This window comes from Bombina bombina, chromosome 2 (genome assembly GCF_027579735.1).
Source record: "Bombina bombina isolate aBomBom1 chromosome 2, aBomBom1.pri, whole genome shotgun sequence".
Taxonomy (NCBI): domain Eukaryota; kingdom Metazoa; phylum Chordata; class Amphibia; order Anura; family Bombinatoridae; genus Bombina; species Bombina bombina.
In genome coordinates, this window is record NC_069500.1 from 286567665 (window position 1) to 286856022 (window position 288358).

The following is a 288358-nucleotide window of genomic DNA, read 5'->3' on the forward strand; positions in this document are numbered from 1 at the left end:
AAGGTTAGTGCAGATCCTGGAAACTGAGAGCATTAAGTCTGCTGTTAGCGCGGCTTGAGGTCCTGCAAAAAGAGTAATGAGTTAGCGTGCTCTCCAGAGTGCATTAAGGTAAGTATTGTAGCTACAGGTGAACTTTTCATCTGTAGTTTTGAAACATTTACATTTGTTTTAACGAAAACAAATGTAAATGTTAAACTAAAACTAGTTTTTATTAGAATAAAGAGGCCACAACTTATCTGATCTTGTAGAACAAGATTTTAACAGTTCTTATACTACAAATTGTGAAAACGATGAGTGATGAAGTTTACACCATTGCAATTATGTAGACACAAAAACTCCTTGCGCAATCTCTATTACTGTAAGTAAAAGGTTCATGATATTGCAAACAACAATTATTATTAAAAAAACAACAACATATTTTTGGGACATCTAATTTCTAAATAAACCCATTGAAGAAGTCAGGGTTGGCAACAAACAAGAACAGCAAATGTTTAAATGTTGGCCCCAATCCAAAGACTCAATTGTCAATTGAAATCCTGTTTATGAAGACAACAGTAATGAAAGTGACAATCAGGAAAATGCGAGTATCAATAAAAAAATACTTTTCAAAACTCTTCACAATTTCAAAATTATTGGGGTCGTAGTTTCCGTTTTCTTACTTTTCCTGCTGTATAGGATATCACATTTTAAACACATATACTTATGTAAATCTGTGCCATGCCCACTACAGGCATACTATACAATAGAGATGAATGGAGCTTTACTTAAACTAGACCAGTGTTTTTCAACCAGTGTGCCGTGGCACACTAGTGTGCCGTGAGAGATCCTCAGGTGTGTCACGGCAGACTGACAACAGTGTGACATATTTTTTAAACTTTGCTTGTTTTTTACTCCCAGTGCAGGGATAGTTTGTAGGAGACATGGCATAACAGCACAATACATACAGTATGTATGTGTTTGTTGTATGTGTATATATATATGCTGTATTAGGCTACAATGTGTGATTTTTTTAAAATTTTGGGATGGTGGTGTGCCACAGGATTTTTTAATGTAAAAAAGTGTGCCACGACAAAAAAAAGGTTAAAAATCACTGAACTAGATCATATATACAAATACACCTCCTAAACATTGTTTGTGGCCATTTCACAGTGTCTTGCACATTTGCAACACTATAAAATGACTCCTAATAATCTTGAAATAAGTGCAAATACTTAAAAAATGTGATTTCAGGACTTTATCAAGTGCATTTAAGTGTTGAATTCGATAAATGTAAAATGGTCTTAAAAACCTCTTGTAAAGTATCAAGAACATGTATTGTGATCATTGAGATAATTGCAGCTCTATGTAAAAATGTAAGCCAAAAACAGGTTATCTGCTCAGAGAAACACCCAAAAGCTCACAATCATGATCGCCTCAAAATAAAAAGTGCCAAAAAACAAAGCCAATAGATTGTGATTGCCCCTATAATAAGGTTTTGTGATTTGGAATATTAAATTCTTACGTCAGAATGAAATTGTTTTTTTTAATGATAGACAATTTTACACACTTTTTCACAGACTAGCCATTGGAGACCGTTTCTTACAGATTTTTAAGTTGAATTTAGGAAATCAAGATGCCCAATATAAATTATGTAACTTAGTGCTTGCAATGTATTGTAGCATCACATTTTTTTACAGGATACTGAAAGATTAGAATTGAGACTATTGCCTTGTCTCAGGCTGTATGATGTATAAAATAAAAATGAAAATAGTTTAATGATGTCTAAAGCAATATCATTTCTCTTATCTCATAGTAATATAGCTAATGCTGAAACAGAATAACAAAAACAAACATACAAAAATCAAATTAGTCCAAATTGTTTTATTTAGAATTGTAATACTTACTAAAAATACAACCTTAAACAACAGAAAATGTATCAAATTTAAAATGAATTATAAAAATCCTGATGCATATATCATAATAAATCAAAGAATGACATTTCACAAAATGCATACAGGATTGAAAACTAAGCTGCATATTGTAGCAACAGGGTCACTACATAGACACTGCCCTGATATTACAATATTGTTTGACCATGATCAATAAAAAACTTTTAAAAACGTACTTAGAAGCTCTTAAATTAGCACTGTTGATGATGTTAGACTGGGACACCCAGTGAAAGGGGTTGGGAAATCAGGAAGAGCAGACACCCCACTTCCTTGCATATGAAAAGACAGATTATACTAACAGGGACAGCAGACGTCTGTAGACTTGGGTCTACATCTGATACTTTGGGGCTTGGTTAGGAGTCTGAAAATCAGCACAATGTTATAAAAATAAGTAAAACTATACAGTGTAACAAAACACCCCCAGCAGGGCTACATAAATTGATCATCTACAAAACATTTATGCAAAGAAAAATCTAGTGCACAATGTCCCTTCAAGAATGCTCACCAGTCCTTCTATTTCCCTTGTGGAATTATTTAAAGCCCCTTTCTACCCTCATAACAGGGTGTCTCGCTAAGAGGCGTATACTGCATTTTCATATGAGAAGGAGATGTATACATTACAAAAGTGCACAATTAAAGTTGTAATCATAAAAATCATACAAAATGAATAATTTATCCATTCACACATAAAGACGCAGGAAAAAATATATAGTTAAAGTGCATCAAAAGTTGTAACAAAATTATTCACCAAAAATCGTATTTTATCAAAAACATAAAAGGATTAGATTACAAGTGGCGTGCTAACTGTAGAATGTGAGCGTTTTTTCTCTGAACTTTGCATGTGGCAGAAATAGCCCACATATTACAATTTGAAAGAAAATACGTTCGCTCGAAGGCAATTATAATTTACACTTGTCAGGCTAGCATGACTGCAGAGCTCGCATAAAGGGTAGGAGAAGAATAAAGTTGCATTAAAGAGACAGTCTGGTCAGAAATAAACTTTCAAGATTTAGATAGGGCATGCAATTTTAAACAACTTTCCAATTTACTTTTATCATCAAATTTGCTTTGCTGTCTTGGTATTCTTTGTTGAAAGCTAAACGTAGGTAGGCTTATATGCTAATTTCTAAGACATGAAGGCTGCCTCTTATCTCAGTGCATTTTGACAAGTTTTCACAGCTAGACATTAGTTCATGTGTTCATGGATAAAATGCAAGTCACTCAACATAACTGAAATAAGTGTCAGTCTGCAGAGGCTTAGATACAAGGTAATAACAGAGGTAAAAAAAAGTATATTTATATAACCATGTTAGTTGTGCAAAACTGTGGAATGGGTAATAAAGGGATTATTTGTCTTTTTGGACAATAAAAATTCTGGAGTAGATTGTCCCTTTAACCACAACATAAATACATGTAAAAGTACAATTACACTTATAAACACTGTCTAATAAAAAAAAAATATATATTTTTTAAAAGTAAGGGCTCAAATATAGATGGTATAAAGTGTTTGGAAAAAAAAGGGATGCAAGGGGCGTTAACACATATATGCATACATAGGGCTCCATGTACTAAGCAGTCAGCGAGCTACCCGCAACAAATCTCGCGTCAAAACTCGCAAACTGATATGTACAAAGCCGTCAATTGTGTTAAAACTCGCATCTTTAAAATTGCGAGCGTACTTATCCGCCAAACCTCGCTACTGCTCCATTTTTCACTGTAATTAGACACATTTGACCACCAACTCGCCAAAAAACGAATGTACTAAAAAATCTATTTGTCCGCTCGCTACAATTTCCGCTCCCACCTCGCTATTTTTGCCTCGCCACCTTTTAGGTGGCGGGCAAGGTACAAAACAATAGGAAAGTCAATCTAGACGCCAGTCTAGACATATATAAAAGGCAGTAATATCAGCATTGTACTTACAGCATAACTGGCGTCTAATTTGTCTCTCATTTCCATGTACATAAATTGCGCCCAATTTGTCGACTGTAATTAAAGAGTAATCTATTTAAATTTGTATTGTTAGTTGTCAATCTTTATAATTATTTTTATATTAATATTTATATATTATCAGATCCAGATGAAGCCATATCCAAATTGTAAATAAATATTACAAAAATAACGCTCTGTTATCACTCTTCAAAAAAATTTGAACAATAATAAAGTTGTTTAGATAAGTTGAACTTTTATAGGAGCAAAATTCTATTCCCGCGACTACTATGATGTTCGTGACACCTTGCATGTCACGTGTTAATAATTGGCCAGACAATTCAACTAAAAGTTAAGTACCATCAGCTTAGTCGCGGCGAGCGAGGCGTCAAATTTATCAACAATCCGCAACTGCTCGCGGCGGGCTAGACTTGTCTATTTATTGGGGGAATATTAGTACATAGCGACAGCGGACACCATTTCGCCCGCGGCGAGTAACGGCGAGTTTATCCGCGTCTACAATGACGGATGAATTGACGGCTTAGTACATGGAGCCCATAGACATGTTTAAATATGTTATGTACATACACTGACAAGGGCACTATAAAGGCAGGTTCCTCTTATTTTTAAGATATATAATATTGATATATTTTTACTCAGTAGTTATTATCTCAATAGAGGAGTGGTGCTAGCATTATATCTGATTTTGCAAGAAAGCTATGGACAAGTTTCCACAAACAGAAAATGCTTGCAAGCACTCTATGCCCAGACTAATGTTGGAGACAAGAAGGTGTATAATAAAATCTAACTTTTAATTAAGCTATTAAAAGATGGGTAAACAAAAAAAAAACTTAAAATCCCTATCATGAGCAAATAGTCGTATCAATATTACTGTATCCCTGGATAGTGGGCTATCTATTGTGATTATTGTCTCAGAAGACACTCTTGTATTATTACCTTCCTTATATTGTTGAACACTATATAGTTTCTATATAGGAAATAGTTATGTTGCTGAGCCAGTACTACCTCTGGAAGTTAGTTGTCTGGTTAGATAATGTAGCTTCTAACTAGAACTTAGGAAGGGACGATATTGCATAAGTATTTATATAGTGTAAATATCTTAATGTTCCTATAACATACAAATCAGTTGATAGTAAGGTATTTGTAATACGGGTATTTTATTTAAAATACCCCCAATTTTCTTAACCTTTTGGTTTATAACAATAGTTATACTGATTGTGTCAAAGATATTGAAAATATTGTTGGGTTGTGGTTATTTGCCACGTGTTACTTATGGTGATGGTGTCACTTATAAAATTAGATATTATATACCAGGTAATGGCACCAAATTTAACTTACAATACGATATCAGTGATTGAGCGTTTGTGTTGTGATTTATATTATGGTTGCAATATCAGGTAATAGCACCAAATTCAACATTTACTCTGATGAACGTAAATTAATGTTTAATTTATTCTCATTACAATATCAGTGATTGAGCGTTTGTGTTGTAATTTATATTATGGTTGCAATATCAGGTAATGTCACTAAATTCAATATTCACTCTGATGTGCGTGATTTAACGTTTTCAGTATATTGTATTCAAATTATGGTTGCAATACCATATAAATATGCTACTATTTCGCCCATTGGCTTATTTTGTATTGTATTGATTGATATCTGGTGAACTGCAAACCCAAACACAAATTATTCAAGGTTTGCGTTTTTTATTTGGTATATTAATAATATCCAGGGTGGTTAAATGTTATATAGTAAGTCTAGGCAACAATTTTGCCATCCACAATTGTGAAAGTTTGTGACCCTTCGTATTATGTATTTTAGGCAGTCGTATTATATATTTGTGTAATTGTATGATAATCCCTTTATTACCCATACCCTAGTTTTGCATAACCCACACAGTTATATAAATACACGTTTTACCTCAGTAATTATCCTGTATCTAAGCCTCTGCAAACTGCCCCCTTATTTCAGTTTTTTTGACAGATATCCATTTTAGCCAATCAAAACTGGCTCACTGGAACTTCACGTGCGTGAGCACAGTGTTATCTGTATGACCCACATGAACTAATACCCACTAGTGGTGAAAAACGGTCAAAATGCCCTGAGAGGAGAGGCGGACTTCAAGGGCTTAGAAATTAGCATATGAACCTCCTAGGTTTAGCTTTCAACTAAGAATACCAAGAGAACAAAGCAAAATTGGTGATAAAAGTAAGTTGGAAAAATGTTTAAAATTACATTCTCTTTCTGAATCATGAAAGTTTATTTTGGACTAGACTGTCCCTTTAAGTATTTGTGTGTTTTACTGTTTATGTACTGTACATATTTAACATTTACAATGTTCTTCACTTACAGGATAATATACATTTTATTGTAAATACATATTTCTATATATATATATCTATTTATACATATAGCTGTATATCCATTTCTATAGATATATAGGTATAAATATGTATTTAACATTAACATTATCAGATATAAATATATATTTAATAATACTAAGTACATTATTTCTATGTGAAGAATGCATATCAGAGTTCACGATTTAGGACATAAGCAGTCGGGTTAGCACACATGAAGAATTACTAACTTCAATACGCGTTATTTAAATATTACATATAAATTATAGATGTTATACTTACTGTAAAAAATATAGATGTATTTTATGAATTATTTAGAATATATTACATATATTTTATGTTTAATGATTTTTAATAATTTTTATCAATATTTAATTTGTACTATTTCAATAACACGCATTGAAGTTAGCAATTCTTAATGTGCGCTAACCGACCGTGTTTGTCCTAAATTGCGAACCGCGATCTGCATTATGCATATTTTACATACATTTTTTTAAATAAAAATGTACTTTTTATTTTATATATATATATATATATATATATATATATATATATATATATATATATATATCTATATATATATATATATATATATATATATATATATATATATATGATAATGTTACACATTGGAATGTGAACTATTAATAACACCTGTCAGGGTTGGCGCTCGAGTATAAGTGTTTTTTCAGTTTGCACTCTCTATTGAATTCTATGGGGAAATGTTAATATGGTTGCGATATTTGGTTTCGCTTGAACTTTCTACATTTAACTTGTAATACGAGCACAACCCAACGTATGCAAAAAGCAAAGTTAACCTGCTAGTGGGAGCGCAAAATAATTTTTCACTCTCAGTCTAGCAGAAAATGTCTATGTAAATTACACAGGAATAAATCGTAATCACTGGATGTGCAAAAACACATAAAAATATTTGTATTTAAAAGTACAAAATACAAAGAATAATTGTTTTTTTTTCATAAACTAGGCTGAACATAGTCTGAACATGGGCATGTATGACATTTTCTCTCAGATCCCAGAGTAATTCCCTAAATTCTGCCATACAGTTCTCACAGTTTTTTCTTGGAAATTAAATGGTGGCGTGGTTGTGACAACATACTCAAAAACACATGTATTTGAAAATATAGGAGACTGTAAGATACTATACGCACAAATTAGGGCAATGTGATTTATTTTGGCGGCTGAATTTAATTTTTAAAGTGCGCCCCCTGCTCGCTGCTAATTTCGTCCTACACAGCTTAGTTTCCCTTTTTCTTTAAGCTCCATTCATTTCAATAGGATTCATCTCAACACTAGCAGGGACTCCCCCTTTCTTAAAATATTTCCTCCAGGGCAGCCCTTGCAAAGGTCTGTGTAAAAAACACGTTTGATCTAGAGAGGTTTAGATAATTGGCCCATTAGTTTGAAATTCAAATGAGTAGTAGATTATTTCTGACAAATTTAAAATGTAGTTCTATTTTTCCTCCCACTGCATCATGTGACAGCCATCAGCCAATCACAATATATAAATATACTCTGTATGTTAGCCCTTTCTCAAGTAGAATAGTGGACTAAAACCCAGTGTGGATAATCAAATCATTCTCAATTTTAAGTTAACATTCACCATACAATAAATCATATTAATGCCCCAGTCCCACTTTAATGAAGCCTAACACTAGCTGACCAAGCTTCCAAAAACCCCAACAATTTCTAACCGCAACTGCAATTAAGTGGACAATAAACACAGGTTGTAAATTGCTTAATAATACAATTTTATATTTACAAATAAGTTTGTAAGGAAAAATGCAGATTTATTTAGACAAATGAGTATATTGTTCATGGTTTGTTTTTTTCTTTTCACTGATTTCCCTGTCCCACAAAACAAAAGGACACTTGCTACCCAATCACAAAGTAATACATATATTCAGGATTTAAGCATGTATTGGTGTGGGGATGAGGCTCTTACAAATTTTTACCTTTACTGCTGCAAATGTTAGAATGACACAATACCCCTCATTTGAAACAGGAAAATCTACACTTTCAAGTGAAGGTTAAATATCTATGCAATTTATAAAAATGGTACTCTGCTGCAGCAGCAAAATTAGAGTTTTAGGGGCGGGGAGATCTCATTAACAGATCTTTTCTTTCCCAGGGCAGTGCCCTAGAGGTAGGGGTGGGCGAATGTGTTTGTATTCAAATTCTAATAATAGAATGAATATTATTGTAGAAATTGGATTTACATATTATTATTATTATCGGTTATTTGTAGAGCGCCAACAGATTCTGCAGCGCTATAAACATAGGCGGAATACAATGAAACATTTATAGGGATCAGATAGGTAAAGGACCCTGCAAGAGTGACACTGTTGTAGTCAGCTCTAAAGTAGGTGATCTACAAACAGCATGGCTTACATGCTAAGGGGGTTCAAGGGGGTTGCAATGGAGGAGAGGAAACTGTATAAAGAAAGGTTAATGTATGTTGCATGCATCCCTGAACAGTAGAGTCTTTAAAGAGGGCTTGAAGCTTTCAAAACTAGGGAAGAGTCTTGTGGAGCAAGGCAGAGAATTCCACAAGATGGGAGCCAGTCTGGAGGAGTCCTGTAACTGGGAGTGTGAGGAGGTAACAAGAGAGGAGGAGAGTAGGAGGTCATGAGCAGAGTGAAGGGGACGGGAGGGAGAGTATCTGGAGACAAGGTCTGAGATATAGGGGGAGAAGTGCAGTTGAGGGCTTGTCAGAGTGAGAATTTTGTGTTTAATCTTGGAGGCAAGAGGGAGCCAGTGAAGGGATTGGCAGAGAGGTGAAGGAAGTGACATGTATGGAAGATGAGCCTGGCAGAGGCATTCATTATGGATTGTAAAGGAGATAGGCAGCAGCTGGGGAAACCAGAGAGGACAGAGTTGCAGTAATCGAGGCGGGGAAGGATTAAAGAGTGGATTAAAATTTTAGTTGTGTCTTGTGTAAGGAAATGTCAAATTTTAGAGATGTTTTTAAGGTGGAAGCAGCAGGATGATCTACATGGCATACAAATGATATTGGAACCCGTGTGACTGACTTTATTAGGGAACCTAATGATGACTTGTAGATCGAGAAGAAAAGGGGACCAAGGACAGAGTCTTTCGGTACCCCAACAGAAAGTAGTGATGGGGCAGAGGAGGCCCCAGAGAAGGCTACACTAAAGGTACGGTTTGACAGGTAGGAAGAGAACCACGAGAGGGCTGTGTCACAAATGCCAAAGGAGTGGAGGGTTTGGAGCAAAAGAGGGTGGTCAACAGTATCAAAGGCTGCGGACAGATCAAGGAGAATAAGCAGAGAGAAGTGGCCTTTTGATTTTGCTGTAAATAGGTTGATGGTAACCTTAACGATTGCTGTCTCTGTGGAGTGATGGGGACGAAATTCAGATTGCAGTGGGTCGAGAAGAGAGTTTAATGTAAGGAAATGGGATAGGCGTGCATATACTAGCTTTTCCAGAAGCTTTGAGGCAAGAGGGAGTAGGGAAAAAATACGGTAGTTGGATTGGGATGTTGGATCAAGAGAAGGTTTTTTGAGGATAGGTGTGACCAGTGCATGTTTCAGAGATGAAGGAAATCTACCGGTGCTGAGGGAGAGATTGAAAATGTGTGTGAGTATAGGGGTAAGAGTAGAAGAGAGGGAGGTGAGCAGCTTTGCGGGGATAGGGTCAAGAGGACAGGTAGTGAGGTGAGAGCTCAGTATAAGTGCCAAAACCTATTCCTCAGTAACAGGGGAGAAAGATCTAAATGTATGGCTATGTGGGTTGTGGTTGATTGCAAGCGTTTGAGGGGGTGAGAGAATGGAAGTATGTTGAGAGCTGATTTTGTTTCTGATGGAGTCGATTTTGTTATTGAAGTGGCTGGCAAAGTCTTGAGCTGACAGAGAAGTTGTATTAGGAAGTGGGAGTGGGCAAAGAGGAATATTGAAAGTGGACAACAGACGTTTTGGGTTTGAAGAATGAGATAAGAGTAGATGAGTAATGTTGCTTATGGAGAATAAGGGCAGAATAGTAGGAATTCAAAATGAACTTGTAATGAAGGAAATCAGCTGAACTCTGAGATATTCTCCAGTGCCGCTTAGCAGTACGGGGACATCTGCGTAGGTACCGTGTCAGAGGAGTATGCCAGGGCTGAGGATGAGTGTGTGATTGCCAAGCAATGGTAAGAGGGGCCAGACTGTCAAACAACGATGTAAGAGTGGTATTATAGTGGCAGATAGATTAGTCAGGGCAGGAGGATGAGGATATGAATGAGAGAAGAGGTTCGAGGGAATTAGCAAGCTATTGCTGATCTAATGACATAATGCTTCTGTGAAGTTTGGTGTGAGGAGTAGAAGAGAGTTGTAGGGAGGGATGAGATGTTGCAAGTGCGGAGATGGTGGTCAGAAAGAGGAAAAGGAGAGTTTGTGAAGATTGAAATAGTGCATTGATAGCTAAAGATCAGGTCAAGGGAGTGACCATCTTTGTGAGTGGGAGAGTCAGTCCATTGTGACAAACCGAAAGAGGAAGTGAGTTGCAGAAGTTGTTTTTCAGAGGAGGCAGTGGGATTGTCAATCGCCAAGAATGAGCGCAGGGGTGTCTGAGGAGAGGAAATATGGTAGCCAGGCAGCCAAGTGATCTAGAAACTGAGTTGAGGAGCCAGGGGGTCAGTATATGACTGCAACACGTATAGAGAGGGGAGAGAATAAGTGAATTATGTGGGTTTCGAATGAGGAAAATGTGAGGGAAGAGATGGGATGTATTTGCTGGAAGGTGCAATGAGAGGAAAGTAAAATACCTACACCACCTCCTTGTCTATTATCAGACCTAGGAGTGTGGCTGAAGTGGAGTCCCCCATGTGACAGAGCAGCAGTGGATGCTGTGTCTAGGGGAGAGAGCCAGGTTTATGTTAGAACCAGAAGGTTGAGGGAGCGGGAGATAAAGAGGTCATGTATAGAAGTGAGCTTGTTGCAAACAGAGCGAGAAATCTAGAGTGCACAAGTGAAAGGGGTAGTGGCTTCAGATGCAAGAGGAATGTGAGTAAGGTTACCAGAGTTTTGTTTTCTGAGTCTATGGAACGGTACACATGGATGTGCATGGCTAGGAAGTTGTTGGGGACCAGGATTAGGGGAGATTTCACCGGCAGCTAATATAACTAAGAGTGAGAGTGACATGATATGAGATACAGATTTGCAGTAATGTGTAAGGTCCCTTTAAGTTAATCTCCACATCTCCTTGTTTTACCCTATAAAACATCACTTCCTCTGTACAGCATTGCTTGATTATTTTGTTCCTAGTCAGTTGGTTATACTTCTCTATGTTCTTGGAACTCCGCAAGCCAAACAGGCAGGTTACACTCTAAACTCGATTGCTCTTCCTGCTGGGACTATACCTACTCTGTGACCGCAGTAATCCAACTTTCAGCAAGCCTCCAACCTCTGATTCTGACTAACAAGCAGCGCTTTGGATTCCCCTGCAGCACCGCCTAAAGACATCCGGTCTCCCTCAGCTGTTGATAGCTCAGTGATCAGTCACTGCAGACACCGGACTCCTTACTTCGAATGTTGCCTCAAGTAAAAGCACGCTAAATCGCAAGTATCATTACAAGCTATCTTGTAACTTATTTGTTAAGTTCCAAATGTATCATTTCCTGTACAGTCTCAATGAGTATTATCTTTAACTATGTATCATACTTATGAACTCTCAATTGAACAAAGTAGATACAACTATTGAGCTCTGTTAATACAAGACAAGGAACTCTTGCTGCTTAAACAAACTAATCCTTCTATTTACAATATAATAGTAACAGTCTATAAAGTTCCCTTACAAGTACCAGTAAAGAGTTAAGCTTGCAGTATTCATCAATACATATGAATTGCTGAAATCTTGTTATTCCAATAACCTGCTGATTAATTCTGAACCAAGCTGTACCTTATACTTCTTGGATCCTATTACCTCAGCTACAAGCATATATTTATTGCATCAGGTATATTAATACCTTACATAATAATCAAGCCAAAACATCACGGATCCTCAAGAGGTAAAAACTCAGTTAGAGACTCTAGATCAAAAGATTGATTATTTGGCCAGAGGCCTAACTGAACTTCAAGCAGAAAATACTGCATTAAAATATGTAATTAAAGACTTTGGCCTTGCTTCCATTGAGTCGTTAAAAATGGAGCCGTAAGCTACCGAAGCGTCCGACAGCTAAAAGTAATTTACGGCTCCATTTTAGTACCAGGTTTCCATTGAAAAGATTAGCGTGTTGCGCGCAGTCGCTCTTTTCGTGTAGCTGTAAGTTAACGTTGTGTTAATGCTTCCATTTGACGTCGGATTTCTTGAAAATCAATTAGTTGCTAAGGTAAGCCGACCTTACGCTATAGAATTTACGTTTAACGTCCGTGCTTCTTACCTGTGATCGCCTCTCAAGAAAAATAAAGATACACTTATCCATATTTTTAATAATCAAATTTTATTTTTTAATATAATTATATTTTCCACTTCATAAATATAAGTAATATGTATTGCTGCCCTAGACATAGGTCTAGTTTGCATTCTGTAGCTATGTTCTTACATATATTGTTATATTTAAATATATACTGATATTTCTATTAGAATATAAGTTTAACTATTCCTATACATGAGACAACAATAAATATTACTTGTAACAATTTATTTCTACATTAAAACACTTGCATTATTTGCAAGTTTTAGAATTTCAATAGAAAATAGGTCTCAAAAAGCACAATTCTCCTCTTTTACACCTAGTAGAGCTGGGTGTAATATTTCTCAATGTATCGACAGCCTCCAACAGTATATTAACGGTTTGCACTTTCATTGTAAACCTGGTATAATTTATCGATTAACGGCTTCTATTACTTTCTATGGGATGCGAAGATCTTTTTGACAGCTGAAGAATGGCTACCGATATTGAGGTATAACGCGCCATTGGAAACAGTCGATAAACGATATTGCTTCCGACAGAATATTTAACGGTTTGCGAGTGCACGCAAACTGAATTATGACTCAATAGAAGCGAGGCCATAGTTACACCCAAAGCAACAGAACCACCAGAACCACATATCAATCCCCCAGCCCCATTCTCTGGTAAAAGAACCAAATTCAGGGACTTTAAGAATGCATGTTATACTCTATGAAACCTAGAATTTACCACTCAGAGAAAATAAAAATTTGTACAACCATTTCATATCTCACAGGTGAACCCAGGGCATGGGCTAACCGGTTCTTTGAATCCAATAGTCCGATTTTGGAATCATTAGATCAATTTTTCATTTCAATGGCATCACTTTATAATAATAGTAATACTCAGATAAATGCAGAGACAAAATTAAGAGCCTTAAAACAAGGGAAGAGTTCATAACAGATTTCCAGATGTGGGCTACTAACACATTATGGAATGGAATAAGTTTAAAAAATCAATTTAGACTCGGACTTAATGAAGCCTTAAAGGATGAACTTTCTAGGCTAGATATGCCCGACACCCTTAATGGGCTAATCAAATTGGCTACAACGCTAGATCGTAGGATGAGAGAACGACGCACAGAAAGATTAGCTTCTGACCCATCCCTGAGATGACCAGTGACCTATAGTTCTGAAAAAACAGGCTTACAACACACACCTATGGAAATAGGTATAATAAAGGGTCCATTGACTGCAGAGGAAAAAAACAGAAGACACATCTCCAACCTCTGCCTATATTGTGCCAATAAGGAACACAAAGTAGCCACATGTCCCATCCTACACAGACAAAAGAAGGGTAAGCCATTAATCATTAACACAACCAAGTCACACATTGAACAAGGTTTACTTACAATTATTTTGTCTTTGCAGTAGGATTATCTGCAAATCAGGACTAATGTCATTATTGAATCAGGGGCTTTTGGCTGTTTCATTGTTAAAATAATACAATTCCTTGTATTTCAAAGCAGAAACCTGTTTTCATAAAAGTAATGGTGATGGTTCACTGATACATAATGGGCCTATAACACAACATACCATTCCTTTACTTACAGCTACATCAGAGGGACATACTGAATACCTAAATTTTGATATAATTCCATCTGCACTTCACACAGTGATTCTAGGTTATCCATGGCTTGTAAAACATAATCCAACAATCGATTGGGTAAAACCCAAGATAGACTTTGAATCTCAATATTGTATTTCCACTTGTTATCCACACGACACCATTGGAGCTTTAGATACTATGATACCAGGAAATTACCAAGATTTAAGCGATGTATTTGACATAAAAGAAGCTGAAACACTCCCACCACATAGGATTTACGACTGTCCTATCGATATAGTACCTGGATCAGAAATTCCTTTTGGAAAAATATATATCCTCTCCCAAAAGGAATTGCAACACCTCAGGGAATATTTAGATGAGAATATAAGGAAAGGCTTTATTGTTGAAACTAGCAGCAATTGAAAACTGGCCAAGACCCACTAGTCTCAAGTCCTTACAAATATTTTTAGGCTTCTCTAATTTCTATCATACATTTATTTGCAACTTCTCCACCATAGTCAAACCCCTTGGCTCCTTACTTCGAATGTTGCCTCAAGTAAAAGCACGCTAAACCACAAGTATCGTTACAAGTCAAGCTGTCTTGTAACTTATTTGTTAAGTTCCAAATTTATCATTTTCTGTACAGTCTCAATAAGTATTATCTTTAACTATGTATTATAGTTATGAACTCTCAATTGAACAAAGTAGATACAACTATTGAGCTCTGTTAATACAAGACAAAGAACACTTGCTGCTTAAACAAACTAATCCTTCTATTTACAATATAATAGTAACAGTCTATAAAGTTCCCTTACAAGTACCAGTAAAGGGTTAAGCTTGCTGTCTTCAGCAATACATATGAATTGCTGAAATCTTGTTATTCCAATAACCTGCTGATTAATTCTGAACCAAGCAGTACCTTACACTTTTTGGATCCAATTACCTCAGCTACAAGCATATATTTATTGCATCAGGTATATTAATACCTTACATAATGAGACTGTTTTTGAGACGAGGTGCAGGGGGGAGAGTGTAGGGGTAGATAAAGTTCATGAGTACAAAGTAAGGTGAGTTTAAGAGAGATGGGCTAATGAAAATTGCAGGTGGTGAGGGGGAAGGAATAATTGAATAAAGTAGTTTGTTATAGAGACAAGAGGTAGCAAAAAGTAATATAAAGATACTGAGCATTTTTTACAAAAGTGGGAACCAATTAAACACATAAGACACATTATTACAGCAGCACTTGCATAAGGAAACAATAAGATACATAAAACACAATATTACAAGAGTACTTGCCTTATGTCTTGCCCCTTGTCCAACCCTTGTTCAATTCTTGTATAATTCTTATATTAGTGCCTCACTTATCAAATGTTCACTTAATTATTGTATAATTCTTAAATTAGTGCCTCAATTATAAAATGTTCACTTTAAAAATTTGAACATATGCTATTGTAACAATGCATACTGCCCAGGCATTGCACCCCCAGTGTAAAGCACAGCCCAAGCTAGTGTTAAATATATAGGCAGAGCAGTCAGCTGGGTCCAATAAATTACTTAATTGCTAAGTCAAAAGACAATTTAAAAGACCAATTGAAAGTTATATTCTGGTCAGGTCAGGGTGAGATAAGTTAAGATAAACAAAACAGTAACATTTTGAGGAGGTGGGAGCTATGGCATATAGCAGCTATAAATTTAATAATAATAGCAGGTATTGATAAGGATTGGACATCACATGGCAATTAACAAAACATTAGAAATAAGACATTGGGATAACATTACAATAAATGCAGAACTAAATTAAAACCTAAAATCATTTGCTCAAAATACATATACACATACCAAAAGAGAGTTACAGGAGAGGAGAGAACACTAAAATGCAGTGAATAGGTTGCAGATCAGCAGGGATACTATTCAAGTACCAAAAGAGAGTTACAGGAGAGGAGAGAGCACTAGAATGCAGTTAATAGGTTGCAGATGAGCAGGGATACTATTTATATACCAAATGAGAGTTACAGGAGAGGAGAGAACACTAGAATGCAGTGAATAGGTTGCAGCTAAGCAGGGATACTATTCACGTACCAAAAGAGAGTTACAGGAGAGGAGAGAGCACTATAATACAGTGAATATTGATAAGAACAAATATTCTTAAAAATTCTATTCAAATTTGAATATTAAATTTGAATTTGAATATTATAGTTATAAAAAAACAGTTGTAGACTAGAAATACTATTTCAAATTTGAATGCTACATTCAAATTCGAATGTGACACTCAAATTCAAATTTGACATTCAAATTCAAATATTACATTTATACAACACAGTTTTATACTAGAAATTATATTTCGAATTTGAATGTGACATTCAAATTCGAATGTCACATTCATATATTACATTTATGAAATACAGTATTAGATTAGAAATACTATTTTGAATTTGAATATTACATTCGAATTTGAATGTAGCATTCAAATTCGAATATTACATTTATTAAACACAGTTGTAGACTAGAAATATTATTTCGAATTCGAATGTTACATTCGAATTCAAATGTCACATTTGAATATTACATTTTGAAATTTAATGTGATATAAATTTATAGCTAAAAATTCTATTATTCAAACGAATATTTTCAAATGTATCAAAATTCGTTTTAAATTAATGTACTCTCCTGGATACAGGTGACTATCATAAAAAATAGTGATCACCTGTCTTGTTAACTATAGAAAGTTATTTTTTAGAGAGGCAAAGGGGCTTATACAGAACCCCCATCTTAACCTCTGATATAATTAGAAAGGAAGGAATCCCCTATTTGTAAGATGAGACTATTTATAATAATATATGTTTTTCATTTTAATAAAACAAATATCCAAATATTGCACCAATTAAAATAAAAGAAAATAAATTATTTTTTAATTAATTTAATTTTTTTAAGGGTTTAATACTTACCTTAAAGGGACAGTCCAAAAAAAACTTTTATGTTTCAAATAGGGCATGTCATTTTAAACAACTTTCCCATTTACTTTTATCACAAATTTTGCTTTGTTTTCTTGGTATTCTTAGTTGAAAGCTAAACCTAGGAGGTTCATATACTAATTTCTTAGACCTTGAAGGTCGCCTCTAATCTAGCTGCATTTGGATAGATTTTCACCACTAGAGGGCATTAGTTAACGTGTTTCATATAAATAACATTAAGCTCATGCACCTAAATTTACCATGGAGACAGCTCTGATTGGCTAAAATGCAAGTCTGTCAAATGAACTGAAATAAGGGGGCAGTCTGCTGAGGCTTAGATACAAGGTAATTACAGAGGTAAAACGTGTATAATTATAACTGTGTTGGTTATGCAAAACTGGGGAATTGGTAATTAAGGGATTATTTATCTTTTAAAACAACAAAAATTCTGTTGTTGACTGTTCCTTTAATGTGCTCCCCATGCTTTGGAGAGCACATTAGGGTAAGTTTTGTAGCAATAAAAAAAGATTGAAACAAAAGCAGATACAAATTAAACTTGCAATGACTCTGAAACTTTATTGTACTTTGCCAACATACAGCTAGATTACGAGTTATGTGTGCTATAGGGAAATTAACAAACACAACAAAAATTGCGTTATTTAACCCTGTATAGCGCAGCCATTACAAATTTTGAAACAGCCGGCTTGTGCATGCGATATGGAGGTGATGAGCACCATACCGCACACAATTGAAGCGCTGTTTTGACGTGCTCGTGCACGCTTTCCCCATAAACATCAATGGGGAGAGCGGGTCAGAAAAAAGTCTAACACCTGTGATCATGGAATGAAAAGCTCTGTAGCGCAGCCCCATTGATGTCTATGGGGAAAATAAAAGTTAAGTTTAAACCTAACACCCTAAGATAAACACCAAGTCTAAACACCTCTAATCTGCTGCCCCCGACATCACCGCCACCTTAATTAACCCCTATTCTGATGCTCCCGATATCACTTCCACCTAAATAAAGTTATTAACCCATAATCTGCCGCTCTCAATATCGCCACCACTATGTTAAAGTTATTAACCCCTATTCCGCTGCACTCCAACATCGTCGCCATTATATTCAATTTATTAACCTCTATTCCGCCACTCCCTGAGATTGCTGCCACTAAATAAAGGTATTAACCCCTAAACCTCTGGCCTTCCACATAACTACCACTACGAAACCTATTAACCCCTAAACCGCTAGCCCCCACATTGCAACAACCTAAATGAAACTATATTAACCCCTAAACCTAACCCTAATGTAACCCTAACCCTAACACCCCTAACTTTAACATAATAAAAAATTGATCTAAACTATTGTTACAATTAATAACTAATACCTATTTAAACTAAATACATACTTACCTGTGTAATAAAACCTAACCCCTGATGATCCACTTACAGTTTTTGAAGTCCCTCTTGAACGATCTTTATCCAGGCTGCGAAAAGTCTTCATCTAGGTGGCCTCTTCTATCTTCACCCAGGCAGCGAAGTCCTCATCCAGGCAGCGAGAAATCTTCATCCAGGCGGCCTCTTTTATCTTCATCCAGGCGGAGTAGTCCTCATCCAGGCGATGAGAAGTCTTCATCCAGGCGGAGTAGTCCTCATCCAGGCGATGAGAAGTCTTCATCCAGGCGGCCTCTTCTATCTGCAGATGGAATAGGTCATCTGGATGAAGACTTCTCGCAGCCTGGATGAGGACTTGGCCGCCTGGATGAAGATAGAAGAGACCATCTGGATGAAGACTTCTCGCCGCCTGGATGAAGATCGTTCAAGCGGGACTTCAAAAACTGTAAGTGGATTGTCGCAGGTTAGTCTTGGGTTTTTTTTTATTTTGGGGGCTTGGTTGGGTGGTGGGTTTTACTGTTGGGGGGTGCTTTGTATATTTTTTACAGGTAAATGTGCTCTTTAACTTAGGGCAATGCCCTACAAAATGCCCTTTTAATGGCTATTGGTGGTATATTGTAGGCTAGGTTTTTTTTTATTTGGGGTGGGTTTTTTTTATTTTTATAGGGCTGTTAGATTAGGTGTAATTCTTTTTTATTTTGGATAATTTCGTTTGTTATTTTTCATAACTTAGTGTTTGTTATTTTTTGTTTTTTGTAATTAGATACTTTGTAATTTTTAGAGTAGAGTAAGGATTTTTTTAATGTGTAGTTTAGTTTAATTTAATTTGTAGTTAGTTTCATTTAATTTAATAATTATATTAGTTTAATTGTTAGTTTAAACGTAGTTCTTTTAATTTGACAGGTAAATTTTAATTTAAGATAGGGAAATTGTAATTTTAATATAAAGTTAAGGGGGCGTTAGGTTTAGGGGTTACTAGTTTAATTTAGTTTATTGCGATGTGGGGGGCTTTTGGTTTAGAGGTTAATAGGTTACTTTAGTATATTTTATTGTGGGAGGCTTGCGGTTTAGGGGTTAATAGGTTTATTATAGTGGTGGCGGTGTAGGGCTTAATAACTTTAGTACAGTGGGGGCAATGTGGGTGGACGGCAGTTTAGGGGTTAATAATATTTAAATAGTGTTTGCGATGCGGGAAAGCGGCGGTTTAGGATTTAATAACTTTTTTATAGTGGTGACGATGTTGGGGAGCGGCGGAATATGCGTTAATAATTATTTTTAGTGGCGGTGATGTTGTAAGCAGCAGATTAGGGGTTAATAAGTTTACAATAGTATTTTCAATGTGGGAGGGCCTCTGTTTAGGGGTTAATAGGTAGTGTATGGTGTTTAGTGTACTTTGTAGCAGTTTAGTTATGAGTTTTATGGTACAGTTTTGTAGCGTAAAACTCATAACTACTGCTTTTAGTTTGCGGAACGGATCTTGTCGGTATAGGTTGCAACGCAAGCTTTTTAGCCTGACCACAAAACTCGTAATGGCAGCAATATGGAAGTCCCATGAAAAAATGTAATTTGTACATGTGTGGGACTGACGTTGCAGTACATGCTAAAAGGCTTGCGGTACAGCTATACCGACAAGACTTGTAATCGCTGCTGTGCTGTTTTAACGCTGAAATGGCCATTTTTTCAGTATTAAAACACAAACACACAACTCATAATCTAGGTGCCTGTAAATAAACATTTCATACATCACATACATCACATGACCTGATGTGTTTCGCATACGCACACAGAACCTGTGATGAAGCACATGTATGCATTCACGAAGGTTATGTGATTCAGGAACTTTTTATTTACTATTTTGGCATAGTCCAATAAAGTTTCACAGTCACTGCAAGTTTGATTTGGATCTGCTTTTGTTTGTTCTTTATGTATATATGTGTGGTTGAGGAGCGCCGCTTTGCAGCCCTGTGCTGCTACCAGCCTTTGTACAGAGACTTGCACTTTGGACACTTGCATCTACACAGTATTGAATACCTAAACTGCATTTGCCAAGAAATGGATCTCCCCTGCATGATGTAGAGACCCTATCCCTGAGTTGGACTGGAGGAGCAACCACCTGTCTCAGTGGAGGAGACCAGCTACACAGAGTGTGGAGGAATCACAATGGATTGATCAGGGGCTATTTACCCGGCTTCACCCATTTGGATAGAGGACATACTTACTTACGCTCCCAAATTTGAGTCTTATAATGTTGTGGAAGTACATTACAATTTGGGATTGTACCTTTCTACAGATGGTGTCTTCTTTATCTGCAAGCTGAGAGTTAATAGCCATATACACATGGAGTTTACAGTGAACTGTTGAACTAGCTCTTAGCTTTTACTGTTTAAGATGAACTGACAATATTTGGGACATCTCAATTTTAAAAAGGCATGCACAAATGTTAAAATAAATGTGAAACAAAGGTAAATAAAAGTTCAATAGTAATGGTAGGATATGTCCATTCCTGAAAGAACTGTTTGTTTCAGGTATACATAGATCCAGAATGGCCATCTGAATCACGCATTGGAGATTTGATACATAATTTATAATATATGGAAACATTTGTTAAGGCCAAAAAAGGAATGAATAGATAAATGATTTATGATATACTGAAACATTTGTCAAGAATAAAACAGAAATGATATTGTATACATCGTGAACAAATCTGAATTCAAACAATGCAGTACAAATACATATTTGTCAATATGTTACGAACAAAATATATCACAAGCTTAAAGGGACATTAAACCCAATTTTTTTCTTTCATGATTGAGATGGAGAATACCATTTTAAACAAATTTCTAATTTACTTCTATTATCTAACTTGCTTAATTATCTTGATATTCTTTCCTGAAAAGCATATCTAGATAGGCTCAGTAGCTTCTGATTGGTGGCTGCACATAGATGCCTCGTGTGATTGGCTCACCTGTGTGTATTGCTATTTCTTTAACTAAGGATATCTAAAGAATAAAGCAAATTAGATAATAGAAGTAAATTGGAATGCTGTTTAAAATTGTAATCTCTGTCTGAATTATGAAAGAAAAATTTTGGGTTTAATATCCCTTTAATTTCTCATAAACAGAATGAAATAAAATTAAATAGCTAAAACATTAATACTGTCTTTACAGCTAAGGGCATGATTTATAAAACCTTTTCCAATATGTGTATGTATAGATACAGATAGCTAATATGCTGTATAACCTAACAGGGAATATTGTGACACATCAATTAGGAAGACTTATAGAAAGTAATGAACCTCAAAGTCCTTTTTTAGACCGTTTGGTATGAAACTATCCATAATCGGGATCCACTTCATCTCCATACCACCCAAAACATTCTGAATATCCCCACCCCTCTAAAATTAGGCTCCACCTTGCAGATACCCAAGAACTGTAATTCAGCAATATTTCTATTGTGTTTGTAATTGAAATGGGTGGAAACCTTTTTTGATGTTGCATATATGTTCATTTAATCTGGTTTTCAATAGTCTTGAGGTACGTCCTATATAAATCAGATCACAAGAGCAGTGTGACATATAAATGACATTCTTGCTGTTGCACGTGATGAATTGATTTATGTCATAACTTTTATTACCATCTTGAGAATGGAAATTATTAGTGATTTTCTGTAATTGTTTCATTTGTTTACATGCGTTGCAATATTGTCATCTTCTACATCCCATTTGGAGATTATTAGAGAACTGATATTTAAGAGTCTCTGGAGAGGTTTCCCCAATGTTTCTGTATAATCTCCCTCAAGTCTTTGCTTTGTGTATTATGTTGGAATAGCAACATATTTGCCAGGTTCTCTCCATATTTACTACTGGAATGTTCTTTATACTTATATTTAAGCAATTCCTTCCTATCGAGTTTCAATATTTCCTCAATTTCTTAATCTAAATTTGATTCAGAATAGTTTTTTTTTAAAAAAAAACTTTTTTTTTAAGAATTTTTTAAAAAATGTGTTCTCTGTTATTAAGTATTGTAGCTACAAGTGAACTTTTCACCTGTAACTTTGAAACATTTACATTCGTTTTACTTAAAATGAATGTAAATGTTTAATGAAAATTCAGTTTTTGTGTAGTTTAAAATGAAACAAAAACCGAATAATGCAGCCACTGAATATTTGGAGAAATTTATTTCCCTAAATATTCAGAATGAAAATTTTGTCTGAAACTAAATTTCCTGGGCTGCACATATCCATTGTAATGTGGTTAAACATTGCAACACATAAGATATAATGTATAACAATAATAAAATCAAGAAATCATTATATGCACTAAAATGGAAACAAAAGAGCTAACACAAACAATCTACTGATTTGTTTATCTGAATACACAAGTACAAGCCTGATAAAAGTAGTAAAGCAACTATAGTACAGTAGTTGATGAATTGGAGATTGAGGCTGCTCCACCAAAATTTAACAAGCACCAACTTAGCATTAATAGAGTCTAACATACAAAAATACAAAAGTAAATTTATAAAAGATTATGGTCCCCTACTGTCCCAGTAGAATTATACTATATAAATCTCTTTTTCTGCTCTATAGTAAAATATGTTTTCTAATTTTAGGGTGTAGGTTACAAGATTTATCCATTCCAACACTTCCTCCCTCTTCCATCTAATTTGAATTTGGCACAATTTAGCATCAATCGAAATATAGTCAATTTATATTTACATGTGAGTGGGGGAAGGTAATTCAGAAAGAAAATTAGGACAAGGGGTTGAAGAAACACACTAATTCCATAATAATTATAATTTGTGACCAATAAGGCTTAATTACTAAACAGTCCTATCACATAGGGCTTAATCCCTTAACGACGGAGGATGTGTCAGACACGTCCTACAAAAAAATACCCTTAAGGACCAAGGACTTGCCTGACATGTCCTCTGGGGTTTCAAGCAGTGGAAGCGATCCTGATTGCTTCCAGCTGCTTTCAAGATATTGCTGTGATGCCTCGATAGTGAGGCATCACTGGAATACCTTTTTTTTGTAAACCAATGCAGAAAGAGCCACTTTGTAGATCATTGATGGGTGGAAGCCATTGCATGGAGGCGGGTGAGCGGCTCATCACTGGGGAACTTCCGGCCAGCAGTGTGAAATCACTTGCCGGTGCTCGCAGGAGCGTACGCAAGGGGCGTGTGTGCGCGTGTGTGCGCACGCGCACACCCTCCTGCGATCTACACATATGTGCACATAGAAAGTGGAGGGAGATGGTGTTGGGAGAGGGTGGTGGGAAATAATGTTAGGAAAGGGATCTCTGAGTTGGAGGGGGGAGTGTATTGGGGGGGAAGCTATACAGAAAAATATAAATATATATAAAAAATGGGCACAATACAAGTGTGGTGCACAGCGACATTAAGCGGCCTTCTAATTACCAAAAACCAATGCCAGAGTCATATATGTCTGCTATTTCTGAACAAAAGGGATCACAGAGAAGCATTTACAACCATTTGTGCCATAATTGCACAAGCTGTTTGTAAATAATTTCAGTGAGAGACCTAAAGTTAGCAGTGAAATGGTGGCATGAAATATACCAAAATGGGCCTAGATCAATACTTTGGGTTGTCTTCTAAAAAAATATATATACATGTAAAGGGTTATTCAGGGATTCCTGACAGATATCAGTGTTCCAATGTAACTAGCGCTAAAGTGCTACTTGTATTTATTGCCCTTTAACTTGTAAAAAAGCAAAATTTAGAAACTATTTGGCATGGGTGTTTTTGGTGGTTGTAGATGCGTAACAGATTTTGGGGGTCAAAGTTAGAAAAAGTGTGTTTTTTTCCATTTTTTCTTCATATTTTATAAAACAAATATAGTAAATTATAAGATATGATGAAAATAATGGTATCTTTAGAAAGACCATTTAATGGTGAGAAAAACACTATATAATATGAGTGGGTACAGTAAATGAGTAAGAAGAAAATTACAGCTAAACACAAACACCACAGAAATGTAAAAATAGCCCTGGTCCCAAACGGTCAACAAATGGAAAAGTGGTCACGAAGGGGATAATGAGCCATCAGCTCAATAGTCCCTCTAAAACAACAACACCTTTGACACCAAAGCGGGAATAGAATGTAGTTTAATTAGGGTCTGGTACTACCTCATAAGCAGCTTAAATGAATCTCTATAGAGTTGAAGATAGAAGATTTCATAGTCAATAGAACATTTTTTCTCAAGTTATCTGGAGAGATGGTTAAATTTACATATTTTTCACAAGTAGGATAACATTTTCTGAGGAGGGCTGCTGGTTAATATTTTATAGGAGAATGACAGGACTTCTCTAGAGTAGATAATTTCGAAAATGTGAAGGTTCTAAACATACTCTGTTGATGTTGATGTGCATAGAGAAAATGTCTCAGCTGAAAATAAGAAAACCATGTACTAAATAGATGGGATAAAATTGACTTGATTTCATTAAATGTTTAAACAGTTACCAATAATGGCAAGCATGGTATGAATATTTGTTGGCTTATCCTCTCTGATAGGAGGTTTAAGACATATTTAATAAATAAAGAATGTATTTCCAAAAATTAATGGAGAAGAATTTGAAATGAGTTTAGGATGACACTTTAGGCATTTATTCTAGATTGTAAAGGTTTCTATTAAATAGAATTAGAACACATAGGGAACGATTTATCATGCTGTGAATGCAGCAGTTTCCACGCGCGCCTTCAGGCTCGCTGGAAACAAAAGTAAAGAAGCAGTGGTCGTAAGACCGCTGCTCCTTAACTCACCTGCCACCTCTGAGGTGGCGGATAGCAATCATCCCGATCGGATATGAATGTGCAGGGGGTGGCATTGCACAAGCATTTCACAGGAAATGCTTGTGCATTGATAAATGCCAACAGCGTATGCTATCTGCATTTATCGATGTCAGGTGGGCATCATCCACTACAGCTGATCATGTCCGCCCGACACTTGATAAATAGGCCCCATTGTCTCTCTCTTCTTTCTTTCTTAGGAAGCCAACAATGCTCCTCTGAGTTACATATGCCCAGCAGAGCTTAATCTCACCCACATCTTACCTGGAAATCTATGATTCCAGTTTATCATCCTAGAAAGGTGGACTGCAAAGTGATATATTGGTGGATGTTGGGGACTCCCAGGCCTGCTTTTCTTTAAATATGTAAAGGGTTGTTTTTCTAATTCTATGTCTTTTCCCCAAAGATGGGCGAGCGATATCGGGTTTTAACGCGGCTGTTTGAGTGCTTTTTGCTTTCAGAGCTCATTTTACAAGTTGAAAGTAAATGCAAAAGCGTGAGCACAACAATTAAAAGTACAGTTACACTCATAATAACAGTGTCTGATAAATAGTATTAAAATAAATATTGCCCAACAAAGTTAAAAGGGCTCAAAGATATGAGATCTTGGGTGATAAAAAAAAAATTAAAATATATATATATATATATATATATATATATATATATATATATGTGTGTGTGTACATATTTGTGTACATATGTTTTATGCATTTATATGTGTATATATGTATTTGCAGGCATATATACACATATAGACACATAAATGCATATGTATTCCTATATAGACATAGATATATAAGTGAATTCTAGCCCTTTGATGAAAACATGTTAAAGCATATTAATGCAGTATTCATTTTTAATATATTTCTTAACTACGTATTTAATGTAAATATTTCACATTCAAATGTTCTGCACATAGCAGAATATGGCTATGTATTTAAATATATATATATACTGTGTGTATATATATATATATATATATATATATATATAACACACAGAGAAAACCCAGCACTCACTTACAAGCTCTCAGCTAAGATTTAAAAGCAAAAATGGAAAGGTTAGTCACCGCATCTGGCCAAATGGGACAAGCTCAGGTACCACGTCAAGGTCCTCTCCAATACCTGAGACCCTAAAACAGCCACACAATGCAAGCTTTCAAATCCAAACAAACTGAAAACAAGGGAAGGGTGCACAGGAATATGTAACCACCCTAGACATATACAAAACACGAAAGGGAACTGCACTCTCATACCGGACCGGGTACACATCCCATGACCCTGCAACATGCTCAGCCCTGGGTGCCACTGGCACTCACAGGAAGCTGTGCTGTCCCCAGAGCCACAAGCAGTTAACCCCAGACAGGTCTGGGTGCAAGATACCTATATATAATCATCTATATATATAGGTATAGATATATATGTTTCCAAAAGAACATCAGATATCTATAGAATTTTGTATTTATGAATAAATAGAACATATTCTGCTGTGTGAATAACATTGGAATGTGAAATAGTAATAATTTCATGTTAGGTTACCGTACTTGAGAAAATGCGATTGGCTTTGCGAGCGAGTAAGGTGTTAGTTTTCTTTTCTACTTTTCTTGCTCCATTAACTTCCATAGGGAAAATCCAACTTCGGCTTTTTGCATGTGTTGGGCTATTGCTTGTGCAAAAACAATTTACTTTTAACCTGAAATATGCGCACAACCCGATGCGTGCAAAAACTTACTTCTAGAGCAGTAAACACATGAACCGGAGCAATAAATAGCGCTCCACTCATATTCTAACCCTATATAGCTTATTTTACATATGGAATGAGGATATCAATCAGCCAGAGGTATTTGGATAGCTTGGTACATAGAATTGTTTTTGGCAGAATTGTTATTTTAATGGCAGATATTCTGCCAAATCATAAAAGGCCCAAATATGTTAACCAGGAGGATACATCAATTTCTGACAGTTTCCACAAGGCAACAAACTTAAAGGGACACTGAACCCAATTTTTTTCTTTCGTGATTCAGATAGAGCATGCAATTTTAAGCAACTTTCTAATTTACTCCTATTATCAAATTTTCTTCTCTTGGTATCTTTATTTGAAAAGCAAGAATGTAAGTTTAGATTCCAGCCCATTTTTGGTGAACAACCTGGGTTATCCTTGCTTATTGGACAGCCCCAATAAACAAGTGCTGTCCATGGTCCTGAACCAAACATTTTCTGGCTCCTTAGCTTAGATGCCTTCTTTTTCAAATAAAGATAGCAAGAAAAATTGATAATAGAAGTAAATTAGAAAGTTGCTTAAAATTGCATGCTCTATCTGAATCATGAAAGAAAATTTTTGGGTTCAGTGTCCCTTTAAGTTCAATGACCTCTATTAGTTGGGGTTGCAAGGTATATAACCATACTTTTGATATTAGAGGAAGTGATTTTAAAAGAATATTGTACACTAGTTTTTTCTTTGAATAAATATTTTGTGGGTGATCCATTTACATAGCCCATCTGGGAGTGTTTAACAGTGTATAGTTTGGCTTATTTTTTAATAACATTATGCTGATTTTCAGACTTCTAACAAGGCCTCAAAGTATCAGATGCAGACTAAATTCTACAGATTCGTGCATGCTGCTGTTTGTGTAATCTGTGATTTCATATGCAGGGGAGGGAGTCTGCTCTTCCTGCATTCCCAGCCCCTTTTACTGGGTGTCCCGGCATAACCACATTGACACTGCTAAACTGGGAGATTCTAAGTTTTTAAAATGTTTTATACTGGATTTTAAGTTCAGTATCTGTGCATATTCGTCTTTATAGTAGTGTCTATTACATGCAGTTATATGAAAAGGTGCGTACACTGTCCCTTTAAAGTGTGAAAAGAGGCATTGATGCAATGGAGGAAAGCATAATTCTCTGACTATATATATATCCCTCATAAGACCTGGAGTCCAGTTCTGGGGACCAATCTCAAAAAAAGACATTGCAGATTTAGAAAAAGTTCAGAGAAGGGCCATACATCTAAGATGGGGAATGGGGAATTAAAAAAAGGCACTTGAGAGGCAATATGATTACTTTAAATATATTCAAGTTGGTGGATCCTCTTTTTTCAAAGAAATTGTTTGTGACAAGAGATCACAATTTAAGGCTGGAGGAAAGTAGCTTTAATCTCCAGCAACGTAAATGTTTTTTTCCCAAAATGGCTTAGATACATTTCTGGCTAGAAACAGAATGCAGGGATATGATTGCTTGTGTTAAATGGGCTCATTTTAAATAGAATACATTTAAGCTCAATTGGAGCTTGTTTATTGTAAATCAAGTAGGATCTATATAGGTTGAGCTTAATGGATTCTTTCTTTTTTTTTTTTTTTTTTTTATTGGGGGAAAAGCTAAACAAAAAATACATTACATTTCGAAAAGAAAAATCCAAATACATCTTCATCTTATATAGTCAATATGAGATAACATCTTAAATAAATGAAATACAAAAAAAAGAGACTTTTCCAGTTTACTTGCTTTTTACACATCTTTCCCAATATTTTGCCAATTAGAATTATTGGAATGTTTTAGCTTCTCCCACCCTTGTATATTTTTCTCTTTTCTTACATTCTTTATTAGGAACCTCTATGCATACAGTGATATACCTCAAATGAGTTATACTGTCCCTTAAACACTTTCTTGGGTTCTCCTGCTCAATATTACTCCTATTTATCTTCCTTTCCCACCAAGGGGCTGAAAGTCGCCCCTCCGTAGTGTACTAGATCGAGCACAGAAAAAAACTCAAGGAAAATCACCAACGTATTAAAAACAGTACCCAAGGGGGGGGGGGGGGGGGGCGCAGGGGGGGGGGGGGGAAGAGAAGAAAGAAAAAGAAAAAGAGAAAAAAATAAATAAATATATATATATATATATATATATATATATATATATACTTCTAATGTTGCAAAATGTTTTTTTTTTTTTTTTATTCAAGCTTTGTTATAAACGTACCCAGTGTGTAGGCAAAGAGCCATTTACAGTTAATTCTAGGAAGAGTATAGAGTCTTGAAATGTGGATAATATGTGATGTTGCACTGTAATAGGTGATATGTTGATATACTTTTTCCATTTTTTAAAAAATGTTACAACCTGATTCTCTGCCTTCTTATCCAATCCTATAGTCTCTATCATAATCTGACCTCTCATATGATTCAGAAATTCATTTAAAGATGGAGCATTTTTATGCTTCCACATTTTACATATTACGTTTCTTGCGATCAGGATTGCCGTATTTATAAATAATCTGTCTCCGATATTATGTGATGGATATAAAAAGAAAACATATTCTGCAACTATTTCTATCATGTCGCTTATATTTCTGTTTATCCAGTATTGGATTCTACTCCAAAATTGTGTGACCTTTGGACAACTCCAAAAATAATGTAATAGATCCGCATTTGGTCTGTGACATTTGGGGCAGATCGCCGGTAGTTGAGACCACTTAGCAATTCTGGCCGGGGTTAGATAGAAATTGTTAATTACCTTATATTGAGACTCCCTTAGATTGATTCTGTCGGTTGCTTCTAGTGTTCTTCTTAAACTATCTGTTACGTCTTCCTCCTGAAGTTGTGGAAAGTACTTTAGAAATTTTTGTTTGATCAGTTTAATATGCCTTTCTCCCTCCTGAACCATGATGTTCTGGTACCAAGTGGATATTGATATATTACCCGCTTTGTATAGTCTGATGCCTGACTCTATATTTGTCTGGGTCCAATTCTCCCCAAACCTTTTTTCATATTCCTTTATAAAATGACGAGTCTGCAAGTATGCATAAAACTGTTTGGATGGTAGATCAAACTCACTTGCCAGATCTACAAATGATCTGATTGACCCTGTTAGTGATTCTTTTAATTGTGATGCGTATATCAGCCCTTTATTTTTCCAAACTTTAAATAACTCATTACTACATCCTGGTAAGAAGGCTGGATTGCCGCGTAACGGAAGATAATTGGAGATCTGGAATTCTATCCCCATTATTTTACAATATTTCTGCCATGCAAGCACAATATTTGCGATAGTAGTTAGTCTACTGACATTGCTTGGTAATTGTCTGTATGGGATATGCATGATAGCCTGTAAATTGAATGGTTTAATTAATTCCGTCTCCTGATCATAATATGTGACGTAATCAATTCTACTGAGCCAATCTATACCAAATTTAAACAATGAAGCTATATTGTAATATTTTATATTAGGACAGGCAAAGCCCCCAAACAGCTTCATCTGCGCCATTTTACTAAAGGCAATGCGTGACGTCCTTTTCCCCCATATAAAGAAAGCACAGGCCTTATTATATCTGTCGATATCATTTTTTTGTAATAATAAAGGTAGATTCTGTAGCAAAAACAAAAATTTTGGGAATATAATGGATTTTATTACATTTACCCGGGCTGAGATAGATAGATAGTATAGGTTCCATTTTGCTAGGTCATGGTGTAGATTCTGAAATAACTCTTTAAAGTTAAGCTGATACCAATGTGCCGGGTTCTTACTAATCTTAATACCTAGATAGTTAATGCTATGTACTTCCTTGAAGTTATCTGAATAACTGTTTTTATCTTTAATGATCCCCAAAATTTCTGATTTGTTAATATTGATTTTGTATCCGGAGAATGAGCTGAATAACCTTATTATTTCCATAAAGCGGGGTATACTCTGTGTCGAGTCTTGTAAGAATATTAGTAAATCGTCGGCATATAATGATATAGATACTTTCTGCTTCCCTATTACAACAGGTGGAAGATACTTTCTAAGATATATCGCTAGTGGTTCTAGTGCTATATCGAATAGTAATGGTGAAAGAGGACAGCCCTGGCGAGTCCCTCTTCCTAGAATAATATATTGTGATAGTTCGCCGTTAATAAGTAATTGAGATCTAGGTTTATTATATACTAACTTAATCAGATCGACCAGGGCACCTGAAAAACCAAACTTCCTCATCGCATTTATTAGATGGTCCCAAATAATTGAGTCAAAAGCTTTTTCAGCATCAACCGTGACTAATGCTATATCTTTCCCCTGGTATTTTTTACCGGGGTCCTGGCCGATCTGATAAAGGTAGTCCACGGTAGTGAGTACTCTGCGCATGTTTCGCACTGAGTTCCTTCCTGGGATGAAACCTGCCTGGTCAGGGTGTATGATATCAATAATTGATTTTTTTTAATCTGTCTGCAATGAGGGACATTAGTATTTTATAATCATGGTTCAGAAGGGAGATCGGACGATATGATGCAATGTTAGTTGGATCCTTTGCTTTTTTGTGGATTAGAGTAACTACTGAGTCAGAAAAATAACTTGAGTTCATATCTTTCTGCAGATAATATTGGTTAAATAGTCTAGATAAAATTGGGGATATCTCTGCTGCCATTATTTTGTAGAATTCTGCAGATAGGCCATCTGGCCCGGGGGCCTTACCAGATTTAGCCTTTTTTATGACAGCTAATACTTTCAATTCAGTTATAGGGGCATTGATTAGCTGTAATGCTTCATGTGAAATCTGCGGGATGTCCAGCCCCGTCCAGAATTGCTCTTTCTGCGTCTCATTTACCTCCTCCTTGGCGTAGAGTCTGCTATAATAGTCGTAAACTGCCTTTCTAATTTCATCTGGATTGGTGGATATTTTATCCTGTAATCTAATAGCAGGGATTTGATTTGATTTCTTCCTGAATTTGACCAACCTGGCCAGATGTTTAGCAGATATGCCCTGAAAACCCTGAAATTTGGCTCTGTTTTTAAGCTCTTCCTGTGCTCCCATCTTTTTCAAGAAGCATTCCCTTTCCACTCTTGCTTCTTTGTATTTATCCCAGGTGTCTTTATTGGGTACTCTAAGATATTTAGCATAACTATTTCTAAGTTGATTAGACAACTGGTTTTCTCTCTCTTTATTTTTCCTATTTCTTTTGATCATGTATGCTTTCACCTCTCCACGAATAACTGCTTTGCCCGCCTCCCATAACATCTCTATTTTATTTTCATACTCCCGATTTTGTGTGTAGTACTCCCTCCATTTTTGCTTTAACCAGTTTTCAAATTGTACATTGTTAATCATATAGGCCTCGCTTCCATTGAGTCGTAATTCAGTTTGCGTGCACTCGCAAACCGATAAATATACTGTCGAAAGCAATAGCGTTTAACGACTGTTTCCAATGGCGCGTTATACCTCAATATCGGCTGCCGGACTTCGGCTGCCGAAAAGATTTTCGCGTCCCATAGAAAGTAATAGAAGCCGTTAATCGATAAATTATACCAGGTTTCCATTGAAAGCGCTAACCGTTAATACACTGTCGGAGGCTGTCGATACATTGAGAAATATTACCCCCAGCTCAACTAGGTGTAAAAGAGGAAAATTGTGCTTTTTGAGAGCTATTTTCTATTGAAATGATAAAACTTGCATATAATGCAAGTGTTTTAATGTAGAAATAAATTGTTATAAGTAATATTTATTGTTGTCTCATGTATAGAAATAGTTGAACTTATATTCTAATAGAAATATCAGTATATATTTAAATACAATAATATATGCAAGAACATATCTACAGAATGCAAACTAGACCTATGCCTAGGGCAGCAATAAATATTACTTATATTTATGAAGTGTTAAATATAATTATATTAGAAAATAGTATTTGATTATTAAAAATATGGATAAGAGTTTTTTTATTTTTCTTGAGAGGCGATCACAGGTAAGAAGCACGGACGTTAAACGTAAATTCTATAGCGTAAGGTCGGGTTACCTTAGCAACTAATTGATTTTCAAGAAATCCGACGTCAGATGGAAGCGTTAACACAACGTTAACTTACAGCTACACGAAAAGAGCGACTGCGCGCAACACGCTAATCTTTTCAATGGAAACCTGGTACTAAAATGCAGCCGTAAATTACTTTTAGCTGTCGGCCGCTTCGGTAGCTTACGGCTCCATTTTTAACGACTCAATGGAAGCGAGGCCATAGTGGGGAAAACGGAAAGTGTTAACTGATTTTTTGGAATGGGCACTCAACATGATCTTTATATCAATAATCGCGTGATCAGAAATAACTATTTCCGAGATCTGTGATTCCAATTTAAGTTTCATGACCTCCTCATCTACTAAAAACATATCTATTCGGGAAAAGTTTTTATGGGCGCCCGATTCGCATGTAAAATCCTGAGTATCAGGGTGCTGAATTCGCCAAACATCCCGAAGTTTTAGTATACCGGTGAAGCTCTGCAAATGCTTTGCTTCCCTGTAGTTAGCCGCTCTCTGGCGTATTTTGTATCGATCTAAGTCTGGGCACAAAGTATTATTAAAGTCTCCTGCTACAATCAGGTTCTGGCCTATATATGGTGATAGTACCTTTTTCAATTTCTCCCAAAATTTGGGATCCCATATATTTGGTGCATATATATTGCATAACGTCCAAGTCTTATCATCTATTTTTAGCTGCAGCAATAGGTATCTCCCTCCTGGGTCTAGTTCCTGTTTAATTATCGTATATGATAGTTCCCGTCCAAGCATTATCGCTACCCCTCTCTTTCTTTTTTCACCTGGTGTCGCAATTATTTCAGCAATCCAGTTTATTTTCAGCTTCCCTATCTCTACTCTTTTGAGGTGTAGTTCTTGCAGGAATATAATATTAGGCTTGTGTTTCCTAATTTCTTTAAGTACGTTTTTACGCTTGATGGGAGACGTTATGCCGCCTACATTCCAGGAAATTAATTTTAATGAGTTATTCATTTAATTTTTTATTCTTTTATTTGTATGCTTTCTGAGAGAGAGAAAGAAGAGAGAGAAAAAAAAAAAGCCCCCCCCCCCTGCCCCCCACCTCGATATCTCCTAACAAAACATCCATTGCATTCACTTTTTCTATATACAGTTGAATAGTCTAAGACCGTTACTTTATACTTCAATGTTATTTTCTCTGCAAAATTCTTTTGCTTCTTCAATTGTGTTTAGTGCAATAATGCCATCCATACCCAGCACTGTAATTTTTGCCGGATATCTCATGGTGGCTTTCAGGCCCGCCCTAATTAGACCTGTACAAAATGGTGCCATCGCCCGCCTCTTTGTTGACGTTTCTATTGAGAAGTCTTGGAATAAAAGGATCTGCTTAGTATCTATAGTGAGAGTCTGGGTCTTTCTATAGTTTTGCATGATTTTAACTTTGTCTTGAAAATTTAGATATTTTATCATAACCATTCTTGGTCGTGTATTACCATCTTTTAGCTGTCTCGTTATACCAACTCTGTGTGCCCTCTCTACCTGGAAACTTCCCTCGCCTACCTGTAGTCCTAGTAGTTTTGGTAATGTGTATGTACTAAATTGTAAAAGATCCTCAAATTCCTTTGACTCTGGGAGGCCAATTACTCGGACATTGCTACGCCTAGATCTGTCCTCCAGGTCCTCAATTTTAGCTTTTAATATTTTAATCTCGTCCGTATGTATATCTAGAACACCCTCCTGTTTAAAATGTCTGTCTTCTATATTCGAGATTCTAGTTTCTACTTCTATGAGTCTATTAGAGAATTGCTTTATCTCATTTGACAGGGCTGAGATTTCTATTTTTTTTTTTTTTTGAAAATAATTTTTATTGTTTTTGAAAGATGAATGAACATGAGAGCATCAAAAGCATGTACACACATATCAATAGTACATATTACAATATTAACAGAAAATTACAATATGTAAAGCAATCACAGATAATAAGGAACGCAAGAGAGAATGCTGAGTGTTAGAGTCAATGCCAGTTGCTTGTGGATCTCCAATCGTACCCTCACCTCTCCAGGTAAGAGCGCTGAAACTCCGTTGTTGCAAAAGGATAAACACATAGCAATCTATCCAGATAAATCAGCATTCTCCAGAGAGTGTAGAGGTTTTATCATAGTTGTGCATACCAATATCATAACTTAACCATAAAACATTACAGATCAGGTATATTAGTCAAAACAAATGCAGGCTGTGCCAAGCTATCTAATAGGCGGGGGAAGGGAAAAAGGGAGAGAAAAAAAAAAAAAAAACACACACACAGACCGGGAAGAGGTATAGGAGTGGAATTTTAGGGAGGGTTCAGTAAGGGGGGGGGGGATGAGGGGGGGTAGAAGTATTCATGTAGCACTAGGACGGTCCAACACCAAAGAACCACAATCACCCCATATTATTTGCAGGAAGAATTACTTTGGGCAATATGCCCAAGTTTTGATCTGGAGGTCCACTGATCCATGGATGTGAGAGACGTAGGACTCCATTCTCTTAACAAAGTCCAAAATGTCGGTCACTTGCTCCCAAGAGGGTGCAGCACGTTGTAGCCACATACGGGCCACAGCCAGTTTAACGGCCAGGAACAGGTAGATACAGAACAGTTTTTGAGGTAAGGTCAACTTACCGGGCAAGATGTGAAACAGACATGAACTTGAGGACAGAGGTATAGGAATACCCCCCGAAGAGCAATACCGGATTGCTCTCTGCCAGAGCGGCTGAATCTGTGGGCAAGACCACCAGATATGTTGAGGGGTTCCCATGTCCTCGCAACCCCTCCAGCATTTAGGCGAGTTGACTGGCGAAATCTTAAACAAGCGAATGGGAGTCATATGCCATTGGAGCATGACCTTGAGAAACAACTCATACAGAGTTGTGCAGTGTATAGCTTGAGATTTCTATTTTTATCATTTCAAACTGTGGCAACATCAAATCTGCCAACTGATTTGTGGTTAACTGTTTTTCCAAATTTGCTTCAGGGCTTCTAATAGATATCTCTTGTATATTTTCTTGTGAGGATTTTTGTTTTCTATCCCTCTTTACAGGCATAGCTGGAGATTTGTTTTTAGGATTTGTAATAAACTTCTCCATTTATCCTGGTGTTCAGGACCAAGTTTTGTTTCCCTTTTCTACTTAAGCTGTACAGAGTTGATAGACCAGTTTAATGGCGTCCCCTCTCTTTTACACCATCTTTAAGCGAGAAAAAAAGTACAAATATAATCTATTTAGTTACCGCCCTATGATGAAATGGGCCTGCACATACACCTCTTAACAGGATACCCTAATATAATGAGGTATATCTAGTACTTTCTAGATTCATCTCACTAGTGGTTTACTTTTAACTATTTTGGGTGTTTGTGTTAATATATATTAGTCGAAGGGGGGCCTGTATAATAAAATTTTAGACACAGGTCAGCAAGTGTACATTAACTGTTAGAGCATTGCAAGCCTTTACATATGTATATACTTCCAAGGAATACCAAATATCTTATTCACTTGGAGATCCAGAGCAAAATTTTACAAAAAACTAAACAATCTATACAGACTTAACAACCCATATACCATCTGCAAAGTTGACACAAATATGTAAAGTCAAAATACATCAGAAGATCTCTACAGAATTTACATCGTTTAGCATCATTTAGCAAGATTTGACTTTATAATCTTAATCTTTTCAATTAAATCATTCAGACCCTGTCTCCCTTTACACTGTGCCAAAAGCTAGAAAATGTATATGTGTGTCTTATCTGTTCAAGGTATTCAGAAGATCTTTTTATAGCTTTTTATAGCTTGGAGCACTGTGCAAGGGCTTAGTATGTCTTACAACTCCTCTTTTGTCAGATAGCATGAACTGTAACAAATAACATGTACTATACAAGTCGGTATCTAATATCTATTGTCACTGAAATACTTGAACCACTACTGATTACTCCTTAACTTCCCCAGAAAGGAGCACAATTAAGTATCTAGGTTCAATCTCCAGACCGAGTAAAGTCTTGCACACATGGGGAGATGCCAAATATACTATGGACTTGACTTATAAAAAATACAGATATGGCTTTGGAGCTCCAACTGCTCTGCAGATTTAGACTGTACTTTTCCTGGTTTCTTTCCCCTTTTTTTTTTTATTCTTTTATTCCTTTTGAGTGTCCTCAGTGTGAACCTGTCCAGGAATTAGCTAATCTTACAGCAAACAGGCAGTCCCCTCTAACGCCACGCCAAGTCTGATTAAACAGTCTCAATATTCTGGGGTAAACAGAGAAAGTCCTGAACAACACATAGATATGACCCCTCTTTACTTGACTTTAGTATGGTTCCACGGATACTCCCCCTGCCACACAAACTGGAGGATTAAAGACCTCTTTCTTCTGCCCGCTATCTATTTACCAAGCCTTATTAGCCAAGGCACAGCTGTACTCACCCCCCTTCTTCTTCACGGCAGGTACGATACAGAGCTCTGGTGGCCTCCTCCTTTCCCAAGGCCTGTCTTGATGCAGCGCCAACGGACTCAGCCTGCGCCTGACGCTGGAGCGCGACGTCAGAGCAAATCGCCGGCTTATTGAAGGGGGGAGCACTGACTCTGACCAGGTATGTAGAATCCCTTCAGCCACTTCCCTCTTAACCGGACTGTGTGGCACTCTGTATCTCCTGTCCTCTTCACCAGCAGGACATCCGTAATCGCTCAGTAGCCTCAATTACCACACTCCTCCTGCGGACGTGTGCTCTCTTCACCTGGGGCGGGTCTTTTCACGTGCAGGTAACTTTATGATTCTCTTCACACATCGTTAGCGGTCCTTGGGTTCAGCTTTTAGGCTGCAGTGTCACTGATGTTTGCATTGGAGGTATGTGTGCACAAACATAGGCTGGTCCCATTCAGCCCCTTCTTATTTTGGGATCTAAGAGTGTCCTTTCTCCACCTTTTTGTTGCCTCTGGCTGGGTAGCGCAAATAGCTTAGCTCCCAGCAAAAAGGCTCTGTGGTTTGGGAGGTATGAGCTGTTTAGAATTCCACCCGCAGGTGAGCTTGAGCGTGCATCACCTCCACCATCACCTCCTACACGCTCCTCCCACAGGAAACACTCTCCTCCTTAATGGATTCTTTCAACCTTATCTACTATGTTAAAAGGAATAGATCTCTTCTAAATTAGGTTTTGTAGTGGATATATAGAGAATATTGGATTAAGTTATACCAAATTACATATTGTTAAACATCAACATTAGACCAGCAACTTGTTCCAGGTGAGGACTAGTGATGTCGCAAACTTAAAATGTTCTGTTCGCGAACGGCGAACGCGAACTTCCGCAAATGTTTGCGAACGGGCGAACCGGGCAAACCGCCATTGACTTCAATAGGCAGGTGAATTTTAAAACCCACGGGGACTCTTTCTGGCCACAATAGTGATGGAAAAGTTGTTTCAAGGGTACTAACACCTGGACTGTGGCATGCCGGAGGGGGATCCATGGCAAAACTCCCACGGAAAATTACATAGTTGATGTAGAGTCTGGTTTTAATCCATAAATGGCATAAATCACCTAACATTCCTAAATTGTTTTTGAATAACGTGCTTTAAAACATCAGGTATGATGTTGTATCGATCACGTAGTGTAAGGGTTCCCCCTTCTTCACAGTGACAGACCAAACTCCCCATTTAACGCACCGCAAACAACCGCAAACAGTCCATTTGCACAACCGCAAACTCCCCATTTGCACATGGTTGGATACCAAGCTAGCCATGTCCCGTTCCTTGTCCTCACTGATGTCATTGAAGGTCTCTTCCTCCACCCAGCCACGTACAACACCAAGGGTCCCCGAAAGGTGACAACAAGCCCCCTGGGATGCCTGCTGTGTTTGGTCTTCCACCTCCTCAAAGCCACCTTTCTCCTCTGACTCCTCTTCTTCAGACTCCTCTCTCTGCGTTGCCTCTCTCTGCATTATTATAAGGTGTGTTTAGTAGTACTATTCTTATCAGTTTAATCCCTATTACGTCCCCTATCAGGGGACGTGTATATGGCATGGATTTTGTGGGTGATCCATTTATATAGCCCATCTGGGACGATCCATTTATATAGCCCGAAAGGTGACAACAAGCCCCCTGGGACGCCTGCTGTGTTTGGTCTTCCACCTCCTCAAAGCCACCTTCCTCCTCTGACTTCTCTTCTTCAGACTCTTCTCTCTGCGTTGCCTTTCTCTGTGTTATTATAAGGTGTGTTAAGTAGTACTATTCTTATCAGTTTAATCCCTGTTACGTCCCCTAACAGGGGACGTGTATATGGCATAGATTTTAGGAACCGGGAGATGGAAAAAGATGCTTGGTCGGTCCTCCTACTTCAAATTTGGGGCACTGTGTGTGCAATCGTGGCCAGACTTTTAGCCGACGGACATTTGGCCGAAACACAAGTGGCTGTCAGATAACAGTCCGGCCACGAGATAGATAGATTTGATAGATAGAAAGATACATAGATTAGATAGAAAGATCAATAGATGCAATAGATACATTTGACAGATACGATAGATAGATAGATAGATTTGATAGATAAATAGATAGATTTGATAGATAGATAGATAGATAATTTCCAAGACAGAGAATTACAAGACGTGCGGTCTGTGACCCATGGTAAGGTTCCCAGAGGAAGTTGCGGTGCCCGAGGCTCTGATTAGAACAGAGCACTCTGGAACGTATCTGCCCTCGGCCAAAATCGGAACATTCTTTAGCTTTCTGTCTGCCTGCGAAATGTCCGTCTGCCAAATGTCCGTCTGCCAAATGTCCTTCTGCATTTTGTCAGAGCACCGCGTGCAATCTACTCTGCCACCAGATATAAGTGGTGTGTTAAGTAGTACTATTCTTATCAGTTTAATCCCTGTTACGTCCCCTATGAGGGGACGTGTATATGGCATGGATTTTAGGAACCGGGAGATGGAAAAAGATGCTTGGTCGGTCCTCCTACTTCAAATTTGGGCCACTGCACATGCAATCTACTGTGCCACCAGATATGAGTGGTGTGTTAAGTAGTACTATTCTTATCAGTTTAATCCCTGTTGACGTCCCCTATCAGGGGACGTGTATATGGCATGGATTTTAGGAACCGGGAGATAGAAAAAGATGCTTGGTCGGTCCTCCTACTTCAAATTTGGGGCACTGCGCGTGCAATCGTGGCCGGACTTTTAGCAGACGGACATTTGGCCGACGGACATTTGGCCAAAACACACTTGGCTGTCAGATAACAGTCTGGCCACGAGATAGATAGATTTGATAGCTAAATAGATACATAGATTAGATAGATAGATCAATAGATGCAATAGATACATTTGATAGATACGATAGATAGATTTGATAGATAAATAGATAGATTTGATAGATAGATAATTTCCCTGACAGAGAATTACAAGACGTGCGGTCTGTGACCCATGGTAAAGTTTTCAGAGGCAGTTGCAGCGCCCAAGGCTCTGATTAGAACAGAGCACTCTGGAACGTATCTGCCCTCGGCTGAAATCGGAACATTCTTTAGCTTTCTGTCTGTCGGCCAAATGTCCATCTGCCAAATGTCTGTCTGCCAAATGTCCTTCTGCATTTTGTCAGAGCACCGTGTGCAATCTACTGTGCCACCAGATATGAGTGATGTGTTAAGTAGTACTATTCTTATCAGTTTAATCCCTGTTACGCTCCCTATCAGGGGACGTGTATATGGCATGGATTTTAGGAACCGGGAGATGGAAAAAGATGCTTGATCGGTCCTCCTACTTCAAATTTAGGGCACTGCACGTGCAATCGTGGCCGGACTTTTAGCCGATGGACATTTGGCCGACGGACATTTGGCCGAAACACAAGTGGCTGTCAGATAACAGTCCGGCCACAAGATAAATAGATTTGATAGATAGATAGAACAATAGATGCAATAGATACATTTGATAGATACAATAGATAGATAGATAGATAGATAGATAGATTTGATAGATAAATAGATAGATTTTATAGATAGATAGATAATTTCACAGACAGAGAATTACAAGACGTGCGGTCTGGGACCCATGGTAAGGTTCCCAGAGGCAGTTGCGGCGCCCGAGGCTCTGATTAGAACAGAGCACTCTGGAACGTATCTGCCCTCGGCCAAAATTGGAACATTCTTTAGCTTTCTGTCTGTCGGCCAAATGTCCGTCTGCTAAATGTCCTTCTGCCAAATGTCCGTCTGCCAAATGTCCTTCTGCATTTTGTCAGAGCACCGTGTGCAATCTACTGTGCCACCAGATATGAGTGGTGTGTTAAGTAGTACTATTCTTATCAGTTTAATCCCTGTTACGTCCCCTATCAGGGGACGTGTATATGGCATGGATTTTAGGAACCGGGAGATGGAAAAAGATGCTTGGTCGGTCCTCCTACTTCAAATTTGGGGCACTGCGCGTGCAATCTACTGTGCCACCAGATATGAGTGGTGTGTTAAGTAGTACTATTCTTATCAGTTTAATCCCTGTTACGTCCCCTATCAGGGGACGTGTATATGTCATGGATTTCAGGAACCGGGAGATGGAAAAAGATGCTTGGTCGGTCCTCCTACTTCAAATTTGGGGCACTGCACATGCAATCGTGGCCGGACTTTTAGCCGATGGACATTTGGCCGACGGACATTTGGCCGAAACACAAGTGGCTGTCAGATAACAGTCTGGCCACGAGATAGATAGATTTGATAGATAGATACATAGATTAGATAGATAGATCAATAGATGCAATAGAAACATTTGATAGATACGATAGATAGATAGATAGATAGATAGATAGATTTGATAGATAAATAGATAGATTTGATAGATAGATAATTTCTCTGACAGAGAATTACAAAACGTGCGGTCTGTGACCCATGGAAAGGTTCCCAGAGGCAGTTGCGGCGCCCGAGGCTCTGATTAGAACAGAGCACTCTGGAACGTTTCTGCCCTCGGCCGAAATCGGAACATTCTTTAGCTTTCTGTCTGTCGGCCAAATGTCCGACTGCCAAATGTCCGTCTGCGTAATGTCCTTCTGCATTTTGTCAGAGCACCGCGTGCAATCTACTGTGCCACCAGATATGAGTGGTGTGTTAAGTAGTACTATTCTTATCAGTTTAATCCCTGTTACGTCCCCTATGAGGGGACATGTATATGGCATGGATTTTAGGAACCGGGAGATGGAAAAAAATGCTTGGTCGGTCCGCCTACTTCAAATTTGGGGCACTGCGCGTGCAATCGTGGCCGGACTTTTAGCCGACGGACATTTGGCTGACGGACATTTGGCCGAAACACAAGTGGCTGTCAGATAACAGTCCGGTCACGAGATAGATAGATTTGATTGATAGATAGATAGATAGATACATAGATTAGATAGATAGATCAATAGATGCAATAGATACATTTGATAGATATGATAGATAGATAGATAGATAGATTTGATAGATAAATAGATAGATTTGATAGATAGATAATTTCCCAGACAGAGAATTACAAGACGTGTGGTCTGAGACCCATGGAAAGGTTCCCAGAGGCAGTTGCGGCGCCCAAGGCTCTGATTAGAACAGAGCACTCTGGAACGTATCTGCCCTCGGCCAAAATCGGAACATTCTTTAGCTTTCTGTCTGTCGGCCAAATGTCCGTCTGCCAAATGTCCATCTGCCAAATGTCCGTCTGCCAAATGTCCTTCTGCATTTTGTCAGAGCACCGCGTGCAATCTACTGTGCCACCAGATATGAGTGGTGTGTTAAGTAGTACTATTCTTATCAGTTTAATCCCTGTTACATCCCCTATCAGGGGACGTGTATATGGCATGGATTTTAGGAACTGGGAGATGGAGAAAGATGCTTGGTCGGTCCTCCTACTTTAAATTTGGGGCACTGCGCGTGAAATCTAATGTGCCACCAGATAGGAGTGGTGTGTTAAGTAGTACTATTCCTATCAGTTTAATCCCTGTTACGTGCCTTTTTTTGTTTGGTTTTTGAAGCCACAGTGCAGCACCAGAAGCTAGAAAAATTTGGTATGTACACATGCCTGAAAAATTAGGTATTGTTGCAGCCGCTGCAGCGGCCAGAAAAAGTGATGTTTGTTTCCCAGGCAGAAAGTGCCCTAAAACATTGCGGCTTGAACCCTAGTTGGTGGCGAATAAGTCACGCAAGTCATCTGGCATTCAAAGCTAAAATACAGCAGCGTGTGGACCATTTTTAGCCCAAGGCAGCTCATCTCATCAGGCCTTTTTTACTCAAATGTATTGCCCAATGTCAGTCCCTTTGGGATCCATCCCTCATTCATCTTAATAAAGGTGAGGTAATCTAGACTTTTTTGACCTAGGCGACTTCTCTTCTCTGTGACAATACCTCCTGCTGCACTAAAGGTCCTTTCTGACAGGACACTTGAAGCGGGGCAGGCCAGAAGTTCTATCGCAAATTGGGATAGCTCAGGCCACAGGTCAAGCCTGCACACCCAGTGGTCAAGGGGTTCATCGCTCCTCAGAGTGTCGAGATCTGCAGTTAAGGCGAGGTAGTCTGCTACGTTCTCTGAGGGTGGACCCGAAGGGCTGTGGCGATGCATAGGACTTAAAAAGCTCCACATGCCCTCCATCAACAACATGTCTGTAAAGCATCCTGTCCTTGCCAGCGTGGTCGTGGGAGTTGGAGGATTACTTTCACCTCTTCCCCTGTTACATTCCCATTGTGTTGTGACATCACCCTTATACGCTGTGTAAAGCATTAATTTAAATTTATTTTGGAACTGCTGCATCCTTTCCGACTTGTGGTAATTCGGTAACATTTCAGGCACTTTATGCTTATACCGGGGGTCTAGTAGCGTGGACACCCAGTACAGGTCGTTCTCCTTCAGCTTTTTTATACGAGGGTCCCTCAACAGGCAAGACAGCATGAAAGACCCCATTTGCACAAGGTTGGATGCCGAGCTACTCATGTCCCGTTCCACGTCCTCAGTGATCTCACTGAAGGTATCTTCTTCCCCCCAGCCACGTACAACACCACGGTTACCAGATAGGTGACAACGAGCACCCTGGGATGCCTGTTGTGGTTGGTCTTCCTCCTCCTCCTCAAAGCCACATTCCTCCTCTGACTCATCTTCCTCACAATCCTCTTCCAGCATTGCCGCTGGTCCAGCAAGCGATGCTGAAAATGCTGTTTCTGGTGGTGATGGTGACCACAACTCTTCCTCTTCACGTTCATCTAAGGCCTGATCCAGCACTCTTTGCAGGGCATGCTCCAGGAAGAAAACAAATGGTATGATGTCGCTGATGGTGCCTTCGGTGCGACTGACTAGGTTTGTCACCTCCTCAAAAGGATGCATGAGCCTACAGGCATTGCGCATGAGCGTCCAGTAATGTGGCAAAAAAATTCCCAGCTCTGCAGAGGCTGTCCTAGCACCCCGGTCATACAAATACTCGTTAAAGGCTTTTTCTTGTTGGAGCAGGCGGTCAAACATTAGGAGTGTTGAATTCCAACGTGTCGGGCTGTCGCAAATCAAGCACCTCACTGGCATGTTGTTTCGCCGCTGGATATCTGAAAAGTGCGCCATGGCCGTGTAGCAACGCCTCAAATGGCCACACACCTTCCTGGCCTGCTTCAGGACGTCCTGTAAGCCTGGGTACTTATGCACAAAGCGTTGTACGATCAGATTACACACATGTGCCATGCACGGCACATGTGTCAACTTGCCCAATTTCAATGCCGCCACCAAATTGCTTCCATTGTCAGAAACCACTTTGCCGATCTCCAGTTGGTGCGGAGTCAGCCACTGATCCACCTGTGCGTTCAGGGCGGACAGGAGTGCTGGTCCAGTGTGACTTTCTGCTTTCAGGCAAGTCAACCCCAAGACGGCGTGACACTGCCGTATCCGGGATGTGGAATAGTACCTGGGGAGCTGGGGGGGTGCCGTTGATGTGGAGCAAGATGCAGCAGCGGAAGAGGACTCAGCCGAGGAGGTTATGGAAGAGGATGGAGTAGGAGGAGTAGAGGAGGTGGCAGCAGGCCTGCCTGCAAGTCGTGGCGGTGTCACCAACTCCTCTGCAGAGCCACGCATTCCATGCTTGGCAGCCGTCAGCAGGTTTACCCAATGCACAGTGTAGGTGATATACCTGCCCTGACCATGCTTTGCAGACCAGCTATCAGTGGTCAGATGGACCCTTGCCCCAACACTGTGTGCCAGACATGCCATTACTTCCTTTCGCACAATCGAGTAGAGGTTGGGGATTGCCTTTTGTGCAAAGAAATTTCGGCCAGGTACCTTCCACTGCGGTGTCCCAATAGCTATACATTTTTTCAATGCCTCTGACTCCACCAGCTTGTGTGGTAAAAGCTGGCAGGCTAAGAGTTCAGACACGCCAGCTGTCAGACACCGGGCAAAGGGGTGACTTTGTGACATTGGCTTCTTACGCTCAAACATGTCCTTGAATGACACCTGACTGTGGGCAGATGAGCAGGAACTGCTCTGGAAGAGAGATGGAGTGGCGGATGGTTGAGAGGGGGCAATGAGGACAGCAGTGGTTGACGTGGCTGAAGATGCTGGACCAGGAGGAGGATGGCGGCTTTGAGTTTGTGTGCTGCTTGTACTCATGTGTTGATCCCATAGGCGTTTGTGATGTGCGATCATGTGCCTTCGCAAAGCAGTTGTACCTAGGTGGGTGTTGGACTTCCCATGACTCAGTTTCTTTTGGCACAGGTTGCAAATGGCATCGCTGTTGTCAGAGGCAGACACACAAAAAAATGCCACACTGCTGAGCTCTGCGCTGATGGCATTCTGGTGGTGACAACAGCATGTGTTGATTGGCGTGCTGTCTGGCTGACCCTGGGTGCCGATGCATGCTGTCTGACTGTGCCACTAGCTCCTTGCGACGACCGCCCCCTGCTTCCAACTCGTCTCCTCCTCTCTGTCTCCCCATCTGAACTTTCCCCCTGTTCTTCTCTTCTAGCGGGCACCCACGTGACATCCACGGACGCATCGTCATCATCAACCGCCTCACTTGTATCTGACAAATCAACAAAGGAAGCAGCAGCGGGTACAACATCATCATCATCACACCTTACGTCCATGTCTGTAATGCTGCCTGACTGAGACATATCACTGTTATCTACATCCTCTGTCAATGATGGTTGCGCATCACTCATTTCTTGCAACTGATGTGTAAATAACTCCTTTGACAAATCAAGTGAAGCGGCTGTGGTGCTAGTGTTGGTGGTGGCAGCAGGCAGGCGAGTGGTAAATTTAGAGGTGCCCGAAGATAAGCAGGAGGAGGATGGTGCGTCAAGGTTCGGAGCGAAAGTTATAGATTGGGTGTCCTGTGTTAAAAAGTCAACTATGTCCTCAGAACTTTTTGAGTTCATAGTACGTGGCCTCTGAACACTGGGCATTATTCTAGGGCCAAAGGGAATCACAACATCACGACCACGATGGCACCTGCGGGGTGGCCTGCCTCTGCCTGTCATTTTTCTTAATGTACACTTACACTACTATTAAACAAGATATGAGTGGTGCCACTGGGCAAGTGGGCACAGTATTCACTGTGAGCCTGACACAAAAAAGCAGACTGATGTTTCACAGTCAAAAAGTTTTTTTTGTTTTAAATGTACACTTACACTACTATTAAACAAGATATGAGTGGTGCCACTGGGCAAGTGGGCAAAATATACGCTGTGAGCCTGACACAAAAAAGCAGACTGATGTTTCACAGTCCAAAAAGTTTTTTTTTTTTTTTTAAATGTACACTTACACTACTATTAAACAAGATATGAGTGGTGCCACTGGTCAAGTGGGCACAGTATACGCTGTGAGCCTGACACAAAAAAGCAGACTGATGTTTCACAGTCCAAAAAGTTTGTATTTTTTTAAATGTACACTTACACTACTATTAAATAAGATATGAGTGGTGACACTGGGTAAGTGGGCACAGTATACGCTGTGAGCCTGACACAAAAAAGCACACTGATGTTTCACAGTCCAAAAAGTTTTTATTTTTTTTAAATTTACACTTACACTACTATTAAACAAGATATGAGTGGTGGCACTGGGCAAGTGGGCACAGTATACGCTGTGAGCCTGACACAAAAAGCAGACTGATGTTTCACAGTCCAAAAAGTTTTTTTTTTTTAAATGTACACTTACACTACTATTAAACAAGATATGAGTGGCGGCACTGGGCAAGTGGGCACAGTATACGCTGTGAGCCTGACACAAAAAAGCAGACTGATGTTTCACAGTCCAAAAAGTTTTTTTTTTTTTAAATGTACACTTACACTACTATTAATTTTAAACAAGATATGAGTGGTGCCACTGGGCAAGTGGGCACAGTATACGCTGTGAGCCTGACACAAAAAAGCAGACTGATTTTCACAGTCCAAAAAGTTTTTATTTTTTTAAATGTACACTTACACTACTATTAAACAAGATATGAGTGGTGCCACTGGGCAAGTGGGCACAGTATACGCTGTGAGCCTGACACAAAAAAGCAGACTGATGTTTCACAGTCCAAAATTATTATTTTTATTAAATGTACACTTACACTACTATTAAACAAGATATGAGTGGTGGCACTGGGCAAGTGGGCACAGTATACGCTGTGAGCCTGGCACACATGTTGGCAGGCAGGCAACTGCAATTAGATTACACAAGCAGACTGATGTTTCACAGTCAAAAAAGTTTTTTTTTTAAATTTACACTACTGTTACACCAGATATGAGTGGTGGCACTGGGCAAGTGGGCACAGTATATGCTGTGAGCCTGGCACACACGCTGGCAGGCAGGCAACTGCAATTAGATTACACTAGCAGACTGATGTTTCACAGTCAAAAAAGTTTTTTTTTTCAAATTTACACTACTGTTACACCAGATATGAGTGGTGGCACCTGGCAAGTGGGCCTGGCACACACGCTGGCAGGCAGGCAAGTGCAATTAGATTACACAAGCAGACTGATGTTTCACAGTCAAAAAAGTTTTGTTTTTTTTAAATTTACACAACTGTTACACCAGATATGAGTGGTGGCACTGGGCAAGTGGGCCTGGCACACATGCTGGCAGGCAGGCAACTGCAATTAGATTACACTAGCAGATTGATGTTTCATAGTCAAAAAAGTTTTTTTTTTTTTAATTTACACTACTGTTACACCAGATATGAGTGGTGGCACTGGGCAAGTGGGTCTGGCACACACACTGGCAGGCAGGCAACTGCAATTAGATTACACTAGCAGACTGATGTTTCACAGTCAAAAAAGTTTTTTTTTTAAATTTACACTACTGTTACACCAGATATGAGTGGTGGCACTGGGCAAGTGGGCCTGGCACACACGCTGGCAGGCAGGCAAATACAATTAGATTACACAAGCAGACTGATGTTTCACAGTCAAAATGTTTTTTTTTTTTAATTTACACTACTGTTACACCAGATATGAGTGGTGGCACTGGGCAAGTGGGCACAGTATACGCTGTGAGCCTTGCACACACGCTGGCAGGCAGGCAACTGCAATTAGATTACACTAGCAGACTGATGTTTCACAGTCAAAAAAGTTTTTTTTTTAAATTTACACTACTGTTACACCAGATATGAGTGGTGGCACTGGGCAAGTGGGCACAGTATACGCTGTGAGCCTTGCACACACGCTGGCAGGCAACTGCAATTAGATTACACTAGCAGACTGATGTTTCACAGTCAAAAAAGTTTTTTTTAAAAATTGACACTACTGTTACACCAGATATGAGTGGTGGCACTGGGCAAGTGGGCCTGGCACACACGCTGGCAGGCAGGCAACTGCAATTAGATTACACTAGAAGACTGATGTTTCAAAGTCAAAAAAGATTTTTTTTTTTTTAATTTACACTACTGTTACACCAGATATGAGTGGTGGCACTGGGCAAGTGGGTCTGGCACACACGCTGGCAGGCAGGCAGGCAACTGCAATTAGAGTACACAAGCAGACTGATGTTTCACAGTCAAAAAAGTTTTTTTTTTAAATTTACACTACTGTTACACCAGATATGAGTGGTGGCACTGGGCAAGTGGGCACAATATACGCTGTGAGCCTTGCACACACGCTGGCAGGCAGGCAAACGCAATTAGATTACACTAGCAGACTGATGTTTCACAGTCAAAAAAGTTTTTTTTTTAAATTTACACTACTGTTACACCAGATATGAGTGGTGGCACTGGGCAAGTGGGCACAATATACGCTGTGAGCCTTGCACACACGCTGGCAGGCAGGCAACCGCAATTAGATTACACTAGCAGACTGATGTTTCACAGTCAAAAAAAGTTTTTTTTTTTTTTAAATTTACACTACTGTTACACCAGATATGAGTGGTGGCACTGGGCAAGTGGGCCTGGCACACACGCTGGCAGGCAGGCAACTGCAATTAGATTACACTAGCAGACTGATGTTTCACAGTCAAAAAAGTTTTTTTTTTAAATTTACACTACTGTTACACCAGATATGAGTGGTGGCACTGGGCAAGTCGGCCTGGTACACACGCTGGCAGGCAGGCAACTGCAATTAGAGTACACAAGCAGACTGATGTTTCACAGTCAAAAAAGTTTTTTTTTTAAATTTACACTACTGTTACACCAGATATGAGTGGTGGCACTGGGCAAGTGGGCACAATATACGCTGTGAGCCTTGCACACACGCTGGCAGGCAGGCAACCGCAATTAGATTACACTAGCAGACTGATGTTTCACAGTCAAAAAAAGTTTTTTTTTTTTTTTTAAATTTACACTACTGTTACACCAGATATGAGTGGTGGCACTGGGCAAGTGGGCCTGGCACACACGCTGGCAGGCAGGCAACTGCAATTAGATTACACTAGCAGATTGATGTTTCAAAGTCAAAAAAGTTTTTTTTTTAAATTTACACTACTGTTACACCAGATATGAGTGGTGGCACTGGGCAAGTGGGCACATTATACGCTGTGAGCCTGGCACATACACTGGCAGGCAGGCAACTGCAATTAGATTACACTAGCAGACTGATGTTTCACAGTCAAAAAAGTTTTTTTTTTTAAATTTACACTACTGTTACACCAGATATGAGTGGTGGCACTGGGCAAGTCGGCCTGGCACACACGCTGGCAGGCAGGCAACTGCAATTAGATTTTTTTGACTGTGAAACATCAGTCTGCTTGTGTAATCCAATTGCAGTTGCCTGCCAAGCTCATTTGCCCATTGCCACCACTCATATCTGGTATAACAGTAGTGTAAATTTAAAAAAAAAAACTTTTTTGACTGTGAAACATCAGTCTGCTATTGTAATCTAATTGCAGTTGCCTGCCTGCCAGTGTGTGTGCCAGGCACACTTGCCTAGTGCCACCACTTATATCTGGTGTAACAGTAGTGTAAATTTAAAAAAAAAAACTTTTTTGACTGTGAAACATCAGTCTGCTAGTGTAATCTAATTGCAGTTGCCTGCCTGCCAGTGTGTGTGCCAGGCTCACAGCATATACTGTGCCCACTTGCCCAGTGCCACCACTCATATCTGGTGTAACAGTAGTGTAAATTTAAAAAAAAAAAACTTTTTTGACTTTGAAACATCAGTCTGCTAGTGTAATCTAATTGCAGTTACCTGCCTGTCAGTCTGCTTGTGTAATCATATCTAATAACACCAGATATGAGTGGTTGCACTGGGCAAGTGGGCCTGGCACACATGCTGGCAGGCAGGCAACTGCAATTAGATTACACTAGCAGACTGATGGTTCACAGTCAAATATTTTTTTTTTTAAATTTACACTACTGTTACACCAGATATGAGTGGTGGCACTGGGCAAGTGGGCCTGGCACAAACGCTGGCAGGCAGGCAACTGCAATTAGATTACACTAGCCGATTGATGTTTCAAAGTCAAAAAAGTTTTTTTTTTAAAATTTACACTACTGTTACACCAGATATGAGTGGTGGCACTGGGCAAGTGGGCACAGTATACGCTGTGAGCCTGGCACATACACTGGCAGGCAGGCAACTGCAATTAGATTACACTAGCAGACTGATGTTTCACAGTCAAAAAAGTTTTTTTTTTTTAAATTTACACTACTGTTACACCAGATATGAGTGGTGGCACTGGGCAAGTCGGCCTGGCACACACGCTGGCAGGCAAGCAGGCAACTGCAATTAGATTTTTTTGACTGTGAAACATCAGTCTGCTTGTGTAATCTAATTGCAGTTGCCTGCCAGCATGTGTGCCAAGCTCATTTGCCCATTGCCACCACTCATATCTGGTATAACAGTAGTGTAAATTTAAAAAAAAAAACTTTTTTGACTGTGAAACATCAGTCTGCTATTGTTATCTAATTGCAGTTGCCTGCCTGCCAGTGTGTGTGCCAGGCACACTTGCCTAGTGCCACCACTCATATCTGGTGTAACAGTAGTGTAAATTTAAAAAAAAAAAACTTTTTTGACTGTGAAACAAAAGTCTGCTAGTGTAATCTAATTGCAGTTGCCTGCCTGCCAGTGTGTGTGCCAGGCTCACAGCGTATACTGTGCCCACTTGCCCAGTGCCACCACTCATATCTGGTGTAACAGTAGTGTAAATTTAAAAAAAAAAAACTTTTTTGACTTTGAAACATCAGTCTGCTAGTGTAATCTAATTGCAGTTGCCTGCCTGTCAGTCTGCTTGTGTAATCATATCTAATAACACCAGATATGAGTGGTTGCACTGGGCAAGTGGGCCTGGCACACACGCTGGCAGGCAGGCCACTACAATTAGATTACACAAGCAGACTGATGTTTCACAGTCAAAATTTTTTTTTTTTTAAATTTACACTACTGTTACACCAGATATGAGTGGTGGCACTGTGCAAGTGGGCACAGTATACGCTGTGAGCCTTGCACACACGCTGGCTGGCAGGCAGGCAACTGCAATTAGATTACACTAGCAGACTGATGGTTCACAGTCATTTTTTTTTTTTTTAAATTTACACTACTGTACACCAGATATGAGTGGTGGCACTGGGCAAGTGGGCCTGGCACAAACGCTGGCAGGCAGGCAACTGCAATTAGATTACGCTAGCAGACTGATGTTTCACAGTCAAAAAAGCTTTTTTTTTTTTTTAAATTTACACTACTGTTACACCAGATATGAGTGGTGGCACTGGGCAAGTGGGCCTGGCACACACGCTGGCAGGCAGGCAGGCAACTGCAATTAGATTACACTAGAAGACTGATGTTTCACAGTCAAAAAAGTTTTTCTTTTTAAATTTACACTACTGTTACACTAGATATGAGTGGTGGCACTGGGCAAGTGGGCCTAGCACACACGCTGGCAGGCAGGCAACTGCATTTAGATTACACAAGCAGACTGATGGTTCACAGTCAAAAAAGTTTTTTTTTTTTTTAAATTTACACTACTGTTACACCAGATATGAGTGGTGGCACTGGGCAAGTGGGCCTGGCACACACGCTGGCAGGCAGGCAACTGCAATTAGATTACACTAGCAGACTGATGTTTCACAGTCAAAAAAGTTTTTTTTTTTAAATTTACACTACTGTTACACCAGATATGAGTGGTGGCACTGGGCAAGTGGTCCTGGCACACATGCTGGCAGGCAGGCAACTGCAATTAGATTACACTAGCAGACTGATGTTTCACAGTCAAAAAAGTTTTTTTTTTTTTAATTTACACTCCTGTTACACCAGATATGAGTGGTGGCACTGGGCAAGTGGGCCTGGCACACACACTGGCAGGCAGGCAACTGCAATTAGATTACACTAGCAGACTGATGTTTCACAGTCAAAAAAGTTTTTTTTTTTTTAAATTTACACCACTGTTACACCAGATATGAGTGGTGGCACTGGGCAAGTGGGCACAGTATACGCTGTGAGACTTGCACACACGCTGGCAGGCAGGCAGGCAACTGCAATTAGATTACACTAGCAGACTGATGTTTCACAGTCAAAAAAGTTTTTTTTTTAAATTTACACTACTGTTACACCAGATATGAGTGGTGGCACTGGGCAAGTGGCTTTGCAGGCAGGCAACTGCAATTAGATTTCACTGGGAAAAAAAACAAAAAACAGACTGATGTTCTAGCCCTAAAAATGGCTTTTTGGGGTGCTGTCAGATGAGTCCTTCAGGACTGTAGTGGACACTGAATACACTAGCCTAGCTATCAATTTCCCTATTAAATCATCAGCAGCTACACTGTCCCTCCTCTCACTAAGAATGCAGATTCTGAATGAATCTAAAATGGCTGCTGTCCAGGAGCTGGGAGGGTCTGGGAGGGAGTGTCTGCTGCTGATTGGCTGGAATGTGTCTGCAGACTGTGAGATACAGGGTCAAAATTTACTCAATGATGACGAATAGGGGGCGGATTGAACAGCGCATATGTTGCCCGCGGTTGCGAACGCGAACAAGCTATGTTCGCCGGGAACTATTCACCGGCGAACAATTCGCGATATCACTAGTGAGGACAGAGGGTAAGCAGAATATAATTAGCAAATTATTTTTGTTTATTAAGTCTTTTTACCTATTCCATTATTATGTAAACCTTACTATTAGCAAGAAAACCATATGAATCATATTTATCAGCTGTGGTTTCATGCTGGCTTCTGGTTTAACATATATTTTGAAAAAAGATAGTTATATAATGGAACTCTGCGCCATTTTTTATTAGTTTGTTATTAACAGACATTACATCTGTGACAACATGGAGGAAACATATTAATTTACTTTCTCTGCGGTAGTAAATTTAGGAATAATTTTTAGCTAACTCCTGAAAACTATTACACAACTCTTTTCATATGTATTTTTTTTCTTTTATTTTGTAGATAAATTGTGAGTTATGCTACTATACTAAACTATAATAATTTTTAGTTTCAAAGAATTGTCCTCTGACAACATTAGACAGTCTGGAGGTGTTTTAAAAGATTTCCTTCCTGTGCCTCTGGCAAGACGTGAACTATTTTTATAGCGACTGTGCCATATTTTAGTGACATTAGTATAACTTATTTTCTTTCACAAATACCAAGGTGCAAACTTTTATAGGATGTATGTTCAAGTATTTAAACAAATTAAGTATTTGTCCTTCTGTGTTAAACTAAGGCCAAGAAAGTAACAGTGTATTTCTCATTACTAGCTACACATTACATTACTGAAACTGTGCAGCTTATTAATCTTCTCAGCAAATCTTTTTACACTGACACAAACATTTTGCTAGAATACTAAATTTCAAGGGATAGAAAATTCAAAATAAACTTGCATGATTCAGATAGAGCCTGTCATTTTAATTTACTGCTATTTTCAAATTTGCTTCATTCTCTTGGTATCCCCTTTTGAAAAAGTATACGCACATATCCTACGCTAGTAGGAGCTAGCTGCTGATTGTTGCTGATTGGGGCCTGCACACATTGTGTTCAGCTAGCTGCCAATAGTGCAATGCTGTTCCTTCAGAAAAGAATAACAAGAGAATGAAGCAAATTTGACAATAGAAGTAAATTGGAAAGTTGTTTAAAATTGTTCTATCCAAACTATCCAAATTATGAATGAAAATATGTGGATTCCTGTCCCTTTAAGTAATATTTTGAACATTTTGCAAGATATATAAATCTAGTTAAATTTTTTGGACTGCTATTTAATTTTATAGCTGATGCTGTGTATATTTTAAGTGATTTTATGTTGATGTATTTTAAATGACCATGCTTATTAATTTAGAACCTATGGGGCCGATTTATGAAAGTGCGAACGGACATGATCCGCTGTAGCATTCAAGTCCACCGCACATCAATAAATGCCGACAGCATACGCAGTCGGCATTTATCATTGCACAAGCATTTCACTAGAAATGCTTGTGCAATGCCGCCCCCTGCAGATTCGCTAGCAGGGGGTGTCAAACAATCCGATCATATGCGATCGGGCTTGATTGTTGTCCGCTGCCTCAGAGCAGGTGGACGAGTAAAGGAGCAGCGGTCTTAAGACTGTTGCTTCCTAACTCCTGTTTCCGGCGAGCCTGAAGGCTCGTGTGGAAACAGGTGTATACAGCACCATTCGGGCCATGATAAATCGGCCCCTATGTGTTTGACCCCTCTAACAAATTAGAGCATGGAATTTTTGCATTATAATGTCCCTTAAAGAGACATATTACTGAAAATGTGTTTTCCCGTAACAGAGCGATATTGATATTGTTGGACAACAGAAGGATTAGAGCTCAAACTGGTTTAAAAAGACCATGTTAAAACTAAATAACCATATTAAATAACAGTGCTAAAAAAGTTAGCATGACTTGATACCTAAAGTAAAGTGTTAGAGCCAGATAAAAATATAACAAAATACAAGTAAAGCATATTAAAAAAAGTATTACACACACACACATACATAAAATATAAGTGTATTATTGAAATAAATGTGTAAAAATGGTTTAAAAGGAATATTGTATATGTTAAGGTGTTAAACTGGGAAGGGCTCAAAGGTTTATATATATATATATATATATATATATATATATGTATGAGTATATTAATATTTATATATACAGTAATACAGATCACTCCCATGGAATGCAAGGGGTGGGTGGAGCTTAGCTATTGGAAAACAATTATAGCAAACAAGATGAAGAAGGGAGCATTAGCTTGGCTCCCCTGTATGCTACAGGTGTATCAACGCAGCAGATCCCTTCTACTTTAGCACACAAGGGGGGCACTAATCCGACCCTTCTTCTCAGAGTCCAGGGCCTAATTCTCCTATTAGCGCAACCCTGCTCTCTGTGAAGAAGGGTTTCCCCCACTAATGTAGATGTACCATTTTGGGGAGCCACACTTATAGCAGCATTAGTGAGGCCCTGAAGTCTCTGAAGAAGAAGGGGATTAGTGCGGGTCCCCAGTGTGCTACAGGTAACTGTATATATTTAATAATTATATTTGTTATTCTTTAAATTAATGTTTTCCTTGTTTTTCTAAAATGGAATGAATATCCGCATTTTTCCTAACAAAATGAATGGACGTCCCTTATAAATATAAGTATATGTGTTTAATAAATTTACCACTAGGTGGCAATATTTACTAAATATGTTGGTATATACTCCATTACAGTAGGGGCAGTATTGAGTCAACATGTTGCCTGTCTCTACTTAACTATTCAAGTCAATATATGGCCACAAAAGCCACAAACCTAAGAAGTGGGTTGAGCTTGTAAGAAGAGCAGATTTATTTGTCTTATCTGTCAAATTATCTACAGAGTCTACCTCATCTTATTTCTTACTTTTAACTCAAAAATAAATACATAGAGAGAACAATGGAAAATGAACAAGTAGTATCTCTTTGTCACATGATTTCATCTAAAACATCTAGGCTTTCTAAAACCAGCACTTAAAGGGACAAGAAAACAAAAAAAAAAATGTATTTCATGATTTAGGTAGAACATACAATTTAATCAGCTTTCCAGTTTAGGTCCATTATCAAATTTTCTTCATTCTCTTGGTATCAATTGTTGAAGGAGCAGCAATGCATTACTGGTTTCTAACTGAACACATGGGTGAGCAAATGACAATCAATCAGGGGCGTATTAAGGCATAGGCCAACAAGGCCGGTGCCTAGAACGACAGATTTTGGGGGGGGGGGGGCGTTATTAGTTATGCTGTGTCTGTGACTGTGTGCATTGTGTGTGTGTGTGTGTATATATATATATATATATATATATATATATATATATACATATATATAATATATATATATATAAATATTATATATATATATATATATATATATATATATATATATATATATACACACACACACACACACTATATATATATATATATATATACATATATATATATATACACACACCCACAGTGTGTATATATATATATATATATATATATATATATACACATACATACATACACACAACATGCAAGTCTTGGGGTGAACATTTTCTAAACAAAAGTCAAATTATACCCTGACCAAATATTATGGTCGAAAAAAAGCCTAAAACCTTGGGGGGGGGGGGGCAGCAGATTTTTCTGTGCCTAGGGCAGCACAAAACCTAAATACGCCACTGCAATCTATATATATATATATATATATATATATATATATATAGCCACCAATCAGCAGCTAGAACATAGGTTCTTTGCTGCTCCTGAGCTTACCTAGATACAAGTTTCAACAAAGGATAACAAGAGAAGAAAGCAAATTAAATAATAGAAGTAAATTGGAAAGTTGTTTAAAATTGTATGGTCTGTCTGAATCACAAATGTCTAATTATGAATTTACTGTAATTTTCAGCATAGGTGGGAATAAAACAACCAAAATTAGCTATTTAAAATGACAAAATAAAGGTAAAGGAAACTGTTTTAAGCAATTTAACACATTCTAGCAGATATAATAGATCATTGTTAAAATAATAAAGGAGAGAAAAAAATAAAACACACTAGAAGGGAGGAACCCCTCAGTGCTGTTATTGTGTATCTGCAACTTTTCTTATTTTTGCACATAACACCTCCCTTACATAGCACATTAAACAGTTCCAGCATGAGGGAGCCAGGAATGTCAGCTAGTCATTAGTTAAGGAGTGAGGGGGAAACACTAGCTCTATAATTAGTGTGTATTATGTACGTATACATATGCATTGAAAACACTGAAAGATTTTTCTTATTTTTAGCAGCTTCAACAGCAAAATAGGTGATGCAAACTGTATCTACAATCTAAAGCTTTATTTAAATAGCCAATATTTGTTTTTGAGTACACTGTCCCTTTAACTAGAAGCTAGCAAGGGCAAAAGTATTGAGATACAAATATAGATAGCAAGTTGTACACAGAAAGATAGGAAGTAGATATGTGCAATTCGTTTCGGATCGATTTGGAAATTCGGCAAATTCTGCAAATTCGGAGATTCGGATCAAACCGAATTTCCGAATTAAACGACTGCCGAATTTACCGAATAAATCCGAATTAGTTCGCATTTATTCAGTAAATTCGGATGGCCATGGATTACACTAGTATTGTACAGTATATTAGGTTATATCACTCTGCTATGGGTTACACCTAATATACAGTACATAATACTAGTCTAATCCCACCTAACACTTACCGAAATTCCAAATTTCCGAACCGAATCAAACCAAATCCAGCCGAATTTCTTCGAATCCGAATGAATCCAAAACGAATCCGGACCGAATAGATTCAAAATTTTCCGAATTTGAATCGATCCGAACCGAAATTCGAAAAATTCCGAATCGATCCGAACCGAACCGAACAGAATTTTTTCGCCATGCACATATCTAATAGGAAGTGGCTCTGATTATTATTATTATCGGTTATTTGTAGAGCGCAAACATATTCTGCAGCGCTAGTTACAAATATATGAAGAGGAGGAATGTACAGGGGTCAAGTGGAGTGAGAGTAGAACATGTAACTAGTGTAAAATGGAAAATAATAACATGTATTAGCTTCCACAGCTTCTTTAATGCAGATTTCTCTTCACATCTGTGACTCTATACTTGTAATTCAAATGAGAGGGTGCAATATCAGGCAAGAGGTAGAACGCATATGGATGGACTGAGTACAATGGACATTGCTTAAACAGAAGCAGACTTTACAGGCCTGGGCAATCTTTGTAGCCTTGAATTAGCTGGATCGGCAACTTGGAAGTGAACTTCACTTTAATGGACAGTCTACACCAGAATTTTTATTGTTTCAAAAGATACATAATCTTTTTATTCCCCATTCCCCAGTTTTAAATAACTAACACAGCTATATTAATATACTTTTTACCTCTGTGATTACCTTGTATCTAAGCCTCTCCAAACTGCCCCCTTATTTCAGTTCTTTTGACAGACTTGCATTTTAGGCAGTCAATGCTGACTCCTAGGTAACTCCACATGCGTGAGCACAATGTTATCTATATGGCACACATTAACTAACGTCCTCTAGTTGTAAAAGAAGAGTGAAAATGCATTCAGATAAGAGGCAGCCTTCAAGGGCTAAGAAATTAGCATAGGAGCCTCCTAGGTTTAACTTTCAACTAAGAATACCAAGAGAAGAAAGCAAAATTGAGGATAAAAGTACAAAAAAAAAAGTTGTTTAAAATTGCATACCCTATCTGAATCATGAAAGTTTATTTTTTGACTAGACTGTCTCTTTAATCTTATAGTCTGGAATAGATAAGATGAGCACTTTGAAGTAAAACATGAAGTTGCAACTTTATAGTTTTAAACAAGCTAAAGGCCTGATGAATAAAAACTCCCCAGCATGAAGAGAAATAATGCAAAATATGTGGGGGCTTTTGAGCATTATATTGCAATTTAGGAGTCTTTCCTTCACATCTAGAACCCTGCATAGCTAGATAAACAGCGCTCAAGGTAACATTTGAACTTCTAAAAAATTTTTTAGGAACCTCATAGTACTGAGCAGAAAGCTTTAGATCATCAGGCACCAAGTGAGCACCTAAAGCGCCTTGTAGTGTATAAGGAACAGCATGTGGTATAAGGCATCCTTGTGTGACACCAGTGCACTTGCATGCAAGGCCTCAATGTTTTTTTCTTAAAAACAGGCAATAAGTATTCCAGTGATGTCAAAGAAAACCATAATATGACAACATGTGTTGTAAATATTTAGATAAGGCACTATGGCTATGTTCAGTTGGATATGTGAATGAGATGTAAATTCTGCAAAAATCTAATCAATTTATACATCATCAGTCAAAGTCAATAGAAAAAAGTTTATATATTTCACCACGTTTTAAACATTTAGACAGAGATAACTGTTGGCTTGAAGCATCTTTAGAAGATATTTTTGAAAACCAGCTTCTCAGCTGGAGAAAAGCTGTAAACAGAATTTAATTTGTCAAGCTGTGCAGAAATCAAATGGTAATCTGTTAACATCATAGTTTGTAACAACTTATTTTTCTCCAAGCCAGATATAGCTATGAGGGCTTTTTTCACTTGTTTTTAAACAGCAATATTTCTAGTTTATTTCAAGAAATTTCTATAATCCCATGAATTATTATTTAGAACTGTCAGACAAAGAAAGGTACATACTATGGGGCCTATTTATGAAAGGCCTGTCGGACATGATTCGGCATTGCGGATCATGTTCAACAGACCTCGCTGAATGTGGAGAGCAATACGCTCTCCGCATTCAGCATTGCATTGGTGCCGCTAGCAGGGGGGTGTCAATCAACCCGATCGTATTTGATCGGGTTGAATTGCAGCGATGTTTGTCCGCCTCCTCAGTGCAGGTGGACAGGTTATGGAGCAGCGGTCTTTAGACCGCTACTTCATAACTGGTGTTTCTGGCGAGCCAAACACGGGGCTTCAAGCTCCATACGGGGCTTAATAGATATGCCCCTATTTCTCTTTCTCATGACTATATGGCAATAATTAATATCTGCAGTAATATGTCTGTGTCAAGCTACTTTAAATATTTCAAAACTTTAAGGCATGTTGTTTATAAGATATCAATAGTTCAATACCCCATGTTTCAGGAAAGAAAAAGAACAATTGTGAAAATGATTTATAATATACTGTAGTACAAACAAATCTATAAAAAAAACAACAAAGATATTGAATGATTCAAGTGGCTTTTTTCCACTAATTTCACAGACCTTCACAAAAGCAAATGTCAAGGTGTAAAAGTTGTGTACCTTATTAATTAAAGGGACATTAAACCCAAATGTTTTATTTCATAGTTCTGATTAAGCATTCAATTTGAAACAACTTTCTACTTTTCTTCAATTTTTAAATTATCTTCCTTCTCTTGTAATCCTTTGTTAAAAGAGCAGTAGCAATGCACTACTGGGACCTAGCTGAACACATTGGGTAAGCCAATAATAAGAGAGATATGTCTAAAGCCACCAATCAGCAGCTCCTAAGCCTACCTAGTGATGCTTTCCATCAAAGGACATCAAGAGTATTAAACAAAATTTATAACATAAGTAATTTAGAATGTTATTTATAATCGCAATCTCTACCTGAATCATGAAAATGTAATTTTGACTTTACTGTCAAAACTGCCTCATATTTTTCCCCACAAGTCTTTTCATTTCAATTCATGTTGTGTATAATTTTATAATATCTTATAATATGTTTAAACTTTTAAACACTTTATTGCATTTACAAATGAACATTTAAATTATTATATTTAATTTGATTAAAAGTTGAATAGTTTAAAGAGACATGAAACCCATTTTTTCTTTCATTATTTAGAAAGAGCATGCAATTTTAAACAACTTTCTAATTTACTTCTATTATCTAATTTGCTTCATTCTCTTGTTATCCTTTCTAGATAGGCTCAGTTACTGCTGATTGGTTGATGCACATAGATGCCTCGTGTGATTGGCTCACCCATATGCATTGCTATTTCTCCAACAAACGGATATCTAAAGAATGAAGTAAATTAGATAATAAAAGTAAATTGGAATGTTGTTTGAAATTGTATTCTCTATCTGAATCATGAAATAATTTTTTGGGGTTTAGTGTCCCATTAAGATGTGATTTGAACTAATCGGAAATTGTGCCATACGATTTATAAGCTCATGCTCCGCATATCACTGTATCCGGAGCAGTCAATATATATTAATACAGATGTTAATTTTTATAAAACAATAAAAAAATCAACATATAGTTTAAAAGCTACCTTTCAAGTAACTGGGTAAAGTCCACAGAGTTCGGTATTGTAGACAGGCATTTTCTGTAAGAGGTAGAAAGCCTGCAGTTGTGTTATACAGTGTTCCCCATGCCACACTGTGCAGATTTAGGCGTCTCTCTTTCTCTCTGAACCCAAACTCCACCCCAATTTGTGATGTATATGGTAGTGTAGGTAAACCTTATGTGAGTTTTTAAACAATATGTTTCCATTTTTGTTGTTTTATAAAAATAAACATTTTGTATTAATGTATATTGGCTGCTTCATATCCTGATACTGTGATAGGCAGCATCTGAGATTATAAATCATACTGCACACTTTTTGATTAGAGCACAGGGTAAATCTTGAATATGTAAGTTATTACGCATGACAAATTATCTGAGTGCTCAAAAGTGTATATATTTGTGTGTGTATGTATATATGTCTATGTATGTTTACATACTTTATGTGCACACAAACATACATACACATTTACACATACGCACATAGAAATACAAATATACACCTATATACACCAAAACGGGTAACTGGGAGCTGGGGTAACTAATGACTTTTCACAAGAATAACCAAGCAAGTTCAGGAGTGTTTCAATTGGACATTGTGTGATGTCATTATAAAACTTGATTACGTGTTGCACTTTGTTGTGCACTCTAACCCGCTTGCCTCTCCTTTAAATGTTAGCAAAGTTTTGCGCTCCTCATTGTAGAAAGAGAGAAAGGTGTAAAGGTTAGAGTGGCCAGCACTAGCTTTGGCTTTATCTCAGTCAAATCCAACAAAAGCATGGTAGGAGCACGGCAGGACTTGGCTTCAGGTATAGTATGTACTTGACTGATGAGCCCAACCTCTGTGTCAGTGTATCCAGGCTCACTTGCATAGTAACCTGGTGTCCACACAGGTAAGTAGTAGGATAGTACTGACAGCACAGTTGCTTCTGGGTATCATGACAGATTAAAACTTATACTGTTCCTGTTAATATGGGAGATGGCGCGTACCAAGAGGAAGTCGGTGGCACCGAATCCTTACCGGGAGGTCGTGCAGGAGGTTCCTGGCATGCGGGGAGTTGCAAGAGAAAGTTCTGGATCAGAATCTGAGAATGTGGTACCACCTACACCTGCGGCTAGGCCCCGGGCTGCTCCCATGCATAGCACTACAGGGAGTGCAGAATTATTAGGCAAATGAGTATTTTGACCACATCATCCTCTTTATGCATGTTGTCTTACTCCAAGCTGTATAGGCTCGAAAGCCTACTACCAATTAAGCATATTAGGTGATGTGCATCTCTGTAATGAGAAGTGGTGTGGTCTAATGACATCAACACCCTATATCAGGTATGCATAATTATTAGGCAACTTCCTTTCCTTTGGCAAAATGGGTCAAAAGAAGGACTTGACAGGCTCAGAAAAGTCAAAAATAGTGAGATATCTTGCAGAGGGATGCAGCACTCTTAAAATTGCAAAGCTTCTGAAGCGTGATCATCTAACAATCAAGCGTTTCATTCAAAATAGTCAACAGGGTCGCAAGAAGCGTGTGGAAAAACCAAGGCGCAAAATAACTGCCCATGAACTGAGAAAAGTCAAGCGTGCAGCTGCCAAGATGCCACTTGCCACCAGTTTGGCCATATTTCAGAGCTGCAACATCACTGGAGTGCCCAAAAGCACAAGGTGTGCAATACTCAGAGACATGGCCAAGGTAAGAAAGGCTGAAAGACGACCACCACTGAACAAGACACACAAGCTGAAACGTCAAGACTGGGCCAAGAAATATCTCAAGACTGATTTTTCTAAGGTTTTATGGACTGATGAAATGAGAGTGAGTCTTGATGGGCCAGATGGATGGGCCCGTGGCTGGATTGGTAAAGGGCAGAGAGCTCCAGTCCGACTCAGACGCCAGCAAGGTGGAGGTGGAGTACTGGTTTGGGCTGGTATCATCAAAGATGAGCTTGTGGGGCCTTTTCGGGTTGAGGATGGAGTCAAGCTCAACTCCCAGTCCTACTGCCAGTTTCTGGAAGACACCTTCTTCAAGCAGTGGTACAGGAAGAAGTCTGCATCCTTCAAGAAAAACATGATTTTCATGCAGGACAATGCTCCATCACACACGTCCAAGTACTCCACAGCGTGGCTGGCAAGAAAGGGTATAAAAGAAGAAAATCTAATGACATGGCCTCCTTGTTCACCTGATCTGAACCCCATTGAGAACCTGTGGTCCATCATCAAATGTGAGATTTACAAGGAGGGAAAACAGTACACCTCTCTGAACAGTGTCTGGGAGGCTGTGGTTGCTGCTGCACGCAATGTTGATGGTGAACAGATCAAAACACTGACAGAATCCATGGATGGCAGGCTTTTGAGTGTCCTTGCAAAGAAAGGTGGCTATATTGGTCACTGATTTGTTTTTGTTTTGTTTTTGAATGTCAGAAATGTATATTTGTGAATGTTGAGATGTTATATTGGTTTCACTGGTAAAAATAAATAATTGAAATGGGTATATATTTGTTTTTTGTTAAGTTGCCTAATAATTATGCACAGTAATAGTCACCTGCACAAACAGATATCCCCCTAAAATAGCTATAACTAAAAACAAACTAAAAACTACTTCCAAAACTATTCAGCTTTGATATTAATGAGTTTTTTGGGTTCATTGAGAACATGGTTGTTGTTCAATAATAAAATTAATCCTCAAAAATACAACTTGCCTAATAATTCTGCACTCCCTGTAGACCCACTATGAGGAGGGGATTGGGCCTAGGTGACCTGGCTGCAGGCCCTGGGTGCCAATCTGCCCACACAGTTCCCTCTCCCCAACCTATTGATGCCCCAGGTTCACTAGGGGTCCCCTACCTTTACCCATTAATGTGCAGGTGGGTGTCTTGTCACCCACAACTATTAGGGCCACATCCCCTGAGGTCTCCCACAAGGCCCCCTATGCCCCCTTTTATCACCCCTTAAGTCTGCTTGGTTCCCCCAGGGATAGGCCGCAAACGAGCACAGCTGCTGTGATTGAGTCATCCATGCAGCAGCTGCATGCTCTGCCCCCTGCAGCACTATCCACGGTTTTGGCCATGGCCCAGGCCTTCATGGGCTCCTTGTCCCATGAGGGCCTGGTCAGTGAGGCCTCTGTGCAGAGCAGGGGATGTGGCGGAAGCATGGCACAGGCTCCGGTACTCCCTGGGCCTGTGCCGGGTCTTGGCCCCACCCCTTCCGGCGCAGCATCGCCCACTTTCTCCCTGTGCGACTCGTTGGGCGAGGAGGAGCTTGGGCGGAGTAGAGTGCATCAGCACCAGAGGTATTATCCTTAATTGTCTTTATACTCCCAACAATATATGTGTATATTATTAAACGTTAGTGTATATATTATTAAGATACCTTGTTTTGTATCTGTATTGAATACTATGTGGCTAATGCTCTATTTAGAGTGGTCCTGAATTTGCGGTAGTTAGATATCCCCGTTGCCTTAAAGTTAGCCGGGTTATTAACCGCTATTATGGAGTGGTTTTGCCAGGTCTGTTAGGTGCCAGACTAACAGTTACCTGTTTGGGATGTTCCGTTGTTATGCGGTTAAATAGATGCCGCTCTAAGTAATTTTTTTTTTCCTATTGGTCAGTGACCAAGCAATCTTTCTATGTTGCAGCTTAGTGTTCCATGTGGTCACTGTAACTTGGTATCGATGATTTTCTTTGCGGTTAAATAAATGCTGCTCTGGGTGATTTTGTTTCCTGTCGGTCAGTGACCGAACTTTCTTTCTATGTTGCGGCTTATTAATCCTTGTGGTCGCTGTAGCTGGGTTCCGATGATTTATTGCGGTTAAATATATACCGCCAATAGAAGTCTTCACACTTGGACTGCTGATTATCGCTCTTTGGTTTGGAGGTTCTTTTCAAGATTAAGATCCAGTGCGGTGGTATGTGCCGTCTGTTGTTCTCCACTCTCTCACCTTTCGGTCAATGACCGATAGTGTCTTGGCTGAATGTGGCCGGTCTTTTGTTTTCCTTAAGACTGGATGTGGTTAAATAAATGCCGCTAAATGTAGATCTTAGCCAGACAGGTGGAGGCAAAATTTCGTTGAACGGTGAAGATAGTGGACTTCCTGTGATGAGTGATCAGAATTGCTCCTCTTGGTTCTTTACACAATCGATATGGTGGTACTCTGGTATCTACGCGTTTCAGCTATACAGCCTGTTTTTAAGATACCTGTGTGATGGATTGGCCTCCTATTTATACCCCATTGGTTATTTTCAACATAGTGCATTGTATTCGCAATTTTGACTTTGCTACTTTTAAAATTGTTCATGCAAATGTCGGATCTCCACTTCAAAAATTGCTAATTTTAACATTGTTATACATTTGGAAATTGAATGTTGTTGAAGTGAGATTGTCAAAAAAGGAATAACATTTTTTGCCGGTGTTGATTCAATTTTAAATGGAACATTATTCCTAAGAGAAGTATTTCTATGGACAAATGGGTCCCCTTTTTCAGAAAGTCATAATTTTGATATATATATATATATTTGGAATATGTTTGTGTGTATCTCAATTGTAAGCTACACTAATTATTGGGTTTAATTTAATTGAATAAGTGAGATCACCTCTCAGTACAAATGCTTACACAATGAACTATTTCTAAGTTAAATAACTTAAACTTGAACTTGAACTTGAAGTGAATTTTGGTTAGAGTTACTTATATGCATGTTTGAAATATGCCAATCAATTTGGTTTTTTATACAGATCGGATCTTTAATTCTAACTATTATTTAAGCTGATATTTAATTAAGCTTCTCTGTGTCAGTATAATGGAAATGTTTGTTCATACGAAGAAAATTATTTCAGTTGATTTATTGTGTGTACTTTTAGAAAGTGTCTATGAGTGAAGTTTAAATTGTTCTCTAAATACCTAGGTTTGTTTGCTGTAATTGAATTGGCTTCTTTACCACTCTATACTAATGTGATCTTAAGATGGCTATCTGGTGTTTGTTATTTTGTTTAAATGAATTTAAAAGTGAACTTTTTATGGGTTTCTCATGAATATTTTAGTTTAGTTAAAGTTTTTCTTCTAAGTAACGGGAATATGTTCATCTGTATGGTTCTAATTATAGGATGGAATTCAAATCTAACTCGCTATTTAGGCCTTTAGGATGTAGAGTGTCCATTTCAAAAATGAATTTTGCTTCTTGATGAAGAAGTTTTTTACCAAAATTTCCACCTCTGCCATCAGACTTTACCTTTCTTATGCCCCAAAATTTCATTTCTTTTGGATTCCCTCTATGTACTAATTTAAAATGGGCATAAAGTCTTGTATTGTCTTTCTCTTTCTCAATGCTGAGGATGTGTTCCCTCATTCTGTCCTTCAACTTTCTACTCGTTTGACCTAAATACTGAAGCTCACATGAGCATTGTATAAGATATATAATGTTATTATATGTGCATCTTATCACATCTTTTATTTTGACTTCTTTTTTTGTCACGGTGGATTTAACTGAGTTAGTTTTAGTACTGTATTTGCATGATTTGCAATCATGACAAGGGAAGTAACCTGATAACTTTTCATTATTAAGATTATGTTGACTTAATTTTGTTCTCTGTTTATACTTGCTTGGAGCTAGAATATTTTTCAGGAATTACACATGGAGAAAAGACACAAGAAAAAACAAAGCACGACCAATCACTCACTAGAAAGAAATGCAGAATATAGAAGCATAGAACATCCAAATAGATTTAGTGCACTAATTCAGGAAGATGACCATAGATCTCCTAGCACATCCAATAAAACACACAACACAAGACTTTCTTTTTTAGAAGAAGGCCCAAATAAAACCCTCGACCCACCGAAAGGAAAAAGACGATTAGATGAAATAGAGGAAGGGGAGCTAGAACCAAAAAAAGCAATGAAAAAATCGAAATAGAACCCAAAGGTATTTTTAATCTTAGTAAACTGACACTAAATGATGAACAAAAATCAGTACTTAACAAAGGTCTATCATTTGCACCATCATGTAAAATCAATAAATTTGAGACACTAATAAATGTTAATCAATTCACACGAAATTAGCTCTCAAAAAAATATTTTCTAAAAAACCCCTTAGAAACCACAACGAATTACACCTCAACCTACATCCACACCAATTTCAAACACAAATCCACCTTCAATCCAACACATGAAAAAGGTAGCGCGATAGAAATATTTGAGCAAAAAGTAAAGGAAGACATAGAGAAATTAGATGAGAAAAAGGACTTAAAATGGAACTTAAGTAAAAAAGAAAATGCAGTCCTAAAAGATCTCAAAGAGAACAAAAGTATCATCATAAAACAAGCAGACAAAGGAGGGGGGGTGGTCATAATGGACACAGTAAATTACCTTAAAGAGGCTAACAGACTACTGGGAGACGAAGCAACATATAAAAAATTAATGAACAACCCCTTAGAACAAATGAAGAAAAATTTGGAAAAATTATTTTTTTCAGCAAAAGAAAAAGGGATAATAAATAACCAAGAATTAAATTTTATACTTATAGAACATCCCAGAACACCAGTTTTTTATTTTTTGCCCAAAATCCACAAGGATATCACAAATTCGCCCGGACGGCCAATCATATCAGGAATAGACTCCCTAACTTCCAATCTATCACAATACACATACTATTTTCTTCAGAAATACGTTATAAATATAACATCACATCTTAAAGACACTAAACATTTTCTTAATCTGATAGAAAACATAGATTGGAAAGACAATTATATTTTAGTAACATGTGATGTGAGCTCGTTATACACGTGCATAGAACAAACCAAAGGATTAGAAGCCACCAATTCATTTTTAAACTAGAGATACAGAAATGCCAAAACCACAACAGGAGTTCATAATTGATTGCATGGAATTCATATTAAGAAACAATTACTTTTCATTCAATGGAAATCACTACTTACAAAAAAGAGGTACAGCCATGGGCAAGAGATTCGCACCCAGTTATGCAAATTTATTTGTAGGATATTTTGAAGAAAAATTCATATCAGAAACCCCATGGGGTGCGAATCTCATGCTCTACAAAAGATTCATAGATGACATTTTTATCATTTGGAGGGGTGATGTAGAACTACTGGAACAATTTATATCAGATTTTAACACTAACGATTTCGGTTTAAAATTTACACATGAATTTAACAAAACAAAGATACATTTTTTAGACATTGAAATAACAATAATAAACAATAGAATCACCACTACAACATTTTTTAAACAAGTAGATGCTAACAGTTATATAGATTACAAAAGCTGCCACCATGATAAATGGAAGAGAAACATACCCAAAGGCCAATTTTCAAGAATACGAAGAAATTGTACAGAACTATCAGACTATGATAAACAAGTTGAGATTTTACAGAATAGATTCATAGAAAAAGGTTACCACCACAAAACGCTAACAGACACAAACAAACTAGTTAGGCAAATAGATAGAAAGGTCCTTTTGAAGGATAAAAATAACAGTATAAACGACCAAGAAAAAGACCCTTATAAAATTCCTTTCATCACCACCTTTTCCAGCCAACATAAACAAATCGAAAATATAATACAAAAAAACACTGGCATATTGCCAGAAGTGACCCCATCATAGGAAAAAGACTTCAACACCATCCAGACATTCTATTCAGGAAAGCCACAAACCTGAAAAATATTCTAGCTCCAAGCGAGTATAAACAGAGAACAAATTTAAGTCAACATAATCTTAATAATGAAAAGTTATCAGGTTACTTCCCTTGTCATGATTGCAAATCATGCAAATACAGTACTAAAACTAACTCAGTTAAATCCACCGTGACAAAAAAAAAGAAGTCAAAATAAAAGATGTGATAAGATGCACAGATAATAACATTATATATCTTATACAATGCTCATGTGAGCTTCAGTATTTAGGTCAAACGAGTAGAAAGTTGAAGGACAGAATGAGGGAACACATCCTCAGCATTGAGAAAGAGAAAGACAATACAAGACTTTATGCCCATTTTAAATTAGTACATAGAGGGAATCCAAAAGAAATGAAATTTTGGGGCATAAGAATGGTAAAGTCTGATGGCAGAGCTGGAAATTTTGGTAAAAAAACTTCTTCATGAAGAAGCAAAATTAATTTTTGAAATGGGCACTCTACATCCTAAATAACTAAATAGCGACTTAGATTTGAATTCCATCCTATAATTAGAACCATACAGATGAACATGTTCCCGTTACTTAGAAGAAAAACTTTAACTAAACTAAAATATTCATGAGAAACCCATAAAAAGTTTACTTTTAAATTCATTTAAACAAAATAACAAACACCAGATAGCCATCTTAAGATCACATTAGTATAGAGTGTAAATAAGCCAATTCAATTACAGCAAACAAACCTAGGTATTTAGAGAACAATTTAAACTTCACTCATAGACACTTTCTAAAAGTACACACAATAAATCAACTGAAATAATTTTATTCGTATGAACAAACATTTCCATTATACTGACACAGAGAAGCTTAATTAAATATCAGCTTAAATAATAGTTAGAATTAAAGATCCAATCTGTATAAAAAACCAAATTGATTGGCATGTTTCAAACATGCATATAAGTAACTCTAACCAAAATTCACTTCAAGTTCAAGTTCAAGTTTAAGTTATTTAACTTAGAAATAGTTCATTGTGTAAGCATTTGCACTGAGTGGTGATCTCACTTATTCAATTAAATTAAACCCAATAATTAGTGTAGCTTACAATTGAGATACACACAAACATATTCCAAATATATATATATATCAAAATTATGACTTTCTGAAAAAGGGGACCCATTTGTCCATAGAAATACTTCTCTTAGGAATAATGTTCCATTTAAAATTGAATCAACACCGGCAAAAAAATTTATTCCTTTTTTGGCAATCTCACTTCCACAACATTCAATTTCCAAATGTATAACAATGTTAAAATTAGCCATTTTTGACGTGGAGATCCGACATTTGCATGAACAATTTTAAAAGTAGCAAAGTCAAAATTGCGAATACAATGCACTATGTTGAAAATATCCAGAACTTTAAGAGTTAACCCCAATGGGGTATAAATAGGAGGCCAATCCATCACACAGGTATCTTGAAAAAGGCTGTATAGCCAAAACGCATAGATTCCAGAGTACCACCAGATCGATTGTGTAAAGAACCAAGAGGAGCGCTTCTGATCACTCATCACAGGAAGTCCACTATCTTCACCGTTCAACGAAATTTTGCCTCCACCTGTCTGGCTAAGATCTACATTTAGCGGCATTTATTTAACCGCATCCAGTCTTAAGGAAAACAAAAAACCGGCCACATTCAGCCAAGACACTATCGGTCACTAGTGATGTCCCGAACTGTTCACCCGCGAACGGTTCACAGCGAACATAGCTTGTTCGCGTTCGCATTTGTGGGCGAACACATGGCGATGTTCGATCCGCCTCTATATGTCATCATTGTGGAAACTTTGACCCTTTATGTCACAGCCGCCTGACACATTAGAGCCAATCAACATCAGACACTCCCTCACAGACACTCCCAGCTACTCGGAATCCGCCATTTTAGACTCATAACGACCTTGCTTTTTTAATGAGAGGACGTGTTGTGTTTTTGCTCCTGACATTAATAGGAAAAACATTGCTAGGCTAGTGTATTTACAGTCCAGAAGGACTCCACTCATCTCTGCTATATTTCGTGCCGTTTTTTTTTTTTTTTCGTTTTTTTTATTAGCATTTGCCTGGCTTTCAGCTGTGTGTTTAAGGCTCACAGCATATGCTGTGACTACTGCCACCACTGATATCTCCCTAACAACATTAGTTTAAATTTAACTAACCCAAAAATATAATTATTTTTCTAGTGTAATTTTTTTTTCATTTTCTATCAGGCCAGAGTCACACAGCATATACTCTGGTTCATTTCTCTGTGCCAGCCAGCAGCCACCAGTGTTAATATCCGTTTATAACATTATTTTAAATTAAAAAAAAAAAAAAAAATATTTTGCTAGTGTAATCTAATTACATTTACTATCATGCCTGTGTCTGTCAGGCTCACTCAGCATTAATATACCTCATTTTTTTTCAGTCTTTTGGTTAATTGGTTTGTGCCAGGCAGCCACCCAGCACTTATATCTATTCTCCTTCACCTTAATTTTAATATAAAAAAAAAAAGTTTAAAATTGTTTGCTAGTGTAATCTAATATAATTTTCTATCTGGCCTGTGTGTTTTGCTGACATAGAGAGCCTACTGTGTTTACTTGCTGCCCTCCCTAGTCTATGAGCCACGACTCATATGTGTTTAACCTTTTTTTAATTTCCCCCCAAAAAAAATAATTTCAATCATTTATCTAGTGTAATCTAATAGTATTTTCTATCAGGCATGTGTGTATCCGACTTACAGAGCCTACTGTTTTTAATAGCTGCCCTTCCAAGGCTATCAGCCACGACTCATATGTATGTGCTTAACCTTTTTCTTAAAATTTCCAAAAAAAAAGTCTTTAAATCATTATGCTAGTGTAATCTAATTGTATTTTCTATCAGGCCTGTGTCTAACTGTCTATCTGACTTACACAGCTTACTGTTGTTATAATTGCTGCCCTACGTAGCAGCCAGCCAGTGCGACCACTCATAGAGTCATATGTGCATTGCACTTCTTAACATAATTTTAATATTAAAATCTAAAACTTTAAAATATTTTGCTAGTGTAATGTAACTTAATTTTCTATCAGTCCTGTGTTTTTGTCACTTACACAGCATACTGTGTTAAATTGCTGCCCTACCTACCATCCACGACTCATATCTGCCAGCCTGTCTGCCAGGCCCAAGTAGCCAATTAGTGGCACCAATCACAATTTTTTTTGGACTGCAAATATTCAGTCTCCTAGTGCCATTGAATTTCATTTACCTCCTGCCTGCCACTGCCAGCCTTTTGTGCCAGGCCGTCTAGCCAACTATTTACACCAATCATAATTGTTGTCACAGACAGTATAGTTATTAATTTAAATAAAAAAATTTTTTAGTGTTGATCTTAATCCTCAGTTTGCTCGTGCCCTAGAATTGCACTTTTCTACAGCCTTCCAAGCCTGTGTGCCAGGCCTACTTAAAAAATATTTACACCAATCATATTTGTATTGACAGTATTCTAATAATTAAAAATTAAAATTTTTGGTAATAGTTGTTGTGATTTGAATCCTCAGTTTGCTGGTGCCATTGAATAGCACTTTCCTCCTGCCTTGCAGCCTGCTGTGAGCCAGGCCCACCTAGCCAATTGTTGTCAACAATCATATTTCTGTTAACAGTATTGCAAAAATTGTCAATCATCACTGTTTAGACTGTCAGTAATCAGTCTCCTAGTGTCCTTGAATTGCATCTACCTCCTGCCTGCCATCCTTTTGTGCCAGGCCATCTTGCCAACTATTTACACCAATCCTAATTTTTTGTCACAGTATAGTTACTAATTAAAATTAAAAAAATCTTGATTGTTGATGATCTTAATCCTCAGTTTGCTCGTGCCCTAGAATTGCACTTTCCTACAGCCTTCCAAGCCTGTGTGCCAGGCCTACTTAAAAAATATTTACACCAATCATATTTGTTGTAACAGTATTCTAATAATTAAAAATTAAAATTTTTGGTAATAGTTGCTGTGATTTGAATCCTCAGTTTGCTGTTGCCATTGAATAGCAGTTTCCTCCTGCCTTGCAGCCTGCTGTGAGCCAGGCCCACCTAGCCAATTGTTGTCAGCAATCATATTTCTTTTCACAGTATTGCAAAAATTGTCAATCATCACTGTTTAGACTGTCAGTAATCAGTCTCCTAGTGTCCTTGAATTACATCTACCTCCTGCCTGCCATCCTTTTGTGCCAGGCCGTTTTTCCAACTATTTACACCAATCCTAATTTTTTGTCACAGTATAGTTACTAATTAAAATTAAAAAATCTTGATTGTTGATGATCTTAATCCTCAGTTTGCTCGTGCCCTAGAATTGCACTTTTTTACAGCCTTCCAAGCCTGTGTGCCAGGCCTACTTAAAAAATATTTACACCAATCATATTTGTTGTGACAGTATTCTAATAATTAAAAATTAAAAATTTTGGTAATAGTTGCTGTGATTTGAATCCTCAGTTTGCTGGTGCCATTGAATAGCACTTTCCTCCTGCCTTACAGCCTGCTGTGAGCCAGGCCCACCTATCCAATTGTTGTCAGCAATCATATTTCTGTTAACAGTATTGCAAAAATTGTCAATCATCACTGTTTAGACTGTCAGTAATCAGTCTCCTAGTGTCCTTGAATTGCATCTACCTCCTGCCTGCTATCCTTTTGTGCCAGGCCGTCTTGCCAACTATTTACACCAATCCTAATTTTTTGTCACAGTATAGTTACTAATTACAATTAAAAAAATCTTGATTGTTGATGATCTTAATCCTCAGTTTGCTCGTGCCCTAGAATTGCACTTTTCTACAGCCTTCCAAGCCTGTGTGCCAGGCCTACTTAAAAAATATTTACACCAATCATATTTGTTGTGACAGTATTCTAATAATTAAAAATTAAAATTTTTGGTAATAGTTGCTGTGATTTGAATCCTCAGTTTGCTGGTGCCATTGAATAGCAGTTTCCTCCTGCCTTGCAGCCTGCTGTGAGCCAGGCCCACCTAGCCAATTGTTGTCAGCAATCATATTTCTGTTAACAGTATTTCAAAAATTGTCAATCATCACTGTTTAGACTGTCAGTAATCAGTCTCCTAGTGTCCTTGAATTGCATCTACCTCCTGCCTGCCATCCTTTTGTGCCAGGCCGTCTTGCCAACTATTTACACCAATCCTAATTTTTTGTCACAGTATAGTTAATAATTAAAATTAAAAAAATCTTGATTGTTGATAATCTTAATCCTCAGTTTGCTCGTGCCCTAGAATTGCACTTTTCTACAGCCTTCCAAGCCTGTGTGCCAGGCCTACTTAAAAAATATTTACACCAATCATATTTGTTGTGACAGTATTCTAATAATTAAAAATTAAAATTTTTGGTAATAGTTGCTGTGATTTGAATCCTCAGTTTGCTGGTGCCATTGAATAGCACTTTACTCCTGCCTTGCAGCCTGCTGTGAGCCAGGCCCACCTAGCCAACTGTTGTCAGAAATCATATTTCTGTTAACAGTATTGCAAAAATTGTCAATCATCACTGTTTAGACTGTCAGTAATCAGTCTCCTAGTGTCCTTGAATTGCATCTACCTCCTGCCTGCCATCCTTTTGTGCCAGGCCGTCTTGCCAACTATTTACACCAATCCTAATTTTTTGTCACAGTATAGTTAATAATTAAAATTAAAAAAATCTTGATTGTTGATAATCTTAATCCTCAGTTTGCTCGTGCACTAGAATTGCACTTTTCTATAGCCTTCCAAGCCTGTGTGCCAGGCCTACTTAAAAAATATTTACACCAATCATATTTGTTGTGACAGTATTCTAATAATTAAAAAATAAAATTTGTGGTAATAGTTGTTGTGATTTGAATCCTCAGTTTGCTGGTGCTAGTGAATAGCACTTTCCTCCTGCCTTGCACTTGCAGCCTGCTGTGAGCCAGGCCCACCTAGCCATTTGTTGCCAGCAATCATATTTCTTTTAACAGTATTGCAAAAATTGTCAATCATCACTGTTTAGACTGTCAGTAATCAGTCTCCTAGTGTCCTTGAATTGCATCTACCTCCTGCCTGCCATCCTTTTGTGCCAGGCCGTCTTGCCAACTATTTACAACAATCCTAATTTTTGGTCACAGAATAGTTACTAATTTCAATTTAAAAATTCTTGATTGTTGATGATCTTAATCCTCAGTTTGCTCGTGCCCTAGAATTGCACTTTTCTACTGCTTCCAAGCCTGTGTGCCAGGCCTACTTGAAAAATATTTACACCAATCATAGTTGTTGTGACAGTATTCTTAATAATTAAAAATTAAAATTGTTGGTAATAGTTGTTGGGAATCCTCAGTTTGCTGGTGCCATTGAATAGCACTTTCCTGCTGCCTTGCAGCCTGTTGTGAGCCAGGCCCACTTAGCCAATTGTTGCCAGCAATCATATTTCTTTTAACAGTATTGCAAAAATTGTCAACCATCACTGTTTAGACTGTCATTAATCAGTCTCCTAGTGTCCTTGAATTGCATCTACCTCCTGCCTGCCATCCTTTTGTGCCAGGCCGTCTTGTCAACTATTTACACCAATCCTAATTTTTTGTCACAGTATAGTTACTAATTAAAATTAAAAAAATCTTGATTGTTGATGATCTTAATCCTCAGTTTGCTCGTGCCCTAGAATTGCACTTTTCTACAGCCTTCCAAGCCTGTGTGCCAGGCCTACTTAAAAAATATTTACACCAATCATATTTGTTGTGACAGTATTCTAATAATTAAAAATTAAAATGTTTGGTAATAGTTGCTGTGATTTGAATCCTCAGTTTGCTGGTGCCATTGAATAGCACTTTCCTCCTGCCTTGCAGCCTGCTGTGAGCCAGGCCCACCTAGCCAATTGTTGTCAGCAATCATATTTCTGTTAACAGTATTTCAAAAATTGTCAATCATCACTGTTTAGACTGTCAGTAATCAGTCTCCTAGTGTCCTTGAATTGCATCTACCTCCTGCCTGCCATCCTTTTGCGCCAGGCCATCTTTCCAACTATTTACACCAATCCTAATTTTTTGTCACAGTATAGTTACTAATTAAAATTAAAAAAATCTTGATTGTTGATGATCTTAATCCTCAGTTTGCTCGTGCCCTAGAATTGCACTTTCCTACAGCCTTCCAAGCCTGTGTGCCAGGCCTACTTAAAAAATATTTACACCAATCATATTTGTTGTGACAGTATTCTAATAATTAAAAATTAAAATTTTTGGTAATAGTTGCTGTGATTTGAATCCTCAGTTTGCTGTTGCCATTGAATAGCAGTTTCCTCCTGCCTTGCAGCCTGCTGTGAGCCAGGCCCACCTAGCCAATTGTTGTCAGCAATCATATTTCTGTTAACAGTATTGCAAAAATTGTCAATCATCACTGTTTAGACTGTCAGTAATCAGTCTCCTAGTGTCCTTGAATTGCATCTACCTCCTGCCTGCCATCCTTTTGTGCCAGGCCATTTTTCCAACTATTTACACCAATCCTAATTTTTTGTCACAGTATAGTTACTAATTAAAATTAAAAAATCTTGATTGTTGATGATCTTAATCCTCAGTTTGCTCGTGCCCTAGAATTGCACTTTTTTACAGCCTTCCAAGCCTGTGTGCAAGGCCTACTTAAAAAATATGTACACCAATCATATTTGTTGTGACAGTATTCTAATAATTAAAAATTAAAATTTTTGGTAATAGTTGCTGTGATTTGAATCCTCAGTTTGCTGGTGCCATTGAATAGCACTTTCCTCCTGCCTTGCAGCCTGCTGTGAGCCAGGCCCACCTAGCCAATTGTTGTCAGCAATCATATTTCTGTTAACAGTATTGCAAAAATTGTCAATCATCACTGTTTAGACTGTCAGTAATCAGTCTCCTAGTGTCCTTGAATTGCATCTACCTCCTGCCTGCAATCCTTTTGTGCCAGGCCATCTTGCCAACTATTTACACCAATCCTAATTTTTTGTCACAGTATAGTTACTAATTACAATTAAAAAAATCTTGATTGTTGATGATCTTAATCCTCAGTTTGCTCGTGCCCTAGAATTGCACTTTTCTACAGCCTTCCAAGCCTGTGTGCCAGGCCTACTTAAAAAATATTTACATCAATCATATTTGTTATGACAGTATTCTAATAATTAAAAATTAAATTTTTTGGTAATAGTTGCTGTGATTTGAATCCTCAGTTTGCTGGTGCCATTGAATAGCACTTTCCTCCTGCCTTGCAGCCTGCTGTGAGCCAGGCCCACCCAGCCAATTGTTGTCAGCAATCATATTTCTGTTAACAGTATTTCAAAAATTGTCAATCATCACTGTTTAGACTGTCAGTAATCAGTCTCCTAGTGTCCTTGAATTGCATCTACCTCCTGCCTGCCATCCTTTTGTGCCAGGCCGTCTTGCCAACTATTTTCACCAATCCTAATTTTTTGTCACAGTATAGTTAATAATTAAAATTAAAAAAATCTTGATTGTTGATGATCTTAATCCTCAGTTTGCTCGTGCCCTAGAATTGCACTTTTCTACAGCCTTCCAAGCCTGTGTGCCAGGCCTACTTAAAAAATATTTACACCAATCATATTTGTTGTGACAGTATTCTAATAATTAAAAATTAAAATTTTTGGTAATAGTTGCTGTGATTTGAATCCTCAGTTTGCTGGTGTCATTGAATAGCACTTTACTCCTGCTTTGCAGCCTGCTGTGAGCCAGGCCCACCTAGCCAATTGTTGTCAAAATCATATTTCTGTTAACAGTATTGCAAAAATTGTCAATCATCACTGTTTAGACTGTCAGTAATCAGTCTCCTAGTGTCCTTGAATTGCATCTACCTCCTGCCTGCCATCCTTTTGTGCCAGGCCGTCTTGCCAACTATTTACACCAATCCTAATTTTTTGTCACAGTATATTTAATAATTAAAATTAAAAAAATCTTGATTGTTGATGATCTTAATCTTCAGTTTGCTCGTGCCCTAGAATTGCACTTTTCTACAGCCTTCCAAGCCTGTGTGCCAGGCCTACTTGAAAAATATTTACACCAATCATATTTGTTGTGACAGTATTATAATAATTAAAAAATAAAATTTTTGGTAATAGTTGCTGTGATTTGAATCCTCAGTTTGCTGGTTCCATTGAATAGCACTTTCCTCCTGCCTTGCAGCCTGCTGTGAGCCAGGCCCACCTAGCCAATTGTTGTCAGCAATCATATTTCTGTTAACAGTATTGCAAAAATTGTCAATCATCACTGTTTAGACTGTCAGTAATCAGTCTCCTAGTGTCCTTGAATTGCATCTACCTCCTGCCTGCCATCCTTTTGTGCCAGGCCGTCTTGCCAACTATTTACACCAATCCTAATTTTTTGTCACAGTATAGTTAATAATTAAAATTAAAAAAATCTTGATTGTTGATGATCTTAATCATCAGTTTGCTCGTGCCCTAGAATTGCACTTTTCTATAGCCTTCCAAGCCTGTGTGCCAGGCCTACTTAAAAAATATTTACACCAATCATATTTGTTGTGACAGTATTCTAATAATTAAAAATTAAAATTTTTGGTAATAGTTGTTGTGATTTGAATCCTCAGTTTGCTGGTGCTATTGAATAGCACTTTCCTCCTGCCTTGCACTTGCAGCCTGCTGTGAGCCAGGCCCACCTAGCCATTTGTTGCCAGCAATCATATTTCTTTTAACAGTATTGCAAAAATTGTCAATCATCACTGTTTAGACTGTCAGTAATCAGTCTCCTAGTGTCCTTGAATTGCATCTACCTCCTGCCTGCCATCCTTTTGTGCCAGGCCGTCTAGCCAACTATTTACAACAATCCTAATTTTTGGTCACAGAATAGTTACTAATTTCAATTTAAACATTCTTGATTGTTGATGATCTTAATCCTCAGTTTGCTCGTGCCCTAGAATTGCACTTTTCTACTGCCTTCCAAGCCTGTGTGCCAGGCCTACTTGAAAAATATTTACACCAATCATAGTTGTTGTGACAGTATTCTTAATAATTAAAAATTAAAATTGTTGGTAATAGTTGTTGGGAATCCTCAGTTTGCTGGTGCCATTGAATAGCACTTTCCTGCTGCCTTGCAGCCTGTTGTGAGCCAGGCCCACCTAGCCAATTGTTGCCAGCAATCATATTTCTTTTAACAGTATTGCAAAAATTGTCAATCATCACTGTTTAGACTGTCAGTAATCAGTCTCCTAGTGTCCTTGAATTGCATCTACCTCCTGCCTGCCAGCCTTTTGTGCCAGGCCGTCTTGCCAACTATTTACACCAATCATAATTGTTGTCACAGTATAGTTACTAATTAAATTAAAAAAAATTTGATTGTTGATCTTAATCCTCAGTTTGCTTGTGCCATTGAATTGCACTTTTCTACTGCCTGCCAGCCTGTGTGCCAGGCCCAACTATCCAATTAGTGCCAGCAATCATATTTCTTTTAACAGTATTGCAAAATTTGTCAATCATCACTGTTTTTACTGTCAATCTGCAGTCTACTAGTGCCCTTGAATTGCATTTTCCTCCTGCCTGCCTGCCTGCCTGCCTGCCTGTGTGCCAGTCCCAACTAGCTAATTAGTGCCACCACTCATATTTATTGTAACAGGATTGGAATTTTTGTTAATCATAACTGTTTTGACTGTGATTCTTCAGTCTCCTAGTGCCATTGAATTGCAGTTTCCTTTCTCCCAGCATGTGTGCCAGACAGGCCCATTTGCCAAATAGTGCCAAACAATCATATTTGTTGCCACAGTACTTGTAAGTTGTAATATTTTAAAAAATTAACAATTTGTGATTTTTAAAACATCTGTCTTTTTTGTTGTTGTCAGTCTCACAGCGTATACTGTGCCCACTTTCAACAGTGCCACCACTCAATTGGTGTAATAGTATTGTTAGTGTCCATTTAAAAAAAAATGACAGGCAGAGGCAGGCCACCCCGCAGGTTCCGTGGTCGTGGTCGTGGTGCTGTGATTCCTTTAGACCCTACAAATATGCACATTGTTCTGACGCCGGGTGCCAGGGGGGACGCAAAAACTTCTGAGGAGGACCTATTTGAATGGCTAACACAGGAAACCCAATCTTCTTCAGCTTCCACTGCTAGTCCTCCTAACCTTGACGGACCATCAAAGTCCAGCTGTGCTTTGGGCAGGTCTCAAGTGACCAGTGCCACTCCCCCACCTGTCACCACCACCAACACTAGCACCACAGCCGCTTCACTTGATCTGTCACAGGAGTTATTGACACATCATTTGGAAGAAATGAGTGATGCGCAACCATCATTGACAGAGTATGTAGATAATAGTGATCAGTCTCAGTCAGGCAGCATTACCGACATGGAGGTACAGTGTGATGATGATGATGTTGTACCCGCTGCTGCTTCCTTTCTTGATGTTTCAGATACAAGTGAAGCGGTTGATGATGATGTGTCGGTGGATGTCACGTGGGTGCCTGCTAGAAGAGAAGAAGAAGAGGGGGAAAGTTCAGATGGGGAGACAGAGAGGAGGAAGAGACGATTTGGAAGCATGGGGAGGTCGTTTTAAGGAGCTAGTGGCACAGTCAGACAGCATGCATCGTCACCAGGGGTCAGCCAGACAGCACGCCGACGCCCATCAACGCATGCTGTTGCCACCACCAGAATGCCGTCATCGCAGAGCTCAGCAGTGTGGCATTTTTTTTTTGTGTGTCTGCCTCTGACAACAGTGATGCCATTTGCAACCTGTGCCAAAAGAAACTGAGTTGTGGGAAGTCCAACAGCCACCTAGGTACAACTGCTTTGCGAAGGCACATGGTCTCCCATCACAAAGGCCGATGGGAAGAACACATGAGTAGAAGCAGCACACAAAGTGAAAGCCGCCCTCCTCCTCCTGCTCCAGCATCTTCAGCCACGTCAACCAGTGCTGTCCTCCTTGCCCCCTCTCAACCATCCTCCACTCAGTCTCTCTTACGTAGCAGTTCCTGGTCATCTGCCCACAGTCAGGTGTCTGTCAAGGACATGTTTGAGCGTAAGAAGCCAATTTCTCAAAGTCACCCCCTTGCCCGGCGTCTGACAGCTGGCTTGTCTGAACTCTTAGCCCACCAGATTTTACCATACAAGCTGGTGGAGTCTGATGCTTTCAAAAAATTTGTATCTATTGGGGCACCGCAGTGGAAGGTACCTGGCAGAAATTTCTTTTCACAAAAGGCAATCCCAAACCTGTACTCTGTTGTGAGAAAGGAAGTTATGGCATGTCTGGCACACAGCGTTGGGGCAAGGGTCCATATGACCCCGGATAGCTGGTCTGCAAAGCATGGTCAGGGCAAGTATATCACCTACACTGCGCATTGGGTAAACCTGCTGACTTCTGACAAGCATGGAATGCGTGGCTCTGCAGAAGAGTTGGTGACACCGCCACGACTTGCAGGCAGGCCTGCTGCTACCTCCTCTACTCCTCCTACTCCATCCTCTTTCATAACCTCTTCCTCGGCTGAATCCTCTTCAAATTCTGCATCTTGCTCCACATCTATGGCACCCCCCCAGCTCCCCAGGTACTATGCTACATCCCGGGTACGGCAGTGTCACGCCGTCTTGGGGTTGACTTGCCTGAAAGCGGAGAGTCACTCCGCACCAGCACTCCTGACCGCCCTGAACGCACAGGTGGATCAGTGGGTGACTCCGCACAAACTGGAGATTGGCAAGGTTGTTTCTGACAATGGAAGTAATTTGGTGGCGGCATTGAAATTGGGCAAGTTGACACATGTGCCGTGCATGGCACATGTGTGTAATCTAATTGTCCATAATGTGGCACATGGCACATGTGTGTAATCTAATGATTTGTCCATAAGTACCCAGGCTTACAGGAAGTCCTGAAGCAGGCCAGGAAGGTGTGTGGCCATTTCAGGCGTTCCTACACGGCCATGGCGCACTTGTCTGATATCCAGCGTCGAAACAACCTGCCAGTGAGGCGCTTGATTTGCGACAGCCCGACACGGTGGAATTCAACACTCCTAATGTTTGACCGCCTGCTACAACAAGAAAAAGCTGTTAATGAGTATTTGTATGACCGGGGTGCTAGGACAGCCTCTGGGGAGCTGGGGATATTTTTGTCAAATTACTGGACGCTCATGCGCAATGCCTGTAGGCTCATGCGTCCTTTTGAGGAGGTGACAAACCTTGTCAGTCGCACCGAAGGCACCATCAGCGACATCATACCATTTGTTTTCTTCCTGGAGCGTGCCCTGTGAAGAGTGCTGGATCAGGCAGTAGATGAGCGTGAAGAGGAAGCGGGAGAGTTGTGGTGTCCATCACCCCCGCAAACAGCCGAATCAGCATTGCTTGCTGGACCTGCGGCAACGCAGGAAGAGGATTGTGAGGAAGAGGAGTCAGAGGAGGAATGTGGCTTTGGGGAGGATGAGGAGGAGGAAGACTGAGCACAACAGTCATCCCAGGGTGCTCGTTGTTGTCACCTCTCTGGTACCTGTGGTGTTGTACGTGGCTGGGGGGAAGAAGATACCATCCGTGAGATCAGTGAGGAGGAGGAACGCGACATGATTAGCTCAGCATCCAACCTTGTTCAAATGGGTTCTTTCATGCTGTCGTGCCTGTTGAGGGACCCTCGTATAAAAAAGCTGAAGGAGAACGACCTGTACTGGGTGTCCACGCTCCTCGACCCCCGGTATAAGCATAAAGTGCCTGAAATGTTACCAAATTCCCCCAAGTCGGAAAGGATGGAGCATTTTCATAATAAATTAAAAACTATGCTTTACACAGCGTATAAGGGTGATGTCACAGCACCACGGGAATGTAGCAGGGGAAGAGATTAAATTAATCCTCCTCCTCCCACAACCACGGCGGCAAGGACCGGGCGCTTTCCTGACGTCTTGTTGATGGAGGACATGCGTACCTTTTTTAACTCCCATGCACCATCAGAGCCTTTCGGGATCCAGCCTTAGAGAAAGACTCAACCGACAGGTAGCAGACTACCTAGCTTTAACTGCGGATCTCGACACTCTCAGGAGCGATGGACCCCTTGACTACTGGGTGTGCAGGCTGGACTTGTGGCCTGAGCTATCCCAATTTGCAATGGAACTTCTGGCCTGCCCCACTTCAAGTGTCCTGTCCGAAAGGACTTTTAGTGCAGCAGGAGGTTTTGTCACTGAGAAGAGAAGTCGCCTAGGTCAAAAAAGCCTTGACTATCTCACTTTTATAAAAATGAATGAGGGCTGGATCCCAAAGGGACTGACATTGGGCGATACATTTGAATAAAAAAACTACTGATGATGATATGAGCTGGCTTGGGCTACAACTGGTACACAGGCTGGCCTTTTTTTTTTTTGTTATAAAGCCGGAGGACTTGCTTGACTTATCCGCCAACAACTAGTGTTCAAGCCACAAGCTTTTAGGGCACTTTATAAATGTTTTACAAACATCAATTTTTATGGCCGCTGCTACAGCAGTTGCTACAACAATACCCCAATTTTTCAGTCATTTGTACATTCCTAATTTTTCTGGCCTCTGCTGCAGCTCTGTGGGTACAAAACTCAAATAAAAAAAAATAAGGCACATAACACTAGTGATTAAACTGTTACGAATTGTACAACTTAACACACCACTCATATCCGGTGGACCATTAAATTGAACGCAAAATGACACAAATTTGAAAGAGTAGGACTGACCAAGAATTTTTATCCGTCTCTTGGTTGCTCTAAATTATCTCCGTGTTTCATCTATGCCATACCTGTACACTATTGTGCAAAATGGTGGCATATGTGGTGTTTCATGCTGTTGTGCCTGTTGCGGGTCGTGGCCCATGATATAAAAAGGCTGAAGGAGAACGACCTGTAGTAATGGGTGCCCCATCCAGTTTTTAGAAAAATGTTCCTGGTTCCTCTCAATTATCTTTGGGTTTCTAAAATGGATGCCATACCTGTACTCGCTTGTGCAAAAGGATGGCATATGTGGTGGTGTTTCCTGCAGTTGTTTCTGTTGAGGGTGCTGGACCCTCTTATAAAAAAGCTGAAGGAGGACGACCTGGAGTGGGAGTCCAAGCATGGTTTTTGGGGCTATTTCACTTTTACAAACAATTATCTGTGGGTTTCACAAATCAATGCTGTACCAGTACTCTATTGTTCCAAAGTATGCCATATGTTCTCTTTCCTGCTGGTATTTTGTTTGAGGGTCCTGGACACTCTTATAAAAAGGCCTAAGGAGAAAGAGGTGTACTGGGTGTCCACTCATTTTTCTTTTCTATTTCACATTTGACCAAAATTATCTCTGGTTTTGTAAAATCAATGCTGTACCTGTACTCTATTGTTCAAAAGGATGCCATACGTCCTCTTTCCTGCTGGTGTTTTTTTTTGAGTGTCCAGGACCCTCTTATAAAAAGGCCTAAGGAGAAAGAGGTTTACTGGTTGTCCACTCATTTTTATTTTTCTATTTAACAATTGACCAAATTGATCTCTGGGTTTGTAAAATCAATGCTGTACCTGTACTCTATTGTTCAAAAGGATGCCATACGTCCTCTTTCCTGCTGGTGTTTTTTTTTGAGGGTCCAGGACCCTCTTATAAAAAGGCCTAAGGAGAAAGAGGTGTACTGGGTGTCCATCGAATCATTTTTTTGATTCAAATTTCCAATTGCAAAAAATTATCTCTGGGTTTCTAAAATAAATGCCTTTCCTGTACTCTATTGTTCAAAAGTATGCCATATGTCCTCTTTCCTGCTGGTGTTTTTTTTGAGGGTCCAGGACCCTCTTGTAAAAAGGCCTAAGAAGAAAGAGGTGTACTGGGTGTCCATCGAATCATTTTTTTTATTCAAATTTCCATTTGAAAAAAAATATCTATGGGTTTCTAAAATCAATGCCTTTCCTGTACTCTATTGTTCAAAAGTATGCCATATGTCCTCTTTCCTGCTGGTGCCTTGTTTGAGGGTCCTGGACCCTCTTATAAAAAGGCCTAAGGAGAAAGAATTGTACTGGGTGTCCATCCAATAATTTTTTTGATTCAAATTCACGGTTGCAACAAATAATCCCCGGGTTTCTAAAATCAATGCCTTTCCTATAATCTTTTTTTCACAAAGGATGCCATATGTCCTCTTTCCTACTACTGGTTTTGTTGAGTGTCCTGGAGCCTCTGCTAAAAAGGCCGAAGGATAAAGAAGTGTACTGGGTGTCTATTCAATGTTTTTTTAGATTTCCCGGTTGTAACAATTTTTTTCTGTCTTTCTAAAATCAATGCCTTTCCTGTAATCTATTTTTCAAAAGGATGCCATATGTCCTCTTTCATGCTGTTGTTTCTGTTGAGGCTCCGGGACCCTCGTATTAAAAAGGCCTGAGGATAAATAAGTGTAACGGGTGTGTAATCAATGTTTTTTTCTATTTCACGGTTGCAAATAATGATCTGTGAGGTTCTAAAATCAATGCCTTTACTGTAATCTTTTATTCAAAAGGATGACATATGTCCTCTTTCATGCTGTTGTTTCGGTTGAGGCTCCGGGACCCTTCTATTAAAAAGGCCTGAGGATAAATAAGTGTAACGGGTGTGTAATCAATGTTTTTTTCTATTTCACGGTTGCAAATAATGATCTGTGTGTTTCTAAAATCAATGACTTTCCTGTAATCTTTTATTCAAAAGGATGACATATCTCCTCTTTCATGCTGTTGTTTTGGTTGAGGCTCCGGGACCCTCTTATTAAAAAGGCCTGAGGATAAATAAGTGTAACGGGTGTCTAATCAATTTTTTTTTCTATTTCACGGGTCATATAAATGATCTGTGGGTTTCTAAAATCAATGCCTTTCCTGTAATCTATTATTCAAAAGGATGACATATCTCGTCTTTCATGCTGTTGTTTCGGTTGAGGCTCCGGGACCCTCTTATTAAAAATGCCTGAGGATAAATAAGTGTAACGGGTGTCTAATGAATGTTTTTTTCTATTTCAAGGGTCATATAAATGATCTCTGGGATTCTAAAATCAATGCCTTTCCTGTAATCTTATTATTCAAAAGGATGACATATCTCCTCTTTCATGCTGTTGTTTTGGTTGAGGCTCCGGGACCCTTGTATTAAAAAGGCCTGAGTATAAATAAGTGTAACGGGTGTCTTATCAATGTTTTTTTCTATTTCACGGTTGCAAATAATGATCTGTGTGTTTCTAAAATCAATGCCTTTACTGTAATCTTTTATTCAAAAGGATGACATATCTCCTCTTTCATGCTGTTGTTTCGTTTGAGGCTCCGGGACCCTCGTATTAAAAAGGCCTGAGGATAAATAAGTGTAACGGGTATCTAATGAATGTTTTTTTTCGATTTCCCGGGTCATATAAATGATCTCTGGGATTCTAAAATCAATGCCTTTCCTGTAATCTATTATTCAAAAGGATGACATATCTCCTCTTTCATGCTGTTGTTTCGGTTGAGGCTCCGGGACCCTCGTATTAAAGAGGCCTGAGGATAAATAAGTGTAACGGGTGTCTAATCAATGTTTTTTTCTATTTCACGGTTGCAAATAATGATCTGTGTGTTTCTAAAATCAATGCCTTTCCTGTAATCTATTATTCAAAAGGATGACATATCTCCTCTTTCATGCTGTTGTTTCGGTTGAGGCTCCGGGACCCTCGTATTAAAAAGCCTGAGGATAAATAAGTGTAACGGGTGTCTAATGAATGTTTTTTTCTATTTCATGGTTGCAAATAATGATCTGTGTGTTTCTAAAATCAATGCCTTTCCTGTAATCTATTATTCAAAAGGATGACATATCTCCTCTTTCATGATGTTGTTTCGGTTGAGGCTCCGGGACCCTCTTATTAAAAAGGCATGAGGATAAATAAGTGTAACGGGTGTCTAATCAATTTTTTTTTCTATTTCACGGGTCATATAAATGATCTGTGGGTTTCTAAAATCAATGCCTTTCTTGTAATCTATTATTCAAAAGGATGACATATCTCCTCTTTCATGCTGTTGTTTTGGTTGAGGCTCCGGGACCCTTGTATTAAAAAGGCCTGAGTATAAATAAGTGTAACGGGTGTCTTATCAATGTTTTTTTCTATTTCACGGTTGCAAATAATGATCTGTGTGTTTCTAAAATCAATGCCTTTACTGTAATCTTTTATTCAAAAGGATGACATATCTCCTCTTTCATGCTGTTGTTTCGTTTGAGGCTCCGGGACCCTCTTATTAAAAAGGCCTGAGGATAAATAAGTGTAACGGGTATCTAATGAATGTTTTTTTTTCGATTTCCTGGGTCATATAAATGATCTCTGGGATTCTAAAATCAATGCCTTTCCTGTAATCTATTATTCAAAAGGATGACATATCTCCTCTTTCATGCTGTTGTTTCGGTTGAGGCTCCGGGACCCTCGTATTAAAGAGGCCTGAGGATAAATAAGTGTAACGGGTGTCTAATCAATGTTTTTTTCTATTTCACGGTTGCAAATAATGATCTGTGTGTTTCTAAAATCAATGCCTTTCCTGTAATCTATTATTCAAAAGGATGACATATCTCCTCTTTCATGCTGTTGTTTCGGTTGAGGCTCCGGGACCCTCGTATTAAAAAGGCCTGAGGATAAATAAGTGTAACGGGTGTCTAATGAATGTTTTTTTCTATTTCACGGTTGCAAATAATGATCTGTGTGTTTCTAAAATCAATGACTTTCCTGTAATCTTTTATTCAAAAGGATGACATATCTCCTCTTTCTTGCTGTTGTTTCGGTTGAGGCTCCGGGACCCTCGTATTAAAAAGGCCTGAGCATAAATAAGTGTAACGGGTGTCTAATCAATGTTTTTTTTCTAATTTCACGGTTGCAAATAATGATCTGTGGGTTTCTAAAATCAATGCCTTTCCTGTAATCTATTATTCAAAAGGATGACATATCTCCTCTTTCATGCTGTTGTTTCGGTTGAGGCTCCGGGATCCTCGTATTAAAAAGGCCTGAGGATAAATAAGTGTAACAGGTATCTAATGAATGTTTTTTTTTATTTCCCGGGTCATATAAATGATCTCTGGGATTCTAAAATCAATGCCTTTCCTGTAATCTATTATTCAAAAGCATGAGATATCTCCTCTTTCATGCTGTTGTTTCGGTTGAGGCTCCGGGACCCTCGTATTAAAGAGGCCTGAGGATAAATAAGTGTAACGGGTGTCTAATCAATGTTTTTTTCTATTTCACGGTTGCAAATAATGATCTGTGGGTTTCTAAAATCAATGCCTTTCCTGTAATCTATTATTTAAAAGGATGACATATCTCCTCTTTCATGCTGTTGTTTCGGTTGAGGCTCCGGGACCCTCTTATTAAAAATGTCTGAGGATAAATAAGTGTAACGGGTGTCTAATGAATGTTTTTTTTCTATTTCACGGTTGCAAATAATGATCTGTGTGTTTCTAAAATCAATGCCTTTCCTGTAATCTATTATTCAAAAGGATGACATGTCTCCTCTTTCATGCTGTTGTTTCGGTTGAGGCTCCGGGACCCTCGTATTAAAAAGGCCTGAGGATAAATAAGTGTAACGGGTGTCTAATCAATGTTTTTTTCTATTTCATGGTTGCAAATAATGATCTGTGTGTTTCTAAAATCAATGCCTTTCCTGTAATCTTTTATTCAAAAGGATGACATATCTCCTCTTTCATGCTGTTGTTTCGGTTGAGGCTCCGGGACCCTCGTATTAAAAAGGCCTGAGCATAAATAAGTGTAACGGGTGTCTAATCAATGTTTTTTTCTAATTTCACGGTTGCAAATAATGATCTGTGGGTTTCTAAAATCAATGCCTTTCCTGTAATCTATTATTCAAAAGGATGACATATCTCCTCTTTCATGCTGTTGTTTCGTTTGAGGCTCCGGGACCCTCGTATTAAAAAGGCTTGAGGATAAATAAGTGTAACGGGTATCTAATGAATGTTTTTTTCGATTTCCCGTGTCATATAAATGATCTCTGGGATTCTAAAATCAATGCCTTTCCTGTAATCTATTATTCAAAAGGATGACAGTACTACCAAAATACAGCCAATGAAGGGCCTTAGGAATACTGAGCCAAGGTTGGATTGTAGTATTTGGTTAGGCTAATCATGATGGCCATGTAGACCACCACCACCGAGAGTCATGGAAGTAACAGGGATGAGATGAAAGAGCTAAGAATAGTAGAACTTGAAACAACAGAGTTAGCCATGGGTGTTAGTGCAAAACTGCTTGGCTTTTTTTTGGCTTTGGGTGCGGCTATTCATGCAGGCCATATAGAGCTGCCACCATTCGGTGTCGTATCAGCTATTAAACTAATAAGAACAGTACTACCAAAATACAGCCAATGAAGGGCCTTAGGAAGACTGAGCCAAGGTTGGATTGTAGTATTTGGTTAGGCTAATCATGATGGCCATGTAGACCACCACCACCGAGAGTCCTGGAAGTAACAGGGATGAGATGAAAGATCTAAGAATAGTAGAACTTGAAACAACAGAGTTAGCCATGGGTGTTAGTGCAAAACCGCTTGGCTTTTTTTTTGGCTTTGGGTGGGGCTATTCATGCAGGCCATATAGAGCTGCCACCATTCGGTGTCGTATCAGCTATTAAACTAATAAGAACAGTACTACCAAAATACAGCCAATGAAGGGCCTTAGGAAAACTGAGCCAAGGTTGGATTGTAGTATTTGGTTAGGTTAATCATGATGGCCATGTAGACCACCACCACCACCGAGAGTCATGGAAGTAACAGGGATGAGATGAAAGAGCTAAGAATAGTAGAACTTGAAACAACAGAGTTAGCCATGGGTGTTAGTGCAAAACCGCTTGGCTTTTTTTTGGCTTTGGGTGCGGCTATTCATGCAGGCCATATAGAGCTGCCAACATTCGGTGTCGTATCAGCTATTAAACTAATAAGAACAGTACTATCAAAATACAGCCAATGAAGGGCCTTAGGAAGACTGAGCCAAGGTTGGATTGTAGTATTTGGTTAGGCTAATCATGATGGCCATGTAGACCACCACCACCGAGAGTCCTGGAAGTAACAGGGATGATGAGATGAAAGTGCTAAGAATAGTACTACTTGAAACAACAGAGTTAGCCATGGGTGGTAATCCAAGACCGCTTGGATTTATTTTTGTATTGGGTGCGGCTAATCATGCAGGCCATATAGAGCTGCCACCATTCGGTGTTGTATCAGGTATAAAAATAATAAGAACTGTACTATCAAAATACAGACAATGAAGAGCCTATGAAGACTGAGCAAAGGTTGGATTGTAGTTTTTTGTTCGGCTAATCATGATGGCCATGTAGACCACCCATAACAGGGATGAAAGTGCTAAGAATAGTACTAATTGAAACAACCGAGTTAGCCATGAGTGTTAGTCTAAGACCACTCAGCTTTTTTTTGGGTTTGGGTGCAGCTAATCATGAAGGCCAGATAGACCTGCCACCATTTGGTGTTGTAACAGGTATGAAACTGCAAAGAACAGTACTACTTAACACAACCTACTTACCATGGGTCCCAGAGCATATGTTTGGTTGTTATATTTTGTAAGGGTTATCATGCAGGCCATATAGACCTCCACCAATAGGGTGAGTATGAGTAACAGCTATTAAAATGCGAAGGACATTACTAATTAACACAACATAGTTACCATGGGTCGCAGACCAAGAGCAGATGTCTTATTATTATATTTTGTATGGGTAATCATCCAGGCCGTATAGACCTCACCAAATAGGGGGAGTTACAGTGATTAAAGTGCTAAGAATGGTAGTACTTAAAACACAACCTAGTTAAAATAGGTAGCAGACCACATGTCTTATTATTATAATTTTTCAGGGTAATCTGGCAGGCCATATAGAACACCCCCGATAGGGGGGGGGGGGGAACAGGGATTAAAGTGCTAAGAAAAGTACTAATTAACACAAGCTAGTTGGGTCCAAGAACGCATGTTTGATTATTAGAATTTATTAGGGTAATTATATATCTAACAAATCTATCTATTTCTCTTCTATCGATTCTATCTAACTATCAGACTATGTATATCTATCTATCCTATCTATCAATCTATCTTCTGTCCGGGATGTTTTGAGACAGCCACTTTGGGAATGTTAGTTGATTTAGACCCATTATGGCTTAAAAGCAGACTCTGCATAAACTATGTAATTTTCCATGGGAGTTTTGCCAGGGATCCCCCTCCAGCATGCGACAGTCCAGGTGTTAGTACCCTTGAAACAACTTTTCCATCACTATTGTGGCCAGAAAGAGTCCTTGTAGGTTTTAAAGTTTGCCTGCCTATTGAATTCAATGGCGGTTCGCGCGGTTTTAAAATTTTAGCTTCGCGACATCACTATCGGTCACTGACCGAAAGGTGAGAGAGTGGAGAACAACAGACGGCACATACCACCGCACTGGATCTTCATCTTGAAAAGAACCTCCAAACCAAAGAGCGATAATCAGCAGTCCAAGTGTGAAGACTTCTATTGGCGGTATATATTTAACCGCAATAAATCATCGGAACCCAGCTACAGCGACCACAAGAATTAATAATCCGCAACATAGAAAGAAAGTTCGGTCACTGACCGACAGGAAACAAAATCACCCAGAGCAGCATTTATTTAACCGCAAAGAAAATCATCGATACCAAGTTACAGCGACCACATGGAACACTAAGCTGCAACGTAGAAAGATTGCTCGGTCACTGACCGATAGGAAAAAATTACTTAGAGTGGCATCTATTTAACCGCATAACAACGGAACATCCCAAACAGGTAACTGTTAGTCTGGCACCTAACGGGCCTGGCAAATCCACTCCATAATAGCGGTTAATAATCCGGCTAACTTTAAGGCAACGGGGATATCTAACTACTGCAAATTCAGGACCACTCTAAATAGAGCATTAGCCACATAGTATTCAATACGGATACAAAACAAGGTATCTTAATAATATATACACTAACGTTTAATAATATACACATATATTGTTGGGAGTATAAAGACAATTAAGGATAATACCTTTATTTATTTATATGCAAATTAAATCCAGCATATGCATAGTATAGCATACAATTATCGAATATTGTGTTTTTAAAGAAATTGTTTTTACATTTACTTTTACATTTGTGCATTTTATGAAAGCATTTTATGAAAGCTTTTTTGTTTATACGGCTAAAGTTAAACTGACACCGGTGTCTTAAATATTAAAAAGTATTTTATTTTAACTGTATGGAATTTTTATTTATATTTGTATGAAATGTTAAACCATAAATAAACCTACATATACTTATTAAAGAATATAGTATTGTGGTAATTTGAAAAAGGAATATTCTATCTGAGGTGTTGCACAATTTTATATATTTTTATAATTATCACACTCACCATCAAAAAGATTGACACTGGGAATAGCATTTTTGCGCCACCTACCACTTTTTTCATTACTTTTAAACTTTTGGGATATAAGTTTTTTTCAGGTGAGCAGATTCCCCACCATCTTACAGTCTAAACCATTTTTTGACCATCAGCACCAGAGGGTCAGAAGCTGGTCTGCACACGGAGCCATTACAGGTATGTTGGGGAGGCTCCGTGCGGATGTTTAGCCTTCTGAAGGGGGGGCTCTAGAGGGGGGAGAAAGTGCTCCTTTTGGCAGAAAGGCTGTGAGAAAAAATGCCAGGGGGGAGGCGCTCAGTACGTACGCAGCAGAATAAAAAGGGGACAAGCAGCACAACAAGGATCCACAGGGGGATGACTGTGGAAGGGCAGGACTGTATGGCTTTGGGCATGGAATGTATGGATGTGTCTGGCTTGGCATCTGGGGGTGCAGATAGCAGGGGGGTACCTAGGGTCGATATGCCACAGGGTGTAAGACAGGCGGCCAATAGGGAAGGCTGGTGTGTGCCTCAAGGCCAGGCTCATACAGTGACAGAGGAGGTGATCAGAAATGAAGTTACGGCAGCACTGGGTATGTGTGTGCAAGGGGGACAGGGTCCTATCATGTGCACAGAGTACTCCCCCAAATTTTTTGTCTCCTCAGGTTTCACACATGGATCACGCTGTTCCTGTTATAGCATCCCCTTCCAGTCAGGATTCCGTGGGACCTATCTCTTCGACTCCAGCCGCTACAGCTACGACTTCACAGCCTCAGGCTTCAGGAGCTGTGCCGCCATTGGCCCCCAGCGGTGAGTACCTATTGCATACACCTCCACATGCACGGTTAGGTACATCTTCAAGTGGGTCAGGCTCAGAGAGTGAGGGTGATTTAGGCTTAATTGGAAGGGGCCAAAAGGAGATGTTTAGGATGATCAAGAAGTTGGTGGCAGCACAGACGAAGGGTAAAGGGCCCCCAACAGTAGGGAGCAAGGTTATTTCACTTTCACAGGAGGCTAACATTGGGCCCGCAAGTGTTGGGTCGGTAGCTTTAGCAAGGAAGGTGGCGTTTTATGGGGACACATACCCATGTTTGGTGCACTCCTTGTATGGACATCTAAAACCGAAGGTGGTGAAAAAGATTCAAGATGGGCGTTAATATCTTTGAACTTTCACTAGAGGCGTGCAAAACTAGGGAGCGGGCAGCGGATGGTACAGGCCCTAAGAAGGTGCAGCGGCCAGAGACTTATGAGGAGTGGCAGCGGTTCTTTAGTGTATTGTCGACCTGTTATGTAGACAAATGGTCGCAGAGTCGCAGGGGCACAATTTGAGGATGAGGATACTATAAAAGATATTCATGCTAGATTTAAGGAGGGGGCATGGCGGGCATACGACATGTCCTTTCGTAGAAAAATGGAGGGTAACCCGCTTCTTTATTTTGGTACTCAGGATCTCTAACTGTGGTCAAAACTGGGGTTGGAGGGCACAACAGTTAGCTCTCCTAGTGCTTGCCTGGGCACCAGCCGTCCCTCCCCTAGGCCAAAACAGCGGGTCAGGGAATGCTGGAAGTTTCAGGACAAGCAGTGTGACAGGGGGTGAACTGTTCTATTCGTCTCATATGCAAGTTCTGTGGTAGCCCACACCCAGGGAGGAGGAGGGAGCCTGGCTCAGAGAAGCCAGTCACTAAAGGGGTCCTGGAAGCAAGAGCCCCAACACCCCTTAATTTGGCAGCCATGGAGCCATGACTGGCTAATTACCCAGACTCCGAGGCAGCTATGCTGCTCAGGGCGGGGTTGGGGGAGGGGTTTAGAATTCCGGTGGGTGTGGGCCTGGTGGGTTCCACTGCCCACCTTAATCTGTAATCAGCATATGAATTCCCCTGGGTAGTGCGGGATAAATTGGGTAAGAAAATTGCATTGGGCAGGGTAGCTGGCCCCTTTTGGGAGCTGCCCCTGCCCAATCTGGTGGTGTCCCCATTGGGGGTAGTTCCGAAGAAGGACACTGGTAAGTTTAGGCTTATTCACCACCTGTCCTTTCCAAGAGGGGTGTCAGTAAATGACGCTATTGACCCGTTCATGAGCTCGGTACATTATCAGTCCTTCGACGATGTGCTGGCGATGGTCAGGGGTAAAGGAAAGGGGGCGCTGATGGCAAAGCTGGACATAGAATCAGCGTGCAGGTTGTTGCTGCTGCACCCGTCTGCATTCAGGCTTATGGGCATGAAAATGGACGTGGCATTCTATGTGGACAAATGTCTTCCCATGGGGTGCTCACTATCATGCGCGCTCTTCAAAAGTTTCAGTTCATTTTTGCACTGGGCAATACAAAGGGCATCCAGGGGGTGGGGCGGCCCACTACCTGGATGACTTTCTGCTATTGGGGAAGGCTGGATCTGACGAGTGTGCTCGTATGATGGTGATTATGCAAGATTTGATGGGGAAATTCGGGGTGCCTTTGGCGAATGAGAAGACGCAAGGCCCCTGTACCTGTCTTACTTTCTTAGGGATTGAAATAGATACAAGGGCTGCAGTTTGCAGGCTTCCTGGCAACATGGTTGGCCGCCTGCTGCAGGTGGTTTTGTCCGTGGTTAATGCTGAATCTATTTAAGTCAAGGAACTGCAGTCACTGCTGGGGTTCATGATTTTTTGCCGGTCGGGCAATACTGATGTGTAGAATCTTTAATAGGCGGCTGGAGAGCCATCTGAAAGGTCCTAGGGAGTGTAGGACTAGGATCAGGGTATCTACCGAGATGAAAGAGGACCTCAAGGTTTGGAAAGAATTTCTGATGAAATTTAATGGGGTCTGCCTATGGTGGAAAGGCCCTATTTCAAACCAAACGCTGCACCTCTTTACGGATGCAGCGGGGGGTTTCGGGTATGGAGCTTACCTAAATGGGGAATGAAGCACGGCTCTGTGGCCAGAAGATTGGGTGAGGGCAGGTCTGACTAAGAACATGACCTTGTAGGAACTTTTTCCAATCATAGTGGCAATCGAGCTATGGAGACAGAAATTAGCTAATTAGTCTGTTATTTTCTGGTCAGACAACATGAGCGTGGTTTATGCCATTAATCATTTGTCGGCCCCATCCCCCAGGGTAGTGACATATCTTAGTGTTGGGCTGCTTACAGTTGAATGTTAGCTTTTCATCCTGGCACGTGCCTGGGGTGAAAAATGTAGTGGCGGATGCACTTTCAATGGGAGCTGTTTAGGAAGGTGGCACCCAGGGCTGAGCAATTTGGCGTAACTTGCCCCCCTTTTCTTTGGTGTAATTCCACTAGTGAGGGCCTCTCTGGCACCTAAGACATGGATTACCTACGAAAACCACTGGAGGGCATAGGTCTGCTTTGCCGGCCGTCGGGAGTTCAAGGTCCAATCGGCCACACAGGTACATGTGCTTGAATGGTTAGCGTGCTTGCGTAGTCAGGGGGTGTCAAGATTATCAGCTCAGTCCAAATTGTCTGCTATCTTTAACAAAACATTCGGGATTGCCGACTACTCGGGTTATTTCCTGGTGAGGCAGGTATTGAAGGGATGGGGGCGGCTGTCCCCACGTGACAAGGACCATAGGGAACCTATCACGCCATTGAGATTGCGGGAGATGGTGGGGACCCTTTAGTCAGTATGCTCATCTAGGTTTGAGGTCACGCTCTTTCATGCATTTTTTTCGTTCGCTCTGACAGGGACCTTGAGAATAGGGGAATTGGTGTCTACATCTAGATTAGGCACGGTTGGTGGTGTCAAGTGGGAGCATGTGCGGTTTGCAGGTAGCAATTTGTTACTGCTAGTCCCCAGATCTAAAACAGATCCAGAAGGGAAAGGGGCCTGGCTCCCACTGCACAGACACGAATTCTCAGAATGTTGCCCGGTGACGAGTTTCAAGGAATATTGTCGTGTTAGACCACAGGGCTCTTCGCTGTTATTCGTACACGAAGACGGTTCAGCTTTGTCAGTTTTTCAGTTTAAAAGGGTGCTAGCTAGAGCTGCTGCTGCAGCGGGCCTTGACCCGGCAAAAATTGCGTCCCATTCTTTCTGGATTAGGGCTCCCAAGAATGCGGCTAGTAGTGGGTCATCGGAGGCGGATATAAAGAAGCTAGGGAGGTGGAAATCGGGTAGATTTAAGCTGTATATTCACCCCTTAGGTGACATGCTACATTAAGATTGTGAAAAAATGGGGGCCACAGGGTTGTTGAAATACTCTGTTTCCATGGGTTAGCTTTTGGCTCAGCCTCTTATCATGTTATTGCAGGCAAGAATTCTGCCCCGACGCGTGTCTGGATAGTAGGGCACTCATTTGTGCATTGGGCGTCCATCATGGCTTTGCAGCGGCCGGATGGGCAACAGTTGGGATTCCCCGCCTCCAGAGCTAACATTCGGTGGCTGGGGCACAGGGGTTTAACATGGGACGAGTTGCCTTCCATTCTTCAGACTGCACATAGGAGGTGGGGACAGCCTCAAATTATTGTACTAGGGGGAATGACATGGGGTCTGTTCCAGTCTTGGACCTCATTCGGAGAATGGCTTTGGACATGTTGGGTAGGAGCTTGACTCAAGGATGTAAAGATCGGTTGGTCCAACGTGGTTGCATGACTGCGTTGGAGGTACATTGTGTCGCAGAGGGCTGAGTACAATGTGAGGAAGAAGCTGAATAGGAAGATGGGGAGAACGGTCATGGCGTTAGGTGGTTTTGCCATAAGGCACAACACTATAACGGTTGACAATAAGGCTCTATATCGGCCTGAGATGGCGTCCATCTCATGGACGTGGGATTAGACATTTTCCTTGGGGATATTCGTAAAGCTCTTCTCTCTGTAGTTTAAAAATAAAAAACAAAAATTGGTTTGTATTTGGTTAGCCTGTTGGTTGTGGCGGCAAGAGGTGGCTGACTCTTGTGGCGGTCGGTCAGGGCCCAGAGAGCAGGCAGGGAGAGAGAAGAGTGATGCCCTAGGATGGGGGAGGTGACGCCAGCTAGGTGCCGACCTAGGGGTTACTCCCCTCTACGAATCATAGGCCAAATAGCTCTACCAGTTTACAGCTTTCTCTCCCTGCCAATTGGGCGCGAGCAATCAGTGCCGCGCTATAAACATTGTGTAGGACCCTGGCCATCTGTTAGTAGGGGTTAGCTAGCTAGTTTATTGCCGCCACCAGTTAAGAACTATATGCAGTTCTTTGTTATTGTTATTATTAAAGTTGACTAAATTGGCATATTTACATAGCCTAATTTAAGAGGTTTATTTTTTTAATAAACGTGACCGTGACCGTAGCCAAAAACCTGTTGTTGTGTGATTATTGGTTTAAGCACTCTAGGGTGCATAAGACAAAATAGGAAGTTTATCTCTTATGCCATCTGATGAGATGGAGTTCCTCCTGTGTGTGATGACTGTGATCTATAGACCTGCCAGTGTAACAAGCAACTAACGCCTGAAGCTAAGTATTGACTAATGTATAATCATCACTATGTTTAACATAAGTTGTGATGTATTTCACACATTTCCTGTGTTTCCTTTCTTTAGTACTAATAGTTACCTTGGCACACTCCCTGGAGCAAATCTAGAGTAAAAAAATAGGAGAGTGGCTTTAAAGAGGGCTTCAGGAACAGGAGGAAAAGCAAAAACGTGGTATGTAGTAACTATGCTATTCTAGTTGTGTCCAGCAGTTTAATGTCACTGGGTTTTTAGACATAAAGAGTTGTTTATACAATTTTATAAAAAATATAATTTACTAGAGACAGCACTTTTTAAATAATAATTAATTTAATTTCCAGGGTATATTTTTGCAAATATATATTTTTTAATTATTAATTTTATAAATGTAAAAATGTAACATCTGGATTCTATCCGACCACGAAAAATGTTTGTCTTTCCAATTATCAAGATCTTTGCAGATTGTAGCTAGTAAGAGTGGAGTAATTGGCATCAAAAAGTAGCTGAGGAATAGAGGCTAGCAAAATACCTGGGTATTTCAAAGCTTAAAGCTGTGGCTTATATGGACAGACAGACGATAAAGAATTAAATTCTTGGGGTGTTAAGGATAAGTTTAGAAATCACAATAATATCCTAACAGTTAGTAGAAAATGTATGACTCTGGGGATAACATACAAAAAGCCTGTGGGAAAGAAAGCACAGAGAGAAGTAAAAGAGGGAAAGGAAAAAATGGAAAGGGGAAGAGAAGTCGGAGACAAGAAAGAGGGGCCTTCCTCCCACACTTCCCCCACAATCATCACCAAATCTCAAGAAGGAAAAGTAATTTTTTACTAAATATCTTACTCTCCCCAACACATTAGCCAATCTCTGTGGCCTTGAACTCTTGTATGGCCAACTTCCAACAACATTTAAAGTCTTGAAAAAATTCTAACTTCCCATTTTTATAACTATATTACTTCAGATACAATCTTGGACAAATAAGTTAACGATTGGGCTGAGCAAGTAATGTGAGATTTCCAATTAAGAACAACTAATAATCTAGCAGAATTTAAAGTGAATTTAAGTCTTATGTGTATATTGCAGGGAAATTTAGGTTGCAGTCTAAATAGCACAGTTGCTGGTGATAGCATGAAGTTCTGTCCCAAAACAATGCATTCTAGGGTCCCAAAAAGGCCTTAATTTGGGGCAATTCTACCAGATGTGTAACATGGTGCTCATCTCAAACAACAAATCCCAGACATACATTTCGGCCTCTATGGGCCTCGTCAGTGAGTTGCAGTGTAGATTAGGGGTTAAATATAGGGATTGGCCAATGTATTTATATTCAAATTTGAACGCTAGAACAAATGTTATTGTAGAAATTCGATTTACATAATGGAATGTTGATAAGAACGAATACTCTTAAAAACTCTATTATCGAATGTTATTATAGTTTTTGAATGTCACTTTCGAATTTGAATGTGACATTTGAATTTGAATATCACATTCGAATTTGAATGTCACATTCAAATTTGATTATTACATTTATAAAACACTGTTGTAGACTAGAAAAACTGTTTCAAATTTGAATGCTACATTCAAATTCGAATTTGACATTCAAATTTGAATATTACTTTTATACAACACAGTTGTAGACTAGAAATAATATTTCAAATTCGAATGTGACATTTAAATTTTAATGTCACATTTGAATTAGAATATTACATTTATAAAACACAGTTGTAGACTAGAAATACTTTTTCAAATTTGAATGTTACATTCAAATTTGAATGTCACATTCAAATTTGAATGTCACATTCAAATTTGAATATTACATTTATGAAACATAGTTGTAGACTAGAAATACTATTTCGAATTTGAATGTTACAACTGTTCTATGTATTTTTAAATAGATATGTATATATATATATATGTATATATATATATATATATATATATATATATATATATATATATATATACAGGGAGTGCAGAATTATTAGGCAAATGAGTATTTTGACCACATCATCCTCTTTATGCATGTTGTCTTACTCCAAGCTGTATAGGCTTGAAAGCCTACTACCAATTAAGCATATTAGGTGATGTGCATCTCTGTAATGAGAAGGGGTGTGGTCTAATGACATCAACACCCTATATCAGGTGTGCATAATTATTAGGCAACTTCCTTTCCTTTGGCAAAATGGGTCAAAAGAAGGACTTGTCAGGCTCAGACAAGTCAAAAATAGTGAGATATCTTGCAGAGGGATGCAGCACTCTTAAAATTGCAAAGCTTCTGAAGCGTGATCATCGAACAATCAAGTGTTTCATTCAAAATAGTCAACAGGGTCGCAAGAAGCGTGTGGAAAAACCAAGGCGCAAAATAACTGCCCATGAACTGAGAAAAGTCAAGCGTGCAGCTGCCAAGATGCCACTTGCCACCAGTTTGGCCATATTTCAGAGCTGCAACATCACTGGAGTGCCCAAAAGCACAAGGTGTGCAATACTCAGAGACATGGCCAAGGTAAGAAAGGCTGAAAGACGACCACCACTGAACAAGACACACAAGCTGAAACGTCAAGACTGGGCCAAGAAATATCTCAAGACTGATTTTTCTAAGGTTTTATGGACTGATGAAATGAGAGTGAGTCTTGATGTGCCAGATGGATGGGCCCGTGGCTGGATTGATAAAGGGCAGAGAGCTCCAGTCCGACTCAGACGCCAGCAAGGTGGAGGTGGAGTACTGGTTTCGGCTGGTATCATCAAAGATGAGCTTGTGGGGCCTTTTCGGGTTGAGGATGGAGTCAAGCTCAACTCCCAGTCCTACTGCCAGTTTCTGGAAGACACCTTCTTCAAGCAGTGGTACAGGAAGAAGTCTGCATCCTTCAAGAAAAACATGATTTTCATGCAGGACAATGCTCCATCACATGCGTCCAAGTACTCCACAGCGTGGCTGGCAAGAAAGGGTATAAAAGAAGAAAATCTAATGACATGGCTTCCTTGTTCACCTGATCTGAACCCCATTGAGAACCTGTGGTCCATCATCAAATGTGAGATTTACAAGGAGGGAAAACAGTACACCTCTCTGAACAGTGTCTGGGAGGCTGTGGTTGCTGCTGCACGCAATGTTGATGGTGAACAGATCAAAACACTGACAGAATCCATGGATGGCAGGCTTTTGAGTGTCCTTGCAAAGAAAGGTGGCTATATTGGTCACTGATTTCTTTTTGTTTTGTTTTTGAATGTCAGAAATGTATATTTGTGAATGTTGAGATGTTATATTGGTTTCACTGGTAAAAATAAATAATTGAAATGGGTATATATTTGTTTTTTGTTAAGTTGCCTAATAATTATGCACAGTAATAGTCACCTGCACACACAGATATCCCCCTAAAATAGCTATAACTAAAAACAAACTAAAAACTACTTCCATAACTATTCAGCTTTGATATTAATGAGTTTTTTGGGTTCATTGAGAACATGGTTGTTGTTCAATAATAAAATTAATCCTCAAAAATACAACTTGCCTAATAATTCTGCACTCCCTGTATATATACATATCTATGCCTATATCTAATTATATAGGTATATAGGTATAGATATGTATTGTACCAAAATACATCAGATAATTATAGAAATATGTATTTATGAATAAATAGAACATATTCTTCGATGTGAAGAACATTGAAATGGGAAATATTCATATTTTCATGTCAGGTTAGCTTGAGAATATTCAATCGGCTTTGTGCATGAGTAGAGTGTTAGGTTTATATATCCCTTTTATTGCTCCATTGACATCTATGGGGGAATACAATAGTTTTTTCCGTGTGGCTGCTTAGCACGCAAGCGAACACAGTTTAATTTCAACTTCTAATACAATACAAGCGCTACCCGATTTGCGCAAAAAGCTTACTTCTAGTTGTGTTAACATTCAAGAAGGAGCTTTAAATAGCACTCCACTTGTAATCTGTCCCTTTATAGAGATCTTATCCTTTCATTTAATATTTCATTAATTGTGGATTTAATTTAGGGGTCGAAAACAATCCTTTAGAAAAATGTTTTAAATTATTAATCTATAAAACTCTCCCTAGACTTTAGTGGTGACTTTTCTTTGGAAAACCATTAGATGAGTTTTTCTAAAGAAATGTGATTGACCCCTTACTTGGGAAATTTATTTTGTACAGTTTGTTTAAGGGAAAGAGAGTTTTTGGCATAGTATATGCTAAGAACTGATTACTTTATCCAATAACCTGTGCATGCTGCCAGTTCACAAAAAACTACGCCAGGAACATATTGTTTCACTTTGAGACCTATAATTAGTTATATCACAAATATTCTGTTTCCATTCAAATCACCAAAACAGAATTTTTATTTAAAATATTTTGCTTGTACTGTCCTTTAGTTTATGACTTATAATAGATATATTAATGAAATAACATATGTCCAATACACATTTCTTAAGTGGATTTGATTCTAACACATTTTTCAATTTAACTGAAAGTATTTCTTGTCTTTGATGAATAATAACAGTGAGGTGGAAGACTATTACATTTTTGCAAATGTTTCTACAGTGTAACACTGTATGGGCAAAGTAATATTGCATTAAATCTGTATACAGGGAGTGCAGAATTATTAGGCAAATGAGTATTTTGACCACATCATCCTCTTTATGCATGTTGTCTTACTCCAAGCTGTATAGGCTCGAAAGCCTACTACCAATTAAGCATATTAGGTGATGTGCATCTCTGTAATGAGAAGAGGTGTGGTCTAATGACATCAACACCCTATATAAGGTGTGCATAATTATTAGGCAACTTCCTTTCCTTTGGCAAAATGGGTCAAAAGAAGGACTTGACAGGCTCAGACAAGTCAAAAATAGTGAGATATCTTGCAGAGGGATGCAGCACTCTTAAAATTGCAAAGCTTCTGAAGCGTGATCATCGAACAATCAAGCGTTTCATTCAAAATAGTCAACAGGGTCGCAAGAAGCGTGTGGAAAAACCAAGGCGCAAAATAACTGCCCATGAACTGAGAAAAGTCAAGCGTGCAGCTGCCAAGATGCCAATTGCCACCAGTTTGGCCATATTTCAGAGCTGCAACATCACTGGAGTGCCCAAAAGCACAAGGTGTGCAATACTAAGAGACATGGCCAAGGTAAGAAAGGCTGAAAGACGACCACCACTGAACAAGACACACAAGCTGAAACGTCAAGACTGGGCCAAGAAATATCTCAAGACTGATTTTTCTAAGGTTTTATGGACTGATGAAATGAGAGTGAGTCTTGATGGGCCGGATGGGTGGGCCCGTGGCTGGATTGGTAAAGGGCAGAGAGCTCCAGTCCGACTCAGACGCCAGCAAGGTGGAGGTGGAGTACTGTTTTGGGCTGGTATCATCAAAGATGAGTTTGTGGGGCCTTTTTGGGTTGAGGATGGAGTCAAGCTCAACTCCCAGTCCTACTGCCAGTTTCTGGAAGACACCTTCTTCAAGCAGTGGTACAGGAAGAAGTCTGCATCCTTCAAGAAAAACATGATTTTCATGCAGGACAATACTCCATCACACGCGTCCAAGTACTCCACAGCGTGGCTGGCAAGAAAGGGTATAAAAGAAGAAAATCTAATGACATGGCCTCCTTGTTCACCTGATCTGAACCCCATTGAGAACCTGTGGTCCATCATCAAATGTGAGATTTACAAGAAGGGAAAACAATACACCTCTCTGAACAGTGTCTGGGAGGCTGTGGTTGCTGCTGCACGCAATGTTGATGGTGAACAGATCAAAACACTGACAGAATCCATGGATGGCAGGCTTTTGAGTGTCCTTGAAAAGAAAGGTGGCTATATTGGTCACTGATTTGTTTTTGTTTTGTTTTTGAATGTCAGAAATGTATATTTGTGAATGTTGAGATGTTATATTGGTTACACTGGTAAAAATAAATAATTGAAATGGGTATATATTTGTTTTTTGTTAAGTTGCCTAATAATTATGCACAGTAATAGTCACCTGCACACACAGATATTCCCCTAAAATAGCTAAAACTAAAAACAAACTAAAAACTACTTCCAAAAATTTTCAGCTTTGATATTAATGAGTTTTTTGGGTTCATTGAGAACATGGCTGTTGTTCAATAATAAAATTAATCCTCAAAAATACAACTTGCCTAATAATTCTGCACTCCCTGTATACTTATTAAATTTTTGTTTTTTAACAAACAAATAACACATTACTCAGATATGTATATTACACTTCTGTAACTACTCATATACGTATTTTGTTTTACTGGGACAAAGTAAATGGAAATATTAAGCAAGACATCAGCAATGTCTCTAAAATCTGGTAAAATAATAATAATAAAAAAAGATATGGAGCTAAACAGATGTAGTATATTTTCACTTTGTAACAAATGAAATATGTAGTATGTACACCGAATATGATTGTGTTGTCAAACATAGAAACGTTACATTTACCAAAAGGCCCTTCAAGTCCACCTGCATCCAACCATATACCTATATATATATATATATATATATATATATATATATATATATAAATACACAGCATATATATATATATATATATATATATATATATATATATATATATATATATATATTATATCCCACTATTTTAATTTCCATAGTCCCACAGGCTGAAGATAAGTACTTGGGAAATTAATCCAGACACAGAAACCCTCATTGTTTCAGAGGAACATGAAAAACAATTCATCCTTCTAAAGGCAATTAAGGTAATAAACGACTTTTGAGTAGGTCCTCTAAAGGTAATTGAGAAGAGGTGACAGTGTGAGGGGACTCATGCAGAGTTCTTTCCTAGAAAGATTCCATAGGGGTAGGTGGTTGATAGGATTGGAGATGTTTGGCTTAATCTTTTGAATGGAAGGTTGATTGTAAGAGGGTGGATGAGAACAGCTTTAGGACCAGATTAGTGCTAACTTTGCTAGACAGAGGCTTTTTGCTTGTGTTTGGTTGCACTTGTATTTCAAGCTAAAAGTAAAAAAGTTAGCACCCAATGTGCGTTGTAATATGCGCACTATTTCTTAAGCTCGCAAAAAGCAGAAAAAGCCAATATCACTCATGCGCTTCAGTTAGTTCTACACTCATAATCTAGCCCTTAGTGGGTACATTTTCATGACAGTGATATCATGGAGTTTAAAGGTTGTGGTAATGATGGACATTTTACTACTTATGTCATTATGCCTCCAGCATATATATTTAACTTCTAAAAGTCTTCATTCTAGCACCTGTTTTCCTTCTTTAGTAAACCCTCAGTGGTAAGAGATACAAATGTATAAAGAAATATTACATATTTACACACTTAAATACCTATCTTTTAAGCAGCTAAATTAAAAAAGCAGACTAGTGGTTTAAGTATTAGGTCATTTCCACTGCATAAGAAAATTAGCTATTAAATAGGATTAGTGAGAAGATATGAATTTGTGGTGTTTTTTCTGTGCAGGTTGGACTGAGGTGAGGAGGGATACACTACATTTATTTATTACATTTTATATTTTGTATTATGTTTTAGACTGCAAAGCAATTTTCAAAGTGACCCTTTGTCATTTACACATATAACAAACTTTATTAGACCACAAGTAATGCAAGAGAGATTGATTTGCTCACCCGCTTCTTAAAATGTGCTGCACATTAAGAAGCAAAATCAGAAAATTGAGAAATCAAGCTTTGAACTGATTTTAATCAAGCTCAAGTGATTTAGAGTCTGCACAGACCCTGTTATTTGATTGGACATAATTAGTATTGTGCTGGCATTGCTTTAGTCTGACCTGGTGGAATGTTTGTGTACAGTAATCTGCTGTGCTGGGGTAAGAAAATGACATTCATTAATTTTGTTGATATCATAGAAAAGGACAAAAGGCATAGAAAGTCACTAAGGTGATACTGCACTTCAAATAAATTGTACAAAGCTATTTTTAATATCCTCTTCAAGGAGTCATAACACGGACATCCTAATATGTTTTTAATTGCTGCTAAATCCAGAGTTCTATTAAATGTCTAATTGAAATGCATTTCAGTATGCAACAGAACAATCAGTATTAACGCCTAGAGGGTGAAGAAGAAAAAGAAGTATGTTTTATCCAATTGTTTTACTAGCATTACAAGGGGATTTTAAGATGAAACCACATTCATTGTACAAAGGAAAAATAAATAATTGTTATATGGTACTGTGCATATCAAACTACTATAACAGATGCATCTATAGAATAGTGTCTCAATATATATATATATATATATATATAGCATATAAAATCTCTTTTTTTTATAATTGTTAGGAATACTTTTATGAATGATTAAAACTGATTGCAATATAATGAGATAATATGGTGGTATTTTCAGATTTTTTTTTTCTTCAAAAGGGTTGCCATATTTGGCTTTGTGGTTCAATACATTTTAAATTGATATATTCACATTTAAGTTAGAGAGCAATAACACAGAAAATGCTTAATCAAATGAAAAATATAATTATGTATAATATAAATTGTTCCAAGAGTCCATCAAAAAATAAGCAAACAAATAATAAATGAATAAGTAAATAAATGTCATGAGCATAATAATTATTGCCTTGACAAATAAGATCTATGGTTCCTATTTATGAAGAGACATAAACCAAGGTGAACAGAACTTTTTCCCTATAGCAATTCGACATAGCAACAAAAAAAAGTGCTGATCTTATTTGCATCCAGTTGCTCAGGGAGCTGATGATAATTTTGAAGGCATGTTTCTGTTTCCTTTTTGACTTTTGCAACCAAATTACTTTTTGTTGCAGAGGGTCGCGCCACCAGCCACTATGGAAATGTCACTCATTCTCCCTATTTTCAGGCACCGTCCTTTCTCTAAACTCCATTTTAGAGTTTCATGCTCTTACCTCTTAAAATTGTGCTATCTCTTAAAGATACCACAACTGTTTCAAAAGGATTTTTAATTATAGAGGTTTGCACCTTTTGGGGTATATCATGGGCCTGCTGGACTTCCTTACACACACAATGACAGGGCATTCTGCATATTTATTTTTGCATGAAAGACCATAACTATTTAACTGTGGATTACAGAGGCTGGTACCTTGTGGAGCTCACTGTGCTTACTTATCTTGGCAATTAAACATTGTTTTGCTGCCAGGACTCCACACCCACAAAGGGCACTATCTATAATTATATTTGCACTAGCATTATTGATGTTTTCAGTAACTATGTTTAAAATAAAGGTTAAGTGTTATGGATTTTAGAGCAGTGAAGTTGATTTTGTATTGGGCATCTTGTGGAATTGGCAAGGTTGCAACCTTCTTCTGTGCGGTGCTATATGCAGCAGCTTTTTTTTTTACTGTCTATTACAGAGGTTAATACCATTTGGGGCACACACTGGGCCTGCTGACCTTGGCACTTGAACTTTGTTTGGCTGCTAAAAACCCTCTCCTTACAAACAAAGTGAAAGGGTAAAGTACATATTTATTTTTGCACTAGGATTGCAGGATTCTCTTAAACGCTGAAATGTCTCACTGTGTATTAGAGAGGCTGGCACCTTAGGGGCGCATACTTAGCTTAGCTTGAACTTGAACAGTGCTTTGCTGCAAGGACCCCATAGCCACAAACAACTCCAGACAGGGTACTGTGCATATTTATTTTGTACACTAGTATTAGTGCAGAAATCTGTTGACAGCAATCAACTTCACAGGACAGTAAATACCTTATATTATATAAAATGTTTATCTATATGTTATGAAATTATTCATTATTTCTTTTGCCCCATTTCATGTGATTTATCTCTAAAAACTGATGATTTTATGATTCTTAGAACTTAAAATGATCCCTGCTGACTTTTCAAGATTAACCCTGCTACATATCTTTCCCTATCCCTAATTGGCTCTATATGCAACTGGAAAATTATACTTTATACTTACATCATGACCAAGGCTAGCCTTGTTGTCTGCAAACTAATGCCCACTTTGGCTCCTCCAAATAAAGCAAATAGTGAGTAAAGTTTTTCTACTGATAAACAATGGCAGTAAAAAGGATGTTAATTTGATTTTAAAAAATGTTTAGACTTGCTGACCCGTTATTCTACAGCGACACAACAAAAAAAGTCCTCTGACGACTCAAAGGTAATTACTGTCCCTTTAAGTCCATAAAACTGTTATCTTTATTTAAACATATGTACTAAAACAGCAACATGCTTAATAAAAGCTAGCGATTATGGACTCTAGTGTTGTGAAGTTTGTTTGATTAATATAATAGATACAGTATTATATAATATATACACACAGGATGCATTACACATACAGACATCGCCAGCTTGAATATAAAAATATCACACAAACTGATACATTACACCTACAGACAACGTCCGGGACATTAAACTGCTGGGTACAACTATACATAGCAGAGTTACTACTCACCATGATATTTATTTAACCTCTTGTACCATCAGCTCTCTTTAAAGCTGTTCTCTTCTTTAACCCTTTACAAGTGCTGGGTAGTGAAGTTCTGCATTTTTTTACACTGGGTGTCACCATCATAGAGTCCAAGTTTTCTCACACCATGTGACAGAAGCAGTGCACATTCACAGTGATATTGTTGTCATCTTAGCAAGCCTTATTGTGTTCTTCAGTTTAATACAGAGTTTAGCAGGCGCTGCCTTTCTTTATAATATTCCTGTGAGTTTGTTTTTTATATTTGTTATGTAACATTTAAACTGGGTACAAAAGACTGCAAAAACAAGAAAGCCTCTGTTTTTTGTTGTGCATGCTAAACCAAAGGTAAAGGTAAACAATATGGTAAACAATAAGGTAAACAAGGTAAACAATATGCGTGCCACAAGATGGCGAGACACCCAGTTATATAGATACAGAGGTTTACCAACTGGTTTCTGAATGAGTTAAAATAAGAGAACAGGGGGCATGTCCAAGCAGTGGCTGTGAACGGCCGCATTTTTCTGGAGCTCCAGGAGAAGAAATTATAATCCGCCGATCTTGGTTCCACAACCACAGCAACTACTTTAAATACGACTGACATTGTATCTCTACACAATTTGCAAGTATACCCAAGGCTAAGTTGTTGTATTGATGACCCTTGTGAAGGAAAAGGACATTTGAGGCCTGTTGCGGTGGCAAACCCACAGGCAGCGCCCCCCCGCCCCCCCCCCCCCCCAAAACTGGTCATAATTTCAGCTCTCTTTGACATACCGGACTGCCAATAATACATAATACATACTACGTTAACTAGCAGGAGTAAGCCCTAATACAAATATACAGCAAGGAAGCACAATGAACACTAACGAAGCCACGTGGGACGAAATCCACCCTAACATACCGGATTCACTATGTGCCAAACTAGAGGCTTTGTTTCAAATCTTAATAGATAAGGCGGCCTCTGATACCACAGCTAGCTTTGACATAAAGGCCCAATATATCTAAGTGGCCCGGAGAACCTAAACAACTTAATTTACAAAAGACTCTAAAAGGACTCTACTCAACAAATCAGCTGCCTAGCCTCATCCTCTCTGACAGTCTCGAATAGTACCCGTATCTCCATGGATATTATACGCTGGGACCCCATGAAGGCTACGTACCTTTTCTCACACCCAGGTCACCCGGAGCAGGAAACCATCATCTCTCACCCTATAACGGCACATGGCATATCGTCAGGCAGCAATCCGGTGAAGGCTCCAGGCATCAACATTGCCAGTTTAATCGGTGATAAGTGGGGAACACCTGTAAATGTAAGACCGCCCGGGGAATGCTCTGATATAACCTCACGATTGGGACTGAAACCGCAAAAGGAGCTTCTGGTGCCTGGGGAGGTAGGGAGGGCTGAGATATTGTTCTATATGTTTTTGGAAGATCCCCCGGACGCTACCTTAATCCCAACACCGCAGGTCGGCAACATTAGTGCATCATACGGCTCAACTTGGAGATTGGGCTCCCCAGGAACATTTTCCATACAGTTCAGAAAGGCAGCCCAGGTGAACAGAGGGGCTAACCCCATCCCAACAATTCCTCCTGAGAAGGCCAAAGTTAGGTACCATATGCAGGAAAATTATCGTAATGTATAATACTTAGGATGTCAAATGCTGGAAGACACTAGCTGATGGCTTTGTCAAATAATACCTTGACAAGCACATATTAACCCTGCTTGTATGTTAATACTGAATATAGGCTTATTTTGTTGGATTTATTTTACAGTTAACATAGTTAGAGCACTTTATGCTGGAGAATATTAAGGTTTCAGTTGCAATGATTGGTAACAGGCTTATATGACCTATATATACACTGCTCATGTACACATATAAACCACATACCCTATTTAAAAATTGTACACAAAATAGGAGGGAAGATGCTTACAGATTAAGGGAAGCAACACCCAACTCACTTAAATCTCTCTAATAAGCTAACATTTTTTCTTATGTTCAACTGATGGTGCATCTGCATACTTCTATATTAACCCTGGGGCATGGCCAGAGGCTAGGGCGGCGCAGGAAGGGGAACATATGCATTTTGTAGAAACGGCACCAACACAAAACCAGATAGTTTAGAGGATAAAATGCACAGGCGATGAATGAGTAGAGAAATTAAAGTCTTCCCCTGCAACAGGCAATTTTTCACAACTAGTTACTCATCATTATTTGATAAATGTGGAACAGCAAAGCTGTATACCCATTGTGTAGTAAAGTTTTTTTCAATTCTTTTTTACTAACACCTTCTCAACCAGCCCTGAACACCAGGAATATGTCATGTTATATTGTATATTACAGTTCTGGCTGTTTGCATCTAGTTCTCTGGTTTGTTCATCTTATCATGTTACTATAACATATTATTTTCAGATGCAAATTTTTGTTTGTTTTGTTTATCAGTTTTGTTCATATTAAATCCCTAGCTCTATAACACCACTTCATAGCATTATTATTATTATTATTATTATTATTATTATTATTATTATCGGTTATTTGTAGAGCGCCAACAGATTCCGCAGTGCTATAAACAGAGTGGGAGTACAACAAAACAATTATAGGGATCAAATGGGTAGAGGGACCTGCCAAGCGTTGCACTGTTGTAGTCAGCTCTTAAGAAGGTGATCTACAAACAGCTGGACTCTTAGGCTTACATGCTAAGGGGATTCAGGGGAAAGCAATGGAGGAGAGGAACTGGTATTAGAAAAGGTTAGTGTAGGTTGTATGCATCTCTGAACAGTAGAGTCTTTAGGGAGCACTTGAAGCTTTTAAAACTAGAAGAGAGTCTTGTGGAGTGAGGCAGACAGTTCCACAAGATGGGAGTCAGTCTGGAAAAGTCCTGTAAACGGGAGTCTGATGAGGTGACAAGAGAGGAGGAGAGTAGGAGGTCATGAGCAGAGCAAAGGGAATGGGAGGGAGAGTATCTGTAGAGAAGGTCTGAGATATAGGGGGGAGCAGTGCAGTTGAGGGCTTTGTATGTCAGAATGAGAATTTTCTGTTTGATCCTAGAGGCAAGAGGAAGCCAGTGAAGGGATTGGCAGAGAGGCGCAGCAGATGAAGAGCGAAGTGTAAGGAAGATGAGTCTGGCAGAGGCATTTATTATGGATTGTAAAGGAGCAAGGCGGCAGGTGGGGAGAGCAGAGAGGACAGAGTTGCAGTAATCAAGGTGGGAAAGAATGAGAGAGTGGATTAAAATCTTAGTTGTGTCTTGTGTAAGGAAGTGTCTAATTTTAGAGATGTTTTTAAGGTGGAAGCGGCAAGCTTTAGCCAAGGACTGAATGTGAGGAGTGAAAGAAAGATCTGAGTCAAATGTGACCCCGAGACATCGGGCATGCAGGGTAGGGGTAATTATGGAGTTGTCGACAGTTATAGAGAGATTGGGGGTGGAGAGTTTTGAGGAAGGGGGGAAAATAAGGAGCTCAGTTTTGAAGAGATTTAGCTTGAGGTAGTGAGAGGACATCCAGTTAGAGATGTGAGAAAGACAGTTAGTGACATGGGTTAGCAAGGAAGGAGATAGGTCTGGTGCAGAGAAGTAGATTTGGGTATCGTCGACATACAAATGATATTGTAAACCGTGGGACTTTATTAGGGAACCTAGTGATGATGTGTAGATTGAGAAGAGAAGGCGACCGAGGACAGAGCCTTGCGGTATTCCGACAGAAAGTGGTGACGGGGCAGAGAAGGCCCCAGAAATGGCTACACTAAAGGTATGGTTTGACATTTAGGAAGAGAGCCACGAGAGGGCTGTGTCACAGATGCCGAAGGATTGGAGGGTTTGGAGCAAAAGAGGGTGGTCAACAGTGTCAAAGGCTGCGGACAGATCAAAGAGGATAAGCAGAGAGAAGTGGCCTTTTGATTTTGCTGTAAGTAGGTCATTGGTAACCTTAACAATTGCTGTCTCTGTGGAGTGATGGGGACGAAATCCAGATTGCAGTGGGTCAAGAAGGGAGTAAGGAAATGGGATAGGCGTGCATAAACTAGTTTTTTGAGAAGCTTTGATGCAAGAGGGAGAAGGGCAATAGGGCGGTAGCTGGATGGGGAGGTAGGATCAAGGGAAGGTTTTTTGAGGATAGGTGTGATCCAGTCCATGTTTCAGCGATGAGGCAAATATACCGATGCTGAGGGAGAGGTTGAAAGTGTGTGTGAGTATAGGGGTGAAGGTAGCAGAGAGGGAGGGGAGTAGCTTTGAGGGGATAGGGTCAAGGGGAGAGGTAGTGAGGTGAGAGCGCAGAATAAGTGCCAAAACTTCTTCCTCAGTGACAGTGGAGAATGAGCTAAGTTTAAGGTTATGTGGGTTGTGGTTGATTGAGAGCATTTGAGGGGGTGAGAGAAAGGAATTATGTTGAGAGCTGATTTCATTTCTGATGGAGTCAATTTTGTTATTGAAGTGGCTGGCAAAGTCTTGAGCAGACAGACAAGTTGTAATAGGAGGTGGGGGAGGGCGGAGAAGGGTATTGAAAGTGGAGAACAAATGTTTTGGGTTTGAAGAAAGATTAGAGATATGAGTAGAGAAGTAATGTTGCTTATGGAAATTAAGGGCAGAATAGTAGGAGTTCAAGATAAATTTGTAATGTAAAAAATCAGCTGAATTCCTAGATTTTCTCCAGTGCCGCTCAGCATTTCTGAGCTATGATAAGAGGGGCGAGATCGTCAAGGACGGATGTAAGGGTGGAGATATAGTGGCAGATAGATTGGTCAGGGCAGGAAAAGGAGAAGAAGGATGATAGGAGAGGTTTGAGGGAATTAGAAAGCTGTTGTTGATCTAATGACATAATGCTTCTGTGAAGTTTGGTGTGAGTAGCAGAAGGAGGGAACGTTGTAGGGAGGGATGATATGTTGCAAGTAAGGAGATGGTGGTCAGAAAGAGGAAAGGGTCCAAGAGTGACCTAGCAAGTATAAAGGGACTGAAAATGAGGACTGCATTTCTAGTACAGTCTAATATTATTGAATATGACAAATATGTAATATGTATGTACTGTATACTGGAATTATATTTGTAATGTCCTTAATAAAAAAAAAAATAAAAAAAAAAATAAGAGAACAGATTTGAAGAGAGCTGCAGGCACAAGAGGAAAAAGCAATAGCAAAGTGAGTAGCAACCATTCTACTGTAGTTGTAGCCAGCAGTTTAATATCCAATTAAGCAGACTTGGGGCGCGATCCGATATACAGCGTAGTTTTCAGCGCAAGCGAGGGAACCCATGCCGCCTGTAATTTCACCTCGCAACTCGACCTATCCAATATACTGCGCCGTCAGATGCTAAACTGGCGTAAGTATGAAAAACCGGCGATCAGCTAAAATGTGCGCAAATACACATTTTAGTCTTCACAAGTACTTACGCCAGTATTTTGTTCGCGTAAAGTCTCAATAAAGTGTAGTTTTATGCAAATTAGGCAACGAATCGTAAAAACTAACCGCCAGTTCTAAAAGATGCGCCTTGTAATTACGCCATTCAAAAATAATACTTAAACCCCTGCGCAGCCGCCCTTTTCTTTAGTGTGTTTGGTTGGTTCTTGGAGCTACAGCACACTACAGTGAGTAAGAGAAAATGGTTAGAGTAGAGAGAGAGGTGCATTGCATATATTTAGTTAGGTCGGATTTGGTGGATTTGTTAAGCTTGTACATTACTGTCACTTTTTTACATATTGCACACATTTTGCAGACACACATATACAAAATACACAACATTTTTTATAACACCTTACACATTTTATTTATCTTTTACAGTGTGAAAGGCTGAGTGTTTGGTTGTGATTGTGTGTGATTGAAGTGGGAGTGAGTGTGAGTGTGTGAGTGTGTGTAGTGTGAGGATCAAGTAGAAAAAAGGAAGTTGATCCCAATATCCGAAAAGTATATAAAAGCAGCCTTTATTTCTCAAATTAAAATTACAAACATGATACACACACAGAGAGTATCAGGTTTTACACGTTTCGGCTGGTGCCGTACTCATAAACCTGATTAGGCACAGGTAAGTGCCTTCTTAAAAAGGTTACAAAAGCGATGGTTATTGGTTGGTGCTCAACACACCCCTATTAACCATTAAAGAACTGAGTGCACACAATCAATTACTTATTTCACTCTTAAGAAGAAATGGGGAAATGGGATTGGACATAGAGAAATATATACATATGTCAGGTCTGGTGTCAGGTAACAGAAACAGTTAATAAATGGCCAGTATATACAGTTCTAAATCCAAGAACATGCTATGAGGTATTTTGTGAATGTAAAGAACAAACATGATGTTGCAATGACAAGACAACAAAACAACAAAACCTTCTAGATGCAAATACGTTGGCTAAGTAGGACACATTAGTTAGAAATGATAAATATATTCTATTCCAACATTATTTTAAGCATAGACATATGTATAAAAAGCACAAGAACAAATAAATTGATAAATATCAAAATAGCTTTGCTAACAATATTGTTCAAGCTTACAATAATTTTATAAACATAAGTCCTATTTTTTGTGCCAAATGGATTTAATAGTTAGACAGAAAAAGAGAGTAACTCTTCCTGTGTGAGGATGTCAGGGAGAGCTAGGGCGGGGGGAGGTGGGAAGGGGAGTTGCAGGGAGAGGATTATGGTCAGGAAGAGCAGCAGGGTCCCCGTCAGGGAGTCAGTGGGGTGGGGAGAGGGAGACTTAGAAGGGAGGATGGGAGTGGGGTTGCTCCAAGGCCAGGCACACTCAGTAGAAGAGGGATAGAGGGTGCACATGGGGATAGAAAGGGGGAGGAGGGAGAGGATAGGGAGGAACCCACACCAGGGACATCTGAGGGAGGGAGCCAGGCGGCCCAGGACGAGGAGCGTATGAGGTGCCCCAACTTCACCTTTGCTGAAAACCTCGCTCTAGTCCAGGCCGTCCTGGAGAACCATACCGCCCTCTTTGGCCAAGAGAAGGGCAAAGGAGTTGCCCGTAGGCGTAAAGATGCCTGGCTGAAGGTGGAGGAGGCAGTTAATGGTGTGTCCCAGCAGAGGAGGACTGTGGATGGCCTAAAGAGAAGGTGGAACGATTGCAAGAGGAGAGTCAAGGAGAAGATGGGCCAAGAAGCAATGTCCCAGAGGGCAACAGGAGGTGGGCCTCACCAGGAGGCAGAATATAACGAGTGGCTGGAGCTCATTCATAGGTCCCTGGGTGTCACAGCAGTCCGTGGACTTCCAGGGGCTCGTGACTCAGGGATTGCAACATCAGTGCAGCATGCTGATGAGTAACATCCCACACACCAGTATTATATGTATTTGAGATATAACATCCTATAATGTCACACATTAATGTACACAATGAGGAGCATGGTATTTGGCCTACTAACAAAAACATCTACAATTAGATTTCACATTAAAGGGACATTAAACCATAATGTCATTATTTCATTATTCAGATAGAGAATACAGTTTTAAACAACATCCCAATTTACTTCTATTATCTAATTTGCTTCATTATTTTGTTATTCTTTGTTTATTAAATATCAATGCACATGGGTGAGCCAATCACACGAGGCATTGATGTGCAGCCACCAATCAGCAGCTTCTGAGCCTATCTAGATATGCTTTTCAGCTAAGAATATCAAGAGAATGAAGCAAATTAGGTAATGGAAGTAAATTACAAAGTTGTTTAAAATTGCATGCTCTAGCTGAATCATGGAAGAATAAAAATGGGTTTAATGTCCATTTAATGATACTTAACACATTGAAATTCATGATATGAGGTGGAATAGTGAAATACTAACATTTCTCAGAGTAACACAGGCCACAAGCCACATGTAGAGTTTTCAGTAAATGGACACTATAGTCATCACAACCATAGTGTCACTTAAAGAACACATTTTCTCCATCACTAACATGTACACAGAACTATTGTATGAAACACATACATGCATACTTTGTATTTTAAAAACCCTCATATCACAAATCTCAATGTGCACATGCATGTTATAGAGTTTGACATGAGAATGTGTATAGGCCCTAGCATGTACATTGTATGCCAACATGGATATATATCTGACTGTACTAATCCCTCTCATCATTTGACTCCTCCACAGAAACTCCAGTCACCAGGGTGCAAACGCCCATGCATCCACCTCCACCACTGCCACAAAGAATATCTCCACCTCAACCACCGGTCCATAGAGTCCAGCAAGAGTATGCTCCCAGGCATGAGCTGGGTTGGAGTGCCTCTGTTGACAATCCAGATCTCATGCCACCAGCATTGCAAGATGATACCTGGCAGGAGCCCTGGCTGGATGACTATTCCTTTGGCTTGGAGGGGGAGCCAAGTCAGCCCCGAAGGGTAGATGTCTTTACCCCCCCCCCACCAATATCAGGCCAGTCAGGGATTATACCACCAGGCTGAGTGGGTGCACACCAGCCGGCAATGGGACTACCAGTCCATCCGGAGATCTCCACCATCTGCTTCGCTTGGAAGAGCTCCAGCATCTGAGGAGGAGCATAGAGCTGTCAGCATTCCTCAGGCAGCACCGCCTGTCATCATCTCTCAGGCAGCACTGCCTGTTATCATCCCTCAGGCAGCACCGCCTGTGATCCCTCAGGCAGCACCGCCTGTCATCATCCCTCAGACAGCACCGCCTGTGATCCCTCAGGCAGCACCAGCTGTGTTCCCTCTGGCAGCACCAGCTGTGATCCCTCTGGCAGCATCAGCTGTGATTCCTCCGGCAGCACCAGCAGCTGAGGATGTTCAAGTCGAAACAACAGCTAGAGGTGAACCTTCGCCTAGAGTCCCTGCTGGGGAAGAGCCTATAGATCCTCTGATTTCCGCCATGGGCGACGAATACATTGCCCTCCAGAGGAGGTAGACATCAATCTGCGAGAGGCACACATCAACCTGCGAGAGAATGCAGAGAGACCAACGCAGGTTTTACAGGAGCCAACAGACTTTACTACAGCGTTCCATTGAGCTGCAACGGGACATGGCAGCATCTTTAAGTGGTATCGTCCAGAACCAATCTCAGATGCTGAGAGTTATTTCGGACATGCAGATTCAGAGTGACAACAGATGGCGGGAACATTGGTGGAGCATTTCACACACCAGCAGGACATTGCCTCCAGCCTCTCATCTGTGGCCAGCCCTCCTGCAAAATCCTCTGAATCCACACAACCCAGGAGAGGCAGGAGACCCACTGCAGGCCCCTCAGCCCCATCATCTAAGAAGCCTAAAAAAAAAAAAAAATATTGTTATATTTCATCCTAAATCTTGTCCTCTGTTATTTACCATATCATTGTCATCCACATCCATGTGAGGGGTGTTTTAGTAATAAGGCCTGTGTGGAAATGGCCCAGAAAAGGTAATATCATCATGTTTATGACATATTCATGTTCTCTAAAACACATAACATAGTTGTGTATGAAGGGTACATATAGTGATAATCACTTTTAAGATGTAAATCAAGGTTTCTCACATCCAATAGAAATTGACCCATGTGCAGGGATAGGCACGAGCCAAGGCTGTGGCGGACATTTTCTAAGGTAAAGACTTTTAGTGAAGGACACCTTGCCTATCCCTGCACATGGGTATATATATCTAAATAATAATGTTTTTACAGAAGGTGTGAACATAAGGTATAAACATCCATTTTCATTCCTCAAAATGATAGTCAATAAATCATAGTGACAAAAACATGAATTGAACTAATGATATATTTTCAGTAATTAGGGTGGTTAAGGGAATGGGGGTGGGATGTAGTAGTTTCACTTACATGCAGTGGAACTCCGCAGTATGTCATTCGATGACCAGCTGCAGTAGGGGCAGCACCATCACCATGGACCTCAGCAGCAACTATAGAATCAGCATGTGTAGACAGAACAACAGGGGATTGTAGGGCTTCCAGCACCCCTTGTGCCCCATGATGCACCCCTTGTGCCCCATGATGACCCCTTGTGACCCATGATGCACCCCTTGTGCCCCATGATGACCCCTTGTGCCCCATGATGCACCCCTTGTGCCCCATGATGCACCCTTGTGCCCCATGATGACCCCTTGTGCCCCATGATGCACCCCTTGTGCCCCATGATGACCCCTTGTGCCCCATAATGACCCCCTGTGCCCCATGATGACCCCTTGTGCCCCATGATGCACCCCTTGTGCCCATGATGACCCCTTTGTGATTGGTTTGACAAACTTGCAGGGGCAGGAATAATAAATGCTTTGAAGAGGTTAACTATTTGTGATCAAGCTGCTGATATGTATGTTGTTAAGCATGCACTTGTTAGGCCTTCAGAGAGTTACTTTGGTTTCTAAGTCAGTGCAATGGTTCCTGAGGCTGAAATTTGTGGCGAGATGAGAATGGAGTAGATTTTCTGAAATCTGCGCGCGTAAGTCCTTACGCCGTATATTGGATACCAAACTGTGCGTGTTTTGTATGTCAGTCTATGGGCCAAAAAACGACGGGCGAAGGCAGAAATATATGCTCGTAACTTCTAAGTTACACCGTATATAGGATACCAAACCCCCACATATATTGGCGTCGCCGGCTTTTGCGGGCGACGATTTATATCGGATCGGGCCCTTTATTATTAAAAAATGCTTTCAAGCACTAGATGCTAGCAGTGTTGTACAATCTATAACATTGTTAGAAGCACTCTTGTGAAACCGCTGACCGATGTTTCAGATATGTCCATACTCCTCAGCCTGCCTACCTGCTTTTCAACAAAGGATACCAAAGGAACAAAGTGGAAATTTGTTTTCTAAATTGTACACTTTGGGGTTGATTTATGAAGCAGCGGAAGCTGCTTCCGACCCACTCAGCTTCAGTTCCGCCTGAAGCGGAAGTTAAAGGGACACTGAACCCAAATTTTTTCTTTCGTGATTCAGATAGAGCATGCAATTTTAATCAACTTTCTAATTTACTCCTATTATCAAATTTTCTTAATTCTCTTCTTTATTTGAAATGCAGGAATGTAAGTTTAGATGCCGGCCCATTTTTGGTAAACAACCTGGGTTATTCTTGCTGATTGGTGGATAAATTTACCCACCAATAAACAAGTGCTGTCCAGTGTCTGAACCAAAAAAATATGCTTAGATGACTTCTTTTTCAAATAAAGAGAATGAAGAAACATTGATAATAGGAGTAAATTAGAAAATTGATTAAAATTGCATGCTCTATCTGAATCACAAAAGAAAAAAATTGGGTTTAGTGTCCCTTTAAGAAGCAGCAGTCCTAAGACCGCTGCTCCTTAACTCGTCCGCCACTTCTCAGGTGGCGGACAGCAAACAGCCCGATCGAATACGATCGGGTTGATTGACCCCCTTTGCTACGGCCGATTTGCCGCAAATCTGCAGGGAGCGGTATTGCACCAGCAGTTCTCAAGAACTGCTGGTTTAATGATAAATGCCGACAGCGTATGCTGTCGGCATTTATCGATGTGCGGCGGATATCATTCGGTATAGTGGATCATGTCTGTCCGCACCATGATAAATTTACCCCTTTATCTGAGTCATGAAAAAAAGTAATTTTGGTTTAATGTCCCTTTAATCATAGAATAAAATTACTTAACCTCATTAGATGACAATGTTTCACAAAAAAAGATTCCGTCCTGAATGTTAAAATTTACTTATCCATAATTTTACTTCAAATGTCTCATTTCCCTAAATCAGGGGTTCTTACCTTGGGGCTTAACCTGGGGTCCACTGATTTCAGGAAGTGAACTAAGATGGGGAAAAAATTGCATTCTTATTTTCTCTAACCTCTAACTGAAATTTATGATTTCCTTTAATTATGTATGCTACAAACGACCTTAGTATTAAAGGGACAGTCTAGTCAAAATTAAACTTTCATAATTCAGATAGAGAATGCAATTTTAAACAACTTTCCAATTCACTTTTATCATCAAATTTGCTTTGTTCTCTTGGTATTCTTTGTTAAAAGCTAAACCAAGTTAGGCTCATATGCTAATTTCTAAGCCCTTGAGGCCGCCCCTTATTTCAATGCATTTGGCAGTTTTTCACCACTAGAGGGTGTTAGTTCATGTGTGCCATACAGATAACATTATGACCACGCCCGTGGAGTTACAAATGAGAGGGCAATGATTGGCTAAATGAAAACTGTGTTGGTAAGGCAAAACTGGGGAATGGGTAATAAAGGTATTATCTATATTTTAAAACAATAGCAATTCTGGGGTAGACTGCCCTTTTAACTGTACCTATGACTTTGTTAGCAATATAAGGCACAGATATACTCATTGCATATGCTGTAGATTATTATTATTATTATTGGTTATTTGTAGAGCGCCAACAGATTCCGCAGCGCTATAAACAAAGGGGGAGTACAACAAAACAAATATAGGGATCAAATGGGTAGAGGGCCCTGCCAAGAGTTGCACTGTTGTAGTCAGCTCTTAAGAAGGTGATCTACAAACAGCTGAACTCTTAGGCTTACATGCTAATGGGGTTCAGGGGATAGCGATAGGGAAGTGGAACCTTAGGTCGTTGGTAACCTTAACAATAGCTGTCTTTGTTGAGTGATGGGGACGAAATCCAGATTGCAATGGGTCAAGAAGGGAGTTTAATGTAAGGAAATTGTATAGGCGTGCATTTACTAGATTTTTGAGAAGCTTTGAGGCAAAAGGGAGGAGGGAAATAGGGCGGTAGTTGTATGGGGAGGTAGGATCAAGGGAAGGTTTTTGAGGATAGGTATGACCAGTGCATGTTTCAGTGAATAGGAAATATACCGGTGCTGAGGGAGAGGTTGAAAATGTGTGTAAGTATAGGGGTAAGGGTAGCAGAGAGGGAGTAGCTGTGAGGGGATAGGGTCAAGGGGACAGGTAGTGAGGTGAGAGCACAGTATAATTGCCAAAACTTCTTCCTCAGTAACAGGGGAGAATGAGCTAAGCCTGGTAGTCGTTCAGTCACCAAACCATAAAGTTGCCATCTTAGGAGGGGTCCATTGGCTTCTCCAAGCTGCCATAGGTGTCCATGGCACCAAAAAAAATCTGCTAAATAGAAATACTATATTTGTGAAATGTATACAAAATAGATCACCTGTGCTAGTAAAATAACTGTAATGCAACCTAAAACCTTTCTTTAGAGAAATATTGACTTCCTCTTAATCACAAATGTTCCTGAAAAGTGCTGAAAAGTTATCAACTGTAACTTTCTTCATACACAAAAATGTTTTTAATATTTTTAGTTGCTATCTCATATAAAGATGGACCAACTTAAACTTTTGGCCTAATATAGTACTGAACCAATTGCTGTCAAGTTTTTGGGTTTTGCAGTAACTGTCAGTACCAAATTTGTTTAGTCATATATCAGATATAAACATTGAAAAGACCAGCTTAAACTATAAGCAATAGATATTGTATTTTCTGTAACAAGCTATTTGTGTATCATCTAAAAACCTTGAATTATTTTGTTGAAAGCAATAACAATGAGAAAATTCACAAAATTCACAAAAACCCTTCAAGAAACAATAATGTAGTGTTTCCTCTAGAGACCAGTTACATGTTATAAATATATTGTCTATTTAAATGGGTATAAAATTATCATACATTTCAGTAATTGTTATTCAGTTGAACTTGAACGACATTCTATTTTGCAATTCAATTTATTGTTAGTCTTCAAAACAAAATAAAGTTATTTCTTGGTTTTATTTTACAATTTCATATTATTATTATTATTATTATTACTATTATTTTACTGAATATCAAGAATCTGACTGTATAACAAAAAATTTACGCTGAGCTTTATGAAAGCTATATTGCAAATGCAACAAATGCCATGCATATGTCATTAGTAATTATTAAACATTACTCTTATTATTATATTTTGATAAGTATATACAATATACATATATACGATGTAGCATATCATGTCCGCCGCACATCGACATTCTTGCGATCTGCTTGTGCAATACCGCCCCCTGCACATTCGCGGCCAATTGACCGCTAGCAGTGAGTGTCATTCAGCCCGATCGTATAGGATCGGGCAGATTGATGTCCGCGGCCTCAGAGCAGGCGGACAAGTTATGGAGCAGCGGTCTCTAGACCACTGCTTCATAACTTCTGTTTTTCGGCGAGCCTAAAGGCTCGCGCGGAAACAGGGGCATCAAGCTCCATTTGGAGCTTGATAATTCAGCCCCTATGTACGTATGTTTTTAATCTGCTCACAACACAACATGTTACAATGTACTTAACCATACGCTTGCTCAAAAGATATCTGGGATGTGTATTATATGAATCGAGAAGTACATTATTCATATATTATGTAATAGGTATTTATTTAATAGTCATATCTGCTGAAAATAGTGACTGCTCTTAAACGTCACAGGTATGTCCAGGTGGTACAAAAAGTGGACAAAAAAATCCCCAAATATATAGCACCTAGAGGATGGCAGGAGGGGATGAGTAACATCATCAGAAATCATACCCCCACCCCCTCTGGGAGCACCCCATTTATGACTCACACCCCAGATTTGTTGCAGATATCTTATTTAAATCAAAAGTTTAAAGTCTGGAATTGATTAAAGTCCTCCTGAGTAAATTGTGCCCAATCTGTACATCTACTGTGCTTCACGTATCAGTAAGATCTTGTCCCTATCTCCATCCCTATCCAATTTAGGACATGGTCAATAAGGATAAATCTAATTTAAGTGACAGAGACTTTTTGGCACAATGATGAGCTACTGGTTGGTCAAATTGTCGCTTAACCAGTGCTTGTCTTATTGCCAGTCTGTGATTGGCCATACGCTCTCTGAGGGTAACCTTTATTTTACCAACATAGTATTTCACACATGGGCAAATAAAAAGATAGATCACATGCGTGGTATCACATGAAAGATAAAGTAAGAGTGATCTACCTGTAGTATGTTATGTATTGAGAAAATTACTTCCAGCCAGTTGGCTTTTTAAATTTGTTTTCAGAATATAAAGCCTTATTTCCAGCATGTTTTTGCATAATGCATCCTATAAATAAAGGGACATGCTTCATGTAACTAGTGCACTGTTTCTTGCAGAGCAACAATGCCAAGCTGAATGCATTAAGTAAGCCAATAACAAGTGGCATAGGTACGTAGCCACCAATCACCAGCTAGATCCTAGTAGTGTATTAATTCCCCTTAAAAGATGGGAGGGCGCCTCATGTGCATATCATTACGCCAGGGACAATTGCTAAGATCTAATGGCAAACATCAAATAACATATACCCAACATTTTAATAACATTCTTAATCTTAATCTCTAATAGATATCAGGTATTGGTATAGGAATCCAATAATAGGGGATCATTCATTTTATACCCTAATACTATAGAAAAACAGAATAGACAGAAAATAGATTATAAACCCTCCACCTCCTCTGGTTTTTTAGGGGGAGACAAGAATTTGGCCCCATTGTGTAGAACAAAAAAAGAAAAGACCATACACAAACTAGGACAAAGAGGGAGAGGAAAAACTCTCCAAAAATTTAAATTACAAAAATTAAAAAAAAAAATGGATTTTAAATCTATTTTCTCATGCCTTTACAGATGATGAAATTAGGGTATTGGGAAAATAATTATCTGTTTGCCCCTGAATTTCACATAACCTGTTTGATCTCTTTGTATATTTTAATAAATTTACTAGAACATTGTCTTTATAGTGTTATTTAGTCCACTAGAAATTAAAAAGTAAAACATTTGAAGGTATATCTATCCTGTTAAATAATATGGACCCCTAATCCTCTATAACTAAAATATATGGGGACCCTAATAAATTATCAGAGGACATATTTAAAGGTATTTTTACATACAAAGTTAGCTCCTCTTTCCAACTTTAATCCCCCTAAAGCGGATGTTTCTTACATTGATCTATTTCAATTATTGGCCATGGAGGATTTAGAGACCATTCCCAAAAATGATCTAGGCAAAAATAATATCTGGCCTAATGAGAGGAGAGGTATTTATCAGCCTGATAAGTGACCCCTATTTGTTAATCTGTCAGGCAGATAAAGGGGGTAGGATTGTTCTTCAGGATTATGGAGATAATGCAGAGGCAAATCATATCTTCTTAAATACTGAGTATTATAGAAAATTGTAAGAGCATCCAACATTAGTTTTCACAAAATCAATACTGACACTAATAAATGACACTATTAAATTATGGATTAAAAGAATGGACTTTGAATAAATCCCAGTATTCCTTTTTACTACCATCTTCCCAAGATTCACAAGAATTTGGCCATACCTCCTTGTAGACCTATTATAGTAGTATTAACAGTATCACTGACCACTGAATACATAAATAGTTATTTGCAAGTTTGTTTGTTTGTTTGTTTTTTCGTGCTTTGAATCCCTGGTGGAGGCACATGTGGCACTCTGGCTTCGCTATGTGGATGATATTCTAATCCTATGGAGGGGTAGTAAAGATCTATTAGAAAATTTCTTGAGTATTTTGAACACTGACAATGGGTATAATATCTTTCTTACATGTGAAATGAGTAAAGAGGAAGCAACATTCCTAGATCTATCAATAAGAAAAGAAGGAAGACATCTAATCACTAAAGTCTATCGTAAATCAACGGCCACCAATAGTCTTCTACATGCTACTAGTCATCATCCTGAATGCTTAAAAACTGGCATTCCAGTTGGCCAATTCCTTCGGTTGAGAAGGAATTGTTCCAATTTAGAGGAATTCGAACAACAGGCTAAAGAGATGTCCTTTAGGTTCCTTGAAAGAGGATATTCTAAGAGACAGGTCAAAAGGGCCTGGGCTAGGGCTAGAAATAGCACAAGAAATGATTTGCTCTATAGACACAATGCTGCTAAAAGTAATGGGGATAAGGTACGCCTTATAACTAAGTTTAATCACACTGGGCCAAACTTAGAGATATAATGAAAAAATACTGGCACATGCTAACTATTGACACTGAACTGAGAGACTATGTAGGAGACTTCCCTTTGTTGACAGCTGATATTCTCAAAGATAAGCTTGTCAGAAGTGAATACATAAGAAAACCAATAACCAATTGGTTAAGTGCAAGAGGAAAATGGCAAGTCTGTAGCCCTTGTGGGCATTGTGTGTATTGTAGGTTTATACAAAAAACATGCAAATTTGAAACCTCAACAGGTAGACAATATAATATAAAACAATGGATCACCTGTAACACTACAGGTGTCATTTACCTCCTGCACTGTTCATGTCCCCTATTTTATATAGGCAAAACTAAACGTGACCTGAAAGATCGAGTCAGAGAGCATAGGGACGATATTAAGAATAAAAATCAGGATAGTCCGGTGGCCAGACACTTTGAATTGTATCATAATTCTGACTTTACTATTATGAAAGTGACTGGCATTCAACATATAAAACAGCACCGCCGTGGTGGGGATGTTGATAATAAGCTATTAAGGAATGAATCCCGATGGATTTATCGTTTAAATACACTGGCTCCAAATGGCCTTAATGAAAAAATTGACTTTTCATGCTTTCTGTAGAATATTTTCTTAGTAGGGGACAAATAACAACCCTTGGTATATCTATCTCTATATCAATTCAGTTGCATACACAGTAGTCATTAGTCTTGCCCAAAATATAAGAAAAGTTGGGAGATCTGAAAATTGCAATTTTTGAAAATTTGTGTGGTTTTTATTATTTTTTGCCTTCCCGGAATGAAAAAGATACCCAAATATGTTGCATAACATGTAATTATTTAACAAATATGATGTATGTGCAAACAAAAGCTGATATCTAACTTTGTATATGGTTGCAGCACTGTGTTAAAACTGTCATCAATTAAATATTTAAATTAGCCACTGAGCTATATAAGTGGTGTATCTGTATCTGTGCATCCTGTGTCTCCAGCCTGTCACAGCAGTATCTGTGTATCCTGTGTCTCCAGCCTGCACATCAGTATCTGTGTATCCTGTGTCTATAGCCTGTCACAGCAGTGTCTGTGTATCCTGTGTCTCCAGCCTGTCACAGCAGTGTCTGTATATCCTGTGTCTCCAGCCTGTCACAGCAGTGTCTGTATATCCTGTGTCTCCAGCCTGTCACAGCAGTATCAGTGTATCCTGTGTCTCCAGTCTGTCACAGTAGTATATGTGTATCATGTGTCTCCTGCCCGTCACATAAGAACCTATGGCCTAGATTTAGAGTTTGGCGGTAGCCGTGAAAACCAGCGTTAGAGGCTCCTAACGCTGGTTTTAGGCTACCGCCGGTATTTGGAGTCACTCAAAATAGGGTCTAACGCTCACTTTTCAGCCGCGACTTTTCCATACCGCAGATCCCCTTACGTAAATTACGTATCCTATCTTTTCAATGGGATCTTCCTAACTCCGGTATTTAGAGTCGTTTCTGAAGTGAGCGTTAGAGCTCTAACGACAAAACTCCAGCCGCAGAAAAAAAGTCAGTAGTTAAGAGCTTTCTGGCTAACGCCGGTTTATAAAGCTCTTAACTACTGTACCCTAAAGTACACTAACACCCATAAACTACCTATGTACCCCTAAACTGAGGTCCCCCCACATCGCCGCCACTCTTTTTTTTTTAACCCCTAATCTGCCGACCGCAAAGCGCCGCCAGCTAAATTATCCCCTATGTACCCCTAATCTGCTGCCCCTAACCCCGCCGACCCCAGTATTATATTTATTAACCCCTAACCTGCCCCCCACAACGTCGCCGCCAGCTACTTACAATAATTAACCCCTAATCTGCGACCGCAAAGCGCCGATCGGAACAGCCAATAGAATGCGTGCTCAATCTGATTGGCTGATTGGATCAGCCAATCGGATTGAACTTGATTCTGATTGGCTGATTCCATCAGCCAATCAGAATATTCTTACCTTAATTCCGATTGGCTGATAGAATCCTATCAGCCAATCGGAATTCGAGGGACGCCATCTTGGATGACGTCCCTTAAAGGAACCGTCATTCGTCGGGAGACGCCGAAAGAAGAGGATGGATCCGCGTCGGCTGCTTCAAGATGGACCCGCTCCGCACCGGATGGAAGAAGATCGAAGATGCCGCTTGGATGAAGATGTTTGCCGGTCTGGATGTCCTCTTCTTGCCGGATAGGAGGAAGACTTTGGAGCCTCTTCTGGACCTCTTCAGCACCGGATGCCAGGACGGATCGGTGATACCTGTTGAGGTGAAGACAAGGTAGGAAGATCTTCAGGGGCTTAGTGTTAGGTTTATTTAAGGGGGGTTTGGGTTTGATTAGGGGTATGTGGGTGGTAGGTTGTAATGTTGGGGGGGGTATTGTATGTTTTTTTTTACAGGCAAAAGAGCTGATTTTCTTGGGGCATGCCCCGCAAAGGGCCCTGTTCAGGGCTGGTAAGGTAAAAGAGCTTTTAACTTTATTAATTTAGAATAGGGTAGGGCATTTTTTTATTTTGGGGGTCTTTGTTATTTTATTAGGGGGCTTAGAGTAGGTGTAATTAGTTTAAAATTGTTGTAATATTTTTCTTATGTTTGTAAATATTTTTTTATTTTTTGTAACTTAGTTCTTTTTTATTTTTTGTACTTTAGTTAGTTTATTTCATTGTAGTTATTTGTAGGAATTGTATTTAATTTTTTTATTGATAGTGTAGTGTTAGGTTTTATTGTAGGTAATTGTAGGTATTTTATTTAATTAATTTATTGATAGGGTAGTGTTAGGTTTAATTATAACTTAGGTTAGGATTTATTTTACAGGTAATTTTGTTATTATTTTAACTAGGTAACTATTAAATAGTTCTTAACTATTTAATAGCTATTGTACCTGGTTAAAATAAATACAAAGTTACCTGTAAAATAAATATTAATCCTAAAATAGCTGTAATATAATTATAATTTATATTGTAGCTATATTAGGATTTATTTTACAGGTAAGTATTTAGCTTTAAATAGGAATAATTTATTTAATAAGAGTTAATTAATTTCGTTAGATGTAAATTATATTTAACTTAGGGGGGTGTTAGTGTTAGGGTTAGACTTAGCTTTAGGGGTTAATAACTTTATTATAGTAGCGCTCAGGTCCGCTCGGCAGATTAGGGGTTAATAAGTGTAGGCAGGTGTCGGCGACGTTGAGGGGGGGCAGATTAGGGGTTAATAAATATAATATAGGGGTCGGCGGTGTTAGGGGCAGCAGATTAGGGGTACATAGGGATAATGTAAGTTGCGGCGGTTTACGGAGCGGCAGATTAGGGGTTAATAATAATATGCAGGGGTCAGCGATAGCGGGGGCGGCAGATTAGGGGTTAATAAGTGTAAGGTTAGGGGTGTTTAGACTCGGGGTACATGTTAGGGTGTTAGGTGCAGACGTAGGAAGTGTTTCCCCATAGGAAACAATGGGGCTGCGTTAGGAGCTGAACGCGGCTTTTTTGCAGGTGTTAGGTTTTTTTTCAGCTCAAACAGCCCCATTGTTTCCTATGGGGGAATCGTGCACGAGCACGTTTTTGAGGCTGGCCGCGTCCGTAAGCAACTCTGGTATCGAGAGTTGCATTTGCGGTAAAAATGCTCTGCGCTCCTTTTTTGGAGCCTAACGCAGCATTTTTTTGGACTCTCGATACCAGAGTTAATTTTATGGTGCGGCCAGAAAAAAGCCCGCATAGCGTTAACAACCCATCTACCGCCAAACTCCAAATCTAGCCGTATGTGTCCTGTGCCTCCAGCCTGTCTCAGCAGTACCAGTGTATCCAGTTTTGGCCTCAAGTGGGAACCTCCCATCTTGGCCTCAAGTGGGCACCTACCATCTTGGCCTTAAGTGGGCACCTCCAGTCTTGGCCTCCAGTGGGCACCCCCTGCCTCTGCCTCCACTGGGCACCTCCTGTGTTAAGCCTAAGTTTGCACTCCTGTTCCTGGCCCCATCCTGGGCATTACTTCAGACTCAATTTCTAGTGTGGGCATGTCTGCTCACTTACCCTGTGTCAAGCCTCCATGTTTCCAGTTCCTGTGCAATAAACATACTTGCTTGTCTGTTTCTTAAACATGCCTAATAGGGGTAATTCCAGAAAGAAGCACATTCCACCGGCCCCTTTCAGTATTCAAGTCCTAAGCCTGCAAACGGCTTGCATAAGCTCCTTAACCCATAATCTGCTCATCGGAGCGTGATGCTATGCCTATGACAGTGTCCATTTTCATGGTGTTGATCCAGCACATTTTTTGGCATTCACGTAATCTCTTTCTGCTGGCCATATCAAGCATTATTGCTTTCTCCAATGAAATTGTTCACATCACATGGCCAAAGTAAATGCACTGAACTCTGGCGATCTTTCTCTTAAGCAACATTTTTGGCTTGATGCACTCCAGAATCTTTTAGTTGGTGACCATCACCATCCATGGTATCCACAAAAGCCTTCTTCAACACCATGACTCAAAAGCATCAATATTCCTTCGGCCAGTGTCCAGCTTTCACACCCATACATTGATATAGGGAAAACAATGGCATGGACCTGTTTGCTATTGGTTGGGAGGCTGATTTCTTTGCTCCTCAGGATTTGGTGCAGGCTCACAATCACATTACAGCCTAATGGAATGTGTTGCTTGATTTCAGGTGCACAATCTCTAGTTCAGTCAATCATGAATCCTAGGAAGCAGAAGTTCTTGACGCATTTGATCTGTTCACCCTTGATATTTATTTTCACTGTTCCGGTTCTCGCTGTTGTCATGATCTTCGTCACACTAATTTCTTATTCTTCCAGATCAAGTTTCCTCATTATCATTTCTGCATAAAGATTGAAAAGAAAAGGGGACAGAATACAATCTTGTTGCATGCATTTTCCAAACATGAACTATTCAGTGTCTGTATACAGGGATCTTATCAACTGGATTAAGTGTGCTGGCACATCCGGTTCTTGCAGAACCTTCCATCGCTTATGATGTTCAATGTAATTGAATTCCATGTTGTAGTCAATAAAGCACATCTAGATGTTTTTCTCATAGGACTTCTATATTACAACCTAATGCTAAAGCTAATAATTTTACTAAAAAAACTTTGTTTATCACTAAATACAATTCTAATTATAAAGCAATTAAAAATAATTAATAAACATTGGCTAATATGCTGATGTGCTGGGGTTTTCAGATATTTTCCACATTTAATTGAAAGCAAATCAATTGCTACTACCAAGTCAAACTGCTGAAATTCCTGCTTGGACATCACAGCAAAATAGGAACTAGCATTTAGGGAAACTAGCATTTTTTTGGCAGGATTTTAACACATGCCGGAAGAATTTAAAAAAAAAAATACTTCCAAAAGAAAAAAAATATGAATTATACTTCCAGAAAACAAGATTTTACTTCCAAAAAACAAAATTGTACTTCCAAAAAAATAAGTATTCTAAAAAAATAATAATTTATGCTTGCCTGATGTATTTCTTTCCGGATATGGTGAGTCCACTACGTCCTCAATTACTGTTGGGAATATCACACCTGGCCAGCAGGAGGAGGCAAAGAGCACCACAGTCAAGCTGTTAAGTATCACTTCCCTTCCTATAAACCCCAGTCTTTTGACCGAAAGGAAATGGAAAAAAGAAGTAACACAAAGGTGTAGAGGTGTCTGAGGTTTAAGTCAAAATTAACTGTATTAAAATAATGGGTGGGGGTTGGGGACTCACCATATCCGGAAACAAATAAATGTATCAGGTAAGCATACATTTTGTTTTCTTTCCTAAGATATGGTGAGTCCACGACGTCCTCAATTACTGTTGGGAACCAATACCCAAGCTAGAGGACACAAATGACCAGGGAGGGAAAACAAGACAGGTAGACTTAAACAGAAGGCACCACCGCTTGAAGAACCTTTCTCCCAAAAGAAGCCTCAGCCGAGGCAAAAGTATCAAATTTGTAAAATTTGCAAAAAGGATGCAGAGAAGACTAAATTGCAGCCTTACAAATCTGTTCCACAGAAGCTTCATTTTTGAAGGCCCAAGAAGAAAATACAGCCCTAGTGGAATAAGCTGTAATTCTCTCAGGAGGCTGCTGACCAGCAGTCTCATAGGCCAAATTAATTATACTTATTAACCAAAGAGAAGAATTTCAGAGCACGCACAACGTCCAAGTTGTGTAACAAGCGTTCCTTAGAAGAAGAAGTATTAGGACATAAAGAAGGAACAACAATTTCCTGATTAATATTTCTATCTGAAACCACTATAGGAAGAAAACCTAACTTAGTACGAAGAACCGCCTTATCAGCATGAAATATAAAATATAGCGAAAAACACTGCAAAGCCGAGAGTTCAGAAGAGATAGCAAAAAGGAACAAAACCTTCCAAGATAATAACTTAATATCTATGGAATGCAATGGCTCAAATGGAGCCTGTTGCAAAACTCTAAGAACAAGGTAAAGGCTCCAAGGAGGAGCAACAGACTTAAACACAGGCCTGATTTTGACCAGTGCCTTACAAAAAGATTGAACATCTGGCACATCTGCCAGACGGATAAGTCAGATGAATAGACGATAAATAAATAAAAGATAAAGGCCACCCGGCTGAAACGCATAAATTTGCTCACATTCCAATCGTTTTCCTAAGAGCACAGGCAATAGGACAGGTGCATCAAGTCATTTCTATAAACATTACCGAATGACTCCATATGCGTAATCCCTGTCCCAGGACTGCCTAATACTCCTAGCTTAGACAAACCATCATCCTTTCTATTACATTTGCAGCACAAACGGCTGATTCCTCTATACTAAAGATCATACGGACCCTAGGAGGACTTGGAGATCCCTAAAAGCCTACTTCGCATGTTATAATTGGCAGTAGGCCAGGTGCTTTGAGACACTCTTTTATTACTAGTGCACTCTAAAGGCATAATTCCTGACCCAGGATCTGCCATCAAAATGATCATTTGCACTTTAAATTCCACTTGCCAAAACACTTGCCGATTACCTGCGGAGCTACTGAAAGTGTTACTCCTTAAATAACAAAGGAAGACTAATCTGATCCCTCATTACTTCAGATGAAAATGTAAAAAAGGTTTACACGTATGTACAACCTCTAATCCGAACCCGCTGTTATTTTACTTTGACGAACTGTAACCTAAGGAACTGTATTTCCTATTTTTCAAAAGCATCCTCCTGCCGTGGCAACATCAGCCTTTATAAACTTAACTTGCAACACTTTTGTTACAATCTTTTTAATAATCCTGGATTCACATATGTGGATACTGTTCTCTCAAAACTGCTAGTTTGTTTTTAAGTGAGAAATACATTTATTACATTTTTTATATTATATTGTGATTCAGTATTTTTCACTATTTTTTATACCATGATATATTTTATCTGTACAGTTTGATTATGTTGAATATTCTTTATTAGATGCCGGCATCTTTTATATATTGTCTATTCATTTGACTTATCATACATTCAATTTTACTTATATATTTGCTTAGGATTCGTGTATCCATTAGATCCTACCACACTGTACTATTCCTCGCCACGTATTTATATTTATATACTTTTTTTCCTTAACTCATACATAAACCACAACATAACCTTTTAACCAATGACACAATAGTGTAGAACACATATCTCTCTTAGCTTTCATTAGCAAACTCAATATTTTTCTACTTCTGTTCTTCAGGTTAACAGCGCTAGAGGACTGTTCACTATTTTGAGTTTAGCAACGAGAGAGAAAAACCCACATAGTGTTGTATCTCAAAAAATATTCTCCTTTTTTTCTTACTCCAAGAGTAGCCCTTGGATTAACACCAATAAATGTATTTATGCCATACCTTATGGTAAATCTTTCTAGTAACAGGTTTCCAAGCCTGAATCAAGGTCTCATTAACTGACTCTTAGATAGAACTAACCGTTAAATATCCAAGCAGTCAGCTTCAGAGAAATGAGATTTGGATGAAGGAATGGACCCTGTTTTAGAAGGTCCTTTATCAGAGGCAACCTCCAAGGTAGAAGAGATGATATCTTCACTAGGTCTGCATACCAGGTCCTCTGAGGCCATGCATTAGAATTACAGATGCATTTTCCTGTTTGATACGAGCCATGATTCGTGGAAGGAGAGCAAATGGAGGAAACAGGTATGCCAGACTGAAATCCCAAGGAACCACCAGAGCATCTATCAGGGAGGCCTGCAGATCCCTTTACCTTGAACTGTACCTTGGAAGCTTGGCGTTCTGCTGAGATGCCATCAGATCCAACTTTGGCATCCCCCATTTGAATGTTAACTTGGAGAACACCTCCAGATGGAGAGCCCACTCCCCGGGATGAAATGTCTGTCTGTTCAGGAAATCCTCTTCCCAGATGTCCACTCCAGGAATGTGGATGGCAGACAACAATTGTGAGCTTCTGCCCACCTCCTTCATGGCTAAGGAACTCAGAGTTTCTCCCTGGTGGTTGATGTAAACCACTGAGGTGATTTTGTCTAACTGGAACCTGATAAACCGGGTTAGGGACAATTGAGGCCAAGCCATCAGAGCATTGTAAATTGCTCTCAACTCCAAGATGTTTATGGGGAGAGCAGACTCCTCCAGAGTCCATAGTCTCTGCACCTTTAACGAGTCCCAGACAGCTCCCCAGCCCAGCAGGCTGGCATCCATGATCACAATCACCCAGGAAGGTCACCAAAAGCAGTGCCCTGAGACAGATGATCCTGAGAAAACCACCACTGAAGAGAGTTTCTTGTCGACTTATACAGATCTATCCTCTGAGACAGATCAGAATAATTTCCATTCCATTGTCTGAGCATGCATAGTGGCAAAGCTCTCAAATGGAATCAATCAAAAGGAATGATGTCCATGGAAGCAACCATCAGACCTATTACCTCCATACATTGAGCCACTGATAGCCAAACAGTAGACTGCAGAAAGAGGCAAGAGGAAATGATCTTGGATTTTCTGACATGTGTCAGAAATATCTTCATGGATAGGAAATCTATGATGTCCCTAAGAAAACCACCCTTGTAGCTGGAACAAGGGAACTCTTTTCCAGATTCACTTTCCTTCCATGGAAGCGTAGAAAAAAAACAAGATATCTGTATGAGAGTTTGCTTGTTGAAAAGCAATTCCTTGAGACCTGATCACTGCCAAGATAGCCCCCAGAACCTTGGAGAAAATTCTGTGAGCTGTGGAAAGGCCAAAAGAAAGAGTCACAAACTGAAAGTGTTTGTCTAGGAAGGCAAATATAAGGAACTTGTAATAATCCCTGTGAATGGGAACATGAAGATATACATCCTTCAAGTCTATGGTCATCATGTACTAACCCTCTTGGACTAAGGGAAGAACGCAACTAATAGTTTTCATTTTGAAGGACGGTACTGTGAGAAACTTGTTTAGACACTTTAGATCTAGAATAGGTCGGAAAGTTCCCTCTTTTTTTGGAACTACGAACAGATTTGAATAGAACCCTAGGCCTTGATCCTGTACAGGAACCAGAACTATCACTCCTGGGGAGGAAAGATCCTGAACACATTTCAAGAACGCCTCTCTTTTTTTTTTTTTTTTTTTTTTTTTTTTTAAATATATTTTTTTTTTGAAGTCATAAACAGATACAACCAAAGTTATGCCTCAAAGCAATTACAGAAAAGTGTGAGTACAAAATCATTGGATAAGTGTTACAAACAAAACCCTACATTAAAGGTACAATGACTCCAGACATCACACGCAATGTTATAGAATTTGGGCGATTAACAATAAGACTCCAATTTTATAATAACATCAATAATAATAACACAAAAAATAGTCCTCCCTAGGCCATATAGGAGGTAAATTAAAGTGTCCACTCAGAAACAATTAGGGCCAGGGGAGGGATTAGCCTTATAGAGTAAAAAGGGGGGGGGAAGGGATGCAGCGGGCAAGAGCCGCTCGATATGTAATAAAGGGGGGGGGAGGGATGGGGGGGCGGAGCCAGTCGTGACGTCAATCTTAAACTACCTGTTATCAGGACTCTAAATAAGCACTAGTTTTAATTGTCAAGTACACTCGTAAGAGTGTCTAGACAGAGTATAAATTGGGATACTTAATTAAAGGGGTATAGTGGAGATCTTTCATTAGTCTCATTATAACCTGGCAACAATGCTTTATATATCAGAATGAGTCTTAATATACAGGACATGAAGACTGGAGTGGATTTAAACATATAATACAACTGTATCATGACAGATACTAGGGGTTGACTCTCTATAGAATGAATAGGGATGGTTCTCAGCATTATTGATTGGGGAGGAGGACCTTAGCGCACAAAGCATGAAAAATTTCCAGGTGAGCCCCTCCCCTAGGGAGTTACCAACTATAGGTGATGTGGGAGATAGGCATAGGGGTATGACCCGCAGGCAACCAGTACCGGCAGGAAAGGGAGGGGAGGAGCCCACCAGAGACCAGTGATTTAACATTAACATAAAATTCAACATAAGGAATGTCATGTCTCAGGGACATAAATACAACAGAGCATAAACATAGCACGATTAGTTCAAAGATTTACTGTAATAACCTGGGCTGCTAAGCTATAATCTGAAGGTACTAGGCGCATATAATTATGCAGATGTGCTAGCGGTAGTTCACATTTTCTTATTTGTATGTGTAAGCAGTATGGGAGGCTGGTACAGCATATACCCAGGTTATATCATAGAATCTAGATTAACATATAGGTGTAAGTGAAAGGGGGGAGAGGTACAGTTTGTGCCCTAGACCTTCTCAGCTTGGGGTTCTAGCCTATACCAGCTAGCAAACAAAAATGAAAATTACTAGTACCCCAGGAACCTCTGTTGTAGAGTGTTAGGCTTTGTACCAATGATACCAGAAGAAGAGTATGGGGCTGGGTAATCATGCAGTAAGGATCTCATAGCAGTCCTCAGGGCACTCCCCAAAGTTGCCTTGTAGAGTAAAACAGATATTTAAATATGTGCAATTTATCCCTTTTGTAGATCTAAAGAGTGTAGTGAGATTTAAGTGCATATTCAATAAACCTGATTTTAAAGTAAAGTGCCAACTCATAAACTCCAGTCAGCCTTCTAGCTAGAGGGGCTGTGTATTAGGATCCTGTATTGCTAGGGATATCTAGGAAGGATATGTGAAAAATTAAATTAAGTCTTCTATTAGAAGGAGCTCCTAAAATACAGTATAACTTACAGTAAAATATTTAAAAGTAAAAGCTAATGAACATCCTGCTATTTTCCATGAGAGACAGGTGAATGAAAACATATACATTAATACAAAACATTGAACAAAACAATGAACAGTAAAATCATATAACTGCCAAACACACAGTTTCCAAACTAATGCCCGAAACTGTTTACCTGCGGAGTGAGTAGGAGAGTGGCGTGTAAATGTTAAGAGTGTTCCTTAGTAAGATTCATCTTAGTAAGATGAATGGTAAATATGCCAGGGACTCTGCAATTAACCTAATCCTCTCCTTAGGGGCTGCTCACGTCCAGACAAGTGTTTAAGGAGGGACCGGTGTATGTGGACATTAGGTTCTAAACCAGGGGATGATAGTAACGTTCCCAAACTAAAACTGTGCTGGGAGAGAAATGGCAGGTATGGAGTTCCAAAATATAATGTTCGCCAGGCTAAGCTGCATGAAAGTACAGTGGGTATCCGTCTGACAACTTCCTTCAGTGACATATGATTATGCGGCTGTAAATCGTGGCTTTTCAATGGCGGGCTTCTTGGAGCAGAAGTGCCTCCCATATGTGGTGTCATAGGCATACTTAACGACTCAATATGGGTGGGGGGTCGTAAGGGCAGTTGAGGTGCCATCTCATGAGTCCGAGCTGCTGTTAGTAAAGGTAAATGTGCCGGCCAACTGTTGTATAATGACTGCGCCTGTTCTGTGAAATCGCCATGAGCTGTTGCTGAACTTGTTGAAGACCCGGTAAAGATCTGGGCATTGGAGCGAGGTAGTTTGTTCTGGTTGCTCTCTTTAATCCCCGCTGGGTTTATTTCACAACTTGGTACAGTATGGGGAGCAGTCCGGTCACAACCCAGCAGAGAAAGGTAATCTGGCAGATCTGGATAATAGCTTATAGGACGGTACCTCTGTAAAGTCTCTGTTATATTTAGACATGTGCACCGCTAAAAAATTTGGTTCGTTTTCGGTTCGGATCGATTCGGACTTTTCGAATTTCGTTTCGGATCGAATCTGATTCGGCAAAATTTGAATAAATTAGTTTCGGATTTATTCGGATCCGAATAAATTCGTTTCGGATTTATTCGGATTCGGCTGAATTCGGTTCTATTCCGTTCCGAAATTCGGTATGTTTTTAGTACACTAACACCCATTTAGTACACTAAGTCACTAACACCCATAAACTACCTATGAACCACTAAACCGAGGCCCCCCCCACATCGCAAACCCTATAATAACATTATTTAACCCCTAATCTGCCGATCGGATATCGCCGCCGCCTACATTATAGCTATTAACCCCTAATCTGCTGTCCCTAACACCGCCGACCCCTACATTATAGTTATTAACCCCTAATCTGCCTCCCCCAACGTCGCCGCAATCTAACTACAAGTATTAACCCCTAATCTGCCGACCCGATATCGCCGCCGCCTACATTATAACTATTAACCCCTAATCTGCTGTCCCTAACACCGCCGACCCCTACATTATAGTTATTAACCCCTAATCTGCCTCCCCCAACGTCGCCGCAATCTAACTACAAGTATTAACCCCTAATCTGCCGACCCGATATCGCCGCCGCCTACATTATAACTATTAACCCCTAATCTGCTGTCCCTAACACCGCCGACCCCTACATTATAGTTATTAACCCCTAATCTGCCCCCCCCAACGTCGCCGCAATCCTAACTAAAAGTATTAACCCCTAATCTGCCGACCGCAAATCGCCGCCGCCTACATTATAGCTATTAACCCCTAATCTGCTGTACCTAACATCGCCGACCCCTACATTATAGTTATTAACCCCTAATCTGCCTCCCCCAACGTCGCCGCAATCTAACTACAAGTATTAACCCCTAATCTGCCGACCCGATATCGCCGCCGCCTACATTATAGCTATTAACCCCTAATCTGCTGTCCCTAACACCGCCGACCCCTACATTATAGTTATTAACCCCTAATCTGCCTCCCCCCAACGTCGCCACAATCTAACTACAAGTATTAACCCCTAATCTGCCGACCGCAAATCGCCGCCACTATAATAAATGTATTAACCCCTAAACCGCCGCACTCCCGCCTCGCAAACACTATAATACATTTTATTAACCCCTAATCTGTCCTCCCTAACATCGCCGCCACCTACCTACAATTATTAACCCCTAATCTCCCGCCCCCAACGTCGCCGCTACTATAATAAGGTTATTAACCCCTAAACCTAAATCTAACCCTAACACTAACACCCCCTAACTTAAATATAATTTAAATAAAACGAAATAAGTTTACTATAGTTAAATAAATGAATCCTATTTAAAGCTAAATACTTACCTGTAAAATAAACCCTAAGATAGCTGCAATATAACTAATAGTTACATTGTAGCTATTTTAGGATTTATTTTTATTTTACAGGCAACTTTGTATTTATTTTAACTAGGTACAATAGTTATTAAATAGTTAATAACTATTTAATAACTACCTAGCTAAAATAAATACAAATTTACCTGTAAAATAAATCCTAACCTAAGTTACACTAACACCTAACACTACACTATCATTAAATTAACTAAATAAATGAATCATATTTAAAACAAAATACTTACCTGTAAAATAAACCCTAATATAGCTGCAATATAACTAATAGTTACATTGTAGCTATTTTAGCATTTATATTTATTTTACAGGCAACTTTGTATTTATTTTAACTAGGTACAAAAGCTATTAAATAGTTATTGACTAATTAATAGCTACCTAGTTAAAATAATTACAAAATTACCTGTAAAATAAATCCTAACCTAAGTTACAATTAAACCTAACACTACACTGTCATTAAATAAATTAACTACAAGTACCTACAATTATCTACAATTAAATAAACTAAAGTACAAAACCCCCCCACTAAATTACAAAAAAAAACAAACACTAAATTACAAAAAATAAAAAAATATTACAAGAATTTATAAACTAATTACACCTAATCTAAGCCCCCTAATAAAATAACAAAGCCCCCCAAAATAAAAAAAATGCCCTACCCTATACTAAATTACAAAAGTTAACAGCTCTATTACCTTACCAGCCCTGAACAGGGCCCTTTGCGGGGCATGCCCCAAAGAAAACAGCTCTTTTGCCTGTAAAAAAAAAACACAACCCCCCCCCACATTACAACCCACCACCCACATACCCCTACTCTAACCCAAACCCCCCTTAAATAAACCTAACAATACCCCCCTGAAGATCTCCCTACCTTGAGTCGTGTTCACCCAGCCGGGCCGAAGTCTTCATCCGATGGGGCAGAAGAGGACATCCAGACCGGCAGAAGTCTTCATCCAAGCTGGGCAAGAAGAGGTCTTCCATCCATCATACAAGTACCAAAATACAAACAAACACTAAATTACAAAAAATAATAAAATATTACAATAATTTTAAACTAATTACACCTAATCTAAGCCCCCTACTAGCTATTAATATAGCTTCAATATAACTAATAGTTACATTGTAGCTATTTTAGGATTTATATTTATTTTACAGGCAACTTTGTATTTATTTTAACTAGGTACAATAGCTATTAAATAGTTAATAACTATTTAATAACTACCTAGCTAAAATAAATACAAATTTACCTGTAAAATAAATCATAACCTAAGTTACAATTACACCTAACACTACACTATCATTAAATTAACTAAATAAATGAATCCTATATAAAACTAAAGACTTACCTGTAAAATAAACCCTAATATAGCTGCAATATAACTAATAGTTACATTGTAGCTATTTTAGCATTTATATTTATTGTACAGGCAACTTTGTATTTATTATAACTAGGTACAATAGCTATTAAATAGATATTTACTGTTTAATAGCTACCTAGTTAAAATAATTACAAAATTACCTGTAAAATAAATCCTAACCTAAGTTACAATTAAACCTAACACTACACTATCATTAAATAAATTAACTACAAGTACCTACAATTAAATACAATTAAAAAACTAAACTAAAGTACAAAACCCCCCCCACTAAATTACAAAAAATAAAAAAATATTACAAGAATTTTAAACTAATTACACCTAATCTAAGCCCCCTAATAAAATAACAAAGCCCCCCAAAATAAAAAAAAATGCCCTACCCTATACTAAATTACAAAAGTTAACAGCTCTATTACCTTACCAGCCCTGAACAGGGCCTTTTGCGGGGCATGCCCCAAAGAAAACAGCTCTTTTGCCTGTAAAAAAAAACACAATACCCCCCCCCACATTACAACCCACCACCCACATACCCCTACTCTAACCCAAACCCCCCTTAAATAAACCTAACACTACCCCCCTGAAGATCTCCCTACCTTGAGTCGTGTTCACCCAGCCGGGCCGAAGTCTTCATCCGATGGGGCAGAAGAGGACATTCAGACCGGCAGAAGTCTTCATCGAAGCGGGGCAAGAAGAGGTCTTCCATCCATCAGAAAAGTACAAAAAAACAAACAAACACTAAATTAGCAAAAATAATAAAATATTACAATAATTTTAAACTAATTACACCTAATCTAAGCCCCCTACTAGCTATTAATATAGCTTCAATATAACTAATAGTTACATTGTAGCTATTTTAGGATTTATATTTATTTTACAGGCAACTTTGTATTTATTTTAACTAGGTACAATAGCTATTAAATAGTTAATAACTACCTAGCTAAAATAAATACAAATTTACCTGTAAAATAAACCCTAACCTAAGTTACAATTACACCTAACACTACACTGTCATTAAATTAACTAAATAAATTAATCCTATATAAAACTAAATACTTACCTGTAAAATAAACCCTAATATAGCTACAATATAACTAATAGTTACATTGTAGCTATTTTAGCATTTATATTTATTTTACAGGCAACTTTGTATTTATTTTAACTAGGTACAATAGCTATTAAATAGATATTTACTGTTTAATAGCTACCTAGTTAAAATAATTACAAAATTACCTGTAAAATAAATCCTAACCTAAGTTACTATTAAACCTAACACTACACTATCATTAAATAAATTAACTACAAGTACCTACAATTAAATACAATGAAATAAACTAAACTAAAGTACAAAAAAAACAAACACTAAATTACAAAAAATAAAAAAAATTACAAGAATTTTAAACTAATTACACCTAATCTAAGCCCCCTAATAAAATAACAAAGCCCCCCAAAATAAAAAAATGCCCTACCCTATACTAAATTACAAAAGTAATCAGCTCTATTACCTTACCAGCCCTTAAAAGGGCCTTTTGCGGGGGCATGCCCCAAAGAAAACAGCTCTTTTGCCTGTAAAAAAAAACACAATACCCCCCCCCCCACATTACAACCCACCACCCACATACCCCTACTCTAACCCAAACCCCCCTTAAATAAACCTAACACTACCCCCCTGAAGATCTCTCTCTACCGTGTCTTCACCCAGCGGGCCGAAGTCTTCATCCGATGGGGCAGAAGAGGACATCCAGACCGGCAGAAGTCTTCATCCAAGCGGGGCAAGAAGAGGTCTTCCATGCATCAGAAGTCTTGATCCAGGCGGCATCTTCTCTGTTCATCCATCCGGAGCGGAGCGGCAGCATCCTGAAGACATCCCACGCAGAGCATCCTCTTCTTTCTTGATCCGACGACTAGGTGACTGTACCTTTAAGTGACGTCATCCAAGATGGCGTCCCTTGAATTCCGATTGGCTGATAGGATTCTATCAGCCAATCGGAATTAAGGTAGGAAAAATCTGATTGGCTGATTCAATCAGCCAATCAGATTCAAGTTCAATCCGATTGGCTGATCCAATCAGCCAATCAGATTGAGCTCGCATTCTATTGGCTGATCGGAACAGCCAATAGAATGCGAGGTCAATCTGATTGGCTGATTCCATCAGCCAATCGGATTGAACTTGAATCTGATTGGCTGATTAAATCAGCCAATCAGATTTTTCCTACCTTAATTCCGATTGGCTGATAGAATCCTATCAGCCAATCGGAATTCAAGGGACGCCATCTTGGATGATGTCACTTAAAGGTACAGTCACCTAGTCGTCGGATCAAGAAAGAAGAGGATGCTCTGCGTGGGATGTCTTCAGGATGCTGCCGCTCCGCTCCGGATGGATGAACAGAGAAGATGCCGCCTGGATCAAGACTTCTGATGGATGGAAGACCTCTTCTTGCCCCGCTTGGATGAAGACTTCTGCCGGTCTGGATGTCCTCTTCTGCCCGATCGGATGAAGACTTCGGCCCGCTTGGTGAAGATACGGTAGAGAGATCTTCAGGGGGGTAGTGTTAGGTTTATTTAAGGGGGGTTTGGGTTAGAGTAGGGGTATGTGGGTGGTGGGTTGTAATGTGGGGGGGGTATTGTGGGTTTTTTACAGGCAAAAGAGCTGTTTTCTTTGGGGCATGCCCCCGCAAAAGGCCCTGTTCAGGGCTGGTAAGGTAATAGAGCTGATTACTTTTGTAATTTAGTATAGGGTAGGGCATTTTTTTATTTTGGGGGGCTTTGTTATTTTATTAGGGGGCTTAGATTAGGTGTAATTAGTTTAAAATTCTTGTAATTTTTTTTTATTTTTTGTAATTTAGTGTTTTTTTTTTTTTGTACTTTAGTTTAGTTTATTTCATTGTATTTAATTGTAGGTACTTGTAGTTAATTTATTTAATGATAGTGTAGTGTTAGGTTTAATAGTAACTTAGGGTAGGATTTATTTTACAGGTAATTTTGTAATTATTTTAACTAGGTAGCTATTAATTAGTCAATAACTATTTAATAGCTATTGTACCTAGTTAAAATAAATACAAAGTTGCCTGTAAAATAAATATAAATGCTAAAATAGCTACAATGTAACTATTAGTTATATTGTAGCTATATTAGGGTTTATTTTACAGGTAAGTATTTAGTTTTATATAGGATTAATTTATTTAGTTAATTTAATGACAGTGTAGTGTTAGGTGTAATTGTAACTTAGGTTAGGGTTTATTTTACAGGTAAATTTGTATTTATTTTAGCTAGGTAGTTATTAACTATTTAATAGCTATTGTACCTAGTTAAAATAAATACAAAGTTGCCTGTAAAATAAATATAAATCCTAAAATAGCTACAATGTAACTATTAGTTATATTGTAGCTATATTAATAGCTAGTAGGGGGCTTAGATTAGGTGTAATTAGTTTAAAATTATTGTAATATTTTATTATTTTTGCTAATTTAGTGTTTGTTTGTTTTTTTGTACTTTTCTGATGGATGGAAGACCTCTTCTTGCCCCGCTTGGATGAAGACTTCTGCCGGTCTGGATGTCCTCTTCTGCCCCATCGGATGAAGACTTCGGCCCGGCTGGGTGAACACGACTCAAGGTAGGGAGATCTTCAGGGGGGTAGTGTTAGGTTTATTTAAGGGGGGTTTGGGTTAGAGTAGGGGTATGTGGGTGGTGGGTTGTAATGTGGGGGGGGGATTGTGTTTTTTTTTTTACAGGCAAAAGAGCTGTTTTCTTTGGGGCATGCCCCGCAAAGGGCCCTGTTCAGGGCTGGTAAGGTAATAGAGCTGTTAACTTTTGTAATTTAGTATAGGTTAGGGCATTTTTTTTTATTTTGGGGGGCTTTGTTATTTTATTAGGGGGCTTAGATTAGGTGTAATTAGTTTAAAATTCTTGTAATATTTTTTTATTTTTTGTAATTTAGTGGGGGGGGTTTGTACTTTAGTTTAGTTTTTTTAATTGTATTTAATTGTAGGTACTTGTAATTAATTTATTTAATGATAGTGTAGTGTTAGGTTTAATTGTAACTTAGGTTAGGATTTATTTTACAGGTAATTTTGTAATTATTTTAACTAGGTAGCTATTAAATAGTCAATATCTATTTAATAGCTATTGAACCTAGTTAAAATGAATACAAAGTTGCCTGTACAATAAATATAAATGCTAAAATAGCTACAATGTAACTATTAGTTATATTGCAGCTATATTAGGGTTTATTTTACAGGTAAGTCTTTCGTTTTATATAGGATTCATTTATTTAGTTAATTTAATGATAGTGTAGTGTTAGGTGTAATTGTAACTTAGGTTATGATTTATTTTACAGGTAAATTTGTATTTATTTTAGCTAGGTAGTTATTAAATAGTTATTAACTATTTAATAACTATTGTACCTAGTTAAAATAATACAAAGTTGCCTGTAAAATACATATAAATCCTAAAATAGCTACAATGTAACTATTAGTTATATTGAAGCTATATTAATAGCTAGTAGGGGGCTTAGATTAGGTGTAATTAGTTTAAAATTATTGTAATATTTTATTATTTTTGGTAATTTAGTGTTTGTTTGTATTTTGGTACTTGTATGATGGATGGAAGACCTCTTCTTGCCCCGCTTGGATGAAGACTTCTGCCGGTCTGAATGTCCTCTTCTGCCCCATCGGATGAAGACTTCGGCCCGGCTGGGTGAACACGACTCAAGGTAGGGAGATCTTCAGGGGGGTAGTGTTAGGTTTATTTAAGGGGGGTTTGGGTTAGAGTAGGGGTATGTGGGTGGTGGGTTGTAATGTGGGGGGGGGGGATTGTGTTTTTTTTTTACAGGCAAAAGAGCTGTTTTCTTTGGGGCATGCCCCGCAAAAGGCCCTGTTCAGGGCTGGTAAGGTAATAGAGCTGTTAACTTTTGTAATTTAGTATAGGGTAGGGCATTTTTTTTTATTTTGGGGGGCTTTGTTATTTTATTAGGGGGCTTAGATTAGGTGTAATTAGTTTAAAATTCTTGTAATATTTTTTTATTTTTTGTAATTTAGTGTTTGTTTTTTTTGTAATTTAGTGGGGGGGTTTTGTACTTTAGTTTATTTAATTGTAGATAATTGTAGGTACTTGTAGTTAATTTATTTAATGACAGTGTAGTGTTAGGTTTAATTGTAACTTAGGTTAGGATTTATTTTACAGGTAATTTTGTAATTATTTTAACTAGGTAGCTATTAATTAGTCAATAACTATTTAATAGCTTTTGTACCTAGTTAAAATAAATACAAAGTTGCCTGTAAAATAAATATAAATGCTAAAATAGCTACAATGTAACTATTAGTTATATTGCAGCTATATTAGGGTTTATTTTACAGGTAAGTATTTTGTTTTAAATATGATTCATTTATTTAGTTAATTTAATGATAGTGTAGTGTTAGGTGTTAGTGTAACTTAGGTTAGGATTTATTTTACAGGTAAATTTGTATTTATTTTAGCTAGGTAGTTATTAAATAGTTATTAACTATTTAATAATTATTGTACCTAGTTAAAATAAATACAAAGTTGCCTGTAAAATAAAAATAAATGCTAAAATAGCTACAATGTAACTATTAGTTATATTGCAGCTATCTTAGGGTTTATTTTACAGGTAAGTCTTTAGTTTTAAATAGGATTCATTTATTTAACTATAGTAAACTTATTTCGTTTTATTTAAATTATATTTAAGTTAGGGGGTGTTAGTGTTAGGGTTAGATTTAGGTTTAGGGGTTAATAACCTTATTATAGTAGCGGCGACGATGGGGGCGGGAGATTAGGGGTTAATAATTGTAGGTAGGTGGCGGCGATGTTAGAGAGGGCAGATTAGGGGTTAATAAAATGTATTATAGTGTTTGCGAGGCGGGAGTGCGGCGGTTTAGGGGTTAATACATTTATTATAGTGGCGGCGATTTGCGGTCGGCAGATTAGGGGTTAATACTTGTAGTTAGATTGTGGCGACGTTGGGGGGAGGTAGATTAGGGGTTAATAACTATAATGTAGGGGTCGGCGGTGTTAGGGACAGCAGATTAGGGGTTAATAGCTATAATGTAGGCGGCGGCGATATCGGGTCGGCAGATTAGGGGTTAATATTTGTAGTTAGATTGCGGCGACGTTGGGGGGAGGCAGATTAGGGGTTAATAACTATAATGTAGGGGTCGGCGATGTTAGGTACAGCAGATTAGGGGTTAATAGTTATAATGTAGGCGGCGGCGATATCGGGTCGGCAGATTAGGGGTTAATAACTATAATGTAGGGGTCGGCGGTGTTAGGGACAGCAGATTAGGTGTTAATAGTTATAATGTAGGCGGCGGCGATATCGGGTCAGCAGATTAGGGGTTAATACTTGTAGTTAGATTGCGGCGACGTTGGGGGGGGCAGATTAGGGGTTAATAACTATAATGTAGGGGTCGGCGGTGTTAGGGACAGCAGATTAGGGGTTAATAGCTATAATGTAGGCGGCGGCGATATTCGGTCGGCAGATTAGGGGTTAATACTTGTAGTTAGATTGCGGCGACGTTGGGGGAGGCAGATTAGGGGTTAATAACTATAATGTAGGGGTCGGCGGTGTTAGGGACAGCAGATTAGGGGTTAATAGTTATAATGTAGGCGGCGGCGATATCGGGTCGGCAGATTAGGGGTTAATACTTGTAGTTAGATTGCGGCGACGTTGGGGGGGGGGCAGATTAGGGGTTAATAACTATAATGTAGGGGTCGGCGGTGTTAGGGACAGCAGATTAGGGGTTAATAGTTATAATGTAGGCGGCTGCGATATCGGGTCGGCAGATTAGGGGTTAATAAAATAATGCAGGTGTCAGCGATAGCGGAGGCAGCAGATTAGGGGTTAATAAGTGTTAGATTATGGGTGTTTAGAGACTCGGGGTACATGTTAGGGTGTTAGGTGCAGACTTAGTGTTTCCCCATAGGAAACAATGGGGCTGCGGTGTTAGTTTTTTTTCAGCCGAAACTCCCATTGTTTCCTATGGGGAAATGCCGAATCTTAACGAGCTAATTCGGATTTATTCGGAGATACGGCAGCTATTTCGGATTCATTCGGTAGATTCGGAAGTATTTTAATTCGGAAATCCGAATCGATCCGAATCTCCGAATTTACCGAATTTACCGAATTTCCGAATTAATCCGAAACGAACCGCACATGTCTAGTTATATTAAATAGCTCAGTTAAGGTACCTCTCTCATGCTTACATGTAAGGTCGCAACTTAGGTGGTTATAGGCGGGCGGCAATAAGGATAATTTTCGGCTCCGAGATTCAAGAGTCATGTTTACTTGCTTAGTAATTACACGAAGCTCTCTCTTCACTGACAGGCGAACGGAATTTCGTTTCAAAGCGCATGCCGCATCTCTCTGAGTCGGACTATTGCTGAGCTGGGGATGGTCAGAAAGGATATCAGGAAACTCAGGCACAACTGGTATAGAGCTTGGTAGCCACTTGCATTGCTTACAGAGCCGATCTGTGGAAGTCGGTGTAATGACGTTTTCGATCTCGTTCTGCTCCGTATGTTCACGCTGAGTTGCAGTAGATCTAAGATGATTAGATATGTCAGCAAACCTGGTCGACATCTGCAGACTCAAATCCTGCAGAGCTGCATATATGTCTGACCAGGGTTCCCTATCCTTAGGCGCCATGACGTGCGTAGGCCGCAAAAGCCAAGTTCTTTCCCAGCTGGTACGGGTGATCGAGCACTGTGTCTAATTCGCTGAGTTCTTCAAATGGAGGAGAAAGTGTCCTGCAGAAGCTAAGATAGTTTTTGGGGTAAACTGCGGAGGGTTAGTCCCAATTCACCACAATATTAAATAAATAGTTGCAGGAGCTCTCTTAGACACGTCTCTCTTGTTCAGTTGCTGGCTCCGCCCCCAAGAACGCCTCTCTTTTTATCTGGTCTGCAGATAATCTTGAGAGGTGGAACCTGCTCCTGGGAGGAAAGGTCTTGAATTCTAATTTGTAAAACTGAGATACTGTGTCCACAGCCCAGGGATTTGAGACAGCTCGTATCCATGCTTGATCAAATAGAGAGAGTCTTTCCCCCAACTTGATCCATTCCTGGATCAGGGCCAAATGCTTCGTGCTGATTTAGACTCAGTTGAGGGTTTCTTAGAATGCTTTCCCTTGTTCCAAGATTGATTGGGCTTCCAAGAAGACTTGGACTGTTCCTGCTTGGAAGAAGAAGGGGAAGACTTTCCTCTGAAGCTACAAAAGGAACGAAAATTACTCTGACGTCTCTTAGGTCTATTCTTCTTGTCTTGCTGTAGAAAAGATCCTTTTCCACCCATAATATCAGAAATTATTTCTGCCAAACCAGGTCCAAACAAGGTCTTACCCTTGTAAGGAATCTCCAGAAGCTTGGACTTAGAGGTAACATCTGCTGACCAAGATTTCAGCCACAATGCTCTGCGAGCTAGCACAGCGAAGCCAGACATCTTGGCTCCCAGCTTAAAATCTGCATGATAGCATCAGAAATAAAGGAATTGGCTAGCTTAAGAGCCTTAATCCAGTCTTGGATCTCCTATAAGGGAGTCTCTACTTGAAGAGAATCAGATAAGGTGTCAAACCAATAGGATGCCACACTTATCACGGTGGCAATACACACTATAGGTTGCCATTGGAGACCTTGATGAACATACATCTTCTTCAAATAAGCTGGCGATATTCGGTCGGCAGATTAGGGGTTAATACTTGTAGTTAGATTGCGGCGACGTTGGGGGAGGCAGATTAGGGGTTAATAACTATAATGTAGGGGTCGGCGGTGTTAGGGACAGCAGATTAGGGGTTAATAGTTATAATGTAGGCGGCGGCGATATTCGGTCGGCAGATCAGGGGTTAATACTTGTAGTTAGATTGCGGCAATGTTGGGGGGAGGCAGATTAGGGGTTAATAACTATAATGTAGGGGTCGGCGGTGTTAGGGACAGCAGATTAGGGGTTAATAGTTATAATGTAGGCGGCTGCAATATCGGGTCGGCAGATTAGGGGTTAATACTTGTAGTTAGGATTGCGGCGACGTTGGGGGGGCAGATTAGGGGTTAATAACTATAATGTAGGGGTCGGCGGTGTTAGGGACAGCAGATTAGGGGTTAATAGTTATAATGTAGGCGGCGGCGATATTCGGTCGGCAGATTAGGGGTTAATAAAATAATGCAGGTGTCAGCGATAGCGGAGGCAGCAGATTAGGGGTTAATAAGTGTTAGATTAGGGGTGTTTAGAGACTCGGGGTACATGTTAGGGTGTTAGGTGCAGACTTAGTGTTTCCCCATAGGAAACAATGGGGCTGCGGTGTTAGTTTTTTTTCAGCCGAAACTCCCATTGTTTCCTATGGGGAAATGCCGAATCTTAACGAGCTAATTCGGATTTATTCGGAGATACGGCAGCTATTTCGGATTCATTCGGTAGATTCGGAAGTATTTTAATTCGGAAATCCGAATCGATCCGAATCTCTGAATTTACCGAATTTACCGAATTTACGAATTAATCCGAAACGAACCGCACATGTCTAGTTATATTAAATAGCTCAGTTAAGGTACCTCTCTCATGCTTACATGTAAGGTCGCAACTTAGGTGGTTATAGGCGGGCGGCAATAAGGATAATTTTCGGCTCCGAGATTCAAGAGTCATGTTTACTTGCTTAGTAATTACACGAAGCTCTCTCTTCACTGACAGGCGAACGGAATTTCGTTTCAAAGCGCATGCCGCATCTCTCTGAGTCGGACTATTGCTGAGCTGGGGATGGTCAGAAAGGATATCAGGAAACTCAGGCACAACTGGTATAGAGCTTGGTAGCCACTTGCATTGCTTACAGAGCCGATCTGTGGAAGTCGGTGTAATGACGTTTTCGATCTCGTTCTGCTCCGTATGTTCACGCTGAGTTGCAGTAGATCTAAGATGATTAGATATGTCAGCAAACCTGGTCGACATCTGCAGACTCAAATCCTGCAGAGCTGCATATATGTCTGACCAGGGTTCCCTATCCTTAGGCGCCATGACGTGCGTAGGCCGCAAAAGCCAAGTTCTTTCCCAGCTGGTACGGGTGATCGAGCACTGTGTCTAATTCGCTGAGTTCTTCAAATGGAGGAGAAAGTGTCCTGCAGAAGCTAAGATAGTTTTTGGGGTAAACTGCGGAGGGTTAGTCCCAATTCACCACAATATTAAATAAATAGTTGCAGGAGCTCTCTTAGACACGTCTCTCTTGTTCAGTTGCTGGCTCCGCCCCCAAGAACGCCTCTCTTTTTATCTGGTCTGCAGATAATCTTGAGAGGTGGAACCTGCTCCTGGGAGGAAAGGTCTTGAATTCTAATTTGTAAAACTGAGATACTGTGTCCACAGCCCAGGGATTTGAGACAGCTCGTATCCATGCTTGATCAAATAGAGAGAGTCTTTCCCCCAACTTGATCCATTCCTGGATCAGGGCCAAATGCTTCGTGCTGATTTAGACTCAGTTGAGGGTTTCTTAGAATGCTTTCCCTTGTTCCAAGATTGATTGGGCTTCCAAGAAGACTTGGACTGTTCCTGCTTGGAAGAAGAAGGGGAAGACTTTCCTCTGAAGCTACAAAAGGAACGAAAATTACTCTGACGTCTCTTAGGTCTATTCTTCTTGTCTTGCTGTAGAAAAGATCCTTTTCCACCCATAATATCAGAAATTATTTCTGCCAAACCAGGTCCAAACAAGGTCTTACCCTTGTAAGGAATCTCCAGAAGCTTGGACTTAGAGGTAACATCTGCTGACCAAGATTTCAGCCACAATGCTCTGCGAGCTAGCACAGCGAAGCCAGACATCTTGGCTCCCAGCTTAAAATCTGCATGATAGCATCAGAAATAAAGGAATTGGCTAGCTTAAGAGCCTTAATCCAGTCTTGGATCTCCTATAAGGGAGTCTCTACTTGAAGAGAATCAGATAAGGTGTCAAACCAATAGGATGCCACACTTATCACGGTGGCAATACACACTATAGGTTGCCATTGGAGACCTTGATGAACATACATCTTCTTCAAATAAGCTGTCCATTGGATCCTTAAAGTAGCAACTATCCTTGTTAGGAATAGTAGTTCTCTTAGCAAGAGTAGGCACCGTTTGCCATGACTCTTTAATGGCGTCAGAAACAGGGAACATCTTTTTAAAGACAGGGAACATCTTTTTAAAGACAGGAGAAAGGGAAGACAGGGAAAAAGGTACCCCTGGTTTCTCCCATTCCTGTAATATAATCTCCGTAGGGCAGTCAGGCAGAGGAAACACCTCCACAGAGGAAGGCACATCAAAGTAGTTAAGTTTACTAGATTTCTTAGGGTTGACAGCGACAGGAGTGTCGGAGTCGTCCAAGGTAGCCAAAACCTCTTTTAACAGTATACAAAGGTGTTCAAGCTTAAATCTGAAGGATACAACCTCAGCATCAGATGAAGACATTATAATGTCTGAATTTTCCTCATCGGACTTATGAAGGACAACCTGGGTAGCAGAAACTGGAGCATAAACCTTACTATCTGAATCTCTAATTTTCCTCTTGTGTTTACCCTGTAGCATAGAGATGGCAGCTAATGCCGCAGGTACCGTAGAAGATACTTGGGCAGAAATTTCTAGTTGCAAAAAAAATCTTCCAGGAGGTTGAGAGGAACTGCAGGGCACTGTATGTTATGCCATAGCGGCTAGGGACGTCTGAGGAGAAAGCTGTGGCAGTGCCTGAACAGCATCTTCCTGAGAGACATTAGGCTCAACAACAAAAAATCTTTACCTTTCAATGTCTTCTTTATACAAGAAGAACAGAATTGCATAGGAGAGACAATTTGGTTCTTTAAACATAAAAGGCATGAATTCATGGGAGCAGCCTCCTGCTCCATGTCAGACATGGCCCCAAAAAGATTAAAAATTTTATAGAAAAAAATTTATGCTGTCACTTTAAGAAAATCTGGTCATTTAAACATCCCCATGCACAGAGCGGTAAATGTATCCCCAATAAATGCAGTGCGACTATGCAAAAAACCTCACAAAGCAGCCTCTACACCACAGCTAAACTGACGTGCCTACCTGCCTCTTCCGTTATGAAGATCGCTCCAGGACTCAAAGCAAAATGAAGAGCTCAAACGCTGCACTGCTCTGTTAGTAAGGAGCTGCAAAGGAGGAAGTTATGTGACTGGAAGAAAACTCATTGCACAGATATGTAGAAAGCGTACAAGTATTTTGGCCCCGCTCAGACTAAGCCTGCCTCTGGCTGCGATGAGGAAAAAATTAGACAGGCAAAATACATAGAGCGGAATATGAAGTTCTAGTGACAAAGTCGTTATAAAAAATGGAGCCTGTTATCCAAGAGAGTATGTTACAGTGACAAACTCAAAGCCCATAGAATCAATAACACTTCCCAGTTGAGTCTATGATAGATCCTATGCTAATAAATTAAGAGCCAGTTTGAGAGGGATTAACTCTTTCATACTCAGAATGAGTATTCACCCTTAAGTCTCCTTCACATACATAAGGTGTGCCTGCATACTGTTATAGTGTCATAGTGTCAATCCTACTGAGGATTTATATGTCTATGGAAAGTTACAGTCCTTAAAGTGCTAGTCTCCTACCATGAAGATCTTAAAAGCACTTACCTGCAATCTAGCCGTCCAGCATTCAGATGGTTCACCCAGCGTGAAAGGATGCCACTCCTTACAGAGACCTGTGAATAAAGAAAGAACAGAGTAAACCTACTCTGGCTTTCTATACTAGGGCAGAAAAATGTTAGAATAACACAGCAAGGCCCAACTCACAAGTTCCTAACTACTTTAAAGCCACCACTACTCTGCTGAAGAGATTAACGTGGACTACGGCTAGACCCAATCTTTGAGAAAAAGGAAAGAACAGAGTAAACCTACTCCTGGCTCTCTAAAATAATTAAAATCTTGCTTGTAGTGAAATAAATCCAATTTTCTTCAGACACCAAAACTTCACCTCCTCCATGCATGAAAGGCAAAGAGAATGACTGGGGTTTATGGGAAGGGTAGTGATACTTAACAGCTTGGATTTGGTGGTCTTTGCCTCCTCCTGCTGGCCAGGAGTGATATTCCCAACAGTAATTGAGGACATTGTGGACTCACCATATCTTAGGAAAGAAAAAATTATTTCCACAAAAAAAAATGTGTTTGTAAATTTAGATTTGTATTTGTAACTCAAAATGAATGTACAATGATAAAGAATTACACACACTTGCCTTTTTTACAGCAATCTTATTCCATATTTGAGTGCCCTCTAGTTTTATTCATTCTCCTTAGCCTATATATGGGCTAGTTTGCGCTCGTGTTCTAGCGTTAACAGAACAAGAAGTAATTTTTTGTGCTTACAGTGTCACACTCATATTACGAGTTAAAAGTAAAATGTTTGCGCTCTTGAGTTTGAAAAAGTAAAAAAAAAATGATTGCGGTTATTTCAAAGCGTAACATAAGAAGATAATATTGCATATTTCATAATCCGATATATAACAGGTATAGATACAGGTATAGATATATACAAATATATATGTATATATATATATATATATATATATATAAATATCTGTTTAAAAATACATATAACATGCGGGGCGTGTCTCTGGGTAGCACCTTCAATGGTTGCAATATTGTTAGCTCTGAGTAGATCACAAGATAATCTGTCTATTAGTGATATAGTTGACCATCTACTAGCCTTTTGTAGATATTTAGAACCAGCAACTCAAGCAGATCCTCATGATGTGCTACAATAAGCAATACTACATTTGTTCGCCGATCTGGACCTTCTGCCGCAAAGATCTTCACTGAGAGAAGAATCTGAATACTCCACTAGGTTTGAGGAGAAAATAACGGGCATGCTAAAACCTTCTGGAGTGGAGTATCTCGACATAGCATGTTGTGATGAGGTCCTAAGCACCATAACTGTGGCGAAAGCGCACATAAGTCTGATTGATCGAGTAGAAGACAATCATCCAGTGTACGATCAATATATAGAGGATAACATTGCTGAGGGTGAGAATATGGTACCTGAACCAGGAATTGGAAGCAACATGGCTGAAACCCCAGGTCCTATAAAAAACGGAGCTCTTGAGGTTATTATCCCTGCACCATTTATAAAAGGGCCATGCTCTGCCTATTCAGCAATACACCTAGCTCCCCCGCTGGAGGATTATATGTGGAGCACTCTAGCAAGTAGTGACAAGAGAGGCGTGCAACTGTTTGAGAGTTCACACTTACTATCCCTTGCATACCCGTGGACTCTGGTCTCTATACTCTCTGATGTAAGGTCCCCAAGGGAAACTTATGGAACAGATACACTGCTGGAGGCTTACAAGACTGTGAAGGTGCTAGGTTATGGCACTGTTACAAGCTTTCACAAGTACTATCTATGATCCGGCATAGGATGACTGTTGCACGTCATACAGACATTAGCGGAATTGAAGAAAGCAACTATGATGTCGTCTAATAGCTCTTATACCATCTAAAGATAAATATCAGAACTGCTACCTGTTATAATTATTGTCACTTCAGGGACCCTTGAACATATGAGCCCTATTGACGGCAATAGAGCCTGAGGTTTGAGGAACACTATTTGTTCTCATTTGCTGATTTCTTTTTAATGATTGCTTGCAAATATGGCCACATACTTCTTATCTATATAGTACCTTCCTATGTCTCATGGCAAAGCTGTTTAGTTGAGATTTTATATGCAGAAATAACCTCCTTTATGGTAACCTACCAATATCAAAGACAGGTTAATGTTACAGATCCATTATATAAGAGGATGTTAATAGGAAAAAGCAATTTTAATCTGTAATAATGTTTGCTGCAGTTGTTGATGAACGTTAGTATAAGTTGTTATTTGTGTTGTTAAAGTTTGCCTAATACTATGGGGAACTATACTTGCAGGTTACCGTATATTTTACTGTTTATATATGTAATTTCCATCAAAATTGGAGCGAGATAAGTGTGTGCAGAGAGCTGATTAGAATGTAACTGCTACATGTTAGCCTCCTACCTTAAAGTCTACAGGGACCAAATATAGCCTGCTTGTGAAACATCTGAAAAAACATAATCAGGGGATTTCCTAGACTAGCCCTAAATTGTTATATATGCCATAGACGTGGTTGCAAGTTAGTGTGAGCTACTATTGATGGCTACAGTCTGTTTAGCACTAAATTAAACCATGCTCATAGGTTAACAGAACCCTCACTATATCTTTATGTACTTGTTACCAACCTAGTTATATATATATTTATCTCTGTGAAATTGATTACGGATTGTCTGTCATTTTTATAGACCTGATAGAACATTTATATAGTAACAATGACACCTGACTACCTTATAATTACATATGAAGAACTTTCATGCATACTATGGAAGTATAATCAACCGCTGTTCAGAGACCCTGATAAAAATAAAAAAAAGACCTCAGATATTTTTAGTTTTGAAGTGAAATAAGGCTAGAAAATATGAGGTGTGGCATTTGTCTTTTTTTCCCTAACTGCATATAATATAGTGATGTGCTACCAGTGGTTGGGGTACCTTAGGAGTCCCTGGGAAAAGTGCTGATATATACAAACCTCTAGCCATTTAATACCTATGTTGGGAATCTTTTACGGTATTTTGACGAATTGGGCCCTTGGGCTACAGACCACATTAGAATATGTAGAATCCAACCTAGAGTACTCCTATGAAGTTTCACTTGTACTGCCCACAATTTCCGCTTTAGTACAATGCATTTATATATTTCAACTCATCTCCCCTTTAAAGTGTGTAGGGCATACATAAATATTACTACCTATACCCTCACTGGCAATTTGGCAACATTTTACTATATTGAAAGGATTACATACAATTCATGGTGTATCCTCATAACCATATTTACTGCAGAATTATAATTATCATAGACTTTCTATATAATCTGGCTTCGGAAAACCGGGCTCAGTTGTGACACACCTAGTCCCACTAGTAGATACGACTCCCATAATCAGTAGTTTTTACCTTTGCCTCCATACACTTTTAATGTCAAGAAATGGTTTTTGGGCTCCTACAATTTATGTTTTTCTTTTTAAGATGGTTATACGTTAACCTATACTATAAAGCAATAACCCTATTATTTCACTATTTGTTTATATATATTCATTACTGATATGTTTCAATAGTGTTCTGGAGGTTCAAATCTGGCCCCATATTACTATAATCCCCCTACTACCCAATTTAATTGTTTTAGGGGTACAAAAGTGACCTCACTAGTTTTAAGGGGGCTGGAAAATTATGAGGGTCGACATATGTTACTTTATATTTTGCACAACAGACAACAGGTATTTCTTATTACCTTCTCTGGTATGTTAATTGCAATTACTAATTCCTTTGACAATCCATTGTTATATAGGATTTATGACTGTATTTATCTTACTGTAAGATACCTGTATGTATTTATTTTTCAACCCTCAATAAAAATATTTATATAAAACAAAATAAATAAATAAATAAATAAATAAAAATAAAACCCAAATTACTTCAATTATAAAATGTTCTTTGTCCCCATGATATTCTGTGTTGAAGAGATACCTAGGTAGGCATCTGGAGCACTACATGGCTAGAAATAGTGCTGCCATCTAGTGTTCTTGCAAATAGATAACATTCTTGCAAAACTGCTGCCATATAGTGCTCCAGAAATGGGCTGACTCCAAAGCATACGTCCCTGCTTTTCAACAAGAGAAACTAAAAGAACAAAGAAAAATTGATACCATAAGTAAATTAGAAAGGTGTTAAAAATCATGTGCTCTGTCTGGATCATAAAATAAACATTTTGGGTTTCATATCCTTTAAGGGGAAAAAAAAAATGCATAGAACATATTCTGCTGTGTGCAGAACATTGGAATGTAAAATGTTTATAGTAAATACACATTATAACATCTTATTAAATATGAATATTGCATAAATAAGATATGTCATGTTTCAGTATGAAAGTACTCCAATGCACATGCGCACATGCGCGCACACACACACATACATATATATATATATATAGATACTGTATATATACATACTTATACATATGCCCTTTGCAGCCTATTTTCTTTAACTTACATTACACCTTCTAACTTTGAGCCCTTATAACTTTTTAATGCAATTTCTTTAAGAAATAATTTTTATTAGACAGTGTCATTATGAGTGTAACAGTACTTTTTAATGTATGTTTTTATGTGTTTTTTGCAACTTTTTATTTCAGCGTAACAGTTAACCAGAGCTCTCAAGTTGTGGTAATAATTCTAACGTCAATCGTGATTGCACGCATGCATTTGCATTTACTTTCAACTTGTAAAAAAAGAGGAATTTAACTTGTTCGCAAACGGTCGCAAAATCCCGATATCGCTTGTGCGCGAACGATAGCGCACCACTCATAATTTGGCCCTATATATGCTTTTCAAGAAAGGATACCTCTGGGCTGCATGACAATTCTTGTTGTAACCCATTTAAAATATGTCAATGAAAAGTGTGAACATATCTCTATACTATTAAAATCTGTTCTTCTGTATTATCAATAATGGTAATACTAATAAATGGGTTTCCTTGATCATGGAAATCTGTGCTTAATAATTTTAAATACATCTATTAAATGTATGCTTATTCATTCTCTTCTTCTTAAAAAATAAAATAAAAAAAAAATGTCCCAAACAGGCTAATTTTCCAAACTGGTTGTATAAACAGCTATTGCTTTTCTGCGAGAGCGAAGATAAAGTCCCCCCCGTTTCATTCCCAGAGTTTCCTGCCTAAAAATGAAGAACTCAGTTTGATTATGTTTGGCCCCAACTGGATTTCAATCAATTAGAAGCATAGCTGTTTGAATTAGCTAGCCTATGTATATGACACATTTTACATGTTGATTGTGGGCATTTAGATAGGGTAACTATATAAAACATACTGTATATACTTAATGAAAATTTGTGCAGGTTTAGATTAGATAAACAAAAAAATGGAAAGGAAATTGAAAAGATCTTCAAATTCTGCATGCATGAAACTGACAGCATTAAACCTGCATGATGAGTTACTATACTATGGGCTAGATTACAAGTGGAGAGTAAAATTGCGCTTTCGCAAAAGCAACATTTTTGCACTACACGCTGGTATTACATGTTAAGCACAATGTGAAAGCAACCTCGAGTTTGCATTGCCTGGAAGTATTGCACTCACAAGAGTGAGCTTCCATCGGCTCCAATGGAAGCCTCGTTCTGATGCCGTGAGACAAGGCAAATAATCTAGTGCAGCGCAGTGGGTAAGTCATGCGGGTTGGGCAGAAAATCTAAAATATATATGTATATGAATATATACTGTATATTTATGTGTTTATATGTGTATATACATATACAGTATTAACACATACATATATATATATATATATATATATATATATATATATATATGTGTGTATAAGCATATACATATACAGTATTAACACATACATATATATATATATATATATGTGTGTGTGTATAAGCATATACATATACAGTATTAACACATACATATATATATATATGTGTATATAAGCATATACATATACAGTATTAACACATACATACATATATATATGTGTGTATAAGCATATACATATACAGTATTAACACATACATATATATATATATATATATATATATATATATATGTGTGTGTATAAGCATATACATATACAGTATTGACACATACATATATATATATATATATATATATATATATATATATATATGTGTATAAGCATATACATATACAGTATTAACACATACATATATATATATGTGTATATAAGCATATACATATACAGTATTAACACATACATATATATATATATGTGTATATAAGCATATACATATACAGTATTAACACATACATATATATATATATATATATGTGTATAAGCATATACATATACAGTATTAACACATAGATATATATATATGTGTATATAAGCATATACATATACAATATTAACACATACATATATATATATGTATATGAATATATACTGTATATTTATGTGTTTATATGTGTATATACATATACAGTATTAACACATACATATATATATGTGTGTATATAAGCATATACATATACAGTATTAACACATACATATATATATATATGTGTATATAAGCATATACATATACAGTATTAACACATACATATATATATATGTGTATATAAGCATATACATATACAGTATTAACACATACATATATATGTGTATATAAGCATATACATATACAGTATTAACACATACATATATATATATGTGTATATAAGCATATACATATACAGTATTAACACATACATATATATATATGTATATGAATATATACTGTATATTTATGTGTTTATATGTGTATATACATATACAGTATTAACACATACATATATATATATATATGTGTATATAAGCATATACATATATATTTCAAGTAAAAACAGAGTCCCCATAGACTTCAATGTAAAGGTACTTTTCAGCACCATCCCCTCACTTTAACCACTTAAAATTGCTTTGTGCAGTTATTTGTTAAAAATAAAAATAGATGTGCAATTTTTGTTTTTAATTTTCTATTAATAGAGGAACTGTACACTTTATTTTGGAGGCAATTGGAAGACAATTTTTTAATTAACCAGAGGTTCTGACCTCTAGTTAATTGCACTTAGAGCAAAGTGCTACTGTGATCTCACAGGAGTATTAACCAATCACTTGTAATGGCTGGTTATTTAATGTGTACCTCGTAAACTGACAAATTTGCCCCTTTACGGGGGCATGTTAAATTACCACTCCACTTGAAATCTAGCCCTATATATGTGGGAAAAAAATGTTTTTTTTCTCTCAAAAGAAAAACAGGTCTTGAATACAATATTAAAAATATAGAATGATTGGTGTTAAAAGTGGATTGTAATTCGGCTGTTTCACAATGCAAAGTATTTGACAAATTTACACAGTATAAAATAATTTGAAAACCAGGTTTTAATGTGTTTTTTTCTGATTTATTTTGATTGTATATAAAAAAATGTAAAGGGTGTAGTCATGTGGTTTTCAGAGGGGGTGCAGGACCAGGGTATCTGATCTGATGCATAATGTATGTATGTGGCAGTGGGTCTGCAGGGCTATAGGGTCTGATCTGAGGTCTTTTGTGTGCATATGACTAACAGGAAATACAGGGTCAGGAGTCTAAGCACTAGTCTCATGTGGTTTGTGGATGTCAGTGGGGGGAATAAGGATAGATGATTTTTATGTGGATATATGACTATCAGAGAGGCCCTAGTGCAAGGGAATATGATCCTTTTTGTGGCTATAGGGCTGACAAAAAAACTGCATGGTAATTTGAGTGTGATATGATGTTTATTAGAAAGTGCAGAAATCATACAGTTAGATAATATCACCACTGAAAATTATAAAAATGCTGTGTGTAACTGGGCTATGTAAAGTGTACTTAGGTGACTTACTTGATCTCCAGGGAGCAATGGTACACAGTAAGAGGAGTGAAAAAGAAAGTCTATAATCAGTGTGACCAGAGCCACAGAATGGAGCATTAACTAACTGAAGTCCACTGTTTTACATGTGCTAAGGGAGGGACTGAGTTTGGTGTACAGCATGACAGGATGCAGCTGGGTCAGAGACTGCAGAGAGATGTGGATGGCCGAAGACAGGAGTTGTCAGTGGTGAGGTTATGCAGTAGGGATGGGCGAATATTTCAAAAAATTCAAAATTTAAAACAAATTTTGATACATTTGTTTCTTCGAATCGAATTTCGAATGTTTATATAACATTCTAACATTCTATTTTCAAATTTTCATTTTCGAATATTTCAACAAAATTCGAAAATATTAGTTTGAATAATAGAATGTTTAGCTAGGTATTCATTCAATTTCGAAATGTAATGTTTAAATTTGAATGTGGCATTCGAATTTGAAATAGTATTTCTAGTCTAATACTGTGTTTTTTAAATGTAATATTCAAATTCGAATGTAAAATTTAAATTCAAAATAGCATTTCTAGTCTACAACTGTGTTTTATAAATGTAATGTTCGAATGTGACATTCGAATTCGAAAGTGACATTTGAAAACTGTAAATAACATTCGATAATAGAATTTTTAAGAATATTCGTTCTTATCAACATTCGATTATGTAAATTGAATTTCTACAATAACATTCGTTCTAACATTCAAATTTGAATATAAACACATTCACCCATCCCTATTATGCAGGTAATAAGAAATGCTGCTGTGGTAAAAGGCACTTGTTTTATGATGCAGTTATGCAATATGAAAAATAAAAAATGGTGCTGAAACAATTTTGTGGCAATACTGAATGTGAAATTAACAGAACAGCACCACCTACTGGTCAAGCTGAATAACACATGTGTCTCAATACTAAGAATTAACCCCTTAATGACCAACGACGTGCAGGGTACGTCCTCCAAAAAAATGTCCTTAACGACCAAGGACGTACCCTGCATGTTATTGCAGTGATGCCTCGATATAGAGGCATCCTGCAATAACTTTTTTAAGCAGTCCGATGCAGAGAGAGCAACTCTGTGGCCCTCTCTGCATCGGCTATTGATGGCTATGATCGTTGGTGGGTGGGAGCGTGTCCAGGGAGGCGAGTGGGCGGCCATCAGTAGAGGAGGGGGGCGGGATCGCGTGTGGGTGCGCGTGCACGTGCACGGGAGCGTGCACACGTGCACGGGAGCGTGCGCGCGTGTGCACGTGAAAACTGGCCAGATGTTAGCATTGAAGTGCAAGAGGCACAAGGTGGGACTCAGTGGGAGAGAGGGTGGGAATAAAAAATATTAATGATCTGGGAGAGGGTGGGGGGTTGGGTGTTAAGGGGGATAAGCTACACTACAGAAAAACTTAAAATAAACATTTGATTTCAAACTGGGTACTGGCAGACAGCTGCCAGTACCAAATATGGTGCACAATAAGGCAGAGGAGGGGGGTAGAGAGCTGTTTGGGGGGGGGGGGGATCAGGGAGGTTGGGGCTAAGGGGGGGGGTCCTACACAGCAGAATTATATTTTTTTTAAAACAAAACCAAAAATTTTTTTTATTTTAGTACTGGCAGACTTTCTGCCAGTACTTAAGATGGCGGGGACAATTGTGGGGTGGGGGAGGGAAGACAGCTGTTTGGGAGGGATCAGGGGGTGTGATGTGTCAGGTAGGAGGCTGATCTCTACACTAAAGCTAAAATTAACCCTGCAAGCTCCCTATAAGCTACCTAATTAACCCCTTCACTGCTAGCCATAATACACGTGTGATGCGCAGCAGCATTTAGCGGCCTTCTAATTACCAAAAAGCAACGCCAAAGTCATATATGTCTGCTATTTCTGAACAAAGGGGATTCTAGAGAAGCATTTACAACCATGTGTGCCATAATTGCATAAGCTGTTAGTAAATAATTTCAGTGAGAAACATAAAATTGTAAAAAATTTAGCGTTTTTTTCAATTTGATCGCATTTGGTGGGGAAATGGTGGCATGAAATATACCAAAATGTGCCTAAATCAATACTTGGGGTTGTCTACTGCAATACACTAAAGCTAAAATTAACCCTACAAGCTCCCTACATGCTCCCTAATTAACCCCTTCACTGCTGGGCATAATACACGTGTGGGCACAGTGGCAATTAGCGGCCTTCTAATTACCAAAAAGCAACGCCAAAGCCATATATGTCTGCTATTTCTGAACAAAGGGGATCCCAGAGAAGCATTTACAACCATTTATGCCATAATTGCACAAGTTGTTTGTAAATAATTTCAGTGAGAAACCTAAAGTTTGTGAAAAAATTTGTGAAAAAGTGAACGATTTTTTTTATTTGATGGCATTTGGCGGTGAAATGGTGGCATGAAATATACCAAAATGGGCCTAGATCAATACTTTGAGATGTCTTCTAAAAAAAAATATATACATGTCAAGGGATATTCAGGGATTCCTGACATATATCAGTGTCCCAATGTAACTAGCGCTAATTTTGAAAAAAAGTGGTTTGGAAATAGCAAAGTGCTACTTGTATTTATAGCCCTATAACTTACAAAAAAAGCAAAGCACATGTAAACATTGGGTATTTCTAAACTCAGGACAAAATTTAGAAACTATTTAGCATGGGTGTTTTTTGGTGGTTGTAGATGTGTAACAGATTTTGGGGATCAATGTTAGAAAAAGTGTGTTTTTTCCATTTTTTTAAAAAAATTTTTATAGTAAATTATAAGATATGATGAAAATAATGGTATCTTTAGAAAGTCCATTTAATGGCGAGAAAAACGGTATATAATATGTGTGGGTACAGTAAATGAGTAAGAGGAAAATTACAGCTAAACTCAAATACTGCAAAAATGTAAAAATAGCCTTGGTCCCAAACGGTCAGAAAATGGAAAAGTGCTGTGGTCATTAAGGGGTTAAAGGGACATTAAAGGGACACTAAACCCAAAAAAAAATCTGTCATGATTCAGATAGAGAATACAATTTTAAACAACATTCCAATTTACTTCTATGATATATTTTGCTTCATGTTTTAGATATCTTTTGTGGAAGGAATAGCAATGCACATGGGTAAGCCAATCACATGAGGCATCTATGTGCAGCAACCAATCAGCAGCTACTGAGCATATCTAGATATGCTTTTCAGCAAAGCATATCAAGAAAATAAAACAAATTAGATAATAGAAATAAATTAGAAAGTTGTTTAAAGTTGCATGCTCTTTCTAAACCATGAAATAAAAAATTGGGGTTTCATATCCATTTAAATCCAAAATTTTTCTTTCATGATTCAAATAGAGAATATAATTTTAAACATCATTCCAATTTACTTCTATTATCTTATTTGCTTTATTCTTTATATTCCCTTTGTTGAAGAAATAGCAATGCACATGGGGGAGCCAATCACACGAGGCATCTACGTGCAGCCACCAATCAGCAGCTACTGAGCCTATGTAGATATGCTTTTCAGCAAAGGATATCAAGAGAACGAAGCAAATTAGATAATATAAGTAAATTAAAAAGTTGTTTAAAATTGCATGCTCTTTCTAAATCATGAAAGAAAAATGTTTGATTTTATGTCCCTTTAAGGTAGTGTCCAGCCAGTTTGTCTCTGGCTGGGCACTCTTTGCAGTCAAAATGGTGGCAATAAATTCCATTATATCATGTTTTAAAATAAAAAATACAAAAAGGGTTTTTTTTAAAACAAACAGTGACCCCTCTAAAAAAAAATCCCACATAAGTAATTTATCTATAGGAAAAATATGTATTAGAAATAATATGGTTCTTTTAATTTATTCATGTTATCTTATGCCACCAAGTGGTACAGATATAGCATTACCACATATAGACTATAGTGCTCAAATGCTAGACTATAGTGCTCAAACTACTGTTTAATAGTAAAGATGGGCTGAGCCAAAGTTTCAGTAGAGGTCCAAGAGTGCTATTTCTTAATGGAGAGGATGATAAGGGGTTGGCTGTATAAACTGGTGCATTTAGATTTGATTAAAAGGCTTTGGAAGATGAGTGGCTAGGGTAGCAGGACAGCAGGCAAGTGGGCAAAAAAAACAACTAAACAAGGTCTAGGCATCCTCGGGAATGAATTAGTAAACAATTTTACAAACGTAAGTGCTATACTAAAAATTGGCTCAATGTTATCTGAGATATTTAAAAATTGGAAAATATTTAGGGCCATTTTACAAGTCGAGCGCTAAATATCGCTTTCATGAAAGCGATATTTGCGCTCTACTGTGTAATACCAATGCACGCTAGTCTACATATGTATTTATGTGTTTATTTGTGTACAAATTAGACATGTGCGATTAGTTTCGTAACAAATTCAAATTCGGACAAAATTGATTCAAGATTAGGACCTATTCGAATATTCAAATCAAATCCCTGATGAAATCATACTAATCCGAATTAATTTGTTCTTAAAGATTTGAATCGTTCGGAGTTATTCCTTTTTATTCGGATGTGCAAGGCGCAGTTGTAAGTTCGGTGTTGGTTGGTAGGTAATGGTATGTATGTAACTTGGTGTTACCACTTGACCAATCCGAATCAACGTAACATAACTAACGAATAACAGCTAATCAATTTGAATACATTTGTTTTATTCTAATATGTCATATTCTTCTATGGATTTCTTGTCCAATCGGCTGATTCCTTTTTATTATTATTATTATTATTATCGGTTAGTTATAGAGCGCCAACAGATTCCTCAGCACTATAAACAAAGCGGAGTACAACAAAACAATTATAGGGATCAAATGGGTAGAGGGCCCTGCCAAGAGTTGCACTGTTGTAGTCAGCTCTTAAGAAGGTGATCTACAAATAGCTGGACTCTTAGGCTTACATGCTAAGGGGGTTCAGGGGATAGCAATGGAGGAGAGCAACTGGTATAAAGAAAGGTTAGCGTAGGTTGTATGCATCCCTGAACAGTAGAGTCTTTAGGGAGCACTTAAAGCTTTTTAAACTAGAAGAGAGTCTTGTGGAGTGAGGCAAAGAGTTCCACAAGATGGGAGCCAGTCTGGAGAAATCCTGTAAACGGGAGTGTGATGAGGTGACAAGAGAGGAGGAGAGTAGGAGGTCATGAGCAGAGCGAAGGGGACGGGAGGGAGAGTATCTGGAGACAAGGTCTGAGATATAGGGGGGAGCAGTGCAGTTGAGGGCTTTGTATGTCAGAATGAGAATTTTGTGTTTGATATTAGAGGCAAGAGGAAGCCAGTGAAGGGATTGGCAGAGAGGTGCAGCAGATGAAGAGCAACGTGTAAGGAGGATGAGTCTGGCAGAGGCATTCATTATGAATTGTAAAGGAGCTAGGCGGCAGGTGAGGAGACCAGAGAGGACAGAGTTGCAGTAATAGAGGCGGGAAAGAATGAGAGAGTGGATTAAAATCTTAGTTGTGTCAAATTTTAGCGATGTTTTTAAGGTGGAAGCGGCAGGCTTTAGCCAATAACTGAATGTGAGGAGTGAAAGAAAGATCTGAGTCAAATGTGACCCCGAGACATCGGGCATGCGGGGTAGGGGTAATTATGGAGTTGTCGACAGTTATAGAGAGATTGGGGGTGGAGAGTTTAGAAGAAGAGGGGAAAATAAGGAGCTCAGTTTTGGAGAGATTGTAGTGAGAGGACATCCAGTTAGAGATGTGAGAAAGACAGTTAGTGACACGGGTTAGCAAGGAAGGAGATAGGTCTGGTGCAGAGAAGTAGATTTGGGTGTTGTCTGCAAACAAAGAGAGAGGACAGAGCCTTGCGGTACTCCGACAGAAAGTGGTGACGGGGCAGATTCCTTTTGTTTTGTGGGTTGGATTACGGTCACAGTGATAGTCTTCTAGTCCAATAATCTGATTATTTTACTTTTGGGGGTTGGATTACTGGCACACGCTGTGCAATGTGCTTTTAGAATTGCTTTGCTTTCCTCAAGGATGGTGCTGTGCTGTGTTTGTTAAGCAGAGGGGAGAGATTTCAATCAGACTTGCAGGCTGGCAGCAGCAAAAGACAAGATCTGAAGTTGAACTGAAGAGAAGAAGGCACAGTGTCCTAGAGATTTACTGGTCTGCATGAAAATTTTAATTTTATATGTATTTTTTGTTATTATTATTATTGTTTGTGAAATTGTGACTCAATGGAGAACGTTTTACAACAGTCAAATATCTTTTTTTTTTATTATAATAGTTATTTCTTGCATTAATAATTTTATTTTAAGTTATCACTAGTTAGTTAAATAGTATTATAATTTTCTAGTTGCTAACAATTTAAGTCTTGGGACTTCTAGGAGCTCAATCAGGTTTTTTTTTTTGTTTGTTTTAAGAGAGTTACTTAAGCTTGTTGTTGAGCAAAGGATTTTTAACACAGCGGCAGAAGACACATTATCCCAGATATATTATTATTATTTACTCTTCGGTGATAAATATCATTTGATTAATTTTTTTTTATTTTTATTATTGTGTATGTTCTAGGGAGAGAGAAGACAATTATAAAAATTTTTTGTGTGCATTAATAATAATAATTATATAATTATATAGTAGTACTATAATATAAGTTTTCAATTTTTATTTTTTTAAAATCTAATTAGTACACAACTACATAATTATTCATAATGGATATTCCTCCCCAACATCACGTTCCTCCAAAAACCAGCAGCAGTGAAACAGTAACCACCACCTGTGTACCGCCATTGTCTGTGTCCACATCCTCATTGCCAGGCACAGACATTTTTCATCCGGCCTCCACAAGTAAAAAACATTTAGGTCTCACAAGAGACGTGATACAAAGGAAAGGCAAATGAATCAGCAGGAACTGCTGTGCTGTCCTGTTTTTGTGCCTCAGGTAAAGATAATGGGGGATATGTATCAAGCTGTCAGCTATGTTGCATTCGCCGGCATCAATACGCTTGCCTAATATCGCCAAGCATTGCAGCCACGGATCTCAATATGATCTCCATATTTATAAAAAAAGCCGTCAAAAACACGCGCACCAAGTACGGGACGATGAGTATTGGACTGTTGTTAACTAGCATTCATCGATGACGCTGCTATTCGTGTTTTTCCCAACTTTATTTATAACATGTCACTAAACGCACTAAAATGTTTAACCCCTATTCCGCCGCTCGCTGACACTGCCACAACCTAAATAAAGTTATTTTTTTTTTAATAAGTTTTTTATTGAGGTTATTGACAAAACAACATCAAATAAACATGTTACATAAACATTCAGAAACATTCTTTCAAACCATGACAATATTTTGGAATTCAAAACTATTCTATGGTCACATATAGGTAAAAACTGTTCATGAGAAAACCCAAAGTAATCTCTCTATATTTATATGTAACAGGCAAAACTGAAACCTCATTTTCTGCTTTATAGTATTATCCTCTCTTAATAAAGTAAGCCACCTTTGGGCTCCTGTCTTCTAAAATGATGTCTAGAGGAAATAGGATGGTAAGACTAGACTCTTTTGGATATATGTCTGATTAGGATAATTTTTTTAACTGAGTTAAAGAAGGTAGTTAGGGTGCGAAACATTAAGGGTTATTATGGAGTAAAGACATATGGTGCTACTGAGAAAAAACTATGAAGAAGATGCGGCATAGGAAAGATAAGCCGCATAGGTAGCCCTCCTGTAAAAGGAGGTTCTTTATGGTGGTGGGAGGGGAGGAGGTGGTAATGATAGTGAGATGAAAGGAATAAATAACTTAAAGGTTTGTTGCGAATAAAAAGGAGGGTAGGTGAACACATATAATAGACAGCAGGTGCTTAAAGTATTGAGTAGGCTGGCTTCAGTATTGCAGGGTAGTACATACATGTATGTATCTGGAAAAGCATATAAACTACTAGAGTCATATCAAAATTACAATTCACATCAAGTGTCACGCAGGACCAGCCCGCATAGGCATACATGCGAAATGCATAAATAAAAGGCTACATGTAACGATATGTAAGTTCTAATGAGGGGCGAAAGTTTGAAGCCATCTGAGAGGATTGAGGTATTTAATGGGGAGCACCAGTATTTCTCATCTGATGGTTTGGACTTCTTTACCTTAGTATCGATTAGCTATATAGGGTATGCAAAGGAGTATAAATGTAACCCTTTAGAAACAAGTACTCCCCTAAAACTCTTTTAACCCATCGAGCAAGAATGTTGTCTAACAGTGGTTTCACTTCTATATATATTGCTGTATTATAACACAATAGGTGCTCAGATACATGGGAATTATAGCCTGATGTTCTAGTTAGAATATAGGAATTATAACATGTCTTGAGCTTGAACCCAAAAAGAATTAGAGAGCATCATGTACACAGGCTGGCTTGCATTGCGATATGCTTTAAATAAAATAGTATTTGGCTGCAAGCGACACCTGTAGAAAAGATGGTCTTGTATAGGTAGTCTGTTCAGAGCTCTCAACAATATAAATGGGGTAGAGGGTTAAAACCTATAGAAACTGACCTAGTGGTGCTATGCTAGGTGACGAGAGATAAAATAATCCTATACACGTCTTACCCTCCTATAAGTATGTATCCATGAACACAGGCATATAATAACTGCACAGAATAGTAGGATTATAGTCAAATGATACAGTAGTTGTTTAGGGGCTAAAGAATGCCATATCTATTTTTATTTTTAAGACTGACTAAACTAAGGTCCTTAGTGCAAGCACATCAATTATGCCACGCTAAGAAAAACTGCATTTCTATAGCTCAGTCGCCTTAAGTCCCATCCTCTGGGTATGGGCCCTATACCCAGCAAGAATTCAGACATGATTTTAGTTTTAGTCTTTTAGCAGTATTATATAGTGAGTCGTGCTTTAAGGATATGCTCATTGAACTATAAACTAGAAAAGGGAGACTAACGGCTAGATTTGGAGTTTGGCGGTAAAAGGGCTGTTAACGCTCCGCGGGTTTTTTTCTGGCCGCACCATAAATTTAACTCTGGTATCGAGAGTTCAAACAAATGCTGCGTTAGGCTCCAAAAAAGGAGCGTAGAGCATATTTAGCGCAAATGCAACTCTCGATACCAGAGTTGCTTACGGACGCGGCCGGCCTCAAAAACGTGCTCGTGCACGATTCTCCCATAGGAAACAATGGGGCTGTTTGAGCTGAAAAAAAACCTAACACCTGCAAAAAAGCAGCGTTCAGCTCCTAACGCAGCCCCATTGTTTCCTATGGGGAAACACTTCCTACGTCTGCACCTAACACTCTAACATGTACCCCGAGTCTAAACACCCCTAGCCTTACACTTATTAACCCCTAATCTGCCGCCCCCGCTATCGCTGACCCCTGCATTACACTTTTAACCCCTAATCTGCCGCTCCGTAAACCGCCGCCACCTACGTTATCCCTATGTACCCCTAATCTGCTGCCCTAACATCGCCGAGCCCTATGTTATATTTATTAACCCCTAATCTGCCCCCCACAACGTCGCCGACACCTACCTACACTTATTAACCCCTAATCTGCCGAGCGGACCTGAGCGCTACTATAATAAAGTTATTAACCCCTAATCCGCCTCACTAACCCTATCATAAATAGTATTAACCCCTAATCTGCCCTCCCTAACATCGCCGACACCTACCTTCAATTATTAACCCCTAATCTGCCGACCGGAGCTCACCGCTATTCTAATAAATGTATTAACCCCTAAAGCTAAGTCTAACCCTAACACTAACACCCCCCTAAGTTAAATATAATTTTTATCTAACGAAATAAATTAACTCTTATTAAATAAATTATTCCTATTTAAAGCTAAATACTTACCTGTAAAATAAATCCTAATATAGCTACAATATAAATTACATTTATATTATAGCTATTTTAGGATTAATATTTATTTTACAGGTAACTTTGTATTTATTTTAACCAGGTACAATAGCTATTAAATAGTTAAGAACTATTTAATAGTTACCTAGTTAAAATAATTACAAATTTACCTGTAAAATAAATCCTAACCTAAGATATAATTAAACCTAACACTACCCTATCAATAAAATAATTAAATAAACTACCTACAATTACCTACAATTAACCTAACACTACACTATCAATAAATTAATTAAACACAATTGCTACAAATAAATACAATTAAATAAACTATCTAAAGTACAAAAAATAAAAAAGAACTAAGTTACAGAAAATAAAAAAATATTTACAAACATAAGAAAAATATTACAACAATTTTAAACTAATTACACCTACTCTAAGCCCCCTAATAAAATAACAAAGACCCCCAAAATAAAAAATTCCCTACCCTATTCTAAAATACAAATATTACAAGCTCTTTTACCTTACCAGCCCTGAACAGGGCCCTTTGCGGGGCATGCCCCAAGAATTTCAGCTCTTTTGCCTGTAAAAAAAAACATACAATACCCCCCCCCCAACATTACAACCCACCACCCACATACCCCTAATCTAACCCAAACCCCCTTAAATAAACCTAACACTAATCCCCTGAAGATCTTCCTACCTTGTCTTCACCATCCAGGTATCACCGATCCGTCCTGGCTCCAAGATCTTCATCCAACCCAAGCGGGGGTTGGCGATCCATAATCCGGTGCTCCAAAGTCTTCCTCCTATCCGGCAAGAAGAGGACATCCGGACCGGCAAACATCTTCTCCAAGCGGCATCTTCTATGTTCTTCCATCCGATGACGACCGGCTCCATCTTGAAGACCTCCAGCGCGGATCCATCCTCTTCTTCCGACGACTAGACGACGAATGACGGTTCCTTTAAGGGACGTCATCCAAGATGGCGTCCCTCGAATTCCGATTGGCTGATAGGATTCTATCAGCCAATCGGAATTAAGGTAGGAATATTCTGATTGGCTGATGGAATCAGCCAATCAGAATCAAGTTCAATCAGATTGAGCTCGCATTCTATTGGCTGATCGGAACAGCCAATAGAATGCGAGCTCAATCTGATTGGCTGATTGGATCAGCCAATCGGATTGAACTTGATTCTGATTGGCTGATTCCATCAGCCAATCAGAATATTCCTACCTTAATTCCGATTGGCTGATAGAATCCTATCAGCCAATCGGAATTCGAGGGACGCCATCTTGGATGACGTCCCTTAAAGGAACCGTCATTCGTCGTCTAGTCGTCGGAAGAAGAGGATGGATCCGCGCTGGAGGTCTTCAAGATGGAGCCGGTCGTCATCGGATGTAAGAACATAGAAGATGCCGCTTGGAGAAGATGTTTGCCGGTCCGGATGTCCTCTTCTTGCCGGATAGGAGGAAGACTTTGGAGCACCGGATTATGGATCGCCAACCCCCGCTTGGGTTGGATGAAGATCTTGGAGCCAGGACGGATCGGTGATACCTGGATGGTGAAGACAAGGTAGGAAGATCTTCAGGGGATTAGTGTTAGGTTTATTTAAGGGGGTTTGGGTTAGATTAGGGGTATGTGGGTGGTGGGTTGTAATGTTGGGGGGGGGGTATTGTATGTTTTTTTTTACAGGCAAAAGAGCTGAAATTCTTGGGGCATGCCCCGCAAAGGGCCCTGTTCAGGGCTGGTAAGGTAAAAGAGCTTGTAATATTTGTATTTTAGAATAGGGTAGGGAATTTTTTATTTTGGGGGTCTTTGTTATTTTATTAGGGGGCTTAGAGTAGGTGTAATTAGTTTAAAATTGTTGTAATATTTTTCTTATGTTTGTAAATATTTTTTTATTTTCTGTAACTTAGTTCTTTTTTATTTTTTGTACTTTAGATAGTTTATTTAATTGTATTTATTTGTAGCAATTGTGTTTAATTAATTTATTGATAGTGTAGTGTTAGGTTAATTGTAGGTAATTGTAGGTAGTTTATTTAATTATTTTATTGATAGGGTAGTGTTAGGTTTAATTATATCTTAGGTTAGGATTTATTTTACAGGTAAATTTGTAATTATTTTAACTAGGTAACTATTAAATAGTTCTTAACTATTTAATAGCTATTGTACCTGGTTAAAATAAATACAAAGTTACCTGTAAAATAAATATTAATCCTAAAATAGCTATAATATAAATGTAATTTATATTGTAGCTATATTAGGATTTATTTTACAGGTAAGTATTTAGCTTTAAATAGGAATCATTTATTTAATAAGAGTTAATTTATTTCGTTAGATAAAAATTATATTTAACTTAGGGGGGTGTTAGTGTTAGGGTTAGACTTAGCTTTAGGGGTTAATACATTTATTAGAATAGCGGTGAGCTCCGGTCGGCAGATTAGGGGTTAATAATTGAAGGTAGGTGTCGGCGATGTTAGGGAGGGCAGATTAGGGGTTAATAATTGAAGGTAGGTGTCGGCGATGTTAGGGAGGGCAGATTAGGGGTTAATACTATTTATGATAGGGTTAGTGAGGCGGATTAGGGGTTAATAACTTTATTATAGTAGCGCTCAGGTCCGCTCGGCAGATTAGGGGTTAATAAGTGTAGGTAGGTGTCGGCGACGTTGTGGGGGGCAGATTAGGGGTTAATAAATATAACATAGGGGTCGGCGATGTTAGGGGCAGCAGATTAGGGGTACATAGGGATAACGTAGGTGGCGGCGATTTGCGGTCGGAAGATTAGGGGTTAATTATTTTAAGTAGCTTGCGGCGACGTTGTGGGGGGCAAGTTAGGGGTTAATAAATATAATATAGGGGTCGGCGGGGTTAGGGGCAGCAGATTAGGGGTACATAAGTATAACGTAGGTGGCGGTCGGCAGATTAGGGGTTAAAAATTTTAATCGAGTGGCGGCGATGTGGGGGGACCTCGGTTTAGGGGTACATAGGTAGTTTATGGGTGTTAGTGTACTTTAGGGTACAGTAGTTAAGAGCTTTATAAACCGGCGTTAGCCAGAAAGCTCTTAACTCCTGCTTTTTTCAGGCGGCTGGAATCTTGTCGTTAGAGCTCTAACGCTCACTGCAGAAACGACTCTAAATACCAGCGTTAGAAAGATCCCATTGAAAAGATAGGCTACGCAAATGGCGTAGGGGGATCTGCGGTATGGAAAAGTCGCGGCTGTAAAGTGAGCGTTGGACCCTTTAATCACTGACTCCAAATACCAGCGGGCGGCCAAAACCAGCGTTAGGAGCCTCTAACGCTGGTTTTGACGGCTACCGCCGAACTCTAAATCTAGGCCTTAGATTTTAAGGAAGACCATAGCAGCAGCCTAATGTTGTCTAAAGAAGGATATACCAGAGTGTGTCATAACACATTGAACTGGGCGTCTCCAATCCCCTTATACCATAAATGTAAATCACTACAAAAGCTCAACAACCTGTGAACCTAGGTGTGGAAACTCCTGAGGGCATTGGCTCCTACTGTTTTAGCAGTAATAAGCATATAATATGAGAGAAGTTAAGCATCAAACACTTATTAAACCAATGTGTGATATAAAATTAGAAAGTAAAATAAACCTAAGTTACCAGAGCTAAATAATACAGAGTTATGTTACCACAATCTCAACATAAACAAAAAGAACATAGCAGGGCACAAACAGATTTTCCAGGGACCAGCTTATAGTAGTCTATAAACATATAATATTGTAGCTCCACACTTGGGGCTTTTACTGTAAAACTCACTGCTGCACATACACAATCATATAATACAGTTAAAGATATAAACACTTAAAGTAGTGAAGAGAAGATGAGCAATATGTCCCAATCACACATTTTAGATATTCAAAGGTAGTTACACTCTAAGTGCTCACATACATCTTAAACAGATGAACTTATGCTTGTAATAGTCCTTTAAAGGGGATTAGTCCCACAAGAGTATCTCTTAATCTACTATGGCGATTAAAACATGTTGTGTATTATACTTTTTAACCTAGTTCATTGATGGAGTAGATTAGTTGGGTTGAGACTTAAGGATTTTCAACAAAAGGGAAGACTGTAATGTTAACTTTTCTCCTAGCCCACTCCAACTTTGCTGACACAGAAATGGCGTTGTTCTCTAAGATGTGCAGGAACAAAACAGGGGCCTGTGTGGGTATATCCGCTTAGCTGGAAATGTTTCTTCCTGAGAGATAAATACTGGTGGCTCCCTCCACTATAATTGCTCTCATCGAGCTTGCAGGGGATCAATGTCCTCACAAACACAATACTGGGCTGTATAGGAGAGTCTCCAGACAGTGTTGTCTGTACAGTAGCACTTGTCTCACTCTCGGTCACCAGAGTGGCGGTCCGCATGGCCGGATTACTACTGCTAGGATTCAGCAAAATGTGCACCTCACCTACCTCTGTCTTATCCTCCAGGTATAGAGATTCCAAGACAGTCTCCGTCTGCATACTGAGGCTTGTCACGTTTAGGTGCTCCGATACACTAAAGTTCGTGGTAGGCTCTATGTAAGTGCTATTACTAGATTGTAATGTGTCCTTTGACTCCGCATTAGGTTTCAAGAAGTCTTTGACATCGCTACTGCTTTTTATTTCTCTGACAGAGTCTTTGGAAGGTTCCGTTGGCTTAGTTAGAGTTTCAGTATTTTCCCAGCTAAGCTTAAGATCTAGTTCTGAAGAATTGTCTGTCAGGTTATCTCCTCTAAACCCCTGTTTCCTGTTGGATACAGACATGTGCACTGTAGTCGCCAGACATTGCGGGACCGAGTTAAAAATAGATCCCCTCGATGCGTCTGCAGCCGCAGCATATTCCGGCTGAGATTGAGCTGGTGCGGTCAAAGCCCAGTCAATCGGTCTCTCTTTAGGCTTCAGGCCTGGAGCAGTTGGTCCCTTCTGCAAAGTGTGCTGCAAGCGCTGAGGTATATCGGTATCCGCAGCCTTTTCCCATACCAGCGTTACAGTCCTCTCTAGCCTGAAGAAGTGATCACGTATAAAGCCATGTAAGTCCTCCAAAAAGGCAAGGCTCAAGTGTTCCATCACGGGTCAATTTTGTGCCGCCAGATTCATTGCCGCCATTATATGGAACCTCGCCGTCGGCAAGTGTTTACCAGGCTCAACACTCGCTACTTGCGGATATTTTCCAGGCTCAAAACTGCCCAGCTGAAACCCTTAGATCATTGGCCACACAGTTTGCGATAGTTTGGGCTGAGCTGAGCGGTCATTAATATATTTATAAACAGTAAATAGCCGGAGCTATACAAGCTTGCGACCGCTCAGTTCTAGTGCTGGCTCCGCCCCCCCTAAATAAAGTTATTAACCCCTATACGGCCACTCCCCGATATTGCCGCAACCTAAATTAACATATTAACCCCTATCCTGCAGCTCCCCGACATTGCCGCAACCTAAATAAACATATTAACCCCTAACCCACCGCTCCCTGACATTGCCGCAACCTAAATATACGTATTAACCCCTAAACTTCTGGCCTCTCACATCACCACCACTAACTAAACCTATTAACCCCTAAACCGTCAGCCCGCCACATCGCCAAAAACTAAATTAAGCTATTAACCGCTAAACCTTGAAACCTTAAACCAAACAACCCCTAAACTTTAAATTAAAATTACAACAGCCCTATCTTCAAATAAATTAAAACTTACCTTTAGAATTAAAAGAAACTAATTTTAAACTATTAATTAACCTACCCTAACTTTTAAACTACAATTACATTAAACTACCAATTAAGTAAAATAAATTACATATTAAAAAAACCTAATCCTACTTAAATTATTTAAATATACTATTAAACCTTATTAAAAGTACTAAATTACAAAAACAAACAAACACTAAGTTACAAAATTAAACACTAAATTACGAAAAATAACAAACCTAATTATCAAAAATAAAAAGAATTACACCTAATCTAATAGCTCTATAAAAAATAAAAAAGCTCCCCCAAAATAAAATAACCCCTAGCCTACAATAAACTACCAATGACCCTTAAACGAGCCTTTTGTGGGGCATTGCCCCAAAGATATCAGCTCTTTTACCTGTAAAAAAAAAAACCTAAGCTGAAAAGTCATTTGTATGGGCATAGCCCTTAAAAGGGCATTTAGCTCTTTTACTGCCCAGACCCTAATCTAAAAATAAAACCCACCCAAAAAAACCTTAAAAAAACCTAACACTAACCCCCGACGATCCACTTACAGTTCTTGAAGTCCCGCTTGAAGGATCCATCCAGACGGCAAAGTCCTCATCCAAGCGACAGGAAGTCTTCATCCAGGCGGCCTCTTCGATCTTAATCCAGCCGGCAAAGTCCTCATACAGGTGGCAAGAAGTCTTCATCCTGAAGACATCCGGTGAGGAGCATCCTCTTCATACGGTCGCCGCCGTACACTGGAACTTCAATGCAAGTGACAACATCAAACTTGCTTGATTGAAACAGCCAATAGAATGAGAGCTGCTCAAATCCTATTGGCTGATTGGAACAGCCAATAGAATGAGAGTTGCTCAAGTCAGCCAATAAGATTTTAGCAGCTCTAATTCCTATTGGCTGATTAAAATCTTTCAGCCAATAGGAATGCAAGGGATGCCATCTTTGATGGCGTCACTTGCATTGAGGTTCCAGTGTACGGTGGCGACCGTATGAAGAGGATGCTCTGTGCCGGATGTCTTCAGGATGGACCCGCTCCACGCTGGATGGATGAAGATAGAAGATGCCGCCTGGATGAGGACTTCACCGGCTAGATGAAGATGGAAGAGGCAGCCTGGATGAAGACTGCTTGCCACCTGGATGAGGACTTCGCCGGCTGGATGGATCCTTCAAGCGGGACTTCAAAAACTGTAAGTGGATCGTTAGGGGTTAGTGTTAGGATTTTTAAAGGGTTTTTTGAGTGGGTTTTATTTTTAGATTAGGGTCTGGGCAGTAAACGAGCTAAATGCCCTTTTAAGGGCAATGCCCATACAAATGCCCTTTTCAGGGCAATGGGTAGCTTAGGTTTTTTTTTTTAGAGTTAGGGTTTTTATTTGGGGGGTTGGTTGGGTGATGGGTTTTACTGTTGGGGGGTGTTGGTATTTTTTTTTTTACAGGTAAAAGAGCTGATATCTTTGAGGCAATGCCCCACAAAAAGGCCCTTTTAAGGGCCATTGGTAGTTTATTGTAGGCTAGTTTTTGGGGTTTTTTTGGGCGATTATATTAGGTGTAATTCTTTTTTTATTTTTGATAATTTGGTTTGTTATTTTTGTAATTTAGTGTTTGTTTTTGTAACCTAGTGTTTTTTTTTTTTGTAATTTAGTACTTTTAATAAGGTTTAATAGTATATTTAAATAATTTTAGTAGGGTTAGGTTTTTTAATATGTAATTTATTTAATTTAATTGGTAGTTTAATATAATTGTAGTATAATAGTTAGGGTAGGTTAATTAATAGTTTAAAATTAGTTTCTTTTGATTCTACAGCTAAGTTTTAATTTATTTGAAGATAGGGATGTTGTAATTTTAATTTAAAGTTAAGTGGTTGTTAGGTGGAGGGTTTAATAGCTTAATTTAGTTTTTGGCGATGTGGGGGGCTGACGGTTTAGGGGTTAATAGGTTTAGTTAGTGGTGGTGATGTGGGAGGCCAGAGGTTTAGGGTTTAATAAGTTTATTTATGTAGCGGCGGGGTAGGGGAGCGGCGGAATAGGGGTTAATAAAATTATGTAGGTGACGGCAATGTTGGGGGCAGCAGATTAGGGGTGTTTAGACTCGGGGTATATGTTAGGGTGTTAGGTGTAAACGTAACTTTTTTCTACCATAGAAATCAATGGGGTATGCTTCATTCTCTTGCAGCATCAAACATAACCTTTCGGTGCTTTCATACTCCCATTGATTTCTATGGCATCCACGGCCTCAAGGGTGGCGGATTGAAAACCAGATATGATGCGTCCGAATAGCCACGAGCATACCTGTTAAAAGTTTGATGAATGGGAAAAAGTGTCAAATAGAGTTGAATGTGTATTCGGAACATCTATAATGATGTAAGCATCGATCTGTGTCGGATTGAGACATGCAGATCGTATGTTACGTCACAAATTTCAACATTTGCCGGTCTTGAGGCTTTGATAACTAGGTCGGATCAATCTCGCAACAATTACGATGCAGAATTCCGGCATATTTGCAATTGACACTTTGATAGATAGGCCCCAATGTGTTCAAGCAGAGCTAGCAGCAGCAGGAGTGAAAGCACTGGTAGCTTCACTAGCAGTAGTACTAGTCAGCTGAGCCCACCCTCTAAATGGAAAAGGCCTGGGAGGCAAAATTTAAGTTCCAAATCCTCTAGCAAGGTTGATAGCTCCTCCTTTGAGACCAGGAAGAATTCTGCATTTCTTCCTCATCGTCTTTTTCAGGATCTTCCCCCCAAAACCACCTGTACAACTAGTGCCAGTTGTGTCACCACCTCTGCTATGGCCACTTCTTGTACCGTGGTGACAACTAACATGTTTTACATTAGAGGCCAGGCAGTAACAACGCAGGCTTTTTCTAGTGAACATTCATTTAAGCAGCCCAAACGTGAAGTATTGGAGTATGAGGATGAAATTTCTCATGCTCATACTGCAACCACCACTACCGCTACTGCCAGTGCCACCACCACTGATAGCCCATCTGCTATTTCTATAAGTTAAGAGGGCAACAGTAGGCACCATGGAGAAGAGGACTCCCCAACATCTGCTGCTGGTGATAAATCCATCTTTACAAACATAGAGGATGTAGAATCCTGTTATCTTATAATTTCGATCATGAACCAGATGATCATATTCACTATTCCCCTGCCCATAATTCTCCTAATTCTATAATTTTGTATTCCCCTCAGTCTCAAACATTGCCACTAGTGTCACCTGGCTCTCAACTAAATCATGTTGAGTCTCCCAGCCAGATTGGAGTTAGTGCAGCCACCACTACTGGTAGGCCACTAACCTCCTCCATTCCCACCATCCCTGCAATCTTTAGGCCTCCTCCTGTTAAGTCACAGATAGAAGGCCATGATCTAACAAAAATTAAAGAAGTTGCTCCAGCATGTGCATCAGAAGAATCTGTCTCCAAAGATTCTTCACTGAAGAGCGGCAAAGGTGGCAGTTGGAGCATTTTGTGGCAGTTGGTGATGGCCGCCAAGCAAAATGCTAATTCTGTGGCAGGGAAGGCAGCCGGGGGAGAGTGTTGGGTCATCTCACCAATTCAGGGATGAACCAATACATCTGCACCCACCACAAGCCAGTAGCGTTAAGGGCAGAAAGTGGTGTGTCTCCTCCAGTCAGCACTACTAGGGGAACTACTAGTAGGCAGCACAAGGGGCAGAGGGATCATTGCTCTTCTGGTGCAGCTGCTCCTAGTGACATCCGACATCACATGCAATCCAACCAGCCCACAATAGAGCATTTGGTGGATTTCATTCCAGTAGGATGTCAAGACAGCAGGTGCAAAAAATTACACAGCTCATTGCTCAACTCATAGCCGTTGGAGGGATCCTTTTAATTTGGTGCAGTAGCCATAGGGCACCACTCCTTTCTCATGCATGTTGAGGTGATGGATCAACAGCACACCTCACAGAACATCCTACATGCACTGAATAATATTGTGTCTCAGTGGCTGGGAGAGCAGGCAGGGACAAAGGCACAAATGGGGATTGTGGTCACCGATGGGGTAGCCAATATGATAAAGGCACTTCGGGATGGTAGGTTTGTGGGTCTACGTTGTTCGGCATATGTACTGCATCTGGTGGTTAAGGCTGCCCTCTATCAGGACAATGGAAGGTTGTCAACACTTCTGGAGTTATGCCGAAAATTGCTGCCCACTTCCATCATAGTGTAAAAGATAGCCATCTCCTTAGGAAGGAACAGAGAAAGGCAGGCCTCCCAGAGCACTGTCTCAAACAAAATGAGAGTACCAGATGGAACTCCTTATTAGATATGCTGGAGCATATATTAGAACAGCAAAAGGTAATTCATGCAATGGCATACAACCATTTTATAGGCATTGACAGACCACTGGGCAGGGAGGATTGGGCCATTATTGAACAGTTAGTGGCAGTCCTTATGCCTTTTTTGTGTGGTGACCGAAAATTTAATCTAGCCTTGCACAAGTCATTCCCCTCTTCACCCACCTCTCTAACAAATTAGTTGCTTTCCTTTGCAATAGAGATCTATTGCCTGGTGGTAATCTACTTGGTGATGTTGCTGCCCTTGTAAGGAGGCTGAAGGAGCAACTGACTCGGCGCATAAAAGAGTGCATCAACACTTATCCTCACTTTATGCTAGCCACAATTTGCAAGATAGCACTCTGCACAAATACCTTGACCACATGGAGGGACAAATTGATAGAGAGGGTGCATGATAGACAAATAAAAATGTCCTTCCTGTTAGAGGAAGAATAAGAGATGGAGGAGTCTGATACTCTGTCACCTAACACCAGCAGCTCTAGCACTGCTTGGCCCACCACAGCAACTATTTTTTGGACTGAGACACTGGGCAGTATGGTTGGAGACATTAGAGAGCCCCCATGAAAGAAAGCATTGGTCGGAGACTCCTGGTACCCTATTTAAAGCGTACTGTATTTGAACTTAAAGGGACAATAAAGTCCTATGTAAACTTTCATGATTCAGAAAAAGCATGCAATTTTAAGCTACTTTATAATTTAGTACTATTATTAATTTATATACCTTCTCTTGTTAAAATCTTTATTTAAATAGCAACTACTTCTACATTGGATGTTTTATCTACAGTTCTTCTTGAATTTTTTTTCAATATAGGTGTGGGGTTAGCCGTATGGAGTCAGATTGCACCCAGGTGACTGCAATGGTGTAGAACCCTTGTGATTGTTCATCCCTCTGTGTTGGCATTTGTTGTGATAGTGGAGCGCTTACCCACAAAGTGGGGCCGGAACAGTGAAGCACAGCGTATATTTGAATCCAGCAGTGGGTACCCGGTGAGTTCCTATTTTTAATTACTTGTTAAAACATTATAATTTACACAACTTACAAGAAGGTGACATGGATAATACGCATGTATAATACGCAGTTTTGATACTATGTAAAATATACACCCAATTTACTAGGTTCTGTGTTCTAAGTCATAACAGCTACCAAGGACTGTAAGATGAGCAGCTATTAAAGATGACTAGCTGACTACAGATGCATTGACAAATTAAAAAATAATATAAAAACAGGATCAACAATTACTAAAAATATATAAAATATATGCACTGTTTATTGGAAACGTTTTTTAGAATTGATCCTGGTAAATATAATAATTTGAACAGGTGTATGACAGTCTGAACATATAATATAATAATATTTTCATAGTGTATCTGAATCATGAAATCTAAAATTTTGAATTATTAATAGTATTCCTTTAATGTTGCTTACTTTAGAGACAGATTAATTAATAAACCTAACCATTCTGATTTTTTTTTATTGTTTTAGAACTTATGTATTGTCGATATACGGGGACACAACTCATACTCCGTAATACTTGAGAAGCTTCACAGTGAATGTGTAAGTATATATATATATATATATATATATATATATATATATATATATATATATATATATATATAATATATATATATATATATACCTCCAAGTCTAAGTGATCATGTAAACTAACTTACAGTAATAAATTAGAAATTCAAATATTGAAACATAAAACATACTTAGTTTAAACATTTGACAATGTGAAAATAAATTTACACACATTGTTCAAGAAATTATACAGCTTTACTACAACAATTACAAAGAGGGCTGCCAAAATCACAGAACATATATATATATATATATATATATATATATATATATATATATATATATATATATATATATATATATATATATATATACATATATATATATATATATATATACACACATATATATATATACATATATACATATATATATATATATATATATATATATATACAGGGAGTGCAGAATTATTAGGCAAATGAGTATTTTGACCACATCATCCTCTTTATGCATGTTGTCTTACTCCAAGCTGTATAGGCTCGAAAGCCTACTACCAATTAAGCATATTAGGTGATGTGCATCTCTGTAATGAGAAGGGGTGTGGTCTAATGACATCAACACCCTATATCAGGTGTGCATAATTATTAGGCAACTTCCTTTCCTTTGGCAAAATGGGTCAAAAAAAGGACTTGACAGGCTCAGAAAAGTCAAAAATAGTGAGATATCTTGCAGAGGGATGCAGCACTCTTAAAATTGCAAAGCTTCTGAAGCGTGATCATCGAACAATCAAGCGTTTCATTCAAAATAGTCAACAGGGTCGCAAGAAGCGTGTGGAAAAACCAAGGCGCAAAATAACTGCCCATGAACTGAGAAAAGTCAAGCGTGCAGCTGCCAAGATGCCACTTGCCACCAGTTTGGCCATATTTCAGAGCTGCAACATCACTGGAGTGCCCAAAAGCACAAGGTGTGCAATACTCAGAGACATGGCCAAGGTAAGAAAGGCTGAAAGACGACCACCACTGAACAAGACACACAAGCTGAAACGTCAAGACTGGGCCAAGAAATATCTCAAGACTGATTTTTCTAAGGTTTTATGGACTGATGAAATGAGAGTGAGTCTTGATGGGCCAGATGGAATGGCCCGTGGCTGGATTGGTGAACGGCAGAGAGCTCCAGTCCGACTCAGACGCCAGCAAGGTGGAGTACTGGTTTGGGCTGGTATCATCAAAGATGAGCTTGTGGGGCCTTTTCGGGTTGAGGATGGAGTCAAGCTCAACTCCCAGTCCTACTGCCAGTTTCTGGAAGACACCTTCTTCAAGCAGTGGTACAGGAAGAAGTCTGCATCCTTCAAGAAAAACATGATTTTCATGCAGGACAATGCTCCATCACACGCGTCCAAGTACTCCACAGCGTGGCTGGCAAGAAAGGGTATAAAAGAAGAAAATCTAATGACATGGCCTCCTTGTTCACCTGATCTGAACCCATTGAGAACCTGTGGTCCATCATCAAATGTGAGATTTACAAGGAGGGAAAACAGTACACCTCTCTGAACAGTGTCTGGGAGGCTGTGGTTGCTGCTGCATGCAATGTTGATGGTGAACAGATCAAAACACTGACAGAATCCATGGATGGCAGGCTTTTGAGTGTCCTTGCAAACAAAGGTGGCTATATTGGTCACTGATTTGTTTTTGTTTTGTTTTTGAATGTCAGAAATGTATATTTGTGAATGTTGAGATGTTATATTGGTTTCACTGGTAAAAATAAATAATTGAAATGGGTATATATTTGTTTTTTGTTAAGTTGCCTAATAATTATGCACAGTAATAGTCACCTGCACACACAGATATCCCCCTAAAATAGCTATAACTAAAACAAACTAAAAACTACTTCCAAAACTATTCAGCTTTGATATCAATGAGGTTCATTGAGAACATGGTTGTTGTTCAATAATAAAATTAATCCTCAAAAATACAACTTGCCTAATAATTCTGCACTCCCTGTATATATATATATATATATATATATATATATATATATATATATTATATTATATATTAACAGACAAAAATTTAACACAAAAAACAATTTAAGTGCAGCTGCATCTTTCATAGTACTGCTCTCCAAACATGAGGTACATACATAGGGGGGGAGGGAGACATAGAAAGAGATATTAATATAGAGCACCAATTCATGTACCAGACGATGGAGCATTGCGTTGATGATAAATAGCCTCCAAAATGGATTGTTGCATATGCTGCATCGCCTGGCGCTGCTCAAGGTTCACTCAGGCTAATGCACTGTCTATGTGGCTATGTAATTAATTTTTCATATTTTCAAAAGCTTGTGTCAACCTCTTTGTCACTGTCAAATTTTCTAAAAGTAACTCCTCCCTCCTGCTATATAGATGTTGTGGTGCCTGTTCTGGTGGCTGGTTTGGTGGTTGCTGTTGAGGCGGTATCCTCTGAGGTGTCGGCTCCTGCTGCGCCTCCAAACTGGGGGCATATTCTGTGCCAGATGGTTGTACCACGCCCCCTGTCGATGTGAGAAGGTTGTAGGAGACAGATTATCTCCATTATCACTTTTGTCAAATGATATGACTGGGGAATGAAGTTGGCTGTCATGAACTCCCCTTGCAGACATGCCTCGTTGTTCTGAAGTAGATGAGACAGGAAATGTTAGTATTTTGTTGCGTGCAAAAAAAGGATTTGTGGACACGTTGTACTGACAGAGAAAGAGAAAAATGTTTATTTCCTATCAAACTAAACACAGTTACATCCTATCTATAAAATTTTATACATTAGCCTAAATAATTTTTGAATATCCAGTATGGCCATATTTTTGGTTTGTCTGTCTATTCAAATTCTACTCTATCCCTCCTGGAAGCAGGTACCTAAAAAATGTATAACATGATTGTAAATCATTTTCAAAAATAATTTATATTAGATTTAAAAAAAAAAAATTAAAATATTGTGTAATAAATTAATTGTAGGTGATGTTGTTTTCTATAGTAAAGCCTATCACCTAGATTTAGAGTTCTGCGGCCAAAGGGGTGCGTTAGCTACGCGTGCTTTTTTCCCCCCGCACCTTTTAAATACCGCTGGTATTTAGAGTTCACAGAATGGCTGGGTTTTCAGTGCGTTAGGCTCCAAAAAGGGAGCGTAGAGCATAATTTAACGCCACTGCAACTCTAGATACTAGCGGTGCTTACGGACGCGGCCAGCTTCAAAAACGTGCTCATGCACGATTCCCCCATAGGAAACAATGGGGCTGTTTGAGCTGAAAAAAAACCTAACACCTGCAAAAAAGGCACGTTCAGCTCCTAACGCAGCCCCATTGTTTGCTATGGGGAAACAATTCCTACGTCTGCACCTAACACTCTAACATGTACCCCGAGTCTAAACACCCCTAACCTTACACTTATTAACCCCTATTCTGCCGCCCCGCTATCGCTGACACCTGCATATTTTTTTTAACCCCTAATCTGCCGCTCTGTAAACCGCCGCTACTTACATTATCCCTATGTACCCCTAATCTGCTACCCCTAACACCGCCGACCCCTATATTATATTTATTAACCCCTAATCTGCCCCCCACAATGTCGCCTCCACCTGCCTACACTTATTAACCCCTAATCTGCCGAGCGGACTGCACCGCTATTATAATAAAGTTATTAACCCCTAATCCGCCTCACTCCTGCCTCAATAACCCTATAATAAATAGTATTAACCCCTAATATGCCCTCCCTAACATCGCCGACACCTAACTTCAATTATTAACCCCTAATCTGCCGACCGAATCTCGCCGCTACTCTAATAAATGGATTAACCCCTAAAGCAAATTCTAACCCTAACACTAACACCCCCCTAAGTTAAATATAATTTAAATCTAACAAAATAAATTAACTCTTATTAAATAAATTATTCCTATTTAAAGCTAAATACTTACCTGTAAAATAAACCCTAATATAGCTACAATATAAATTATAATTATATTATAGCTATTTTAGGATTTATATTTATTTTACAGATAACTTTGTATTTATTTTAACCAGGTACAATAGCTATTAAATAGTTAAGAATTATTTAATAGCTAAAATAGTTAAAATAATTACAAAATTACCTGTAAAATAAATCCTAACCTAAGTTACAATTAAACCTAACACTACACTATCAATAAATTAATTAAATAAAATACCTACAATTACCAACAATTAAACTTAACACTACACTATCAATAAATAAATTAAATACAATTCCTACAAATAAATACAATGAAATAAACTAACTAAAGTACAAAAAATAAAAAAGAACTAAGTTACAAAAATAAAAAAATATTTACAAACATTAGAAAAATATTACAACAATTTTAAACTAATTACACCTACTCTAAGCCCCCTAATAAAATAACAAAGACCCCCAAAATAAAAAAATGCCCTACCCTATTCTAAATTAAAAAAGTTCAATGCTCTTTTACCTTACCAGCCCTGAACAGGGCCCTTTGTGGGGCATGCCCCAAAGAATTCAGCTCTTTTGCCTGTAAAAAAAAAAACATACAATACCCCCCCAACATTACAACCCACCACCCACATACCCCTAATCTAACCCAAACCCCCAAGCCCAAGCGGGGAGCTGAAGATGTCCATGATCCGGCTGAAGTCTTCATCCAAGCGGGAGCTGAAGAGGTCCATGATCCGGCTGAAGTCTTCTATCAACGGCATCTTCAATCTTCTTTCTTCCGGATCCATGTTCATCCCGCCGACGCGTCCCTCGAATTCCTATTGGCTGATAGGATTCTATCAGCCAATCGGAATTAAGGTAGGAAAATTCTGATTGGCTGATGGAATCAGCCAATCAGAATCAAGTTCAATCCAATTGGCTGATCCGATCAGCCAATCAGATTGAGCTTGCATTCTATTGGCTGATCGGAACAGCCAATAGAATGCAAGCTCAATCTGATTGGCTGATTCCATAAGCCAATCAGAATTTTCCTACCTTAATTCCGATTGGATGAAGACTTCAGCCGGATCATGGACATCTTCAGCCCCCAGCTTGGGCTTGGATCAACACTTCCGAGGCTTGGATCAAGACTTCCGAGGACGGATCGGTGAACCTGGCAGGGTGAAGATAAAGTAGGAAGATCTTCAGGGGCTTAGTGTTAGGTTTATTTAAGAGGGGTTTGGGTTAGATTAGGGGTATGTGGGTGGTGGGTTGTAATGTTGGGGGGGGGTATTGTATGTTTTTTTTTACAGGTAAAAGAGCTGAATTCTTTGGGGCATGCCCCACAAAGGGCCCTGTTCAGGGCTGGTAAGGTAAAAGAGCTTTGAACTTTTTTAATTTAGAATAGGGTAGGGCATTTTTTTATTTTGGGGGTCTTTGTTATTTTATTAGGGGGTTAGAGTAGGTGTAATTAGTTTAAAATTGTTGTAATATTTTTCTAATGTTTGTAAATATTTTTTTATTTTTTGTAACTTAGTTCTTTTTTATTTTTTGTACTTTAGTTAATTTATTTCATTGTATTTATTTGTAGGAATTGTATTTAATTTATTTATTGATAGTGTAGTGTTAGGTTTAATTGTAACTTAGGTTGGGATTTATTTTACAGGTAATTTTGTAATTATTTTAACTATTTTAGCTATTAAATAGTTCTTAACTATTTAATAGCTATTGTACCTGGTTAAAATAAATACAAAGTTACCTGTAAAATAAATATAAATCCTAAAATAGCTATAATATAATTATAATTTATATTGTAGCTATATTAGGGTTTATTTTACAGGTAAGTATTTAGCTTTAAATAGGAATAATTTATTTAATAAGAGTTTATTTATTTAGTTAGATTTAAATTATATTTAATTTAGGGGGGTGTTAGTGTTAGGGTTAGAATTAGCTTTAGGGGTTAATCCATTTATTACAGTAGCGGCGAGATTCGGTCGGCAGATTAGGGGTTAATAATTGAAGTTAGGTGTCGGCGATGTTAGGGAGGGCAGATTAGGGGTTAATTTCTATTTATTATAGGGTTATTGAGGCGGGAGTGAGGCGGATTAGGGGTTAATAACTTTATTATAGTAGCGGTGCGGTCCGCTCGGCAGATATGGGGTTAATAAGTGTAGGCAGGTGGAGGCGACGTTGAGGGGGCAGATTAGGGGTTAATAAATATAATATAGGGGTCGGTGGTGTTAGGGGCAGCAGATTAGGGGTACATAGCTATAATGTAGGTGGCGGTGGTGTACGGAGCGGCAGATTAGGGGTTAATAATAATATGCAGGGGTCAGCGATAGCGGGGGCGGCAGATTAGGGGTTAATAAATATAATATAGGGGTCAGCGGTGTTAGGGGCAGCAGATTAGGGATACATAGGGATAACGTAGTTGGCGGCAGTGTACGGAGCGGAAGATTAGGGGTTAAAAAATTTAAATATAGTGGCGGCGATATGGGGGGACCTCGGTTTAGGGGTACATAGGTAGTTTATGGGTGTTAGTGTACTTTAGAGCACAGTAGTTAAGAGCTTTATAAACCGGTGTTAGCCCAGAAAGCTGTTAACTACTGACTTTTTTCTGCGGCTGGAGTTTTGTCGTTAGATTTCTATTGCTCACTTCAGCCACGACTCTAAATACCGGCTTTAGAAAGATCCCATTGAAAAGATAGGATATGCAATTGACGTAAGGGGATCTGCGGTATGGAAAAGTCGCGGCTGCAAAGTGAGCGTTAGACCCTTTCCTAACTGACTCCAAATACCGGCGGTAGCCCAAAACCAGCGTTAGGAGCCTCTAACGCTGGTTTTGACGGCTACCGCCCAACTCTAAATCTAGGCCTATGTATACTAAAATGTACAGTCAATGATAGGGTGTCCTTTTTTTATATCTGCAGTTTGTCATAACTTACATGGAGGAGTAGTGGACAAATATCTACTTCCAGAGGATGCCACTGGTGGGATATGAGTTTCTGTTAAAGATAGAATAAAATCAGCCCGAAGCAAGGTATAAAAAATTATCCATAAGTTTCTGTGATAACATCAATATTTATTTATTTTATTTTTTTATTATTATTATTTTTTTTTTAAAGAGCTTTATTAAGAAATTTGCAGGTTAACATTGGTTATAATCATACATACAGTTCAGCACGAAGTTGTCTAGTTACTGCAAAAGTCTATGTATACAACATTTCAAAGCTCTCTGTTTTTTTTGGGTTAGATAATATTGTAAGTATTTCCATGTGACAAAGATTACGACTTCTCCGCCTACATGGATGGAGTGATAAACAATAAAAGCAATAATAACTTAGCAACGGTCTCTAAAAACCTTTATACTATTAACCTTTGAGGATAGAGATATAAGGTTGGCGGGTCAAATAGTGTGGGAAGGGGAAAAATAATTATTAGTAGAGAGAAGAAAAGAGGGTGAGGGAAGGGGGAAGAAGAAGAGAGGAAAAAAAAAAGGGGGAGGGAAGGAAAGGATCTGTTACTATATGGTGCCATTCCATACAGCCAGTATCATCTCATGTGTATCCAATTTATCTATTTTAAGGTAGTGGTATCTCTCCAATGCAAGGAGATCTGAAACCTCCCTCCTCCACTCTGCTACAGTTGGGACAACTTGGGATTTCCATTTTTTAGGAATGAGTTTTTTAGCTCCTGTAATCATAATCAACAGGAGTGTTAGTTTGGCCGGGTCTTTGACTATGGGCAGGGAGCAAAACAGAATGCTCTCAAATGAGCAGTTTAAGTGTATATTCAGTAAACCTGATGCTATTGTGAAAATATCAGCCCAGTAAGCATTAAGTTTAGGGCATGACCACCAAATATGGGAGAGGGAGCCTTCTCCACCACAGCCCCTCCAACAAGTACTGCTCAGAGTGGGAAACATCTTGTGCAGCCTAGCAGGTGTAAGATACCACCTACTAATAAGGTTGAAGTGTGTTTCCTGTATAGTCGAGGATACAGAAGATCTTTTTGCTAGTGCGAAAGCTTTCAGCCATGATTCCATGTCTATCTCTTGAGTTAGTTCTTTGTTCCAATTGGAGACATACAAGGGAAAGGACGTTTTGTCCTCAGAGGAAGTGATTTTATATAGGAGTGTTATAAGGTGCCTGGGTATTTTAGGTAGAACACATAGTTCCTCAAAGGGCGTGAGGGTTCGTCCCATCTCGGACTTGTTTTTATGGTGGGAGATGTAATGAAGTAGTTGATGGAAGTTGAGCCAAGGGGAGAAAATATCCCCATGGATCTCTGCAATTTGGGCCTGTGTTTTAAAATAATTGTTTTCTTTAAGGAACTGCATTGATCCCACCCTGAGGCAGTAGGGCTGAGTGATACGAAACCCTAATCTCCAGTATGGAAGCCCAGGGTTTTCGATTATTGGTGTTAGGGGTGAGTGTTTAGATGAGATATGTGTGCTGGTTGCCAGGATCTTATCCCATTCTGTTAGCGTCTCTGATGTTATAATATATTTATGCAATTGTTTCGGCCTAAGTGGGGGGGAGATCCATGCCAATGTACCCACGTTATTTAGTGAGAATATTTGTCTGTCTAAGTGCAGCCATGCTTTATCCGGGTTGTTGTGGGACCATTCTGTTATTCTCTGTAGGAGAATCGCTCTTCTATATGCAGCTAAATTTGGTAACCCAAGGCCCCCCCTATCCCTTGACAGGTACATAGTTTTTTTTGGAACCCTAGGTCTGACATTAGCCCATATATAATTATCTATTATGGATTGTAGTTGCTTAATATAACCCTCGTTTAGAGGAATAGGTTGTGCCTGCAAGAAGTAAAGAACTCTAGGGAGAATGTTCATTTTACATACCCCTATCCTCCCAAGACAGGAAATAGGTTTATTCTTCCATCTAGATAGATCCCTGACTATATCGTTTTTCAGGGGGATGAAATTGTGCTTAAAAAGATCATGTACACATTGTGTTAAGTGTATCCCCAGGTACTTCAGTTTTTGCTTCGCCAGCGGTATATGGTATTGGGTATGTAATGAGGTTAAGTGATGGGAGGGGGTATTTATGTTAAATAGTTCCGACTTATTTAAGTTAAGGCAGAAATTAGATACCTCTCCATAAGTGTCTAGTTCTTTCAATAATTCCGGGACCGAGGTTTCGGCTTTAGTTAATGTAAAAAGCGCATCATCTGCGTATAGTGCTTGTTTACACTCCATATCTCCCGCCCTTATACCTGTGATTTTATCGTTTGATCTAACTTTTTGTGCCAAGACTTCCATGGAGATGGCGAACAGTAAGGGTGAGAGTGGGCAACCCTGCCTAGTCCCATTATTAATATAGAGTGTGTCAGATAATGTCCCGTTAACTCGGACCCTCGCGTTCGGTGCAGAATATAATGCTGTTGTCATATTTAGGAAGGCTTGTGGGAGACCCATCGCCCTCATTGCCCTCTGCAAAAAAGACCATCCTACCCTATCAAAGGCCTTTTCCCCATCTGTTGCAAACAAGACCATAGGGGTGCCTGTCACCTTCGCATAGTTAATTAATTGAATCACTTTGGTTATATTGTCTCTCCCTTCTCTCCCGGGGATGAAGCCAACTTGGTCCCTGTCTATTAATTCTGGTAGAAGTTTATTCAATCTATTTGCTAATATCTTGGCCAAAATCTTCATGTCAGTGTTGATTAATGAAATGGGCCTAAAGTTACTTGGGTTCGTGGCCTGTCTGCCTGTTTTAGGTAGAACGGTTATGTGGGCTTCTAACAGATTCAGACTGAATGTGTAATCCCATAATCACTGCCTGATTAACGGAGCTTGCAGAAGTGGTTATACGCTACTAGCCTAGCGTCATACATGCACTGAATTTATGCAAATTAGCCATGAGCTTTTGAATAGAGCCACTGACTTGCTGGCTCTGTAATTGCACCCAAACAATTTGCAGAATGCGGATGTTGCTCAGCAATAACTGAACGCCTATTTTTCCTACGAATGGATTATTAATTTATATAGTAGGTGGAGTTTTAAGCACACATAGGCCTAGATTTGGAGTTTGGTTGTAGCCGTGAAAACCAGCGTTAGAGGCTCCTAACGCTGGTTTTAGGCTAACGCCGGTATTTGGAGTCATTCAAAAAAGGGTCTAACGCTCACTTTTCAGCCGCGACTTTTCCATACCGCAGATCCCCTTACGTCATTTGCGTATCCTATCTTTTCAATGGGATCTTTCTAACTCCAGTATTTAGAGTTGTGTCTGAAGTGAGCGTTAGAAATCTAACGACAAAACTCCAGCCGCAGAAAAAAGTCAGTAGTTAAGAGCTTTCTGGGCTAACGCCGGTTCATAAAGCTCTTAACTACTGTGCTCTAAAGTACACTAACACTCATAAACTACCTATGTACCCCTAAACCGAGGTCCCCCCACATCGCCGTCACTCGATTAAATTTTTTTAACCCCTAATCTGCCGACCGCCACCTACGTTATACTTATGTACCCCTAATCTGCTGTCCCTAACACCGCCGACCCCTATATTATATTTATTAACCCCTAACCTGCCCCCCACAACGTCGCAGCCAGCTACCTACAATAATTAACCCCTAATCTGCCGACCGCAAAGAGCCGCCACCTACATTATAGCTATGTACCCCTAATCTGCTGCCCCTAACACCGCCGACCCCTATATTATATTTATTAACCCCTAATCTGCCCCCCTCAACGTCGCCTCCACCTGCCTACACTTATTAACCCCTAATCTGCCGAGCGGACCGCACCGCTACTATAATAAAGTTATTAATCCCTAATCCGCCTCACTAACCCTATAATAAATAGTATTAACCCCTAATCTGCCCTCCCTAACATCGCCGACACCTAACTTCAAACATTAACCCCTAATCTGCCGACTGGAGCTCACCGATATTCTAATAAATGTATTAACCCCTAAAGCTAAGTCTAACCCTAACACTAACACCCCCCTAAATTAAATATAATTTTAATCTAACGAAATTAATTAACTCTTATTAAATAAATTATTCCTATTTAAAGCTAAATACTTACCTTTAAAATAAACCCTAATATAGCTACAATATAAATTATAATTATATTATAGCTATTTTAGGATTAATATTTATTTTACAGGTAACTTTGTATTTATTTTAACCAGGTACAATAGCTATTAAATAGTTAAGAACTATTTAATAGCTAAAATAGTTAAAATAATTACAAATTTACCTGTAAAATAAATCCCAACCTAAGTTACAATTAAACCTAACACTACACTATCAATAAATTAATTAAATAAAATACCTATAATTATCTACAATTAAACCTAACACTACACTATCAATAAATAAATTAAATACAATTCCTACAAATAAATACAATGAAATAAACTAACTAAAGTACAAAAAATAAAAAAGAACTAAGTTACAAAAAATAAAAAAATATTTACAAACATTAGAAATATATTACAACAATTTTAAACTAATTACACCTACTCTAAGCCCCCTAATAAAATAACAAAGCCCCCCAAAATAAAAAATGCCCTACCCTATTCTAAATTACTAAAGTTCAAAGCTCTTTTACCTTACCAGCCCTGAACAGGGCCCTTTGCGGGGCATGCCCCAAGAAGTTCAGCTCTTTTGCCTGTAAAAAAAAACATACAATACCCCCCCCAATATTACAACCCACCACCCACATACCCCTAATCTAACCCAAACCCCCCTTAAATAAACCTAACACTAAGCCCCTGAAGATCTCCCTACCTTGAGTCGCCTTCACCCAGCCGAGCCAAATTCTTCATCCAAGCGGAGCAAGAAGAGGTCCTCCATCCGGTAGAAGTCTTCATCCAAGCGGGGCAGAAGAGGTCTTCCATCCGATTGAAGTCTTCATCCAAGAGGCATCTTCTATCGTCATCCATCCGAGCGGAGCGGCAGCATCCTGAAGACCTCCGACGCGGAACATCCATCCTGGCCGACGACTGAAAGACGAATGACGGTTCCTTTAAATGACGTCATCCAAGATGGCGTCCCTCAAATTCCGATTGGCTGATAGGATTCTATCAGCCAATCGGAATTAAGGTAGGAATATTCTGATAGAATCAGCCAATCAGAATCAAGTTCAATCCGATTGGCTGATCCAATCAGCCAATCAGATTGAGCTCGTATTCTATTGGCTGTTCCGATCAGTTGGTTAAAATAATTACAAAGTTACCTGTAAAATAAATATTAATCCTAAAATAGCTATAATATAATTATAATTTATATTGTAGCTATATTAGGATTTATTTTACAGGTAAGTATTTAGCTTTAAATAGGAATAATTTATTTAATAAGAGTTAATTAATTTTGTTAGATTAAAATTATATTTAATTTAGGGGGGTGTTAGTGTTAGGGTTAGACTTAGCTTTAGGGGTTAATACATTTATTAGAATAGCGGTGAGCTCCAGTCGGCAGATTAGGGGTTAATAATTGAAGTTAGGTGTCGGCGATGTTAGGGAGGGCAGATTAGGGGTTAATACTATTTATTATAGGGTTAGTGAGGCGGATTAGGGGTTAATAACTTTATAATAATAGCGGTGCGGTCCGCTCTGCAGATTAGGGGTTAATAAGTGTAGGCAGGTGGAGGCGACGTTGTGGGGGGCAGATTAGGGGTTAATAAATATAATATAGGGGTCGGCGGTGTTAGGGGCAGCAGATTAGGGGTACATAGGGATAATGTAAGTAGCGGCGGTTTATGGAGCGGCAGATTAGGGGTTAAAAATAATATACAGGGGTCAGCGATAGCGGGGGCGGCAGAATAGGGGTTAATAAGTGTAAGGTTAGGGGTGTTTAGACTGGGGGTACATGTTAGAGTGTTAGGTGCAGACGTAGGAAGTGTTTCCCCGTAGGAAACAATGGGGCTGCGTTAGGAGCTGAACGCGGCTTTTTTGCAGGTGTTAGGTTTTTTTTCAGCTCAAACAGCCCCATTGTTTCCTAAGGGGGAATCGTGCACGAGCACGTTTTTGAGGCTGGCCGCGTCCGTAAGCAACTCTGGTATCGAGAGTTGAAGTTGCTTTAAATATGCTCTACGCTCCTTTTTTGGAGCCTAACACAGCCATTCTGTGGACTCTCAATACCAGAGTTATTTTAAAGGTGCGGCCAGAAAAAAGCCAGCGTTAGGTACGCGAGTCGTTACCGACAAAACTCTAAATCTAGCCGATAGTTTGTATACACTTGATCCCCTGCACATATTTAATAATGGTTATATAAAATAATACTATCCTAATGACTGTTTATATAGACATACTCTATTCCCTACATATACCGTTGCATGTATGGAACACACAATGCTAACCTGACAATGTACAATACTACTATATTTACAAGCGCAACTTATGAGTTATATGAGTGATGGTTCATTTCTAATCCAATTATATACCATCCCACATATACTAATTTATATACATGAGGCTCCAGCACCTGCATTCACTGTCTATATGTTATGATATAGAATCCTGTGATATAATACTTAATCAAGTGTAGGATCATTTGTGATATGATTATAAGCATTAGATAGGGCCTGATACACTAGAATGATGTTTTGTTATATTATTGAATGATATTTGTAAATATTAAACTACACACTGTTTATTTCTGTATAGCTATCACATCTCTGATGGGGAAACATTTTATTTATGTTGTGTTTTGGGAGCTTATTTTGAGGAGCTTATGGTGTTTAAAAGTCACAATTTTCATTTGCACTGTGTTTGGTCTGAGGAAGGGGTCTGTGAACCCCGAAACGTTACCACATAATAAATAACTAATATTTTATCTAAATCCAGTGAGTGCAGTCCTTGATTGAAGAAATATATATAGAAAAAAAAATATTTATCTATCTATCTATCTATCTATCTATCTATATATATATATATATATATATATATATATATATATATATATATATATATATATATACTGTATATATATATATATTTATTTATATATATACAGTATATACCCACAGGTTATAATATTTTCTATGCATGTGATTTATGTATGTGACAAATAAATATGTTTTATTAACAATTTAGAACAGTGTGTGCTAATATGTTAAAAATTGAAATGGACACTCAAGTCAAAATAAAGTTTTATGATTCAAAAAAGATCAGGTACTTTTAACTTTAAGACACCTATGGCTAGATTTAGAGTTTTGTCGGTAAGGACCCGCGTAGCTAACGCCGGCTTTTTTCTGGCCACACCATAAAAATAACTCTGGTATTGAGAGTCCACATAAAGGCTGCGTTAGGCTCCAAAAAAGGAGCGTAGAGCATATTTAACGCAGCTTCAACTCTCGATACCAGAGTTGCTTACGCAAGCGGCCAGCCTCAAAAACGTGCTCGTGCACGATTCCCCCATAGGAAACAATGGGGCTGTTTGAGCTGAAAAAAAACCTAACACCTGCAAAAAAGCCGCGTTCAGCTCCTAACGCAGCCCCATTGTTTGCTATGCGTAAACACTTCCTACGTCTGCACCTAACACTCTAATATGTACCCCGAGTCTAAACACCCCTAACCTTACACTTATTAACCCCTATTCTGCCGCCCCCACTATCGCTGACCCCTGCATATTATTATTAACCCCTAATTTACTACCGCTCCGGACACCGTCGCTACTTACATTATCCCTATGTACCCCTAATCTACTGCCCTAACATCGCCGACCCCTATATTATATTTATTAACCCCTAATCTGCCCCCCACAACGTCGCCTCCACCTGCCTACACTTATTAACCCCTAATCTGCCGAGCGGACCTGAGCGCTACTATAATAAAGTTATTAACCCCTAATCCGCCTCACTAACCCTATAATAAATAGTATTAACCCCTAATCTGCCCTCCCTAACATCGCCGACACCTAACTTCAATTATTAACCCCTAATCTGCCGACTGGAGCTCACCGCTATTCTAATAAATGTATTAACCCCTAAAGCTATGTCTAACCCTAACACTAACACCCCCCTAAGTTAAATATAATTTACATCTAACGAAATTAATTAACTCTTATTAAATAAATTATTCCTATTTAAAGCTAAATACCTGTAAAATAAATCCTAATATAGCTACAATATAAATTATAATTACATTGTAGCTATTTTAGGATTAATATTTATTTTACAGGCAACTTTGTAATTATTTTAACCAGGTACAATAGCTATTAAATAGTTAAGAACTATTTAATAGTTACCTAGTTAAAATAATTACAAAATTACCTGTCAAATAAATCCTAACCTAAGTTACAATTAAACCTAACACTATACTATCATTAAATTAATTAAATAAAATACCTACAATTACCTACAATTAAACCTAACACTACACTATCAATACATTAATTAAATACAATATCTACAAATAACTACAATGAAATAAACTAACTAAAGTACAAAAAATAAAAAAGAACTAAGTTACAAAAAATGAAAAAATATCTACAAACATAAGAAAAATATTACAACAATTTTAAACTAATTACACGTACTCTAAGCCCCCTAATAAAACAACAAAGCCTCCCAAAATAAAAAAATGCCCTACCCTATTCTAAATTACTAAAGTTAAAAGCTCTTTTACATTACCAGCCCTGAACAGGGCCCTTTGCGGGCATGCCCCAAGAAGTTCAGCTCTTTTGCCTGTAAAAAAAACATACAATACCCCCCCCAACATTACAACCCACCACCCACATACCCCTAATCTAACCCAAACCCCCCTTAAATAAACCTAACACTAAGCCCCTGAAGATCTTCCTACCTTGTCTTCACCATACCAGGTTCACCGATCGGTCCTGAAGAGCTCCTCCGATGTCCTGATCCAAGCCCAAGCGGGGGGCTGAAGATGTCCATGATCCGGTAGAAGTCTTCATCCAAGCGGGGCAGAAGAGGTCTTCCATCCGATTGAAGTCTTCATCCAGGTGGCATCTTCTATCGACATCCATCTGGAATGGAGCGGCAGCATCCTGAAGACCTCCGACGCGGAACATCCATCCTGGCTGATGACTGAACGACGAATGACGGTTCCTTTAAATAACGTCATCCAAGATGGCGTCCCTCGAATTCCGATTGGCTGATAGGATTCTATCAGCAAATCGGAATTAAGGTAGGAATATTCTGATTGGCTGATGGAATCAGCCAATCAGAATCAAGTTCAATCTGATTGGCTGATCCAATCAGCCAATCAGATTGAGCTTGCATTCTATTGGCTGTTCCGATCAGCCAATAGAATGCGAGCTAAATCTGATTGGCTGATTCCATCAGCCAATCAGAATATTCCTACCTTAATTCCGATTGGCTGATAGAATCCTATCAGCCAATCGGAATTCGAGGGACGCCATCTTGGATGATGTCATTTAAAGGAACCGTCATTCGTCGTTCAGTCGTCGGCCAGGATGGATGTTCCGCGTCGGAGGTCTTCAGGATGCTGCCGCTGCGTTCCAGATGGATGTCGATAGAAGATGCCGCCTGGATGAAGACTTCAATCGGATGGAAGACCTCTTCTGCCCCGCTTGGATGAAGACTTCTACCGGATCATGGACATCTTCAGCCCCCCGCTTGGGCTTGGATCAGGACATCGGAGGAACTCTTCAGGACCGATCGGTGAACCTGGTATGGTGAAGACAAGGTAGGAAGATCTTCAGGGGCTTAGTGTTAGGTTTATTTAAGGGGGGTTTGGGTTAGATTAGGGGTATGTGGGTGGTGGGTTGTAATGTTGGGGGGAAGTATTGTATGTTTTTTTTTACAGGCAAAAGAGCTGAACTTCTTGGGGCATGCCCCGCAAAGGGCCCTGTTCCGGGCTGGTAAGGTAAAAGAGCTTTTAACTTTAGTAATTTAGAATAGGGTAGGGCATTTTTTTATTTTGGGGGGCTTTGTTGTTTTATTAGGGGGCTTAGAGTAGGTGTAATTAGTTTAAAATTGTTGTAATATTGTTCTTATGTTTGTAGATATTTTTTTATTTTTTGTAACTTAGTTCTTTTTTATTTTTTGTACTTTAGTTAGTTTATTTCATTGTAGTTATTTGTAGGTTTTGTATTTAATTAATGTATTGATAGTGTAGTGTTAGGTTTAATTGTAGGTAATTGTAGGTATTGTATTTAATTAATTTATTGATAGTGTAGTGTTAGGTTTAATTGTAGGTAATTGTAGGTATTTTATTTAATTAATTTAATGATAGTATAGTGTTAGGTTTAATTGTAACTTAGGTTAGGATTTATTTTACAGGTAATTTTGTAATTATTTTAACTAGGTAACTATTAAATAGTTCTTAACTATTTAATAGCTATTGTACCTGGTTAAAATAATTACAAAGTTGCCTGTAAAATAAATATTAATCCTAAAATAGCTACAATATAATTATAATTTATATTGTAGCTATATTAGGATTTATTTTACAGGTAAGTATTTAGCTTTAAATAGGAATAATTTATTTAATAAGAGTTAATTAATTTCGTTAGATGTAAATTATATTTAACTTAGGGGGGTGTTAGTGTTAGGGTTAGACTTAGCTTTAGGGGTTAATACATTTCTTAGAATAGCAGTGAGCTCCGGTCGGCAGATTAGGGGTTAATAATTGAAGTTAGGTGTCGGCGATGTTAGAGAGGGCAGATTAGGGGTTAATACTATTTATTATAGGGTTAGTGAGGCGGATTAGGGGTTAATAACTTTATTATAGTAGCGCTCAGGTCCGCTCGGCAGATTAGGGGTTAATAAGTGTAGGCAGGTGGAGGCGACGTTGTGGGGGGCAGATTAGGGGTTAATAAATATAATATAGGGGTCGGCGGTGTTAGGGGCAGCAGATTAGGGGTACATAAGGATAACGTAGGTGGCGGCGCTTTGCGGTCGGCAGATTACGGGTTAATAAGTGTAGGTAGGTGGCGGCGATGTTGTGGGGGGCAGGTTAGGGGTTACTAAATATAATATAGTGGTCGGCGGTGTTAGGGGCAGCAGATTAGGGGTACATAAGGATAACATAGTTGGCGGTCGGCAGATTAGGGGTTAAAAAATTTAATTGAGTGTCGGCGATGTGGGGGGACCTCGGTTTAGGGGTACATAGGTAGTTTATGGGTGTTAGTGTACTTTAGAGTACAGTAGTTAAGAGCTTTATGAACCGGCGTTAGCCCAGAAAGCTCTTAACTACTGACTTTTTTCCTGCGGCTGGAGTTTTGTCGTTAGAGTTCTAACACTCACTTCAGCCATGACTCTAAATACCGGAGTTAGAAAAATCCCATTGAAAAGATAGGATACGCAATTTACGTAAGGGGATCTGCGGTATGGAAAAGTTGCGGCTGAAAAGTGAGCGTTAGACCCTTTTTTGAGTGACTCCAAATTCCAGAGTTAGCCTAAAACCAGCGTTAGGAGCCTCTAACGCTGGTTTTCACAGCTATCGCCAAACTCCAAATCTAGGCCTTAATTTTATAATTTACTTCCATTATCTAAATTTGCGCAGTCTTTTTATATACAAAATTTAAGGGAACAAGATCATACTGAGCATGTGGAATATGTTGGCGCTTAATAAATAAAGTATAATAATAATAAAATAATAATAATGTGCAGAAGCTTACAGGGTATACATAAGTGTACTAGTCTGTGATTGGAAGATATTTGTCACATAATACAAGGGACGATAAAAAAAAAAAATGTTTAAAAAAAAATAAATGTTTATTATAAATTTAAAATAAGTGCTATAATTACATTGTCTTTTTATTATGCACTTGTTAATTATGTGATTATGCTGCATTGAGTGTTCCTTTAATAATCCTATATTATAAAAGGCTGGGTATGTTTGGCCGATGCAGTCATGTGCAGTAAAGACTGCAGCGTGAAAAAAACATACCTGGCCTTAAAATGAAGGTAAACTTTGATGAATGAAAGCCCGTTTTTTAAAAATACTATTAAAAACAGGGGCACTTTCATTCATCAAAGTTTACAAAGCAGCTGTTTTGTTAAAAAAATTACCTTTTTTTCTTTTCACTGCGACAGGAGCTACCCCCATTTAGAGATCCTCTATTCACATGTCAGCAATGACTATTCCGGCTTCCTCCAATCACAGCTTTCCCCCCAAGGTAGTCATTGCCTGAGGCCATGCTGTGATTGGAGGAAGCCGGATTAGTCATTGCTGATGTGTGAATAGAGGATCTCTAGGTGGGGGAAGCTGCTGTAGCAGTGAAAAGAAAAAAAGGTAATTTTTTTAACAAAACGGCTGCCTTGTAAACTTTGATGAATGAAAGGGCCCCTGTTATTAATAGTATTTTAAAAAAACGGGCTTTCATTCACCAAAGTTTACCTTCACTTTAAAATCTTAACAACTAACGCTGAATGCGCAGTAAAGGGTAGAGGAGACTGCACGAGACAAGCATTAGGACTGCACTGCTTGTTAAACCCTTAAAGGGATAGTAAACCAAAACATTTTCTTTCACGATTCAAATAGAGCTGCCATTTTAAGCAAATTTCTAATTTACTCCGATTATCAAAATTTTTTCGTTCTCATGATATCTTTATTTGAAAAAGCAGGAATGTCAGGTTAGGAGCAGGCACATTTTTGGGTCAGCAGCTGGGTAGAGCTTGATGATTGGTTTGCTACATTTAACCAAGAATCAGCAAGCGCTACCCAGGTGCTGAACCAAAAATGGGCCAGCTCTTAAGCTTGTCTTACACTCCTGCTTTTCAAATAAAGATGCCATGAGAATGAATAAAAATTGATAATTGGAGTACATTTGAAAGTAGCTTAAAATTGCATGCCTATCTGAATCATTAAAGAAAAAAATTGGGTTTAGTAATATATCCTTTTAAGGACGCTGTATGACTCTATTGTCCTGGGCCTCTCTCTGCCGCTATCTATATAAAAGTAGCAAGATAGCACTATCTATGCATAGTGTGTAACCCTCATCAGGGGAAGCTAGTTCATGTGAGCCATATAGATAACATTGTGCTGACGACCGTGGATTCACAGCACTAATTGGCTTAAAGGGACACTGAACCCAATTTTTTTCTTTCATGATTCAGATAGAGCATGCAATTTTTTAGCAACTTTCTAATTTACTCCTATTATCAATTTTTCTTTGTTCTCTTGCTATGTTTATTTGAAAAAGAAGGCATCTAAGCTATTTGTTTGATTCAGGATCCAGGAAACACTTATTCATTGGTGGATGAATTTATCCACCAATCAGCAAGAACAACCCAGGTTGTTCATCAAAAATGGACCGGCATCTAAACTTACATTCTTGCATTTCAAATAAAGATACCAAAAGAATGAAGAACTTTTGATAATAGGAGTAAATTAGAAAGTTGCATAAAATTGCATGCTCTATCTGAATCACGAAAGAAAAAAATTTGGGTTCAGTGTCCCTTTAAATGCAAGTCAATAGATAAAGTTATGTGATCAGGGGGCAGTCAGAACAGAAGATGCTTAAAAACAAGGTAATCATATAGTTAAAAAAGTGTATTAATAATATAACCATGTTTTCTGTGATAAACTAGGGAATGGATAATAAAGAGATTATCTATATTTTACAAGAATTATAAAACATTTTGGGTTGACTGTCCCTTTAAGGATGAGTGTGTGCTCGCGATAAAAGTGCAAAAGTGCACAATGCCTCCTAAGAGGTTTACTTTATTTCTTTCCTTACACATTTTGGCCTGTGTACACACAGGCTTTAACACAAGTTACTTTTTTCTATAAAAGAAAATCATTTTTGAAACTTACCGGTGCCTGACACAGACGGCTGTCCTGTCCACTGCTCCAACTGCATACTCAGCATCCCTCACTGTGTTCCATGATGCTGTCTTAGCAGATGACAACACATCAGAAGCAAATAAGATGTGCTTGACTTTTATCACAGCAGCCACAAGTGTCACATTTTCTTCATGTGTGAAGATTGGCCCTCTATGCTGTGGTGTTGCTGGCTGCTGTTCCTCCTCAGCACTCTCCTCAGAGGATGTATGTGGCCTCCTCCTTATGGACTACCTTTGCACTGGTGCACTTTTTTCCACCATGCCTCTCCCTACCTCCCCTCTCCCTAGTACCTCTAAGGTCCCTCTCCCAACCTACACTCTCCCTGTCCCTAGTACCTCCAAGGTCCTTCTCTATACCTAAATGGTGCCTAATCCTACCTCTGCGCTCCCTCTCCCTATTGCTTAATTTCTCCCTAACTCCACAGTCCCTACGTCCACTCTCTCTACCTCCAATATCCCTACCTCCACTCTCCCTAACTCTACAGTCCTTATCACCTCCATGAACCCTCCTTCCCACATCCACAATTTCTCTACACTACATCATCTTTCTCTTCACTACAACCTGCTCTTCTACTCACAAAACTAACGCCTAGATTTAGAGTTCTGCATTAGCCGTCAAAACCAGCGTTAGGGGGTCCTAACGCTGGTTTTGTCCTGCCGCTGGTATTTAGAGTCTTGTAGGTAAGGGTCTAACACTCACTTTCCAGCCGCGACTTTTCCATACCGCAGATCCCCCTACGCCATTTGTGTATCCTATCTTTTCAATGGGATCTTTCTAACGCAGGTATTTAGAGTCTTGGCTAAAGTGGGCGTTAGAAATCTAACGACAAGACTCCAGCCGCAGAGAAAAGCCAGGAGTTAAGAGCTTTCTGGGCTAACGCCGGTTCATAAAGCTCTTAACTACTGTGCTCTAAAGTACACTAACACCCATAAACTACCTATGTACCCCTAAACCGAGGTCCCCCCACATCGCCGCCACTATATTACATTTTTTTAACCCCTAATCTGCCGACCGCACATCGCCGCAACCTACATTATCCCTATGTACCCCTAATCTTCTGCCCCTAACACCGCCGACACCTACATAATATTTATTAACCCCTAATATGCCCCCCCCCAACGTCGCCGCTACCTACCTACAATTATTAACCCCTAATCTGCCGATCGGACCTCACCGCTACTCTAATAAATGTATTAACCCCTAAAGCTAAGTCTAACCCTAACACTAACACCCCCTAAGTTAAATATAATTTTTATCTAACGAAATAAAATAATTCTTATTAAATAAATTATTCCTATTTAAAGCTAAATACTTACCTGTAAAATAAACCCTAATATAGCTATAATATAAATAATAATTATATTGTAGCTATTTTAGGATTTATATTTATTTTACAGGCAACTTTGTATTTATTTTAACCAGGTACAATAGCTATTAAAATAGTTAATAACTATTTAATAGCTACCTAGCTAAAAGAAATACAAAATTACCTGTAAAATAAATCCTAACCTAAGTTACAATTAAACCTAACACTACACTATCAATAAATTAATTAAATAAACTACCTACAATTATCTACAATTAAATCAACTAAACTACAAAAAAAACCAAACACTAAATTACAAAAAACAAACCAACACTAAATTAAAAAAAATAAAAAAAGATTACAAGAATTTTAAACTAATTACACCTACTCTAAACCCCCTAAAAAAATAACAAAGCCCCCCAAAATAAAAAAATGCCCTACCCTATTCTCAAATAAATATTTTACAGCTCTTTTACCTTACCAGCCCTTAAAAGGGCCTTTTGCGGGGCATGCCCCAAAGAATTCTGTTCTTTTGCCTGTAAAAAAAAACATAAAATACCGTCCCAACATTACAACCCACCACCCACATACCCCTAATCTAACCCAAACCCCCCTTAAAGAAACCTAACACTAAGCCCCTGAAGATCTCCCTACCTTGTCTTCACCACGCCGGGTATCACCGATCCGTCTAGAAGAGGGTCCGAAGTCTTCATCCAATCCGGGCGATTTGTCTTCATCCAAGCCCAAGCGGGGGCTGAAGAGGTCCATCATCCGGCTGAAGTCTTCATCCAAGCGGGGGCTGAAGAGGTCCATCATCCGGCTGAAGTCTTCTATCAAGCGGCATCTTCAATCTTCTTTCTTCCGGATCCATCTTCATCCCGCCGACGCGGAACATCCTTCTTCCCCGACGGACTAACGACGAATGAAGGTTCCTTTAAGGGTCGTCATCCAAGATGGCGTCCCTTCAATTCCGATTGGCTGATAGGATTCTATCAGCCAATCGGAATTAAGGTAGGAATAATCTGATCGGAACAGCCAATAGAATGCGAGCTCAATCTGATTGGCTGATTGGATCAGCCAATCGGATTGAACTTCAGTCTGATTGGCTGATTCCATCAGCCAATCAGATTATTCATACCTTAATTCCGATTGGCTGATAGAATCCTATCAGCCAATCGGAATTGAAGGGACGCAATCTTGGATGACATCCCTTAAAGGAACCTTCATTTGTCGTTAGTCCGTCGGGGAAGAAGGATGTTCCGCGTCGGCGGCATGAAGATGGATCCGGAAGAAAGAAGATTGAAGATGCCGCTTGATAGAAGACTTCAGCCGGATGATGGACCTCTTCAGCCCCCGCTTGGATGAAGACTTCAGCCGGATGATGGACCTCTTCAGCCCCCGCTTGGGCTTGGATGAAGACATCGCCTGGATTGGATGAAGACTTTGGACCCTCTTCTGGATGGATCGGTGATACCCGGCGTGGTGAAGACAAGGTAGGGAGATCTTCAGGGGCTTAGTGTTAGGTTTATTTAAGGGGGGTTTGGGTTAGATTAGGGGTATGTGGGTGGTGGGTTGTAATGTTGGGGGGGTATTGTATGTTTTTTTTTACAGGCAAAAGAGCAGAATTCTTTGGGGCATGCCCCGCAAAAGGCCCTTTTAAGAGCTGGTAAGGTAAAAGAGCTGTAAAATATTTATTTTAGAATAGGGTAGGGCATTTTTTATTTTGGGGGGCTTTGTTATTTTTTTAGGGGGCTTAGAGTAGGTGTAATTAGTTTAAAATTCTTGTAATCTTTTTTATTTATTGTAATTTAGTGTTTGTTTTTTTTGTATTTTAGTGTTTGTTTGTTTTTGTAGTTTAGTAGATTTAATTGTAGATAATTGTAGGTAGTTTATTTAATTAATTTATTGATAGTGTAGTGTTACGTTTAATTGTAACTTAGGCTTTGGATTTATTTTACAGGTAATTTTGTAATTATTTTAACTAGGTAGCTATTAAATAGTTCTTAACTATGTAATAGCTATTGTACCTGCTAAAAAAAATACAAAGTTGCCTGTAAAATAAATATAAATCCTAAAATAGCTACAATATAATTATTATTTATATTGTAGCTATATTAGGGTTTATTTTACAGGTAAGTATTTAGCTTTAAATAGGAATAATTTATTTAATAAGAATTATTTTATTTCGTTAGATAAAAATTATATTTAACTTAGGGGGGTGTTAGTGTTAGGGTTAGACTTAGCTTTAGGGGTTAATACATTTATTAGAGTAGCGGTGAGGTCTGGTCGGCAGATTAGGGGTTAATAATTGTAGGTAGCGGCGACGTTGGGGGCGGCAGATTAGGGGTTAATAAATATAATATAGGGGTCGGCGGAGGTTAGGGGCAGCAGATTAGGGGTTCATAGGGATAACGTAGGTTGCGGCGGTGTACGGAGCGGCAGATTAGGGGTTAATTGTATAATGCAGGTGTCAGCGATAGCGGGGTCGGCAGATTAGGGGTTAATAAGTGTAAGGTTAGGGGTGTTTAGACTCGGGGTACAGGTGCAGACTTAGAAAGTGTTTCCCCATATGAAACAATGGGGCTGCGTTAGGAGCTGAACGCTGCTTTTTTGCAGGTGTTAGGTTTTTTTTCAGCTCAAACTGCCCCATTGTTTCCTATGGGGAAATCGTGCATGAGCATGTTTTTGAAGCTGGCCGCGTCCGTAAGCAACGCTGGTATTGAGAGTTGCAGTGGCGGTAAATTATGCTCTATGCTCCCTTTTTGGAGCCTAACGCAGTCCTTCTGTGAACTCTAAATACCAGCGTTGTTTAAAAGGTGCGGGGGGGAAAAAGCATGCGTAGCTAACGCACCCCTTTGGCCGCAGAACTCTAAATCTAGACGTAAGATATTAGTTACATGGGTGTGGCTATAGTGTGCAGGAGTGATGCAAGCATAATTGTCATGCTGCCTGATTGTCTGCACAGTCTGAATAATAAAGTTAATAAGTGATTAAATGAAATTTTAAATTATTTATTATTATAGTCATTTTAACAGTGTAATAAATGTATTAATAATGGTTGTCATTTTTTTTGGTTGTGTAATAATTACGTGTAGTAAATCTGGCTGTTGAGAAGAAATTGCAGGGCATCATGGCATTACAATAACGATAAATTCATAATTCACTAACGTATGGAATCGATTAGAAAAAACAATTGTATCTGAAAATATAGAACCAAATAAGTTCCGAAATAAAGTTTTATCGGAATATAACTAATATCTCAGAAACAATGAATCAATACAAAATAACGAATCATTCGATTACGTTTGCAAATGAATCCGAATATCACACTTTGGCGCGTCATGAATGTAACCGAAACGAACAACCGACAAAACGGAAAAAACCTGAAACAAAACAAAATTTTTGATTGTTCACATGTCTACTCTAAATACAAATATTCACATATAAATACAAAATACACACATATATATATATATATATATATATATATATATACTGTATATATATATATATATATATATATATTTATACTGTATATAAGTCTAATTATGAGTGTTTTGTGACACTTTTTAGTTTTGCGAAACAGTTATCCAGAGCTCTGAGGTTGTGGTAATCATTCTAGCGTGAATCGTGATTGCGCTCACACGTTTGTATTTACTTTCAACTTGTAATATGAGTGGAATTTAACTTGCACGTGAATGAAGAAAAAACCCAATATCACTTGCACGTAAACTATAGCGCTCCACTCATAATCTGGCCCTAAATGGGGCCCTTAATGGGTTTAAAACAAATTTGTATGCTGATCTTTTGCTATGCAATAATTTATTTGTGATGGAAATACCAGGAAAATATTTTAATGTCTATTTTTAAGCCAATTTACCAGATGATGTTGTGTGAATGTTTAAAGCACGCAATACCTGAACATTATTGAATTTCAAACACATAATGCTACATTTGTTTTATACCTTTTGTTTTATTATTTTAATTGTAAAGTCAAGCTTTCAGCTAAGGCAAATTGAATCACTAGTGCATAACATTAGATGAGTCAAACTAATGACTTTGTACCTGAGAACTGAGATTTATATTTTTAAAGTGTATCTTATAGCAATATAATAGTAAAGTAATCTCACTAACCAAAAATGTAACAGGGGAAGCTGTGTGGTTATATTTTAAACAGCAGGAGATTTTACTTTGGTGCTGCTTCTAGATTGGCCCTAAAGAATTCAACTCAGTGTGATCCAAATATTATGTCTGAATATAATGAATTCAATGATAAATCAGCTTAAAGAAGAAAGCAACCTTCTAATGAGATTTAGAATGAGTTTTGTTATTTTTTTTAAAACATCAAATAGCAATAAAACTGGCATAAACTGTTACTGACTCTACTTCTAAAGTTATTTCAAAATAGTATGAAAACCTCATTAAAGGGGCATACATTCAAAATTTAACTTTTATGATTAAAACAGAGAATGCAATTTATAAGCAACTTCAATTTTCTTTTATAATCACACGAAGGAGTAGATCACAATCTTATGCTTGTTTTTGGCAGATAAATGTTTTTTTTCTCCAGGGACCATAGAAACATAGAATTTGACGGTAGATAAGAACCAAAAAGGCCCATCAAGGGCCCGTTCCGATATGCAGCGTTGCCCGCAAAAGCCGGCGGCGCCAAATATTGCGCTGGTTTGGTATCCTATATACGGCGTAACCTAGAAGTTACGCTCGTATATTTCACCCTTCGGCCGTAGTTTTTTTGCCCCTATAGTGATATACCAGACCCGCACAGTTTGGTATCCAATTTAAAGCGTAAGGAGTTACGTGGCGAAAATGGAATCTAACTCCATTTTCACCTCGCCACAAAATGCAGGCATAGTAAGCCTTACGCTGAGTATTGAGTAACTCCCTAAACTACCTGCAAAATAAAACACCTAACGCATGCGCAATGTCTATCTACCTGTCAACCGCAATCCCCCGCCGCAATCCTTAATAAAGTGTTTAACCCCTAAACCGCCGCTCCCGGACCCCGCCGCCACCTATATTATATGTATTACCCCCTAATGTGAGCCCCCTACCCCGCCGCCACCTACATTAACTATATTAACTCCTAATGTGAGCCCCCTACCCTCTGCCACCTACATTAACTATATTAACCCCTAATGTGAGCCCCCTACCCCGTCACCACCTACATTAACTATATAAACCCCTAATATGATCCCCCTACACCGCCGCCACCTATATTAAATTTATTACCCCCTAATCTAATCCCCCTACACCGCCGCCACCTATATTAAATATATTAACCACTAAACCTAAGTCTAACCCTAACACCCCCTAACTTAATTATTATAGAAATAAATCTAAATAATATTAATATTATTAACTAAATTATTCCTATTTAAAACTAAATACTTACCTATAAAATAAACCCTAAGATAGCTACAATATAATTAATAATTACATTGTAGCTATTTTAGGGTTTATATTTATTTTACAGGTAAATTTGTATTTATTTTAACTAGGTACAATAGCTATTAAATAGTTAATAACTATTTAATAGCTACCTAGTTAAAATAATTACAAAATTACCTGTAAAATAAATCCTAACCTAAGTTACCATTACACCTAACACTACCCTATCAATAAATTAATTAAATAAACTACAACTATCTCAATTAAAATACAATTAAATACACTAAACTATATTACAAAAAAAACAAACACTAAATTACAAAAAATAAAAAAAGATTACAAGAATTTTAAGCTAATTACACCTAATCTAAGCCCCTTAATAAAATAAAAAAGCCCCCCAAAATAATAAAATTTTCCTACCCTAAACTAAATTAAAAAAGTAATCAGCTCTATTACCAGCCCTTAAAAGGGCCTTTTGCGGGGCATTGCCCCAAAGTCATCAGGTCTTTTACCTGTAAAAAAAGAACAACCCCCCCCAATTACAACCCACCACCCACACACCCCTACTCTAAAACCTACCTGATCCCCCCTTAAAAAAACCTAAGTCTAACCCCCAAGTGGTCCTTACTTGTCCTGAAGACCGGGGGAGAAGGTCCTGTTCCAGGCGGAGAAGTCTTCTTCCAAGCGGCGACATCTTCTTCTTCCAGGAACCAGCCGGTGCGGAGAGAAGGAGTTGAAGACCGATGACCGCAGAGCTGAAGACCGTCCACTCTGGAACTGAAGACCGGCGATGCTGGAACTGAAGATCGGCAACGCTAGAACTGTAGACCGGAGCCATGGAGCGTTGAGGATCCTCTTCATACGATCTCCGCCATACACTGAATAGAAATTCAAGGTACAGCGATTAAAAATGGCGTCCCTTGAATTCCTGTTGGCTGGAAAGAAGACTTCTCCGCCTGGAACAGGACCTTCTCCGCCGGTCTTCAAGACAGGTAAGGACCACTTGGGGGTTAGACTTAGGTTTTTTTAAGGGGGGATCGGGTGGGTTTTAGAGTAGGGGTGTGTGGGTGGTGGGTTGTAATGGGGGGGGGTTGTTCTTTTTTTTACAGGTAAAAGAGCTGATTACTTTTGGGGCAATGCCCCACAAAAGGCCCTTTTAAGGGCTGGTAATAGAGCTGATTACTTTTTTAATTTAGTTTTATTATTTTATTAGGGGGCTTAGATTAGGTGTAATTAGATTAAAATTCTTGTAATCTTTTTTTATTTTTTGTAATTTAGTGTTTGTTTTTGTAATATAGATTAGTTTATTTAATTGTATTTTAGTTTAGATAATTGTAGTTTATTTAATTAATTTATTGATAGGGTAGTGTTAGGTGTAATGGTAACTTAGGTTAGGATTTATTTTACAGGTAATTTTGTACTTATTTTAACTAGGTAGCTATTAAATAGTTATGAACTATTTAATAGCTATTGTACCTAGTTAAAATAAATACAAAGTTACCTGTAAAATAAATATAAATCCTAAAATAGCTACAATGTAATTATTAATTATATTGTAGCTATCTTTATTTTATAGGTAAGTATTTAGTTTTAAATAGGAATAATTTAGTTAATAATATTAATATTATTTAGATTTATTTCTATAATAATTAAGTTAGGGGGTGTTAGGGTTAGACAGGTTTAGTGGACACAGTTTAGTGTAGTTTAGTATATTTAATATAGGTGGCGGCGGTGTAGGGGGATCATATTAGGGGTTAATATAGTTACAATAGGTGGCGGCGGGGTAGGGGGCTCACATTAGGGGTTAATATAATAAATGTAGGTGGTGGCGGGGTAGGGGGCTCACATTAGGGGGTAATATAATTAATGTAGGTGGCGGGGTAGGGAAATTATATTAGGGGGTAATAAATTTAATATAGCTGGCGGCTGTGTAGGGGGATCAGATTAGGGGGTAATACATTTAATATAGCTGGCGGCGGTGTAGGGGGGTCAGATTAGGGGGTGATACATTTAATGTAGCTGGCGGTGGGGTCCGGAAGCGGCGGTTTAGGGGTTAATATATTTATTATTAGGAGTGAGAAGGGGGATTGCGGATAGAGGGGTATACGTGTCGGGATGATGTTTGGGAGGCAGGTTAGACAGTTACGGGAGATTTTATACTTTAGTTCGTTTTTTTTAGGCGGCGACAGTTTCTAAAGTGCCGTAAGTCACTGGCGACTCCAGAAATTTGCACTTACGCTTATTTCTGTACATCGCTAGTTTGTCCGACTTACGGCACTTTAGCAACTGTCTGCGCCGTATATGTGATAGGTCGATGTGCGAGGTGAAACTACGGGCAGTGCAGGTTTCCACGCTTGCGCCGTATATCGGATCGCGCCCAAAGTCTGTCCATATTACATGTTACTTTTTTCTTAGGATAGCCTTATGCATGTTCCAAGCATTTTGTAATTCCTTTACAGTCATTGGGCTAGATTATGAGTGGAGCACAAAATATTGCTTACACAAGTGTGATATTTGCGCTCCACTCAGTAATATCAGCGCACGCAAATTGGTATTACAAGTTAGGTGCAATGCAAACAACCTTGTGTTCACATTGCGGGAAAGCTTTGTGCTCATGAAAGAGCGCTTCCATAAGCTCCAATTGGAACCTCATTCTCAAGCCATCAGACACAGCAGAGAACCTAGCACAGTGAAGGGGGTAAGTTGCGCAGAAATAGGCAGCAAAGTGTAAATATATATGTATATGAATATATACATATATATTTAAGCATATACATATATATTTACAGGGAACACACAGTCCCCATAGACCACTATGTAAAGGCACTTTTAAGTGTGTTTATTTTTCTAACACCCCACACCCGCACACTATAACCACAAAAAACTGCTTACAAAAAAAAAAAAAATAAGATACTACAATATTTTTTTCCACACTTTATTTTTGGGGCAATTTTGGGATATTGAAAAAATTAACCAGAGGTCTGATGCTTTGCTAAAGTCTAGATATGCAACATCTATGGCTCGTCTATTAATTTAGTTACATGGTAAAAGAAATCAATTAGATTAGTCTGACATGATCTTCCAGCAGTCTTCCCTTTAAAAGAGTTTCCATTAATTTCCCTGCATTTGATGTCATACTGACTGGCCAATAATTAGCAGAATCTTCCCTACTACCCTTTTTATGAAGAGGGATTACACTGGCAACTTTCCATTTTTTTTTAACAACTCCTGTAAACAGTGACTGATTAAATAAATCAGCGAATGGAGTAACTATCGCAGATTGAAGTTCTCTTAGAACCCTTGGATGAATATTATCTGGGCTTATTTAATTTTATTTTTAATAAAGCCCTTAAAACCTCTTCCTCTGTAAAAAGAATAGTACTGCTCACATTCAGCAAAATTACAAGTGTTGCGGTACGGCTATACCGATGAAAAATTGGCCATTGCGTGCGGAATATGCAGGTCTCCCGTATTACAAGTCATGGAGGTACAGCTATAACGCTAGCATTTTAGCCTTTACACAATTCTCCATTATGCACTCAGAAAAATGACTTTTGAGTGTGGAAATTTCATTATGCCGTATTACAGGTGGTGCGGTTAGCGCTATAGCTTATACCACTACGATCCATTCCGCGATCTGAGTAGTTATGGATTTTGCGAAAAACCAAAGGTTCACAAAACATAACAAAAATGTTACAAAGTACACTAACACCCATAAACTACAGTATTAACCCCTAAACCGCCATTTCCAGCATCACAAATACTGTTTAAAACCTATTAACCCCTAATCTGCTGCCCACCCATATAGCCAACACTAAATTAAAGTATTAACCCCTAATCTGCAGCCCACCCACATTGCCAACACTAAAATAAAGTATTAACCCCTAAACTGCCATCCCCTGCATCGCAAATACTATAATAAACCTATTAGCCCCTAAACCGCCACCCACATCGCTACTACTATAATAAACCTATTAACCCTTAAACCGCTGGTCCCCCACATCGCTACTACTATAATAAACCTAGTAACTGCTAAACCGCCAGTCCCCATATCGCTAATACTGAACTAAAACAATTTACCCCTAATCCGCTGGTCCTCCACATCACAACACACTAAATTAAAATATTAACCTCTAAACCTAACACCCTACTAACTTTAAATTAAACTTACAATATAACTACCTTCAAATAAATAAAAACTTACTTGTGAAATTAAAAACAACTATAAATTAACCGAACATTACTATTTTTAAAAAATAAAAGAAACTAAAAATAAAAAAACTAAATTACAATATTAAAAAAACCTAACACTATGAAAAAATTAAAAAAACCTAACATTACAAAAAAAACTAAAATTACGACAAAATTAAAAAAACCTAACATTACCAAAAAACCCCCCACTAAAATTACCAAAAATAAAAAAACACTAAGATTACAAAATATAATAAATGAAATTATCCAGGTTTTTTTAGACTTAGGTTTTTCATTTTGGGGGGTTGGTTGGGTGGGGAGGTTTACTAAGGGCTATTGGTAGTTTATTGTTAGCTTGGGGGGGGTTATTTTTGGGTGGCTTTTTTGTTTTTATAGGGGTATTAGATTAGGTTTAATTTTTATTATTTTGGATAATTTCGTTTATTATTTTTTGTAATCTTAGTATTTTTTATTTTTTGTAATTTTAGTGTTTTTTTTTAATATTAGGTTTTTTGATTTTTCGTAGTGTTAGGATTTTTTAATATTTTATTTATGTTTTTTATTTTTAGTTTATTTAATTTTTTAAAATAGTAATGTTAGGTTAATTTATAGTTTAATCGTAGTTTTTTTATTTCATAGGTAAGTTTTTATTTATTTTAAGGTAGTTATATTGTAAGTTTAATTTTAAAGCTATGGGATGTAATTTTTAGGGGTTAATAGGTTTATTATAGTTGTTGCAATGTGGGGGGCCAGTGGTTTAGGGGTTAATAGGTTTATTATAGTAGTTGCAAAGTTGGGGGCCAGTGATTTAGGGGTTAATAGGTTCATTAAGGTGTAAGCGATACGGGGGGCGGTAGTTTAGGGGTTAATAGTTTTATTTAGTGTTGGCGATGTTGGGGGCGGCGGTTTAGTTGTTAATAACTTTATTTAGGTGTTAGTGATGCAGGTGGGCAGCGGATTAGGGGTTAATATCTTTATTTAGTGTCAACAATGTCGGGGGGCGGCGGATTAGGGATATTTAGACTAGGATTTTATGTTAGGGTGTTAGGTTTTTAAATAACTTTCTTTTCCCCATAGATATCAATGGGGAATGAGTTATAGCAATTGCCATTCTGCAACCGCAGATGTTAGTTTTTTTTTCTCTACATTGATGTCTATGGAGAAAAATGTGCATGAGCACGTCAAGTCAGGCCTTTCTGTTTGTGCAGTAAGGAGCTTAAAACGCCCTATCGCACAACAAAATAAGTTTTTTTGTAAAACTTATAATGGCAGCGCTATGGAGAGTGCGATACTGCTTATTTATTTGTGTTATTTACACACTGGGTTTAGCACACAACTTGTAATATTGGTGAGTATAATTTAAAGTAACATTCCTTAATAGAATTTCACAATCTGTTGTAAAGACTGAACAAAAGTAATAATTTAGACAGTTTGCCATTTGTTTATCTCATTCCACTACTCTATCATCAGTCTTGAGTCTTACTATCCCTCCATTAGTTTCTCTCTTTTCACTGATATATCTAAAGAAGGTTTTGTACCCATTTATTACAGATTGTGCTATTTTCTCTTCTGCATCAACATTAGCCTTTCTGATTAACTGTTTTGTCATCTTTTGTTGAGTTCTCCATTTTCTTTTATCCTCTTCTGAGCCAATGAGTTTTATAGACTATATTTTTTGTTTTAACTGCATGTGCTACTTCCGTTCAAAACCATATTGGTTTTCTTTTTCTTTTGCTTTTACAAACAAGCCTAATACAGTGTTTAGTTGCATCTAGAATAGCATTTTTTAAATATTACCGCTGTCCTTGTACTCTTGTAATCTGTGCCATACCTTTAACAGATTCATTTAGGCATTTGCCCATGTAACAAAAATTTGTCTTACTATAGTCTAAAACTTTTGATTTAATATGGTTGCACAGTATCTTTACCTGAATATTAAAACATAAAGACTGATAGTCATTAGAGCCTAAGTTCTCACCCACAGACACTTCAGATATTTATACTAAATCTAATATAGTTAAATTTACATGTTGGTTCTTTTACTAGTTTTTTCAAGAGATTGACCTTATAAAGATTTGAGAATATACTTACTTCTAGTTGATTTATCAATGAGTACTTCCCAGTTCACATCTGGGGCGCCATCCGATATACGGCGTAGTTTTCGGCGCAAGCGAGGGAACCGGCGCCGCCCGTAATTTCACCTCCAAACTCAAGCTATCCAATATACTGCGCCGTCAGATGCTAAACTGGCATAAGTATGAAAAATCAACGATCAACTAAAATGTGCGCAAATACACATTTTAGTCGTCGCCAGTATTTTGTTCACGTAAAGTCTCAATAAAGAGTAGTTTGATGCAAATTAGGCTACGAATCGTAAAAAATAACGGCCAATTCTAAAAGATGCACCACGTAATTACGCGATTCAAAATCCATACATAAACCTATGCGCAGCCACCATTTTCTTTAGTGTGTTTGGTTGGTTCTTGGAGCTACAGCACACTACAGCGAGTAGAGAGATTAGTGGTAAGAGCAGTGAGAGAGGAGCATTTCATTCAGTTAATTAGGTCAGATTGCTGGATTGTTAAGCCTGTACATTTACTTACACTTTTTTTACATATTGCACACATTTTGCATACACACATATACAAAATACACAACACTTTTTTTTATAATGCCTCACACATTTTATTTATCTTTTACAGTGTGATAGGCTGAGTGTTGGTTGTGATTGTGTGTGATTGAAGTGGGAGTGAGTGTGAGTGTGTGAGTGTGTGTAGTTTGAGGATGACAGGGAGAGCTAGGGCGGGGGGGAGGAGGGAAGGGGAGTTGCAGGGAGAGGATTATGGACAGGAGGAGCAGCAGGGTCCCCATCAGGGAGTAAGTGGAGTGGGGAGAGGGAGAGCCAGAAGGGATGATGGGAGTGGGGCTGCCCCGAGACCAGGCACACTTAGAAGAGGGACAGAGGGTGCACATGGGGATAGAAGGGGGGAGGAGGGAGAGGATAGGGAGGAACCCACACCAGGGTCATCCCAGGGAGGGAGCAAGGCGGGCCAGGATGAGGAGCGCATGAGGTGCCCCAACTTCTCATTTGCCGAAAACCTTGCGCTAGTCCAGGCCGTCATGGAGAACCACACTGCCCTCTTTGGCCAAGAGAAGGGCAAAGGAGTTACCCGAAGGCGTAGAGATGCATGGCTGAAGGTCGAGGAGGCAGTCAACAGCGTGGCCCAGCAGAGGAGGAATGTGGATGGGCTCAAGAAAAGGTGGAATGACTGCAAGAGGCGGGTGAAGGAGAAAATGGGCCAAGAAGCCATATACCAGAGGGGAACAGGTGGTGGTCCTCCCCAGGAGGCGGAATATAATGAGTGGCAGGAGATCATTTGCAGGTCCATGAGCGTCACAGCAGTTCGTGGACTTCCAGGGGCTCGTGACTCAGGGGCTGCAACATCAGCCCAGCATGCTGGCGAGTAACATCCTACACACCAGTATTATATGTATTTGAGATATAACATCCTTTAATGTCACAAATTCATGTACACAATGAGGAGCATGGTATTTGGCCTACTAACAAAAACATCTACAATTATATTTCACATTAAAAGGACATTAAACCAAATCTTTTTATGTCATTATTCAGACAGAGAATACAGTTTTAAACAACATCCCAATTTACTTCTATTATCTAATTTGCTTCATTATTTTGTTATTCTTTGTTTATTAAATATCAATGCACATGGGTGAGCCAATCACATGAGGCATTGATGTGCAGCCACCAATCAGCAGCTTCTGAGCCTATCTAGATATGCTTTTCAGCTAAGAATATCAAGAGAATGAAGCAAATTAGGTAATGGAAGTAAATTACAAAGTTATTTAAAATTGCATGCTCTATCTGAATCATGAAAGAATACAAATGGGTTTAATGTCCATTTAATGCTACTTAACACATTGAAATTCAGGATATGAGGTGGAATATTTAAATACTAACATGTCTCAGAGTAACACAGGCCACAAGCCACATGTAGAGTTTTCAGTAAATGGACACTATAGCCATCACAATACTTTTAGCTCAAGAAAGCACGTTATGTGCCTACATCAGGCTAAAGGAAATTGTGTGACCATAATGTCACTTAAAGAACACATTTTCTCCATCACTGACATGTACACAGAACTATTGTATGAAACACATACATGTATACTTTGCATATTAAAATACCTCATATCACAAATCACAATGTGCACATGCATGTTATAGAGTTTGACATGAGAATAAGTATAGGCCCTAGCATGTATCAATGTACATTGTATGCCCACATGGATATATATATATGATTGTACTAATACCTCTAATCATTTGACTCCTCCACAGAACCTCCTGTCACCAGGGTGCAAACGGGCATGCCTCCACCGCAACCACCAGGCCAGAGAATGCCTCCACCACAACCACCAGGCCAGAGAATGCCTCCACCGCAACCACCAGGCCAGAGAATGCCTCCACCGCAACCACCAGATCAACAGTATGCTCTCAGGCATGAGCTTGGTTGGATTGCCTCTGTTGAGGACCCAGGCGTCATGCCACCAACATTGGAAGAGGAGCCCTGGCCGGAGGACTATTCTTTTGGTTTTGAGGGGGAGCCAAGTCATCCCCAAAGGGTAGATGTCTTTACCCCCCCCCCCCCCCCAATATCAGGCCAGTCAGGACTTTTACCAACAGGACATACAAACTGGACAGGCTGAGTGGTCGCACACCAGTTGGCAATGGGACTACCAGTCCGCCCGGAGAGCTCCACCATCCGCTTCCCTTGGAAGAGCTCCAGCATATGAAGAGGAGCATATAGCTGTCGTAGTTCCTCATGCAGCACCAGCTGTCATAGTTCCTCAGCAAGCACCAGCTGTCATAGTTCCTCAGCAAGCACCAGCTGTCATAGTTCCTCAGCAAGCACCAGCTGTCATAGTTCCCGAGGAAGCACCAGCTGTCATAGTTCCAGAGGAAGCACCAGCTGTCATAGTTCCCGAGGAAGCACCAGCTGTCGTAGTTCCTCCTGCAGCACCAGCTGTCATAGTTCCTCCTGCAGCACCAGCTGTCATAGTTCCAGATGCAACAGCAGCTAGAGGTGAACCTGCGCCTATAATCCCTGCTGGTGAACAGCCTGTAGATCCTCTGTATTCTGCCCTGGGCGACGAATACATTTCCCTCCAGAGGAGGCTCATAGCAAGCTGCGAGAGAAAAGAGAGAGACCAACGCAGGTTTTACAGAAGCCAACAGACTTTACTCCAGTGTTCCATTGAGCTGCAACGGGACATGGCAGCATCTTTAAGTGGTATAGTCCAAAACCAGTCTCAGATGATGAGAGTTATTTCGGATATGCAGATGCAGACTGACAACAGAAGGCAGGAACAAAACCAACTGTTGGGTGTGTTGGTGGAGCATTTCACACACCAGCAGGACACTGCCTCCAGCCTCTCATCTGTGGCCAGCACTCCAGCTGAATCATCTGAATCCACACAACCCAGGAGAACCAGGAGAGCCACTCCAGGCACCTCAGCCCCCTCATCTAAGACGCCTAAAAAAAAAAAAAATATTGTTATATTTCAGCATAAATCTTGTCCTCTGTTATTTACCATATAATTGTCATCCACATCCATGTGAGGTGTGTTTTAGTACACTAATATTGTTAAAACATATAATAAGGCCTGTATGGAAATGGCCCAAAAAAGGTAATATTATCCTGTTTCTGACATATTCTTGTACTATAACTCCCATCCACAATAGTTGTTTCTGAAGGGTACATATAGTAATATTCACTTGTAAGATGTAAATCAATGTATCTCACATCCAATATAAATTGACACATTGGTATATATAGTAGTGATGTTACTGATAGGGTGTGCATTATCAGGTGTTTTAAGTCTGCAGGTGAGAGGTTGTGGTGTGTGTGATTGGTTTAACACAATTGCAAAGAGGCAGCCTTCAAGAAGGTGTTAGAAATGATCATATGAGCCATCCTATGTTTTGCTTTCAACTAAGAATGCCAAGAGAACAAAGCAAGTGTTCTAATTAAATCTGAAAGTAGTTTGAAATAACACGCCCTATTTAAAAGAAGAAGGTTTTCTTTGGAGTTGACTGTCCCTTTATATATTTTGACATCAGTGCCAAGCTGTGTTAGCATTAGAATAAATTACACTCCAGTGGGTTCTAAAGAGATGTAGGTAATCCAATTGAAAGTAAATAAGCAAGTATATGTCCCCAATGTGATAAAGTACCTACAAGCTCAATCCATTTGACTATTTCAAATACACAAATAAACCTTAAAAAAGAGATATCATAGTATAATGTCCCTTTAACCTTGAGATGTTGCTTAAATGTATGTGTTTGTTAAGGCTTCCAGAGAGTTACGTTGGTTTTTTAGTCAGTGCAAGGGCTCCCGCCTGCAATTTGTGGCAGGATGAGAATGGGGTAGATTTTCTGAAATCTGCGCGCGTAAGTCCTTACGCTGTATATTGGATACCAAACTGTGCATGTTTTGTTTGTCTATGGGCCAAAAAAACGACGGGCGAAGGCAGAAATATACGAGCGTAACTTCTAATTTACGCCATATATAGGATACCAAACCGCGCAAAATTTGGCGTCGCCAGCTTTTGCGGGCAACGATTTATATTGGATCGGGCCCCAAGCATATTAAAGTCCCCCACTACTATAACCTTGCCCATCATTGTAATTTTGGCTATTTCATCAATTAATAGTTGATCTGATGCTTCATCATGTAATGGAGGTCTATATACTACCCCATTCTAAACACCTGTTTCCCTTCATTTTCTATACTTACCCAAACACATTCTACATCAACATTGGTTTCTACAATTTCAGTTATTTTAATATTTTATTTCATGTACAGAGCAACTCCCCCCCCTTAAAAAAAATGTAACCAGGTATGACTGTTTCCCAGTCATGACGGTCATTGTACCATGTCTCTTTTATAGCTATAAAATCCCACTATCTTGAATCATTATTGCAGTAAGTTAAGGTAATTTATTTATTAAACTATGAACATTTGTTTACAATGCACAAAGAACATTTTTAGAATTCTCAAATCCTTTTGCATGGTCAATACATCCCCTGCTTACATTATTCAAGGTCTTAACTCCTAAACGTAGTGTTTTTTTTCTCTCCATGAAATAAAATAAAAATGTAAGCTTTGGTTACCTTTTTTGTCATGCTCTGGGGGGGACAGGTGGGTATGCTAACACTGCCCCCCTTCTCTAGTTTAAATGATTTATTCAGCACTATTGTACATTTAATACCCAGTTGCAACCCATCCCTCTTATACAATCTACTATCATGCCAAACAGGGCTTTGATGGCTAACACATCCATACCTTCTCTCCCTTCACCACTTCCCTAACCAAGAGTTAAATTCTGTTATACAATACATTCTTCCTAGTACCTGTCCATACACGGGTAAAACAGCAGAAAAAGATACAGATTCAGCCACATGATCTAGTTTCAAAAACTCCTTTTGCACAGCAACAACATCATTGCCAGCCAGATAATGTGTACCTAGGCAAACAATAACATCTAACACCCTGTATTTTCTAGCTACCTTAACAATTCTTGAACTACAATTTAAATCTCTGTGAGCCGTAGCCCCTAGAAGACATCTAACCTCTCTCAACTCTCCTTTATCATCACCTATCTGTACATTTCTTAAAATTGAGTCACCTATTAACAATATCGTATAGAAATGTACATTTGCAGTTCTCACCTTGGTTTCCTTGCTTGCAGATTCAGACACCAGAAACTCAGACCTCCCTGTTGCACTGTCAGAAGCTCTGTTCACAGGTGCCAGCGGTAAGAGCAGCATAGGAGTTTTTCAAAGACAGTGGATTAAGAGTATGACTTTGTTCTACTGTTCTTACCCTTCCTGAGACAACAGTTGTCCATCTCCTTTTTCTAAACCTCCTTGAAGCAAGCAGACATGCCATTTATTTTATCTTTAAGATAATCTATTTCTTATCAGAAGAGAATACTGCTTACACCCTGGGCAGCCTCTGAATTTCTAGAATACAGAACAATCAATCAAGGCAACACATCCATTTCTCTGAACCACAAACTTAAAATGCTTCTTTCATTGATACTCTTGAAGTTTAGAATTGTTACCTTCAAAAACAACACAAGATCATTATCTGCTTTAATAATCTTCCAATTACGTACTATAAAAATCAAATGTGCATAACTAATTACAAATAAAATAGAGCTTTAGGGAGTTTAGCGATTGCATCACAAGTTGAAGGGCCTTTATATTGATTTATTAATGTTAAAAGTGTGTACTAAATCTAATAGATGTTGTATGTGCTAGTTGTTGTGTTCCATTATATATAGAGATATGTGAGTGTTTTTTAAATTATTTGATCCTGGTCATTATTGGTATAATTGGTATGTGTGTGTTCCTTGGGTTATTGATTTGGCTAATTTTTAGCATTTGTATCTGTTTGGTGATGTTGCTACCTTCACTCTTTCACAGATCAGTGATGTTACCAGCTTCTTGTTAGCTTTACTTTGGGTTATCTCATACAATAGAAATCAAAAGCTTAACATTTCTTTCAGTTTGTTTACACAGTTTAAAGGTTACATGTATAATATAGCCATCAGGAATAATATAAAGCAATGTAGCTACTGCAAAAACATACAGCTCTTGCTCTGTTATGTCCACCGGAAACTGAAGTGCATGATACGGCATCTTAAGAAGACAACAATATCACTGATCTGTGAATATGCATCATTTCTGTCACAGAGTTCAAAAATACTTAAAGGGCCATGATACCCAAATGTTGAAACACTTGAAAGTGATGCAGCATAGCTGTAAAAAGCTGACTAAAAAATATCACCTGAACATCTCTGTAAAAAAGGAAGATATTTTACCTCAAAAATTCCTCAGTAGCCACATCCCATTGTAAAGGATTTCTAAGCAGCAAATCAGTATGTCTGTCCTGACACAGCTAAGGGAGTGAGCTTACGAGCACTCTCATGTTATTTCCCTATTCAGTTTAAGGAAGTTTACTATAAAATCTCATGAGAGTTTAGTGAGATCTCATGAGATCACAGTAAAAGAGTTCATGACCTCAGCACTGCTGATGCTGATTGGCTGCTGTTCATTTCTTCATTTTTTTATTTTTTTAACTGCAGCTGAGCAACAGCTGAGTATAACTTTTTATAAAGCACTTACTCTGCTGAGATGAGGAAATTGTGAGTTAAAATATCTTCCTTTTTTACACAGAGATGCTCAGGTGATATTTTCCTGTCAGCTTTTTACAGTTATACTGCATCAGTTTCAAGTGATTTAGCATATGAGTATTATGTCCCTTTATGATCCAAGATGGAGGAGCTGTGAAGATGCAGAGCTTCACTAGCCAGCACTTGTAAGGTGAAAAGTAACAAAGCAGTTTAATGACCCTTTGATTAAAGCTTTTTAACAAACTCAGAATGTAAAACGTACTGCAATAATATTGAAAATAGCTGATTGTGACCATGTCTACATCAAAATGGGGCCTTCTGCAGTTGTTAACATGGAAATAATTGTAAAATGAAAGCTTTTGTACAACCCTTACTTTGTACTTTTTCTATCCTTTGTTGAAAAGCATGTCTAGTTTCGCTTATGAACATGTATATGTTGTCGTAAATACTGCTATCATATAGTGAGAGGCAACCTAGGTATGGTTCAATAGAGCAGTGTAAGGGGGTTTGATGACAAGTGCATGATACGGCATCTTTCATGATGATGGTTATATACATTCATTTGAGTCCTTGGTCACGCAATTTGGGTTACCCAGACAGAATATGTTCGCCTATTTTCAATTAAGACACTATCTTAATAATCATAGCTGGGAGTCAGGTCGGTGTTTGGCATGGTCCGATATCAAAAAATGTATTTTGAAATTTAAAGCAGGATATTATGCTCAATAAACAGAACTTACTTAGCATGAATAGTATTGCTGCCTCATGGTCACAGGATTGTCCGAACTTGGAAGACGGAAAAATAAAAGCCAGTTGTATCCTGGTAAATAAATGCCGAATTCCCTCAAGCTGGAAAGAGTCACATTTCAAAATTATAAACAGATCATACATAACGCCTTACAGGCTATCAAAAATGTATATGGCACAATCTTCTAAATGCCCTCGCTGTTCATACCCAAGGGCCGATTTATTACATATGTTTTACTATTGTCCTAAATTAAAACAATTATGGAATAAACTCTCTTTCTGGCTAAAAAACTTTTTTGATATTGATGTCTCATTTAATCCAGAAAACATTATTTTTTTAAATTTTGATGTTACTAATTCTTGCTTGAGGCTAAAAACCTTGGCATCTATCACTATATCGATCAGACATCTTATTGCAAAAAACTGGAAATCAAAATTTGTTCCCTCCTTCTCCAAGGTTATATTGGAGATACAGAATCACATAATTTTTTAATCTTTTCATCTTAAATCTGCCAAGGAAAAAAAAATAAAATTTTTTATCTCAGACTGGCTACCGGTAATCAAATCCTATACGCCGCATATTCAAAAACGTATTCTGTACCCATTCTTAAGTTCTTAAGTTCAGATAGCTTTGCAGAATTTGTATTGTACAACGAATTCCCAGCTGCTTGGATTTCTTGTTATAGAGAATAGGAACTCCTCGCACAAAGCCTACGATCATCTGTTATGATAGTCTCAGGATAGGGAGAGAGGGGGGAAGGTGACTTTGATTTTTTTTTTCTCTTTTTTGAATTAGAGTTGAAATAAAAGGTAAAGTAAATCTGATTTAATTATTTATCGAGTAAAGATGATAAAAAAAATTTTGACTGTAAAGTTAAGTGATGTTTATTTTTGCATTTATGGTCTAAGATTATCATGCTAAGATGGCATTGTTATGTTTTAGGTTATAACTATGATTAAGTTGTCACCTGGCATGACATAGTTTATATTTCCAGTATTATGATTTTATGTTTATTGATTTCTTTAAACTATAAGTGTATAATCATTTAAAGACATTCATAATATGTGTGTGTCAAGTTCAGGTCTCTAAAAATACAAATGTTCATTTCAAGGTAAAATGTCATTGACACTAATTCCTTTTTGTTTTAGCTGATATACATGTGTATTTTTGACCAAACCTGCTATTTTGCCCTGCGTGGCACATCTCATTTGAGTTATGTTTTTTTTCTTTCTGTATGTTTTATGATTATTTTCAATAAAAGGAAAAAGATTGTTTAAAAAAAGAAAAAGACAATCTACATGTTCACAGGTAGAGCCATATTATGTTTTACCTTTAATAACCTTTTAATTCTTTTTGGTCTTGTTATATAATTAGGAATAGTGTAATGGAGTAGACTTTGTATAACAACATGTTCTCATATATTGACTACAAACATTATTAATTTGTATAACGTTTATTGTACAAGGGAAAACATTGCATGAACTTAAAAACATTTCCTGTGCAATGTACCAAGGGACAGTCCACATAAATGAATTAAAATTGTACGGTGCAAACTAGTTTCACAAAGCGTTATGAGGGGTGCGGTACTAACTTGCACGTTATTGTAACTGCTCACATCCCTACAGCGCTGGTATTACAGGTTTTCATAAGAAGTGAGCGTAGAGCAAAATTACTGCACTCCAATAACTATTTAACTATTTAATAACTACCTAGCTAAAATAAATACAAATTGACCTGTAAAATAAAACCTACCTGTCTTACACTAACACCTAACCTAACCCTACAATTAAATAAATTCCCTAAATTAAATACAATTAACTAAATTCAAAACAATTAGCTAAATTACAGAAAATAAAAAACAAATGGCAAGATCTTTAAACTAATTACACCTTATCTAATAGCCCTATCAAAATAAAAAAATCCCACCCAAAATAAAAAAAAACCCTAGCCTAAACTAAACTACCAATAGCCCTTAAAAGGGCCTTTTGCGGGGCATTGCCCCAAATAAATCAGATATTTTACCTGTAAAAAAAATACAAACAACCCCCCCAACGGTAAAACACACCACCCACACAACCAACCCCCCAAACAAAATCCTAACTAAAAATACCTAAGCTCCCCATTGCCCTGAAAAGGGCATTTGTATGGGCATTGCCCTTAAAAGGGCATTTAGCTCTATTGCGACCCAAAGCCCTAACCTAAAAATAAAATCCTCCCAATACACCCTTAAAAAATCCTAACACTAACCCCTGAAGATCTACTTACCGGGAGAAGTCTTCATCCAAGCGGCAAGATGTCCTTAACAAAGCCGGCAGAAGTGGTCCTCCAGACGAGCAGAAGTGGTCCTCCAGACTGGCAGAAGTCTTCACCCAGATGGCATTTGCTATCTTCATCCTTCCAACGTGGAGCGGCTCTATCTTCAAGACATCCGGCGCGGAGCATCCTCTTCCAATGACAACTACCCGACGAATGAAGGTACCTTTAAGTGACGTCATCCAAGATGGCGTCCCTTAGATTCCGATTGGCTGATAGAATTATATCAGTTAATCGGAATTAAGGTTGAAAAATCCTATTGGCTGATACAATCAGCCAGTAGGATTGAACTTCAATCCTATTGGCTGATCCAATCAGCCAATAGGATTGAGCTCGCATTCTATTGGCTGTTCCAATCAGCCAATAGAATGCAAGCTCAATCATAATATTTAACTAATGTTTGCGAGGCAGGAGTACGGCGGTTTAGGGGTTAATATGTTTATTATAGTGGCGGCGATGTCCAGAGCAGCAGATTAGGGGCTAATAATTTTATTTTAGTGTTTGCGATGTGGGAGGGCCTCAGTTTAGGGGTTAATAGGTAGTTTATGGGTGTTAGTGTACTTTTTAGCACTTTAGTTATGAGTTTTATGCTACAGCATTGTAGTTTAAAACTCATAACTACTGACTTTAAAATGTGGTACGAAGCTTGACGAGATAGGGTGTACCGCTAACCTTTTGGCCTCCCAGGACAAGCTCTTAATACCGGCACTATGGAAGTCCCATAGAAAAAAGACTATACGCAATTTGCGGAAGTTGATTTGCGGTAAGGCCAAAAAATTGTGCAGTGCCCCTTTTTTACTCCTAACGCAAGACTCGTAATCTAGCCGTATTTAAGTTATGATTGAATGTGTAATGCATTGAATATACAAAGCCTACCACTATTAAAAATGAAATCAACACAATTTAATAAGTATAAGTTGAAGTGAATTTAAATTGTACAATAACAATTAATAAATAAATTAAAAAAATGTGATTATGATATGAATACAGTGGAAATGTATTGCTTGGCCTGCAGATATCATCTTTGACTAAGTGAATGTTTGATAGGAAGGTCATGACATGTTTTCTTGGATTTTTTTTCCAGTTTGTTTATTGATATTTTTTTCAATCACCTTTTCATATCAATTCTTTTTGTTATATTAATAAATTTACATTGATATATATTAACAATGACAATGTAGATAAACAATAAACATTAAACCAAACAGTATTTATGACCTCATACATTAAGCTGCCATGATATCTAACCTTTTAGTTTTTTGATGATAAAAATAATAATGAAAAACAAATAAATAATAATTAAATAAAATGGCTCCCTTGTGTCTGAGAATGAAACTCTTGTTTTACACAGTAAATATCTGTCAGGACTAGATAGAGGACTAGATATCAACAATAATACAAAGTAATTGAAAGTTGTCTGCTGTGTTTATTTTATCTCTATTTTCTTAATTTTGTATTGCTAAAACCTTAAGGTGTGATATCCTCACATATCTATTTTTGCTATAAAGCAGAGTTAACAATTACTCAATCATATAGTGCTTAGCACACCTGTATACCTCTGAGGCAACCTAGGTATGGTTCAATAGAGCAGTGTAAGGGGGTTTGATGACAATCTACATGTTCACAGGTACAGCCATATTATGTTTTACCTTTAATATCCTTTTAATTCTTTTTGGTCTTGTTATATAATTAGGAATAGTGTAATGGAGTAGACTTTGCATAACAACATGTTCTCATATATTGACTACAAACATTATTAATATGTATAAAGTTTATTGTACAAGGGAAAACATTGCATGAACTTAAAAACATTTCCTGTGCAATGTACCAAGGGACAGTCCACATAAATGAATTAAAATTGTACGGTGCAAAATAGTTTCACAAAGCTTTATGAGGGGTGCAGTACTAACTTGCACGTTATTGTAACTGCTCACATCCCTACAGCGCTGGTATTACAGGTTTTCATAAGAAGTGAGCGTAGAGCAAAATTACTGCACTCCAATAACTATTTAACTATTTAATAACTACCTAGCTAAAATAAATACAAATTGACCTGTAAAATAAAACCTACCTGTCTTACACTAACACCTAACCTAACCCTACAATTAAATAAATTCCCTAAATTAAATACAATTAACTAAATTCAAAACAATTAGCTAAATTACAGAAAATAAAAAACAAATGACAAGATCTTTAAACTAATTACACCTTATCTAATAGCCCTATCAAAATAAAAAAATCCCACCCAAAATAAAAAAAAACCCTAGCCTAAACTAAACTACCAATAGCCCTTAAAAGGGCCTTTTGCGGGGCATTGCCCCAAATAAATCAGATATTTTACCTGTAAAAAAAATACAAACAACCCCCCCAACGGTAAAACACACCACCCACACAACCAACCCCCCAAACAAAATCCTAACTAAAAATACCTAAGCTCCCCATTGCCCTGAAAAGGGCATTTGTATGGGCATTGCCCTTAAAAGGGCATTTAGCTCTATTGCGACCCAAAGCCCTAACCTAAAAATAAAATCCTCCCAATACACCCTTAAAAAATCCTAACACTAACCCCTGAAGATCTACTTACCGGGAGAAGTCTTCATCCAAGCGGCAAGATGTCCTTAACAAAGCCGGCAGAAGTGGTCCTCCAGACGGGCAGAAGTGGTCCTCCAGACTGGCAGAAGTCTTCACCCAGATGGCATTTGCTATCTTCATCCTTCCAACGTGGAGCGGCTCTATCTTCAAGACATCCGGCGCGGAGCATCCTCTTCCAATGACAACTACCCGACGAATGAAGGTACCTTTAAGTGACGTCATCCAAGATGGCGTCCCTTAGATTCCGATTGGCTGATAGAATTATATCAGTTAATCGGAATTAAGGTTGAAAAATCCTATTGGCTGATACAATCAGCCAGTAGGATTGAACTTCAATCCTATTGGCTGATCCAATCAGCCAATAGGATTGAGCTCGCATTCTATTGGCTGTTCCAATCAGCCAATAGAATGCAAGCTCAATCATAATATTTAACTAATGTTTGCGAGGCAGGAGTACGGCGGTTTAGGGGTTAATATGTTTATTATAGTGGCGGCGATGTCCAGAGCAGCAGATTAGGGGCTAATAATTTTATTTTAGTGTTTGCGATGCGGGAGGGCCTCAGTTTAGGGGTTAATAGGTAGTTTATGGGTGTTAGTGTACTTTTTAGCACTTTAGTTATGAGTTTTATGCTACAGCATTGTAGTTTAAAACTCATAACTACTGACTTTAAAATGTGGTACGAAGCTTGACGAGATAGGGTGTACCGCTAACCTTTTGGCCTGCCAGGACAAGCTCTTAATACCGGCACTATGGAAGTCCCATAGAAAAAAGACTATACGCAATTTGCGGAAGTTGATTTGCGGTAAGGCCAAAAAATTGTGCAGTGCCCCTTTTTTACTCCTAACGCAAGACTCGTAATCTAGCCGTATTTAAGTTATGATTGAATGTGTAATGCATTGAATATACAAAGCCTACCACTATTAAAAATGAAATCAACACAATTTAATATTATAAGTTGAAGTGAATTTAAATTGTACAATAACAATTAATAAATAAAAAAAATGTGATTATGATATGAATACAGTGGAAATGTATTGCTTGGCCTGCAGATATCATCTTTGACTAAGTGAATGTTTGATAGGAAGGTCATGACATGTTTTCTTGGATTTTTTTTCCAGTTTGTTTATTGATATTTTTTTCAATCACCTTTTCATATCAATTCTTTTTGTTATATTAATACATTTACATTGATATATATTAACAATGACAATGTAGATAAACAATAAACATTAAACCAAACAGTATTTATGACCTCATACATTAAGCTGCCATGATATCTAACCTTTTAGTTTTTTGATGATAAAAATAATAATGAAAAACAAATAAATAATAATTAAATAAAATGGCTCCCTTGTGTCTGAGAATGAAACTCTTGTTTTACACAGTAAATATCTGTCAGGACTAGATAGAGGACTAGATATCAACAATAATACAAAGTAATTGAAAGTTGTCTGCTGTGTTTATTTTATCTCTATTTTCTTAATTTTGTATTGCTAAAACCTTAAGGTGTGATATCCTCACATATCTATTTTTGCTATAAAGCAGAGTTAACAGTTGACACATGTAATTTAAAGACATGCTAGAGTTAGAGGAGTAAATCTAAAAACTGTGGTTTCTTTTCTAATTCACCCATATGTGTCTGTTTCCATTCAACAGTAAACATTCCAAGCTTACCAATCAGCTTATCAGTTTCTAATCAAATCTGTAAGCACTTTTCCAGAGATAGACAGCAGTATTACAATCTGCCAAATAAATTGTAGCAGAGGATGTATTACCAATAGCACACTTTTTAAAATATATTAAAAATCTTACAGGACCACTAAATACAGTATAATTGCATAATTAACCAGTGCATAATCAAAAGACAATGCAATAACAATTACTCAATCTCAAATAAACAGTAGATTGGTTTTCTGGCAAATGTATTTTTTTCCCATTTTCATACCCCCCTGTATCATGTGACAGACATCAGCCCATCAAAGACTAGTATACGTATACCCTGTGAGCTTGTGCACATGCTCAGTAGGAGCTGGTGCTGTACAAAGTGTGTACATAAAAAGATTGTGTAAAATTTGATAATGGAATTAAACTGGAAAGTGTCTTAAAACTACATGCTCTGTCTGACTTATGAAAGTTTATTTTGACGTGAGTGTCCCTTTAATATCTGCTTTTCTCTGTTATTGTTCATCTTAGCTCATCAGACGCAATGAAGGTATCTCTAAAAGCATTATCATTTGAAATATGGACAAGCAAATACACTTCCTGAATGATTGAAATCATACAAATTACAAAATAAACACATTCATGACAGGGTTAATTTGTCTACATCGGAAAAATGTTCCGATGTAGACAAATTGAAATCCTGCGATTGTGTACGCGATCGCAAGATTTCAGTTATGGGATCGGGTCAGGGGAGCGTCCGTATGATGCTAGGCACTCCCTCCAGACCGTGATCGCATCTAGGAAGTGGAAGCCAAACGTTCTATTCCGTCCTAAGGGCTCTAAAGCTCAACGGAATTAGGACAGAATAGAACTCCATAATGGCATTAAAAGGTGAAAAATTGTTTCTAACGGTTTATAAATAATAATTTAAAAATCAACTATGTGATTGTAGACTTGTATATTGGTATTGGACCCACTGGTTAAAGGGAGATTACAGATTTTTCTTTTATTATTATCTATTAATGTAGAGCAAATACCAGCAATGTAAAACTTTTACTTTGATTAATGATTTGCAAAAATCTGCAGATTGTGCTAAAAGCTACTGGGTTTGATTATTATTTCTCCCTTTTTGCAGCCATTTAGGGCTAACTATTGTGTACAGCTCTAGAAGTCACTTTAATATGTAGGTGGTTCAGGCATTTTGCACCACACTTAGCTAAGGCACTTTGACTTCTAACCAATCTAGGCAGCATGAGACAAATTTATTTTTACAGTAAACTCAAGTTAACCTACAATGAAAAGACAGCAAAACCAAATAATGAATTTATATTACAATGATGTTGCAATTTCATCAATTAAATTAATTAATTAATTAGTGAAGGATTATATTTTAAGTGTAATGTACTTTTAAGTACCAAGGACGGCTAGACCCAAATACAAAGAGAACAATACCTGTAGCACTGAATACAGCTTATGATGAAAGATTCCTTACATGGAGACTAGATTTTAGATGGCCAAAGTATAATAGGGCAGATGAAGCAACAATCAGATATATATACAGGGAGTGCAGAATTATTAGGCAAGTTGTATTTTTGAGGATTAATTTTATTATTGAACAACAACCATGTTCTCAATGAACCCAAAAAACTCATTAATATCAAAGCTGAATAGTTTTGGAAGTAGTTTTTAGTTTGTTTTTAGTTATAGCTATTTTAGGGGGATATCTGTGTGTGCAGGTGACTATTACTGTGCATAATTATTAGGCAACTTAACAAAAAACAAATATATATCCATTTCAATTATTTATTTTTACCAGTGAAACCAATATAACATCTCAACATTCACAAATATACATTTCTGACATTCAAAAACAAAACAAAAACAAATCAGTGACCAATATAGCCACCTTTCTTTGCAAGGACACTCAAAAGCCTGCCATCCATGGATTCTGTCAGTGTTTTGATCTGTTCACCATCAACATTGCGTGCAGCAGCAACCACAGCCTCCCAGACACTGTTCAGAGAGGTGTACTGTTTTCCCTCCTTGTAAATCTCACATTTGATGATGGACCACAGGTTCTCAATGGGGTTCAGATCAGGTGAACAATGAGGCCATGTCATTAGATTTTCTTCTTTTATACCCTTTCTTGCCAGCCACGCTGTGGAGTACTTGGACGCGTGTGATGGAGCATTGTCCTGCATGAAAATCATGTTTTTCTTGAAGGATGCAGACTTCTTCCTGTACCACTGCTTGAATAAGGTGTCTTCCAGAAACTGGCAGTAGGACTGGGAGTTGAGCTTGACTCCATCCTCAACCCGAAAAGGCCCCACAAGCTCATCTTTGATGATACCAGCCCAAACCAGTACTCCACCTCCACCTTGCTGGCGTCTGAGTCGGACTGGAGCTCTCTGCCCTTTACCAATCCAGCCACGGGCCCATCCATCTGGCCCATCAAGACTCACTCTCATTTCATCAGTCCATAAAACCTTAGAAAAATCAGTCTTGAGATATTTCTTGGCCCAGTCTTGACGTTTCAGCTTGTGTGTCTTGTTCAGTGGTGGTCGTCTTTCAGCCTTTCTTACCTTGGCCATGTCTCTGAGTATTGCACACCTTGTGCTTTTGGGCACTCCAGTGATGTTGCAGCTCTGAAATATGGCCAAACTGGTGGCAAGTGGCATCTTGGCAGCTGCACGCTTGACTTTTCTCAGTTCATGGGCAGTTATTTTGCGCCTTGGTTTTTCCACACGCTTCTTGCGACCCTGTTGACTATTTTGAATGAAACGCTTGATTGTTCGATGATCACGCTTCAGAAGCTTTGCAATTTTAAGAGTGCGGCATCCCTCTGCAAGATATCTCACTATTTTTTACTTTTCTGAGCCTGTCAAGTCCTTCTTTTGACCCATTTTGCCAAAGGAAAGGAAGTTGCCTAATAATTATGCACACCTGATATAGGGTGTTGATGTCATTAGACCACACCCCTTCTCATTACAGAGATGCACATCACCTAATATGCTTAATTGGTAGTAGGTTTTCAAGCCTATACAGCTTGGAGTAAGACAACATGCATAAAGAGGATGATGTGGTCAAAATACTCATTTGCCTAATAATTCTGCACTCCCTGTAGTTAGGTCCATTGACTAGTAAACAAGGTAGCAGAAACAAGAGGAACTGCATGACCAGAGAAGCCTGATTACATAAGAGCAGTCAAGTATGTTGCAAAAAAACATTAGCTAGAAAAAAAGCCACTGCAATATTGTAATAATCATATTAAACAATCTCACCCCCAAAATATCAGAAACAAGATAGCTGGTTGCAAGAGGTATTGTTAGTCTGGAGAAAACTGTTGCATATTACCAAAGGCTCAGTTTATCAAGTACAGGAAAATAGAATGCTGGCTTACAGATAGACGGTATTAATGGAGTACATTCAAATGAGGTTAGTTAGTAGTGGTGTTCACTAAGGGTCAGTACTTGGGCCTGTTTTATTAAACATGTTCATCAGTGATAGTGGAAGTAGGGTCTAGGGAAAAGTTTGCTTATTTGCTGATGATGCAAGCATTTGTAACAGAGTTAATGTTCTAGGAGGGTTGGTTCAAATGAACAGTGGTATTAAAAAACTTAAGTACTTGGCAAATAAATGGAGTCTAAAATTTAATATTACCAAGAGCAAAATTTTAGGCAAAGGCTCATTATAGTCTTAATGGTACTTTAATGACTGTAACTAACAAGGAATGGGACTTAGGAATTATTATTTTAGATGATTTATAATTTGGTAGACAAAGTGGCAGTGCAGCCAGTTAGGCCAGTCAAATACTTGGTTGCATTGGGAGAGGTATTAGTAGCAGAAATATCGAGGTTCGTGTGCCACTTTAAAGGACCACTAAATAGAGTAGAATTGCATAATTAACAAGTGCATAATAAAAAGATAATGCAGTAACACTTACTCTGAAATTCAAATAAGCAGTAGATTTTTTTTCTGAATTTATTTTTCCCCCCATTTGCTGGCCCCTTGTATTATGTGAAAAACCATTAGCCAATCACAGACTAGTAAAGAATCTGGAAGATGAAAGAAACAAGAGAGGCGCCTGTGTGTACCAGTAAATAACCAAATGATAATTTCCAAAGAGCCCTAATCAGGGTACTCACATTTGCAAAGAGCACTCAGACAGAGCTATTGGAAACAGTCTGGATGTTTGACAGCAACCCAGCTCACTGATTGCAGAAACAAAATGACATCAAATCTGGAGAAGATAAGACAAAACAGTGTGTACCGGTAATAAACCAAAAAGATATCAGTGTAGATTCTCATTCAGTATACTCACATTTGTGAAGAGCACTCAGACAGTGCTATTAGGCACAAGCGGGATATTTAGCAGCAAACCAGCTTACTGATATGATGGTAACACAGGCACTTGAACACAGGGACCCAGGAACACAGGTACTCCAAAATATATAGAAGAGTCTCAAAGGATAGAGACTATAAACTAAAACTGCAGAATAGACTGCAACAAATGCAGCCTATAACTCCCTAAGGAGTAACAGGTAGGTAGGAAAGGCACGGTTCCAATGTATATTACCTGTTACTCCTTAGGGAGTTATAGGCTGCATTTGTTGCAGTCTATTCTGCAGTTTTAGATGAACTACACTGATATTATTGGACTTTGTTGCTTGTAAATGGGTTTGTCCATATATAGCATTGGAATATTATATGTAGACATGTGCATGGCGAAAAAATTCGGTTCGGTTCAGTTCGATTCAGATTTTTTCGAATTTCGGTTCGGAGCGATTCGAATTGAGAAAAATTTGAATCAATTCGGTTCGGATTTGTTTCGGATTCATTCAGATTCGAATAAATTCGGTTCGGATTTGTTTCGGATTCATTCAGATTCGAATAAATTCGGTTCGGATTTGTTTCGGATTCATTCGGATTCGAATAAATTCGGCTGGATTCGGTTCGGTTCGGAAATTCGGAATTTCGGTAAGTGTTAGGTGGGATTAGACTAGTATTATGTACTGTACATTAGGTGTAACCCATAGCAGACTGATATAACCTAATATACTGTACAATACTAGTGTAATCCATGGCCATCCGAATCTACCGAATAAATCCGAATAAATCCGAAGTTATTCGGATTTATTTGGTAGATTCTGCACTATTTTAATTCGGAGATTCGGTTCCATCCGAATCTCCGAATCTGCTGAATTTTCCGAATTTCCGAATCGAACCGAACCGAATCGCACATGTCTAATTATATGTATATGTCTATTGTACCTAGAATTTTGGGTGTTAACAATACTACTACTGGTACTCACATATAACTGTTTTTGTGTGTGTGTATAGTGTGCATGCACATTGGTGTGTGTATACTTGTGTGTGTGTATATATATATATATATATATATATATATATACATATGTGTGTATATGTGTATATGCATATATAATTAATTTTTCACATATATGTGTGTGTATATGTGTTGGTAGATGTTTTTGTGTTGATGTGTAGAGCTTACACACTCATTTATCATTGTCCTAATACACTTATTATAGCGCCCCCTATTTAGAGCTAGTTTATATTAGTCTCTTCAACAATCCACAGACTAGTAAATGTGTACCCTGTGAACCTGTGCATATGCTCAGTAGAAGCTGATGCCTCAGAAAGTGTGCATGTAAGAAGAATATGCAAAATGTGATAATAGAAGTTAATTGGAAAGTCTCTTAAAAATGCATGCTGTATCTGATTCATGAAAGTTTAATTTTGACTTTAGTGTCCTAGTTAGGCCTCATCTGAAACACTGTGTACAGTTCTGGAGACCATGGGCTAGATTATAAGTGGCGTGCTATATTATTGCGCGGCCAAAAACGGGCAAATTTTACCGTTTTCGGGCAAGCAATAATTAATCAGCCACTGCAAGTAGCTGGTTACTGCTACCACGAGCTTGTGGTAGCAATTAGCGCTTATACAATTAACCAGAGATCAGATCTCTGGTCAATTTTATAAAAATGCTGCAAATGGCCCCAAAATAATGTCTAATGTAGTTTATTAAAAAATAAAGATGGCAACATGGTAAGAATTTAAAAAAAGAGGAATCTTTGTAAAGTTTAATGAATTAAAGTGCCAGTGTTTTTAATATTATTTTTAGATACTGGGCTTTATATTAGTAAACTTTACAATCACTTTAAGGTAGGAGCACCTTCTAAGAAATCAGATGATTTTCTATTATGATATTTTCTTCCCAAGGCCCCATAAGCTTATTTGAAGCTAGACCATAGAAGAAGATATTAAATATTAAATGTACCTTTGTTTGTTTCCAATTGTTGACTAAGACAATGTTATTTAAAATAAAATTAAAGTTGTTTCACAAAAATATCTATTTAACAAGCCAGATTTACCCATATTGATCTATTACATTTAAAGTGCCATAAAACACGTTGAGATCTGTGCATATCCTAAAAGGGCTAATTAAGTAAAAAATAGTTTGCATACAAAATTGTTTAAAATTGCTGGCAAGCATTTTAAAATAATTTAAAACAAATAAGCAAAATTACTTACATAGTCATGCTGTCTGGAGTATTCTGATACCCCCCTTATTAGTGTTTAGCATCAGAAAAAGGCATTGAGGCCAAATTATCAAATGTCTGTCGGACCTGATCCGACAGTGTGGATCAGTTCCGACAGACATTGCTGAATGCGGAGAGCAATACGCTCTTCGTATTTAGCTTTGCACCAGCAGCTCACAAGAGCTGCTGGTGCAACGCCGCCCCCTGCAGGGGGGGGTGTCAATCAACCCGATCATACTCGATCGGGTTGAATTGTGGCGATTCCTGTCCGCCTCCTCAGAGCAGACGGACAGGGTTATGGAGCAGCGGTCTTTAGAAACTGGTGTTTCTGGTGAGTCTGAAGACTCTCCAGAAACAAGGGCCCTCAAGCTCCATTCGGAGATTGATAGATAGGCCCCATTGTATTTCACAGCAGTTTATTTGCTTCTAGGCATGCTCGAGCAGATAATGAGTGTTAAATTCTGCATTCTACTAAATCAAAGTTATATATAGATACAGCCATAGAAGGAAATGTGTGGGGGGAGCTATACAATTCGCAAACCTAATAAAAAGGGTTAATAGGGAGGCACTGCAGTATAGATTTGAAGGTAAAGTAATTAAAGTACATATTATATTTTGTCTCTATCCCAACTTGTTGTATGTCCCTTTAAACAAAGACTACATTTACTAGAAAACATAAATACAATAATATACATTTAGCACATATTTCCTTTCACATAAATATATTTGATACCATTAAATAGTGTTTTATTTTGGTTTTGGTTTTGTTGTTAAAAGAAAATGAATTTTTTATATTTATTTGTATGTTTAGGATTTATATTTATTTTACAGGTAACTTTGTATTTATTTTAGCTATTTAGAATAGTTATTAAATAGTTATTAACTATTTAATAACTACCTAGCTAAAAGAAATACAAAATTACCTGTAAAATAAATCCTAACCTAAGTAACAATTAAACCCAACACTACACTATCATTAAATTAATTAAATAAATTACCTACAAATAACTACTATTAAATTAAATTAAATAAACTAACTAAAGTACAAAAAATAAAAAAAGCTAAGTTAAAAAAATAAAAAAATAAGTTACAAACATTTAAAAAATATTACAACAATTTTAAGCTACTTACACCTAATCTAAGCCCCCTAATAAAATAACAAATCCCCCCAAAATAAAAAAATTCCCTACCCTATTCTACATTAAAAAGTTACCAGCTCTATTACCTTACCAGCCCTTAAAAGGGCCTTTTGCGGGGCATGCCCCATAGAAAACAGCTCTTTTGCCTGTAAAATAAAAATACAACCCCCCCAACATTAAAACCCACCACCCACATACCCCTAATATAACCCAAACCCCCCTAAAATAAACCTAACACTACACCCCTGAAGATCATCCTACCTTGAGCCGTCTTCAGCCAGCCGACCCACCGATGGAACCGAAGAGGAGATCCAGAGCGGCAGAAGTCATCATCCAAGGGGCGCTGAAGAAGTCTTCCATCCGATGAAGTCATCATCCAAGCGGCGCTGAAGAGGTCTTCCATCCGATAGAAGTCTTCATCCAGGCGGCGTCTTCAATCTTCATCCATCAGGAGTGGAGCGGAGCCATCTTCAGATGAGCCGACGCGGAGCCAACCTCTTCTTCCCGACGACTAACGGGATAGGATTCTATCAGCCAATCGGAATTAAGGTAGGAAAAATCTGATTGGCTGATGCGATCAGCCTATCAGATTGAAGTTCAATCTGATTGGCTGATCCAATCAGACAATCAGATTGAGCTTGCATTCTATTGGCTGTTCCGATCAGCCAATAGAATGTGAGCTCAATCTGATTGGCTGATTGGATCAGCCAATCGGATTGAACTTCAATCTGATTGGCTGATTCAATCAGCCAATCAGATTTTTCCTACCTTAATTCCGATTGGCTGATAGAATCCTATCAGCCAATCGGAATTGAAGGGACGCCAGGGCCCTCAAGCTCCATTCGGAGATTGATAGATAGGCCCCATTGTATTTCACAGCAGTTTATTTGCTTCTAGGCATGATCAAGCAGATAATGAGTGTTAAATTCTGCATTCTACTAAACAAAGTTATATATAGATACAGCCATAGAAGGAAATGTGTGGGGGGAGCTATACAATTCGCAAACCTAATAAAAAGGGTTAATAGGGAGGCACTGCAGTATAGATTTGAAGGTAAAGTAATTAAAGTTCATATTATATTTTGTCTCTATCCCAACTTGTTGTATGTCCTTTTAAAACAAAGACTACATTTACTAGAAAACATAAATACAATAATATACATTTAGCATATATTTCCTTTCACATAAATATATTTGATACCATTAAATAGTGTTTTATTTTGGTTTTGGTTTTGTTGTTAAAAGAAAATGTATTTTTTATATTTCGCACTTATAATTTATACTCAAATCTCTCTTATCACCCTTTTTAAATAACAAAACAATCAAACCTTTCCTCATTGAAACAGGCAAAACATTCATTCTCAAAACAATCTTACAAACATCCAACATATCCACTCCAATCAAATTCCAAAAACAAGTATAAAATTCAACAGGCAAACCATCACAACCAGGTACCTTCCCATTCTTAAAACTCCTAACAACCTCTGCAATCTCATCCAAACTTAGATCCCTTTCTAACAAATCATTATTATATTTTCCAACTTAACCTCAATGTCTTCCAACAACTCCTTTTCCAATAAAACATCTCAACCTGGGAATGAACAATTGCATAATAGCTTGTTCTATGGCTAGTTAACACCCCAGAAGCAGCCTCTTTTTGCTCAATATGTGCCTTTCACAGAAAAGAACTTTCCTGTAGCATATCAGTCTGATCCTGACTTAACAATACAGTTCAGCTCCGAAATACCAGGCAATCCCTCTCTGAATGAGAGAAACGACAAAACCCCAGACGTATGTTTCGGCCTAGTGTGGGCCTCGTCAGTGAGGTGCAGCCATATCCCTCTAGGCACACTGAGCAACGGGTCAAAGTCTGGATTCCCACATCACACTTAGGGAGACTTCCCCAAGAGTCATAATTTGCATGAATAAAAAGAGAGAAGCGCTCAACCTGGGAACAAACAATAGCATAATAGCTTGTTCTATGGCTAGTTACCACCCCAGAAGCAGTCTCTTTTGCTCAATATGTGCCTTTCACAGAGAAGAACTTTCCTGTAGCATATCAGTCTTATTCTGACTTAACAGTACAGTTCGGCACCAAAATACCAGGCAATCCCTCTCTGAAAGAGAGAAACGGCAAAACCCCAGATGTACATTTCATCCTAGTGTGAGCTTCGTCAGTGAGGTGCAGCCATATCCCTCTAGGCACACTGAGCAACGGGTCCACATCTGGATTTCCGCATCACACTTAGGGAGACTTCCCCAAGCGTCATAATTTGCATAAATAAAAAGAGAGAGGCGCTCAACCTGGGAACGAACAATATCATAATAGCTTGTTCTATGGCTAGTTACCACCCCAGAAGCAGCCTCTTTTTGCTCAATATGTGCATTTCACAAAGAAGAACTTTCATGTAGCATATCATTCTGATTCTGACTTAACAGTACAGTTCAGCACCAAAATACCAGGTAATCGCTCTCTGAAAGAGAGAAACAGCAAAAACCCCAGACGTATGTTTCGTAATTCTTTTATTAGAAAAATAATCATATATGCATATATACAAAATAAAATCATAATAACAAATGCAAACAAAATATATCTAGTTACAAAACAACTGAAATTTTGACCCAAACTTTTGTCATCAGAAAAAAATCAAAATGCAAACATAAAACTTAAATAATCACACAGAATAAAATTAAACATATTTCAAATACAGACAAAAACAAACTGGAGAAAAAAAAACTAAAAACTAAATAATCCAATCCTTCCACTTCTTTGTCTACCAGATGCCTTCAGAATCTAATTCCCCATATCGCCTCCTATCAAAAGAAAAATACAAAAACAACTTCCCACGGATCATATGCACACAATCACCTACAGTAACTACCTCTTTCTTAAAAATCAAAATATTACGTACATCCCACAACACCTCCTTCACACAACATGCCAACAACCATATCAATCTTGTTTTCTACTTTTCCACACCACTTCCACACAAACCATACATCATCATATTAAAAGTAAAAAACTGGGGGGGCGGAGCCTGACACCACAGAGGAAAGACGTGTTTTTTACAGAGCTCCTGATACCTAGTCACTAAACCCTTTATTTATGATGTTTTAGGAATTCTCATATTTTACTCATCAAGCTTTTAGGATGGGGAATCTCCCACACACCTCATTTCTATTCTAGACAGCCTGTTTGACAAAGCTGATAATCATTTCTCTAGCTTAAGAACTGTCATCGTGGAACTGCGCAGCCAAGATGGCGCTGCTAGATTATCCTGCCATGATACTCATGTAGCTGACCAGACAGAGGATTTATTGCCTGCTCAACTTCCTTCTGGGTTACTGCAGGAAAAACGGTCTGGACGAGATTTGCCTAACATTTTACTAGACTACGACCTGTTGCAGGCACATACAGCTGAGCTAGTTCATATAGAGGCCGCTACGCCTCGACCAGCGAGACACCTCCAGACTGCAGATCTGCAGCGCTCACCGCTCTCTTTGCCTCCCTGTCTGAGCCTGCACATAGCGCCAGCACCTACTATTCTCAGGGCTCTAGGCGACGCAGGGGAACATCGTGGGCAGCTGGGGGAGAACCTTTACTTGTCGCTGGAGAAGTTCCGATACAGAGGTGAGGATTACCCAGAAGCCCTCAACCCATGCCTTTACTCTATAGCTCTCATCTCGGAAGATCGCCATAATCCTTTGAAGGACTCCGGCTGTGAGCTGCTGACAGTGCCGCCTTATAGACGGGGAATTGGCTAAGCAAAGTGTGTGACTTTAGCGTGGGGGCGCATCTGTCTCTCTAAGGATTTAGAGTCCCACGATCTATTTCATTATGTACTGTACCCATCTATTCTGAATACAGCTATAAGACCCAGCCCACAATTTACTTCCATGTATTCTCATATACCCCCATATGTTCAGTTGACTTAATGCTCTACCAAGCCTGTTAGCTTCCAGGGGAGACATCACCCAGTGGCACTTAATAGACTAAGATACCCCCACGAGATGTGGCAGAGTGTTATGCCTCAAAATGTCAGATATTGTTCCATAAGAGTTCAGCTTCCCCATCGAGTGTATTGAAGAGGGTTATAATATCGGACGCTTGGCTCCCCTAATGAATGGACTTATCTCACACATTGTAGGGTTGCACTTTATAAACCCAGCTTTCTAGACCGGTTGTCACAACGCAGACCCTTTCCCTTTATCCAGACCGGTCTTGAACAACTATATAGAAGAGGCATTGGTTAAGACTGTACTTGTTTATAAACCAGAACTAACTCCCCAGCTTGGTAAGGCCCCCGTGCTGAGGAGATCATACTGGCAATCAGCCCATTCTACAGGACTATCCTTCTCCACCTTTTTATGTTACTTAGCCCTCTATACATCAGGATTACAATCCTGGGACTTACTCTGTTTGTGTTAAGTTATGTTTGTCCTCTAGTTACAACATGGGAAGGAGATCCATGGTGTTTTAGCATAGTTATATGTAATTTGAGTATGCTAGTTTTACCATTCATCATTGCAACTTATCTCATGTTATGCGCTAATATGTTTTCAGCATTCCTATATATTTCTCATGAGACTCACAATACATAAGTTATGTTTGCCATTATTATTGCTGTTATATTAACTTCTAGTTCTATTGTGTGTTAATGCTAAAATTACTACAACCCACCCTAATTATTATCAGATATTTTTTGTCTTCACTTATGGCGTGTAAGCTTGCATTTATGTGACATTAGGGGTTACTTGTGTATTTATCTCTTCTAGGACTGTGTAGCTAGCTAAAATCCTCCTAGAATACAAATAGCTAACCCACTCTTCCTTACCAGCTAACCATGCTACATGTTTAAAGTATCTATTTTCTAGCTTCATGGCCGAGTTTGGGATCAATTTACTATGGAGCTCACTATATATGTGTATTTGGTACATGTGGTTTCATTTTCTCTTTGCTCTTATGCTACTTCTCACTGGCAATACTTGAGATCCTTATATTGATATCTAGTCTTCGCTAATTTATAAATTTAACTTTAATATCTTGAATTTATTGAGAACGCACATTGCTGATCCTTGATCTGATGTATTGTGTTGAGTTAGATGCGGCTCCTATTGTTTTTTTGTCAGCTATACGATAGAAATATGTACACTTCTTACTTAAGGCTCAACATTATGACTATTTAAACTGCTAGCAACACTCTATAGACAGTTGTCTCTTGTTCCACCTCTTAGATCCTGCTAACTCCATAACATAAACCTACCCTACCTTAAACATATATTGTAGAATGCCATATTGCAGATTTGTGGCCCTAGAGTATTAGATTTGTCTAAAACTACCTCTATATCTTACTCTCTAGGCTACGATGCTGGTATATTAAATATTGACACCTTTTGTTTAGCCCTAGATGAGCTTAACCTTTATCTCTCTACTGCAACACTCCTAGAATCATAAGTGAGTTGACAGGTATGTGGCTACTTTAACCTTAGTTGAATTTTTATAGCTTCATACTACATACACTGTCAATATAGGAGTTTATATAATACACTCAGTTAGTTCACTTACAGAAGTTGGATTAGGTGTATAAACGGATCTTAACACTAATTATTTCTTCCACCCAAGTTTTTGTTAATGAGCATTTCGAAATTTACATGGGATCTCAGTCAACTTATTTATTTTAATCTAGCTGCTACTTATAAGGTCTAGGATTACTTTTATTTAAATGACAAAAAAGATAGACATGTATTGGGGCATTTGTAAATGTCCCAAAAAAGCAAGGGATAAAGAAGCACACGAAAAATTATTTTGAAAAAATCCAATTTCTTTATTTAAATGTTCCACTTCACATTCAGTGTTTGATCAGTTCCTCCGGGCTACAGTAGTTAGAGGAAACTCTTACAATTTAAAATGCACAAACAAAACAAGGGCAATACATAAAGCTATCTGAAAATCTCAAACCCTATGCATACGTATGCAGACTAGAACAATGTAAAACTATAGGATAATATATGTGAAAATCATGCACAAATTGTCTAAATACAAGACACTACTAACTTATCCTAGATGTAAGACATATATATAGCATACTATATACAAAATGAACAAGAGACTTATCAGTCCATTTTCCACTGTTAGATGTAAGTATGAAAGCCATATACTGATAATACATAGCATGTGTCGGTAGATAGTCGACCGCAACAGAATCTGCTGCACACTAGGTCAAAAAACCGATCCACAATTTGTATAATATAAAGACAGTACTTATCTTCCAGAGTAAAGTTGCGATGGTGCTTTTTTTCTTCTTTCTTTTGCCGGTCCGTAATTCCTCGGCGTGTGACGTAATCCCCAGTGGGGGTGGTTAGGTCGTCACTGCAGCTCCAATTGGTTCCTAGTACTTGAAACTGTATCCATTGGTCCAGGAAAAAACCAAGAGAGAGTAGACCAACCGCAACTCTGTAACTCCTTGTCAGGACATTCACGGTCGATATCAGGCTCTCATATTAACAAGTGAGAGTACTTAGGAAATAAAGCACCTGTTTGTTATTGGCTGTCCTCAGACTCCAAGAGTCGATTCCTAAAGTCACAGATACAGCATCCAAGCGCTATCGTTTCAGCGCATATGCACAGCTCCCAGGCTTGATCTGGTCATTAGGATCTTTATCAAGGACTGCAGTATAGGCTTATTTAATGCTGGGTTGAGATTTCCGCTTTAATGTGTCACCACAAACAAACCTCAGACAGTATTTAGCTTATCTTAAGGTGTAATACACATAGTGCCAACGCACGTTTCACCCCCCTCCAGAGCATGTGTCCCAGGGGTTCATCAGGGCATACTGAATCCATACCGGACATCCTCTTTATAGAGCGTACCTGATTACTCACAGGTGATTCTCATACACAGTCTCGCCCATATTTTATTTGGAGGTCTGTGTCCTGTGAATAACCAGGAGCCCTTAAAGGGATATTTACATACAAATAGATTGTCACATTTGTTTTAAATTCTACATTCAAGTTGTGCAAAGAATGAAAAATATTCATTATTGAGCAAAAACAAATGTGACAATCTATTTGTATGTAAATATCCCTTTAAGGGCTCCTGGTTATTCACAGGACACAGACCTCCAAATAAAATATGGGCGAGACTGTGTATGAGAATCACCTGTGAGTAATCAGGTACGCTCTATAAAGACGATGTCCGGTATGGATTCAGTATGCCCTGATGAACCCCTGGGACACATGCTCTGGAGGGGGGTGAAACGTGCGTTGGCACTATGTGTATTACACCTTAAGATAAGCTAAATACTGTCTGAGGTTTGTTTGTGGTGACACATTAAAGCGGAAATCTCAACCCAGCATTAAATAAGCCTATACTGCAGTCCTTGATAAAGATCCTAATGACCAGATCAAGCCTGGGAGCTGTGCATATGCGCTGAAACGATAGCGCTTGGATGCTGTATCTGTGACTTTAGGAATCGGCTCTTGGAGTCTGAGGACAGCCAATAACAAACAGGTGCTTTATTTCCTAAGTACTCTCACTTGTTAATATGAGAGCCTGATATCGACCGTGAATGTCCTGACAAGGAGTTACAGAGTTGCGGTTGGTCTACTCTCTCTTGGTTTTTTCCTGGACCAATGGATACAGTTTCAAGTACTAGGAACCAATTGGAGCTGCAGTGACGACCTAACCACCCCCACTGGGGATTACGTCACACGCCGAGGAATTACGGACCGGCAAAAGAAAGAAGAAAAAAAGCACCATCGCAACTTTACTCTGGAAGATAAGTACTGTCTTTATATTATACAAATTGTGGATCGGTTTTTTGACCTAGCGTGCAGCAGATTCTGTTGCGGTCGACTATCTACCGACACATGCTATGTATTATCAGTATATGGCTTTCATACTTACATCTAACAGTGGAAAATGGACTGATAAGTCTCTTGTTCATTTTGTATATAGTATGCTATATATATGTCTTACATCTAGGATAAGTTAGTAGTGTCTTGTATTTAGACAATTTGTGCATGATTTTCACATATATTATCCTATAGTTTTACATTGTTCTAGTCTGCATACGTATGCATAGGGTTTGAGATTTTCAGATAGCTTTATGTATTGCCCTTGTTTTGTTTGTGCATTTTAAATTGTAAGAGTTTCCTCTAACTACTGTAGCCCGGAGGAACTGATCAAACACTGAATGTGAAGTGGAACATTTAAATAAAGAAATTGGATTTTTTCAAAATAATTTTTCGTGTGCTTCTTTATCCCTTGCTTTTTTGGGACATTTACAAATGCCCCAATACATGTCTATCTTTTTTGTCATTTAAATTTATTATTCAAGGGTAGCACCGAATATTAAATATACAGCAATATTTTCTACTCTCTCTATTTTTTCAATTTTTTGTATAACTTTGTGAGGATATAACTTAGAGGATTCTCTTATCCTTTTCTTAGAGATCGCAGTAGATTGCTGTAGGAGCGGTTGGAGCTCCTATATAAGTCCCACATTTTTGATCGTTTTTTTCCTGGCTGCGGTAGAAAAATGGCATACACCCTGTCAGATGATCTGTGGGAGGCAGATCTAAAAGATTCCTTAGCTAATGATATGATTAGTGGTAATGATGAGACTAGCGAAGAAGCTGTAACTATTTTTAGTGCCTTTAGAAGATATAGGTATCTCTTAAATAGACAACTTAAAATTAAGGCAGAAAACGCCAGTTTAGCCAACTATATTGATAAAAAAATAGTCCCTAGAGGACTCAGACTTTCGTTAGATCCAGGGGCGAACACTAGGGAGGATGAGGAGGGGGATTCCTTTGTGGAGGAATGGAATGATAAACTCTCATCAACCTCCTTGGATCTAATGGAAATGATGATAAAAAGAAATAATAAGAGACTTATAAAGTTCAAGGATGAAGCTGATAAAGCTCTAATTAAAGTAAATTCATTTGAGAACAACCCAAATTTTGAAAAATTAAATGGGGAAACCAGCACGAATATATCCAAATTAAAAATTGACATTAAGTCTAGGAAGTGTAGAAAACTCAGACGAGACCAGGAGGATTACAAGAATGGTAGAGTTTATGTGTATAAATCACAGAAAAGCACATATGATTCAGGGACTGATGCTTCAGATTCTGAAGCAGGGACTTCAAAAAACCAATTAGGTATGGATCAAAGAGAAGGAGGAGAAAGAATAGAAGGGGAAAAAGGAAAGGATCCATATGGGACAGTGATAAAAGAAAAGAGATATCCTACAAGGCAGATAAGGGGGAGAGGAGAACAATATGTCCAGAGCAGGGGGAGATACAGAGGGAGGGGGGCACGCAGGGGATATTAGGAAACCCTAGAGAGGAAGAACTCCAAATAGTGAACCTCTCCTCATTCCCCCTGAACCTGGCTCATATTGAACTCCTTAAAAAAGGCCTGTCGTTTTGTCCTACTGCAAAATTAGATAGGTTTGAGGTTATAAAAGACCTCCATCTTTTTGCAAGAAAAATAGTGTTATCAGTAATTATGAAATCAAAATCAGATAATACCAGTGATTTAGACCTAAGAGATCAAATAGCCCTTAGTGACTTAGAATCACTCCTGGCAGAAAATGAGCTAGAACTCACAATAGAAAATCCACCTAGTATAAGCCCAATAGACCCAAAATATGCATTCAAACCTAAGTCAGAATATATGCCTTCTCTATCTTTGGTCCCAGCGGTCAACCTTTTTGTCAAAAAAATGGAGAAAGAAATTGAAAATCTAACTCCACGACAGGAGAGTGATAACTTGGAGCCTAGAGAGAGGAAGGCTTTAAAAGAACTGATGTTGGCTAGAGGTCTGGTGATGAAGCCCGCCGATAAGGGGGGGAATTTGGTAATTCTTGATGAACAGTTGTATGTTAATGAAGTTAAGCGCCAACTTCATGACAAGAACCAATATGAAAAACTAAGCAGTAACCCACTTACACATACTCAGAATTCCTTGTTTAAGATACTTAATGATGCTAGAAGTAAGGGGATAATTAGTCAAAATGAGTTCAAATTTATGTACCCTAAATTTCCTGTCATGCCAGTTTTCTATATACTGCCGAAATTGCATAAAAACATGCAATGCCCCCCAGGGAGACCGATTGTCTCGGGGATCGGCAGTATAACAGAAAAAATTGGGGAGTATGTAGATAAACATCTGCGCCCCTTCCTTCTAACTTTACCATCATACGTTAAGGATACAACAGATTTGTTAAAAAAACTGGATGGTGTAGTAGTGGGAGAAAAAACCATTCTAGCTTCCTTAGATGTGGAGAGCCTCTACTCTTCCATTCCCCACAATGTGGGCCTACTAGCAATCAAAAGATTCCTTGAAACAAGGGGTCCAAGATATTTGGAACATACAGAATTTATGATGGTGCTTCTGGAGTTCATTTTAAAAAATAATGTTTTTTCTTTTGATGGGCAGGTGTTCCGCCAGATACGCGGAACTGCAATGGGGGCAGTATGTGCCCCCACTTATGCATGTCTCCATCTGGGGTCATGGGAATCTGATATTTTTGAACAACATGTCGACACTTTTGATAATAAAGTGCTGATGTGGGTAAGATATGTGGACGATGTTCTAGTCTTATGGGATGGAACAGTAGAGGAATTTAATATATTTGTTTCCATCTTAAACCATAATGACAGAAACATCTTCCTCACATCAGAAACAAGTGAAAGGGAATTGAATTTCCTAGACATAACCCTGAAAAAAGAAGGTCTGAAAATAGTGACTGAGAATTATCGAAAGAAGAATGCCACTAACAGTATTCTTCATGCTAACAGTAGCCACCCCAATCATTTAAAAAGAGGAATACCATACGGGCAGTTCCTTCGTTTAAGAAGAAATTGCTCTTCACTCTCAAAATTTGATATCCATGCCCAGCAAATGAAGGAGAGATTCCTTCAAAGGGGATATTCAAATAAATGTCTAAAGAAATCCCTTTGGAAGGCTCGAAAAATGTCGAGGGATGATCTACTGTATGGAGAAAGGATAAAAACTAAGGGGAATCAGATTAGATTTATCTCTATGTATAATGATCAATGGAACAATATCAGATTGGCTATGAAAAGAAATTGGCACATTCTCACCTTGGATGAGAAAGTGAGACAAGCTATAGGAGATATACCTCAGATGGCAGCCAGAAAGGCACAGAGCCTACTAGATAAGCTGGTAAAAAGTCAGTTTGTCAGAGGACCCTCTGATGCTGACTGGTTACGAAAAGATAAGGGAATAAAAGGTAGCTATCCATGTGGGCACTGTGTATACTGTGCCCACATGGATAGCACTAAACAATTCTCAGTGCAAGAAAATAGAGTCTTTGACATAAGATTCTTTTTTAATTGCAAGTCTGAGGGGGTGGTCTACCTCTTACGATGTTCGTGCCCGGTCTTTTACGTTGGAAAAACTAAAAGGATGGTAAAGGATCGGGTACAAGAGCATAGAGATGACATCCTCTATTCCAGAGACACAAACGTTGCTAGACATTTCTGTGATATGCACAACTGCAACGCAGATTCATTAAAATTCATAATTATTGATAAAGGGATCACTAATGGACGAGGTGGTAACAACGACAAAGTCCTTTTACAGAAAGAGACCAAATGGATCTATAAGCTGGGGACAAGATTACCAGTAGGTCTGAACGACAAATTAGAATACATAAGCTTTCTATAAGAGAGCAATATAAATCTGACAGGATGTGTGCCATTTGTTTTTGGAGTAATCTCTATGTGCAAATTGAGCTATGATGTTGCCTAGGAATGAGGGTAATATTTTAAAGTGTTTGCTCAATAATGAATATTTTTCATTCTTTGCACAACTTGAAGGTAGAATTTAAAACAAATGTGACAATCTATTTGTATGTAAATATCCCTTTAAGGGCTCCTGGTTATTCACAGGACACAGACCTCCAAATAAAATATGGGCGAGACTGTGTATGAGAATCACCTGTGAGTAATCAGGTACGCTCTATAAAGAGGATGTCCGGTATGGATTCAGTATGCCCTGATGAACCCCTGGGACACATGCTCTGGAGGGGGGTGAAACGTGCGTTGGCACTATGTGTATTACACCTTAAGATAAGCTAAATACTGTCTGAGGTTTGTTTGTGGTGACACATTAAAGCGGAAATCTCAACCCAGCATTAAATAAGCCTATACTGCAGTCCTTGATAAAGATCCTAATGACCAGATCAAGCCTGGGAGCTGTGCATATGCGCTGAAACGATAGCGCTTGGATGCTGTATCTGTGACTTTAGGAATCGACTCTTGGAGTCTGAGGACAGCCAATAACAAACAGGTGCTTTATTTCCTAAGTACTCTCACTTGTTAATATGAGAGCCTGATATCGACCGTGAATGTCCTGACAAGGAGTTACAGAGTTGCGGTTGGTCTACTCTCTCTTGGTTTTTTCCTGGACCAATGGATACAGTTTCAAGTACTAGGAACCAATTGGAGCTGTAGTGACGACCTAACCACCCCCACTGGGGATTACGTCACACGCCGAGGAATTACGGACCGGCAAAAGAAAGAAGAAAAAAAGCACCATCGCAACTTTACTCTGGAAGATAAGTACTGTCTTTATATTATACAAATTGTGGATCGGTTTTTTGACCTAGTGTGCAGCAGATTCTGTTGCGGTCGACTATCTACCGACACATGCTATGTATTATCAGTATATGGCTTTCATACTTACATCTAACAGTGGAAAATGGACTGATAAGTCTCTTGTTCATTTTGTATATAGTATGCAATATATATGTCTTACATCTAGGATAAGTTAGTAGTGTCTTGTATTTAGACAATTTGTGCATGATTTTCACATATATTATCCTATAGTTTTACATTGTTCTAGTCTGCACACGTATGCATAGGGTTTGAGATTTTCAGATAGCTTTATGTATTGCCCTTGTTTTGTTTGTGCATTTTAAATTGTAAGAGTTTCCTCTAACTACTGTAGCCAGGAGGAACTGATCAAACACTGAATGTGAAGTGGAACATTTAAATAAAGAAATTGGATTTTTTCAAAATAATTTTTCGTGTGCTTCTTTATCCCTTGCTTTTTTGGGACATTTACAAATGCCCCAATACATGTCTATCTTTTTTGTCATTTAAATTTATTATTCAAGGGTAGCACCGAATATTAAATATACAGCAATATTTTCTACTCTCTCTATTTTTTCAATTTTTTCTAGGATTACTTTACTTGTAATGTCTTTAATCATTATTTAAGGCTGCATATATATCATCCCTAGTTTCTCTATGGTCATTCCCACATTATTAATACGCATCTTTGGCTCTGGTTGAGCCTCTCTCCTCCCTTTCCCGCCGGTACTTGTTGCCTGCGGGTCATATCCCTCCTCCTTTTTCCTGTACTGCCTATAAGTGGCACTCCCCTAGGAGAGGGGCTCACCCTGCGGTCCTCTAGGCCCCAAATAATCTAATATTTCTCCTCCACAATGTATAACTTTGTAGAATGTAACTTGACCACTCTCAAATTATACCCATGCTTTTAGCCTGTATTTATATGTTTTCAGGCTCCCTCTACAGGAGTGTGGAGGACTGGATGAGTATGGTAATGTTTATATTATGTAATAACCCTTTAAATCCAACTAAACTTGCTTCTGGTGTAGAAAATTTGGCTGGCTCCGCCCTCCACCCCCCCTCCGCCCCCCCCCCCTATTACATTTTGAGCGGCTCTCGCCCGCTGCATCCCCCTCCCCCATAAATATATAGAGTTACCTCCTCCCTAGCCTTATCCTTATCTGAATAAATACCTTACTCTTCTCTGTACATAGCTAGGAGAGGACCTTTCCTGCTTATATTACGTTTCTGACACTCTAAATAAAACTGAAGTCTCTCTAAGTGTTAGCCCACATTTTCTGGTAACATTTGTGATCTTAGAATGTAATACTCTCCCAACTACGCTGTGTATATATTGATTTGTAAATGTTTTGGGGCATACCCTATACTCTGTATTTGCATACGACTTCAATAAAAAATTATTTAAAAAAAAAAAAAAGTAAAAAACTGCACTCCAGTCAGACCCTTAAAGTGAATGTAAAGTTTTTGGTTTTTGCAGCCTGTATTCTATTCCTCATCTAATATATAGTATGATCGCAACTTTTTTTTTTTTTTTTTATATATATATTATAGTTATAAATACACTTTATATTTACATTCCCGGCCGTTCCTAGCTCCGCCCTCCATGTATTTCCGGATAATGCCTTTATTACTTCAAATGCGCGTTCTCGATTGCTGGAACAATTGCGCATGCGCACCATTCCCCATACAATCGATTTGCGCCTGCGTGACACAAAAAATGTTATGCCTAAAGCACAGGCGTCAATCGTTGCATTCAATGACTAGCTATCAATGATAGTATTCAATGCCGGCGACGCTGAAATTTGCGCTGGTTTGGTATCCTATATACGAGCGTAACCTAGAAGTTACGCTCGTATATTTCTGCCGTCGCCCGTAGTTTTTTGGGCCATAGGCAGGTATACCAAACCAGCGCAGTTTGGTATCCAATATACAGCGTAAGGACTTACGTGGCGAAAATGGAGAAATCTTACTCCATTTTCACCTCGCCACAAAAAGCAGCCGTAGTAAGCCTTACGCTGTCTATTGGAGCCTCGTAACTCCCTAAACTAGCTACAAAATAAACCTAACACCTAACTCATGCGCAATGTCTATCTACCTGTCAACCGCGATCACCCGCCGCAATCCCTAATAAAGTATTTAACCCCTAAACTGCCACTCCCGGACCCCGCTGCCATCTACATTAACTACCCCCTAATGCGATCCCCGTACACCGTCGCCAACAATATTAAACTACCCCCTAAATTGAGCCCCTTACACCACCGACATCTACCTTACCTACCCACTAATGTGAGCCCCTTACACCACCGACATCTACCTTACCTACCCACTAAAGTGAGCCCCTTACACCGCCGACATCTACCTTACCTACCCCCTAATGTGAGCTCCTACCCCGCCGCCATCTATTTTAAAATGATTAACCCCTAATTTAATCCCCCTACCCCGCCGCCACCTATATTAAATTAATTAACCCCTAATCTAATCCCCCTACCACGCCGCCACCTATATTAAATTATTTAACCCCTAAAATACTAAACTATCCCTACCACTAAACCCAAGTCTAACCCTACAAATACCCCTGAAAAGGGCTTTTTGCGTGGCATTACCCCAAAGTAAACTGCTCTATTGCCAGCCCTTAAAAGGGCTTTTTGCGGGGCATGCCCCAAAGAATTCAGCTCTTTTACCAGCCCTTAAAAGGGCTTTTGGTGGGGCTTTGTCACAAAGTAAACTGCTCTTTTGCATCTAATCTAAATCCCCCTACACCGGCCCTACCTATAATAAATGTATTACCCCCTAATCTAATCCCCCTACACCGGCCCTACCTATAATAAATGTATTAACCCCTAATTTAATCCCCCTACACCGCCACCAGCTATATTAACTATATTAACCCTAATTATATTAGGGTTAATATAGTTATTATATTATATATATTAACTATATTAACCCTAATTATATTAGGGTTAATATAGTTAATATCGTTATTATATTATCTAAATATTAAGTATAATAACCCTATCTAACTCTAACATCCCTAACTAAACTCTTATTAAGATAAATATAATATAAATATTATTAATGAAAATATTCCTATTTAAATCTAAATACTTACCTATAAAATAAACCCTAAGATAGCTACAATGTAATTAATAATTACATTGTAGCTATTTTAGGGTTTATATTTATTTTACAGGTAACTTGGTATTTATTTTAACTAGGTACAATAGCTATTAAATAGTTAATCAACCAATCAGATTTTTCTACCTTAATTCCGATTGGCTGATAGAATCCTATCAGCCAATCGGAATTCGACGGACGCCATCTTGGATGACGTAATTTAAAGGTACCTCATTCCTCGTTCAGTCTTCGTGCCGGATGGATGCTCCGCGGCGGAGGAGCGAAGAAAGAAGATTGAAGATGCCGCTTTGCTTGAAGACATCACCGGATGGAAGACTTCTTCTCTGCAGCTTGATTGAAGACATCGCCCGGATCGGATGAAGAGTTCTGCTCGGCTGGGTGAATACAAGGTAGGGAGATCTTAAGGGGGGTTTGGGTGGGTTTAGAATAGGGGTATGTGGGTGGTGGGTTGTAATGTTGGGGGGTGGTATTGTGTTTATCTTTACAGGCAAAAGAGCTGAATTCTTTGGGGCATGCCCCGCAAAAAGCCCTTTTAAGGGCTGGTAAGGTAAAAGAGCTTTGAACTTTTTTAATTTAGAATAGGGCAGGGAATTTTTTTTATTTTGGGGGGCTTTATTATTTTATTAGGGGGCTTAGAATAGGTGTAATTAGCTTAAAAATCTTGTAATATTTTTTTATTATTTTTTGTAATTTAGTGTTTGTTTGTTTTTGTAATTTAGTTTAGTTTAATTTATTGTATTTTAGTTTAGATATTTGTAGTTTATTTAATTTATTGATAGTGTAGATGTATTTGTAACTTAGGTTAGGATTTATTTTACAGGTACATTGGTAATTATTTTAACTAGGTAGCGATTAAATAGTAAATAACTATTTAATATCTATTGTACCTAGTTAAAATAAATACAAAGTTGCCTGTAAAATAAATATAAACCCTAAAATCGATACAATGTAATTTATTAATTACATTGTAGCTATCTTAGGGTTTATTTTATAGGTAAGTATTTAGATTTAAATAGGAATATTTTCATTAATAATATTAATATTATATTTATTTTAATAAGAGTTTAGTTAGGGATGTTAGAGTTAGATAGGGTTATTATATTTAATATATATATATAATAATAATAACTATATTATTATTAATAATAATAACTATATTAACCCTAATATAATTAGAGTTAATATAGTTAGTATAGCTGGCGGCGGTGTAGGGGGATTAAATTAGGGGTTAATATTTTTAAAATAGATGGCGGCTGGGTAGATGGGTTAGATGTTGGCGGGGTAGATGGGGTAGATGTCGGCGGGGTAGATGGGGTAGATGTCGGCGGGGTAGATGGGTTAGATGTCGGCGGGGTAGATGGGTTAGATGTCAGCGGGGTAGATGGGTTAGATGTCAGCGGGGTATATGGGGTAGATGGGGTAGATGTCGGCAGGGTAGATGTCGGCGGGGTAGATGGGTTAGATGTCGGCGGGGTAGATGGGGTAGATGGCGGCGCGGTAGATGTCGGCGGGGTAGATGGGGTAGATGTCGGCGGGGTAGATGGGGTAGATGGCGGCACGGTAGATGTCGGGGGGGTTGATGTCGGTGGGGTAGATGGGGTAGATGTCGGCGGGGTAGATGGCGGCGCTGTAGATGTCGGCGGGGTAGATGGGGTAGATGGCGGCGGTTTAGGGGTCAATAACTTTATTAGGGAGTGGCGGTTTAGGGGTTAAACACTTTATTGGGGATCGCGGACCGCGGTTGACAGGTAGATAGACATTGCACATGCGTTAGGTGTTCGGAATTGTTTGCGCATGCGCTACATGTGAACGAGCATGGATTGTCAATGACGATTTGTTAGGGAACGCATGTGCAGTTTGATCACGTTACATGTGCAAAAAGGGGCTGGACGCTACGGGGTATGAGCTAGAACTCGTTAAGGGCAATGTCAATCAAATTAGATACAAGGGACAAGATGGCGGGCGGAGGAAGAAAGTAAGCGAAGTAGGTTTATAAATCCTTCGATTATGGTTTTAGTCTTAAATTATAAAAAAATTATGAATTAAACTAACGTTTATTTTAGGTAATTAACAAGATGAGGAAGAGTTGTGAACGTGACTTGACATTCACTTTAATCATTCTTTTCAAACTTCTCTAAACATCCCTAGCATACTCACAATTCCAAAACAAATAAATAACACTCTCACTTTGACAACAACCATCTCTAGGACACAAAAACAATCAAACCTTTCCTCATTGGAACAGGCAAACATTCATTCTCAAAACAAACTTTTACAAACATCCAACATATCCACCCCAATCAAATCCAAAAACAATTATAAAATTCAACAGGCAAACCATCACAACCAGGTACCTTCCCATTCTTAAAACTCCTAACAACCTCTGCAATCTCATCCAAACTTAGATCCCTTTCTAACAAATCATTATCATATTTTCCCAACTTAACCTCAATGTCTTCCAACAACTCCTTTTCCAATAAAACATCTTTGTCTTTTCTTTATACAGTTCACTATAAAACTCATGAACTTCACGCAAAACACCATCCGTACTAGACATGTGCACCGCTAAAAAATTCGGTTCGTTTTCGGTTCGGATCGATTCGGACTTTTAGAATTTCGTTTCGGATCGAATCTGATTCGGCAAAATTTGAATAAATTTGTTTCGGATTTATTCGGATCCGAATAAATTCGTTTCGGATTTATTCGGATTCGGCTGAATTCGGTTCTATTCCGTTCCGAAATTCGGTATGTTTTTACTACACTAACACCCATTTAGTACACTAAGTCACTAACACCCATAAACTACCTATGAACCACTAAAACGAGGCCCCCCCACATCGCAAACCCTATAATAACATTATTTAACCCCTAATCTGCCGATCGGATATCGCCGCCGCCTACATTATAGCTATTAACCCCTAATCTGCTGTCCCTAACACCGCCGACCCCTACATTATAGTTATTAACCCCTAATCTGCCTCCCCCAACGTCGCCGCAATCTAACTATAAGTATTAACCCCTAATCTGCCGACCCGATATCGCCGCCGCCTACATTATAGCTATTAACCCCTAATCTGCTGTCCCTAACACCGCCGACCCCTACATTATAGTTATTAACCCCTAATCTGCCTCCCCCAACGTCGCCGCAATCTAACTATAAGTATTAACCCCTAATCTGCCGACCCGATATCGCCGCCGCCTACATTATAGCTATTAACCCCTAATCTGCTGTCCCTAACACCGCCGACCCCTACATTATAGTTATTAACCCCTAATCTGCCTCCCCCCAACGTCGCCGCAATCTAACTACAAGTATTAACCCCTAATCTGCCGACCCGATATCGCCGCCGCCTACATTATAGCTATTAACCCCTAATCTGCTGTCCCTAACACCACCGACCCCTACATTATAGTTATTAACCCCTAATCTGCCTCCCCCCAACGTCGCCGCAATCTAACTACAAGTATTAACCCCTAATCTGCCGACCGCAAATCGCCGCCACTATAATAAATGTATTAACCCCTAAACCGCCGCACTCCCGCCTCGCAAACACTATAATACATTTTATTAACCCCTAATCTGCCCTCCCTAACATCGCCGCCACCTACCTACAATTATTAACCCCTAATCTCCCGCCCCCATCGTCGCCGCTACTATAATAAGGTTATTAACCCCTAAACCTAAGTCTAACCCTAACCCTAACACCCCCTAACTTAAATATAATTTAAATAAAACGAAATAAGTTTACTATAGTTAAATAAATGAATCCTATTTAAAACTAAAGACTTACCTGTAAAATAAACCCTAATATAGCTACAATATAACTAATAGTTACATTGTAGCTATTTTAGCATTTATATTTATTTTACAGGCAACTTTGTATTTATTTTAACTAGGTACAAAAGCTATTAAATAGTTATTGACTAATTAATAGCTACCTAGTTAAAATAATTACAAAATTACCTGTAAAATAAATCCTAACCTAAGTTACAATTAAACCTAATTAACTACAAGTACCTACAATTATCTACAATTAAATAAACTAAAGTACAAAACCCCCCCACTAAATTACAAAAAAAACCAAACACTAAATTACAAAAAATAAAAAAATATTACAAGAATTTTAAACTAATTACACCTAATCTAAGCCCCCTAATAAAATAACAAAGCCCCCCAAAATAAAAAAAATGCCCTACCCTATACTAAATTACAAAAGTTAACAGCTATATTACCTTACCAGCCCTGAACAGGGCCCTTTGCGGGGCATGCCCCAAAGAAAACAGCTCTTTTGCCTGTAAAAAAAAAAACACAATCCCCCCCCCACATTACAACCCACCACCCACATACCCCAACTCTAACCCAAACCCCCCTTAAATAAACCTAACACTACCCCCCTGAAGATCTCCCTACCTTGAGTCGTGTTCACCCAGCCGGGCCGAAGTCTTCATCCGATGGGGCAGAAGAGGACATCCAGACCGGCAGAAGTCTTCATCCAAGCGGGGCAAGAAGAGGTCTTCCATCCATCATACAAGTACCAAAATACAAACAAACACTAAATTACAAAAAATAATAAAATATTACAATAATTTTAAACTAATTACACCTAATCTAAGCCCCCTACTAGCTATTAATATAGCTTCAATATAACTAATAGTTACATTGTAGCTATTTTAGGATTTATATTTATTTTACAGGCAACTTTGTATTTATTTTAACTAGGTACAATAGCTATTAAATAGTTAATAACTATTTAATAACTACCTAGCTAAAATAAATACAAATTTACCTGTAAAATAAATCATAACCTAAGTTACAATTACACCTAACACTACACTATCATTAAATTAACTAAATAAATGAATCCTATATAAAACTAAAGACTTACCTGTAAAATAAACCCTAATATAGCTGCAATATAACTAATAGTTACATTGTAGCTATTTTAGCATTTATATTTATTGTACAGGCAACTTTGTATTTATTTTAACTAGGTGCAATAGCTATTAAATAGATATTTACTGTTTAATAGCTACCTAGTTAAAATAATTACAAAATTACCTGTAAAATAAATCCTAACCTAAGTTACAATTAAACCTAACACTACACTATCATTAAATAAATTAACTACAAGTACCTACAATTAAATACAATTAAAAAACTAAACTAAAGTACAACCCCCCCCCACTAAATTACAAAAAATAAAAAAATATTACAAGAATTTTAAACTAATTACACCTAATCTAAGCCCCCTAATAAAATAACAAAGCCCCCCAAAATAAAAAAAATGCCCTACCCTATACTAAATTACAAAAGTTAACAGCTCTATTACCTTACCAGCCCTGAACAGGGCCTTTTGCGGGGCATGCCCCAAAGAAAACAGCTCTTTTGCCTGTAAAAAAAAACACAACCCCCCCCCCACATTACAACCCACCACCCACATACCCCTACTCTAACCCAAACCCCCCTTAAATAAACCTAACACTACCCCCCTGAAGATCTCCCTACCTTGAGTCGTGTTCACCCAGCCGGGCCGAAGTCTTCATCCGATGGGGCAGAAGAGGACATCCAGACTGGCAGAAGTCTTCATCCAAGCGGGGCAAGAAGAGATCTTCCATCCATCAGAAAAGTACAAAAAAACAAACAAACACTAAATTAGCAAAAATAATAAAATATTGCAATAATTTTAAACTAATTACACCTAATCTAAGCCCCCTACTAGCTATTAATATAGCTACAATATAACTAATAGTTACATTGTAGCTATTTTAGGATTTATATTTATTTTACAGGCAACTTTGTATTTATTTTAACTAGGTACAATAGCTATTAAATAGTTAATAACTACCTAGCTAAAATAAATACAAATTTACCTGTAAAATAAACCCTAACCTAAGTTACAATTACACCTAACACTACACTGTCATTAAATTAACTAAATAAATTAATCCTATATAAAACTAAATACTTACCTGTAAAATAAACTCTAATATAGCTACAATATAACTAATAGTTACATTGTAGCTATTTTAGCATTTATATTTATTTTACAGGCAACTTTGTATTTATTTTAACTAGGTACAAAAGCTATTAAATAGTTATTGACTAATTAATAGCTACCTAGTTAAAATAATTACAAAATTACCTGTAAAATAAATCCTAACCTAAGTTACTATTAAACCTAACTCTACACTATCATTAAATAAATTAACTACAAGTACCTACAATTAAATACAATGAAATAAACTAAACTAAAGTACAAAAAAAACAAACACTAAATTACAAAAAATAAAAAAAATTACAAGAATTTTAAACTAATTACACCTAATCTAAGCCCCCTAATAAAATAACAAAGCCCCCCAAAATAAAAAAATGCCCTACCTTATACTAAATTACAAAAGTAATCAGCTCTATTACCTTACCAGCCCTGAACAGGGCCTTTTGCGGGGGCATGCCCCAAAGAAAACAGCTCTTTTGCCTGTAAAAAAAAACACAATACCCCCCCCCCACATTACAACCCACCACCCACATACCCCTACTCTAACCCAAACCCCCCTTAAATAAACCTAACACTACCCCCCTGAAGATCTCTCTACCGTGTCTTCACCCAGCGGGCCGAAGTCTTCATCCGATCGGGCAGAAGAGGACATCCAGACCGGCAGAAGTCTTCATCCAAGCGGGGCAAGAAGAGGTCTTCCATCCATCAGAAGTCTTGATCCAGGCGGCATCTTCTCTGTTCATCCATCCGGAGCGGAGCGGCAGCATCCTGAAGACATCCCACGCAGAGCATCCTCTTCTTTCTTGATCCGACGACTAGGTGACTGTACCTTTAAGTGACGTCATCCAAGATGGCGTCCCTTGAATTCCGATTGGCTGATAGGATTCTATCAGCCAATCGGAATTAAGGTAGGAAAAATCTGATTGGCTGATTCAATCAGCCAATCAGATTCAAGTTCAATCCGATTGGCTGATCCAATCAGCCAATCAGATTGAGCTCGCATTCTATTGGCTGATCGGAACAGCCAATAGAATGCGAGGTCAATCTGATTGGCTGATTCCATCAGCCAATCGGATTGAACTTGAATCTGATTGGCTGATTAAATCAGCCAATCAGATTTTTCCTACCTTAATTCCGATTGGCTGATAGAATCCTATCAGCCAATCGGAATTCAAGGGACGCCATCTTGGATGACGTCACTTAAAGGTACAGTCACCTAGTCGTCGGATCAAGAAAGAAGAGGATGCTCTGCGTGGGATGTCTTCAGGATGCTGCCGCTCCGCTCCGGATGGATGAACAGAGAAGATGCCGCCTGGATCAAGACTTCTGATGGATGGAAGACCTCTTCTTGCCCCGCTTGGATGAAGACTTCTGCCGGTCTGGATGTCCTCTTCTGCCCGATCGGATGAAGACTTCGGCCCGCTGGGTGAAGACACGGTAGAGAGATCTTCAGGGGGGTAGTGTTAGGTTTATTTAAGGGGGGTTTGGGTTAGAGTAGGGGTATGTGGGTGGTGGGTTGTAATGTGGGGGGGGGGTATTGTGTTTTTTTTTACAGGCAAAAGAGCTGTTTTCTTTGGGGCATGCCCCGCAAAAGGCCCTGTTCAGGGCTGGTAAGGTAATAGAGCTGATTACTTTTGTAATTTAGTATAGGGTAGGGCATTTTTTTATTTTGGGGGGCTTTGTTATTTTATTAGGGGGCTTAGATTAGGTGTAATTAGTTTAAAATTCTTGTAATTTTTTTTATTTTTTGTAATTTAGTGTTTGTTTTTTTTGTACTTTAGTTTAGTTTATTTCATTGTATTTAATTGTAGGTACTTGTAGTTAATTTATTTAATGATAGTGTAGAGTTAGGTTTAATAGTAACTTAGGTTAGGATTTATTTTACAGGTAATTTTGTAATTATTTTAACTAGGTAGCTATTAAACAGTAAATATCTATTTAATAGCTATTGTACCTAGTTAAAATAAATACAAAGTTGCCTGTAAAATAAATATAAATGCTAAAATAGCTACAATATAACCATTAGTTATATTGTAGCTATATTAGGGTTTATTTTACAGGTAAGTATTTAGTTTTATATAGGATTAATTTATTTAGTTAATTTAATGATAGTGTAGTGTTAGGTGTAATTGTAACTTAGGTTAGGGTTTATTTTACAGGTAAATTTGTATTTATTTTAGCTAGGTAGTTATTAACTATTTAATAGCTATTGTACCTAGTTAAAATAAATACAAAGTTGCCTGTAAAATAAATATAAATCCTAAAATAGCTACAATGTAACTATTAGTTATATTGTAGCTATATTAATAGCTAGTAGGGGGCTTAGATTAGGTGTAATTAGTTTAAAATTATTGTAATATTTTATTATTTTTGCTAATTTAGTGTTTGTTTGTTTTTTTGTACTTTTCTGATGGATGGAAGACCTCTTCTTGCCCCGCTTGGATGAAGACTTCTGCCAGTCTGGATGTCCTCTTCTGCCCCATCGGATGAAGACTTCGGCCCGGCTGGGTGAACACGACTCAAGGTAGGGAGATCTTCAGGGGGGTAGTGTTAGGTTTATTTAAGGGGGGTTTGGGTTAGAGTAGGGGTATGTGGGTGGTGGGTTGTAATGTGGGGGGAGGGATTGTGTTTTTTTTTTACAGGCAAAAGAGCTGTTTTCTTTGGGGCATGCCCCGCAAAGGGCCCTGTTCAGGGCTGGTAAGGTAATAGAGCTGTTAACTTTTGTAATTTAGTATAGGTTAGGGCATTTTTTTTATTTTGGGGGGCTTTGTTATTTTATTAGGGGGCTTAGATTAGGTGTAATTAGTTTAAAATTCTTGTAATATTTTTTTATTTTTTGTAATTTAGTGGGGGGGGGGGTTTGTACTTTAGTTTAGTTTTTTTAATTGCATTTAATTGTAGGTACTTGTAGTTAATTTATTTAATGATAGTGTAGTGTTAGGTTTAATTGTAACTTAGGTTAGGATTTATTTTACAGGTAATTTTGTAATTATTTTAACTAGGTAGCTATTAAATAGTCAATATCTATTTAATAGCTATTGAACCTAGTTAAAATGAATACAAAGTTGCCTGTACAATAAATATAAATGCTAAAATAGCTACAATGTAACTATTAGTTATATTGCAGCTATATTAGGGTTTATTTTACAGGTAAGTCTTTAGTTTTATATAGGATTCATTTATTTAGTTAATTTAATGATAGTGTAGTGTTAGGTGTAATTGTAACTTAGGTTATGATTTATTTTACAGGTAAATTTGTATTTATTTTAGCTAGGTAGTTATTAAATAGTTATTAACTATTTAATAACTATTGTACCTAGTTAAAATAAATACAAAGTTGCCTGTAAAATACATATAAATCCTAAAATAGCTACAATGTAACTATTAGTTATATTGAAGCTATATTAATAGCTAGTAGGGGGCTTAGATTAGGTGTAATTAGTTTAAAATTATTGTAATATTTTATTATTTTTTGTAATTTAGTGTTTGTTTGTATTTTGGTACTTGTATGATGGATGGAAGACCTCTTCTTGCCCCACTTGGATGAAGACTTCTGCCGGTCTGGATGTCCTCTTCTGCCCCATCGGATGAAGACTTCGGCCCGGCTGGGTGAACACGACTCAAGGTAGGGAGATCTTCAGGGGGGTAGTGTTAGGTTTATTTAAGGGGGGTTTGGGTTAGAGTAGGGGTATGTGGGTGGTGGGTTGTAATGTGGGGGGGGGATTGTGTTTTTTTTTTTACAGGCAAAAGAGCTGTTTTCTTTGGGGCATGCCCCGCAAAGGGCCCTGTTCAGGGCTGGTAAGGTAATATAGCTGTTAACTTTTGTAATTTAGTATAGGGTAGGGCATTTTTTTTATTTTGGGGGGCTTTGTTATTTTATTAGGGGGCTTAGATTAGGTGTAATTAGTTTAAAATTCTTGTAATATTTTTTTATTTTTTGTAATTTAGTGTTTGGTTTTTTTTGTAATTTAGTGGGGGGGTTTTGTACTTTAGTTTATTTAATTGTAGATAATTGTAGGTACTTGTAGTTAATTAGGTTTAATTGTAACTTAGGTTAGGATTTATTTTACAGGTAATTTTGTAATTATTTTAACTAGGTAGCTATTAATTAGTCAATAACTATGTAATAGCTATTGTACCTAGTTAAAATAAATACAAAGTTGTCTGTAAAATAAATATAAATGCTAAAATAGCTACAATGTAACTATTAGTTATATTGCAGCTATATTAGGGTTTATTTTACAGGTAAGTATTTAGTTTTATATAGGATTAATTTATTTAGTTAATTTAATGATAGTGTAGTGTTAGGTGTTAGTGTAACTTAGGTTAGGATTTATTTTACAGGTAAATTTGTATTTATTTTAGCTAGGTAGTTATTAAATAGTTATTAACTATTTAATAACTATTGTACCTAGTTAAAATAAATACAAAGTTGCCTGTAAAATAAATATAAATGCTAAAATAGCTACAATGTAACTATTAGTTATATTGTAGCTATATTAGGATTTATTTTACAGGTAAGTATTTAGTTTTATATAGGATTAATTTATTTAGTTAATTTAATGATAGTGTAGTGTTAGGTGTTAGTGTAACTTAGGTTAGGATTTATTTTACAGGTAAATTTGTATTTATTTTAGCTAGGTAGTTATTAAATAGTTATTAACTATTTAATAACTATTGTACCTAGTTAAAATAAATACAAAGTTGCCTGTAAAATAAAAATAAATCCTAAAATAGCTACAATGTAACTATTAGTTATATTGTAGCTATATTAGGGTTTATTTTACAGGTAAGTCTTTAGTTTTAAATAGGATTCATTTATTTAACTATAGTAAACTTATTTCGTTTTATTTAAATTATATTTAAGTTAGGGGGTGTTAGGGTTAGGGTTAGACTTAGGTTTAGGGGTTAATAATCTTATTATAGTAGCGGCGACGATGGGGGCGGGAGATTAGGGGTTAATAATTGTAGGTAGGTGGCGGCGATGTTAGGGATGGCAGATTAGGGGTTAATAAAATGTATTATAGTGTTTGCGAGGCGGGAGTGCGGTGGTTTAGGGGTTAATACATTTATTATAGTGGCGGCGATTTGCGGTCGGCAGATTAGGGGTTAATACTTGTAGTTAGATTGCGGCGACGTTGGGGGAGGCAGATTAGGGGTTAATAACTATAATGTAGGGGTCGGCGGTGTTAGGGACAGCAGATTAGGGGTTAATAGCTATAATGTAGGCGGCGGCGATATCGGGTCGGCAGATTAGGGGTTAATACTTGTAGTTAGATTGCGGCGACGTTGGGGGAGGCAGATTAGGGGTTAATAACTATAATGTAGGGGTCGGCGGTGTTAGGGACAGCAGATTAGGGGTTAATAGCTATAATGTAGGCGGCGGTGATATCGGGTCGGCAGATTAGGGGTTAATACTTGTAGTTAGATTGCGGCGACGTTGGGGGAGGCAGATTAGGGGTTAATAACTATAATGTAGGGGTCGGCGGTGTTAGGGACAGCAGATTAGGGGTTAATAGTTATAATGTAGGTGGCGGCGATATTCGGTCGGCAGATTAGGGGTTAATAAAATAATGTAGGTGTCAGCGATAGCGGAGGCAGCAGATTAGGGGTTAATAAGTGTTAGATTAGGGGTGTTTAGAGACTCGGGGTACATGTTAGGGTGTTAGGTGCAGACTTAGTGTTTCCCCATAGGAAACAATGGGGCTGCGGTGTTAGTTTTTTTTCAGCCGAAACTCCCATTGTTTCCTATGGGGAAATGCCGAATTTTAACGAGCTAATTCGGATTTATTCGGAGATACGGCAGCTATTTCGGATTCATTCGGTAGATTCGGAAGTATTTTAATTCGGAAATCCGAATCGATCCGAATCTCCGAATTTACCGAATTTACCGAATTTCCGAATTAATCCGAAACGAACCGCACATGTCTAATCCGTACCATTAATTTCACACTCTTTCTTAAAAAAAATATTTATTACAAGACTCATCCTTTTCCATTTTCTCCAATCTTGCCATAAAACAATTTTCTTTCCTTTTTAATGCATACACTTTTTAATTATCTTTCTTGCTTCAGCAATTTCCTCATGCACATCAATACTACAATTTCTCAATTCATACAAATACAACAACCTCAGATAACATTTATCAAACAACTCCCTTTCCATTCTAGTTTTCTCAAAGCCTTTCTTAATAAAAAACCTCTTTATTTCCACCTTCAACCATTCCCACCACATAAGTAAATTTTTCTGAGAAAGAAAGTTGTCAGGAGCACCAGAGTGTGAGTAAAAATTAAGCTTTATTTAAACAAAAGGTTTAAGTTACCCCAGGGACAAAATAAATGTAAATTGAAAAACAGTGACCAAAAGGCTGACCGGTTTTGGCGTCTGCCTTACTCCTAGCCTGCTTAAAAACTGACTGTTGGTTACCAGTTTAAAAAAACCCATCCCTGCAATTCAATTGGTTCTAATATTCACACCTCTTTCTTAAACCACCAATGTAGAGGTTCTAACGTTATGACACCTGTGCTGTCTGTGAATAACACCTGGGCTGGTCAGCCCATAAACTGATTGTTTAAACATTTATTACCTTAATGGCCATGTAATGTTATGTATGTCAAAGTATAAAAAGTATAAAAATCTATATAAGCCTAGATCCCTGCACAGTATTTATAGGACGTAGCAAGCATTGCAACATTAACTTCTCACTGCCTTAGTGAATGCTCACTATAATTGTACTGTTAACCACTCTTTGCTTGTTCATATATTGCAGTCAAACTTGGCCAGAGTGGCGTAATATCTCTCTGTAGGAGTTTGCACTAGCACTACACGCTAGCGATTTAACATTTTACAGCAGCCGCTCAGATCATTTTTATAACCCCTCCTGTCAGTGCTGGCTGCTTTGTTTATACTGAAACTGTGACGTGAACAATCCTCCTGTTTCGATTCAACAGGCTCCGCCCCTTAGTTACAGTCTAAACATTGGCGTGTTGGCCCCACCTCTCTCTAGAGGATTGAACGCAGCTATTTTGCTGCAACTGTTTTGGTCAGCTGTGTAACCCCTTCTATTTGTGTTGGCTGCTTTGTTTGCTAGAGCTGTGACTCAGGCGATCAACCCATCCAATCTGTGTCTGTAGTTTACTGTAGTTTACCGGTATCTGCTTAGCAATTAACTGCGTCTATCTATGGTTTTAATGATGTATAGAAAAAATAATATTTAATCGCCATGACACAGACAAATGTTTAAAGGAGGGAATGTAGAGACATGGTGCAGCGTGTTTTACATCATAGCTGTGTACCTGACTCCCATGCCCATAACTTGCAACAAAATAAAATAAATGTAGTATTCTCGTATCTACTCTTCTTATGAGTGGGGGGGGGGGCTGCAACCGAAATAGTGTGCGGTTTCTGCAGGGTTAACTGATTATCCTCTCGTACTGTCCACACTTCTTTGAGTAACCTGATCACTAAATTTCCCTAGTACAATATTCACTAATATGACTGTTTAGTGAAGGGTGGATATGAATGATTGAATTTCCCTCTCAATATCAAGTGTCCTAATGGGGAGAAAGATGATCACCAAAAATTGATTAGATCATATTCCGAATTTAGACCTTCTGGAACTCTGGTTTTTAACCGGAAGATCCAGAAGGCCTCTCTTTCACCCAATTTACAAGTTCTGTCATCCCCTCTGCTTTGTACGGGCACTCTCTCGATGATGGTCCATGTGAAGAATCTGGGGTCTTTTTGGTGTACAACTGAGAAATGGTTAATTAAGGGTGTTGTTAATAAACCTGCCCTTATATCTGCCAGATGTTCTTTTATCCTGACCCTTGCCTCCCTGGTCGTTAGACCTACATACTGGAGGGCACAGTGAGTGCACGAGATTAGATATACTACAAAATTCGATCGACAGTTCAGGCAAAGGCTCTTTTGAAAGCTCTCTCCAGTGACAAGAGACACAAATGTGTCCCCTACTGTCACTCTTTCAAATGCCTTGCAAGAAAAGTGATTGCATCTAAAGGTGCCATTTAGTCTAAGCCAAGCGGAGCCACTTGTTTTTTTTTAAACTGGTAACCAACAGTCAGTTTTTAAGCAGGCTAGGAGTAAGGCAGACGCCGAAACCGGTCAGCCTTTTTTGTCACTGTTTTTCAATTTACATTTATTTTGTCTCTTACCCTGGGGTAACTTAAACCCTTTGTTTAAATAAAGCTTAATTTTTACTCACACTCTGGTGCTCCAGACAACTTTCTTTCTCAGAAAAATTTGCTAAGCACTGGCCACAGTGAGCACAGAGAGCGAGTTCAACTTTTTATACCTTGCTGCGGAGGTAATATTCCATACCACTCTGCTTGGGCAGTTTCAGACCATCAGGAGGCACCTGCCAGCCGTCTGCCAATCAGGTGAAGGAAGTATAGCACAAGTGGAGAAAATAACGATACGGATATACCACACCAAGGAGAGAGCAGGAGGACTGCACCTAGCAACAGGAATGTGGTGAGTCTTTTTATTTTGGACTATTTAGTACTGCCTCAGCTATATACTTGGTGTGAAGGTTCCTCATCTTGAAACAATTAGGGGTTTGTTGTGGGGGTCAACTTCCCCTTATCTATTTATTTCTAAGTGGTAACTGCCAAAATATGCAAGCGGTATGTGGATAAGAGACTTGTTTCAATTTTAAGAGCATATTGTGCAAACACCCAACCCTATATTGTTCCCCCACCATTCTGACTGCACCACATAAGTACATTACTAAAAGCACACTTTCTTTCACGCCACCTTTCATACATCCAAACAAACTGACGCTTAATCTTCTCATCTTCTAACAAATCCACATTCAGTTTCCAAACACCCTTACCATACCTGATCTTCAAATCACAATTCACCTTACACATCAAAAGGACATGATCCGTAAAGGTCATGTGCTTTAAAGAAAAATCATCAACACATAGAAATTTAGATAAAAAACAAAAATCAATTCGAGATTTTATCCCACCACTATCACTAAAGTAAAACCTCCCCTGAAAATGAAACAGACCCGAAGGCATCCTTCAAACCAAAAGATTTAAGCAGATCAACTAAAAACTTCCCTGAGCTATCCACCCTACAATCACTCCCACAATCTCTGTCCCCATTCTTAATAATACAATTAAAATCCCCAACCAAAAAAGTTGGCTCTCGACCTGGCAGAAAAAACTTTATTGTTTCAAAATTAAGCAAACATTCTACCCTATTTGGAGAAGCATATACATTAAACAAACGAAAAAACAGTCCCACAAAAACTAAAACTAACCAAAAGAACTCAACCTGGGACAATATGAACTACATTAAGGATAGAAAAACAAAACCCCTTAAACAAAACTCCCACCCCCCATTCCTATCAGAAGAACAAGACCATACTTTAGGACCATATTCCCAGTGAGCACATTTAGGATGTTCAGAGAGACCACATTCCTGCAAACAAAAAATATTAGCAGAACATACAGATAATAACTTAAAAATTGCAGCTCTCCTTGCTATAGTTTTCATACACCTGACATTAAGGGAAGAAATGGTCAAAACATCACAAAAATAAATTAAAGAAAAACAAAAAAAGAATTAACATCAGGACTTCTTCTTTCCTTTCTTTTTCTTAGGACTCAAAAGAGATCCTTTAAAGCTGCCTCTGTGACGTTCTGACCTCCTAGGCTCCCTCCTGTCAGCCTCATAACCAGTAACTTCAGCAAGTTGGTTCACATCTATTTTATCTAGATAGGCATCAGAAAAGTCACCAATACACTGGCTTGAGTCAGAGGGAATGTATTTAGTAGAGATAGAATGAGACTCTGAAATTAAAGAGTCAGCATCACTTGCAGTATCTGAATCTGCACTCTTAACTCCTGGAAGATCCAAATCAGGACTCTCCCATCCATCAGAATCTGCACCTTTTTTCCGCTTGGAGGCAGATTATTTCCCTGCAGTGTCCATATCCTCCTCAGAACCAGAGGACACAACAGCAGACCAATCAATGTTCTCCCCTTCACCAAGAACAGCATCAGGAGCAAGATAACAAGATGACTCAGTGAAGGAAAAATGATCTGTCCCAGGAACAGCAACAGAATCATCCACAGAATTGGGCAACATGACTTCAAGAACATCAGAAGCAGCTATCACATTAGATGTAGCAAGATCCACCTCCTGAAGATTAGATTGGGCTTCCTCCACCTTCTCCGCCACAGGAACCGCCACAGGAGTATCAGACACCTCTCCGACAGGGACCCCAACTGCAGTTTTATTACACAAAAGAAGTAATATAAAGTTCAATGCCTCATTAGAGACCTCCTCCTCATTCACAGATGGCTCAAGCAACTGAAGATGTTTTTTGCAACATCAGCATAGGAAGGCTTCACTCTATAAAGCCCCTGCAACATCATCAAAGTACACATCCTGCACAGATGACTTGAAGAACCACACAGGTCACAGGTCCGGCGTTTACTACAGTGGGCTACAAGATGATCCTCCTCACCACAATTTCGACATCTGGCACCTGGGCAATTTTCAGCAATGTGATCAAACAGGTTGCAACTACGGCAAAACAGAGGCATGTCATCATAGTATAGGAAACCTCTATTTCAACCAATGGCGAAAGTCTGTGGAGGGTGTTTCTTTCCACCAATACCTAATTCATCTGGCACAAACCGCACCCAGAACCTGCGCTTTCCACTGAAAGTCCCAAATTGATTCTTTAGCTTGCTACCTCCTTGAACATCATCAAAGTAGCGACAAAGAAACAGATGAATTTGCACATCAGTGACCCAAGGGTTGTGCATATGTTCTGTCACCGGGATTCTTCTCTCCCTCTGCACACAGGCAACAAATCTCATGCCCACCAACTCTGGAGCAGCAGCCATATCAATAGTCCGTTGATAGCAAGTCTGTAAATGATGCTCATTGGTGAAAGCCACATCAAAAATCCCTCTTGAAGGGAAAGACTGAACACAATGCAAACTTGCTCTTGGCATCTTCAAAACACCCTCCAAAACAACCTGCTGGACATGAGCCAAACCAATCTTTTCTCGGAAGTCCTCAGAAATCAACACCCTCAGTGTATGGGGAATGTTTTGCACATTGGTAGCCATAATTGTCCTATTGCCTCTTTAGGCTAGATTTCAGAGTGCCCCCCCAAAAGCAGCATGTGGCTGAAGTCCAGGGATGATGCCACAAGGCCAAGGTGACGGCCCTACTACCCAGTTGCTCTACGCCTAAGGACTAGCCACTCCCCCAATAGCAGCAGGAGCCCAAACCCCGAAGGGAAAGGACCCCAGGCTGAAGGAGCAGGTCTCCAGGCAGTAAATCTTTCAACCAAGACCAAGCACAGAAAACTGCACTTGGTCCCAGCCAAAGGCCCGAGAAGCGACCTCAGACATATGTTTCGGCCTATTGTGGGCCTCATCAGTGAGGTGCAGCCAAATCCCTCTAGGCACACTGAGCAACGGATCCATGTCTAGATTCCCGCATCACACTTAGGGAGACTATTTAAATATTATTAACCTCTAATCTGCCATCCGCCCACATCGCCCCACTATAATAAACTTATTAACCCCTAAACTGCAAGCCCCCCACAATGAAATATTTTAAAGTAAACTATTAACCCCCAGACCGAAAGCCCCCCACATCGTAATAAACTAAATTAAACTAGTAACCCCTAAACCTAATGCCCCCCTAACTTTATATTAAAATTACAATTTCCCTATCTTAAATTAAAATAAAATTTACCTGTCAAATTAAAAAAACTAAGTTTAAACTAACAATTAAACTAATATAATTATTAAACTAAAATTAAACTAACTACCAATTAAATAAAACTAAACTACACATTAAAACAATCCTAACACTACTACCTAACACTAAAAATTATAAAGTATCTAATTACAAAAAATAAAAAAGACTAAATTGCAAAAAATAACAAACAAAATTATCGAAAATAAAAAAAGATTTACACCTAATCTAATAGCCCTATAAAAATAAAAAAGCCCACCCAAAATAAAAAAACCCTAGTCTACAAAGATATCATCTCTTTTCCCTGAAAACAAATACAAAGACTCCCCAACAGTAAAACCCATCACCCTACCAACCCCCAAAAACAAAAACCTAATTCTAAAAAAACATAATCTACCCATTGCCCTGAAAAGGGCAATTGTATGGACATTGCCCTTAAAAGGGCATTTAGCTCTTTTGCTGCCCAAACCCTGATCTAAAAAAAAACACAAAAAAACCCCTTAAAAAACCCTAACACTTACCACCGACGATCCACTTACAATCTTTGAAGTCCCACTTGAATGATCTTCATCTAGGAGGCGAGAAGTCTTCATCCAGATGGCCTCTTCTATCTTCATCCTGGCGGCAAAGTCCTCATCCAGGCGGCGAGAAGTCTTCATCCAGGCGGCCTCTTCTATCTTCATCCAGGCGGCATCTTCTATCTTGATCCCGGCGGCTTGGAGCGGGTCCATCCTGAAGACATCCGGCACGGAGAATCCTCTTCATATGGTCGCCGCCGTACACTGAATCTTCAATGCAAGGGAGCCGTTTCAAAATGGCATCTCTTTCATTCCTATTGGCTGAAAATTTTGAATCAGCCAATAGAAATTAGAGCTGCTAAAATCTTATTGGCTGTTCAAATCAGCCAATAGGATTTAAGCAGCTCTCATTATATTGGATGATGAATCATCCAATAGAATGAGAGCTGCATAAATCCGATTTTCTGATCTGAAGTTAGGCTTTTTTAATTTGGGGTGTCTTTTTTTAAATGGGTATTAGAATAGAAATCATTTTTATTATTTTTGATAATTTGTTTGTTATTTTGTGTAATGTATTTTTTTGTTTTGGGGTGGGTTTTTATTTTTATATTAGGGCTTGGGCAGCAAAAGAGCTAAATGCACGTTTAAGGGCAATGCCAAACAAATGCCCTTTTCAGGGCAATGGGTAGATTAGGTTTTACTTTATTATTATTTTGTGGGTTTGGGGGGTGGGGGTTTGTATACTGTTATGGAGTATTTGTTTCGTTTTGTAGCAAAAGAGCTGTTAACTTTAGGGCAATGCCCTACAAAAGGCCCTTTTAAGGGCCCCCAAAAGGCCTTTTAAAGGGCCCTTGGTAGTTTATTATAGATTAGTTTTTTGTTGTTGTTTTTTTAAGGGTATTAGAATAGGAATCATTTTTATTGTTTTGTATAATTTTGTTTGTTATTTTTTGTAATGGTAGGTTTCTTTATTTTTTGTAATTTTAGTGTTTTTTATGTAAGGCAGCTTAGGTTTTATTTCAAAGGTAAGTTTGTATTTATTTTAACTAGGTAGTTAGTAAATAGTTAATAACTATTTACTAAGTAGTCTACCTAGTTAAAATAAATACAAACTTACTTGTAAAATAAAAATAAAACCTAAGCTAGCTACAATATAACTATTAGTTAGTATATTGTAGCTAGCTTAGATTTTAATTCACAGGTAAGTATGCATTTATTTAATAATTGTAACTTTAGTTTATAGCTCTATTTTCATAATCATTATTTTAAAGTTAGGAGGTGTTAGGGTTAGGTTTAGGGTTACGGTTAGGGTTACGTTAGGGTTAGGTTTGGGGGTTAATATATTTTAATTTAGGTTGTTGCGATGTGGGGGGCTGGCGGTTTAGGGGTTAATAGGTTTATTTAGTGGTAGTGATGCAGGAGGCCAGAGGTTTAGGGGTTAATTCCTTTATTTTGTGGTGGTGATGTCTGGGAACGGCGGAATAGGGGTTAACAACTTTAATATAGTGGCGGCGATGTCGGGGTGTGGCAGAATAAGGGTTAATAACTTTAATATAGTGGCTGCGATATTGGGAGTGGCAGATTAGGGGTTAATAACTTTATTTAGGTGGCAGCGATATAGGGAGCATTAGATTAGGGGTTAATAACTGTAGGTAGGTGGTGGCGATGTCGGGGGCGGCAGATTAGGGGAGTTTAGACTCAAGGTTTATGTTAGGGTGTTAGGTTTAAACGTAACTTTTATTCTCCCCATAGACATCAATGGGACTGCGTTACGGAGCTTTTCATTCCGCGATTGCAGGTGTTAGGCTTTTTTCTGACCCGCTCTCCCCATTGATGCCTATGTGGGAAGCATGCAATAGCACGTCAAAACAGCGCTTGTATTTTGTGTGGTATGGAGATCAACGCAACCATATTGCACGCACTAGACAGCTGTATGAAAACTTGTAATGGCTGCGCTATAGGGGGTTAAATAACACAACTTTTGTTGCGTTCGATAATTTCCCTATAGCGCGCATAACTTGTAATCTAGCTGAATGGAAACAAGGGCGCCAAAATGGCCTAGTACAGTCTGTATCAAAACGGTATGAAATAGTGTACAGAATATTTAGAAAAAGAGAGTACCTTCAGGTGCTCTTATAGCAAGCTAGAACTTCCCAGACATCCAGCTGACTGATCATAGGTACCAGGATGCAAAGGTACTCCAAGTGGCAGGATACACAGGTACTCCAATATTCATTCATCAGATGTCAAAAATAAAATGGATCTTTTTTGAAAGGTGTAATTGCATTAAAATCTTTATTAAAAACTTAAGAGGTGATGACTTTCTCAGCCTTGCAGGGCTGTTTCATCAGGCTGTGCCAAACTGCTTGGAAAAAAAGTTTGCAAAATCAGCTGCATCCTGGAACAAGAGTGCAGCAAAATCAAAAAGTGTATAAAATCAGCTGCAGGTGTTAAGGTAATTAAATTTAATATTCTGCTTTTTGGGGTTGGTGTTCCATATGTCAAAACGTACTGCATTGGTCATTCAAGTTTAAATGATTGAAAAGGTCACCTATACTAATTTCATAAAAACATTTAACATTCCACAAAAAAAAAGCTTCTAGAAATATTGACTTATAATGATGTCTGAAAGTAAACCCTTAAAATATACTAAACTATTCACATACGGCTAGATTACGAGTTTTGCGTTATGAGTGGCTCGGTACTAACTTGCAAGTTATTTCCACCGCTCACCTCCCTATAGCGCTGCTATTACAGGTTTTCAGGCGTTAGCAGGCAATATAGCAGTGTTGAGCTCCATTGAGCTCCATACCGCACCCAAATATCAGTGCTGCTTTGAGCTGGTTTTACATGCTTGTGCACGATTTCCCCATAGACATCAATGGGTAGAGCCGGCTAAAAAAAAGCCTAACACCTGCATTAAAGGAGTGTAAAGCTCCATAACGCAGCCCCATTGATTCCCATGGGGAAACAAAATTTATGTTTACACCTAACACCCTAACATAAACCCTGAGTCTAAACACCCCTAATCTGCCACCCCCGACATCGCCGACACCTACATTACACTTATTAACCCCTAATCTGCCGCATCCAAAATCGCCGCCACCTACAGTACACTTATTAACCTCTAATCTTCCGCCCCCAACGTCGCCGCCACTATACTAAAGTTATTAACCCCTAACCCTAAGTCTAACCCTAACACCCACTAACTTAAACATAATTAAAATAATTCTAAATAAAAATTACAATTAATACCTAAATAATTCCTATTTAAAACTAAATACTTACCTATAAAATAAACCCTAAGCTAGCTACAATATAGCTAATAGTTACATTGTATATCTCTTAGGTTTTATTTTTATTTCACAGGTAAGTTTTTGTTTTTTAACTAGGTAGACTAGTTACTAAATAGTTATTAACTATTTACTAGCTACCTAGCTAAAATAAATACACATTTACCTGTAAAATAAAACCTAACCTGAGTTACACAAACACCAAACCTTACACTACAATTAAATAAATTACATTAATTAAATACAATTAACTAAATTACAAAACAGACAAAAAAAACTCTATTACACAAAATAAAAAAGAAATTATTAAATATTTAAACTAATTACACCTAATCTAATAGCCCTATCAAAATAAAAAAGCTCCCCCAAAATTAAGAAAAAAACCTAGCCTAAACTAAACTGCCAAAGGCCCTGAAAAGGGTCTTTTGCGGGGCATTGCCCCAAAGCAATCAGTTCTTTTACCTGTAAAAAAAAATACAAACAACCCCCCAACAGTAAAACCCACCACCCACACAACCAACCCCCCCAAATAAAATCCTATCCAAAAAACCTAATCTCCCCATTGCCCTGAAAATGGCATTTGGATGGGCATTGCCCTTAAAAGGGCATTTAGCTCTTTTTGAGCTCAAACCCTAAGCTAAAAATAAACCCCTCCCAATAAACCCTTAAAAAAAACCCGAAGATCCACTTATAGTTTTTGAAGACCGGACATCCATCCTCAACGAAGCGGGGAGAAGTCTTCATCCAAGCTGCAAGAAGTCCTCAACGAAGCCGGGAGAAGTCTTCATCCAGACGGCAAGAAGTGGTCCTCTAGGCGGGCAGAAGTCTTCATCCAGACAGCATCTTCTATCTTCATCCTTCCGACACGGAGCGGCTCCATCTTCAAGACATCCAGCGTGGAGCATCCTCTTCTGACTACGACTAATTAAAAATGAAGGTCCTTTTAAAGGACGTCATCCAAGATGGCATCCCTTGAATTCTGATTGGAACAGCTAATAGAATGCGAGCTCAATCCTATTGGCTGATTGGATCAGCCAATAGGATTTTTTCACCTTTAATTCCGATTGGCTGATAGAATTCTATCAGCCAATAGGAATTCAAGGGACGCCATCTTGAATGACATCCCTTAAAGAACCTTCATTCTTCAGTAGCCGCCATCAGAAGAGGATGCTCCGTGCGGTATGTCTTGAAGATGGAGCTGCACTGCGTCGGAAGGATGAAAATGGAAGATGCCATCTGGATGAAAACTTCTACCCGTCTGGAGGACCATTTCTTGCTGCTTGGATGAAGACTTTTCCCAGCTTCGTTGAGGACTTCTTGCTGCTTGCATGAATACTTCTCCCGGCTTCATTGAGGATGAATGTCCTGTCTTCAAAAACTGTAAGTGGATCTTCGGGGGTTAGTGTTAGGTTTTTAAGGGTTAATTGGGTGGGTTTTATTTTTAGCTTAAAGTTTGAGCTGAAAAAGAGCTAAATGCCCTTTTAAGGGCAATGCCATCCAAATGCCCTTTTCAGGGCAATGGGGAGCTTAGGTTTTTTAGATAGGATTTTATTTGGGGGATCTGGTTGTGTGAGTGGTGGGTTTTACTGTTGGGGGGTTGTTTGTATTTTTTTTACAGGTAAAAGAGCTGATTTCTTTGGGGCAATGCCATGCAAAAGGCCCTTTTAAGGCCCATTGGCAGTTTAGTTTAGGCTAAGGTTTTTGTTTTTTTCGGGGCGGCTGAAGGACAAGTAGGTCTAGATGGCTGTCTTTTTGCAGAAATTATAGCGAATATCCCTTAAAGATTTTGTAATGTTTTGTATACTGTTCTGTTACTACTCATATTCTTAGGTATAGTTTATATAGTAAGAAACTTGCAACCCTTGTTGTGTTTCCTGAGAGGGCATTTGAGATGGATGCCAAATGTGTAGTAAGTAATATTTTGTATCACTATTCATAGACCTTGGACGTGTCCTATTTAGCTAGTCAGTCCACAAAAAAGAAAGAGATTGCAGGCAGTACCAAAATTAGATAGTATAAAAATCCAAAATATTTTATTTAAACATGATTAAAAACTTCAATCACAAAAAGGCACACTATTACTATTTTCATACAACCTCAGCACACAGGTGCTGCATCCGACGCGTTTCCTGCTTTAGAACAAGCACTTCATCAGGGATAAACAGCTGCTCTCCCTGTGAAAATTTAAACCTCTCAGATTTAACCCTTTAGACTACAGTTGGAGGTTTAACTGACCTACCTATACTGCATTGTCAACAATGTATGATACATATATATACTTTTTAAAAAAAAAAAAAAAAAAAAAAGATTTAAATTCTCAATATTTTAAACAATTACACGGAACATCTATATTGTCTCAAAATATTTATCTGATGTTTCAAAGAAATTATTGTTTATAATTAACATGTTAGATCAAAAAAGTATTAGATCTTAAAATTTTCCACTATTGAGGTTATGTTGCATTCCTACAAGTAGATTCATAGGGGAGGGATGTTAGGGTTATTTAGAGAATGTATAAATAAGATGGGATGTTATTGTCACTACTTTTATGTAACTCCAGGTAATTTAAATGAATTGAATAATTTTCTACTAGCATCACACTTTACAGTTTAATTTTTTATTTTTTATTTAATTTTTATTTGTTATTTTTTATTATTTTGATGTGATCTTTGATTTGATACTGGATTTTATAATTTGTATTTAATACTATATGTTATGATTTGCATTCATTACCCTATGAATAACTTCAAATCCCATATTTTGTTCATACCCTTTGGAAAGCCTGTTTGGAGTTTATGTATCCAAAAGGCTTCCTTTTTGTTTAGATATGCTAATCTATCACCTTCTGTGATTTGCTTTGTTTGCTTGAAATTCAAATAGTGACAGGACATATTTCAATGAGTCTTCATCAAATGTATGGCCTGGTCTATGTCTTGAAAAATGTTCTGCCACTGGTGTCTTTGGTTCAAAAGACTCTAAAGAAAGCAAATGCTCTCGAATGCGATCTTTTAGGGGTCTGATAGTTCTGCCTGAGTATTGGCATCCACACAATTTGCAAGAGATAAGGTATTGTAACGTTTCACCAACCAATTTTATGATAAGTGATGTTAAAATGTATAATGATAGTTTGTAGCTATTTGTTACTACTTCATTCACATATAACTTTGTGAGGAAGTTAAACCCAAAATAGCAGATAATGGATGGATTGTGTAAACTTTAGATTGAGACACAAAATCACAATGAGTAAAGTTGTATAACGTGTTTAGTGAATCAGCAGTAACTACTTTGGTAGTATTGTAAAGAAAACACTCATTCAGAATCTGTGGATATTCAAAGTGTAAGTAGCAACAGTATCGGATTAGATAAATATGAACACAGTTTGTATAAGTACTTGGCTGTTGATACAATTGTTACTAAATAGTAATACTTGCGGTTGATTCCACTGCAGTGATTGACAGACAGGATCTGTGTTAGTCACCTCCGGTTCTGTTGAATTTGTGAGGTTCCACTGAGGGGGATCAGGGAGAGTTGATCCAGCTTGGTTTACCCTGTCCGCGATATAAGCTTGAGACAGGCTTTCAGATGTTCCGACACTCGATGGAGGAGAGGAGAAGGAACCGTGCTGCGGTTAGCGTGTGACGTCACAATGCTGTGTAAATTTCTGACATGCACACGGAACACGCTCAGAGCAGCAGGTGGATTTTTGTTTTGAAACAGAATTTGGATGTTAGGAGAAAAAGTCAATGTCCCATTTGAAGTTAGATGGTTTAGGTTGATTTGAAGTTCAGATGATGTGATGAAGTAAAGTTTTTGGAATACTTATAATCCAGGATAGAGGGAGACACAAGCTTCACTAGCTAACTATCCCTATACACTATAATAATCAAGCAGGGAAGCAAGGAAGAGGAGTTCCCTTTATAGACTTAAACAGGAAGTTGGATTTCAGTAATTTAAAGGAACAGCAGAACGTGACAGATCCCCCCTCTCAAGACCCCCTGGAAGCAGGACCAGGACCCGGTTTTAACGGGTACTTGGCATGATAAGAGGCCAATAAACGTGGGGCATGTAAATCATGTGCTGGAACCCATGAATCTTCGGAAGTTTCATAACCTCTCCAATGCACTAGATACTCAAGCTTACGATTGCGAATACGGGAATCTAGAAGTTTGCCCACTTCGTATTCTTGTTGATCATCCACTAGTGAGAGTGACTCAGTAGGAGATGGTAATTGAGTGTCCGGATTGCCTCTGTACGGTTTCAACAACGAAACGTGAAAAGAAGGATGGATATGTAGGTCTTCTGGCAACTGGAGACGAACTGCATTATCATTGATGACTTTGGAGATGGGAAAGGGTCCCAAATATTGAGAGGCTAATTTCTTACAGGGTACTGACATTTTAATGTTCTTAGTAGACAACCATACCAAATCCCCTTCTTTATAAGCTGGAGGTGTAGAGTGTTTGGCATCAAAATATTTCTTCTGGGTTGTTTTAGCAATATACAATTGATCCCGAAGAGTGTCAATAGTACTCTTGAGTGTCATTGAGTAATCTTGAGCAGCAGGAGAGTTGGAGGAAGTGGTGGGATTTGGTAAAGTGACAGGGTGGTATACATAGGTTGCATGGAACGGGAATTGTTTAATAGAATCATTCACAGAATTATTATAAGCAAACTCAGCCAGTGGGAGCCATTCAGACCAATCATCTTGCGAGTTACTAATATAACACCTAAGATATTGCTCTAGAGTCTGATTTAGGCGTTCGGTTAAACCATTTGACTGGGGATGGTAGGCTGTGGAAAACCTGTTTGAGATTTTGAGTTGGTGACATAAATTCCGCCAGAATCTTGAATTAAATTGTGTTCCCCTATCCGTTACTATAGAGGAGGGAAGACCATGTAATTTTACGATATTCGATAAAAAGATTTTTGCAGTTGTTGTTGCATTTGGGACTTGTTTTAATGGTACAAAATGTGCCAATTTAGTCAGATGATCTATAACTACTAAGATGGCAGTATATCCATTGGATGTAGGTAGATCAACAATGAAGTCCATACCTATGATGCTCCAAGGTTTCATAGGAACTGGTAACGGAGTTAATAGACCACTAGGTTTAGTATGTAGTTTTTTCTTGGTAGCACAAGTGAGACAGGAATTTATGTAGTAATGAATATCTTTTTTCATTGATGGCCACCAAAACTGTCTTTTTATAAGTTCTGTAGTACGAGTTATGCCCGGATGGCCGGCCATAGGAGAATCATGATGATTTTGTATGATTTGATTCCGTATAGTTGGTGGAATGTATGTTAAATTTTGATATGTGTATAACCCTGTTGTGGCATCCTTTATACAGTGGTTGGGTATTGATGAATCTGATTGGAGAGCCACTAAAATATCAGATTGAAGCGTAGTTAAGGTGCAAATAAGCTTAGTAGGAGGTATGATAAACACGTTTTCCATATTTTCGGAAGTGGGTTCTGTAGTTCTTGAGAGAGCATCAGCTCTAACATTAGTATTTTCTGGTCTATAGGTTAATACAAAATTAAACCTGTCGAGAAATAATGCCCAACGTACCTGCCTAGAAGTCAAGGTTTTACTTTTCTTCAAATATTGGAGATTCTTATGATCTGTAAAAATTGTAAAAGGAGTTGAACAACCTTCTAGCAGATGTCTCCATTGTTCAAGTGCTGCCTTAACAGCTAGCAACTCTTTGTCCCCTATTGAGTAGTTCTTCTCTGCTGGGGTTAACAAACGTGAATAATAAGCAATAGGACGTTCCTCCTTGGTTTCTTGATTCGTTTGAGACAAGACTGCACCAATCCTGGTATTGGATGCATCTACCTCCAGAGTGTATGGTAGGGATGGATTGGGCAGTTGTAAAAACGGAGCAGATGTATATTTCCTCTTTAATGTTTGGAAGGCATTTTCTGCTTCAGAATTCCATTGAAACTTGCTTTTCCCAGTTAATCGAGTGAGTGGTTGTACGATGCTGGAGTAGTGATCAATAAACTTTCTATAAAAATTGGAAAATCCAAGGAATCTCTGTAAGGATTTTACATTGGTTGGAGTAGGCCAGTTAAGTATAGAAGTGATCTTTTCTGGATCCATTTGGATTCCAGTTGGTGAAATGATGTAACCAAGGAATTTGATAGTATTTTGATGAAAATAGCATTTCTCCATCTTAGCGTAAAGATGATGTTCCCGCAGAGTAGATAGTACCCACCTCACATGTTTTTGATGTTCCGACAGATTCTTAGAGTAAATGAGGATGTTGTCGAGATATACTATAACACATATATCCATAAGATCTTTAAATATCTCATTTATGAAGAATTGAAAGGTGGCGGGAGCGTTAGTGAGGCCGAAAGGCATAACATTATACTGATATAATCCATAACGGGTTTTAAATGCTGTTTTCCACTCATCACCAGGTCTCATCCGGATGAGATTGTAAGCCCCTTTCAGGTCCAGTTTAGTGAAAATGGTGGCCCCAGCTAGACGTTCTAACAACTCTGGTATTAGAGGAAGTGGGTAGCGATTTTTTATAGTTATTGCGTTTAATGCTCTGTAGTCGATAATGGGGCGTAGGGTTCCGTCTTTGTTGGTAACGAAAAAGATGGCGGAAGCAATTGGAGATGATGATGGTGAAATAAAACCCTTTCTGAGATTTTCATCGAGTTATTCACGTAGATGTTGTAGTTCCTTTTGTGACAAAGGAAAAATGCGGTTAGTTGGCAGTATAGCGTCTTCCTTGAGATCAATAGGGCAATCGAAGAATCGATGAGGTGGAAGGTTTTCTGCACTTTTAAGATTGAAAACATCAGAGAAATCACTGTATTGTTTTGGTAATAACGGATCTAAATGATTAATTGAAACATACGGAAAACATGTTTGTAAACAGAATGTGGAATCAAAGGTGAGTGTACAATTATGCCAGTTAATAACTGGGTTATGTTTCTGTAACCAAGGGAAACCGAGTATGATTGGGTGTAAAGAACTAGGTATTATATCATAGGTGATGAATTCTTTGTGACCTGTGTTGGTTAAAGTGAGTATTGGAACAGTGTGGTGTGTGATGGGTCCTTTGAGATATTGAGACCCATCAATAACTCTCACAAATACAGGAATTGCTTTCTTCACACAGGGTATTTTATTTTTTGTAACAATTGATTGATCAATGAAGTTGCCATAAGCTCCGGAATCAATTGTGGCTTGTTCCTGGATCTGCAACTGGTCCCACTGTAATGATAGAGTTAGAGTTAGATGAGTACGTGATTCATGAGTTTCAGAGATAAGTAATGATTTTATCTTACCCTTTCTAGGTCTGTTTAGTAGAGGGCAAGTAGCAACATCATGTTCTCTATTTCCACAGTACATGCATAGATTTGCCTGTTTTCTTCTTAATTTTTCTTCTATCGATAGTGGACCTCTTATGGTTCCGATTTCCATAGGTACTACTGTTGTAGCGGGTTTTTCATGAGTTGTTGAGTAATTGAGTAATGTTTCCTAGGGTTAGAGTCAGGTTGGAATTTTTCATGTCTTCGTTCTCTATATCTTCTGTCTATAGAGATACTCAACTTGATAAGTCCCTCTAAAGTCTCAGGAAGCTCAACCCTTGACAGCTCATCTTTTACATATTCAGAGAGTCCTAAACGGAACTGATTTTTAAGAGAGATGGAGTTCCATTGTGAATCAGTACTCCATAGCTGAAATTCAGCTATGTAGTCCTCGACGGCTCTTTTGCCCTGTCTGAGGGAACGCAGATGAGTTTCTGCGGTTTGTTGTTTGTTCATATCTTCGTTGAGAACTGCCATAGCATGGAAAAAAATTTCTAAGGAACTTAATATTGGGTCATCAGATTCAAAAAATCTGTTAGCCCAAGCCCTAGGTTCTCCACTTAAATATGAAATGGTGGTGCAGACCTTTATTTTGTCATTACAGTAGGTCCTGGGTTTCATTGCAAATAGTAACAGACAAGAGTTTCTAAACTCACGAAACTTGGTTCTGTCACCCGAAAAGGGAGTAGGAGGGTTAACCTGTGGTTCAGGCCTTTCATTTGCTTTCTGAGTTATTAACTCATTTAGTGCTCTTTTTAAAGTGGAGTTTTCGCTTTGTACATCTCTTAAACCTTGTGCCAGTAAGTCCATCTTTTTATTAATTGTGGTTATTTCGTTACTCATGGCTACTGGGTCCATGTTCAATGGTTTCAGTTTTTTTTTTTTTTTTTTTTAAGGCTTGATTATTCTGTAACGTTTCACCAACCAATTTTATGATAAGTGATGTTAAAATGTATAATGATAGTTTGTAGCTATTTGTTACTACTTCATTCACATATAACTTTGTGAGGAAGTTAAACCCAAAATAGCAGATAATGGATGGATTGTGTAAACTTTAGATTGAGACACAAAATCACAATGAGTAAAGTTGTATAACGTGTTTAGTGAATCAGCAGTAACTACTTTGGTAGTATTGTAAAGAAAACACTCATTCAGAATCTGTGGATATTCAAAGTGTAAGTAGCAACAGTATCGGATTAGATAAATATGAACACAGTTTGTATAAGTACTTGGCTGTTGATACAATTGTTACTAAATAGTAATACTTGCGGTTGATTCCACTGCAGTGATTGACAGACAGGATCTGTGTTAGTCACCTCCGGTTCTGTTGAATTTGTGAGGTTCCACTGAGGGGGATCAGGGAGAGTTGATCCAGCTTGGTTTACCCTGTCCGCGATATAAGCTTGAGACAGGCTTTCAGATGTTCCGACACTCGATGGAGGAGAGGAGAAGGAACCGTGCTGCGGTTAGCGTGTGACGTCACAATGCTGTGTAAATTTCTGACATGCACACGGAACACGCTCAGAGCAGCAGGTGGATTTTTGTTTTGAAACAGAATTTGGATGTTAGGAGAAAAAGTCAATGTCCCATTTGAAGTTAGATGGTTTAGGTTGATTTGAAGTTCAGATGATGTGATGAAGTAAAGTTTTTGGAATACTTATAATCCAGGATAGAGGGAGACACAAGCTTCACTAGCTAACTATCCCTATACACTATAATAATCAAGCAGGGAAGCAAGGAAGAGGAGTTCCCTTTATAGACTTAAACAGGAAGTTGGATTTCAGTAATTTAAAGGAACAGCAGAACGTGACAGATCCCCCCTCTCAAGACCCCCTGGAAGCAGGACCAGGACCCGGTTTTAACGGGTACTTGGCATGATAAGAGGCCAATAAACGTGGGGCATGTAAATCATGTGCTGGAACCCATGAATCTTCGGAAGTTTCATAACCTCTCCAATGCACTAGATACTCAAGCTTACGATTGCGAATACGGGAATCTAGAAGTTTGCCCACTTCGTATTCTTGTTGATCATCCACTAGTGAGAGTGACTCAGTAGGAGATGGTAATTGAGTGTCCGGATTGCCTCTGTACGGTTTCAACAACGAAACGTGAAAAGAAGGATGGATATGTAGGTCTTCTGGCAACTGGAGACGAACTGCATTATCATTGATGACTTTGGAGATGGGAAAGGGTCCCAAATATTGAGAGGCTAATTTCTTACAGGGTACTGACATTTTAATGTTCTTAGTAGACAACCATACCAAATCCCCTTCTTTATAAGCTGGAGGTGTAGAGTGTTTGGCATCAAAATATTTCTTCTGGGTTGTTTTAGCAATATACAATTGATCCCGAAGAGTGTCAATAGTACTCTTGAGTGTCATTGAGTAATCTTGAGCAGCAGGAGAGTTGGAGGAAGTGGTGGGATTTGGTAAAGTGACAGGGTGGTATACATAGGTTGCATGGAACGGGAATTGTTTAATAGAATCATTCACAGAATTATTATAAGCAAACTCAGCCAGTGGGAGCCATTCAGACCAATCATCTTGCGAGTTACTAATATAACACCTAAGATATTGCTCTAGAGTCTGATTTAGGCGTTCGGTTAAACCATTTGACTGGGGATGGTAGGCTGTGGAAAACCTGTTTGAGATTTTGAGTTGGTGACATAAATTCCGCCAGAATCTTGAATTAAATTGTGTTCCCCTATCCGTTACTATAGAGGAGGGAAGACCATGTAATTTTACGATATTCGATAAAAAGATTTTTGCAGTTGTTGTTGCATTTGGGACTTGTTTTAATGGTACAAAATGTGCCAATTTAGTCAGATGATCTATAACTACTAAGATGGCAGTATATCCATTGGATGTAGGTAGATCAACAATGAAGTCCATACCTATGATGCTCCAAGGTTTCATAGGAACTGGTAACGGAGTTAATAGACCACTAGGTTTAGTATGTAGTTTTTTCTTGGTAGCACAAGTGAGACAGGAATTTATGTAGTAATGAATATCTTTTTTCATTGATGGCCACCAAAACTGTCTTTTTATAAGTTCTGTAGTACGAGTTATGCCCGGATGGCCGGCCATAGGAGAATCATGATGATTTTGTATGATTTGATTCCGTATAGTTGGTGGAATGTATGTTAAATTTTGATATGTGTATAACCCTGTTGTGGCATCCTTTATACAGTGGTTGGGTATTGATGAATCTGATTGGAGAGCCACTAAAATATCAGATTGAAGCGTAGTTAAGGTGCAAATAAGCTTAGTAGGAGGTATGATAAACACGTTTTCCATATTTTCGGAAGTGGGTTCTGTAGTTCTTGAGAGAGCATCAGCTCTAACATTAGTATTTTCTGGTCTATAGGTTAATACAAAATTAAACCTGTCGAGAAATAATGCCCAACGTACCTGCCTAGAAGTCAAGGTTTTACTTTTCTTCAAATATTGGAGATTCTTGTGATCTGTAAAAATTGTAAAAGGAGTTGAACAACCTTCTAGCAGATGTCTCCATTGTTCAAGTGCTGCCTTAACAGCTAGCAACTCTTTGTCCCCTATTGAGTAGTTCTTCTCTGCTGGGGTTAACAAACGTGAATAATAAGCAATAGGACGTTCCTCCTTGGTTTCTTGATTCGTTTGAGACAAGACTGCACCAATCCCGGTATTGGATGCATCTACCTCCAGAGTGTATGGTAGGGATGGATTGGGCAGTTGTAAAAACGGAGCAGATGTATATTTCCTCTTTAATGTTTGGAAGGCATTTTCTGCTTCAGAATTCCATTGAAACTTGCTTTTCCCAGTTAATCGAGTGAGTGGTTGTACGATGCTGGAGTAGTGATCAATAAACTTTCTATAAAAATTGGAAAATCCAAGGAATCTCTGTAAGGATTTTACATTGGTTGGAGTAGGCCAGTTAAGTATAGAAGTGATCTTTTCTGGATCCATTTGGATTCCAGTTGGTGAAATGATGTAACCAAGGAATTTGATAGTATTTTGATGAAAATAGCATTTCTCCATCTTAGCGTAAAGATGATGTTCCCGCAGAGTAGATAGTACCCACCTCACATGTTTTTGATGTTCCGACAGATTCTTAGAGTAAATGAGGATGTTGTCGAGATATACTATAACACATATATCCATAAGATCTTTAAATATCTCATTTATGAAGAATTGAAAGGTGGCGGGAGCGTTAGTGAGGCCGAAAGGCATAACATTATACTGATATAATCCATAACGGGTTTTAAATGCTGTTTTCCACTCATCACCAGGTCTCATCCGGATGAGATTGTAAGCCCCTTTCAGGTCCAGTTTAGTGAAAATGGTGGCCCCAGCTAGACGTTCTAACAACTCTGGTATTAGAGGAAGTGGGTAGCGATTTTTTATAGTTATTGCGTTTAATGCTCTGTAGTCGATAATGGGGCGTAGGGTTCCGTCTTTGTTGGTAACGAAAAAGATGGCGGAAGCAATTGGAGATGATGATGGTGAAATAAAACCCTTTCTGAGATTTTCATCGAGTTATTCACGTAGATGTTGTAGTTCCTTTTGTGACAAAGGAAAAATGCGGTTAGTTGGCAGTATAGCGTCTTCCTTGAGATCAATAGGGCAATCGAAGAATCGATGAGGTGGAAGGTTTTCTGCACTTTTAAGATTGAAAACATCAGAGAAATCACTGTATTGTTTTGGTAATAACGGATCTAAATGATTAATTGAAACATACGGAAAACATGTTTGTAAACAGAATGTGGAATCAAAGGTGAGTGTACAATTATGCCAGTTAATAACTGGGTTATGTTTCTGTAACCAAGGGAAACCGAGTATGATTGGGTGTAAAGAACTAGGTATTATATCATAGGTGATGAATTCTTTGTGACCTGTGTTGGTTAAAGTGAGTATTGGAACAGTGTGGTGTGTGATGGGTCCTTTGAGATATTGAGACCCATCAATAACTCTCACAAATACAGGAATTGCTTTCTTCACACAGGGTATTTTATTTTTTGTAACAATTGATTGATCAATGAAGTTGCCATAAGCTCCGGAATCAATTGTGGCTTGTTCCTGGATCTGCAACTGGTCCCACTGTAATGATAGAGTTAGAGTTAGATGAGTACGTGATTCATGAGTTTCAGAGATAAGTAATGATTTTATCTTACCCTTTCTAGGTCTGTTTAGTAGAGGGCAAGTAGCAACATCATGTTCTCTATTTCTACAGTACATGCATAGATTTGCCTGTTTTCTTCTTAATTTTTCTTCTATCGATAGTGGACCTCTTATGGTTCCGATTTCCATAGGTACTACTGTTGTAGCGGGTTTTTCATGAGTTGTTGAGTAATTGAGTAATGTTTCCTAGGGTTAGAGTCAGGTTGGAATTTTTCATGTCTTCGTTCTCTATATCTTCTGTCTATAGAGATACTCAACTTGATAAGTCCCTCTAAAGTCTCAGGAAGCTCAACCCTTGACAGCTCATCTTTTACATATTCAGAGAGTCCTAAACGGAACTGATTTTTAAGAGAGATGGAGTTCCATTGTGAATCAGTACTCCATAGCTGAAATTCAGCTATGTAGTCCTCGACGGCTCTTTTGCCCTGTCTGAGGGAACGCAGATGAGTTTCTGCGGTTTGTTGTTTGTTCATATCTTCGTTGAGAACTGCCATAGCATGGAAAAAAATTTCTAAGGAACTTAATATTGGGTCATCAGATTCAAAAAATCTGTTAGCCCAAGCCCTAGGTTCTCCACTTAAATATGAAATGGTGGTGCAGACCTTTATTTTGTCATTACAGTAGGTCCTGGGTTTCATTGCAAATAGTAACAGACAAGAGTTTCTAAACTCACGAAACTTGGTTCTGTCACCCGAAAAGGGAGTAGGAGGGTTAACCTGTGGTTCAGGCC